At 37.4% G+C, this 288,358-nt stretch overlaps 2 long non-coding RNA genes across 2 annotated transcripts; one reads left to right on the top strand and one right to left on the bottom strand.

Annotated features, from left to right (window-relative positions):
* Positions 1 to 61,983: 61,983 nt before the first annotated feature.
* Positions 61,984 to 280,274, bottom strand: LOC113922548. The gene is made up of 5 exons (XR_003519982.2): positions 280,208 to 280,274; positions 279,776 to 279,943; positions 156,044 to 156,215; positions 126,903 to 126,981; positions 61,984 to 62,538 (listed from the first exon to the last, which is right to left on the bottom strand). It is a non-coding gene; the product is annotated as an uncharacterized LOC113922548 (long non-coding RNA).
* On the top strand, positions 202,375 to 244,025 carry LOC113922547. The gene is made up of 3 exons (XR_003519981.1): positions 202,375 to 202,609; positions 239,488 to 239,650; positions 243,925 to 244,025. It is a non-coding gene; the product is annotated as an uncharacterized LOC113922547 (long non-coding RNA).
* Positions 280,275 to 288,358: the final 8,084 nt, after the last annotated feature.

Below are 288,358 nucleotides of genomic sequence, written 5' to 3'. Positions count from 1 at the left end.
ATGGCCGAAATTAAAAGACTGACAAGTCCACATACTGGCAGGATGTAGAGCATCCTGAGTCTCAAACATTGCTGGTGGGAATGTAGATTTAGCCACTTTGGGAAAAAGTTTGGTAGTTGTTTTTTTTTTTTTTTAAGATAAACATATGTATCTTTGACACAGAAAGTCTACTTCTAGATGTTTATCCGATAGAAGTGAAAACAAATGTCCATTAAATGCATGTTTTCTATAGAAGAATATTTATGCCAGCTTTATTTGTAATGACCCAAAACTGGAAACAATCCAAATATGCATCAATAAAAGAAAGGATATACAAAGAATATTTATTCTGTGGAATGACAGATACTGAGCCATCAACAGGAGTAAATTATTCACATGTCCAATATCCGAAATGAAATATCATAGAAATATGTTGAGTGAATAAAAGGTAAATGTAAAATATCATATGCTTCATGATTTGATTTATGTGAAGTTCATTCTAGAAAGAACTATGTTCGCAAACCTAACTATGTTAAAAACAAAAACACCTGAAATACTGGTTGCCTCTGCGGGGGGCGGGGGTGGCTGGAAAGGGGAAAGTGAAAAAACCATAAGAACTTTCTGGAGTGCTGGAAACATTCTGTATCTTGATGGGATGTGGGTTCAAGAAGTGTACCCATTTTTCAAAATTATATGGTCAAGATTTGTGAAATTAAGTGTATGTATATTGAATTAAAAAAAAGACAACCCAATGTAATGAATAATCAGGTGGGAGTTGGAAGGTGGGTAGAAGTGCAGGTAAAATAAAAGTGACAGAATTTTGATCACTGTGAAGCTGAGTGGCGGCTGCATGTCAGTTCAGTCCTTCTGCTTTCTTCTCAGAGATCTGAATTCTTCTCAAATAGTTAAAAATTTGAAATAAGAGAAGGTTTCCTTCTACATAAAGAATTGGCATAATGCTCCAAAGAAAACTGCTTTTTTTGGTCTGAATTCTATTTTATCGGTTATTACCATCAGGACTCATGTTTTCTTTGTATTTACATTTGCCTGTTATTTCTTGGCTAATCCTTTTCATTTAACCATCTACATTTCTTTAAACGTATCACTTTAGGGAGCCTTAGGTCGGATTTTGCTGTTAGCCGACCTGAAAAAAATTTCTTTCAATATATGCCATAAACTCAGATTATTGATATGACTAATAGATAGTCTTCATTCTACAGTATTGCTTCACATTATTTTTTCATGTCTTTTACTTTGTGGTTTCATGTCTCTATGGTTTTGTTATTTCATGTGATATTTAGAACGAATACATTTTTGCTCTATGATTACCTTTGGGTATTTTTTAAAGATTTATTTATTTATTTTTAGAGATTGAGAGACAGAGCACAGGCCCGCACACACGTGGTGTGGGGGGAGCAGAGGGAGAGGGAGAGAGAAAATCCCAAGCAGACTCCCCGCTGAGTGTGGAGTCCAACTGTGGGGCCTGATCTCAAGACCCTGAGATCCTGATTTGAGCCAGAACCAAGTGTCAGATGCTTAACCGACTGAGCCACCCAGGCACACTGATTACCTTCGTGTTAATAATTCAATTCTATACATGACCTTAATTCAACCCTTCTTTTGGAAATTTAGTTTTTAGTATGAATAATGTTGAGATTGGGCAATACCTGCTCCTTTCTTCACTTCTCTTTCTTCTTTCCTCTCATTTTCTAATTTTAATCACTGGATGTAATTTTAGATTTTAAGCTTTTATTCCTAAGTATATCTAATTTATACTTGATTTGTGACTCTCAGGTTATACCATTATACTACCTACTAATATCTATGAAAATATCAGGAAGCTAATTCTACTTTCCATTAATCCTCTCCCTTCTCTTATTTTGTTTTTAAAGATTTATTTATTTGTGTTAGAGAGAGAGAGCTTGTGCACAAGCAGGAAGAGAATCCTCAAGCAGACTCTCTGCTGAGCATGGAGCCCAGCGCAGGGCTGATCCCAGGATCCTGAGATCATGACTTGAGCCAAAGTCGAGTCTGATGCTCAACCAACTGAGCATATTTTATTTCCACACTATTCATCTTTATCTTCTTCTCTTGATTCTACAATTAAATATATTCACTTCACACCCCCACAAACCTTATGAAGTAGTTCTAGTCATTTTGTAGTGGCAAGATGCTCATTTGCTAGTACATTTCTCAGAAAGTGCTCATGGGAATGACATTCCCAGATGCTAGCTTGTTCATAACTTCACGTGATTGGTTGTCAATGGCCTTGAATTTGAAAGATATAAAAATCCATGTCTCATATTTCCTTCCTGAAGTGTTATAAAAAATATTCTATCACTTGCTAACTGAAAAATGTATTTTGTTGTGTTCCTGTTTTGTTTTTATTGAGGTAAAATTTACATACATTAAAATTTACCAAATTCATCCTTTTTAGTGTATGGCTCTGAAGCTTCCAAATATATTCAGGTTGTTGTCAGAATTCAGCTCCATATGTTTAGAGGACTGAGGTCCCCGTTTCCTTGCTGGCTGGGAGTTGGGAGTTGTTCTCAGACCCTAGAGGCTATCCATAGCCTCTGGTTCATGCCCTGCTCCTCCATCTTCAAAGTCAGCAGTGGTGGATGGAGTCCTTTTCATGCTTTGAAGCTCCCTGAGCTCCCCTTCTGCCTTGTCTGTCCTGCCTTCCTCTTTTGCTGCATCTCTTTTCCACTTTCCTCCTCCTTTTTCAAGGACCTCTGTTACTAAATTGGGCCCACTCAGATAATCTAGGATAATCTCCTTTTTTTAAGGTCAGCTGATCATTAACTTTAATTTCATCTGCCAAGCCCTTTCACAGCAGTGCCTAAATCAGTATTTGATTAGATTATCTTTATGGCAGGAATGAGAATATCAGGGGGACATCCTTAGAACTCTGCCTACCACACACAGACATGAAAAAAACCTCACTCAATTTCACTCACAGGGAAATATAAATTAAGCATACACTGAGATACCATTTTTCACTACTACATAGGCAAAGATCAAAGTGTGTCATACCATACTGATGGAGAGAGGTAACAGGAACTTGGATGAGTTTTAACTGGTAGAACATCTATAAAAGTAACACGGCAAAATCTATCAAAATTATAAATATCAGTAGGTGTTTATCCAGAAATTCTACTTCCAGAGATGTTTCCTACAGATATCACATACATATGAAATAATCTATGGATAAGATGGCTATTGTAGATTGATTTTTGTAGCAAAATACTGAAAGCAACTTAAAGGCCCAGAGGACTAGTTAATCAGTTAATATAACTTGATATCAATAGACTGCAAGACATAGATCATAACAGAATACCTAAACACAATGATGAACCTCTTCATATACTGTTAATAAAATCGTAAGCAAGATATATTCTTTTAAAAAGAAGTTATAGAACAGTGGATATTGTATGCATCCAGTTGTGCAGAAAGCAATGCAGAATATATATACCTACATGTACAAGCTTACACTTGCATAAATACCTCTAAAAGTATATGAGAAAAACATAACAATGGGTGTCTTTGGGGAAAAGAAACTGGTGACAGCTGGTGTCAGAGATGGGACCCTTGGAGTTTTTTGAATCGTGGGCCATATGAATGTATAACCTATTTGAGACTTAAATGAATAAATAAACCATGTAAAGTTCTTCTTACTAACACTATCATTTCTTAGAGTAAATATTTTTATTGGAGAAGCAGGCATTTAATGAGCATGTACCACGTACCAAACAGCCACAGAACACCTCCTGAGCATCATCTCTTTCGATCCTTAAAACAGCCTGTATGGTTAGTACTATTATCCTCATTTTACAGTTGGAAATACTGAGGTTCAGAATGACACATTATTGCCCAAGATTTCATAGGTGCTAGGATATTGGCCAGGATTTGGCCCAGGGCAAATTTATATCACAGATTTCATCACCACATGACAGTAATACTCTACAATTAAAAAAGAAAGAACATAATCTTAGGATGAATAAAGAATATTCTTTTAAACAAATTATTTATATGGCATTGTCCTTCTAGTTCCCATTTTCTGTGCACAGTGGCATTAGTTCCAAATCAGAGTTTAAGATATACTGATCGAGTCCAGTCCGCAGTGAGATGCAGTCTCCTCTGTGACGCTTGCCGCAGAGAGATGCAGTGCTTCTCCTGAACACTTCCATAAAGTGACTTGCTCACAAAACAGTCCACTCCATGTATTAAGGCTCACTTCTGTGCTAGCAAATGGGCGCTACGTTGGTATGACATAAGCTTCCCTTGCACCCTTCCTGCCTTTGTCCTCAGTTTGCCCTGTGGAGCTGCCACAGAAGTTCTAATCGATCCCTCCTCCATGTGACAGCTCTACAAACATTCAAAGTATTTCTCTTTTAATACTAAGCCTTCCAAGATTCTCTGTTTCTCATACAACAAGATTTCAAGTCTCTCTCTCATATGCATAAACAGATAATTCTCCTCTGGGGCACTCCAGTTTGCCCATGTTTTTGGTAGAATATTTTACAAGAGAATATTGACCAGCAGAAAGCAGACAAAGATTATCACCTTGAGTTGCTGAATATCATCCTATTAACACAGACAAAAATAGATTATCTTTATGACAAGAGGATCAGTCTGGTAACTTGTCTTGAGCAAGCAGCCATATAAATCCTTAATTATTTTTCACATTTGCAAGTCATGGGTTTCCCACCCCACCGGAGAAAGAATGCCTTGTCTTAAGGGCAAGACTTTAATATTATACCTATTCCATTTAATTTCTTTTCAAGTCAGCCTGTTGAAACACGTAGAGGCTAAATTCAAAGAATATAATGGAGAAAGTAGAGAGAACTTAAAAATGGAAAAAATAAACATTTTTTTAAAATGCTAAGAGATACAGTAGTACAAATGAAGGGTTATTTAATTCATTAGTGATATATCAATTGACACGCCAGTATTTTCATATTAAATTTTTGAAATATTTTAGTAGCATCCAGATTTTAGATCATTAATAAAATTGCATTAAGTTAAATAACTAACATTTATAGAAGTTTACTGTGTATCAGGAATGATTATAAGGGTTTTCAATGAAATACATTCTTTCATTTTGCAACAACCCTACGATATAGATCCCATATTCTCTCCAATTTGAAGATGAGAGGAGCGAGCAAATTAATTTGCCCAAGGTTATAGAACAAACGATCAGTAAAACTGGTATTCGAAACCAAGAAATTCAGTTCTGAAATAAATGACATATGATAATTACAAAATCATTCTGTAAAGGGCCAAGCTTGCTTGAATTTCTTCCTGAAACAGGTAAAAAAAATGAAGGGGGGAAAATCGGAGGGGGAAATGAACCATGAGAGACTATGGACTCTGAGAAACAAACTGAGCATTCTAGAGGGGAGGGGGGGTGGGGGGATGGGTTAGCCTGGTGATGGGTATTAAAGAGGGCATGTATTGAATGGAGCACTGGGTGTTATACGCAAACAATGAATCATGGAACACTACATCAAAAACTAATGATGTAATGTATGGTGACTAACATAAAAGAAAATAAAAAAGAAACCCCCCCCACAAAAAAAAAAAAAAATTCAGGAATATGCAGAATCAGTAATGGCTAGTGACCAGGGAATCGTAAAGAGACAGAAACTCAATGATGATAGAAAGGAAGTAATAGGTGCAGTAATTGGGTGTGTTCTACACACACTGGGTTTGAAATCAACTCGGCCACTAACCAGGGCTGAGGACATGAGCAAGTCACCTGCCCTGGGTGAGCTCCAGTTTCATCATCTACGAAATTAAGGTAATGATATCTCCTTCAAAGGCAATTTACCAAGAGCAAATGTGATAATATATGTAAATCACTTCACAGTGCTGGACACATAGTATGCACTTAATAAATGATGGCTATTATATTATTATTATAGTCAAGTTTGAGTCATGACACCGGAGGGAGCTTATGCCTGGTAAATTCAATTTTCTCCCTCAGTGAAGTTGCTCATGTCCCTAACCTCTAGTAGGGCCTAATTCAGGAATGTGTGCTCAATAATTAATCACAGATTATATTTTATTGCATTAGCTAATGTTGCTTTCTACTTTTAGCTGTTTCATAACTTCATGGGGCATTTGTCTTTTTTTTTTTTTTCATTAACTGAAAGAAAATGTAAAATAAGAAATCTAGAGAATACTTTTTTTCTACATTTCTAAATTAAAGACTATTTTCCTTCCCTGGTAGAACACTTATCATTTATTATAAAGTCTACCACAATGTCTCTAATAATGGCAGTTTCTTTAACTGGAGAGCAAATATAGTTTAGGATAAAAATTCAGCAGAATATATAGCTGAGTGCCTGGGACAGTCATTGGACTTTTATCAATGCAGAATTATCACAGGTAGAAAGGAAATAATTTTGTTTAAAATTGAGTTATCATTTTATTATTTACTTAGATTTTAGTGCCCACTTATTTTTTATACTGCTTGCAACACTGTTTATCATTAACATTTTTAGACACATTCCTCAGGATATCTTCAGGTTTCCAGGAACTCGTTTCTTCCAGGAAAAGTATCTCCAGGCATGAATGACTGACAACTCTAGAAACTACTAACCCATAGCCAGTTTTACTTCTGTTCCAGAAGATTGATAAAATTGTATTCAGTATCTTTTTAAGTTATAACAATACCATTTTATGAATGGAGACTACATTACTGGATAGTGAAGTTAAAACTGCAACCACAGTCTGTGACTTCTCTGCCTTAAGCTGGATTATGTTCCTATCAAATGCAGGACATGAGCCATACTTATTCCCCAAATCTTTAAGGCCTCTCTGGGTTCATCCTTGCCTAGCTCTATGACCAGGTGTCTTAGGCATCTTTTTGCATGTTCTACTCTAGCTATCCTGGCACTCTTCATGACTCTGAACTTCCCTGACTTTCTGCCTTCACCAGAGTTCCTCTTGCAAGGCCCACCTCTCCCCAGACCTTTACTTGAACGGTCCTTCTTATCGTTCAGGGCTCAGCTCAAGGCCTTTCCTCAGAGGTCCCTACCTTTATCTTCCTTTTTATTTAATTTACTTCCTCCAATCTTATTTTTTTAATTTAATTTAATTTTATTACGTTATGTTAGTCGCCATACAATACATCATTTGTTTTTGATGTAGTGCTCCATGATTCATTGTTTTCATATAACACCCAGTGCTCCATGCAGTATCTGCCTTCTTTAATACCCATCACTGGGCTAAACCATCCCCCCACCCCCTCTTCCCTCTAAAACCCTTAGTTTGTTTCTCGGAGTCCATAGTCTCTCATGGTTCGTCTTTCCCTCCAATTTCCCCCCCTTCATTTTTCCCTTCCTTCTAGTGTCCTCCAGGCTATTCCTTAGGTTCCACAAATAAGTGAAACCATATAATTGACTTTCTCTGCTTGACTTATTTCACTTAGCATGATCTCCTCCAGTCCTATCCATGTTGATGTAAAAGTTGGGTATTCATCCTTTCTGATGGCTGAGTAATATTCCATTGTATATATGGACCTCATCTTCTTTATCCATTCATCTGTTGAAGGGCATCTCGGCTCTTTCCATAGTTTGGCTATTGTGGACATTGCTGCTATGAACATTGGGGTGCATATGGCCCTTCTTTTCACTACATCTGTGTCTTTGGGGTAAATACCCAGTAGTGCAATTGCTGGGTCATAGGGTAGTTCTATTTTTAATTTTTTGAGGAACCTCCACCCTGTTTTCCAAAGTGGCTGTACCAACTTGCATTCCCACCAACAGTGTAAGAGGGTTCCCTTTTCTCTACAACCTCTCCAACATTTGTTGTTTCTTGCCTTGTCAATTTTTGCCATTCTAAATGATGTAAGGTGGTATCTCAATGTGGTTTTGATTTGAATTTCCCTGACGGCTAATGATGATGAACATTTTTTTCATGTGTCTGTTAGCCATTTGTATGTCTTCTTTGGAGAAGTGTCTGCTCATGTCTTCTGCCCATTTTTTGACTTATTTGTTTTTGGGTGTTGAGTTTGAGAAGTTCTTTATAGATTATGGATACCAGCCCTTTATCTGTAGTGTCATTTGCAAATATCTTCTCCCATTCTGTGAGTTGCCTCTTTGTTTTGTTGACTATTTCCTTTGCTGTGCAGAAGTTTTTTATCTTGATGAAGTCTCAAAAGTTCATTTTTGCTTTTGTTTCCTTGCCTTTGGAGATGTATCTTGAAAGAAGTTGCTGTGGCCGATGTCAAAGTGGTTACTGCCTATGTTCTCCTCTAGGATTTTGATGGATTCCTGTCTCACATTGAGGTATTTCATTCATTTTGTGTTTATCTTTGTGTATGGTGTTAGAGAATGATTAAGTTTCATTCTTCTGTATATAGCTGTGCAATTTTCCCAGCACCATTTATTGAAGAGACTGTCTTTTTTCCATTGCATATTTTTCCTGCTTTGTTGAAGATTATTTGACCATAGAGTTGAGGGTCCTTACCTGGGTTCTCTATTCTGTTCCATTGGTCTATATGTCTGTTTTTGTGCCAGTACCATGCTGTCTTGGTGATCACTGCTTTGTAATATAGCTTGAAATCAGGCAACGGGATGCCACAGCATTGTTTTTCTTTTTCAACTTTTCCTTGGAGATTCAGGGTCTTTTTTGATTCCATGCAAATTTTAGGATTATTTGTTTCAGCACTTTGAAAAAAGTCATTGGAATATTGATCGGGATGGTGTTGAAGGTATAGATTGCTCTGGGCAGCATAGACATTTTAACAATGTTTATTCTTCGGATCCATGAGCATGCAGTGTTTTTCCATCTTTTTGTGTCTTCTTCAATTTCTTTCATGAGTGTTCTGTAGTTTCTAGAGTATAGATCCTTTACCTCTTTGGTTAGGTTTATTCCGAGGTATCTTATGGTTTTTGGTGCTATTGTAAATGGAATCGTTACTCTAATTTCTCTTTCTACAGTTGCACTCTTAGTGTATAAGAGAGCAACTGATTTCTGTGCATTGATATTGTATCCTGTCACATTACTGAATTGCTGTATGAGTTCTAGTAATTTGGGAGGCGCAGTCTTTTGGATTTTCCACATAAAGTATCATGTCATCTGCAAAGAGAGAGAGTTTGACTTCTTCTTTGCCAATTTGAATACCTTTTATTTCTATTTGTTGTCTGATTGCTGTTGCTAGGACTTCTAGTCCTATGTTGAACAATAATGGTGAGAGTGGGCATCCTTGTCATGTTCCTGACCTTAAGGGAAAGGCTCTCAGCTTTTCCTCATTGAGGATGATATTCGCTGTGGGTTTTTCATAGATGGATTTTATGAACTTGAGGAATGTTTCCTCTATCCCTATACTCTGAAGAGTTTTAATCAGGAAAGGATGCTGCATTTTGTCAAATGCTTTTTCTGCATCAATTGAGAGGACCATATGGTTCTTCTCTCTACTCTTATTAATGTGTTCTATCACATTGATTGATTTGTGAATGTTGAACCACGCTTGCATTCCGGGGATAAATCCCACCTGGTCACGGTGGATGATCCTTTTAATGTACTGTTGGATCCTATTAGCTAGGATTTTGTTGAGAATTTTGGAATCCATATTCATCAGGGATATCGTTCTGAAATTCTCCTTTTTGATGGGGTCTTTGCCTGGTTTGGGGATTAAGGTAATGCTGGCCTCATAGAATGAGTCTGGAAACTTTCCTTCTGTTTCTACTTTTTGAAACAGCTTGAGTAGAATAGGTATTATTTCTCCTTTGAATGTTTGGTAGAATTCCCCAGGGAATCCATCAGGCCCTGGACTCTTGTTTTTTGGGAGGTTTTTGATCACTGCTTCAATCTTGTTACTGGTTATTGGCCTATTCAGGTTGTCAATTTCTTCCTGTTTCAGTCTTGGAAGTTTATAGGTTCCCAGGAAGGCATCCATTTCTTCCTCGTTGCTCAATTTATTGACATATAGTTGTTGATAATAATTTCTAATACTTGTTTCTATTTCCTTGGTGTTAGTCATGATCTCTCCCCCTTTCATTCATAATTTTATTAATTTTGAATAAGTCTGGCCAGTGGTTTATTGATCTTATTAATTATTTCAAAGAACCAGCTTTTAGTTTCGTTGATCTGATCTACTGTGTTTCTGGTTTCTAATTAATTGATCTCTGCTCTAATCTTAATTATTTCTCTTCTAATGCATGGCTTAGGCATCGTTTGTTGCTTTTTCTCTAGTTCTTTAAGGTGTAAAGCTAGTTGGTGAATTCGGGATTTTTCTATTTTTTTGAGAGTATTCGATGGCTATGTATTTCCCCCTTAGGACCATCTTTGCAGTATCCCATAGGTTTTACTCTCATGTGTTTTTGTTCTCATTGGTTTCCATGAATTGTTTAAGCTCTTCTTTGATTTCTTGGTTGACCCAAACATTCTTGAGCAGAGTGGTCTTTAGTTCCAAGTGTTTTAATTTCTTCCAAATTTTTTCTTGTGATTGAGTTCCAGTTTTAAAGCATTGTGGTCTGAGAATATGCAGGGGATAATCTCAATCTTTTGGTATCAGTTGAGACCTGATTTGTGACCCAGTATGTGGTCTATTCTGGAGAAAGTTCCATGTGCACTCAAGAAGAATGAGTATTCTGTTGTTTTAGGGTGGAATGTTCTGTATATATCTTTGAGGTCCATCTGGTCCAGTGTGTCTTTCAAAGCTCTTGTTTCTTTGTTGATTTTCTGCTTAGATGATCTGTCTGTTGCTGAGAGTGGAGTTTTGAGGTCTCCTACAATTAACATATTGCTATCAATATGAGTATTTTGGTTAACAGTTGGCTTATGTAGATGGCTGCTCCCATGTTGGGGGCATAGGTATTTACAATTGTTAGGTCATCTTGTTGGATAGACCCTTTAAGAATTATAGTGTCCTTCTGTGTCTCTAACTACAGTCTTTAGCTTAAAATCTAATTTGTCTGATATAAGAAATGCTACCCCAGCTTTGTTTTGAGGTCCGTTGGCATGGAAGATGGATCTCTATCCCTTCACTTTCAGTCTGGATGTTTCTTTAGGTTAAAAATGAGTCTCTTGTAGACAGCATATGGATGGGTTCTGTATTTTTATACAATCTACAGCCTTGTGCCATTTTATGGGAGCATTTAGGTCATTCATGTTGAGAGTGATTACTGAAAGATATGAATTTATTGTCATCATGTTGCCTGTGAAGACCTTGTTTTTATAGATTGTCTCTGTAAATTTCTGTTCTATATCACTCTTGGGGTCTTTCTCCTTTTATAAAGCCCCCCTTAATATTTCTTGCAGGGCCGGCTTAGTGGTCCTTATTCTTTCAGTTTCTGCCGGTCTTGAAAGCTCTGCATCTCTCCATCCATTTTAAATGACAACCTTGCTAGGTAAAGTATCCTTGGTTGCGTGTTCTTCTCATTTAGTACCTTGAATATGTCGTGCCAGCACTTTCCGGCTTGCCAGGTCTCTGTGGATAGGTCTGATGTTATTCTGATGCTCCTACCTCTTTAACGTAAGGAGTCTCTTCCCCCTAACTGCCCTTAAGATGGTTTCCTTGGTTCTAAGATTTGCGAGTTTTACTATTACATGCTGAGGTATTGGCCTGTTTTCCTTGATCTTGGGAGGGGCCCTCTCTGCCTCTAGAACACGAATGTTTGTTTCACTCCCCAGATTAGGGAAGTTCTCAGCTATGATTTGCTCAAATATATCTTCTAGTCCCCTCTCTCTCTCCACCCCCTCAGGGATCCCAGTAATTCTGACATTGGAACGTTTGTTTCATGGTGTCACTTATTTCTCTGATTCTATTTTCATGGATTTTGAGTTGTTTTTCCCTGGTCTCCCCTTTTTCTTTCTTGTCTATTAATTGGTCTTCTAGATCACTAATTCGTTCTGCCTCACTTACCCTAGCTGTTAGATTATCTAGATTAGGTTGGATCTCATTGATATCATTTTTAAGTTCTGCCAGTTCAGCTTTCATTTCTGCCCTTAGAAACTTTATGTTGCCATTAATTGATTTCTCCATTCTAGATATTGTCTTCACAATTGCTACCCTGAATTCCATCTCCGACATCTTGGTTATATCTGAATCCATTGTAAATCTGTGGTAGAAGTCTCAGTCTCTGAGTCTTTAATATTTTGGAGGTTCCTCCTCCTAGTCATTCCATTGAGGGGTGGTTGAGGGAATGTACAGAGTCCAAATTATTGACCACAACCCAAGCAAGATGTACCTGTTTTATAGGGACCTTAGGGTTGCCAGCCTCTTGTTCTCCCAGCCTGTCTTCTGAGGGAGGGGCCTGCCATGCTGTTATTCAGGCAACCCTGTTTGGGCAGAGTTGTCCTGCCCCCTGTGGCAGGGGATGGGCTCAGTGAAAACCGGTTTTGGGGGGCTTTTGTTCTCTGGCGGCTTTCCCTGGCAGGTTTCCGCGTCTCTTCCGAGAGTCAGAGCAGAAGAGATTGTTTCCAACCCTCTGCCTCAGGGCAGAGAGGTCACAGTCTGTTCTTCAGTGAGCTCTCCAGGCCACACTATCTCCATTTTTCTTGGTGCTGCTATAAACTGCAGCATACTGGGTTGTGTGCCCCTCAGCAGTGCTCCCAGTCCTCACCTCCAGGTCAGAGCATGTCTCTGCCCTTTGTGCTTTTAAAACCACGGCCATCCCCAGTTCACATGCCCGGCCCCACCAATTGTCCAGGTTTCAGTCTAGGGGCTGCCCTAAAGTCCTTTCCCCATCGCTACTGGTCTGTGAGTCTGTGCCCTGTCCCCAGCGTGGGAGGCTATCGCTCACCAGTGGTGTAAGATCCCCCCAGCTCCCTCCCGCTGCTGTTTATCTTCCCATATCTGCCCGCAGAATCACGGCTCCCCGCTTCATACCTCAAAACCAACCACCTGGGATATTCTGTTTGTAGAGATCCCGATCTGTCTTCTTACATCTCAGGCTGATTTCATGGGTGTTCAGAGCGGTCTGGTAGATATCCAGCTCAATTCTGGGGGACCGGTTGGAATAGGGTCCCCTACTCCTCTGCCATCTTTTCCTCTCCCCTACCTTGATCTTCCAGTGTAAACTCAATCCCCCACTCCAGTCATCATGCACTGAAAAAACTCTGCTACATTTTAGTTAGAAAGATCACTATTTAAAAATATCTTATTTATTCATTTGTGAATTTATTTTCCCTACCAGAATATGAGCATCATAATAGAAGTAAATGTGTCTCCTTTGATCACTGCTGAATCTTCAGGATCTAGCAAAGTGTCTTGTATGTAACAGATCCTCTAAACGTATTTCTTCAATTAATAAATTGTGGCAGATTTAAATTGTGGTTTTCTATCTGTTTGAATTAGCACAATGGCACGGTAGCTACATCTACTTTGAAATTAGGCCCCCAAGCTTTTTAGTCTCCAGCTCTGGCACTTACAGCTCTTTATTACTTTCATGTGTCAGATAGGACCCATCTCACAGGCCCAGTGAAAGGACTGTCTGCAATAATGACTGTCAAGTACTCAGCACAGTAAGCTCTTGATAAATATTATGATTATGAATTTTTTTTGTATTCAGAAAGCCTTGTTGTTTTAAAGGTTTCATCATATACAAATTTAAAGTAGAACTACTCAGATTCATCTGGCTAATGAATGTGTTTTTTCTTAATGCCAGTTTATATCTGCTTTCTTTGGTTAACAAACATAAGTTAGCATCCTCTTTTGTCTTTGCAATTGTCATATTATAGAGATGTACATCCACTCCATGGATGTGACTATTATTTTCTGTGCAAACGATTCTTGTTGCTTCATTTATACACCAAATATATCTGAATTTCTCTATGAGATAGTTTTATACTAGAAACTAGCTATCCAGAAGGGCAGGTAAATTAAACACACTAACATTTATATAATTACAATCTGAGGTAAGTTTATGAAGGCACTATAAATGTACTATGAAATACATAATCTTATGTATCATAAAAAGAAAACCAATTTAGATTAGAGGTGGGAAACAATTTACATTAGAAGTGAGAAAAGGCATCTTGGAAGAAACGATTTTTGAGCTTAAATTAAAGGCCGAGCACAGGTTAGCTGGGCAAACACTGAAAGGTACATTGTTTCCATGAAAAATTTGCAAAGTTCCAGAGAAATAAAAAGATTGCAAACTTAAAGGAAAAGGGGGAAAAATTGGTATAGGGTAACAAGTGGGGAGCAAAGGATTACAGATGAGGTTGTAGAAGAGACCGAGGTCAAAGCCCGAGTACCTTATAGAAAATAGTAGAAATTTAAGATTTTTTCTTTTAGTCAATGGGAATTCATGAAGATTTTACATAGATGGATATCCAGATTATATTTGCTTGTTGAGAAGCTCACTTTGGCCACATTGTTGAAAACGGATAGGATGGAAAGAGAAGGGGTTACCTCATTAGTCTGTGGCAGAGAGATGGTGCCTTAGAGAAGGGCAGAGGAGCTTTGAGAAAGAGAATAAATTCAAGAAACAGTCAAGACACTTTCAGTCTTGATATATCAGAAAGAGCACGAAGACTGCTGAGTGCCAAAGACTTTTGTTAAATAACTATGAGACTGAAAAATCACCTGGCTAAAATCACTCGTCAATCCACAAACAGTTATCATAGTTGGTGACTGTCAGGTATGAACAAGACCATGATAACCCTTATGAACTCCAGTTAAAACAGATGTGAAAGAGTCACATGAAGTTGCTGACCTCGCTGAGAAAGTTTTAACTGAAATCTAAAACATCTAGATTTTTCCTAGATGTAAAATATGTTGTGTCTGAAACCTGTTTCTTTCCAATTTATATATAAATTGCCAACACTGTTCCATAAATTGAAAGTGTATTCTCTAGCTATAATAGGATGACAGTTCATTTCAACAAACATATTTAACATTGCCTACATGCCAGCCACAGTGATATGCAGTGGCAATACAAAGATCAAAAGACATGACTTGGCGAAGGAATACAGCAGATGTGCCATCATCCTGGGACTTGCAATCGTTTATTATCTTAAACTGGTTTTGAGGAAGAGCTAAAGCTGCTGGCTAACTATTGTCAGAATGGAATTTTTATAGCAATTGTGCTAACAAATAAAAATCATACTTATTGAGTGTTCTCTAACATTTATATGAAGAAAATAAAAGATGAGTAGGTACTTAGATCAAGTATCATGAGTTCCATGAGAGCAGGTGCCATGTCCCTTTTATTCAATATTGTATTTTCAAAATTTAGCTCATTGTCTAGGACATGGTACCCACCTGTTAAATTAATGAATGGCAGAATAAATTAATGCCCGAATTTTGCTATGTGAGGGTAGAATTTAAAACCCCTACTTCTGGAAGGGCCCATCAGGATACAAATATATTCAAAATAAGATCTAAGATCATTCAAAGGGCCTAATTAATTGGTAAGAGTTGCCTTTTGCCTTTTCCAGATAAAACTGCCTTTCCATTCTTTTCAACCCAGGACCCCAGGGTCTTGACTAAGAGTTCATTGAATTGGTCAACCCACACACACACACATACACACACACACAAGTGAAGGAAATGTCCTGTTCATTGGTTTTGCTAAGGTCCACTTCTTTGTAGAATTAGCTCACTTTCTGTCAGGAAAAGAATGAAGTCATACCTAAGCTTTAATGAAAATTCCTCTCTCCAAGGTCTAGTATTTATTTATTTTTTTTATTTTTTTTAATTTTTTTATTGTTATGTTAATCACCATACATTACATCATTAGTTTTTTGGTGCAGTGTTCCAAGATTCATTGTTTGTTCATAACACCCAGTGCTCCATGCAGAACGTGCCCTCCTCAATACCCATCACCAGGCTAACCCATCCCCCTACCCCCTCCCCTCTAGAACCCTCAGTTTGTCTAGTATTTAATATAGTTCAATTGTAAAGTTATTTCTTTACCTCTACTATGCATTGTTTACTCTCTTTATTGAAAAACAAAATGAATAAAATGAGGCCTACACTCAAATATTTCAATTTAGTTGGGGAGAAAGAGAAGTAAACAAATAATTATAATGTACCATACTAAGGACTATAATAGAGTAAAACAAAGGATGCCATCAAAGCCCTGGAGAGACATGTATTAGTCAGCCTGAGCTGCCAGGACAAAATACAATAGACTGAGTGGATTCAACAACAGAAACTTATTTTCTCACAGCTTTGGAGGCTGGAAAATAAAATTCAAGGTTCTGGTAGAGGTCAGTGTCTGGTGAGGCTCTCTTCCTGATTTGCCTGGGGTTTCCTTTTCACTGTGTCCTCATGTGTCAGTGAGAGCAAGCTCTGGTCTCTTGGGGTGTCCTTATATGGACACCCCTCCAGGATCTCTAAAGAACTTATCAAACTCAACACCCAAAAAACAAATAATCCAGTCAAGAAATGGGCAGAAGAATTGAACAGACATTTCTCCAAAGAAGACATACAAATGGCCAACAGACACATAAAAAATGCTTCACATCCCTTGTCATCAGGGAAACACAAATCAAAACCTCAATGAGATATCATCTCACACCAGTCAGAATGGCTAAAATTCACAAGTCAGGAAACAACAAATGTTGGCGTGGATGTGGAGAAAGGGGAACCCTCTTACACTGTTGGGGGGAATGCAAGCTGGTGCAACCACTCTGGAAAATGGTATGGAGGTTCCTCAAGAAGTTAAAAATAGAGCTACCCTACAAATTAGCAATTGCACTACTAGGCATTTACCCAAAAGATACAGATGTACTGGTCCAAAGGGGCACCCGCAACCCAATGTTCACAGCAGCAATGTCCACAATAGCCAAACTGTGGAAAGAGCCGAGATGTCCACCAACAGATGAATGGATAAAGATACACACACACACACACACACACACACACACACACACACACACACACACACACACACTGGAATATTACTCAGCCATCAGAAAGGATGAATACTTACCATTTACATTGATGTGGATTGAACCGGAGGGTATTATGCTGAAGGAAATAAGTCAATCAGAGAAAGACAATTATCATATGCTTTCACTCATATGTGGAATATAAGAAACAGGGCAGAGGACCATAGGGGAAGGAAGGGAAAATAGAATGGGAAGTCATGAGAGAAGGAGAAAAACCATGAGAGACTCTTAACTATAGGAAATAAACTGAGGGTTGCTGGAGGGGAGGTGAGTGGGGGGATGGAGTAACTGGGTGATAGACATTAAGGAGGGAATGTGATATGATGAACACTGGGTGTTATACGAAATTGATAAATTATTGAACACTGCATCTGAAATTAAAGATGTACTATAAGTTGGCTAACTGAATTTAAATAAAAAAATAAGGACACCACTCTTACCATATTAGGGCCCTACCCTTATGACCTTAGTTAACTTTATTACCTCCTTATAAGACCTATCTCCAAATATGATAACATTGGGGGTTAGGGTTTCAACAAATGAATTCTGGAGAGACACAGCTCAGTCCATAGCAAGGCATCTAAGGCAGAGAAAGGTTGAGAGACATCATGGAGAAACAGCAACCGGGGAGGAGTCCTATATATTAGGCAAATGGTTAGTACCTTCCAGGTGGAGGGGACAGAGTAAGCACATATGGGAGCAAGAAACTGAATAATGAGAATTGGTGGCATATAAAATGTGAATCAGAGAGTGAGGTCACTGCTGGGGTCTGGAGATCTAAATTCAGGAGTCACCAGAATGTCAGACTAAATGAGATTACAAAAGTAGTGAGTGTAGATAAAGGAAAGGTCCAGTGATTAAGCCCCGAATGGCATGTCAACAGGTCAAGTTGGCTGAGAGGTGAAAGGTCCAGCCAAGGACACTGTGAAGGAGTGACCAGTGAGTTAGGGGGCAGGAAATCCACTAGAGTGTGTGTCCTGGATACCAAGTGAAGCCTGAGTTTCCAGGAGAAGGGAGTGGTCAAGGGTGTTAAATGCTAACCTATCGTTAGGTCTAGTAAGATGCACACTGAGGACTGACATTAACTTAGCAAAGTAGAGGTTGTCATTAGTAAACTGGCCGAGAGCGGTTTGCCTGCAGTTGTAGAGTAGAGGCTCCTGCCTGGCTGAAGTGGGTTCAGGAAAGAAGGGGATAAGCAGTGGAGAGAGAGCTTGTAGGTAAGCCTTCAGGGAACTTCGCTACGAAGAAAAACAGAGGTGAGCTCTATGATATGGGGGCAGTTCCAGATAGAAATAGGCCGCCAAAGCATAGCCCTGTTCTAAAATTCACACTCTGCCCTGCAAGTGTCAGTTTACATTTATTCCCAAAACCACCTGGGATGTGATTGACTGTAATAAAAACAAAAATGTTAACTGAAAACAACCGAACAAGCCCACATTTTGAAATATAAATGACGTATAGTTTACTAAACCTTCTGAAGCTTGATTATCTATTCGGCTGATAGAAAATGACATAGTTTGGGGTTTGGTTTTGACTTGCAATTGCTCCTATAGAATAAAATTATATTTTGACTCCCTAGCCATTTAAGTGAGAGAAAGTGTCTCTGCTCTGGCTCCATTAAAAATCTACATTTTGTATATTTGGAGGCTCCAGGCTACTCTTTGTTTTTCTTATTTATTTCCTTACCTTATGAATTAGAATGTTCACTTTTTATAATAGTTACCTCCTTTTCTCTATTTATCTGTTTTTTTTCTTTCACTGGCTCTGGATAATTCTTATCACTTTGCATATTGTGCAAAGTTTTAACTAAATACTATACTTTTGTCAGGTATATTCCTCAGGTTTGTTTTCCATCTGTATGCTCTCTGATAAGTTACGAGTTTCCCTGAGTATGGCTTCCTTAGATCTGCATGGACTTCTTGTCGCATTATGCATTTTTATTTTATTTCCAAGTGTGGCAGAGACATCCTGGCGTGGCTCCCAATGATCCACACACTCGTGTGAACCTCTCCCCTTGGGTGCAGATGAGATCTGTGATTTGCTTCTATCCATGAAGATAGCAGGGGTGACAGAACGTCATTCCTGTGATTAAATCATGTTATGTAAGACTCAGACTAGAGAGATATTCTCCTGCTGGCCTTGAATAAGCCAGCAGCCATGTTGTGAAGTACCTATGGAGAGGTCCACATGGCATAGAATTATGGATGACCCCTAAAACCTAAGGATGGCCCCCAGCCACAGCCAATAAGAAGCCAGCACCCCTCAGCCATATGGCCTCAAATAAATGAATCCTGCCAATTTAAATGAGGTTGTAAGTGGATTCTTCCCTGTTATGCTTCCAGACAGGCTTGTGAAACTCTGATCGGTAGACCCAGTGACACTATGCCCAGACTCCTGACCAATAGAAACTCTGAGATAATAGATGTTGTGATATTTTAAGCCACTAAGTTTGAGGTAATTTGTCATGATACCAAAGAAAATGAATACAGAGAGCTTTCTGTGATTTTTATTAAGAGTTTGTCTTTTTTTATATGCACATCCCTGCTGTTTTTTAGATCCAGTCTGATAGTCTCTGTCATCGAGTAGTTTCAACAAATTTAAATTTATATCTATAGTTTTATCAAATTATTTCTACTATATTTTGTATTATTCATTTTTTTAAAGATGTTATTTATTTAGGAGAGAGAGAGAGGGAGGGCATAGAGGAAGAAGCAGACTCCCTGCTGAGCAGAGAGCCTGACACGGGGCTCCATTCAGGGACCCTGAGACCATGCCTGAGCTGAAGGTGGACGCTTAACCAACGGAGCCACCCAAGCGCCCCTGTATTATTCATTTTTGGAATTTTCTGTTTCTCCCCCCCATTTCTGGTTTTTGATTGAATAGCTTGAGTACCCTTCTGCTTGCTTAAAAATTATACATTCTATTTTTGATTTTTTAATATTACAATCATTTAACCCTATTTATTTCTTAAACTTACTATTATCTATATTTTGCCTTTAACAAGGCAAGTATTTCAGCATTCTATTATCTCACTTAGGTCTCTTATCTGCTATTATATTGATATTATCTAGAATTTGGAAAGCATTATATAGATATTATCTAGAATTAAACTGTACCACCTCAACCTTGCATGTTTCTAGAGCATCATCTGGACTGTTTTCACAATGAGAACTTTCCTTAAAAGTGTTCCAATTTGTGTCTTTGGCAAAGCCTATGAGCTCGTCTGTGCCTCAGAATATTTCTATCCTACCTTCACTTTGGAATGACAATTGTGTTGGTTATAAATTTGGTTCATGGCTTCTTTTCCTTCAAAACTTAAAATGTGTTGCTCCATTATTGTTTATGTTTCATTGCTTCTGTTGAGAAGTGAGATTGAATCTAATTCTTATCCTTCCATAGATAATGTGCTTTTCCTCACTGAAAGCTGTTGGATTTTCTTTTGGACTTTGACCTTCCCTGTCACTCTCTTGTGTGTGGATGTAGACTTTTTTTTTTTTTTTTTTTGGTCCTTCCTACTCAGCCCTCCAGGAACATTCAACCTCATGTTTTAACTCATTAATTTTGGATTTACCTCCAGCATTTCTCCAAATATTTCCTTGTCTTCATTTTTATTTTTCTCTCCTTAAAATCCTATTATTCTAATGTTGGCACTGCTACTCCTACCCTCCATATCTATTAGCTTTCATCTATCCTTTCCTGAGGACCCTTCTCTGATCTTCCAAATTACCATGTCCTTCTCAAGTTAGGTCCATTTTAAAAATCTCATCTATGAGTTTCTCTGTTTCAAACTATCACAGTATTCATACCTAATATTCACCCTTGCTTCTTTTTTATTAACTTATTTTTTGCATTTGTTGGATATTGCTAATGTCATCCCATATATTCTTTAATATATTTGTCATAACTATTTTTAATTTTTGGTCCATTTGTGCTAATGGCTCTGCTTCAGAATGTATGCCAGTTCTACTCTAGATAGTATAGATATTATATGTTGTTCAGTTTTTGCCCTTCTTTTACAATATTTATATATATATATTTACATTTATAAATTTATAAATTTATATATATTTACAATAATATTATTCCTTAAGACTCAATTTATTTTGTCTTATGACCTCACCTTTAGTTTTGGTTTTTGGATCTCATGTTTTGGGAAGGGGCCTATGGCAGGTCTTTGTCTGTGATGGCAGCAGTGAGTTTAGAGAGATGAGTAAGTAGACCCTCTAGCACCACAGACCTGCTCCCCACGGAAATCCTCTGGTCCCAACTTTATCTTTGAACATTGTAGGAGAAGCAGCATGGGGAGATGAAATGTCACTAGGTTATAACTCAGCAGTCTGAGAGGTCTGGAGGGAGGGAGTAGAGGAGGGAATGCTTGGAGAAGTTGTTTATTCTGCAATTGTTTTATCAACTCCTTGCCTCAGAAGGGTTTTATGTTGCCTGTATGTTACCCCATGGACACCATCAGTAGCAGAATGGCCCATGTGTATCTAAGGTTATGGGATAATTAATGACTTTGCCAAGCACCATGTGCCAGACACCGAGAAGCAAGAGCAGATCATCCAACCAGGGGTCTGCCTACAGCCTACAACAGCCTTCTCCTTCTCCACCCCAACTACTGTCCTTCTTCCTCAATCTAGATCATCAGAAAACACCAGCTCAAGCAAATTTCAGAGCTGGCTTTCAGGGAGAGCCAGCAGCTCAAGCTAACTCACCATTTTCATTGCATTTTTCTCTACATAATCTTGGGTCTATCCCTGAATTATCTCCGAGTTCCAGCAGAGAGATGACTTTTTTGGCAAGAAGAAAAAAAAATCTATGTTCAATAAACCTGAAAAGTGTTACCAATCCCACAGAACTCATGAGCTCTAATATTTCTGTCATTAAAGAAAGCATCAAACTCTTTCTGGTAGCTGGAACCACCTAGGATGTTATTGTTTAATCAGTTAATGCACTGTGTAATTAGTTAATACAACTGAACATTTTTATCCAGTCTCCACAACCTATATGATAACCAGAAAGTCCTAGAAAGTGGTGACACACCTCATTCATTCATTTAGTTAAAAAACGTTAATTGAACAATTTCCATGTGCCAGTCTCTAGGCTATGGAAGAAAGTAACTAAGATTAAGTACTTGTTTTGAAGGAGATCTTCACTAAAAGAATTATAAGGGGGATAAACAGAGTCTTAGATAATTATAATTATATGAATTCATAGATTTTGTACAAATTCCTAATGGAGCATAGAGAAAGGTGCTCCTAATTTACCAGTGAAAGGTAGGAAGATTTCCTGTAGAAATTTTCCCACCCGATAATATGGCACAATATCAAGGTCATGTTGTTCTGGACTCTCAGAAAACTTATTAACAAGGTCCACCCTCAACTGCTCCAAAATCTCCACACAAGGATTCTGCTTGCCATTGCACGAAAACAAAATCAAAATAATCTGATCTGACTTTTGTTTCCTGAGCCTACAAATTGTTTGTTAAACCAGTTTGGCACATGCCAGTTCTAACTTCTTGAAAGTGTAGTTTGTGGTAAGCCAGCACCTACCTACCAAACATGGGCCTTCTTGGACACGAAGGGGAGAGCACCTGTGCTTTTGAAACCCTGACATCTGGTCATATATATGTTCCAGATGAGGATGTGAAAACCATGTCCTGCTATTATTTTTCACTATTTCCTCTATCTAGAATCACTGAATAAATCAGTTCTGTGAGCCCCTGGAAATCACAACTCGAACCTCGAACATGTACCTTAATATCAAATCTATATGAGCTCTATAATGATAGGTAAATCTCACTTATCTCATCTCTTACTCCAACTATATGAAAAGATTTTGCAAATGAAATACACCAATTATTTATTCAATAGAACTGTATGTGGTGTTACTGTTTCCTAGGTACTGGGATGTGCTAGGGATGTAAAGCTAGCCAACACATAGAATTCCTCCTTCCTGGAATTTGCAGTCTCAAGGAACAGACTGATATTGAACAAGTAATTATAAATGCAATGAATGCTACAAAGAGGAAGTACAGGGTTCCATGAAAGCACAGAAGGGGTGCTTTAAAAAAGTGGCTTCCTCTGTAGAACAACTGTGGGAAATTGAGATTTCACATTAAAATCAATAGGGCAAGAATTGTATGCTTCGTTTTTTTAGAGGTCGCATTGTGAACGGCTATGCTTCTTATACCAGGATACCCATGGGGGATCCAGAAGCCACAGAATAAACACAATGCATATTTCTGGTGCTTGGGTTTCGCATGAAGATTTAGGAAAACAAACATTTTTTATTAAAACAAATATAGATATATTATGGAGTAGACTGTATGCGTGTTAAAGATAAAAGATGAAACTTCAAAGAAATTTCACACTTGCTGTGATTCCCTTTGAACTACACCCCCAGACTCCCTAGGGGTGTATATCCATTCTCCTCTGCCTTTAGGGGTACGTTATAAAAAAAATAATGTTTAGCAAGCAGTAGAAAGAACGTGGGGCCTGGCACCAGCTGGGCAGCCTTTGCTAAGCCAGTTGTGACTCAGTTTCCTTGGGGATAACATAGAGATAATGCTTTACCTCTCAATATTGCTGTGAAGATTTAATCAGAAAGCACATGAAAAATTTTCAGGACAATTTTGCTACAAAATAGGCCCTCTATAAATATTAGTTACCTCTACCAATAACAGTGAAATAAATAGTTGTTTAAGATTTTTACTGCTTCAACTCAGCACAGCTAGAACCACAGAAGGAACAACCAAAGATAGCAGGTTTTAGAAAGCCCCGTGTTATGTTCCCATCTGTTTATCCATTAGCATAATAGCTACAGTAATAACAGCTAACAAATGTGAGTGTATGTGTGGGGAATCTGAAATGCTTGTAAACTGTAATTTAAGGAAACAAAACAAACAAACCTACCCATTTTCCATATGTTAATATATTTTACTCTGTTTGCTATTTTTAACCATTTTATATTATGACAAAAAAACAACAACAACAACAACAGCACAGGACTGCATCCGCTCCTTTTGTGAATGGAGTAGAGGATTAAAGAATATAAGAACTCTTGGTAAACTCTAAATCGGTAAACAATTACAAAGTGTGATAATGACTATGATTATAAGGATGTGCTAACAAAGGGCTCTATAATTCTCAGTACTAGGTACTTCCATATCCAGGCAGCTGGCATATTTATATTTTCTTAAACGCAATTTTGACTGAATTTTGCTCTCTTCTTCAATGTCCTAAACCCCAGTGAATGAGGCAAATTGAAAAGTTTAGGAAACTTAGCTATGGATAACAGAGGAAACTCCAATTATATCTTGTTCTTTTTCTAGTAAGAAAGAAGCTAGGTAGACATGATTTATCTTAATATTCCCAAATGTTTTATATCTAAAATGGAACTGGATGTCTTGATATTACAGCAGACTGGTTAAATAAAATTTCTACTTGTTTCACCTAACGGGACTAAGCGAAATGAAAATATATAAAGGTTGTGTTTATTCTCAATCCTTGTTACTTAAAATATATTATTATATAATTACAGTGCTATGACAGAAACTTGAGTTGTAGAGTAAAGGACTGCTTATCGGATCTGCAGTGAAGCAGATAGAAGTTTCATTAGGAACATGGTGGGTCTGAACTATGCTACCAATGCAGAAGGTCAAAGTCAGTTCATCAGGTATAAATCATGCAGGGCTCATCACCTGTACCAAAGAAGGTCCAGGGAAGTGATTCAAGATTGGAGTCATATAATTATGGTCTTCCCAGTGCTAAGAGAGCTAAGACTTCTAGTTGCCTTCAAGAGAGGCAATCAATAACTGTCTTTAAACTATCATAAGTGGATGGATGTCTGGTGTTTTCTTAAGGTCTCTGATAGTAGCTACTGCACATTATTGCTTTCATGCAGGACTGAATACTCTAACGGCTAGGCATAGGGCAGAAATCATTCCTACTTACCACATGGGCAATGATACCAAATACATTAATTTCTGACTGCAACTTAGCCAGTGTTAGAAAACAGAAGTTACAGCCCATATTTCCTTCATTACAGTGTCTTATGGCCAGTGCCCTCTGATGAGGCTTTTCTTCTGTCTGGGCCTCAGGGAAGGTGTCCTTTTACCATATGCCCTACCAACCTCTGTATTTACAATGGATTATGCTAATCCTAATCCCATGCAGTGAGATCTGGCTCCTCCCCCTGACTGGAAAGGTGCCCACTGGGGCCTCACGCCTATGGGCTTATGAAGAACAGCATAGTTTCCTTTGTTGAAAGTAAGGAGAAAGAAATGCAACATTTCACGTGCCTGTAGCCATTTTCTCTACTTTTTTATGGATATGTAAGGAACCAAGTTCTTTTTACCAGACTTTTTGGGTTTCTGGAAGCTCTTGAACTGATCTGACAACTTTAGGAGTCTAAAATGAAGACTGGAAGTTACAAAAGAGGTACTTAATATGTATCTTTGGTGATGCTGAGATTCTTGATTAATGTGTCTTTCTTTACTGAATAAAAATACCCGAGGTACTTTTCCATTATTTGGTCCTTTTGTGTGTTTCTCAAAGTAAAATTGGTCTCCATGAATAAAAGATAAGTATGTTCTAATTCTGAAGCCTAAATATTAAGTCTGTAACATTCAGGAAGACTTAGTATAAAAATCAGTTAGGGTTCTTTGCTTGTAAACAACAGAAACTGACTCTAGGTCACTTAAGCTAAAAAGTACATCAGGGATCTAATGCAATCAAAAAGAAAACTGAAGAACAAATCTTAGAAATAAGAAGAGGAAGTCGCTCAGGGGGATAGAAGGCCCCTGGATATGTCATCTCACCAAGAGAATTTTCCTGATAGAAATCAAGGTGCCCGTGGGAAGCAAGAATGGCTGATAGGTTAGTTGCACATTCTTTGTTTTTTGTTAGAAGTTACAATATTTGTGACAGATTGTATAATAGATTTATTAGCACGCTCAATCACTCCATAAAACTGGTGCTGAATAAACAGTTATTGATATTTAGAGTGACCAAGATTGCTTAAGCATTAACCTTTAAGTGTGGTTTTTCACCAGAATTGTGATCTTTGGTGTGTATGGTGGCTGTATTACTGTCACTTTTGTGAAGTCCCTACTTTCTTTACCTAAGCAATATTTCTGAGAGAAAAAAAAAAAATATTGTGAAGAGAACCAAGAATCTTTGTTTTCTTACAACCACGGAACAGATCCGCTAAAGCCCAAGGTGTCGATCACAGATATTCATTAGAATAATGAATTAAATGAATGCCTATCTATGATTTTAATTGAGAGATTTGATATAATTTCACAAGGATTTTTAAAGTGAACAACCTGCCACATGTGTAAATCCAAAAACTACAGCAGCACTCTTCCTCTATCTAATGTAGTTCTCTGTCTTGTAATGACTGACAAATCCTTTCTTGAATGTTCATGGTCTCCAGGCTCTGAAATTCTCCAGCTGTGGCTGGCACATGCCTACATTTTCCATTATGTTTGCTGTATATCCCAGATGAAGGCTGTTCCTTTTCACTTATATTTTCTCCCCATTTATTTTCTCGTTCAGGGAAGGGCTCTAGATAACAAAAGACACCCAAAATTATGTCCGGTTAATTTATAGTTCTAGGGTTGTTCTTATTCTGCATTGGCAGTAAAAAATCCTCAAGTCTTTGTCCTCACATAGATTGATCTTTAAGGCATATGGGAAGTTAGCTTCTTCTTAAGGTGAGTTGGGACAGTATCAAGTGATACAGTTTAATTTGAACATCAATCCAACTGTCTGTTCACTGTGGAGAAACTTTTGAGAGGAACCCTCATTAATTGGAACGAATCTAGAAATTGTGTCATGAGTCCTGGGTTTAACCAGATGTGATTTCAGAAAGATAATCTGCAGCCCTGAAACTTCAATGGTGACGCCACTAATCCTACAGGGTGGTTGTGCAAATTATCTGATATGATCTATTTATTTCATTCATTCATTCATTCAACAAATATTATTTGAGCTCCTACTGTGTAGCATCCCCACATTGGGCACAGGGAACACAGAAGTAAATAAATCAGACAGACCAGGGCACCTGTGTGGCTTAGTCAGTTAAGCATCTGAACCTTGATTTCGGCTCAGGTCATGATCTCAGTGTCTTGGGATTGAGACTCACCATGTTGGGCTCCGCGCTCAGTGCAGAGTCTCTGCTTGTCCCTCTCCCTCCCCCCACTTGCTCTTGCCCTCACTCTTTCAAATAATTAAATAAAATCTTAAACACACACACACACACACACACACACACACACACACACACCTTGCCTCATGAAGCTTACATTTTATTGAGAGAAGAAAGCTATTAAACACATAAATGCACATATAAATAGGATAATTCCAGATAATTATAGGTGACTTGAAGAAAATAAAGCCGGGTAATGAAAAGGGGGTAATGATAGCTAATTTAATTAGAATGGTTAAGAAGCCCTCTCTGAGTAGAAAATATTTGAATAGAGATGCAGATGACGAAAATAAGCTAGCCAGGCAAAGGACTGGGAGAATAGCTTTCTGGGCAGAAAGAACAGCTAGTGAAAAATCTTAAGACAAAGAGCTCGACATGTTGGAAGATTATCTGCATGGAGCAGGGCAAGAAAGACAATGAACAGTAAGAGAGAACCTGGGTGAGGTAAAAAAGAGACCAACACTGGACATCATGAGAAATTTAGATTTTTTTTTCTAATTGCAATCGAAAACTACTGAAGCATTTCAATCAGGGGAATAATAAGATTTAAATGTTAAGATCCTATTTCCTGCTGTTTTAAATTGGTCATAGAAGAGGAGAATAGAGGCTGGGAAATAATAGGATGTTTTTGCTCAGGTATAGGTTGGCCAGGGATTTGAATAAATGGTTGTGGAAATAGTGAGAAGTGGTAGGATTTGATATATATTTTGGGGTAGAGCACACAGGATTTTCTGACATATTGGATACTGGGAAATTGTGCTGAAGAAAGGTATTCTGGATGACCCATTCGCTTTTGAACTGGGAAACTAACTGGATGAGCAGTGATGCAAATAACTGTTATATGGAACACTGGGAAGGAGTTGGTTGGGAGGTCGGTGAGAATGGAATGAAACAGACAAGTGGAGTAAAAAATTAAAGACTTTGGATATGTTAAGTTTGTGATACCTTTTAACCAATCAAGTGGGCCTATATGAATCTAGAGCTCAGGGTAAGAAATGAGGGAGACAACACACAGTCCTTGCTATACATATAACCAGTGCTAAATCCAGCCAGCCAGCCACCTGTCTGTAATATTTTCTAAGTATTTGCCTTCTTACTACCTACCTATGTAGTTATTTGTTGTTACAGATACTCAGCAAATGTGAGTAGGATGCAAATCACGCAATTTTATAAAATATAGATTCTATCATGCTCTTTACACGGAATCCTTCTGCTTTATGAAATCTGTAGCCAACATTGTAAAATACAATTTCATATTCATTAATACTTAATTTGGTAAAGGACATTGTTGAGTATTACATAAGTTTTTTTTCCCATCCAAATAATTCCAACTAACCTTATTTTTTTCTTAATATTTTCAAAAGAATCCATATATAAGCAACAACTGAGAAATGGTCAAAATCTGGACCTCATTAAATAAGTTAATTTATCTGAAGAATGTTTAGGGTTGGTGGGTTTTATCATTAGCTTAAATTTGTTTCTTTCTGTCAGGCTTTTTTAATGTATTTTTAGTATTAACATTTTAGAAAATAAACTTAAAAACTTGCTCAGAAGAGAGGACAAAAAGTTTCAAAATAGCTGTCATTTACAATGCCTGAAATTTATGCTTGAAAAACCTAAAGATTTGCCATCAGGTTCACCTTATAGATTTATAGGGAGAGAATGAGGAAATTGATGGTACTGTACAATAAGCACTTTTCAATTTGCTTTGAAATACCTTTTATTCCTGAGATGGAATACTGGAGGCTGGGAAAAAATATGTATGAAATGACTGAGAAGTAACAGAAGCCTAAAAGAATAATAGGATCCTATACTGATAAGCTGGGAAGATTTCTGTTAACAAAACATGTCGTACTTGGTGGAATTTTATTCATCTACAAAATTTCAGGCTTCTTGGATTCAGAGAATGTAGTACTTGCTAATCATTTGAACCATAAGATAACATTTTAATGAGGATTATGTGATTTCACTGGAAGGGAAAATGTTCTAAATCCTTCCACTCAAAATTGACGACTTGTATTTAAAACTGTCTGACACGACCTAGAGTCTGAATATAGATTTAACACTAGGCAAGCAATGCTGGGTCCTGTTTTGTTGGAATCGTTGTCTTCTAGAATTATATTGGTTGATGTTAGAAATCTGGATTGTGGGTGTAGCTCCCCTTCTTTACACTAGGGCAAGAGAGGCTAACTCATTGGAAGCCATGGAATCAGAAGTTATCTTTTACACTTTGTTCACAGCCTGAGCCCCATGGACAAAGATTGTTCCTGTGCTGCCTGTGCAGTGTTTCCCAGGCTGCCCATCAGACTGTGAAAAGCTTTTCTGGAAGAGAGAGCATGAGTGAAGAGCATCATGGAATGAGAACGCACAGGGCAAGCTGTATCAAGGGCAAAAATGTAGACAGACATAGAACTGTGGAGATGAACAGAATGTGGTCAGAGGCAGCCAGACTCCTAGCTGAGGTGGTGAAAATGAAAAACATGAGGATGTTCAAAGGCAGTGTGAATGGCAAAGATAAAGAGTTCACGTTCTGAGAACCAGACTGCCCCCTGTCCTGCCACCCTGTCTCTGCCTCTGAGTAGCTGTGTCACCCTGAGCAAGTGTCTTTAACACCTCTGTGTCTTGTTTCCCCATTAACACAATGAAGATAATAGCAGCACCTATCTCATAAGCTACTGTGAGGTTAAATGAGTTGGGAAGTTTAATAGATTTAGAACGGTACCGGGAGAGTAATATACCCTTGGTCAATATTTAGTTTTTATTTTCATATCATAAGTGAGCTTAAGAATGAGTTAAAAAAAGATTATATGAGGCAAAGTTTGGAGTAATTCACAATTAGTTTTTATCCTTACCCAAGGACATCTTAGTAGAAACACACACACACACACACACACACACACACACACACACAGTCAATCCAATCCAATCATAGGGTAGGATAAGGAAGACACTTAACAGGTAGATTATCATGTTTCAACCTAAAAATCATAACCAGAAATTAAAGAACTCTGGGATAGCTCTAGAGGAAAAAGAAAAAAAAGTAGAAAATTCCTCAGGGCATGTTATTGATATTTTATGAGAATTTGACAAAGCAGAGCATTTAAGAGTGAGTGCTAAATTTGTGCAGGGTAATAAAGGCTTCAAAAGGTAATAAGAATCTTGGACCCTGCACACATAAGGTGCTCTAAGAGGTTTAGTAATTACGTAAATGAAAGAACATTGCCATTTCCATAAGCACAATTCAAATTCAGGGGTCACTTATGGTTGAAAATATTACAGGTGCCATTCCATCTTTTGTGGCCCAGAGGCTTTTAGCATGAAGCAGCTCACAGCCGTTTCCTATATCTTGTTCATTTCCCCGTTTCAATGAGATATTTTAGCTTTGTACATGAAACATTTTCAATACTAGAGCCTGCTTGTGGAAAAGCTTTGTGGTCTGAATATAACATCGAACACATGAATGTGAGCAATAAAGAAACCTTAATGAAAACAGGGTCCAAAGGACTTAAGTTAGTGATAGTTTCATTTTACTGAAGATGTTCACATGCAAAATTATGATGTCTAATCATACTTCTACCTTCTTTAGGTGAATCTGGCAAATTTGAGATATATTAAGGGGATTCTTTCATATTTGAGATTGTCCTAAATAATCTCCACCAAAATTACATGATAAGATCATTACTCTCATGAATTATTATATTGATAATCCATGCCCAATGTCTGCTTATAGGAGTAACTTAATAGCAAGTAATAGCAAGATAATATTCTCCAGTGATTTTTCTGTGTCAGAGGTCCCCACGACCACCCCAGTTTTGATGATTCCTTATAAGGACTCATAGGACTCAGCCTATAGTCATGCTCTTGGCCACAATTTATTACAGTGAAAAGATACAAAGCAAAATCAGCAAAGGGAAAAGGCACACGGGGCAAAGTTCAAAGGAAACATTAGACCCAAGCTACCAAGAATTGTCTCTCCATGGAGTCAGACAGAATGTGCTTAATTCCCTCACCCTATGAGTTGTAACAACATGTGTGAAATGTTATCTACCAGGGAAGCTTGTTAGAGACTCTGCCAGGGATTTTATTAGGGGCTGGCAACATGGGTACACTCTGCATAGCACGTACCAAAATTTCAGACTCCAAAAAGAAAAGCAGGTGTTCAGCATAAACGATATTGTTTATACAAACAGTTTAGGCACCATGAGCCACTTTTACCATCTAGGAAAAGTTTTGTATCCGTGTAGGGAACTATTTGCTAGTCAAGTTCCTGATACCCGCTAAGAGACAACTTTGTAAGCAGACCTTTCTAAGGATAGCAATCCCGGCACATGTACCAAGGCAGACTTTCAGACCAGTTTTTAAACCAAAGAAGGGAGCTTAGCTCTCTTGACAACCCTGAATTTGACTTGCCTAATGAAACTGTCAGAAATGGTAGCACAGTTCCACAATATAGGTCACTGCCAACTGACAAGTGTATAGGCTCCATTAACACATTTTATCACTGCCACCTAACCACTGCTTCTCCAATTTTTTTTTTCTCTAAGGAACCATCATGCACTCCCCAACCCACTTAAAGAAAAGAATCTGATGTAATCCTTAGAAAGATCAGAGCCCTATCTACCAGGGAGTATGTCTATCTAATTTTACTAAAGAGCATCTTCACAACTATCAAAATGAAGAGACAAATTTCTATGTCAGAGATTCAGAAATCTTGAAGAAATATCAGTCATTTCTTGTTTTTCTTCAAAATGGTAAATTCCAAAATGAGACAAGAAACGTAGAAGTCATTTTGACACTCCCCCTTCTCACCATTTATATTGTCAATTATTAAACTGTGCCAATGTTAGTTCCTAGAATATTTTCCAAATCTGTCTACTCTCTCCATATCCACTCTGTCATTCTCATCTGAGCTACCAATATTGCTTTATGATATACCAATACAGACTGCCAACTGGTCCTCCTGTACTCCATTTTGATCCTGCCTTTTCCATGATCTATCTTACAGGCAGAGTGATCTTTCAAAAACATCGATCATTCCAGGTTACCCATCAACATCTTTCCATATAGTAGTCACACACACAAAAAAAAATCACCCAAATCATTATCAGGCTCTACATTATCTAGCCCATGCCAAACTTTGTGGCCTGACTTCATGCCTTGATGACCTTGCCTTCTGAGTTCGATCCACAGAGACCTTATACAACCATAGGGTCTGCTCACCAGCTGCTCTCCTTCTTAGTTAAGTTCTACTCATTGTAGTCTTGACTCAAGATATCATCTCCTTGGGGGATCCTTTCCAATCTGCTCCTTTGCCCCAAAGCACACTCATGCACGCATACACACACACACACACACACACACACACACACACACACATATTCTTGGTCATATTCTCCTTCTGGATATTCCTTAGCATCCTGTAATTCTCCTTCACAGATATATCAGAATTATAACTGATTATCTGTAGAATGAGTTGTATTATAATGCTGCATATCTGGAGAATATAAGCTACATGAGGGCAAGGAATCCTTTTACCTTGTTTATTCCTCTATTTGCAGAATCTCTCACAGTGCCTTGTGCATACTTGATGCTGAATAAATATAGATTGAATGAATGAATCACTTGATATCTCTTTTTTTCCTATGCTTCACTGTCCTTAGCATGACACCGAGCATGAACAAAACAGACCTAACAAATATATAAGTAGCTGGGTTGCTGTGTACATTGATTCAATCTCACAAGATTTCAAAATTATTTACTCAGCATGTAGCATTTTCTATTTGTTCTTGTTATTGTGTTGGGTTTAGATTTTATTATTTATAAAGAAAGAGTTCCCAGAAAGACATGAAAGAGGTAATAGAATATAATGATTAGAGAATAAAAGAGAGAAAGGACCATTTTTATCACCTAAGTCCTGTCATGTGCAAAGCCTAAAATATGTGTTTTTCACATTTTCTACCAGATCTTTAGATGACTTTTATCTCTCTTCCTCAATAAGCCACTTCTGCTACCTGAATCAGGCATCCAGTATGCACCTGTGGGTCCTTCTCAGTTCCAATCTAAAAGGACATAGAAGACATAATTCTTGCCTTTGATTATCCAGAATCTCATTTCATTTAGGATTTACTCATAGATGTTGAAGTATGAATATTGTCTTTGTTTTCTTGTCTGTATCATCTTCCTGCTTATTCAATCTTAAGACTAAGACATTCAGAATCTCTCCCTATTGAATTGAATAGAGCTGGATTAAAAACCAGCCTTGGAGTGACATCAGACAGCTACATAGGTTATTTCTGACTTCATTTCTCCACACAAGAAGAATGACTAACAACTATTCAAGAACAAGACACCACTGAGAGAATCCTAGACTAGGGGGTTGAGGTTGAGGCCCTGCACCTCAGAGCCCAAGAGAGACTGCATTGAAGGGTAGGAAAAGTGACTACACATTGACTGCATTGACCCTCCCCTGGGCCAGTGCAGCACCATGCAGAGAGGTGTCTCTTGAGCCTCTGGTTCCTCCAGTGGGAAAAGGGAACCCCCACGGGACAACGAGCCCTCCACCAGCATTGGGGGTTACTCTGTTATAGCTGCTACACTGATCCCCCACACGGGGACTGCAGGGGGTTCTATGAGGCCCAGCCACTGGGAATCTGACTGTGATAAGCAATGTGAAGGAGCTTGCAATAATGAACACACATGGATTTTGGCAGACTGAATTCATATCTGCAGTCCCCAAGTAGTAATCCCAACCAGTGGTTATGCTCATCTGCAGAACCAAGTTGAGATGTATTCTGACCAGAGAACTTGGTGGGGTGCAGATATGCCTGATTCAGATCCTGGAATGAGGAGATTTGTTAGCTCTAATTTGCCCCCAGTCAGGCAAGGAGCTGAATAACAGCCTCATCACCTATGGAGAATGTCTTCCGGCTGCATCTGACCAGAAGGACTGGTGACAACTCCTGGAAGCTGTGTAGCTCAGCAGCGCCTTGAGCTGAGAGGTGGGCAGGCAGAGCTGAACTCCCTCCCCCCACAGCAAAGCCAATACTGAGCTTGGAGCATTCCCTTGCTACACATGCAGGGGCTAATTAATAGCCAAGACTGAGGGTAGCTCTGGGCGCCTCCCAACCAGAGAGCCTGTTTAGGAGTTTGAGATAGCCCAGAGTAGCCCCTTCCCCTTCTACACAGGCAACGGAGCTAAAACATAGCCCTGCTTGCTGTGGACAGACTCTTCTGGCCCCATTGGACCAGAAGAACTGGTGATAACCCATGGAAGCTGTGTGCTCGAAATGAAAGGTAGGCCTGAAGAGCTGTCAATTTGCAGAGCAAAGCCAGTGGCCTGTTTGGTCAGGGAACCTGGGGTGCATATGAGTTAAGACAACAAATAAAGAGCTCTATAAGCTCTTTAGAGTTATTTTTCCCACTGGGCCTCAGGCAGGGTATCTTTGAGACCTGCTCATTGCTGAAAATATCCTTCAGCCTGGCCAATCAAGGAAGCTAACCAGAGCATACAAGAAGCTCCACAGACCATTCAACAACCCTATATACAGTGGCACTTGAACAGAGAGCACAGCCCATGGCTTTCCCTGTCGGGAGAGCAAAACCAGTAGCCTCACTTGACCAGGGAATTCAGTGCACAGCTGGCCTGATTTAAGTCCTCAAACAATAAGCTCCACAGGCCCTGGTCCTGTTCTGCTGACCTGCCAGAGCAGAGAAGTTAATTCATAGCTACACCCACTATGTATCCAGTCATGACCATTATATTATATATTATATATTAAATTATATATATATGTATATTTATTATAGTTTGTAATTATAATTTGCATATTTATTTGATTACTTGACTCTAAACTCTAGTCTGTTTCATTCTGCACTATATCTTAATGTGTTTTACATGATACATAGACAATAAGAGATGCTATTAAGAAAAAAATACCCTTACCTGTCTTAAGTGTAATTTAGGTAAACTGATTATAAGGATATAAGACATTTGATTGACAAGAGATAAGGACTAACAAGTGAAGAAGTTTAGCAATTGTTTATTTCCAGAGGTGAAGAGGGGCAGAACAAGCAAGAAATGTCTGTGGAGGATGATGAAAAAAAGGAGTTGAGAATCTCTTCCATTCTTTTGGAGTAAGAAGACAGAAATCCAGTGGTGGGTCAAACTTGACTGGGATATAGAGGGTACCTGAAGCGATTATGGGCAAGAGATTCATGGTAAAGCAGCAAACAGCTCCATGTGAGGCAATTGTAGGTAGAAACAGTCCATTCGGATGCAGACTGTGATGGGGAGATTGGACACTGTTCTTTCCAAGACCTGGGTCTGAGAAAAGCCTGTCTTGGACAGAAATCCAGCAAAAACTGTGAAATAAGACTTTTGTGTTAACCCAGAGCAAGCTGAATTCAGAATGTGTGCACTTATCCTTTACCACCTGTTTATAATTTGTGCTCCAAGATTAACCATGCAAAAGACATTTTTTTTTTTTTAACTCAGACCACCTTTCAGTTTCCTGACGGCACCAAACTTGTTACCACCCAAAAACTTATGTGCCCTTCCTTGTGTCTGGAAAATTTCCCCAACTCTGGTTAACACTCTTACTGCCCCACATTCGTGTACTCCTTCTAGAAGACTTTCTCCATTCCACCCAATTTAAACCAGCGCATTGCTGACTTTATAACATAAGGTCCTGATCAGATATTTATATGAAGTATTCTTACAAAACTCATGACAATTTATATACACTTTTGTATTTGTATTTGTTGAATAGCTTGTCTCCCTACCAGCCTACTAAGGTTAGAATTACAAGATTAGAGTTTTGATGTCTCATTTTGTTTACAATTGTCACTAACTCTTAGCACATTGACTGGTATAGTGATTAATAAATACTGACTGAATGAATAAATACCAGTTATGAAGGTACACTAGGCTAATAATATCCCATGGAAGATGGGTGGAGAACTGTCAGAGGCTGTGAGCACAAAAAGTCTCCAACACATATGGAAAATTCCTACTAAACCTGAAGTGACAGGATAGTCAAGCCTGGGTACCTTACTGTTGTAGGCACCTTGATGGTTTCAATATAACTAATTCATGTTATGTTTTCTTTAAGATGTAATCATATCTTTCAGGGCTGTAGACTGTGTGTTCATTTTACTTGCCCTGGTTGCAAATTAGTAAATGCATTACGTAATTTTTATAGTATACTACCAGAAGAAGAAAGTGGAATAAAGTAAATTTAATTAATCCCACTAAACAAAATCAGATGATCCAGAAAAAGCCATTTTTTGAAAGAGGTTGAATTTATACTGAAGAAATAAATTGCCCTATAAACATAATGTTGGAAATAGAAGAAAAAGAAATGACCACATGAGTGCACATTAAGGTAGATGATTTTTAAATCATGTTTTTCAAAAGAACTGGGCTAGAGGTGTTGAATAAACTTGGCCCTCTTTTATTTTGTTTTTCTTGAGTAACCTTATACCAAATATCTGCATTAGTTACCCTGTTATCATAAGACTCATTAATCTCTACCAACATTGGTGAACAGCCAGTAGTGGGTGAGACTAATAGAGCCCTACCTTTTGTCAGTAGGGATGCCATCTAACTTTGTTGCTGCTCTAGATTAGTTTTTAACTGAAATTGCTTATATATGACTGTTACTGTTAATGGGAAAGGATATTAAATATGGATTATATTTTTCATAGTCTAGCTAGCTGGGCATCTTGGACTTAATACTCCCCATCTGTGACCCTTTACAATACATTAAGCACACCTTTTCAGCAGCAGCCCTATTAGAGTTAATCATGCTGAGGAAGAGATTGTACTAAATGTATTAGCAAGACACTGACATTAACCAAATGCTAGTCAGATGTGTCAGGAAACAAAGAGCTAAATCTAGGCTCTGCCTTTTCAGTGGACTTTGGGCTTTTAAGTCAATGGTATCTAAATCTTTCCATCCATCAGTGTGAGGATTGCTGGTCTCTCAGATTACACTGATGTGTGGCCACACGTATTATAAGGCTATAGTAGTCAACTTACCCACTTCTTTGGGAAATTTAGATGCAAATTTTACTATTTGCTTTCCTGCAATGTGCATATTCTTTATGAAAAGCAAAACACATTAAGTACATGGAGTGACAGGAAATAACATAAGGCTTTTAGACTCTTCAGGAAAAACAAAACAAGTCAAATAGTAAGTACAGTGATAATCTTAGCAACATATAGAATGCACTATAATGATACATTTCATTTTGGAAACTACACCGCCTTCTGTTAAAAAAAAGCAGATAAATGATAGCTTTATGATATGAAATGTAAATATTAATGGGAGATATCAAATGTCTGAGAAGAATATCCTTCTGAAAGCCTTGGAACAATTGGGGTGCCTGGCTGGCTCAGTAGGTAGAGCATGTGACTCTTGATCTTGAGGTCATGAGTTCAAGCCCCATGTTGGGTATAGAGCTTACTTAAAAAAAAAAAAAATGAAAACCTTGGAACAGAAAGAACAGGAGACTGAGACAAAGCTACTGCACAGGAGCAGGGAACTGAGACCTGCATGTATCAAGAATGATTGTTAAATTGAATTGTATTTTTCTCAGCTTTATACAGTGAAATTATAAAGGTCTGAAGGTGGAACTGATGGATGAACCTGCCCTATCAGGATGAGGCTGAGATTCAGAAATAAGCTTTTTAACAAAGATCAGATATTCCTATGGTTCAGTATGGGACACAGGCCAGAATATAAGGGGAAGTTGATAAAAGGAGATTGCAGATCCAGGGCTATGTAGGAAGAAAATAGTATTGAAAAGACTCTGACCTATCCACATGTAGCTTCAGGTTATGTCAGTTCCCTATACTTTATTAGTAAATATAATATAATCTGCCCCATAGATTAGCTTTAGATCTTCTCAGGGAATCCTTTATTATACTTTAAGTTTCTAAATTTAAAAAATTCTAATTTTGTTTTATACATTTAAAGCCCTAATATTTACAATAATCTTTCACTCAAAAATTCTATTCCTAAGTAGTATTATTTCTTAATCATAAATTATTAGCTAACATATATGGTGCCTACCATAAGTCAGCCACGGTCTATATACTTTATGTTCAACCTCAATAAATTCACACAGCAATCCTATGAGACAGGTACAATTATATTTCACAGATGAAGTGAGGCACAGGAAGTTCAAGCAGCTTACCTAAATGGCTCACATAGCTATTGGCACACAAGGCTGCGAACCCAAAGTTTCTGGTTCCTGGGGACTGTGCTCTTAGCCACTAGAGAACACCACTTGTCAGGAGGGTAGAAATATCAGCTAAAATGGCAAAACCATCCTAGATGAAATAATTGGGGATTTGTTAAAAAAAAAGTTAGGGCATATCTATATAACAGATGACATAAAATGTTATTTTATCGCATGAAAAATGATGATGTTATATTGATTAATCAGAAAAGTAACCTTGGTCATGGGAGTCTGGATATTGTGAAGCAGAATCCCTAGCCAACCAGAGAAGGACATGCAGCATGAACAGCAATAAATCCCTGTTGCTTTAAGTCATTGTGATTCTGAGTTTCTTGTTACTGGAGTATAATATAGCCCATTCTAACTAACACAATTAATAATCCGCATATGCTCTAGATACAGAGACAGAATCTGAAGGAAAAAAAAAAACTAATCACAGTGGTGAAGATGAATTGTAACCATCCAAATGGATTATCCTGGAACAGAAAAGGGCACAAAAGCACTTTAATTCAGTTGTCATGACCTTTGGTATTAGACATATCCATTTTTAAAAACTAACTGTTAGAGACTTAAATCTCCTTTTCTGAAAATGTGAATAATTTGCTGTGAGAATTCAATGAAACCATAAAGGGTGCTTAGCATAGAGCCTAGCACACAATAATAACTCAAAGCACAGTAGCTTTATTATTCATGGGGCACCCATCTCAGCAACATGATAAAGCAACAAGTTGGAGCTCGAGTTGCCCTGAAAGGAGATCCAATTTCTACTGCCAGACAAGCACTCATTTGTCTTTCTCTTTTAGCAACTTTTAGATTCTGAGAGAAGAGGTGGCAGGGGGAGGGGCTTGCTCCCCATCCAATCCATTATTTAAGATAAAATGACTGTAGCCTTTCACATAATCTACATTCACAAATAAAGAAACCAAAGTTCATTAAAAAAGTCAAAACCTGGTAAACCAGAACTCCCAATTTCTCTTTGTAAAATATTTCACATTATGGGACATTTTCATTTAATGCTTTATCTCATTAACTGAGACAGAGAGAGAGAGAGAAAATCTCAATAACCTACCTGAGAGAATAGTGCCCCCAGGACCTCAGTAAAAAATTGTGAACAACATTCCCAGTCCATGAAGCTCCACCAGGGTGGCCACAGATGCTTTTGACTATCAGGAAAGCCATCAGGAAAGAGCAGATACTGAAGAATGACCCATCTTCTTTGATTGGACTCTCCCATAATGTGTGGGTTATATAAGAAGAGATTAAATCAAGTCTGAATAATACTAAATTCTTGGATTGTTGTTGACTTCACTATTCCTTACAACTAAAAACAAACAGAACACACTCTACCAATGAAAAGAATCAGGAAGTGTGAGAAAGGATAAATACTGTTTATAACAACAGAAAACAGCAACAAATAGATGAGAACCTATGTTAACAACCTAAAATTGACACCGTAATACACTCTTACAAAATTATCAAGTTTTAACATGAACTCTGAATAATCTGATTAAGATGTCTTTAAATCGTATATGGCAAGAAAAAAAATGCTGTTGGCAAATTCTGCTTTTACCAAGATTTGTATTATCATTCTTCCTCTTGAAAAATAGTTTACCTCAAGTTTTCATTTCTCACTGAAAATTAATGAAGAGAATACTTACATCTTATAATTTTTTAGATAGATTTGCCCTGCAAGTATTTAGACAGATCCTTCAATAGTTAGAAGAAAAAAAAGAGATCAATACTGATACATTTCCATCTCCAAAAAAAAAAATGTTTTCTTACTTCTCAAGGGATCCTTTATAACCGCTATTTCAAGCTTAGTAGCTTGTGCCCCCATAAAATACAACTAACTTTGCCACTAGAAATTTAAAGAGATCAAGTCCTTTCTTGGTATGTTTATAAAACAGAACCAAGATATTCCTAGTGTCTTTTTAAAAAAGGTTATATACAAAGAAAAAAAATTATCAGGAAAATGAATAGATTTAAAATTAGATAATAAAATTACTATGCAAAGTGACACAAATTACTTGATCTCTCCATATTTTTACACAGAAATTAAGCTGAATTTGTATATATAATTCTAGTATTATTGTAAATCTAGTTCTTATTTGTTACAGAAAACAGATTTCATAAGTGACATATTTAGATTTTTATTAAAAACACAGATTCGTCCCTACTGTCTAGAGTCTTGAATACTCCAATATTTTTCTTTATGTCCTATGAATTCTAAACTTTGCTCCTTGAAATCCTTGAGTTCTCAAATAACATAAATTGCCTAAAGAGGGGATATACTAAAATATTATGGTATTGCCTAATTAATATTGCTTTATTCTCCTTTATGCTATAGGCTATAGATAGGGTAGATTCTATCCTATGGGATTTTATCCTTAAATTCATCAAATAAAATATATATATATGTGTGTGTGTGTATATATATATATATATATATATATATATATATATATATATATATGTCTGTGACAAATAGCTCTGATTTTATATATGTCATTTGTATCTGGTTATTCTATTGAACAAATATTTTTAGGAGGTAGAAGAAAAATCAAGAAAACAATCCCAGATGTTAGTTATTTCTGCAACCTATTATGTTCTAATCTTTGAGAGATTTTTAATCTCTCATATTTAAGGATCTAATTCTGTCAGGCTTATAAGTTTTTACAATATCACAAAGACTTAGTCTTTTTACTGAACATGTATGATATAAGAGAGTATTTTCTTTAAAAAACATGATATTGGTTAAAAACACCATTTAGAAAAAGCAATAAAATTCTAGCATTTATTTTACTAATCATTTCATAAAAGGTTAGGAATATAATTACTTAAAACTTGCAAACTTTAGAATTCACAGATTATATTGTTAACTATTTATTTAAATAAAAGTGTCTATATTTTCCCTATTAGGGTATCTTCTGGCATTGTGGTCATGTTGATGATTGGTACACAGCCTTAAAAGTTTATTTAAAAGAGAAAACAGACATTTCTCCAAAGAAGACTTACAAATGGCCAACAGACACATGAAAAAATGCTCCACATCACTCGGCACCAGGGAAATACAAATCAAAACTGCAATGAGATACCACCTCACACCAGTTAGAATGGCTAAAATTAACAAGTCAGGAAACAACAGATGTTGGCGGGGATGCAGAGAAAAGGGAACCCTGCTACACTGTTGGTGGGAATGCAAGCTGGTGCAACCACTCTGGAAAACAGTATGGAGGTTCCTCAAACAGTTGAAAATAGAGCTACCATACGATCCAGCAATTGCACTACTATGTATTTACCCCAAAGATACAAATGTAGTGATCTGAAGGGGCACCTGCACCCCCATGTTCATAGCAGCAATGTTCACAATAGCCAAACTGTGGAAATAGCTGAGATGTTCAATAGTTGAGTGGATAAAGATATGGTGTGTGTGTGTGTGTGTGTGTGTGTGTGTGTGTGTGTGTGTGGAATATTATGCAGTCATCAGAAAGGATGGATATTTACCATTTATATTGACCTGGATGGAACTGGAGGGTATTATGCTGAGGGAAATAAGTCAATCAGAGAAAGACAATTATCATATGGCTTCACTCATATGTGAAATATAAGAAACAGTACAGAGGACTGTAGGGGAAGGGAGGGAAAACAGAATGGGAAGTCTTCAGAGAGGGAGACAAACCATGAAAGGCTCTTAACTACAGGAAACGAATTGAAGGTTTCTGGGTGGGGGGATTGGGTAGCTGGGTGATGGGCATTAAGGGGGGCACATGATGTGATGGGCACTGGGTGTTATATGAAACTGATCCAAAGGGACACCTGCACTCCAGTGTTTATAGCAGCAATGTCCACAATAGCCAAACTATGGAAAGAGCCCAGATGTCCATTGACAGATGAATGGATAAAGAAGATGTGGTGTACACACACAATAGAATATTACTCAGCCATCAAAAAAATGAAATTTTACCATTTGCAACAATGTGCATGGAACTGGAAGGTATTATGCTAAGTGAAGCAAGTCAGTCAGAGAAAGACAAATATCATACGATTTCACTCATATGTGGAATTTAAGAAACAAAACAGAGGACCATAGCAGAAGGGAAGGAAAAATAAAATAAGACAAAATCAGGGATGGAGACAAACCATAAGAGACTCTTAATCATAGGGAACAAACTGAAGGTTCCTGGAGGGGAGGGAGGTGATTGGATGGGGTAGCTGGGTGATGGGCATTAAGGAGGGCACAGGATGTAATGATCATTGGGTGTTATATGCAACTGATGAATCACTGAACTCTACCTCTGAAACTGATAATACACAATATGTTAATTAATTGAATTTAAATAAAGTAAAATAAATAAAAGAGAAAACATATGGGGGTACCTGGGTAGCTCAGTCGGTTAAGCATCTGCCTTTGGCTCAGGTCATGATCCTGGTCCTGGGATGAGCCCTGCGTAGGACTCCCTGCTCAGTGGGGAGTCTACTTCTCCTTCTCCCTCTCCCCCTCCTCCCCAACTTCTGCTCTCTTTCTCTCTAAAATAAATAAAATCTTTAAAAAATTAAAAAAAGAAAAAAGAAAACATACATACACATGTGCAGACCATAGGCATACACAAATTTCTCTGAAGTAGTATTTCCAAATTAACAATTATTCCCAGTGTTTTTAATCTGCATCCATGTATTTTATTACATAGAAATAGAGTGTTAATGATAACACAGAAATGAAAATGCTATTACACAGTTAAGATATATAATTCTAGTCTGAAAAACTTAGCTCTTTGTCTTTCCAGTATGCTGGAAAATAATAGCAAGAAGAGTGAAACTATTTCCAAGATGGCCTCTGTATGGGGAAAAAACATTCCTTCTGTGTCTCCTTCTTACTCTCAGGCCACTACTACACTCACAACACTTCTAACACCAAACATGTGGGTTTTATCCCTATACCGAGCAATTCTCTACAACATCAGTTGAGTGTCCTACAATTTAAGTAAATTTCTGACACTATCTACCTTGAGATAGCATCAGATTCCACAGGTTAAAGGCTCAATCTTGCAAGACTGCCACACACCTCTACCTGAGATTCCAATTTGAAGCATATATATGTATATAAAACTGTGAAATATACATATGCTTCAAACTAGCACATGTAGAACATATAAATCATGCTGTATTTATTAATAAATTAGCACACATAAAAATTTATATATTATATATTTAAATTAAAATTATATATTATATATTAAAATTATACACACACAAGTGCTTCAAATTAGCACGTTTTTATTGCTCATTCTTTGACACTCTAATCTACATTAAAGTTAATTTGGAAAATTGCAAGTTATACAGTTAGTAACCCATTTGTGACTCTAACCCTTGTGGTAGTATGCATTCCTTCATTCAAGCTGTTGTTTCTAAATAACCAAAGGTACCACACTGTAAAGACAAAGAAACAACCTGAGTTACCAGGGTCTTACAATTTTATTATAATCAACAGTAGTGACAGCAATGCTTTATTATTTTTAAATGGGGGATTGATTAAATAAATGGTAGTATATTTATGTAATGGAATATGAGGCCAACAAAATTATTATATTTTTATTATGTTATGTTAGTCACCATTTAGTACATCATTAGTTTTTGATGTAGTGTTCCATGATTCATTGTTTGCATATAACACCCAGTGCTCCATGCAATACATGCCCCTCCTTAATACCCATCATCGGGCTAACCCATCCCCCCACCCCTCCCCACTGAAACCCTCAGTTTGTTTCCAGGAGTCCATAGTCTCTCATGGTTCATCTCCCCTTCTGATTCCCCCCTTCATTTTTCCCTTCCTTCTCCTAATGTCCTCCACGCTATTCTTTATGTTCCACAAATAAGTGAAACCATATGATAACTGACTTTCTCTGCTTGACTTATTTCACTTAGCATAATCTCCTCCAGTCCCATCCACATTGATGTAAAAATTGGATATTCATCCTTTCTGATGGCCAGTATTGTTCAACATAGTACTAGAAGTCCTAGCAACAGCAATAAGACAACAAAAATAAATAAAAGGTATTCAAATTGGCAAAGAAGAAGTCAAACTCTCTCTTCACAGATGATGTGATACTTTATGTGGAAAGCCCAAAAGACTCCGCCTCCCAAATTACTAGAACTCATACAGCAATTCAGTAATGTGGCAGGATACAATATCAATGCACAGAAATCAGTTGCTTTGTTATACACTAAGAGTGCAACTGTAGAAAGAGAAATTAGAGAAACGATTCCATTTACAAAAGCACCAAAAACCATAAGATACCTCAGAATAAACCTAACCAAAGAGGGGAAGGATCTATACTCTAGGAACTATGGAACACTCATGAAAGAAATTGAAGAAGACACAAAAAGATGGAAAAACATTCCATGCTCATGGATCAGAAGAATAAACTTTGTTAAAATGTCTGTGCTGTCCCAGAGCAATCTATACTTTCAATGCCATCCCGATCAAAATACCAACAGCATTTTTCAAAGTGCTGAAACAAACAATCCTAAAATTTGTGTGGAACCAGAAAAGACCCCGAATCACCAAGGAAATGTTGAAAAAGAAAAACAAAGCTGGGCATCCTGTTGCCTGATTGCAAGCTATATTACAAAGCTGTGATCATCAAGACAGTATGGTACTGGCACAAAAACAGACATATAGACCAATGGAACAGAATAGAGATCCCAGATAAGGACCCTCAACTCTATGGTCAAATAATCTTCGACAAAGCAGGAAAAAATATGCAATGTGAAGAAGATAGTCTTTTCAATAAATGATGCTGAAAAAATTGGACAGCTATATAGAAGAATGAAACTCGACTATTCTCTTACACCATACACACAGATAAACTCAAAATGGATGAAATACCTCAATGTGAGACAGGAATCCATCAAAATCCTAGAGGAGAACATAGGCAGTAACCTCTTCAACATCAGCCACAGCAACTTCTTTCAAGACACGTCTCCAAAGGCAAGGGAAACAAAAGTGAAAATGAACTTTTGGGACTTCATGAAGATAAAAAGCTTCTGCACAACAAAGGAAATGGTCAACAAAACAAAGAGGCAACCCAGGGAATGGGAGACTTTTGCAAATGACACTACAGACAAAGGGCTGATATCCAAGATCTGTAAAGAACTTCTCAAACTCAACACCCAAAAAACAAATAATCAAGTCAAAAAAAAGGCAGAAGACATGAACACACACTTCTCCAAAGAAGCCATACAAATGGCTAACAGACACATGAAAAAAATGTTCATCATCATTAACCATTGGGGAAATACAAATCAAAACCACATTGAGATACCACCTTACACCAGTTAGAATGGCAAAAATTGACAAGGCAAGAAACAACAAATGTTGGAGAGGTTGTGGAGAAAGGGGAACCCTCTTACACTGTTGGTGGGAACGCAAGTTGGTACAGCCACTTTGGAAAACAGTGTGGAGGTTGCTCAAAAAATTATTGCTAATGAATTTTTGATGAATGAGATACTGAGAAATTATTAACTTATTAAGGAGTATCTGTAAATCTACTATTATTTTATGTTTTTTGTAGACTTTCGAGAAATAAGATCAGTCATGATAATCTGATTCTGGTTCTTTATATAACTGTTCTCTATTACCACTAAAAGCCACTAAGCCACACATTTTACTTCTAAGAGTTTGAGAATGTAATAGGCATATGACACCAAGTATGAACCATTTCTTATCTTATTGTAGTTTGCGTAGCAGTTTATGGCATCCCAAATAATATGTTACAAAATAAAAATATATGGGATAATATTATTACACAATTAGCAGAATGTCTGAAACACAGTAAGCATGAAATGCATGTAAATCTTCTCCATAATTGTTTTCCTGCTTGATTTATGATGCTGGGCATTTGGAAGGTGGGGAGGGAAAGAGAATATAAAGGAGGTGAAAAATCACCAAATGATTATTGCCAGACTTATAGTCTATTATTAAAATTATCTTTACTCACATTATTGGAATAATGGAGACTCATAATTTTTTTTCTTATCTGTATTCTCATTTTAACTGTTGACAATAAATTAGAAAAACATAAATATTTACTCCCAGATTGTTAATGTTATATTTTTCACTGGGTATCCCTTTATAATTGTTTTACAAGACAAAAACAAAACTGCTATTTGAGCTTTCCAATAGCAGTTTGAAAATTTTACATTTGTACACCTTTTTAAGGTATAAATCAAGAAAAAGCAGTGCAATACCAAATTGTTTGGGATTTGCCAAGAAAATATCAAAAAATATATTTGGCTGCTATTCTTTTCTTCTTCTCACCCAGAACACCCTACTTTAATTTGATTTGTGTATTATGAAGTATGAAAAGGAAAGAATGAAGGGAGAAAAAAAGGCAGGGTTGCTGGTGAAGAGTCAGTGCTATAGAATTTTTTAAAATAAATAGTAAGATGGCCATAATTATTCACTCTTTTAAGCAAACTATCTTATTTGACTTTGTAAAGAAATGTTAAGATATTGACTAGTTCTGATAAGCACAGCATTGTACATTCATGGTTCATTTTTTGCAAAATAAATGCAATCATCCTGTTTCCTTTACTCATGGCTCAGAATAGAAAGGCAGTACCTTCCCACATTGACTCTAGCCTTGATCATCTAACTAGCTTTGGTCAATGGAATAATAGTGAATGTGACATAAGAACTGAATGTTCTGTAGATGTATTGGGGATTGCCTTCTCAGTGCTTTGGTGAGAATGCAATCACCACTAAGTCATGAAGCCCAAATAAATCTGCTGGATTATGAGAGAGCAAGGTCCTGTCACCCCAAATACTTTGGCTGCCCTGATCAACAGCCTGCCAAGTGCCAAATATTGCAGCCATCATCTGACTCATCAGCTAGACACAGACATATTAGAGGGCCTAACAGAGATCAGCCCAGCCTGTTCAGACCAGAAAAACTGCCCAGACAACCCAAAGAGCAGTGGGCTCAATAAAGTGATTATTGTTTTAGGCCACCAAGTTTTACAAGTAGTTTGTTATACAGTAAAATCTAGCAAATACAATATTTTCAGAAAATTTCCAAATACCCAGACAATACTGGTAGAGCAAGTAATTTCATTCAAAGAGGAAATTGGTTTTAAATTTAAAAATACTGTCATATAGGTACAAGCTTTTCTTCCAACACTACCTCTAATTACCTGTCTTTTTTCTGTAGAAACCATCTCCTGCTTAGCAATGTGATGAGTGCAGTGATGGTCAAATTCTATCAGAAATCTTTTGGAAAATATGAAGCATAACACATGGATAAAGTAGAGAACATTGAATTTTTGTTAAGTGCTGGGCATTGAGCTAAGTATTTCCCATGTGTTACCTCATTTATCCTTCAAGGAATGCTATTTTTAAAGAAAAAAAAATGAGACAAAGATAACCCAACTAGTAAGTTGATGAATAAAGATCCAAATTCATGTTTGTCTGACTCAAAGTATTTAAATATCTCCCAACCAGCAAAACATCTTAGTTTGCATAAATACTTGACTACTAGAGCTTAAAGAGAGGTTTGTTTTTTTTTTTAAGATTTGATTTTTAAGTAATTTCTACACCCAATGTGGGGCTTGAACTCACAATTCTGAGATCAAGAGTCGCATGATCAGTCTACTGACTGAGCTAACCAGCACCCCGAAGAGATTTTTAAAAATACATTAACTAACAGCATTTTTAAAGATGAAGAAACAATGATCGACATAAGATAAATTCAAGATTTTGCAGCTAGAGAGTGGCATGGGGGAACTAGAAGGTTTATTACAGGAAATTAGTCTTTAGCCTAACATAGTTAACTATGATTCCTATGTATTTTGTACTTTGGATCTCACAGTTCGTCTTACCAGGATTGAAGGTGATAGTGGGTGATTTGCATGTGGGGATGGCAGTGATACAGAAAATATCTCATCCAAACTTTAGAGGTTGGCAACTGCCAATTTCCCTGCTAATATTTCAGCATGAGGTCACTGTTTAGAAATGGAAATCTCAAATTTTGTGCTTTTCTAATTTAAGGAATTTTCAGAGACAATTATATGAGCAGCTCCCTAAATCTGGCAAAATACTTTTTCTTTTTTGGGGGGAGGGGCGGAGATGAAAACACAATTGTTATTTTGACTTGCAAGGCTGAAGCAAATTCAAACAAGAGTCTCTTTAATCAATTCAAGAAGAACTAAAGCCAGAATTACCTATTTTAAAGAAAACATTTGAAAAGATTCCTTTAGTGTTAAGGAAAATGAAATATCAGTAACAGAATCTCTAATTAAAGAGCAAATGTAAGCTGTTTCTTATCTGACTTTCAATCACTTATTCCAGATTTCTAGATTACCTCTGATATTATATGTCCTTAAATTTTTTTTCACCGGGGGCGCCTGGGTGGCTCAGTCGTTAAGCGTCTGCCTTCGGCTGGGTCATGATTCCAGGGTCCTAGGATCGAGCCCCACGTCGGGCTCCCTGCTCGGCGGGAAGCCTGCTTCTCCCTCTCCCACTCCGCCTGCTTGTGTTCCCTCTCTCGCTGTGTCTCCCTCGGTCAAATAAATAAATAAAATCTCTAAAAAAAAAAATTTTTTTTTTCACCGTATGGCCCCTATTTGCAATATTATGTTTGGTGGTATAATTCAATTCAAGTAGGTAGAAGAATTGTATGATTTAAAAATTTCAATACTTAGAAGAGAATTTTTTTCCTGATCTTATCCACAACTTAAATTATTTTACATGCTATGTGGAATAGACCATGACTGAAGCAATGCTGTAATCAAAAGTTTACATTGTCTAGCTTTGAAAAAAAAAAAAAAAAAAACTGTCTCTGGAACCATGAACATGTAATAAGCGCAAGTTATGCTCAGGTACTAGGATATCAGCTGTCAGTCACATTTATTCAGACTTTGGCTCAATAACCTTATCAGTCCATTTAACATTGAGAACTTCATTGATAGAAAATAACATGGTTTGTCCTACCCTGCTGTCTTCCATTCTCTATCATTCTAACCCTGTTCCATTTTTTTTTCTGTATTACCTATCATTATCTAATATACCTATATACTTAATATTTACTTGTTTATTAATTGCTATTTCATATAAGTTCTTTGAGATCAGCCATGTCATCTGTCACCCCTGTATCCTCAGTGTCTAATACGCTGCCTATCCCATAGTCAGTGCTCAATAAATATTTTAAGTGGATATATTAATACCCTTTCTACTTTTTCTAGTTATATAGTTGCAAAGTTATTTCACCTTTTAAATTTTTAGTTTCTGGAATAACAGACTAGAGGTGCAAATTGTGTTCCCTAGCTTCTGTTGCATGATATCCAATCATATTACCATTTTCTCATCCCCTGGCCCCTCGCACTTCTCTGTGGGTTTTTCATGATATATTGTATATGTAGTGTGAATAAGTTTATTATATATATCTTGTATTTTCTTTCTTTTGCCTTGCTTCTTCTCCTTCCCCTTCCTCCTCCTCCTCTCACCTTCTCCGTTTTCCCTTCTGTCTCTCTCTTCCTCTTTCCCTCCAATCTCAGTTTTTCTCTTTAGTAGTGGTAGATGAGCTGCTCCCACTAGGCAATTCTATCTCCCACCAGGCCCCTGCTAGTCTCATGATAGCTCAGGATAGCTAAGATTTTGTGTCTGGGCTCTTAGAAGGACTTCTTTTCTAGAAAATACCTAGTGCACTAATTCAAATACAATCCTAGCAGGCTTGACTGATCAGCGCATCAAATATCCTTGAATCTAAGTGCAAGTTACAATTTAGACTGACTACCTTCCACTATATTTTCCCAAAACTCCTGGGAGATAGTAAGCAGCAAATGAATACAAGTTTCTGTCCAGAATCTAGAATAGAGTTATAGTTAGCTTGGATCTAAAAGGAATTTGAAGGTTATTCATTCTAATTTAATGTGTGAGGACATTAAACCAACAGAGGCCAAGGGACGAGCTTAAAGTGAGCTAGTAACAACTAAGAGAGATATTTGAGACTAAATAAGGCAAAGTAAGCATGGAGGGATAGTGATTTTTTTAAAAAAGATTTTATTTATTTATGTATTTGAGAGAGAGAGAGAGCAGGGGGAGGAGCAGAGGGAGAGGGACAAGCAGACACTGAGTTGAGCACGGAGCTGACATAGGGCTCGATCTCACAACCCCAAGATCATGACCTGAGCCAAAACCAAGAGTCAGATGCTCAACCAACTGAGCCCCCCAGGTGCCCCAGGATAATGATTTTGAAATCCATCAGTGTGTGTGTGTGTGTGTGTGTGTGTGTGTGTGTGTACTTTTTTGCAATTTTCATCTACCCTCAGATTCTTCCCTCCATTTAGTCGGCAACACATTCAACAAGAGGGGAAATATTCAACAGATTCAAAAAAGGAATGACTTTATAAAAAAAAAATTATAGTGTTTGTGTTTTAGAAGCCTCAAGATTAGGCCCAGGAAATGGGGACCTAGGTGTGTAGGCAAGAAACTTAGGAAGAATGTGCAATGAGTAAGAGAATAGGTCACCTCTCCTAAAACTAGAAAGATGTCTTTGGCTGCACAGGAAGATTGAGAGACCACAGAATTAGCCTCAGGATAGAGAAGTAGGTTGGGCCCAGGTTGCGGGAACAGGAGCTGCGGGGCCACATGATCAGGAGTGGCTTCAGCATCTAGAGATGGAGAGAGCACCATCTGTCCCACACATCCCAGCAGCCTCATGGAGGAAATGCCCCCAAACTCCCAATGGGCACCAAAAATATCTGGCTTAGGACCTACCTTGGCTGTCCTTCCCATTGGCATCTAGATTCAATGGTAGACTTTGACCACTGACCATTAGGAGTTATGGCCCTTGATTCTGCTCTTTCTCTGAACGTCTACATACAATCATTTAGAAAAAGTGTCAGTTCTACCTCTTAAGCTCATCCTCACTTATGTCCACTTTCCTCCATCTTATAGTACAATTATTTTTGTCCAATCCATCCTCATATCTCATCTGGAATCCTGCAGAACCTCCTAAGTTCTCAGGAGTCTCTTTTTCCCTTTGTCCTGCCCAAATCCTTATTTTATACAGTAGCCGGGATCACGGAAAAAGATACTCCCTTCCATGGCTTCTCATGTACTCATCCTGGCGTATCAAGATCTCTTTAATTTGGCCCCCACCTACTTTTCTGAACTTATTTCCTACCTCTCTACTCCTTATCTACTAGACCCCTCCCATACTGTTTTTTTTCAGTCCACAAACATTCCAAGTTTTTCCCATATAAGCTCATTTTCTCTGTTTCCTCTTCCTCGATTGCACTTTCCTATCATCTTTTCATAGCTGCTTCCTTTTTTTTATTTTTTTTGCCATTCAGATCTTATTCTAAATGTTCAGATTTAAAGTTATTCTCCATCACACACAGTCTAGCTTTTCACACTAATAAATGTTATGACTTACTTGTTTGATTGCTGTCTTCTCCATTTAATTGTAAGCTCTTATGATTTTTTTTTTTCAGTACTGGCCCCTCAAGTCTTGAACAATGTCTGGTAGGTAGTAAATATTCAATTTGATAATAAATAAATGGGTAATAAATATAGATGGATGAATGAATGGAACTTTGTGTTTGGATGCTGCTTGGATCCTATCTGGCTTACCATTCTCAGTGTCTGGGATGCTCGAAAATACTTGCAAAGAATGTTGCTGGTAGAGGTTTTGAAGGAACATCCCCTCCCTATCCGCTGCCCTCTTACAGACACACACATGCCCCTGCATGTTGATACTGAAAGAAATATGGAAGGAGCTCAGTAAATGCTAGCTGCCTTATTAAATGTTTTTGACCTATTTGTTTATGTTCAGAGGTAGAAACATGTAATGCTCACATTTTGGAGGTGGACAGACAACTTCTGCCCAGTGTTGTCAATTATTGGTCATATGACCTCTGGTAATTTTTTTTTTTTCTTTTTGGGCTTTGTATGGTTAAGCAGCTATCAGAGGAAACTTGAATCAGAGCTAAGAAGATTTTTAAATTAGAAGAGATAATGCCTAAGAAGTAATGAAATTTAAAAAAAGGAAGTAATGAAATTTATATATTATCACTAGTTATCATAGTTATAACCAATCATGTTATCACTAATGATAAAAGTTATCACTGATAGTAATTAAAAATAGTTATTAATACTAAGAGTTATTACTACTGCAAAGAGTTGTTAATAGTTATCATAGTTAACACTAATGATGAGTTATTTTCTTAGTACTTAGGATGTGCTAGACAGTATTCTATGCATGACACAGGCATTAATTCTTCACAACAGCTCCAAGCAGTTAATTTTATGCCAATTTTATAGGTGAGGGAAGTGAGCCCCAGAGAGGTGAAGGAACTTCTGTAAAGTTCTCCTAGTAATCCACCAGAGTTGGAATTGAATCCAAAATTCTATCCCTAAAGCCTGTGCTTTTAGAAGAGAGCCTGGCATATAATAAATATTAAATTAGTTTTGAATGCTATTATATCCTCTCTTTATTTTTAATTTTGATCTTTTTTATTATTTGTATGAGCTCTTCACATAGCTTTTGTCACATTTGCTACCAAGCAAGATCTCTGTAATGTCGCAACATGTTAAGTATAAAATTGAAGCACCTAAGAAATGTTCCAAGTCCTTTAGTTACTTAAAACTAAAAAGAAGTAGGGACACCTGGGTGGTTCAGTTGGCTGAGTGTCTGACACTTGGTTTCGGGTCAGGTCATGATCTCAGGGTCATGAGATTGGGCTCTGTGCTCAGCGCAGAATTGGCTTGTCCCTCTCCTTCTCCCTCTGCACCCCCCTCCACATGCATGCTCTCTCTCTCTCTAAGATAAATAAATAAAAATCTTAAAAAAAAAAAAACACAACAAAAACTAGGGTGCCTTGGTAGCTCAGTCGGTTAAGCGTCTAACTTAGGCTCAGGTCACCATCCCAGGCTCATGGGATCCAGACCCTTGGTCAGGCTTCCTGCTCAGCGGGGAGTCGGCTTGTTCCTCTGCCCCTCCCCCACCCCACGCTTGCTCTCACTGTCTGTCTCAAATAAATAAATAAAATCTTAAAAACAAAAGCAAAACCAAAAAGAAGTAATATTGTTTGGTGGGGTGGGGTGGGGCTGAGGGGAGTTTAAATCTAAATCCTCCACACTCACATGAACAATTTAACCTACATAAGTAGCTAGGCTCCCTCAGTTCTTCCGCCATCCATGAACAAAGCCACATGCCATTTGAAATTCGAAAATGGCTGTTTGGTTTTAGGATGCAATTTTTGATTTGTGCATTGGCATCTACGAAATCTGAGAGGCCCAGGGATCCAGGTTGCAAAGTGTGGGAGGCTAAACTAGCTGCAGCCTCTGGACAAATTAATTCTCTCCCACAAGCTTACACTCAGTGGTGTCAGAAGCATGTTGTGTCCAGTATTTATCTCATTATCTTCAAATTGTGCTGGAGAAACACATCTGGGGTGATATGGCTCCTCATGAGGGGGAAAGATATAATTAGCTGGGCTGATGCAACACAGTGGGAAGACGGGCCACATTCTTTGCCAGTTTCGAAGGACAATGGCGGTGAGCTTTTTATGAGCTTTGGTTATGCTGCACTGAAATGATTTGCTTCCATCCCAGTAAAGATTTGCAGTGCATATGGTTCTGATCAAAAATAAGAGCTAGAGATAGTTGAAGGTCAGGGTAGAGGTGGGGCTGACAGAAGAGAAAAGAGACAATTTTCTGAATTTAACTGATAACAGTTGAAATGTAAAATCCTGAAAGAGAAAACTCTAAGAACTTTATCTTATTCTTTATCCACTAGTGTAATTAGGGATATGGACACTTAAAGGACCTTAGGATTGTGACTGATTTTCCAGGATACACTAGTTTCAAACAGTTGAATATTCTCACCAATTGTCTCCATTTTTTAATCACATCTTGATTTTTTTTCTTCCAAAAATATGGCCACATAAATAGTACACATATATCTCATTTAAGACATATAAGGCTTCCCCCACTATCCAAAAATAAAAACCTTTGAAACTTCTTGTAAGCCAAAATAGCATAAAGCAAAGAAGCAATTACTATTAATTTATACAGAAAAATATTTTAGCATTCCCAGACTCAAAAATAACCTCTCTTAGGCTTTTCTGATACTTCAGAACACATCTTGCTAATGGAGGCACAAAATAAATTGAGATAAGGCACAGATGCTCACCGACAGTGTTCAATGCTATGGAGGCTGAGTGAGTTGCCAGGGAAGGAGCTGGGTGGGGCCATTCGCACTGCTCAGGTGCACGCTGTCTCTATAAGGCTCATTGCAAAGCAAATGCTGAATGCTATTTTTGCTTTTGCCTTTTTCTTTTTGTAAAAGCAAAAATCCTCTTTGGATTTCTTTCAGTTAGTGAAAATGGGTACTAATGTAAGTCTTTTGTAAAAGTGAAGTGGCGTTAACAAACGTTTGAAAAGCAGGGCATACCTGTACTTGGTTTGACAGCATCACCATTCTGTATCTAATTTAATGACCAAATAGAAATATATAGAAATATGCTTATCTTTACACAGTAGCCCCCCCTTATCTGTGCTTTTGCTTTCTGCTTGTTCAATTACCCACGATCAACCATAATCCAGAAGCAGATGATCCTCGTTCTGAGGTAGCCTCAGGAGGTCAGTAGTACCTAATGCCACACCACAGTGCCTACATCATTCCCCTCACTTGTGTCTCGTCCCCTATAGGCATTTTATCATCTCATATCATCCCAAGAAGGGTGAGTATAGCACAATAGGATATTTTGATATGTAGAGAAAAACTACATTCACATAACTTTTATTACAGTATATTGTGATAATTGCTCTATTTTGTTATTAGTTATTATTCTTAATCTCTGACTGTGACTAACTCATAAATTAAATTTTATCATGTTGTGTATGTATAGAAAAAACACATAGTATATATAGGATTGGCTATTTGCAGTTTCAGGCATCCACGGGGGGCCTTGGAATGTGTCCCCAACAGATTAAGAGGAGACTACTGGAATTGAAAATGAAGCATCAGAATGTGAATATTATTTACCTTCTTGACTATTGTTCTTTGAAAACAGAGACAAAACTCTAAGACCTTGGAGGGTGGAAGGGATGAAGAAACTCAGTTTGTAACACACTGGGAGAAGAAGCAAAAATATGATTCCTAAGTTATGTAATACATACTTTACAACAATACAAACTGACATAAACAGTACACAAATTTTAACAAAACAGGAAATAAGCTTAACATTTTACATAATGATTTTATCTTTAAAGACGTGAAAAATATTTTTCAATAATGAATACATTCAAAATGAACTTTGTGGAGTGCCTGGGTGGCTCAGTTGATTGGGCATCTGTCTTTGGCTCAGGTCGTGGCTCCCTGCTCAATGGGCGTCTGCTTCTCCCTCTGAACCTCCACCCTGGTCATCCTCTCTCTCTCTCTCAAATAAATAAAATATTTTTAAAAATGCACTTCACTCCTATCTAATGAATTATTTGTGTAATTCCTTATCTCTGGTTTTCAGACATTGCTGTGCTAATGAGAACTTGAGGTGGTTGTTTAAAATGTAGATTCCTGGGTCCCTGTTCTAGAATATCTGACTTAGTATGTCTAGGGAAGAACCTAGGAGTCTGCTTTTTTAACAAGTTATTTATGGAGACACTATATTTTCCACCTGTAAAAATAAATCTCACTTTCACTGAATGCCTACTGTGTACCACTTTTACAAATGATTTATTTCTTTACTCTTTACACCAGTCTTTTGAGTTAAATATCGTTTCCTCCATTTTATTGACAGGTAAACTGAGGTGGAAGGAAGAAGTTTCTCATGATCATACAACATATAAAGAGTGGAGTCAAAATTCAAACAGAAACTGATGATTCCAAAGACTTTGCTGTTGCCTATTTACTGACTATCATGGTAGAGACACACTTATAATCAACACTAGAAATAAAGGTGGGGGTTTTGGGGGGTGGGGGGCCATTAGAAAAGGATAAAATGAAATGTCAAGAGAATGACAATCTTTTTAATGATGTCTCCTAAATTCTCAGCATGAAATCACAACCCATTGAAAGGAAACAATAAAAATAGGCATTGAATTGAGAGAGTAGTTTAAAATGAGAAATAAAATTACATTTTCTAATTGAAGGTTAGCTAGTTATGAACAAGCATGCCTATAAATTGGCAACCAAATTCTGGTTAATCACATTTGGGGGTTTAACCATGTCAGTGGCTCAAAATTTAGTTATAGGAAGGTACATATAGCATTAGATGAAAACAGAGAAACAAAAATGCTTCTTAGTATAAAAAATACTTCTTTACTGACTTCATTTTTGCAATCTGACAAATTTGTTGTGGATATGGAGTGACACCATTTTATAAATTCAGAATTTGTTGAGCATATGGTTGACAGAATTCTAAGATGTCTCCCAAGATACCCCTTACTCCCAGGGTGTACACCTTGCATAATACTCTCCCCTTGAGTGTGGGTGGGCCTGACTTAATTAGGCGATGGCTACCAGGGACATAAGTCAGACCAGGTTCAAAGCATGATAGGGCCTATTAAGGGGAGCTACATGCAGGAAACTACAGAAAGCCTCAGGGGCTGGGAGCAGCCACTGGTCTGTAGCCAGCAAGAGAACAGGAGCCTCAGTGCTACAATGATACACAATTGAATTCTGCCAAAAGCTACATAAACTTGAAAAAAAGAACTCCAAGCTCCAGAAAATAATGTACCTTGGCTGATAGCTTGATTTCACCCTCATGAGAGGCTGAGGAGACGACTTACCTTAACTAGCCCTGGGCTTCTGACCTATGAAACCATGAAATAGTATATTTGACTTGCCTTAAGCCTCCATGTCTGTGGTAATTTGTTACAGAGGAATAATAAGTAAGAAATAAGAAAATAATACAAGTGCCTGCTATATATGCCAGCGTTAACTAGCATAGGGGTACAGCCATGAACACGATGGACAAAATTTTCTGCCCTAATGAACCTAAGACAGTAATGGAGAAAAACTGACACAACACAGGTAAAACAGAATAAATGTATATATAGATATTCAAGAGTGGCACATTCTATGAAGAAAGTAAAATAGGACAAGAGTGAGAGACTGACTGATGGGGACTGGGGTGGGACCTCACCCAGGGCAGTCAGGGAACAGCTATCAAAATTGGTAAGAGTTGCAGCAAGGCCAAAATGATGAAAAGGAGGCATAACATAAAAACTGGAGTTTGGATCTTAGTCTAGACCCTTTGAAGAGTTGTAGGCATGGGGAAGGGGTGTTTATCTGAATGACTCTTTGAGAAGATGTCTCAGTGGAAAATGAACTTAATTGGGGGTGGGGAGAGAGTGGAGAGATGCAATGGTGGTATCATCGTCCAAGAGAGACCTTGTCCATTGCAAAGATTTCACCATCACGCAGGACAAAATGAAGGATCAGGCTGGAAAGATAATCCCCAGGCTTGAAAGGGGAATTTTACGTAATGTTGCCATGGATCATATATTATAGACATTTTCTTTCATAATTTTCAGCAAAGAAATTTTTCTCTAGGGTATTTCCAAATCCAGATAACATAGATCTCTATTCCAAGAAGAGTGGTAGGAAAGCAAGATGGCAGGGGTAAAATGAAGGTGGAAATTCTGTTAACCTAGTTCAAAAGCCAAAAGATGGCCTGAGCTTGTCAACACATGAGTAGCTCAGAGAAAACTGAACATTAAACTTTCACATACTTATAGTATTTCTTAAGATTATCTCAAGTCACATCCAAGGTCTGACAATCATCTTTTTTCCTAGTAGCAAAGCATAGGAATTCAGTTAATATTTTTTTTTTGGCCAAAAACACAAATGTTGTAACTATGTAATGAATTCTCCTTTGCTCAAAATTAACTTGTTATGATCAGAATAAGTGTTAGATTTTCAAAAAATTAGAAGTTTCTTCACACATTCTTCATAACATGGCACGTGGCATATATTTATGTGTATTTTTAAATGTTATCATTTTCCTCTGCATATCTAAATCTCAGACTAATAGGAAAGAATAACACTATGCACAGAAAAGTAAACGTAAGGAATTTTCTTCAGAATTAATTTACGACAACATGTAAAATTTAAAACATGTTTTCAAATAAAAGTCCCAACTCTAATTAGTCCCAAAGAGAGCACAAGATTACAATGGAGTAGAATACAATTTTCTTCTCTCACTACTTGTTTTCAACTATCTTTCTATTTTCATCCCTTGAGAAAGCTGTTATAGACAGAATTGTGTTCCCTCAAAATTCATGTTGAAGCTCAAAGCGACTGTATTTGGAGAGAGGGTCTCTAAAGAGGTAACAAGGTTAAATGAGGTCATAAGGGTGGGACCCTAATCGGATAAAACTTGTGTCATTACAGGAAGAGACAACAGAGATCTCTCAGAGAAAGGCCATGAGGACACAGAGAAGCCAGGAAAAGTGTTTTCATCGAAAACAACCCTGATGATTCTTTGATCCTGGACTTCCGGCCTCCAGAACTGTGACAAAATAAAGTTCTGCTGTTTAAGCCACTCAGTCTGTGGAATTTTGTTGCGGCAGCCAGAGCAGACAAATATACAAACTGAATTCAAATATCAGAAAAAATATCATATAACCACATAATTAGAGTATTAGTTCTAATTCAAAGAAGTTCAGATTTACACAAGCAAGTCAACATCCTTAATTTACCAGCTAGTGGACATGTTCTCTTTTGATTAGAGACACAAATACGGGGTCCCCTGAGCCTGGGGAATGTTAATGTGGAATTGATCATTGAATATTATTTTTGCTTTAATACTTAAGATTTTGATCAGTTTTTGTTGTATTCTTGACAAAGTTAGCTTTGCCCTATTCTGAATTGAGGATGAGTTTAGTAAACGTATTAACCATAGGAAGCAATTTGTGTATTAAAATAATAGACACTGACTAAATTCCCTTTATTTTCAATAGTTTCTCTTGTAATCTATGAGAAGGAATGGTCTAAGCTCCATATGTAAATAAATAAATAAATCGGCAGGAACAACAATCATAATGAAAAAGAAAATACTAAACCTATATCACATTATTCAGGAGGAGTTTATTATCTTACATTTCCGGACATCAGAAGTCCAAAAATTGGTCCTATCTATAGAACCAAAAGCAAAATGTCAGGAGAGCTGTGTTCACTCTGGGGACTCTGGATGAGAATGTGTCCCTTGTTATTTCCAGCTTTTAGAAACTATCTCCATTTTTTTTGTCTTGTGGCCCCCTTTCCAGCAATGGTACCCTACTGACTCACACCTTCTCTGACTCTGGCCCTTCTGCCTTCTCTTGTAACAATCCCTGTGTTTACAGTGGACCTCCCCAGGTAATCCAGGATAATCTTTCCATCTCAAAATCCTTCACTTAATCACACCCACAAAATGCCATGTAAGATAATATATTGACAGGTTTTGGGGATTAGGACATGGACATCTTGGCAAGGTGCATTACTTTGCTGATCATAACACAGCTGCCCTAGTATTTCTATTTATTATGTGTGTTGGCAGGTAGAATTTGAAGATATATTTAACTGTATGTAGTTCATGTTAAAGGAGGCAATATGAAAACCTAAAATATGGTAATGAAGAAAATTAATGTGCAAGTTTTTAAGTAAGGCTTCTTTTTATTTGTAGTGAAAAATGTTTGTTCTAGCAAAGGCACCATCTCACACAGAATGTGTTGCAACTCTACAATCTCTTCAAGCCATTATAAAAGTAATTTGCCAATATTTACACCTTGCAGAAAAGAAGTTCTTAAAATACTGGTGGAAGATGTGTCAACAAGGAACTCAAACAACTGAGGAGTAGATAATTTTTATTTGGGAAAACTACAATTGTGCTCTGCGCTGTGAGGTATCAAGATTGCCAACTAGTGTGTTAATAATAAAAATCATTAACTAATAGATCCTTACTATGTGCTAACTGCTACACTACAGCTTTTACATGCATATCATCATTTTATGAGATATGCACTGTTAGGATCCCATTGTACAGATGCAAAAACTGAGGTTTTGGAAAAGTAAGTGCTCTTCCCTATTACTTCACAAGTGAAACTGGCATTCCATCTCAGGTCTGCTCACAATGATATGATAGGACAAGGTGGTTTCAGTTACTGTGGAATTTTCATCAGAAAAGGCACAGATATTTCCGAACTGCCCTATTATTGTTGTTAATTGTCCTTCATGCTACCCCTGGGAAAATTTATATTTTCTCTGATTTAGAGTAAGAACGTGAGGTCAAGCAACTGTATTTCAATTACCCTTCCATTTTTTTAGCTTTCTGAGTAGTAGCATATAATGTATGAACATAATTGAATTTCAAGTCAGATCTTAATAGCAAAACATGGCTTTTTCCAGAAACTGTGCAGATTATATATATATATGTATATAATCTTTAATTTTGAAATTGGCCACTTGTTCTGAAAAGAGCACTGGTTTTGGAGAAAGCACGAATTGGATTTGAGTTTGTATTTTGCAACTTACTCTCTATGTGGAAAATAATTAACTTCCCAGAGCCTTCGATTCCTTATCTTTAAAATGGGGGAAATAATACTGATCTCATGAGACTGTTACATATGTTCTCAAAAAAGGCTAGATTACTCCTCTAATGGAGTGTTAATTTTTGAACATTCTCAAAAGACAGAACTCTCCCCCTTTCCCTGATTATTTTGCCACTTATAAAAATATTCTAAAGCTTTGGGTGTTGGGGGCAGAGAAAAGCCACTTTTTCTCTTACTGTGTTGAGTGAATCTTTTCCCAAATACTGTTTTGTTTTCATTTTTGTTTTTTTGTTTTGTTTTGTTTTTAACTTTATTTTCAGTTGCTTTGAGCAAGGTTGGTCATTATTCCATCATAAATGATTCTTGACCATTTTCATGTTGAATGAATTGCAGTGGGATTCATTAGCAATTTCCAGGTTTGCCACGTTTCTTTGCGCTTTCTTTCTGCCCTCTGCAGAGAAGCCAATATCCTTAGTGTACACAAAAAGCCAGGATGCCTCTAATTGTTGAGCCCAATGTTATGCAGAACATATGAAAAAAACAACAGTAAGTGCCTTATTAAATGTAGCTTTTTGAGAGAATGCGATTTCTTGTTTTAACAAATCCCAACTGGAGTAATGAAATGTCTCTTCTGAGGCGCCTGGGTGGCTCAGTCGGTTAAATAATTTCAGCTCAGGTCATGATCTCAGAGTGCTGAGATGGAGCCTTGTGTGGGGCTTTGCGCTGGGAGTGGAAAAAAAAAAAAGGAAGGAAGGAAGGAAGAAAAAAAGACAAGACAAGGCAAGACAAAACAAAAAAGGGTTCTTTGGACACCCAAGGAAAGAAAGAAAGAAAGAAAGAAGGAAAGAAAGAAAGAAAAGAAAAAAACATAAAAGGGCTCTTTGGACACCCAAGGCAAGCAAGCAAGCAAGCAAGCAAGCAAGCAAGCAAGCAAGCAAGCAAGCAAGAAAGAAAGAAAGAAAGAAAGAAAGAAAGAAAGAAAGAAAGAAAGAAAAAGAAAGGAAAGGAAAGGAAGGAAGGAAGGAAGGAAGGAAGGAAGGAAGGAAGAAAGAAAGAAAGAAGAAAAAGAAGAAAGGAAGAAAGGAAAGGGAGAAAGGAAAGGAAAGAAAAGAAAAAAAACAAAAAAGGGCTCTTTGGACACCCAAGTCCAGCAGTAACTTGACTCTGTGGAGACTGAGCTCTGACTGAGCTTTGCAACAGGGAAGACACCATGTATAACCATATTCTTAGAAACATTTCATTGGATTTCCAAACTCTTCTGGGCACATTTACTTCATCTCTTACCTGCTTGGTGTGGAAAAGCAATTACTCTGTGGTGATGGTGCAGTCAAATCTGTAAACAGTTATTACATTTCAATTAGAGCTGCATGAATCTCAATATATTTGGTTTTCTGGGAATTAATATAAATCGTTCGTGATGTTTCGATTCACAAGGGGTCCTACCCCACACATTTGGCTCTCAGCAACACTCAGATGCATTCAGAAGTCAAGGACTATTTTCCCAGCATTAAGCACTCGGCCTGCAGCTAAATTCTCCTGAAGTGTATCGGTCACTACTCAAACTCCCGAGTCTTCCAGCTGCACCACAGGTTTTTGCCAAGAGAAGTCAACTTAGACTGGCTCCCGAGTTTGAAAGGAGATTCTGATAAATCTTCTGTCGTAAAACATGCACTTGATCACACTCATGGTCTTCCTCAAATGCTCATAAACCACTGAAACACAAACATTACCGATAAGAAGAATGGCAGTGAGATGGAGGAATGCGAAGACAGAAACTAATATTTATCACACAGCGACAATGGTCCAGTCGCTTTTCTTAGATTATCTCTTTAAATTCCCACATCAACACTGCAAGGTGGTTATTACGGGTCACCCACCATTCTCCAGATGGGAAAATTCCTATTCAAATTAAGAAACTTGCCCAGATTTACCAGGTAGATGGTGGTGCCAGGAACGAGCCCAGGTCTCTGTTTTCAGAGCCCATGATGATTTTTCTGTCTCCCAATGTACAGAAATTTGGAGAATGTGCTTAATTTTTGTCTTTTCCCTTTTTCTTTCCATTGCTCATCATGGCTCACGAGTGCCTTTCAGAACAGCCTGGTTGGTCTATCCACTCTTTGTACTAGTACCGGTGACTCTTTAAATTTTCTATGTACTCAAGGAAAAACGCAAGAAACAGAGTCAAATGACGAAGGGACTGTTCTCCCCACTCGTAAATGTGTTACATATGGTGGGGGGGGGAGGGACAGACCGCAAGCAGCATTAACCAGGGAGGATTTCGCACTTCCATCAGCTACCATGAAAGATAACATATGGACTGAACATTTATTCCAAGCAACAGATTTGTTTCTAGTTACTCTCCAGCAGTTGAATGAAAGAGAGGGGGAAAAAAAAACAAAACACCTTTTAACAGCCATCTGAAAATACTCTCCCAATGAGAGAAATAAGGCTGATCTTTTTTCAGACTACAGAACGAGCATTTTAAAAAGTAAATCATAATGATTCAATTTAAATGTATTTATTGAGCTACAATCACCATGAATCTACCTCTTCACTGGGGAAGACATGCTGCCTGTCCTGCTTTTTGGAGGAAAGACATTCTTACTATAATAGACTCATTACATGTTTGTTTTATACTATTTTCAAGTTATTTCTTTTTTATTTATTTTGATCATTATCTTATATGTAATAGGCCTTTTCAATATCATGATAAAGATGAAAATTTGTGTCAATAAATGGGGACACCCGCCTGTTCCCCATCATTTTATTTATAATCAATCATTTGCTTCATGTCACCCAAGTTATTGGTTTGGATCTGGAAAGCGTCATAACTTTTGGCATTGCAAAATTCTTCAGCTTGAGAAAAAAGGCATTTTTGGGAAACCAAATTTTTAAAAGTTAAGCTTCAAATTGTTTCTACCCTCCAGGCTCCTGACATATAAAAGTATTAACAACATATGTCTAGTTAGATTTTTAAACCACATGAGAGTTAAGCAGGATGAGCCTCTTTGAAATATTGTGCTTTTTGAAAATAGGAAGCAAAAGAAAATGAAAAAGAAAGCCTATAATTGCCTTCAAAAATACATATTTGAACTTTTCTCATGCTCTCAGGTAAACCAATCTTATAAATGGGCCCTATTCTGTTCTTGGACCTTTCTTTATGTTAGCCGTCATTTCTTTTAAAACTAAGTTGAACGTTCTTCACCTTCAAGAAGCAGTCTCTGACAAACTCATTCCTTCTCCCCATTAAGACTTTCTCCTTTTTCCAATCATTGTCAGTGTGTGTACACGAGGTTCAATCTTTCCTTGTAATTGTGCCTTTAAATATCTACTTACCTGACCTTCTGAAAAAAGAAATTTCTTTCGGAAATTCTTTGCCATGAGAGCTGATCATAGGAAAAAAAGACTATAAAATCTAGACTGTATAGCCTGAGAAACAAATGCTTATCAAAACATAAAGTAGGTTTACGATGAATGTGAAATTATCATCAAATCCTGTTGTTAAGTAAATAAAAGAAGTTGTCTTTAAAATTGCAGTCATGGGAGAGGGAGGTAAAAATTACATTTTTAAGGTATAAACAAATTTGCAGTTGGGGGATCCAGTGTAGATTGCTCAAATGCTGGTGGATATTTTGAAAACATCTTCTCATCTTGTGATTGCTGTTTCTCCAGGAAGTCCAGCCTTCCCACGCCATACCTTTCACCTCCCTGAGACTGGAGCAGAACCCTGACCCTATGTGCTTGGCTTCATCTTAGAAGTGTCTCAGTTTACTAGAGCTCAGATTTTCTCCAGCCTTATTTAATCTTACATCACACAAATCATATACAGACAACCTAACATATCTAAAACTGAACTCCTGATCTTCCACCCTAAATTTCTTCCTAGCATTCTAGAAAACTTCCTCTTTCTAGTCACTCTTACTAAAATATTGGGAGTCTGGATTTTCTTCTTTCTTTCTCTCACACCAATATTCTTTAAAAATGTCAAGATCATGAACCACAAAGGAAGACTGAGCAATAGTCACAGAGCAGAGGAAACTATAAGTGGGCAGAGACTAAATGCAATGTGGTATTCTGGATTGGATGCTAGAAAGGAAAAAGGACATTAATGGAAACACTAGGGAAATCTGAATAAAGTCTATAATTTAGTTAACTGTATTGTACCAAGGTGAATTTCTTAGTTTGGACAACTGCTCTATAGTTATGTAAGATGTTGACATTAGGGAAAGCTGGCTAAAGGGATTAAGAGAATTCTCTTTACTACCTTTACAACTCTACATCTAAAGTCATTTAAAATTAAAAATAATAATAATAATGATAATGAGAGTTGTGATTGCATGAGATAATGCATGTGAAAATATTTATAAACTATATGGAGCTGTCACTATGGTAGGCACTCTGATTATGTACATGATGATAATGAAAAGCAGTGCTTTAGAAGATGATAGTGCGCTTAACAATTGGGTGTTTTGAACTGACCAGCCCATTTAGCCAAATTAATCCAATAGCCTCGGTGTAGCCCATAACTTTAAGTGAAGACAGCTGTGAGTCCAGCTTCCAGATGGCCCTCTATGAACTTCACCTTTTGGTCTTTATACCCTTTTGGAGTTCCCTCCCACAATGAATAGGACCAACTTGTATAACCAGTAGAACAGTGAGGAAATGACAGTGCAAGATTTCCAAGTCTAGGTCATTAAAGACATTATGACTTTGGCCTTGCTATCCTGGAGTGATCATCCCGGAGGAAGTCTGCCACCATATTTTGAGGATATACAAGCAAGAGGCCCATGTGCCAACTTCCAGCATCATGTGAGTAAACCTTCTTGGAAGCAGATCCTCCAGGCCCAGTGAAGTCTTAAAATGATGCAGCCCTTATAAATGCCTTGTCTGCAACCTTATTAAGAGGCCCTGAGCCAGAAACATCCAGCTAAGCCACATCTGAATTCTTGACCCAAAGAAACAAATCAATGCTATTGTCTTACACCATTAAGTTATGGCGTAATTAATAGATACTAATAGATAACTAATACGACAACCTTTAAAAAAATAAGCAACAAACATTTGTCTAAGATATCATGACATAAAGCCAATGACATGAAAACAGACAAAAACAAATAATATTCTGGTAGTAGTTTGGTGAGATACGTAGTGCAGTCTTCTCTTTCTTTTTCTTTTTCTTTCTTTCTCTTTCTTTCTCTTTCTTTCTTTCTTTCTTTCTCTTTCTTTCTTTCTTTCTTTCTTTCTTTCTTTCTTTCTTTCTTTCTTTCTTTCTTTCTTTCTTTCTTCTTTCTTCTTTCTCCCTCTCTCTCTCTTTCTTGTCCTCTGTTTTATTTTTTATGTCCAGGTTTGTGTTTACATAGAAAGTAGATTTTTGCTACTCTTCTGTTACAACAATTGGCTTTGAAGAATACGCTTCTTTCTGCTACAGATCTTTTCACTGCTGTTGTTTTGTTTGTTTGTTGTTTGTAATCATCAAAATATAAGGTGTCCCCTTCTGGAAATATTATTCAGGAGTCAGAGACATGATGTTTTCCCACTCAAAATTTGAGCAGAAAGAGTATAGGTTTGGGATTTAAGATTCTGGCTGCTGCCTTGCCACTTCCAGACACATGGTTTGGGAGAGGTTCAAATTCTATCTTAAGTGTTATAAGTGTCCACTTGTAAAATGAGGGGGTAAAGCAAACGTTATCTGAGCTTCCTAAAGCTTCCTAAGGTCTCAAGACTACTTTAGAAAACTGAAAAGTGTCATATATCCTGCTTCTTTTGAATGAAATAATTTAGCCTCACTTAATTCAGATAAAAGTTGTAAATATCCCAGAACAACCATTCGCCAGTCACAGTTCTCTGGAAACAGGCAGAACAACAGACTTAACAAATATGTAAATGGCATAAAACTACCTTTGGTGGCTGCAAAACAAAACCTTTGTCTCACTGAACAGCCTCTGTTTTGTGACGCTGAGGTTCTACATGTTATCCTATATAATTCTTCCTGGAATTGGTATTTTAAAATTGAGAAGCAATTTAGTGTGCTGCAAAGCCTTGCTCTATTAGCCCAGGCCAACATTCATGACACATTTTAATAGAATAATGGGCAGTTGGGCATCTAAACTTTACCCTGCTATGGATCATTTTTGGCAGCTGTGCTTTTTATTCATCAGTCTGATTGAAACTGCTTTCCTGACAGAAGCAAAGATACTCTTCTTTGTTCAGGATTTCCATAAAAGGTGAAATGGAAGTCTTTACAGACAGACTGGCGTGCCTGAATAAATTTATTTTCCTAGGCTTCTAGCCACAACAGTGAGCAAACAAATGCCTCTTACCTACATCTTTAAATACACCATAGGGGAGCTAATTTATAGGATATAATACTCATTTGCTTTGACTTCGTCCTTCTGTTTTAAATCATTGCCCAAACTTGCATTTTTAAATCTTTCCCTTATGATTCTTAACATTGAGCCCTGGGCTATTTGAGCAATATATGGTTCTGGGTGTGTTTGTCAGTGTCTATGTGTGTGTACATAGACAACATGCTTATGATGTTGGGGGAGGAGGACTGGCCTTTTTTTTTTTTAATCCTCTTTCTTTATAGAGAACAGACCTCAAAGGGTTTCCTTCCCCAGCTTCTTAACGTCTTTTCCAAGCATAATGATTCTAGACAGACCAAACAACTGACCAGTGATCCATTGTGTTTTTAATCATTTACAGTCGGATTCCTACATGGTGGTGCCTAGTATTTGGTTTTGAAGAATGCTTTCTTGGGGACCACATTCAATCCAGCCTTTCTGAACAATAAATTACCTGTGTTTGGGGGCCCTTGACAGCCTGTATTATTTTGCCCTCGTTGAAAATAATGGATGATTTGGAACAATGGTCCCTTTTGAATTAAAATATAAAAGGTTTGAGTTTCAGAGTTCAAGATAATGAGTAGGCCCAACAAGCAGACTGGGCCCAAGTCTCCCCAAGAGAGGAAACATGGGGGGCAGTGGGTGGTGAAGACATGAGGGAGAGAAAGCATAAACATAAGCATTTGTACAGACACATTACTTGTTTTATTTTTTTTCAGGGTTGGGAAAATGATTTTGTATCCTGCACTGCCCCAGATGTTCAGTCAACTATATAGTTATAGTTACACTAACATGAGGCAGAGCAGAGATTTGTGCAAATATTATGATCATCCTGAATCACCCAGGAGAAATCTGTGGTCTTCTGTATGGCTGGTTAGCTAACCTCTATCTATCCTCAACTGGGAGGTGAGGAATGGCAGGCAGGGGTGCTGCAACTGTTGGCACTGTGGATAGATCACAAGGGAAAACTGCTTTTAGCTGAAAATGCATCTGTTTGCACATTGGTGAAAATTCATCATCAAATACTAAATTACAGTACTAGTGTTTAAATGCTTAGGAGAAAAAAAAAACAATTATTTTCATATGTAAGTATATGTGTACATAGAGGTACTCCCCAGAACAGGAAATAATTCCAAAGTAATGATGTCACTTAGAAATAGAACTATCTTTTGCCAAATAAATAATGTTGTTAATTAGTGGCTAGATTTCCAGGCTAAACAAAAGTGATCTGAATTGCCAGTTCAGTTAAACTAGGATTTTAAGATTTAAGTTTAAGAGTTAGGATACTGTCCAGAGGCAATATACCACAAGGGTTAAGAATCAGAGATACTAGGGGTGCCTGGGGTGACTCTTGATTTCAGCTCAAGTCATGATCTCACGGTCATGGGATGGAGCCCCATGTGGGTTCTGTGCTCAGTGAGGAGTCTGTTTGGGATTCTCTCTCTCCCTCTTCCTCTGTCCCTCCCTCTACTCACTCTCTCTCTCTCAAATAAATAAACATCTTTAAAAAAAAATCAGAGATACTCACTTTTAAATCCAGTCTCCCCCCACTCACTAGTAGTATCATTTTGGGAAAGTTCTGTGACCTTTCTGAACCCCAGTCTCCTAGTCTGTATATTATAGGGATCAGCAAACTATGACCTGTGAGCTAAGTCTGGCTCACCACCTGTTTTGGTCCAGCTTGAAAGTTAATTTTTTAAAATATTTTTAAGTGTTTAACATCAAAGGAAGAATAATATTTCATAACATATGAACGTTGTATGAAATTTATATTTTAGGATCCATAAATAAAGTTCAACTGGAACATGGCCATGCTTATTTGTTTGCATACGGTCTTTCTTTTTAGGCTACCGTTTTGCCACAAGGCAAAAGGTTATGATCAGGACCACAGAGCCCACAGAAACGAACATATTTAATCTGTAGCCCTTTACAGAAAGTATTTGTCTAATCCTACTATAATATCTATCTTACAGCACTATATGAGGGTTGGATATTATAGTGTTTAAATATTATAGTGTTTATAGTGTTAATATAAACACAGGGAATCAGAGTGAAGAAAGAAGCTCTGGGCTAATGCTGCCTCTGACGACAAATATGTGGCTGTGTACGCAGACTTCACAAAGCCAGAAAACAAAGACAAAGCTGGGAAATACTTCCAACATACTAGCATTTCTCTTCCATTTATAAGAATGAGTGATGGTGTCAGAGGGTGTTTACAGAAAAATGGAAATGTCCCCATTTTGTCAATCTCCTTTAACCTAACTGCAACTAGACTATAAATTCCCATTAGCTAATTCAACATCTATTTTAATAAGAGGCAAAATTTCGCTGCAAACAACACTTCTCTATTAGTTGTTGTTCTTGTAATTGAATTTTTTATGATGGAAATCTGTTTAAATTAATAGAAGCACATCCATGTGTCTGATAATGAAAAAAATACATACCGAAAACACATTTCAAGGTCAAATTTTTCATTACTGAAGTAAGAATGATGAAATATAAGGATACATTCAAGGATAGAGTTTCTCTCCCTCTCTTCTTAACAGTAGAAGCTACACTACATTGAGTGCTTTCTCTGTCTGATGCTATATAGAAATTTATTTTTAATTTTTCTAACAGCTCTGTTAGATAAGTATGAAACTGGGAATAAGAATAGTGAATTCCACTGACGCAGAAACCTCATATATATTTAGACCAAAGGAAAGCATCATGGTATCTTTTGGACTGCATCCCCGCCTTCTGCACTTTGGTGTGGCCACAGGGGCCTATAAATAACCCTGGACTCATCGCTAATGGAAACATGTAGCTCTGTTTCTAAATGAGTTTCTATTGTAATTGTAATTATTATTAAATCAATAACCATAAAAAAGTATTATAAATATCACTATTAGTAGTAATGCTCACTTATGGGGTCACGCACAGATATTTATGGCCCACTACGTAACACACGCTGGATTAGGCCCTGGATATGCAATGTAAATCAAAACAAAGTCCCCATCCATTGACGCTTACATTTTATTGAGCAGAGGCAGATAAACATCAAATATTTTTTTTTAAATAAACTAGAAAATATCACGAAATATTAAGTCCTATGATTGGCTACGTTGTAAGGGAAGGGAGAAGAACACTTTTGGTTAGGTGGTCAGATTAAGTTAGAGTAGAAGAAGAGTACTGGTTGTCACCTCAGAGAAATTTAAGATTGCATCTCAAAGACTCGCTCAGTTACAGACAAAAGGCTTTAAGAAGTTTAAAGACCTTGTCCAAAATATCTTTATGTTCAGCCCAAAGTAGGGTGAAGCCTGTCTCAGAAAGATCTAGGAGTGTGGCTTTCTCTCATGCAGTCAACTACAATAAGATCTCTAAGAAACCCAGAAAGCTATTAAGAGAACTATAATTGTTGGAAACACCTCCAGTTTGGAATGAATTGGACAGACAACATTTACACTGAAAAAAGACCTCTGGGTCCCCAAACTTACACAAGCAGGAAGCAGACCAAGAAAGCTTCTCAGCCACAAAACAGGCCACTTCTAAAGAAAAGGAGGATGACTCAAGAGATATGGAGAGCCGCTTGCAGAAAGGAGAATGAAGCCATAATCAAGGACTGGAAACAGGTGCCTGGCTAGATTTCATAGTTGTTACTAACCAGTGACTACTAAAGGCTTCTCTTCTGCCCAGTTTTTAAATTACAATTATCCAATCACGGTGTCTGTGTGTAGAAGGGGTGAAATGGGGAGGTGGGTCAAATAACTTGTCTTTTAGTTCACAAGCCTTCAGATGAAGAGAAGTCACTTTGGAAAAACTGTGACTGAGGAACTTCCCCTGAGAAACTCCCCTTACCCCATTCCACTTCAAACTAATTTAGATGATGAAATATTCTGGACCTGGGCCTGAACCTGACTCCATATTGGGGTAAGACTTTTGGGGATCTTGGGAAAGGACAAGTTCACTCTGGATGTAGGAGAATTATCAATTTATTAAGGGCCAGAATTTATTTTTAATTCAGCCCTCCTCCCTTCCTTCAAACTCTTGGCAACCACTAATCTTTCTATTGTCTCTATAGTTTGGCCTTTTCTAGAACATCATATAGCTGGAATCATACAGTGTTCAGCTTTTCCAGAGACTCTTCTATCTCCTTCTTTCCTTCCTTCCTCCCTCCCTCCCTTTTCTTTTTTCTTTCTTTCTTTCTTTCTCTTTCTTTCTTTCTTTCTTTCTTTCTTTCTTTCTTTCTTTCTTTCTTTCTTTCTTTCTTTCTTTCTTTCTTTCTTTCTTTCTTTCTTTCTTTCTTCTTCTCTTTCTTCTCTCTTTCTTTTCTCTTTCTTTCTTCTTTCTTTCTTTCTTTCTTTCTTTCTTTCTTTCTTTCTTTCTTTCTTTCTTTCTTTCTTTCTTTCTTTCTTTCTTTCTTTCTTTTTCTTTCTTTCTTTCTTCTTCCCTCTTTCTTTCTCTCCTTTCTTTTTCTTTTTCTTTCTTTCTTTCTTTCTTTCTTTCTTTCTTTCTTTCTTTCTTCTTTCTTTCTTTCTTTCTTTCTTTTTCTTTTTCTTTCATTCTTTCTTAGTTTCTTGCTGTTATCCAGATAATTAACAAAAACCAACCATGCAAAACTGGGTCCTGCCCTCTCCTTTTGCTCCCCAGTTGTGGGCATAGGTCTGGGGTGGGAGGCAGGAGTGGTTAATGCCACAGGGAAGAAATGAAAACTGGCTCAGAGAGGGAGAGCCACAAAAAAAAAAAAAAAAGAGAGAGAGAAATGAATTAAAAGCCTTCCCATCCCCTCCAGTCAGGGTTAAGTTCATTTCCCCAATTCCCCAGTGAGCAGAAGTGAGTGCAGCATCTGATGTCTGCCTCTTCCCTTGTGTCTGGTTAGAATGGTACAGCAGGGCTGCAGGGGACTGGATTAGGGCCAGGAGCACTGAAGAACTATACCACAAAGACAGGGGGAAGCAGAAATCTGGAGACCATACTGGCATCTAGGAATATGCTCACCCCTGAGCACCTGGGTATGGGCAGGATGAGACCTCTGAGTGAGAAGAGTCCAGCCTCCACTGACAGGAGACTCCATGGGAGGGAAGGTGAGGGTGCTGAAGAGTGTTCCCAGGATAAACCAGGAATGTTCCAGGCATCGCTTCCAGCCACAGTGTGAGGTGTCCTTACAAATGGATAAGTCCACTGAATCCATGGACTTGTGGTAGGGTATTGTTCCACAGAATGGACGAGTCCACTGGCCAGTGTAGGGTGGAAAGGGACAGAAGATCACAAAGGAAGAAGGTCCACTGGGAAACGGATGGTGTGTTCCCATTCTCCTGTAGGTGAGCCACTAGAGATGAGAGGGAGGCAACCACCCCACAGACAAGATGGCACAGAAGGTGGGTGGGGGCCCGAGGGGAGACTGCACTGACGCAAGAGAGTCCATGGGGGAAGCTGGGAAGGGGCAAGGAGCAGTGCTCTATCCACATTCACTTCAGAACAGAGACTCTTTCACTAAGCAATATGCACTTAATTTTCCATGTCTTTTCATAGCTTGATAACTTACTTCTTTTAATTGCTGAATAAGATTCTGTTGAATATTTATCCATTCTTCTGAAGGACATCTTGGTTGCTTCCAGTATTTTGACAATTGTGAATAAAGTTCCTATAAGCATTCATGTCCAGGTTTTTGTAAGGACAAAATTTTTAACTCTTTTGGGTAAATACCTAGTGGCAAAATGGATCATATGGTAAGTCCAAATTTAACATTCTAAGAAACTGCCAAACTATCTACTAATGTGGCTATACCATTCTGCACCCCCCAGTAATGAATAAGAGTTTTGCCCCAGATCCTCTCTAGCATTTGGTATTGCTAGATTTGTTCTTGTTTTTGTTGTTAATTTTTTGGTATGTTTTCTATGCCATGCAATCATGGCATCAATGAATAAAGGGAATTTCTTTCCCTTCCCAATCTTCCAAACCTTTGTTTACCTGTCTTACCTTATTGCACATGCTAGGTCTTCTACTGAAGGTGATGATGCTGATGATGCTGAATAGGAGTAGTGAGAGGGTCATCCTTATTTGTTCCTGATCTGAGGTGGAAAGCACCTAATTTATCAACATTAAATATAATGTTAGTTGTAAGGTTTTTGGTAAAATTCTATATAGAAGTGGAGGAAGCTCCCTTCTATTCCTAGATTGCTGAGTTACTTTTAATCATGAATGGGTCTTGGATGTTGTCAAAAGCTTTCTATGCATCCATTGATATGATAATATGATTTTTCTGCTTTAGCTTATTGATATGGTGAATTACATGAATTGATTTTCAAATGTTGAACCAGACTTGCATATTTGGGGAAAATCCCACTCGGTTGTACTGTATAATGTTTAATATATTGCTGGATTTGATTTGCTAATATTTTGTTGAGGATTTTTGTGTCTATGTTCATGAGAGATATTGGTCTCTAGTTTTCCTTTCTTGTGATGTCTTTTTCTGATTTTGGAAAATTCAGAATTCTGTCCTCATTTCTTCCTTGATTTCTTGTTTTGAGTTATTTCTTTTAAGAAGTCCAATTTGACCCTTTCTTCATATGTAAACTTTCAACTTGTTATTTGAAAATTTTTGCATGTGGTCATTATTGCCAGTATTTTGAAGTCTTACAGTGAACTATATATAAGTGATCTACTAAGTGGCCTTACTGTGGACATTTTTTAAAAAGATAATTGTGTCGGTCATTTTTTAGACTTTTTTTATTTGGAAACTTAGGTGTTTTAGTTTTAGAAATTTTTTTCACATTCATTGTTTACTAATGCCTTCCCTTCTGTTATCGTCTTCTGGAACTCTTTTTGGTCAGCCTTTGGACTTTCTGGATTCATCTACTAATATTCTTACCATTTTGTGTTTATCACAATTTCCATTTAATTTTGTTCTGCATTCTCTAAAGATACCTTGGTTTTATCATCTAGCTCTTCAGATGAATCTTTCATCCCATTTTCATATTTCTAGTTTTTAAGACCTCTATCTAGCTAACTGACAGTTCCATTTTTATAGTATCCTACTGAGTGCAATGACTTCTCATTTATATGAAAACATAAATAATAGTTTTAATTACAGCTTTTGTCTGCTCTCTGCATTCCCTGCTTTCTCTGAGTTCTTTTTTTTTTTTTCTCTTTGATGCCTTAATTTTTGAGTGGCATTTTCCTCGATAGCCAGAGATTTTGTTTTCTGTTGATTTTCAAGAGGGAGGCATTAGAAACCTAAATGGAAGCTCTGTGTGAGGGGATGGAATCTTCCAGCTGAGAGGCTTGTCCTTGAGAGTGATTTATTGGGAATCCTTTCATTTCATATTGGAAACCCCACCCTACCACCTACCCCAAGACTTTCCATTTCTCCCCACCACCAGAAAAAAACCAAAAACCAAAAACCCTCCAGTCTCCTGGTGGCTGTGTACACCAAGCAATAGCAGGGCGCTAGTAGCTGCACAGTTCAATGTATAGACTTCTACTCAATCTTGTTTTCAGTTTGGCTCTTCTCTTCTGCTTCTGCTCTATGTCCTGTCCCTCAGCCCAGGACCTCTTGTTCTGATTCAGAATGAACCTGCAGTTGCCTGTCAGACTGGGGATGGGTGAGTCTGTTGACTCACCAGTGGAGAAGATCTAACTGTCTCTACAGAGGTTCCCCACCAGCTTCCTGATTGCAGCACCACACCTTCCCCTGCTTTATGTGATCCTATCCTGGGTTCTGGAGAGAAAACTAGGCTTAGTTCTCCCTACCTTTCTCTCCAGCCAGCTTTCTCAGCTCTACTAACGCCTCCATTTACTTTCCATTTACTGTCAGCACTTGCCATTTCAGTCTATTATTGTCTCCTTGTGCATTGTTTTTACTATTTTCAATTCCTTTACTTTCACTTTAATGAGGTTTTGGCAGCAGGCAGAAATGAAAAGTATGTGTTAAATATATGTTTAATCAGAAAGCTACCAGATCATTACAAACATACACACACAAAAAAATCCTAAAAGGATGTTATACTACTTTATTCCAGATATACCAAGAACATATGATTACTAATCTAACAGGCATGCAATTAATTTAAGCAAAACCAAAATTTGGTTCAAGCATTCATGTATTAAACATCACAACTCCTAAACTGTATAGTTTGTATAATTATCTCTCCCTAAACATGCTATAATAAATAAAGGCAAAATGATTTCCTAGTTGTCTAACACTGAAAATTTATTTTCCTGTAATATCAGTTATATGAGGTCTTATGAAAGTCTTTGGAAGCCAAACTTCAGGATATCAGAGTCCATACAAATCATAAAGAGAGAAATCCTCTACATCCTTGTCTATATCGGGAGTCTGTAAATATTTTCATTCAAGGGAAAACTGAAGTGCAAAAATGTAACAAAGGGCATCTTTAGATCTCTGGATATGCAATGAATCTTTCTCAATATTTTCCCAATGTTTAAACCTCTTTTCAATTACCCGCCTCTATTTTTCCTTTTGGGGAATTCCCCACTGTATGCAGAATACGGAATGAATCAGGCCCTCCTCCCCTCCCCTTCCTGCTTCAGTCAGGTACAGCCCAACTGCAGAGTCATGGGAATGATTATGTACATTGTGCCTTATTCATGAGGGCAACAGGTCAAGAAGGTCAATGGGGACTCAAAGTCAGCTGGGGTCTGTTTATCTGCCTTTCCCCAGATAAGGTACCATGTTCTAATTCATACAAAGACTTAGTTTGGACTAACAATAGTTGTGGTCGTTCAGACTCACTCCCTCCTGAGGCTTTATATCTAAAGGTACTCTGGTAGGCACCTCCATTCTAGAAGCATGTGGATCAGACTGATTCTACAGTATCACAATTGATGGGCTTCCTACTGCCAGCCCTCAGGTGGTCCTGAGTGTTTCTTGTTTTTCTATCCTTGCCTCTCATTACTATTGTGAGCCCCCACAAATTTTACTTTAGCTGAACACAGTCAGAGTTGATGATGATTGCTTGAGATCAAAACTGATATAGAGATGTATTAATGCATGGATGAAATAGTATCACTTAGAGTTTTTTGGGGGAAAGTGGGGTGAAAAGGGGAAGGGATATGAAGCAGAAAGAGAATTTGGTAAATTACTGAAAATGTAAGCTCTGGTTCTATCAAAGACGTCCCCATCACCATCTCCTTACCTTCCTGCCAACCCCCACCCTAACTCTCTGACCTGCAGCCTGGTCACAGAAGTGTAAAGGGACCTAGTGCTTGAGGCCCAGGCAATTGCTTTGGTTGGTTTTATCCTGGGATTGGCTCTGTCAACACCAGTAAGAACAGACAATAGTAACGGGAGTGTGCAAATGGTAGGGATGTGAGCATCAAAGCAAAGAACAATATTCAGCTTGAAATAAGGTCACTTGCCTTTGACGTAGGGGCTGAATGGGAAGGAGGATCTCAGACCACAGGTTTTTAAATGGTGAAGAAACCAAATAGCAGTGCTTTTAAAAAAAAATGCTTTTTGGCAGAAGGCAGTCAAATGAGAGTTTGCAAAGTGAAATAAAAGAAAATAATCAAAAGTCAAAGTTTTTCCCTTAGGTCTGAGGCACCACAGAGACAGAAGAGCCTGATTAAAATGAGCCATTTGCCAGATACATGCACTGTATTATTCATTCCAGTGTAGAATGCTCAAAAAGGAGGGAAACAGAATTCAGATGAAACAGGGTGAGCTTGGTTTCCTAGGTAGTGTTACCCATAAAGGGAAGAGCAGATGAGCAAATTCAATTTGAGAAATAATGATACATCCTATGAACTGGGACCCCATGTGACAAGCTGTTGATACAAAATACAGCAAAAATCCTTGTCATAATGGCTTATGCAATTGGAGACTTTCAGAATGACAGAGTACCCGCTGTTCTGTTTTGTTGGCTTTTTTTTTTTTCTTGGTCTGTAAGCCTCACTGAGGATATACATCAAGGTATTTATTAAGGAAAAAAATAATATTTCAAAGTAAAGGTAATAGCCATTTATGCTCTTTGTGAGAAGAGGTAATCACAAAGTCTGTGGAAGGAATAGAAGGTGAGTTGTGTACTGAAGCTGGGTGTGTAAGGAGTATCCCTGCATAGTACTTCATCAACCGCAGTAGCAGGATCCTGTGGTAATTCACGCAGAGGTTAAACCGAGGTTTTTTTCTTCATTACTCAGTTCACTTATAAATTATCTGTGGTCCTACTAATGAATGCACATGAAGTTAGCTAAGGAAATAAATTCAGAAGATATTTGGGAAACTGCACAGGTGGGCCATGAAAGAATGAAACCGATGACCCAGGACGCACTGTGATTTACATTGCTGAGGCACACATTTGAATCATGGGTTCTACAAAACTGGAGAGCCCAGGGAGTTATTTGGTACATTTTGTTGTTCACTACATATCTTTAAATAAACAGTACCTCTTACCTTAACATAAAATCAAGATTTTGTTTCACCACAGGAAAACAGCTGGATGGTAATTGCTAACATTTAGAGACGAAATTTGGAATGATGGAATTTCACTTTGAGATCCTTTGGGGGTAGTTCAAAGAGATAAGCTGCTATCCCCCCAGACCAGTTGAAACTGAGGATAGACTTTGCAACAAATTTTAAGAGTAGGCTTGTGTTGGTCTGACCTAAAGCACTGGCTCTCTGGTAAACACAAAATGCATATGATGGAGTGAGAGCACCAAGACACAAGCCCCAGGCCTCCAGAGGCTGGCACCGGAGGAAGAGCCCTGCAGGGGACCTCACGGGGACACATGGCTTATCGACTGTGAGCCTACATGGGAGTCAGACAGGCAGACGCTTCTGTTTGCAGGTTTAATTTTCAGGGTTGCTACTTCTCATATGAGGAGCTTCTAGTAATTGTGCTCTAATGTTGAACAGCTATAAGTGGTTCATTATCTAACAGGGATTAATAATTCCTCACAGCAACTGCAGGTAGGTCATCTTCAAGAGTGATAAAAATGCGGTTTGGTCCTTTATTGGAAATGGTCCAGAAAATGAAAGACAACAGTTAGTTTTGCTGATGGTCATGACAAAAGGTAAAATAAAAAGTGTAATATTCAAGCAGTAGTAGCTCACCTCTCTGATGGGATGAATTGCATTAACAGTGATATAAGAAATTAAAAAAATAGGGTGTTATTTGTTAATTTAGGGACTTTTTTGCGGTCATGGGGTATAATCATCCAGAATGTCAAGGGGCAACCATAGTGTAAACAAGACTTGAAAGGGATCATTCAGTTACTTTAGGGATCAAATGGATTTCAGATACCCTCAAGCATCAGAATGCACAGACCTGAACCGTGCCAGTCAGATCCTCAGTTAGCATTCCAGCCTATAACCATGAGCTAGTTATTTAATATCTCTGATCCCTGTGCTTTGAGTGTAATACAGGGTTCAATATGCATTCCCTATCTACCTTACAAGGCTGTTCAGTGTATTAAATAGAAAATAATATTCAAGAAACTTTTCTGTCTCCATTACTGTAAAAAATAATAATAATGAATAATGTATTACCATTATTTTTTACAGTAATATTTCATGATGGATCCATATGCTAATTTTTAACTATCACCTGTAATTTCTAACTATTCTATCTATTCCCTAAAACAAATTAATCAACAATTTCTACCAGGCCATTTTCAGTCAGCTAGGTTCTAGTTTATTCTTTGGTACTCAATGCAAAAATGATGCTTTTACAAGCAAAATTCTAGAATTCACATTACTGTTTGGCTTTTCCCTATGAGTCCTAACAGAATTTATTGTATCCATTGAAGGATAATGTCATGTTTGTTCATTGCCTTAGCTTGGTCTATTTCCTTCCATCCCAACTAATTCCTGAAAATTTAAACATGTTTCAGATTTCTTTTCATCTTCCTATGCTATTGTGGTAGAGAAAATTATAGTCTCCCAAATATATACAAGGCCTAATCCCTAGAATTTGGGAATATGTTATTTTACATGGCAAAAAGAGGTTTGTAGACGGATAAATTAAGGATCTTGAGATGTGAGAATATCTTAAGCTGTCGAAATGAGCCAATGGTAATCATGAAGGGCCTTATAAATAGGGAGGCAGGAGAATCAAAATCAAGAAAATGGGACAGCAGAAGCAGTTGAGTGATGTGGGGCAATGAGCCAAGAAATGTGCGTGGTCTCTGGAAGGTAGAAAAGGCAAGAAAATGGACTGTCCCTAAGAGCCTCTGAAAGGAACACGTCTCTGCTGACCTATTTTAAACCCCAGGCCTCCAGAATTGTAAGTGAATAAATTGGTGTGCTTTAAGCCACCAGGTTTGCGGTAATTTGTTACAGCAGGGGAACTAATAAGGCTGTTTCTATGGGTTGGCTTTTGTTGTTGTTGGTGGTGGTGGTGGTGGAGGGATGTTGGTATTAGTAGTATAGGTTTTATAATTGAGTCAGGAAGCCAAAGCCAAAGAAAATGTCAGAGTAGGAAGAGTCTACACCAAACCAAGAATGGCTATAATGGCTTCCTTATTCCCCATCTAAATTAATAACAACAAATAGGAATATGGCAATTTTAAAGACTCAAAGAATCTGAGAAATAATAAAATTAATATTTAAATAGTTGCTAAAATATTTATCAGCTGAGAAATTTGGGGAAGGATATAAATGGTATCTAAATATGGTGAACTCCAAGTTATTCAAAACTTTAGTTTTTTGTTTTTATTTACTGTATTTGTACCAGGCAGTCATATCCCATTTCACTTTTCCATCAACTCTGGAGGTATATATGGTTAATATCCCCCATCTTAATAGAGAAATTGGGGCTGAAACAGAATAAGTAACTTATCTAGGCCACACAGCTCATAAGTATTACATCTCCACCATCCTCCTAATTACAGGAAGTTGAAATTATACTTTTAAATGTCAGTCACTTCCTTATCTTCATGAACTCTCTCTTTTTTAAATTTTTTGTGTCCCCAACACCTAGCATATTGACTGCTACATAAGAGACACTTAATTTCCTGGGAGAATAAATAAATAGGTGACATTGCTATTCTGTGGCTAATTCTTAGGTTGATGAGTGAACAATTCATTTGGTTTTAGGGCCCCAGCTACAGCATCTCATCTAATAAGTATGACCCTTTGACCTACACTCCATTATATCTGTGGTAATATAAAAAAAAACTTTGTTGAGATATTTTTTAGATGAATCACCTAAAATATAATAAAACATGTAACTGTGAGTTTTAAATGAATTTCTGGATTATTCAGAAGTCATTATTAAGTGAAATAATTTAATAGCAATGACTTCAAAAAGAAAATAAACAGAGGATTGTGGCAAGAAATTCACAGGAATTGAATATTTAATCAAAAACATTCAATAAGTGGAATTGCTCCTAAAAACCAGGCTGCATTTTTTGGTGGATTAACTGGACAGATTCCACAAACATTTGTCTAAGCCATTATCTGGAAAATCACTTTCAATACCAATACAATGAAAATATATTATCCATGCTAATAACAATGTTCCATCTGTTGAAGCACTTTATAACCTACTGAAAGCCATACCTGCAGAGAGCCTTATGGTTCTGAATTCAAAAACAGTTGCAAGTTGAATGCAGGTAATGGTATTACCTGGTAGGTAAGCCAGGAGCTTCCTTTTAGTGGATTTCTATGGTACTGTGAACTAACCTTTCAAAATAAACTACACTGAATCAGCCAGGGGCAAATTTTACTGAGCAATAGACAATCTATCTCTAGCCAGTGATGGGACTGTTCAGTTTTGAAGATATTGTAATATAACTGTTCTTTAAGATTGAAAGCTATCTCATATGAACACCTAAAGGATAAGCAAATAGTACAACCCAAAATTAAGTATATTTATAAACCATGAGCTTTTAGTCAAGAAATTTAGAACATTTATCATACAGTTAATCAAAGAATACAAAATTTTGAAAGTAAAGGTGCAAATTTCCTTATAATAAAGGCCATTACTTCAGATTTAAATCACTTAAGCAAAGCAGGTAGGCATGTTGGATGGTGATATTCCTTCTGGTAGAATCAAATTGAGGCCTGAGTAATTCTCCAAAACCAGCTTAGAGAAAGCAGTAGAAAGGTGATATGCTAGACAGTTTAATCACTGACCAATTCATTAAATATATGTACACAAATGAAATGACTTTTGATGATGTAAATGTACAATCAAACACACCTAAGTACAAATGTTGGCAAATATTATCTCTCTTCAAAATACTGAAGAACAGGAAAAGTGAAAAATCGAAAGAAATTTCAGAGTGAGCAAAGAATACTTTGATTATATCAGGAGGAATACTAGCAGATTCCTAGAGCTCAAGGGGAAGCACTAAGCACTGATTCAAAGGCATCTAATTACTTCGAAAAATGTGAGCTTTCTCCATAATATTTAAGGGTGATGAGCCAGGCAGCGGAGAATTCTTAAAGAAATGAGAAGGCCCATGTAAAGTATCCCATCTAGTTTACCACCCAAAGACCTTTATAAGCCCACCTTCAAGTCAAATTTTCAGCAAAAATTCTGGAACAGATGATCATATCTTTAAAAGTAGTTTTAAGAATCTGGAACCCTGAAAATCTTAGGGCCTACTCGAAGGAGATTCTGACCAATTTGGTGCTTTTAGCCCAACTTTACTAGATCCACATTAAAAAAACAAGGCAAAACAAAACAAAGCAAAATCTACAGCTGATCCATCTCAGACAGAATGTTTCCTGAATTTAAATACAGGACATTTAAATACAATGTTTACATTGTTTAGTTTTTTTATTTGATTAATTTTCTCATGTATTTTTGTTATGAGTTATTTTCATGGTATGAAATACGTTTTTTTAAGAAAAGAATATCCTAAGTACAACAGTTTGTTGGTAGAAAATAAAGTTAGCATATGACAACATGGAAAAGCTGGGTAATTAGTTGGAGGATATGCATATGATTAAGGCCACAGTGAACCTTTCTTTCAGCAAGAGTTATAGGAGTACAGAAAAGTGAATAAAGTGGTGTGATCTGAGCCAAAATGATAAAAAGGCTCTCATGGAAGAGAGAGACTTAAAAAGGACTTTGAAGAATGGGTAGGAGTTGGCTACAAGGAGAGGGGTTCAGAAGTTTTTCCAGGTTAGAGGAAGCAAAGTTAAAGGTTTTGAGTCAGAAATGAGCATGATCTAGAACTGTGAGGAAACCCGTCAGTCTGGAACAAGGAGTTATTTATTTCTTTTCATTTACTCAATAAATACTTACTGAGTAACTATTAAGTTCCTAGCAGCATACTAGGTAAGAGAAACACGATGAATAATGTATTGTTCTGCTCTCAGTAACCTCATTGTCTAGCTAGAGAAATTCTCTTAGTAAGACATTGTGTTCAGCTTCCTGAAAAAGCAATATGACTAGTGTGGCTTAGTCAGAGATTCCCAACAGTTGTGCTATATAGGACATTTCTGTTTTGCCAATGGGTTATATATAGGTGTGACAAGATAATGAACCCCTCATTCTTCCACTTGAGAGCAAATCAATCATTTTAAATATTCAACTTTGTCTATGAGTTGCCTTTTCCTTGAAAGTTTCAAAAATTATCATTTTTCTATATATTTTGTGAAATTTAAAAAATCAGGAAATTCACTTTATCAAACATGTTGATATTTTGCCACATTAAAAAAAATCCATAATACACAGCTAGACATGGTACCAAAGTTCCATAATGTTACTACAGCTTCCTTTCTTTCTTTCTTTTTTTTTAATTTCATCATCCTTCGTATATGGCTTTTATTTTCATGGTTGTCACCCGACTCCAAAATGGCTGCTCCACATCTAGGCTCTCATTATGCTCCAGTTATGAAGAAGGGAACTATACCCGTATTAGGAAACCAAAAGTTATTCAGAAACTACCAATGTTCCAATTGTTCTCATTGATTAGAACTATGTCATGTGAGTGGCTTTAGTTTCCAGAGAATATGGGGAATATAGGTTATTGGTTGGATATAGGCTATTCAAAAGAAAATCATAGTTGTTTTAGTAAGAACAAAAAGGAGAACAGTAATTGAGTCTGTTAGGTCTGCCCCAGAGACAAATATATAAGCAAACAATCATAATATAATGTATGAACTCAAGCAATATATAGAGTATCTTGAAAAAAAGATGAAGAGACACATTAATTTTGTCTGAGGAGGTAATTAATATTTTATAAATGGCAGGAAAATTGAATAGAGTCTTGAGTCTAAAGAATTAACTTTGTGTTAGCCCAAATTAAGACAGGACAAAAATCCTGAGACAGTGAAGTGTAGAGCTAGAAACTTGAGCTTTGTAGCCAAAAAAATCAAAGACATCTGCAACTTTTTTTTTTTTTTGAGGTCCAGAAGCTTACATTAAACTCCCTCTGTGTTTTCAGACCTTCTCTTTTTGGCTAGGGAGCCAGCACTTCCTAGGAGAAAGATCTACTAAGAAAATTAGTGGTAGACCCCAACAAGAATGTGGAGGATACCTATTAGGATGGCTACTATTGAAACAAAGCAAAATAAGACAAAACAAAACAAAAAACAGAAAATAACAATTACTAGTGAAGATGTGGAGAAATTGGCACCTCTGTGCACTGTTGGTGAGAATGTAAAATGATACAGCTGCTATGGGAAAGAGTATGGAGGTTCCTCAAAAAATTTAAAATGTAGTAATAAATAAAATACCCATTCCACTTTGGGTTATATACCCAAAAGAATTGAAAACAGGGTCTCAAAGAGATATCTGCACACCCATGTTTATAGCAACATACAATACCCAAAAGATGGAAGCACCCTGTATCCATCAGCAGATGAATGAACAAACAAAACATGATACATACATACAATGGAATTTTATCCAGCTTAAGGGAGAAATTCTGATACATGCTATGACATGGATGAACCTTGAAGACATTATGCTAAGTGAAATAAGGTAATCACAAAAAGACAAATATTGTATGATTCCCCTTATTTGAGGTACCTAGAGAAGTCAAACTTATTGGGACAGAAAATGGAAGGTGGTTGCAAGGGGCTGAGGGGAGAGAGAAATAGAGACTTATTGTTCAATGTATTGTTGCACAGCAATATGAATGTACTTTACACTACTGAACTGTACACTTAAAAATGTTTAAGATGGTAAAAAAAGGCAATTTAAAGTTGAATGCTTCACACTTCAGTGATTTTCCATCATTCTAGAGCCTTACACTCCTAGGATGTTTGTAGCAGTGTAAGTCTAACTCTGATTTTTATATATCACTTTATTTCTTGATGGTGCTTTCCCACATTTTTCTCAAACATTAGAACTAGAGAAGTTCTAGATGAGGGTGAAAATAATAGCAGATCATTGTGTCATGTCCTACCTTGCCTATGATTTTTAAAACGATAGTGAAAATAGTGCTCACAGCCACGTGCTGCTTTTGAATTAAAGTTATTATCCTAGAGATAGATTCAAAACACAAATCTTTTTATTACCTACTTGGCTGGCAGTTGGAAGTGACAAGCACCTGAAGGAAGAATGAATTGTTCTTATGGATGCACGTGGGCTTTTTTTCAAGAAGAGTGCAGACAGGGAGGAGTATGGGAGGAACAATATCTTGGAAAAGGAAAGAATGTGTGCAAAAGCATGGAGGTATGAGAGAGGATGGTATTCTAGAACATGAACACAGTGCAGTATGGCAAGTTTTTAAGGTGCATAAGAAAGAGTTATTGGAAATGAGAACAGAAAGGTAGGCAGAGATGTTGAGTGCCAATCAGGTACACGTATTTTCTCAAGTAATCTTTACTTGAGGGAGGTACATTAATGTCCTCATTTTTCAGTGGAGCAGTGTGAAACTTGGGGAGATAAAATAACAGTTAATATTATAAGAATGTCTACCCAGGGGCGCCTGGGTGGCTCAGTTGGTTAAGCGACTGCCTTCGGCTCAGGTCATGATCCTGGAGGCCCGGGATCGAGCCCCGCATCGGGCTCCCTGCTCGGCGGGGAGTCTGCTTCTCCCTCTGACCCTCCCCCCTCTCAGGTGCTCTCTCTCTCTCTCTCTCTCTCTCTCTCATTCTCGCTTTCTCAAATAAATAAATAAATAAAAATCTTAAAAAAAAAAAAAAAGAATGTCTACCCAGGCAGCATGACATTGAACTGCCTGGTCCACGAGGCTGCAGATTGGTCAACAGATAGTACATATTTAGTGGGTACAGGGTGGTCTAAATAATCCTTTACATATAAATATATGTATTAGCGGTATTACCCACAAAGCATTTTCCAGCATCAGGAAATAGGTAGGTGGAAATCGTTCCAACTTATAGGGCCCAATTAAAGGAGTTAAGTGAGTTATCAGAGAGCAATGAGTGCTGGAAGTATAACTTGAATCCAAGTCTTACATATTTTCAACTAAATCTTGCTCCCTCGTTTCTCCATGGCATTTTTATTTGTTTCCTTGCTTATTTGTCAGCGAATATGGCACATTGTTTGGTCTCACTAGTAACCTTTTCAAAGGCTTTGGCAATAGATCCTATCTCTGAGATGAAAACTAAAGCCACAAATGCTTCCCATGGTGACCCCTATTGTTGACTGAAATGTTCAGTCCACTAAATGCCCAACCAAAGCTAATATGTGATTTTGAATTCCATCTCATTTCAGAAATACCTTTAACTTTATCATAAAATTCTTCTGACTCCTGCTCTGTATCATATTAATTTTTTTAATTACACAGGAAATTATCAAAAGGCTTCACTGGAACTCTGATGAAATATACAAAGAACTATTGACCCAAGTCCAAAAATGGAAATGATTTAATATAGAGAAAAGAAGAAAGTAACACAGGATAATTCATAGGTAGTATTAATTTGGATAAATTTGAATTGTTTTAAAGAGGAGGAAGGCCTTATTGAGCATTAATGGCAAATGCAAATTATAGAAAGTTTGGAAAATATTTTTATTGGATAATTTAAATCCATCCATAATTAGCTGATTTTAATTAAGCACTTACTATGCACCAGGTAATGAATCGAGCACTTTCTATCCCCAAGCCTGGCTAGGAAACTGGAGGCAAAACAGTAACAGAGGGGATTCATTGAGCCTGACAGGAGGCAGAGCCGGGAGCCAACATTAAGGCATGAAGGTGAACTCTCCAGCCCCATCTGCTATGTGACTCCAAGAATATTTGCATCCCCTCACCTCTACCCGCAGCAAGCAGAGGCAAAGGAGTCCCTGGAGCAAAGAGAAATGCAACAGTCTGAGAGATGAGGGGGAAAAATGTTGGAACAAGAGGAAATGGTCTTTGGATTTGAAGGAAGAAGAAAGAGAAGAGAAAGGAAGGATGAACTGTACTTTTGAATGCTGTGGAGATCAAGTGGAGCAAGGCAGGGAAATGGTGCTTTAACTTACCAGCTAGAAAGTCATTGCTGATTTTATTGGAAGACTTTTTTTAGCAGAAGAGAGTGGCTAAAAGCTAAGTTGTAGTAGGTGGAGAACAAGCAGAGAACAAGGAAATACAATGTAGTACAAGCCCCTCTTTAAATAGTTTTTGCTATGGGAGTGAGAGAGGAATTTGTGAAGATTTCTGCTTATTATGGCCTTTATCTTTTTCATAACATAGGGTATGAAAGACACCAGACAAGTTTATCTGTTGAGAGTAATGATGTTGGTGGGCACAGAAGTCAGAGAGTGGTTGAGAACCAAAGGGAAGATGTGAGGTATGCTTTAAAAAGTAAATAAGATTTACATCAAGATGACAAGAGAATTATTCTGTGTTTATTCCTTAAAAACTGGATCTGTGGACTCAGAGTGCATAGGCTGTAGTGTATTCTGATGTACTATTTAGTACATTCTGCCTAGAAGCAGGGAGTTCTTTGTTCCATGTGCCACGGGATTCCTGTTCCAGTAGAGCTGTATTCTCTCCAATATTAATGCAAAAAGCCTGGAGTGCACAATTCCCAGACACTGAGAGCACGCTTTGACAGACAGACACACGTGTGATACAGGGAGGCAACCACTTGAAATTATCAAATTATCAAAAATAAATGTACACACCAAACCTTTCAAAGTAAATTGGTGAGGCTACAGAACTCTTTTTTAAATGAGGTGAAGGATCCATTTAAAGCAATTTCATTAGACCTATTTGATCTCAGAACCCTCCCAGAGTAAATGCATTCATTCATTGATGCCAATTACCAGGTCCTAACTTGGTAACGGTGATATGTTCCACGGCCCAAGAATTGTCTTTAATCTGCCCTTGGAAATGCACCAGAGCACTACAAAGACTCAAACTGAAATTAAATTGTCTTCAAGCTGCAGAGCAGACCAAAGTAAGAGCTAGAAAATGCCATGTTAATACAAGCCTATTCTTTTAAATACTAGCCTAGACTAGAATTGGCCATTGTGGGTTTTCTTACCATTTATAACATGATCTCCAGCTATTTAAATGTAGCTTTAGTCCACCAATAAATACTTTTCTTCCCATATGAGTATATCACGCTATCATTTGTGGGCTACAAACCTCTGTCAATCAGAGCATTGTACCAGACAGTTTGCCCTTCCGCTCTCCTTTGTAAAATTGCCACAGATGACGTCAAGTTGCAATTCCCCTCTGCCCACCAGATAATGAGCTGGCACATGCTGGAAAGATCGATGTCAAACAGAAGGGGGAGATAGTTTTGAAGCTAACACTTTCAGATGCCATTTGATTCCATTTTCAGAAATCAATCTCCTTCTCCTTGACAACTCTGAATGTGTAATCACTGCGATTTCAGTTCATTGAATGACCCAGGGCTCCCTTTCACTTGGGAACATTTTCCATCAGACTCAAAGGGAAATGGAGTATTTTTGCAGTGGGGGAGGAAAAAAAGGTAGAATAAACAAGTAATCTAGTGTATGTATGAAAATGGGGTATGCACAAGTGTGTGTGTGTGTGTACATGTACATGTGCGGCTATGTGTACATGCAAACTGGCTACCAAGTTGATGCCACTGACAGTTATTCCTGAAAAACTCCATATACTTGGAGACTGAAGGCAACTACAGCTGGGTCACAGCCTATTGTGTAAATGTTCACAGACATGCTCATGTGGATAATGGATGTTAGTTAACTTTTAGTTCACTGAGTTAATCCAAGAAGCAGAAAACAAAACAAAACAAAAATAACAGAAACACAAAACCTAATGCCTATTACTTAGGCCTGATTTATGGTGGAGTTTTTATGTTTTTAGAAGGCAAGTTGCCTAGTGATCTAAAAATGGATAATACTCCAAACAAAACAACAAGACCACATGCAAGCATCCTAACTACTGAACTTGGCAGGAGTTGACGACCAAAGAATAGACTCCAACCAAAACTTGAAGGATCACAGTTGTAGAAGCCAAGGGCCAAGAGAAGATGAAAAGTGTTTGCTTTCACAGAAGCCCTGCTTCTGAATACCCATCATAGCATGGTATGAGAAGGCAGAAAGGAAAGTATAATTAGAAAAGGAACCAACCCATGCGGAACTGAGAATTAAGACACTGATGTAGGTAGAGGTTCAGACCAAACTGTGTTTTTGGAAGGTAAAGGCGAGGAGTCAATAGCTCATGCTTATTGACATGTAACATCAAATTCCAAAAACACTTAGAAAAGGGTAGGATGGCAAGGAAAGCAAATTCTTTCTTTCTTTCTTTCTTTTTTTTTTTTTTGTTTTCTGGTGGGGGTTATTTTTAATCTCAGCTATAAATGCCAGTCCATAAGAGTTCTTAAAACCAAAAGAGCTTTCATTTGCAAGGCAGAGGATAGTTAGAGACAGGGTCATTAATTTAGCAAAAATCTGGACCAAAAGGGGATAAGAAGCGGGGACTCTGGGGATAGAGGGCTTGGGGTTCAGGAGTGAGTTAGGAACAGGCACAAATTTGGAAGACCCTGGCTTTTGGGGCACTTGAGCAACGAGAATGGAGGTGAGGAAAGCAAATGATTTCTTGTGGTTACACTGAAAATTAGCTGCCATCAACGCACACTTCTTGGAGTAAAGCCATGCCCTTCCAGTTCTTAAAGTACTCTGTTCCTGTCCCGGGCAAAGAGCTGTGTGTATCCTAGTACCAATCTGTTTTAATCTCCTCTTATTTGTCCCATCCATGAGTGAGAGATGCTGGTCCTAGAGTTGTGGGGATTGCCAAACACAACATCTGACACTGGATAGATGCACTGTCTGCCAGATTATTATACTCACAGCCCAGGGAAGGAAAACATCACATACAAAGCAGGGCTACATGGAGGCTGCACTCAGGAACAGCGTGAACAACTGGGGCCTCCGGGAGGCAGGCTTTGTAGTTTCAAGAGGGTGGGATGACTTTTGTCCTGTGGGAGGACGCGATTGGCTTGTTTGAATAATCCCATGGACCCGCAGGGGACGAAAACCAGGTACTCAGGCATAAGCAGGAGTACTCTACTTGGTCCCCTTGATAAGGAGAGTTGCTTGGTGAGGGGACCTTATCCGTGGGAGCAGAACTGGGAGGGGAACTTGTGGTTAGGCCATTTGAGGTCCTCCTGGGTTTACCAGATGTCAAGGCAGCAAATACTATTGGCTCTTAATTTTCAGTTTTACACCATAAACCTAATGAGGGACCAGAAAACTGGCAAATGTGCCACTTCTGCTTCCTCCATGTAGAGCTTCCTTGTTTCTTAACCCTGTACTAGGAATATATAACCTGTCTGACTGAAGAAAATGACCTACTTAATCGTCTCTCCCTGTACACCCAGTTTCCAGGATGGCGTAAGAAGCAATTAAACTTTTGGTCTCTAGGACTTTGCCTGCTCCTTTCAAGGCTATAGGTAGAGCAGGAACAGGCAGAAGGAGGACAAGAAGTCAGCAAAGTCCTTAATTAAACAGAGTTGATGATAACGTAGCAAGCCCTTGAAAATAAGATCTGACGTGTCTGTGTTGCCAAGAAATTGTCTGGAGCATGTGGGGACTTGGCGCTATTCTTTAAAAATATACCTTGAAAAATTCTCACTTGCCTCGACAATATTAAAGGAAATGGGGAAAAAATGATGTCCGTTGAATTACTTTCACTGGATCATGTATTATCCAAAAAAAGTGATAAAGCTAACCAAACAAAACATAACGTACAAAATGTTTTATTTTCAGGGCATGTGGTGTGCTAATTCTTCCACTTGCCTCTATATGTGTTTGGGGTTAATCCCCCATGGTATCATTCTGAAGACATTAAGCTTAGCTTTAAAAGATCTCATACACATTTACCAGATTACCTTCAGAAATTTTGCTCTCGTAATTCAGCATAATTTTTGTACTAAAAATAAAGTACTATCAACTTCAAAATGTTAGCAACTTCTTTACCAGTTCCCTCAAGCAGAAATGACTGTGCTATCATCTGATATTTAAAGTGCTTTGTTTCTTTCTTTCTCATATAAAGTACTTGTCACACTGTATAGTAATTATGTATTTATACATCTGTCTCCCCATCGAGAAGGTGAACTTTTTAAACTAAGGAATGATCTTACGTCTTCTTTCTATTACCATCCCCATCACTAGCACACTTACCTAACACGTGTAATAGTCTCTTAAGTTTTTCACTGAATGAGTGAATGAGTTAATGAATGCCATCCCTCTCAACTCTGAATTTATATATATGAATGCCTATTTGACATTTCCACTGGAATATTTATTAGATACTTTAAACTCAAGATATCCAAAAATACATCTTCGTTTTCACTCTCTCAAAATGTCTTCTTTCTTTGCACTTCCTATCAGGAAATGAGAGCACCACACACAGTTGTTGAGGCCCAAAATGTGCAAGTCAGCCAGAAGGAATGTTATCCAACTCCTTAATCCAATCTAGCAGCACACCCAGTCCACCTCCAAAGTGTAGCACATATCCATTTACTTGTCTCCATTCCTGGTAAGATCATTCTAGTCCAAACCTTCAGCATTCATTCACCTGATCTCCTCATTTACACTCTTGCCCGTCTGTTCTCCACATAGCATTTGGGGTGATCCTTTAAAAAAATCAATCACACACCACTATTCTGCTTGATGCCCTCCATGAGCTTTGCTTTGCTCCCACACTAAAGTACCTTGGCCCAACTGGCCTTACATGTAGACCTTTTCCACTTGTCTTCCTTCATTTCCCACTGATCACATTCCCCTCAGTCTGTCCCAGCTTCCCTGGCCTCAGAGATCCTCAGAGATACCCAGCCCAATCTATCAGGTTGTTTTATTAATGAATTGTTTCATTTTCATAAATTATTTTTCCTTTAAATGTGCTCATGAGAAGTCCCTTTTTGTCATTGAGGGGTCATCTTAAATTCCATCTCCTTTCTGACCTCTCAGTCTAAAGCAGCCCCTACGTCATTCTCTGAAACATCATTTGATCCTATTTTTATCACAGTAGTAACAGCCATCTGAGATTTTCTTGTTTACTTATGCTAGCCTTTATTGTTTACAGCTAAATTTTCAGAGCTTCAAAATGTGCTTGGCACATCAAAGACCTTCAGTAAATGGTGTTTGGGAATGAATAAGTTCATGGATACACTAAGAAACCGAATCAGTGAATATATAAACGAGTTTGTAAATAAATGCATGAATAAAGGAATTTTATTTCTTGACACTTATATTATCTTGATCATATCAGTACTAATAGGAAATATTATGTATTACTAATCATGAGCTAGCCATCTCTATAAGCTTTATATGACATATAAAAATTAATAAAATCTGGTAAGAACCAACCTTATACACTTAGATATATTTAGATTAAGAAAACCTCTTGACATACGTTTTTCCCCATTGCCATAATTCATAAGGAAATTTTTTAAAGTTTCTTACTGCAATTAGCTTTATTCTATTTTCACCTTCTTTTCTTCTATCCTTTACAAGTCTCTAAGGCTGCAGAATTCACCTATTATCCATTTTTTTCTGGAAAAAAAAGACTATCATTGGGCAGTATTGTAATATGAATCTTCTCAGATAATCTGAATACTCCTATAGTTACTGAAGAAATTAAACATCAAGTTAAAATCTCCAAAAGAATACTCCAGGCCCAGATAATTTCACCGATTAAGTCGGCTGGACATTTAAAAAAAGAAATAATACAAATTCTACACAAATTCTGCCAGAAATTATGGAGGGAAAACTTTCCAACTCATTTATGAGGAAAATATTATTCTAATATTAAAATCAGGCAAAGGCATTATAAGAAAAGAGAACTACAGACCAATATCCCTTGTGTACAAAAACACAAAATGCATAATAAAATATTAGCAAATTGATCTAATAATGAATGACAAAGTGGGGTTTACTTCAAGAATGAAAGGTTATTTTAACACTAGAAAACAAATAAATGTAATTCACTATATCAATAGACAAAAAGAATCATTCAACTAGATACAGAAACATCATTTGGCAAAATCTAATACCCATTCTTTATTTAAAAAAACAAACTGTCAGTTGGGGCAAGTGGGTGGCTCAGTTGTTGGTTAAGCATCTGCCTTTGGCTCAGGTCATTATCCTTGGGGTCCTGGGATGGAGACCCAGATTGGACTCCATGCTCAGCCCGGGAGTCTGCTCCTCCCTCTCCCTCTGCCCCTCCCCCACCTCCACTCATGTTATCTCTCTAAATAAATAAATCCATAAACAAAATCTTAAAAAAAAAAACACAGCACCAAGCTAGGAATAGATTTTTTTTTTTTACTTTAATAAAGGGTATCTATAACAAACTTACATCTATCATCATTCTTAATTGTAAAAGACTGAACTTACTTCCGAAGAAGAAAAACAAGGCAAGAATATCCACTTTATAACTTCTTTCAACATTGTACTGTAGGTTGTAGCCAGAGCAATAAAGCAAGAAAAATAAATAAAAGCACCCGCAAAATGAAAAGCTTCCAAACAGTATGCTATTGGCATGAAGATAAACAAATAACTCAATGTGAAAAACAGAGTCCAGAAATAGACCAACACATATATAATCAATTAATTTTCAACAAAGGAGAGAAGAATATCCAGTAGAAAAAGGATTGTCTTTTCAACAGATGATACTAGAACAATTAGATTTCCATATGAAAAAAAATTTATAAAATTTGATCCACACATCACATGATACACAAAAATTAACTCAAAATGGATCACAGGCCTAAATATGAAACCAAAACCCATAAAAGCTCTAAAAGAAAATATAGAAAAAGTGTCCATGACTTTGGGTTAACAACAGGAAAAACATACCAGCAAACATGGTTTTTACTTTTTACTAGGGAGTTTAAAATGGAGTCAATAAGAATTGACTATTCTATCCCTAATAGAATACATTTACAAATTTTAATAACTGACAGAAATAAATCATTGGAAATATTTTGGTTTAGCATTAACAAGGATTCTGCTCTAAATTTGATAAGTGTTTTTTTCTTTCATTTTTTTGTTAGCATCATTGGGCTAAAGTCAGTCGTGCATATGTTAATTGAGGGAAGGAAAGACACAGAACTAATTTATAAAGCAGAATAAGTCTACTGTTTTCCAGATGATTCTGCCTACATCATTTTTTTTTTCACCTTTGCTCTTTGTATTCACCAGGAATCCCTGGCTTCTCCTTAACCTATATCTGTGACAAGTCCTCTTCAGTTTACAGCTTCTCCCAATGATAAGCAGAACAGCTAGGAAACCTACCATCCAACAATGTTCTATGGGAAAGCCCAGAGACACTTGGTTTTCCAAATCTCTGAGGAGTGCACTCTTGAGAGGGGCGCCAACATCACTAAGAAGCTTGCCATCTGGTGGTGAAAGAAGCTATTACAGAACTGATATCAATGGGACATGATAAGATCTCAAAATAATAGAGACCAGCTGGTAGTATTTAACTATGAGAAAGCAGGTGGCTGCAATTATAGAAATAAGCAACAAAGTCTGAATGGCAGCCAGAAAACGGGGGTGGTGCTGACCTACAGAGAACTATGGTGATGGTTATATAGAAAACAGTGCCCTAGAGGTTAGATGCATTAGCAACCTGCAAGGGTTTTTTTCTCAATCTATAAAATCAAAATAATTCAAAGACGGATTATCAGGAAGCCGAGGGAATTCACTCCAATAAAAATCATGACCCCTTGCCACTTTACAGATCTGAGCCAGATTTTAGACCCAGGACCCAGTGACTGAAGGAAAGGCCAGGTCCTCGGGAGGAAGGACTCTATAACACCATTACAAGTTATAAGATCATGTGGACCTGACAGCAATCCATTATCAGAACTTCCCCAAAGGAAACTGTGGTCATTGATGCTGGTAACTACACTGAGGAAGGGGGAGAATTCAGACTACTCAAACATTTGAAAATGTCTGACACAGGATCTGAGTTGATACCAACACTTGAGGACTTGAAGCATATCATTGATGCCCCTTTAAGAATAAGGATCAATGAAGACCAACCAACAGAGATCTGTCCAGGTTCAGCTCACAGTAGGTCCACTGAACTCATGGATCCATCCAGTGGTCATTTTTCCAGCCATCAAATGAATACTTAGAATAGACATGTTTGCCAGTTGGGTGAACTGTCACGTTAGTTCCTTGGTCTGTGAAGTAAGAGCTATCAGACTGAGGAAAGCCAAAAAGAAGACTAAAAACTCTCCTCCTCCTAGAAGAAATAGTAAAGGCAAAATGACATTGTATCTTGAGGATTGGCAGAGATTGGTGCCACCCTTAAGAAAACAAATGATGCAGAGGTGATGGTTTTGATCATATCTCCAAAAATAGTCTGGTCTCTACAAAAAAAACAGATTTTTGCAGGGGGATTATAGTAGACTACTTCAAACTTTATCAGATACCACCAAACATTAGTAGTTGCTGTTAAAGATGCAGTGACAGTTACTGGAACAGATTAACACAGCCTCAGCATATGGCCTGCATCCATCTATTTGGTATATGCCTTCTTTTCCATTCTTACTGGGAACCAGGACCAGAAAAGCAAGGTCAGAAGCACATTGCTTTCATGTGGGATGGGAAACTTCATGTTAATTCTTTTACTCTCTGTCATAAGAGAGGCTGAAGAAACTTGGACCATGTGGCCATTTTGCCAAATTCCATAATACAGTACATCCCATCAATGACATCATCATAATCAGACTGAATGAGTGAGAAATGGCAAGTACATTAAGGTCTTCATAAGATAAATGTGCTATAGAGGATGCAGGGGCCTACCACATCAGTGAAGTTTTTAGGGACATGCTAGTTTGGGGAATATTTGGACATCCTTTCCAATGTAGAAGATAATTTGCTACATCTCCTATCTCCCATCAAATGACTGAATGTGAATAAGTAAAAAGAAAGAAACACAAAAATCTACCAAGTGATATGGAAGGCTGTCAATTTTAAGTGCAAGCTACAGTGCAAATGTCTCTGCCTCTTGGGCCATGCAAACCAGCAAACAACAGATATTAAAGATATGTGTGTTGTAAAAGATGCCTTGTAGAGTTTATGGCAAGCATCAGTAGGAGCATCACAAAGTGGATCTGCAGGGTTCTGAAGCAAGACCTCAGAAAACTATAGCAGAAAATTACATGCCATTTGAAAAACAGCTCCTGGAATGCCCTTGTGCTCCAGTAGAGCAGAACATCAAGCCTTGGGATCATCAAGGGAACAACCAGCCCAACTGCCCATCATGAGCTGGGCTCTGTCAGAAACAAGTTATAAGATCATGTGGACCTGACAGCAATCCATTATCAGATGGAAGTGACATCTACATCTGAGATGGAGCACTGACTGCAACAGAGAGCACAAGTAAGCTGTAGGAGCAGATGGCCCGGACACTTGTGGTGTCATACACCACTGCCACCTTTATGGCTCTCTCTCTACTTATACTAATTTCACATGGGTCAGGAAACCTTTATTACTAATTGTTAGAGAAAAAAGGTTGAACTTGGTTTGGCTCAATATTTGATTAAAGCCAAAAAAATGGACCACAGCTACATTATGGCCTGTCTCTTGATGGCACTGAGAAAAATAAGTGAGGAGAAATCCTGCCATTGACCAGAGCTTTGGACAATGTGACTAGCTATTCACTTTGTGTGGAATGAAAATTGGCCTGAGGTTAAAAAATAGATATAGATATAGATTTATGGACAGTGGTGAATGGTCTCAGAGCTTCATCAGGGGAAGGAAGTGAAAAAAATATTAGTATAGCTAAGACAGGGAAGCCTTGAGAAAAGGCACATGGATGAACACATAGGAGTTGTCACAAAGCATGTGGATTTTTGTCTGGTATAATGGTGTCTATCACAGACTATCCATCATGGAAGAGGCACTAGTCAACTAAACAGCTTGGCCAGTCAAGGTCCCTGCATCAGCTTCCTCAGTGTTGCCACAGTGGTATACATAGTAATAAGAATGGGAGCTATTGGGGCACCTGGGTGGCTCAGTCGTTAGGCGTCTGCCTTCGGCTCAGGTCATGATCCCAGGGTCCTGGGATCGAGCCCTGCATCGGGCTCCTTGCTTAGTGAGGAGTCCGGTTCTCCCTCTCCCTCTGCCCCTGCTTGTGTCCCCTCTCTCGCTGTGTCTCTCTCTGTCAAATAAATAAAATCTTTAAAAAAACAAAACAAAAAAAGAATGGAAGCTATTCATGACCAAAAGTATAGGTTTTCCATCACCAAATCTCATCTATCACTGCCACTGCCGAATGTCTTCCTTGCCAACAACTGAGCTCCTGATGTAGTATCGTGCCTCAACGAAGCCAACCAGTTCTCGGTGGCAAAACAGACTGATTTCATTGGATCTCTTCTATCCTGAAAAAGGCAGAAAATCATGTAAATTATTGACACATATTTTTGGTTTAAGTTTGACACTGCTGCCCACAGGGCCTCAGTTCACATCACTATCTGAAGGCTTATAAAATTTGCTCTGTCAACAAGGAATCCTACATAATATCACTTCAGTCCAAGGTGCTACTTTTAAATAGCAACAGAGGTATAGCAGTGATACATTACCATGAGATCCATTGGTCCCACCACATGCTGCACCACTTATAGACTGGGGCACCAGCTTAGGGGTGATACCAAGGAAGGATAGAATCTCATCTTCCAGGGCACAGTATATGCGCTAAATTAATAACAATTGTTTGATGCTGTGACCTCAACAAATAAGAGTACATGAATCTAAGAACCAAGGGATAGAAATAGATTATTATCATGTTCAGTAATCCTTCTGGGGAATACATGGTTTCCATCCCTGTGACTCCAAATTATGTGGATATAGAAGTTGTGTTTCCCTGAGGGAAACACTTTCACCATGGTGAGTGCCACAATACTTCCATGAAAGTTTAAGCCATGGCTGCCACCTAGTCACTTCAGGTGTTTTGTGACAAAACACCAACAGACCAGGAAAGGAGACACTATCCTGATGGGGGTGTTTGACCCTGATCATCAGGAGGATAAGGAGCGGCTGTCACACCTGAAGGCAGAGAGAATACGTTCGACACCCAGTGATCTACAATGACATTTCTTGATATAGCCCTCATCAACTTGACAGTAAATGAAAAAGTGTAGCAGCCATATCCAGAACTAGGGACTCAGACCTCATATAGATGTTAGTGTCACAAGACCAACAGAGATACTAGAAGAACTTGAGGGGTGGCTAGAATGGACAATAGGGCAGGAAAATGATAAGCATCATTTGTGTTCCCAGTAAGAATTATAGCAACAGGGGCTATAGTGTTGTCCCACTAGCCTTTCTCTTAGAGTTTTCCCAGAAAAAGAGACCTTCTGGAATTGTGGAGAAGCTGTTACTAGGTGGGTGAAGGTATTTCATGAAGCAAGTTGAGCTGAGTGACTGAAGGTGTGGACTATACAGTAAACTGTGCTGAACCCCTCTCTTCCCCTCTTCAGGACTGAGAAACTCATTGTTTCAGTGACTGGCAGTGTTGCCTGTCTATGACTAACTGTTGAGTCCCTGTCTAGGAATTACCCTTGGCCAAAGGGAGTTGCTTCACTCAAGGTTATCTCACCTTGGTGTTAGCCCACATCTAATATCTTTCTGGCCATTGTGTTGGTATTAAGTCCCAACACCACTGCCTCAGTTTTAGACATATCTGAAAGGCCATCCCAGCTTCAGAGCTCCCTTGTGAATTCAGCTGAGTGTATTATTGGGACGGTATCACAGTTCAGCTTCTTCCTCTGCTTAATTTTCCTTCATTCTCTACAACTCATTCATATTATTCATTCTCTGTAACTATGGTTCTTGAAAGCTCACCCCAATAAACCCCCTGCATAAAAATCTCTGCCTGAAAGCTTGTTTCTTGGGGAACTGAAATTATGAGACTAATGGATAATTTTCATTATCATAATATGAAAAACTCTTTTGATCAATAAATTTAACTTATTTACATTTATTGCAATTATGACTATACTATGACTCTCTTCAACCATTTTATTTTATATGACATATTTACCATATTCTCTATTTCTCTTTTCTCACTTTTTGTTCATTTACAAGTTACACATTATATTTTTATGCTTTTTAAAAAATTTGGACTTAAAAACTCATGTTTATGTTTACTATTTTATATCAATTTTCTAAATGTATTATTATTTATAGTTCATCATGGAAAAGATAAGTACATAGGAATATGCCTACTCCTACCTCATGTTTGCAGCATGCAATTTTCTGGGTTGTCATTCATAAACATTTTTAGACTACATTTTTTAAAGAAAACATTAAATTCTACTAAATTATTTACTCATCCTTATTTTTCATATATCTTTTAACATCCTCCTGGAATTCTAGCTGTTCTTTTTCATGAAATACTTCCTCTGAGATTCCTTTTAAAATTAAACTTTCTGTGGTAAAAGTCCTGAGGTCTTAGATGCCTGAGAAAAAATTGTACTTCACTCTCACATTTGTGTGAAGAGTTAGACAAATAAAAATTCTAAAGTTTCTTTTCTTTGAAAATATTATTTCATCATATTCTATTTTTTTAAGTTTTTAAGTTTTTAAGAAGTCTGATACTAATCCAAAGCTATTTTTATAAGCTCTTAGAGCCTTTATCCCTTCTTTTATTGGTATTCTTAAAATTCAGTTTAGTTTTTTTGAGTTTTTGTTTAACTTTGTTCTGTTTGTTCTTTTTTGTTTAGCATTCTATGTGCTACTTCAAAATGATTTTTTCCTTCTTTTAATTTGAAAAATTAGGGTAAGTTATTTCTTCAACTATTTCCTCCCATTATTTCATTTTTTATTTTTTCTCTCTCTTACAGAAAATTCATTATATATCTGCAGAGACTTTTAGACTCCATATGTCTTTACCTAGCATTTTTCTTTTCCATCTCTCTCTCCCTTACTGATCTCTTCCTAGGATTTATTAAAATGGTTTCAAAATCTGACCTTTCAATTCAATAATTCATTCTTTGATTATTTTCTTTGTGTTATTAAATGCATTCATTGAGTTGTTTGTTTGAATTATTATATATTAACACCCAGTATTTTGAATTAGTTCTTTATAAATTGCTTACTCCTGCTATACCAATATCTTTATATCCTTAAAGATGATTTTCTTCTTTTCTTTTTTAAATCCTTTCTCCATCTGGCCAAGGGATTCTGCTTCTTCTCATACAAAGTGTTGAACGTGTTGTCTTTCTTCTGTAGTGACTGCCTTCCTCAGATAAGTTGTTAGGCTTCCCTGAGGCCAATTTTTCTCCAGATGTATCAGCCGCTGAGTTAATTATGAGCAATAGGGAGAGGTGGCTAAAGCAGCCCAGGCCTTATTTAGTAGTTTCCCATAAGTTTAGAACTTAGGAATGGAAGTGCCTAAAGGTAGGGAGCCTCTTTTTTATGAACTCCTCTATACCAGGTAAATCTATCTTCTGAGAAAACACCTTCCACTTCCACCAATATTATCTAATATAATATAAGATGAGGGATATAATTTCCCCACCTGCAAGTTTAGAGAAAGGTGAGAAGAAGTAATAAATGGCAATAGCCAGCCAGTCTTCCTACACTTCCTGTTACCTGCACCTCGCCCCAGCTAGATAATATTATCATACCATCCCACCACCACACTCAACTGGCTCTGCTATTCTTCTGCCTTGCATTAATTACTAACTGGGCAATGATCTTCCCAAGGCAATACTGGTGAGAGGCAAGGAGCAGGGAGATATCACAACAAAAAAACCTCTCCCCCCCCATTGCACCTGGTTCTCTTCCACTTTAGGGAACTATTTCTTTACACTAATATGATCAACTTCTATTTCTCAAGGTTTTTTCAGAGTAAATGTACACTCTTGCTAAGAAATGGAAAGTACTGAATATTTAATAAGTCTGTAATGCAAATATTCTATTTAAATCTATCAACCTCCTTCCTGCTTCTGTGCCTCTCTGGATTTGTGCTAGGGAAAAAGGCATAGCACCTCACGTTAGTTTGTCACCCTGTCCACCATCACTTGATCTATGCCATTTGGACATATTCCTTTAAAATAACATTTCTGAAAGATCGTTCAATTTCTGAAAATACACAAAGAACACCAACTTTCATATGTGACTTTTCAGCTTTCTAACTGAAAATGACATAACACTATCTATGTACCTTATTTAATAGAAATAGGGACCAAAAAAACAACCTGAGGCTAATTAAGCATAAAGTACCTCAAGCTTTAATTCTGGCACTATTTCAATTTTCAGTTCCTTGTTTATGATTCATATAATAGTTTGCTTTAGACAAATTAATTAGGTGTATGTGTCAAGCTAGTTAAATGCATGCTAAATATTTTCCCAAGAGAACTAAGTCGAAACTGGGTGCTATTAAAACCTTCAAATGAACAAAATGTGTTTTTAACAAGTCACACATTATTAATTGGAACTGGATAGCGAGGCATATTTTTGGATGCATGCCGAGAATAATTATGGTACTTCTTTTTTTTATTGGAACAAGATGAGTTAATCAAGAGACACTAATCCAACTTACCATGGCCGAAGCTTGAAAGCATTGTCACAAACCAACACACCTTATCAGTTTGGGTTAGGGTTGAAAAAGCAAGTGGGGGCCCAGGGATCATTCCTGTGCTACAGTTTATGCCTTAAGGAGATCTTTACCCAATTTCCTTACTTTAAGTAGGTAAGGAATCAGATACCCAAAAAATAATGTTATTGACCTAAATTCATAAAGCTGGTTGGCAGCAGGGCCAGAATTATGAAATAAATTTATATTCTTACAGTAACTAAATATTGGCTTAAAAACATTGCATATTTAGTAAGTTTTATTATACATTGCTCTATGTTAAATCTAAGCCTAAATGGTATTTTATCTTTGAAAAATGTTATAAAATCTGTACAAATTTCTTTTTATAAAGATATTTCCAAATAATTGAGTCATTGCCAGGAAGAACTCCTTGTCTTCTATAGTGGTTTTTTTTTTTTTTCTTTTTCCCCCACCACTGATTTGTGCTTGGTTAGTATCTATTCATTCTTCTTTTCTTCTTTTGATATTTTTAAAAAATTTCTTGTCTCCATGATGCACAGCAGGACTCTTATTCAATGTGCCCATTCTCCAACCCCTAAATCAAGCAAGTTAAATCAGATTCTCCCTTCTAAGACCTTAAATCTCAAGAAGCATGATGTCAGGGGAAGGAAAAGTACCAGATGAAGAAGTTCATTATAATTAGTTCTAGTTGTTTAGACTCCTAGATCTTCTGAGTATCATCTTTATAGAACCTTGATTTTCTAGTTTTTCATCACTCTTCCCATTGTTCTTATCATCCAACTAATTGATATCCTGCTTTCTCTGCATGAGTTAGCTACAATCAATTTGTGTTACTTGCCATCACTGGGGTCTAACTGACACAGTCTCTATCTCTGTGCCTGAGGCAGGATGAAACCTTAACCAGGTCATTGTGTTTGGCTAGAAATGGTGTCATTCCAATAAGAATTGAGTTGACATACATCATTTCTCCTAGTGTTTCATTTGCTTGACCTTTGGTAAAAAACACAAATGACATAAGAGTTGACATAAAACTTTCACTTGTTTGCACAATCTATGATTATTGGACATATCTGTCCCTAATACCTTAACTCAGTATTCAAATTAAAAGAGGCAACTGCCCTTGTGCTTAAGGCTCAAGAGAAAGACAAATGTCTTAAGGCGGCCCTCTAAAGAAGGCTCATAAGAATAAAAGTCTTAACCTGAAGGAATTTATTACATTTTGCCTTTACTACTGAATTTTAAAATTTTGGTTTCCATGATGATATATATTTTAAGGAAATGACAAAATGAATACATGTGTTACAATGGGATTCTTAAATAAGCCTAGACTGAACTGAGAGCAGTAGAAAGATCATACGAAGCCTATAAAAAGCACTCAGTAATTATTTTAGATGCTGGGAGTAATTGGTACAGAAGATTTGGGTAGCAGCATGCCAATACGGGAGAGTGAACAATGTTTTTAGAAACTGTCAGGCATACTGCTCTTTCTGCCCCAACTGAAGAAATTCAAAGCCACTGTGAAGACAAAGAAGAAGATGGGGAAGGAGAAAAAGGGGAGAAGGGCAGAAATAAAAAGAAGAAAAAGAAACTAATATTTATCATAGATATCAGGGACCTTTCTATATGGCAGTACATGCTAGGTGATTATAATAATCATTTCACTTATTCCTAACTGTCCTGTGAGATAGATATCATTATGCTTATTTGATAAAGAAATGAAGGCTGAAAGAGATTCACTTCTCTAAGAACACAAAACTTGTGAGTGGAAGATAGAGTTTCTGGATTTGGATCTTCTGACTCTAAACTCCATGCTTATAGTACTGCTAGTGCTTTACTGGTGGCTCAGTAGCACCGCTGCTATTACTATTACTAATACCACTGGTGCGACTATTAGGGCATAACTAGAAAGACTCATAGAGTGATGGAAAAGTTGCTGGAGAGCTTCACCAAGAGGAATTAGCCTTCCTTCCGTGTGCCTTAGGTGCTTATTAAGTTTCACTCTTGTGCTAGAATGTGATATACTCTGGTTGAACTCTTCAGTATTCTTTCCCTTTTCTCTTCCCACTGTTTTATCAAGCTCAAAATAATCTCTTTGTATTTAAGCTGTGTTGATTACAGTCTGCTTCTGCAAGGTAAGTTTTGCTACCAAACCATAATCTGACCCAGTTGCAGAATCTATTGATGACTTTTTTTGCTCTTTCTTCTGTTTCTCTCTCTCTCAACATAGAGAACTGAGTCTTAAGAGCAGCATAGGATTGGTGGGGGAGGAGGCATAACAAATACTCATGTTATTTAATTATACTTGTCTTCTGAAAACATAGCCAAAAGTAAACCCTGTATTACCTAAAACAAACTTCCTTCTCTCTGCAGTATAACACAATGATTGAGAGAGGTGGATCAAGCTATTTGGTTCAAGTCCGTTTGATTTTCGGTAAGTTTTTTAGCCTGTCTAGGCTTTAATTTTCTCACCTGAAAAGTAGGATGCATAAGATAAAGGAGATCAATACATGGAAAATATTTGACACTGTACCTGGCAAATAGTACCCCTTAATAAGTATCAGCTACTATTTAAATTGTGATTGTGTTAGGATGAGATCCGTGATTCTTCTTCCTCTGGCTTCTACTTTTTCTACCTCTTCTGAATTGTTTCATTGGACTGAGACTGAAATCCATTTTTTTTTTTATTTGAGGCTACATGTTTGCTGGGCATCAAAAGATGGTAAAAAGAATTAAAATGGAAAAGATGGAATAGATTAAAATGAGAGAAAGTTTGGACTAATGTAATAAAGAAAGCATTTGAGTAAAAGAAATACAAATAAAATCTACATCTGTGTGGATGAAACTTTAAATGAGTCTTTAAAGATGGTTCCAAACTTTTATCCATTTTCCACATCAGAAGGTCTTGAAAGACAAAAGGACAGACTAGCAATTTACAAGTGTGCCTGGACTGGAGGGCCTTGATGATTCTATTAACACCGGCTTTGAAGTAGCTTCATATGAAGCACATACACCATCTGCAGCTATAGCTTATGCTTGGCAAATACTCTAATAAAATTGATTTGCTTATACCCAGGGAAATGGCCTAACGATGGACCAAACAGCCTTTTAAAATACAGTGAGACATTTTAGTATCTACATCTGCTCTCACAAACTTCAAACTATCATCCAAAACAAGTCCAAGTCTTTGTACAACCAAATCTCTTTATCAAGCATGTCAGAAGACCTATGATATTTTCATATGTCAAACCAAGTTGCTCAGGCAGAGCAAAATCAATGCCAACACAACATCAATTTTCCAAGATTTTTAAACATCTACTTGTGCTTTTAGGACAAAAAGTCAAATAACAGAAAAGTATCAGTTATCTTAGTTTGAGTAAAATAACAACAGTGGGAAAAAATGTAGCTGTGTCTGGCAACATTTTGCACTATGATAACTGAAACCTAACAGATATAAGAAGGAATTGTGAAATCCAAGATTTCCTAGGGTGTGAGGATACAGAAATTCTTAGAAGCTATTGGTGGAAAGGAAATAAAATGTTTTTGGAAGAAACTCAACATCTTCAATGTATCTACCCTTTGACTTAGCAATTGCAATCCTGGGAATTTATTCCTCCAGGAGGCATTTATGTAATGACTCAGCATAGAATTCTCATGGAGACTTCCTGAATTCAACCCTGCCTGTGCAACACAAGTTAGGGAAACTACAGGACTGTAGCAGGCCATAAAATGCCTCAGGATTAGAAAAGGTTGCTCCCTCTGGATAAAGGGAGACTAGGGACCCAAGGTTTGACAACGAGAAGGTATCTTTGGGCATTTTAGAATAACCCCGCCCCCCTTCTTTCTGCTAAAAACAGCCTTGGGCCAAGGTTTAGTGAAAAGTTCAAGCTGGATGTCAGGCCCAACTTGCCACCTCAAGCAGGTACCCCAGGGGCAAGGAACAACCTGCATAATCTGGGGAGAACGCAAAGAGCACCAACTCTACAGGATTGGTGTGAGGTTCAAATGAGATTATCTACATAAAGTACTTAGTGTGGTGCATGGCACATAGTAAGCTCTCAATTAATTATACCTATTATTTTATTCTCATACACTACAGACAGTGGGTGTTCAAAGAAAATTAATGTGATATTCATTACAGTATTGCTATAAACATCCCTCAATAAGAAAGAGTTTAAGCAAAATCTAGTACAGGCCTTGAAATTCTATAACCTTTACTTTCCTCCCAATTTTTTATTGTGGCAAAATACACATAACAGAATTTACTACTGAGCAATTTTTAAGTGTACATTTCAGTGGTGTTAAGTACATTCTATTGTTGTGTAATCACTGCCATCTATGTCCATAACTCTCTTCAGCTTGCAAAAAATAAAGCTCTATAAACTTTAAAAGTAATGAGATGGATCTATACGTAATAACAAGTAAAAATGTCTATGATATATTATTAGAAAGGAAGTAGGAAAGTTGTAATATAATCTGAATCCATTTCTCAATATAAAAGAGGGAGGAAGTGAGGGGAGGCGGGAGGGAGGGAATTTATGGGATTATCCTGTCAGCAACGGTTTTCTGGACATTGCATTTCCTCTCATTCAATAGTTAGTATAGAAGCTTCTCTGTTCGTACAATGTGACACAGTATAATAATAATAGTTGCTATCTCATTATTATTCTGACAAATGAATTAATACTTGTATAGCAGTTAGATCACTGCTGGGCACTTGTTAAAGGCCACAGAAATGTCTCTATTCTTGATACAATGAAAGTTTGGGAAAGATCTCAATATGTGTCCTCTAAAAGAGGTAGAAGAATAATAGCCACTGAAAAACTATTCTTTCAGGTATCTTGATCTTTTAAAACTGCTGCTGCTGCTACTAAGAATAAAAATAAAACAATGATAAAAACAACAAAAGTAATAGCCAATGTTTATTGAATACTCTGTGTCAGGCCTGATCAAGGCTTAATCAGCATTATCTTATGCCATCTTCACAAGGCTATGGGATAGAGTCTAATATCCCTATTTCAAATGTGAGGAAATGAAAGCTCAGGGCAGTTAAGTGGCTTCTCCAAAATCAAATGCCTGATAAGCATTAGAACATAGTTATAAAATCAGAGATCCTACTTCAGAAGGTCTTAATTATCCCTAAGCATCGAGACACCATTATACATACACACACGAGTATGTTTACTATACGTGTGTGTACGTGTGTGTTGTAACAATAACAAAGAAGTAGATATAGGCACATGCCAAGTTTTAGAATGTTAAATCATTGGCATTTCCTAGAATGCAATCTGAAGATACAAAAGGTATATGACATACTTCTTACTGTATTTCAATTATATGTTTACATATAGTCTCTCCTGGACAGGTACAACATTTTTCATCTGTGTATACATTTGGCTTAACAAGTAGTGAGTATATAACAAATTTCACTAAATTTTATAGTATTGAAGTAGAATTTAGAATTATTTTAAAATAGCAAATCCTATAGTTTCCATTCTGCTTACATTTTTTGGAAACCTTTGTCATTGAGATGTGCCTCTCAAATTGAACTCCATCTGTTTGCAACTTCCTTAGGATAACGTCCCTTGTATATTTTCTGCACTAGTCACATATGAGGTGACCTATCTGCTCTGTCCAATTAGAGCGACCAAGTTCTATGTAGAAAATTCCTAAGAAATTTCAACATACTCAACCCACTAATTTGCTTTTCCAAAACTATGATGTTAGAATTAACCCTTTACAATTAAATACCTATTTTTAAAAATTTATTATTGAACTATAGTTCACATACAGTAGTATATAAGTTTCAGGTGTACAACACAGTGATTTAACAATTCTATACATTAGTCACTGTTCACCATGATAAGTGTAGTCACCATCTGTCACCATACAGTGTAATGGCAATATTATTGACTATATTCCCTATGTTGTATTTTTCATCTCTGTGACTTATTCATTTTATAAAGAAGTTTGTACCTCTTAATCTCTTTCATGAATATTTATTTTTAATTTAAGAGTTGTCCTCCACTTTAAAATACCACTGGCCAAAACACAACTTCTACGAAAGAACATTATACAGTCATTCCTCCGTTCACAGCCCCAATTTTTGTCTTTAAAAGAGGCTCCCATATCTTCATCGCTTCAGCTTTAATTCCAAAGCTTTACTACAAAGCTTTGGAGACAACTTCTTTGTGTCTTTGTTCTTTCTCTAGACTGACAGTTTCCAGTCTACTTCTGAAACTTCATTGGAAGAAATGCTTCATATTCTCTTGTAATTTCTCTGCTTCCCCTCTGCTGCTTTAGTACCTCTAATGTACGGTGGAAAGAGGCAAAGAAGAAAAAAAATAAATATACACATAGGTGTATGGTAAGCTGGATCCTACAAATCTTTGAACTGCCTTTTCCAATCCAGGAGGAAACCCACAACCACCTTCAAAACTATACGCTTTGGCCATTCCTCCGGATAGGGTGCTCAACTATTCTGTTGGTCCCCTCAGATAGCATATAAAATAAACTTTGTCACAATTTACCATTTTTAAGTTTATAGTAAGCTTATAGTAAAAAAAAAAAGTATTCTAAAGCAAGGAAGAAAGTGATTTTATATGATAGCTGTAAGTTTAATTGTGGTGATAATAATTAATAATCTTCTATTTATTGAGATTCTATGACAAGCACTCAACATATATCATCCCAATTAATTCTTACAACAACCTAACTTAGTAAATATTATCCCCATTTTATTGTTGAGGAAACTGAGACTCAGAGAGATTCACCGTCAAAGATCACACAGCTAACTACTTACTAATACATGAACCCAGACCTCTTTGACTCTCTTACGTTAAGTACTTACTATAGTTTAAGATTTTATTTTTTTAATAACATGGGAGTTCTACAGAAATCTCGAGTACATTGATAATCTCCAAGATAGAGTTCATCATAAAGCTCATGGGAAATATGCCATTACATAACATATCAATTGGTATTGAACTATAAAGGGTGAAAATAATCTGATCTGTAGAGGCAAGCACTGATACATGCCAGGCCAGTGTTTGCTGCTATTTGCTCTACTTCTAAAGTGAAATGCTAATAAGCTTACCAAGTTTTAAAGACCTTGCTTACTTTCCAACCTCACCTGGTTCCATTTTTTTTCTTAACTTGTCTCTCCCCTGTCCACCACAAACGTCTTAGTCTTTCCCTAATGCACCTGTCCCAGGATGTTTACAAACTGTTCCTTTTTCCAATATTAGATGGCTCTCCCACATCCTCCAATGTTTACACAGTTGATCTTTTTTTATCCTTCAATTTTCAGTTTAATTGTCACTTCCTCTGAAACGCTATTCTTGGTCACTTGACCTAAGCAAGTCCCATTTTCTTTGCACCCTGTTTGTTTCCTTCATAAGCTGTGACTTTATGTTTATATATAAATATAACCATATATGTATATGGTTTGCTTATTTGCTTATTGTCTGCCTGGAAGCTTATTAATAGACCTAGTGTCTATTTCTTCACCATTATATATCCACAGCCTAATTAAAGCCTGCTCACTAGTTGCTGAATGAATAAATTATATGTTAAACATAAGCTTATAATGTGGAGTGAATAACAATAAAAAACATTTAAAAAACATTTAGGGGTGCCTGGGTGGCTCGGTCGTTAAGCGTCTGCCTTCGGCTCATGTCATGATCCCAGGGTCCTGGGATTAAGCCCTGCATCGGGCTCCCCGCTCCGCAGGAAGTCTGCTTCTCTCTCTCCCACTCCCCCTGCTTGTATTCCTTCTCTCACTGTATCTCTGTCAAATAAATAAATAAAATCTTTAAAAAAAATTTGTATATAATGTCAAGTTAAATCTCTAACACCTCAGTTTATCATTATCTCTACTTGGAACTTCTTGTTTTTCCAACATTTCTTATCATAAATGAGATGCCATACAATAATGACCAAAACTCTCAGTTATAATTTGACCATCACAGCAAAGTCCAACTGACATTGATATCACACTAAGGCAGGAGGCACTGGGTCAAAATAATCAGGGGTGATGAGAAAATAAGGAAGGATGATTCATACACTGGAGAATTGTAATTGCACAAATGCAGGATAAGACTTAGGGAATCCATGTGGATATGAACCAGTTAAAACATTTTACAGATTGAAGAAAAGGACCAATGAGGCATCGAAGGAAACTATTTTCAAGACAATTTTGTTTTCCCTTAAGAAAGAAAATGAGTTTGCATGCTATAAGATTTTGACACGAGCTACAAGCACCCAAACAGGTGATATCCTCACTCATCAAAGTTGGGCTTGCATCCTCTCTCCAGAAACCATTATGTTGTAAGTTGTAGGCCTTCTTATTTGACTTAATGTGTTCAAATTCTCAGTGGACATTGGAAATACTGAATCTCAGTTCTGAGAGGCAAAAGACATTATGATTAGTTCATTGATTCAGCCAGTGAGAACTGCATGCCCCCCATGTGCATGGTGCTGTGTAAAAGTACCTCTTGCCCCAACCCTTTTGTATTGTCAGCAAAAATCAATGCTCCTGGGCCAAGGACCTCAGGCGTGGTGAGATACTGGAAGCAAGACCTGGAAACAGCCTGCTGCTTTGTGCATGAGTGTGTGTGGTAATAAGGACTCCATGCAATAAAACTCCAAGAGGATTAAGTTGTGTCCAACCTAAAGTCCACCATGATAGATCTGCCTTTGCTTACACTATACTTTCCTGATGGATCTGTGCCTGGTAGGTACATCTAGCAATCTTCTCCTGCCATATGTGCGTATCTTCAATTTTTTTGATCTACAGTCCACTCCTCCTCTGAACTTCACTCTCGCCTATACAACTGCGCATTCAACATTATTCCTTGGCTAGCTAACATTGAAATTAACATGTCTGGAATGAACTCTGGATTTCAACATTCCCCCAAACTTTCACCCTCCCCATGTGCCATCTCCCTCAGCAAATGCCACAAACAGGTCGCATTCTTGATGCCCTCTTTTTCTCACATCCCATTTCATATTCCACATTCTGTCATCAAATCACTTAGGCTCCATCTTCATATTGTATTAGAAATACTCCCAGTTCTCTGCTACACACCATGTGAGCCACCATTGTGTCTCCTCCACATCACGAATCACTTCCTACTTGGTTTCTCAATGCATCCTTTAGAGTGTTTTTGCCACATAATAGCCACAATTATCTTTTAAATCATGAATCATAGAAAGATACTCTTTTGCTAACCATAGTCCCTCACCCGTGGCTTCCTGTGTCGTTTAGAAGTCAGTCCAAAGGCCTGACCATGGCCTATAAAACTGTCCATGATATAACTCTTTCTCAGCACCATCACATCAGCTTCCTGCTGTTCTTTGATTAAATCAAACATGCTTTCCCTCTTCCATCACTCCCAGAATCTCAGTGTTCTCTGTAGAGACCCAGAGGATCCTTCCTAAGGACACTTCCACCATGTCATTCTCCCAGTCTCCTCTTCAGAGAAACCAGTTCTTTCTAAACCACAAAAAATGAAAAACAGCACCCTCCCTTTTGTCTGTTTTGCCTCGTTTTCTGCTTAACCCTATAATAATATTTACCTGATACTATGCAATCCTACATACTTCTTTTGACTACCTACCTCTCTATAATATACATTTCATGTCTGTGTTGTTTACCTCAGTATCCCCAGAACCTAAAATAGTGTCAGGAACAAACTAGATATTCAGAAAATATTTACTGAATAAATCCATTAGTCCAGAAATGAACCCTAAATCCAGTTGTCTCAGGGTTACCAGGTGGCCTTTATAATCAACTGAATGGAGAGCCCTGAGAAAATCCTCAGGCCACTACATAATGTTGGAAGATCATGCTGGAATTTTATCCCAGCTCTGGCTTGTTCTTTGCTCCTTACTTGCTATTCTAATATGCTGGGGAACTAGGTGTGGACACTAGTGGCAATGAGAAAGTAACCAATTCCCTGCACTTAGGTTTTTATCCTCTATAAGCTTATGATATATTGAAGAACAAAGCGAGGTAAACATTCAGTAGAAAACCTCCCAAAAAACAAGAGTCCAGGGCCAGATGGCTTCCCAAGGGAATTCTACCAAACATTTAAAGAAGAAATAATACCTAATCTACTGAAGCTGTTTCAAAAAATAGAAATGGAAGGAAAACTTCCAAACTCATTTTATGAAGCCAGCATTACCTTGATCCCAAAACCGCACAAAGACCCCAACAAAAAGGAGAATTACAGACCAATATCCCTGATGAATATGGATGCCAAAATACTCACCAAGATACTAGCCAATAGGATCCAACAGTACATTAAAGTGATTATTCACTACAACCAGGTGGGATTTATTCCTGGGATGCTAGGGTGGTTCAACATTCACAAATCAATCAATGTGATAGAAACATTAATAAAAGAAAAGACAAGCACCATATGATCCTCTCAACTGATGCAGAAAAAGCACTTGACAAAATATAGCAAGCTTTCTTGGTTAGGATATTACTGTAGATTTAGATAGCAAATGATAAGTACTACCAATATACGTTAAAAGAGTTCTTCAGTGTTTTCCCACTTACTCTGGTGAGTTTCCTGTTATTCAGTTGTCTTGAAGATTTTTCTAAATCAACTTAATATTTCCTCTTTTCTTTTTCTGAAGACAGTATTGGTTATGATGGTACTGACTTCTGGGTGAAGACACAACTCTATTTGTTTGATTAACTTCAACTTAAAAATACAGACCTTAATTGCTACACAAAGAATGTGCCATGCTTTTGCCAGAACAGCTACATTTCTTGTCTACTGAGCAAAGTGCACTTAAGCCACATCTGAATAATCTACGCTGAAATTCTGCTTCATATTGTGGCAGCAATAACATTTTATAATGCTTTGTTTTTCCCAACAATTGAGTAGGACAGTCTTGGGAAAAATTTTTGAAACTAATTAAGCCTGTGATATTTCTATGGTACCTGCAAATATACCCACCTAAATTTTCCTTCAGATTATCCTAATCTCTCTTTAACATTTCCATAGTTCTTGATTTAAGGAATGAAAATACATTAAGCCAAAAATGTACCCTATTTTTCTGATTCATATTATCTCAGGCGGTGCCTATACAAATAAAATAAATTAGACCTTTGAGGTATTTATATAGATAATTCAAGTTTAGGGCACATTTGTATGACTTGTTCTCATTTAACAACATATCATTCATTTATATACACACACACAAAAATACATATATATATATATACACACATCACACATATGTTATTAATATGCATGTGTAACAAAATTCATAAATTTATCAACTCAATAAATATTTATTGAGCACCTATAATATGCCAGGCAGTGTTATAAATCCTAAGGATATTGTGGTAAAGAAAACAGACAGAAATACTCTTGGAACTTAGTTTCTATGAATGGGGGAAGGAGATAAGACACATAATAAATGAGTAAAATATAAAGCCTGTTAGATGGTAAGAACTGCCAAGGAGAAAACATAGAGCAGGAAAGAGGAATATGAGTGTAACGTGTAAGTGTAGTGTAATTTTAGGAAGAATAACCAGATAATGTTTCACAAAGAAGGTGGATTTTGGTAAACACATGAACAAAACATGAGGGTTCTAGGTGTTCAAATATCCAGGGAAAATCCCTCTCGGCAGAGGAGAGGAAGCCTGCAAAGGCCCAAAAGGAGTGTGCCTGGAACTTCGAGGAGCAGCCAGTGGGTTACTGGGGCTGGAGAAAATTGAGGTCAAAGAACAGGAAGTCAGATAGATGGGGCGAGGGTGCTGCAAATGATGAAGATCATGGAGGTCAAGGTTAGGACTTTGACTTTTATTCTAAGTGGAATGGTAAGTCATTGGAAAGGCTCAAGCAAAGAAGTGACATGCTTGGACTTAACATTTTGGAAGAATGCTTCAGCAGCTGTGTTGAGAATAAACCACAGAATAGGACAAGAGTAGAAGCAAGAACAGCAGGTAGGTTCTTGTGCAATCTAGATTTAAGAGAGGATAGTTTTGATGGCAGCATTGGAACTGAGAACTGGTCAGATTATGAAAGTAGAGTCCAGTGAACTAGACCACATGTGGTATTTGAGGGAAAGAAATGGGTCAAGGATTATATGAAAGTTATTGACCTGAGCAACTAAAAGAAATGACATTTCATTAATTTAAGTGAGGGAAGATTGAAGGACACGTAGGAATGAGCAGTTGTCCTATCGCTAGTTCAGTTTGGGTCATGTTCCATTCAAGCAGAACTGTCAAATGAGCTGTTAGATATATGCATGTGGAGCTGAGGAGTGAAGTCGGTGCTAGAGAAATAAATGTTCAAGGTCTAAATTGCATTGGAAATCATCAGAGTGGACAAGACCCCCAAAGGGGTGAATGTAGATTGGGAAGGAAGAGATCCATGGCCGGACCCCTGAGGCACTATAGCCTTTGGAGAACAGGGAGATGATGAGGAATCGCTAAAAGAGATTTGAGGAGTGTCTATGAAGGTAGGAAAATACAGCAAATATGTTTCCTGACAGAGTGATCACTGTGTCAAAACTCTGGATAGGTAAGATGCCTGAGAAATGCCCACTGAGTCTAGCAACATAGAGATGTCTTCAGCGTAAAATGTTATGTATCCAGATGATTCCACGTATTAGGACAAAAATGGTTCTACAAGATACTATGACAAGAGAATGTAATTATTCACTTAATTTTTTATTATGTCTCCTGCTGCTTCAAATTTACCTGGATTGGACTCTGAGCATGGAGGCTGGTAGATTAATAACCAGCATCTGACACCTTTAAATATAAATATATTTAAATATAAATCACCACCTTTAAAATGAATTGCAGGTATTGGTAGAAACTTTAATGCTTACAGTAACTTTCAATTACATTACTGAGTGCACAATAGTCAACATATGGGAATAGTAAACATTATCACTATTAATGTCATTTTACAGATGTGGAAAGTGAGGTTCTAAAGGATGCAGGGACCGGTTTCACTATGCACGTATTGGGAAATGGAATTAAACCCTGTAATCTGGATCCATTTTTCCCTCTTATACCATACTGCTTATACCTCTGACTCAAAAACAGCAGAATATGTATGTGCATGTATGAGCCATGGTATCTGTGTATATACACAGGCATGTGTGTGCATCTTTGTGTGTATATACATGTATCATTGTTGTCATTGTTTCTGCTTTTTCATTGATCTACTCATCCTCTCTTAATCATTTTCCCCATGACCATCAGCAAGCAATCATCTGGGAATGAGACAGGGATTGTAGTCTCTGTTGTAGCAGATAAGTGTTTTGGAGCCAGGGCTTTAAACTCTAGCTGTCACAATTTTTACCTATGTGACCTTGATCTAGTTTCTGGCTTAATTTCTTTATCTGTAAAATGCAGATCATCATACCTACTTTAAAAGATTTTCGGCAGTCAAAACACACAATGTATAAACTTGTCCTCTAAATCTTTCTTAGGCTAGACTGATTACGTGAGTATGTTCTTCCATACCACCCCTTCTTAGCATCTATCACACTCCATTGTAACTGTGAGTCTTCATCATCAGCATTTTGAAGACAATGACTGCCATTTTCCCCATTTTGTTCCATGAATATGGTGAAATGATGGCTATGCAAGGAAAGAACAAAGCCATGGCATATGTTATGACAGTATTATTAATGTCATTTTTATATTATCTAGAACCACAAAAATCAAACCCATAATTTCTGTCCCAATGAAAAGAAAGTTGATTGACAGAATTGCATTGCCACAACAAGCATTTTGCATCTAATTTGGACCTTTTATCTATCATGTGACCATGTTAACTAATGATCGCTCAAAGCTAACTGACCAATGCTGCTAAAGCAAGTTATTTTTAAACTAATCCTACAGGTTGGCAAAACTCAAACTAAGGATATTGAACTTCAACTAGACTTTCATTTATCCTTAATGTAAAATCTCATGTCTTCCAAGCTTCTAGAGGCCACCCTTTTTTTTAATATACATAAGCTGATATGAAAGTTGAGTTGAGTATATAAGGACTCCTAAACAAATGCTTCTAAAGAGAATTAAAGAATACAAAAATGAGTAAATAAATGTGCCAGTGATAATTATTAGCAAAAACAAAGATTAAAAAATACAAATATTTTTCTAGGTTATCAAATACCAGAAGAATAAAGTTCCCCTTTTTTTTTTATAAAGAACATAATCTTTTTTTTTTAACTATGCAGGCATGCTGTGAAATGTTTTCCCTTATTAATTTCCTTTTTACATTCAGTTTTTAGACAGCTGAAAATTATGAGTTTACAGAACAAGATGTACTTTCACTTCTTATTTTATGGCTGAGTACTGTGGTATGCACTATTACGAAAACAATTCTAAACTCTGCTTTATTATATTATATTGTGCAATTTATATTCAGGAGATACTATCAGCACCGGGGGACAGACAAATTTAATAAAAGACACAGTATTCCTGTTGTCCTAATAGTTATTAAAATGAAACTTCCCAGAAGACATTTACAGTGTCTTCTCAAAAATATGCAGCATACTTTGACAGATCAATTGGGGCCTCTAGATATGAATTGCAACATCATGTTCTTAGAGACATACAGCACTATGCTGGAAGAAATCTTTATAATCATCTAGGCTGACTCCCTTATTTTACAGGTGAGGACACTGAGGCTGAGAGAGAATTCATGACTAAGTTGTGGCTAGAAGTGAGGTCCCTTGACGTCTAATCAAGCATTCCTTCCATTGTTATTGTCAATAATGGTAATAATCCTGTAGGGTGCACAGGCATTACCAAATATATCCATAACATCCCTTAAGCGGCTCCAAAGGCGGACAAGAACAATGTAATTTTCACCATTTCTCAAAGGAAAAACCACAGTCTTGAGGGGATAACTAACTTAGTTAATATTATCTTGGTTATTTATCCGTTTACGAATTTTTTGTCTGCACCTTGATAGACTAGAAGTACCATGAGAGCAGAAAGCATGCTCATGTTGGATACTGCTGAATTCCCTATGCTTAGAACATGTCTAACACACAGAATTAATTCAATAAATATTCATTAAATAAGTGAATATAAATTTACTAGATATGATAGGGACTACAAAAATTTATTAAAACTTAGGATTGACCCCTAAAATGTACAGTCAAGAACCATCCATACATGCATGTATGCACACACCCCATAAAGCAGAATATACTAAATGCCACCCAAACAGAATATATAAGTTATAAGAAAATTGAAACAGTCACTGGGACTCTTGTATCAAGGAGTGTACAAAAATTGCTAAGTAGCTAGGAAGCTTCAGCAATGTTACAAAGTATGAGAAACATAAAGGATACAACAGAAGTTTATGACCCCCCTCCCGCTCTCCTGACCAGCCTTGGGTGTTGGAAGGTAAGGACTGGCAGAGTTGGTATAGGGAAGCTGAGCCTGTCTGAAGCTTGTAGGGTGAGTAGAAGTCATGATAAATGGTGAGAGTATTTACAAGATGAATAGGATACAGCCTGAGAATGGTTAAAAGGGGTTTGAGAAATAAACCAAATCTTTTTAGAGGTGTAGAGTAAAAAAATGGTAGACAAATATTAAATAAGAGAGTACTGACAGTAAGAGATTGGCTGTAATACATGATCATGCATCTGTGAAGAGCTGGTGAGAGAAGGGGATGGAGGCCTAGGAGGAAGGGGGGAAGAAAGGGAGAGAGGGAGGGTGGGAAGGGGAAGGAAAGAAGAGGGGGCAAGAGGGAAAGAGAAGGGAGGGTGAAGGAAGGGGGAATAAGTGAGGCAAAGAAAGGGACACCTGCTCCACACGCAACACCGCGGCGTACCCAATGCTTTCACATACGTCTTGATTTAATCCTCACAACTTTCCCTTTTCAGATGAGAAAATTAATGCCCTGAGGAGTTGTCAGCCTTCCAAATATCCCTACAGTGAAGTAAAGTCAAGATTCAATGGGAATTGGGGCGCCTGAGTGGCTCAGTCGGTTAAGCGTCTGCCTTCGGCTCCGGTCATGATCCCGGGGTCCTGGGATCGAGCCCCGCATCGGGCTCCCCGCTCCGCGGGGAGCCTGCTTCTCCCTCTGCCGCTCCCCCTGCTCGTGCTCCCTCTCTCGCTGTCTCTCTCTGTCAAATAAGTAAATAAAAATCTTAAAAAAAAAAAAAAAAGATTCAATGGGAGTCTATCAACCCCAAAGCCATTTGGCCACACACATTTTCAATCTGTTTTGTACAGTTACTTTGAACATTTTACATTTTTAAATTTAATTTAGGCCTCAGTGATTACAGAGCACTTTTACATAGTAACTTATTCTTTCTTTATAAGAACCCTATAAAGGAATGTTCTAACCCCTACTTCATAGGTAAAGAAATATTTTCAATCATTTCATAGATGAAAAACTGGCACATATCTCTACTCAAAGCTCCTCTATAAAAACAGGAACATATCAATTTTTAAATTCCAAGAGAGAGGAGAAGAGGAAGACAGAGAGGACATTTTACTTATCCAGACATGCTCCACCATGCCTCCTTCTCAAGTTAACCAGGCATTAATTTAAAGTTCCCTCCACCATCCATAATCATCTTCAGCTACATTCAGCAACTTAGAAAATCTTGAGAAGTTCCTTTAGACCAGTAATAAAACCAGAGTCAGTGAGTATAAGCTTTGGTCTTTCACTAGCTCATCAGATGGTTCTGAGATAATTTGTTGGCTTCCTTCTCCCTCATCAACTTCATGCTACCCGCCAAGGCACCCAGGAAATATAAGGCAGAAGCAGAAAGACTGTGAGACTCCTCCTCATCTACAAGATGTTCTTAGTGGGTCTGTACAGATGCCAACGTTAGCACGACATTCTTTCAACAATGTGTTCTTCAAAGTTAAAAGCAGAACTAAGTTGATTTTGCAAATTTAGAAGATAAGATTTTTCCACAAATAATATTGACATTTTCCTGATACCTCACTGAGGTTTCTCATAAATTCCCAGACATAAATTCTAAATATTCACAGACATTTGTCTGAGAGTGCTCTTCCTTCCCCCTTCTGCTTCCAAACTTCTCTTTGGTAAAACCTTCCCCAGCTTCCAAACCAGACTTAAGCATTTCCCTCTTCAGCTGCCAGCGAACTTTAAATTACCACCATAATAATATTTAAAATACATTCTATATTTACTTGCTGATGAATTTCCCATCTAGGATCACAAGTTCCTTCAGGTCAGAGTTCAAGTTCTTTTACATGCAGGGAGTGTTGAATAAATGTCTGTTTAATGAAGAGATTAATTCCAGTGTCATTTCAGATGGTGAAAAGGAGTAATGAACTCCAGAAAGAGCAGGAAGTAGAGGTGGGGAAATTGAATTTTTAAAGCTGGCTACCCGAGTATAAATTGGGAGAGCTTCAGGTTAGCATGAGCATAAAAAAAAAAAGAAATGTAAGAGTATTCCGTGCTTGGCAAGGGCCTAAATTGTTGATAAGCAGTAACATTTATTTGTTATAACTCTATAATATTATTAGTATGTTATTTTAATTATTTTTATTTACCAATATGTGCACATTGATATATTAATTTTATATCATTATATAATTGATACGTTAAGTACATAATATAAAACATATTCTTAGTATTATTATTCTCATTGTACAGATGGAGAAGCTGAAGTACAGAGAAGTTAAATAGTTTGCCCCAACATCCTAGCATGCCTAAGACATTGTACAAACCACCCTGGTAAAGCAGTTAAGTGTACAGTCTCTATGGTTCATTCATGCAGGCCTATCAGGGACCAGGATATGGGAATGAGTTTTCAGGTTCCTGAAGCATACATTTTTTGGAAACAAGAGAGCAGCAACTGAATGCATCAAGAAGTTCCTCCCCAAATAAACCCACAGAATTTAACCTTACTTGCAGTCTTCAACACCCGAAACACTGGCTAGAGCCCACATTTTATGGAAATTTTGTGAGTACCCAATTTCTTTATTGCATCCGGGGATGGGGAGGGATTATGCAGCATAGAGGGAGAAGTGAATAATACCTGTGCTCCCCTCCAGCAGTCTAACCACAATGTACTCATTATATCAAACCTGCCAGCTCCCACTAGTGCGAAGTCTTGGACCTGACCCCGCTTGTTCCTACCTTGTTGTTTATTTAGGATGGAGGGTTGAAATGGAATTTCTTTATATGATTCATCTCCAATATAGGAGAGCAATATTCCATCATTCACTCTCTTATTCACTCTGTGTTCTATGTCCATACAGTTAGTAAAGAACATTCATTCATTGTTGATTAAGATCATTAATACACTCATTGTTCTGTACCCCTTCAGTTAATTAAAAGCATTCATTTACTGTTGATTAAGAGCATTTATTCATTTTGGTTAAAAGCATTTATCATTTAGCATTCTCCATCCATACAGTTGGCTAAAAGCACAGGCTTTACTATTAGACAGTTTCTAATTTTGGCCACACTGTTTCCTAGTTATTTCACCTTGAACAAATTCCTTTCTTCTTGCCTCTAAAACTTATTGTCTCACTGTCAAACCAAAGAAAATAATACTTTTCTCATAAGATGGCTTAACAACCAAAGGAGATGATACAAGTAAATCTTTTAACACTATCTGGGACCTAGATAGCATTCAATAAGGTATAGCTATGAATATTAATTACAATCTACTTTTACAACAGTTAAGACACTCTATCAAATAAATGAAAGATAAATTGAGACACAATCCTTGACTGTAAGGAACCTGTGGTATAATGCCACCAGGAACCCAGTGGTTTTCAAAGCTGGAAGAAGTTGGGTGGGAGATTAACTAATTAGAGACCTCGAATATTAACCCAGATTGCAAGCATTTGACAACAAAATACAAGATTATAAATAAATAGAAATAACATATTTTGACATAGAAAAAGATACACATATAGTAATATTAAAAATGTTAATAAAGACTATTTTTGAAATTGCCCGATTATAGTAAAATGGAAATGGCAAAAACACAAAATATATTGTACATTAGATGTCATAATTCACTTGATTATAAGAAAACACATTCTTCATTAAAAATAAGTCATGTGCATTATCTGTCCACTGATGTGCAATGTCATTTAAGACATTCCATCATTCTCTGCTTGAGCACTCTTCTATAATCTGATGCGGTGTCCAGGGAAGAGACAATGATAGCCAAGGCATTAAAATGTAATCAAGATATGCAAATTTATATCTAAATGTGATTTGCTGAGAAAAAAGAAATTAATCTAGGCATGGTCAAATAAACAATGTGTAATATGGATAATTAATCACCAAATTAGCAGCTGCAGTCCCTTGAGGAAATTATGCAAATTGAAAAGGCCCCCATCCACTGACACAATTAGGCCACTTAATGGCAAACTCTCAACAAAATAACCCTAGGGAACATCACAAAACAAATAGCCCAATCAACCTTAGTGTCCCAAACTCGACTGCAATATTTAATATTATTTAATATTGTTTCTTCTCAGTTTGAACTTATTCAGAAAGATTTCATCATATTTTGCTAGAAAATATTCTAAGATTCCACACTATGGATGCCCCATTAAGTGGTTCCCTCAAAGTCCAGTTTTTCTCTATCAATCAAGTATCATATTGTTAAAAATCTGAAAACTGTGCAAATGATAGGACTTCATAAATGAGGAAAGGCCAATTATATATCTCTTGTCAGTAATAGCAAAATCAAGGGAACATTGATGCACCATGAAAATGTGTGTCCTCTGTGGCCTAATGGCACCTGGTTATTATATTAACAGCAAAGAAAGGATCCCTACACTTCCCTGATAATAAATGTCATCTCAGATAAGAGTATTTTATGTCCAAGAATATTCGAGTGTCCTATGTCTGCCCCTAACGTGTACAGAAAGTAATCCTACCTTGGCTCCCTCTACTTCACCTACACAAAGGTAGATGACAAAATTACTCCTATAGAACTCTTCGAGATTGAGCCTAAGAGAACCCATGAGATTCTGCTATTAAATCCCTTCAAAAATTTGACTCCACCTCTAGAGAGATGTCAACACTCCCTGGATAAAAATAAAAGATCCTACCCCCTCCCCAAGAAAAAGGTTTATTAGGTATTTTGTTACTATAATTTTATAATTATAATTGCTGAAAAGACTAGTCACTGAGAAGAAATTGTATTAGTACTAATTGCTGATGGTTTAGTTGTACCTATCATTTATAGATATGTAAGGCTTCATGGCTCAAATAATTTTATTAATGTTCTCCCTAGTCTAACTTCCTCAGTTTATCCGAGAATCACCCTATGTAAGTCAGCTTCCCAAGGTCATACCTGAGTGACCAGTATTTCAGCACTCTGAGTGCCTACTTCCACCCTGACATTAAATCTTGTCTATGAATCAGCAGTGTCTCTGACTCCATCTATACAAATTCCTTCTCTGAGTCACCATTAATACTCATTTCCTAATTTTTTATCTTTTAGAGGTTTGGAGTCAATCTGGATCAAACATTGATGTGACAAGTGAATCTGATGACCAAGTTCTTCCTTTTACAACCCAGAAATTTTATACAGAGGGACGGCATTGTCTATTCTGACCCTATACCTTTACACCAATATGACCTACTGACTTATTAACACAGTCCCACTTCATGGTCCCCTAACACTTTTCCATAATGATCCGGGATTCTTCAGCTGGCTAGAACCACTCTAGCCTTGATTACTAGATCACACTGAGCACTGGCTCCATGGCCCACGTGCGATCTCATCCTGGTGTTTTGGATCTCATCCATAGACCTGATTTGTCCAGTTTTTGAATCTCCTTTCTTACTAAAGAACTTTGGCTAAGACTATTAGAATTCTAGTTTTATCCCTTACTAACTCTACAACTTTAGACCAATGTTGTTTGAAATATACCGGGTTAGATAATATCTGTCCCATATCTGTTCCATCTTTCTTTAGAATTGCAGTAAATATAACATGAGCTGATAAATATATATATTTTTATAATATATATTTTATATATATATGAATGTTCTGATATGTATGTGTCTATGTGTATATATGAATTATATACATATATTATATTATATATATATTTACATATATTTTATATATATATAAAATGAGTGTTCTTTGTAAACCATATATTATGCCAAAGAAACGTATTGTGATTTCTGGACCTTGTCTCAGTTACTACATCCTATATGATAATATAAGGCTACAAGAAACACCTGGCTATACAGAGTTGCATTACTCAGATGTTTCTTTTAAATTTTTCTAAACTTGATACCTTTGAATTTTTTTGTACACTAAGATATGAAATCCCAGGGTTTTGTGGCATTGCTTTGATCTGGGAGAAGAAATAACACAAGAAATCCTGTCTAAGGAAGAAGTCAGAAACATAAAGCAGATAAGTACAGTATGAGAAAAAATGTTCATATCCCAAACATGTTGACCGAAAATTTGTATTGTCACAAAATAATGATATCAACCACATTCTTTCAGAATAAAAATCTAGACAGGCCTATGAATCAAGAAAAAATAAGCTGAGCAGAAAACTGGAAGACTGAATTGCAGATTTGATTGTGTCCACTCTCCAATTAATTTCAAAAATTGTTTTGCATCTGACTTATACACACAAATATGCATACCAACACACGCACACATACACATATCCTATATGCTCTCCCACATGCCAAAGAAATCTTTATAATAAAGTATGTAACCCAGTTTTCTTAATGAAAGAATATGAAATAAATAAGAACCCAGACAGCTGACTTAGTAGCCCCGACCTGACAGGAGTACACTGTGATATAGAGAAGCTCATTTTCCATGTTAATTGGGTCAAGGCCACGTGTCCTCGATTCTAAGAGAAACTAGAAAAATGTTAAACCAGAGAATATTTGTTGTTTTAGCCACATGATGACAAACATAAATTTAATTTTCTCATCAACTGACAAAGCTATCACTTCTTTTAAAATAATATCATGTAAAGAGACCAAACTAAAAGGTAGTACTGTAGTCAGACTATCAGAGAATAGAAAAATAAAGACCTAGGAAACCACTTGAGTAATTGGTAGCAAAACCTTTGGCATCATGCTTCCTAATTGTCCTTTCTTTCTTCATTTCTTCTGGGTTTCTACCCATTGTCTCTGAAATACGGCTTTTCAGTAAAATGATGATGATGATGTTGTCATGTTTGGTGTGGCAGAAGATAAATAAGAAATCTTCAAGCATGTCTAGTGTTTGCCTTGTCTTGGGTAGAGCACAAGGCTCATGAAGGAAGAGTCTTTAAGGATAGAAATATACCTGTTTCCTATGATTTTATTTCTGTGTGACAGATGCTTTGAATGGGAAGATAGAATAGCAGCACCATACTCTTGGAGAGTAAATAATAGAATAAATCCATATAGCATGACTTTTTGTTTGCTTATTCCTAAAAAAGTACTTTTACAGGAAAAGGAATATACTTGGTAAAGAGGCTTGTCCGCACCTCAAAAATGAGTACATGATAGCAGTCTACTGTGAACTTTCAGCTTGCTTAATTAATCGCTTTGATCACTTCATAGTCAAGTAATATAGACTATTGTGAAAATGCCTGAGAATCCCTAAGGAAATAGCCTGTGTGGATAGGTCATCAGCATGAGGGCAAAAATCAATAGGAATTGTCCAGAACTGAGACATAAAAACAAGCTTTTCTTCACTTAGGCAAAGAACATAGGATCAATCCCCAAATAAAAACTGCCTCATATGGTCCAAAAATACAAGTGTCTGGTTTTCTAGCTTTGGTACAATTGATTTTCATAGGCCATATAACTGTGTTTCACTTTGTAAAGTTCAACTATCATATTGAAAATATATAGGGCTCACCAAATATCCCAAGTACTCCTCTATATTCCTAATAGCCCCACCAGACCCTGTAGGAATGAGGGTTTGGGTCACCACCCCAGGTAAAGAATCATGACCAATTGAGGTGCTTGCTGAAGCCAAAGAGAATATAGAATGAGAACTGGAAGAAGGCAGTTGTAAATAAATACCACCTACAACCATGTAACCAGTTACAGAAATAAGAACTGGAATTATCAAGAATATTTCCTCTTTATTTTGTTATAAATACGTGTGTGTGTGTGTGTGTGTGTGTGTGTGTGTGTGTGGTGTGTAAGTATCCAATTTTAAGCAAGTATCTATTTTCTTTCCCCTCTGATTCCCTCATCATGCAACACAAGATGTATTGATATTATACCATAGTGTTTAAGTATTGTTAACTTTATATCATATTCAAATTACAGGATACGAAGGAGAAGAGCAAGCATCATTCCCAGATTTTACCTCCTCTTCTGAGGAAGAGGTTTAGTGTGTTTTTGATTGTAAGCAGGAGAGTTGTATCATATTAGGTATAATAATAATCTTGTTATTGTCCTTATTTGAAGGTTAAATATGGGTTAAAGAGATGTAGATGAATGCCTAGATGACAAAGGGTGCACTTGTGATGGTTAGTTTTATGTGTCAACTTGACTAGGCCATGAGGTGCCAGATATTTGGTCAAACATTGTTCTGGGTGTTTCTATGAGGGTGTTTTTGGATGAGATTAACATTCAACTTGGTAGATAGATTGAGAAAAGCAGATTGTTCTCCCTAATATGAGTGGGCCTTGTCTAATTAGTTGAAGGCCTGAATAGAACGAAAAGGTTGACCCTCCCCTGAGTAAGAGAGAGAATTCTACTGTCTTCAAACTGGGCGCTGTTGTTTGTTTGTTTTTCCTGTGTATGGACTAGAACTCAACTATTAATTCTCCTGGTCTCCAGCTTGCTAATTCAGACTGCAGATCTTGGGACTTGCCTGCCTCCATAACCAGGTGAACCAATTCCTTATAATAAATAGATAGATAGATGATAGATAGATAGATAGATAGATAATCTGTATCCTATTTTGGTACCAAGAGTGAGGTGCCTCCTCTATCCTTCCTTCTCTCTGTTGCAGTGAATACAGAAGTCATTGCTTCCATATGGCATAACTCAAAATGGAAGATAACTGACCTGTAGCAGATTCACCTGAGTGAGAAAGAAACCTTTATGTGTCACATCACCGAGACAAGTCTCCTAACACAATTTTTTGAGATCTAGGCTTTATTCTGACTGTGTCTAGGACCATGAAATTAAAACTAAAACAGGCTAAAATATGTAATCCCAAATATTAGTTTATATCACCTGATAAATACAAATAAACCTACACTGAAATCAATAAACCAATATTCCTATACTCTCTCTCATGCCTGCAGAACCACCAGGCCCTTTATGATACCCACATGCTTTCCAGGACATCCCCCAAGGAACGCAACAAGTGTGTTTGCAACTCAAGCCAAACTATCAACTATAGTATATATGTGGTGCCCATCAGGTCCTGCCTCTGCTCTGGATCTCGGTTTGGAAGAGTGATGCCCAACAAATCACTTAAACAGCCTGTTCAGTGCTGCTACCCATGACAACATTTGCACCAAGAGGGCTGCCTCTCAACGTTATCAAAACTACAGTGTTGAGTTTTCAGCATAGGTGGATAAGAACTGACTTCTCCTATTTGTTTGCTAATTTTTGTCTTCTAGATCCCCAAACAAAATGTGCTATACACAGATTTCCGAAGTCTCTCATCAAAATAGTTTCTCTAACACTAAGTGATCAAAAACAATAATTAACGTCTGAAGGAACAAAAGCTATGCCATGCCCCTCCATTTATGCCCCTCTCTACTCCAACAAAACTGCTTCTATTTTCTTGATTTAGGAAACAAAATCCCACATATAGTTCAATGGATGCACATATATATTGATGTATGGTACAGGTAAATATAAGGAAAAAAATATATCTCTTTTATAATATTAAAAAGTAAAGCTATTTTTTAATTCACATGACTTTCAGAAGACGTAACTCTTTTCCCCAATTATTCTACATTTTATCTAATACTTCTATATACCTGAGTATCATCATGATGAGCTACTTCTCACCTCTGCTATGAGCATTCTATGACATATGAAAGGTGCCAGACATTTGACATATGATATCTATAGGACTGTCATCTAGTCATATAAACTAAGCTATCTAAGCACTGAAATAAGAGCAAATTATAAAAAATTAATAAAAGAACCAAATAGTGATATTTAATGCCCTCAAACATCAAAAAACAGCACTTTATTTTTTTTAGGATTTTACTTATTTGAGAGAGAGACAAAGATAGAGAGAGAGAGCATGAGCAGGAGGCAAGGTGAGGGAGAAGGAGAAGCAGACTCCCCGCTGAGCAGGGAGCCCGAAGCAGGGGCTTGATCCCACCTGGGATCATGACCTGAGCTGAAGGCAGATGCTTAACCAACCGAGCCACCCAGGCGTCCCATAAAACAGCACAACTTTAATTAGGTCCCTCAATAATTATTTGTAAGGGTTCAGGTCACAGTAATTCCAGAGGAAAGATAAAAAGTACAACAGAGGGAACTGATTCTACATGCAACCTACAACAAATTTTCCCATGAACAAGTACAATGATTACATTTTTGTCTGATTATTATTGAAAAGATAATGTCACCCAGTACTCAGGAACACTGAACTACGCGAAAGTGAATCCCTTCAGAAAAATATTTTAACTAAGAAAAAATTGCTGTTTTTTTCCCAAACTTCTAAACGATGCCATTATACACTAATGATATATAGAGAGCTATTTTCAAAACATATATTTATATAAAAAAACCACTATGTTAAGCCTCATTATCACCATGCATATGAAACTCATACTAGAATATTAATGTTTTATTTTATGTACTGCTCTCCAGTTAATATATAGCAGTGTACCAACGGGTATAGAAATGTGGAAATCAGCATTTCTCAAATGATGTTCTTCTCAAAGGACTTACCAGATGACTTAATGCACAATGAACATTTTTTTCTTGGGTTTTCTCTCATTTACTATCAAAAAGCATCAAGCACCAGCACCTGCAGAAAGAGAGTAGGAAGGGTAGAATATCTAGGAGCTCATTTAACAGGAAAGTACACAGTGACAAGACAACACAATTTATTTTTAATGTGGTTGCCTAATTAGTTACAGTTTCTCTAGATGACATCCCCGTGCTACCATGTTGTCATCCTTCCGGCTCCCATCTTCTGCTTTTCAGGAAAGGTGTGGGCTTGAGGGCTGATGCCTGCATTTGGTGTTGATTATGCATTAATGTTGGAATCTGATATTCTAGGAAAATCTTGTTAGTCCAATTTATTACAGTCATCTCCAAGATACCACAGGTCAGTACCTGTTTTACTGAATTAAAGTTTGAATATTCAGATTTTTTTTAAATTCCTTTACATGCTTTTGTGAAATTTCTTTCACTCTTAGAAATTATAACATTTCAGAGTAGACTTTCAGGGTTTTTGTTTTTATTTTTGTTTTTCACATTAAAAAATACCTAGAATTTCTTTTCACTTGATTTTGCTTGTTTTTTGTTGTTGTTTTTTTCTCCTTGCACTCACCAAGACAGGACAATCTAGAATATATTTATATTTATGCACTAAACTGATGATCTTGATTTTTATTCTGAACTGTACTGAAAGGCATAATTATCTCCACTGGGAAAACTAGTTACTGTTTTGGGACAAGCCATTCCCTTGTTTCACTTAAAATAGTTGCAGAATATTTGCAACATTTGCACTAAGAGGGCTGCCTCTCAATGTTATCAAAACTACAGTGTTTTGCTGCTCCTCCATGGCAGCAGAGTTTAGTATCTTTAAAATTAAGTGGCAGTGGTTTAAGTATGTTATAGAAAAATTGATGGTCATTTTTCAGAGGTAGACAGTAGAAGCAGAAATTAACAAAATGGGCAAATAACTGGAATACACATAGTTTCCTTAAATCAGTCTTAAGAAAAGAAAGGAGAATTGATACAAATTAGTTTCCTTTTCTCAATACTCTTTAAGAGAAAGTAACACAGATTTGGTTTTGTTTCCGTTATCAAATGAAAATAGGGTGGCTTTAGGTAGTCAGTTGAACAGCTTAATAAAAGAACAGAGATGGTAAAAATGCTAACTACTTTTTACTCAATTAAAAGGTAACTATATAAAAGCCTGCCAGAGTAGATATGCAATAACCTTTCAAATAGCACTAGCTCCTAGCACAGCACTGAAAAATTTGTGAACTTAAAGAGTAGAATTCAGGACATAGAAATTAATTCTGAGAGAATATTAGAAGTTTAATTTTATATACAGATGTATATCTGTACATGTATACACACATACACATATGTGTGTATATATGCATATATGTATACATGTACATGTTTTTTTAAGATTTAATTTATTTATTTGAGAGAGAGAGTGCACATGAGCCGGGGCGAGGGGCAAGGGAGAAGCAAACTGCCTGCGGAGCAGACAGCCAGACACAGAACTCCATCCTAGGACCCTGGGATCATGACCTGAGCCAATGGCAGATGCTTAAAAAACTGACCCACCCAGGCACCCCTACATGTTCGTGTGTAAGAGTAAATGCACTCATCTGTGCCTCTCCAACTGTAACTGCTTAAATTTTGCTCCATTTTATCTTTCTTTTTCCCCCTAGGCCCTTCCTTTATAGCTTACTTTAATCAATATTTATACTGAATATTTTATTTAGAAGTTTTTATGTTATAGAAAAGCACACTTGATTATGGAAAACATTGATTTTATGTCTTGCTTCCTAATCTATGACTAGGCAGATGAATGGTGAAGTTAACTCACTCTCCCAAATGGTTATAAAATTTGTATTTCAGGCAGAGTTCCAAGAGGTCATGGCTTGTTTGAAGACTTAACATATTTTCATGCAGATGTATCACAGAATCCACCCCCTAAATCAGAGACTAACAAAACGTATGCTGGAATAATTTACCAAGCAGATGGAGTGAAATAAATAGAGCTCCAATAGTATATCAATGGAACGGCTAATGCTGGGGAAGATGTTGTCAAAAGGAAGATCCTCAAGAGGAACAACCCATGAATGAGTGGTCAGAAGCCTTAAAGAGCAGCAAGGTAACCTAATATCCTGGGACAAGGTCAACCTAAACTTCTACTATTAGAAAAATAAAATGAGGTAAACATGAGAGAGTACTTGCATAAAGTAACAATCTACTTAGATACTACAGGAAGTTTTGTGCCTGATTTGGAAATAGTGTGTTTCTCCCTTAATGTGACTAATACAGAGCAATTAAAATTATAAAAGCTATGCTATTGACAGTTTTGTTATATACTGATACAGATGATATTAGGAAAATGATGACAAGGTGCCATCGTCTCTACTACTGAAGTATATCTCCATCTCAACTCTTCACCAACTTCAATACTACAACCCTACTCCACAGTCTCATCATCTGTTGTTTGGATTCATACAGTAGTCACCAAAGTGGTCTTCCAGATTCTGTTCTTATCCCTCTACAATCTGCCCTACAGAATGCAGCCAGAGGGATGTTTCTAAAACTTATATTCAAATCATGGTCCTTAATAACCCCCTCAAGTAATTTCTAATGGCAAGGGTGATAAAAGCAAATCCCTTTACCCACTTATTTTTTTATTTTATTTTATTATGCTCTGTTAATCACCATACATTACATCATTAGTTTTTGATGTAGTGTTCCATGATTCATTGTTTGTGCATAACACCCAGTGCTCCATGCAGAACGTGCCCTCCTTAATACCCATCACCAGGCTAACCCATCCCCCCCACCCCCCTCCCCTCTAGAACCCTCAGTTTGTTTCTCAGAGTCCACAGTCTCTCATGGTTCGTCTCCCCCTCCGACTTCTCCTCCTTCATTTTTCCCTTCCTACTATCTTCTTCTTCTTTTTTTTTTTTTTAACATATATTGCATTATTGGTTTCAGAGGTCCAGGTCTGTGATTCAACAGTCTTACACACTTCAGAGCGCTCACCATAGCACACATCCTCCCCAGTGTCTATCACCCAGCCACCCCACTTATTTATTTAACATGTTTCTTTCCATTTTTCCCTTAGTTCATACACTTTAGGGAGAATGTCTTCCACTTCCCTTCTTGAATATTCTACATTTATCCCCAACCAGGGTCTTTCTTTGCCTTTGGCTGCCTTTCTGCTTGGAATCTCTGCTCCAAGGTCTTTGCATGGCCACCCCCTTCTAGTCACTCAGGTCTTAACTAAAATGTCACACTCCCAGGGAGATCTTCTATGACTCTTTAGATAAAGATGTCTACCCTGCTCCAGTCATTCATTGTCATATTTCCCTACCTCATCTTTTTCATAGCACATTTTTTTCATGCTGTAATTTTGTAATTTTATTTAAATTCAATTAATTAACATGTAGTGTATTATTATTTACAGAGGTAGAGTTCAGTGATTCATCAGTTGCATATAACACCCAGTGCTCATTACATCACATGCCCTCCTTAACGTCCATCACCCAGTTACCCCATCACCCAATCCCTCCCCTCCAGCAACCTGCAGATTGCTTTCCTATGATTAAGAGTCTCTTATGGTTTGTCTCCCTCTCTAATTTCATCTTGTTTTATTTTTTCCTCCCTATGCTCCTCTGTTTTGTTTCTTAAATTCCATATATGAGTGAAATCATATAATTCTCTTTTTCTGATTGACTTATTTTGCTTAGCATAATACCCTCTAGTTCATCCATGTCATTATAAATGGCTAGCTTTTATTTTTTTGATGGCTGAGTAATAATATTCCATTGTGTGTGTGTGTGTGTGTGTGTGTGTGTGTGTGTGTATAGATAGATACACTGCTGCTTTATCCATTCATCCGTTGATGGACATCTCAGCTCTTTCAATAGTTTGGTTATTGTGGACATTGCTTCTATAAACATTGGGGTGCAGGTGACCCTTCGATCAATACATTTGTATCTTTGGGTTAAATACCTAGTAGTGCAATTGCTGGGTCATATAGTAGCTCTATTTTTAACCTCTTGAGGAATGTCCACGCTCTTTTCCAGAGTGGCTGTACCGACTTGCATTCCCACCAGCAGTGTAAGAGGGTTCCCTTTCTCTGCATCCTCGCCAACATCTGTCGTTTTCTGTCTTGTTAATTTTAGCCATTCTGACTGGTGTGAGGTGGTATCTCATTGTGGTTTTGATTTGTATTTCCCTGATGCCGAGTGATGTTGAGCATTTTTTCATGTGTCTGTTGGCCATTTGTATGTCTTCTTTGGAGAAATGTCTGTTCATGTCTTCCACCCACTTCTTGATTGGATCATTTATTCTTTGGGTGTTGAGTTTGGTAAGTTCTTTATAGATTTTGGTTACTAGCCCTTTATCTGATCTGTCATTTGCAAATATCTTCTCCCATTCTGTCAATTGTCTTTTAGTTTTATTGACTGTTTCCTTTGCTGTGCAAAAGCTTTTCATCTTAATGAAGTCCCAATAGTTCATTTTTGCCTTTGTTTCCCTTGACTTTGGAGATGTGTCTAGCAAGAAGTTGCGTGGCCAAGGTCACAAGGTTGCTGCCTGTGTTCTCCTCTAGGATTTTCACAGATTCCTGTATCACATTTAGGTCCTTCATCCATTTTGAGTCGATTTTTGTGAATGGCATAGGAAAATGGTCCAGTTTCATTCTTCTGCACGTGGCTGTCCAATTCTCCCAACACCATTTGTTGAAGAGACTGTCTTTTTTCCATTGGATATTCTTTCCTGCCTTGTCAAACATTAGTTGACCATAGAGTTGAGGGTCCATTTCTGACTTCTCTATTCTGTTCCATTGATCTACGTGGCTGTTTTTGTGCCAGTACCATACTGTCTTGATGATTACAGCTATGTAATAGAGCTTGAAGTCTGGAATTGTGATGCCACCAGCTTTGGTTTTCTTTTTCAATGTTCCTTTGGCTATTTGGGTTTTTTTTTTTTTTTCTGGTTCCATACAAATTTTAGGATTATCTGTTTAAGCTCTGTGAAAAAAGTTGATGATATTTTGATAGGCGTTGCACTGAATGTATAGATTGCTCCAGGTAGCATAGATATTTTAACAATATTTGTTCTTCCAATCCATGAGCATGGAACATTTTTCCATCTTTTTGTGTCTACCTCAATTTCTTTCCTGAGTGTTCTATAGTTTTCAGAGTACAGATCCTTTACCTCTTTGGTTAGGTTTATTTCTAGGTATCCTATGATTTTTGGTGCAATTGTAAATGGGATCAACTCCTTAATTTCTCTTTCTTCTGTTTCATTATTAGTATATAGAAATGCAACTGATTTCTGTGCATTCTTTTTATATCCTGCCACTTTGCTGAGTTCCTGTATGAGTTCTAGAAATTTTGTGGTGGAGTCTTTTGGGTTTTCCACACAGAGTATCATGTCAACTGCAAGAGTGAGAGTTTGACTTCTTCTCTGACGATTCAGATGCTTTTATTTCTTTTCATTGCCTGATTGCTGAGGCTAGGACTTCTAGTACTATGTTGTACAACAGTGGTGAGAGTGGACATCCCTGTTGTGTTCCTGACCTTAAAGGAAAAGCTCTCAGTTTTTTTCCCATTGAGAATGATATTCACTGTGGGCTCTACATGTATGGCTTTTATGATATTGAGCTATGTTCCCTCTGTCCCTACACAGTGAAGAGTTTTAATCAAGAAAAGATGCTGTACTTTATCAAATGCTTTTTTCTGCATCTATTGAGAGGATAATATGGTTCTTGTCCTTTCTTTTATTAATGTAGTGTATCACATTGATTGATTTGCAGATGTTGAACCACTCTTGCAGCCCAGGAATAAATCCTACTTGGTCATGGTGAAGAGTCCTTTTAATGTACTGCTGGATCCTATTGGCTAGTATTTTGGTGAGAATTTCTGCAGCCACGTTCATCAGAGATATTGTTTTGTGATTCTCATTTTTGGTGGAATCTTTCTCTGGTTTTGGGATCAAGGTAATGCTGGCCTCATCGAACCAGTTTGGAAGTTTTCCTTCCATTTCTATTTTTTGAAACACTTATTCAGAAGAATAGGTATTAATTCTTCTTTAAATGTTTGGTAGTACTCCCCTAGGAAGCTATCCAGCCCTGGACTCTTGTTTTTTGGGAGATTTTTCATTACTGCTTCAATTTCTTTGCTGGTTATGGGTCTGTTCAGGTTTTTCTTCCTGTTTCAGTTTTGGTAGTTTATACAGCTCTAGGAATGCATCCATTTCTTCCAGATTGCCTAATTTGTTGGCATATAGTTGCTCATAATATGTTCTTATAACTTTGTATTTCTTCAGTGTTGGTTGTGATCTCTCCTCTTTAATTCATGACTTTATTTATTTGGGTCCCTTTTCTTTTTGATAAGTCTGGTCAGGGCCTTATCAATCTTATTAATTCTTTCAAAGAACCAGCTTCTAGTTTCATTGATCTGTTCTACTGTTCTTTTGGTTTCTACTTCACTGATTTCTGCTCTAATCTATATTAATTCTCTTCTTCTGCTGGGTTTAGGCTTTATTTGCTGTTTTCTCCAGCTCCTTTAGGTGTAAATTTAGGTTGTGTATTTGAGAACTTTCTTGTTTCTTGAGAAAGGCCTGTATTGCTATATACTTCCCTCTTAGCACTGCCTTTGCTGCATCCCAAAGGTTTTGAATAGCTGCGTTTTCATTTTCATTTGTTTCCATGAATTTTTTAAATTGTTATTTAATTTCCTGGTTGACCCATTCATTCTTTAGTAGGTTGCTCTTTAGCTTCCTTGTATTTGAGTTCTTTCCAAAATTCCTCTTGTGATTGAGTTCAAGTTTCAAAGCATCATGGTCTGAAAATTTGCAGGGAATGATCTCAAATCTTTTGGTACCTGAGTCCTGATTTGTGACACAGTATGTGATCTATTCTGGAGAATGTTTCATGTGTACTCAAGAAGAATGTGTATTCTGTTGCATTAGAATGGAAATGCTCTGAATATATCTGGAAGTCCATCTGGTTCAGTGTGTCATTCACAACCCTTGCTTCCTTGTTGATCTTCTCCTTAGATGATCTGTCCATTGCAGTGAATGGTATGTTAAAGTCCCCAACTATTGTATTATTATCACTGTGTTTCTTTAATTTTGTTATTAATTGGTTTATATAATTGGCTGTTCCCATTTTAAGGGAACGAATATTTACAATTGTTAGATCTTGTTGGATAGACCCTTTAATTATGATACAGTGTCCTTCCTCTTCTCTTATTACAATCTCTGGTTTAAAATCTAATTTTTCTGATATAAGATACCCCAGCTTTCTTCTGATGTCCATTAGCATGATAAGTGGTTTTCCATCTCCTCACTTCAATCTGGAGGTGTTTTTGAGTCTAAAATGAGTCACTTGTAGACAGCATATTGATGGGTCTTACTTTTTATCCAATCTGATACCCTGTGTCTTTTAATTGGTGCATTTAGACCATCTACATTCAGAGTCACTACCGAAAGATATTAATTTAGTGCCATTGTATTTCCTATAAAGTCACTCTGTATATTGACTCCATTCCTTTCTGGTCTATGTTACTTTTGGGCTCTCTCTCTGCTTAAAGTATCCCTTTTAATATTTCTTGCAGGGTTGGTTTGGTGATCACAAATTATCTTAGTTTCTGTTTGTCCTTGATCTTGATCTCTCCTTCTATTTTGAATGACATTTAGCTGGATAAAATATTTTTGGATGCATAATTTTTTCATTTAGCACCCGGAATATATCATGCCAGTTCTTTCTGGCCTGCCAGGTCTCTGTGGATAAGTCTGCTGCCAGTCTAATGTTTCTACCCTTTCAGGTTAAGGACCTCTCATCCTGAGCTGTTTTCAGGATTTTCTCTTTGTCTCTGAAATTTGCAAGCTTCACTATTATATGTGAGGTGTTGGCCTATTTTTATTGATTTTGAGGCAGGTTCTCTGTGCCTCCTGGACCTGAATGCCTGGTTCCTTCCCCAGATCAGGGAAGTTCTCAGCTATAATTTGCTCAAATATACCTTTTCCCCAGCCCCCTTCCTCTTCTTCTGGGGTCCCAATTATTCTAATATTGTTTCGCTTTATGGTATCACTTATCTCTTGAATTCTCCCCTCATGATCCAGTAGCTGTTTACTCTTTTTCTCAGCTTCTTTATTTTCCATCATTCTGTCTTCTATATCACTAATTCTCTCTTCTTCCTCATTTATCCTAGCAGTTAGAGCCTCCATTTTTTATTGAATTTCATTAGTAGCAATGATTTTGATCTGATTAGATTTTAGTTCTTCTATTTCTCCAGAAAGGGATTCTCTAGTGTCTTCTATGCTTTTTCAAGCCCAGCTAGTATCTTTATAATTGTCATTCTGAACTCTAGTTCTGATGTCTTACTTATCTCCATGCTGATTAGGTTCCTGGCAGTCAGTACTGCCTCTTGTTCTCTTTTTTGAGGTGAGTTTTTCTCTCTTGTCATTCTGTCCAGAGAAGAATAGATGAATGAGAGAACGAAATACTAAAATAGTAACAATGGCCCCAGAGAAATATACACTAAACAAATGAGAAGAGACCTGAAACTGAAAAGAAAAGAAAGAGAGAAAGAGAATATAATCTGACAAGTGAACAGAACAGAATACACTAGATCCTGGGTATATTTTGTTCTGTTTGTTAGAAAACTAGATCCCAAAATTGTAAAGAAAGAAAAACTTACATATATACAAAAATAAAATACAGTGAAAGGATAGGATGCAACTGTAAAAATGAAAATCAAAGGACTTAAAAAAGAAAGAATATAATCAGACAGTTGAATAGAACAAGCAATACTCTAGATTCTGGGTCTATTTTCATTTGTTTGTTAGAAGAAACTACCTCCCAAAATTGTAAAGAAAGAAAAACTTACCTATATATAAAAATAAAATTAAATACAATGAAAGGATAGAATGTAATTGTAAAAATGAAAATTAAAAAAGACTTTAAAAAAGAGTTGATAAAATAAGAAATTAGTTGAAAAGGAAAAAATAAATAAAATTGAAAGACTAAGACTCACGAGAAAAAAACCATGACTTCTATATACTATTGTCCCCTAGCACTAGAGTTTTGCTGTTCTATGTGATCATTAAACTTGGTCTTGGCCGGATGTTTTTGCTGATCTTCTGGGGAAAGGGCCTGTTGTGCTGATTCTCGGGTGCCTTTGCCCTGGGCGGAATTGCACTGCCCTTGCCAGGGGACCAGGCTAAGTAAGCAGCTCTGGATTGCTCTGTGTGGCTTTTATTCCCTGAAGGCTTTACATGCAGCTTTAGGGGATGAGACTGCAAATGACAGCCTCCCAATCTCCAGCCCCAGAGCTCAGAGCTCGGGGCCCCATTCCTCAGCGTGTCCTCAGGGAAAAGCAGTCCATCACTCCTGTCTCCCTGGTCTCCATCTGCACTTCATGCTAACCTACCTGTGACTGAGCATTTCTATCTTACCCAACTTGTGACCCCATTTTGAGTCTCCAAACCCTGAAAACTCCTGTGGCACGCACCTGCGCTGCTCCACCCGGCGGGGGGGGAGTGCAGGGGGAGTAAGGGGTGTCTCGCTGTGGTTCTGCCACTTGTTGGGCCCTGCTTGGACAGCAGTCACCCGACTGTGTGGCAGTTTATGGTTTATGGCAACCCTGAGCTGAAAGCCCACTCCCAGGCTCACTGATTGCAGTCAGCTTCCCCACTCTGATGCCTGGGAACTCTGCCACACTCAGGCACCTGCCAGTCTTCCTGTGACCCTGAGGATCCTGAGACCACACTGTCTCACCTAAGATTCTGCCCTGCTTCACCACCTGAGCACCTTTGAGGTAGTGACATCCCTCCCCAGGGCAAACTTCTCAAAGTTCTGATGTTGTGCTCCACTGCTATATCACTTTCCAGTGCCGGCGTATGGATGCTCCCTGCCTCCCATGGTTTGTCTTCTAATGTATTGCCTTGGATTCACTCCTCTGCACCTCCTACCTTGCAGAAAGTGGTCACTTTTCTATTTGTAGTATTGCAGCAATTCTTTTTTTAGATCTCCGGTTGAGTTCAGAAGTGTTCAGAATGATTTGATAGCTACCTAGCTGAATTCCTGGGACCAGAAAACACTAGGGTCTCCTACTCCTCTGCCATCTTCCTCCACCTCCCACAGCACATTTTAGTATCAGAAACCATCATATCTGTTAATGTATTTATTGTCTATCTCTCTTGAAGATAAACTCCTTAAGAACTGAGACTTTATCTTATTCATTACTGTATTTTCAGTTCTTGGACCTGTGCCTGATAAACAGTAGATGATTAATAAATATTTTGAATGAGTGGTAGAGAGTCTGTCTTGTTAACCACTCTTCCTTCAGTGGCTAGCATAACGCCAGACATTTTAGATACATAAAAAAAAATTCATTGATTGAATTAGTCAAGAGACTAATCTTGAGAATAATCAAGAGAATAATCTTCTTGACAATATGTGATGTTATGGGTTGAATTATGCCTCCCAAAAAGATACGCTGAATTCCTAAACCCTGGCAACCTGTGAATGTGATCTTATGGAAACAATGTCTTTACCTATGTAGTCAAGTTAATATGAGGTCATTCTCTATTAAGCTGGCCCTTAACCCAGTATGACTAGTGTCCTTATAAAAACAGAAGAGATACAGAGACAGACACAAAAGGACAACACCGTGTGACAATAGAGGCAGAGACTGAAGTGATGTGTGTGCAAGTGTGTGCAAGCCAAGGACTGCCGGTAACATCAGAAGCTAACAGAAAGGCATGGAACAGACTCTCCCTCAGAGATTTCCAGAAGGAACCAACCTTGCCACCACCTTGATTTTTGACTTCTGGCCTCCACAACAGTGAGAGAATAAATTTCTGTTGTTGTTGTTGTTTTAAGATTTTATCTACTTGAGAGAGAAAGAGAGCAAGAGCAGGGGGGAGGGGCAGAGGGAGAGAGCGAAGCAGATTCCCCACTAAGCAGGGAGCCCAATGCAAGGCTCGATCCCAGGATGCTGGGATCACGACCCAAGCCAAAGGCAGATGTTTACCTGACTGAGCCACCCAGGTGCCCCTGAATTTCTGTTGTTTTAAGCCATGTAGCTTGTGATACTTAGTTAGGGCAGCCCTAAGAAACTAATACATGTGGCAAAGAGAAAAAGAAAAGGGTGGGAAGATGGGTAAGGATTAAAATGCGAGGCACCAATTTACTATCATTCCATTATGAAATGTAAGAGAATGTTCCAGTTTTCATTATTTACTAGAAATATAACTATAGGTATACATTTTTACCTCTCTGAGCCTGTTTTCTCATTTATAAAATGTGGTTTATAATGCCCATCCTATAGGGTTGTGATATTAACCTAGTTAACTTGGGTAATGCCCTTAGAACAATGTCCAGTATGTAGTGAATACTCAAAAAATATTAGCCATTACTCTTCCTCAGAGGCTGGAAACTGTGACTGTGAGTAAAGACTGGCGCTATAGCCATGAGCTACATAAATTCTGCTTGTCACTCAGCAATTTATTCCTCCAGCAAAGATTTATGAGTTCCAAGTATTGTACTTTTCTCTCTTTGTTCCAATGCCAGGTTGAGCTCTTTAGCAGTGTTTCCTCAGAATCTTCTCTTTGAGGATTAAGGAATCTGGAGTCGGATTTCAGCCTAATATAAGGTCCAACATAATATGAGTTATTTCTTCCTAAATATAGACAGAAATACCCATGAGTTTGCATGATCATTCTCCAGGAGGCTGTAGATGAGATTCATATCTAGTTCTGGTAAAGCAGGTGCATTGCCATATGTAGTGGATACTGTAATATGCTGCCCAGCGCCCCTTTCAGAACCGAGGGGCATAATTCCTAATCGGCTGCAAGTGCATCTGGCTGTCAGTCCATCGTGGAAATTGCTCTTGTCTAAAGGGAGCTAATTCACCTAAAGCCATGTCCTCTTCCAGGGGCAGTGTACATCCAAGATTGGCTGTTGTCAGGTAAAAAGCCTCAGTCTCTTCTTCCCAACTCAGGACAACTCTGAAGGATCATCCCACTTTTGAGTTCCCCTTGAGATCAGCCAAGAACATTCCTCAGTTAGAGTAAGGTGAACTTTTCCCTCTGCCCCATCCTATTTCTTTCTCTTCCTCCAGAGATGCTGACCTCAAGAGCACTCCCTAACAGCCTTCTTACATTCAAATCACTATCTCAGTCCTCTTTAGGAGGAACCCAATTTATAACACCGTCTGAAGCAATCCAACCAACCTCATACAAATTAATTAGCTCAGAAGGGCTTTTAGAGCCTAAATACTTTCCAGAAATTTGAAACTTTCGTCTCAATATGAATAAGAGGAGCTCATTTGTCAAGGGGTGGGGGTGGGGTGGGAGTAAAAGAGAAAAACAGTTGCCTATAATTTATTCACATAAAAATAAAATGTGAATGCATCCTCCTTTCATTGTGTCATTCAACAGTTGAGGCTAACAGTAAAATTTGCAAGTCAAAAATTATTGCTTTTTATGTTGACAGACACATAAAAATGGATGAATGGAAAGAAAGCAGAAGATGTCATAACCCTTGCTAATACCACCTTTACATTTCTATGGCACATTGGTGTTTTAGCCTTTCATATGCCTGCTTTCACTTGAATTTTTTTCTAGTGCTGACAGAGGTGAAGAATGAGAGTCATTATTCCCTTTTCAGAAATGAGGGAGCTGAACTTCTGAGGTTTTTTCTTTAAAGTCCAGTGGAGGAGCTACGGATCCATGCTGATTTTCTAAGCAAGAGCCTGTTTGTCCATAGCTCTCTCTGCATAAAACAACTGAAACTGCAGAGACAACATATTCATTCATGAAATAATTAGTGAACAATGAAAAGGTTTCGATTACATGGAGAGACACCTATTAAATGGTACAGACTCTGAATGCATTAGCACTGAAGAGAGGTGAGGGGAAGGAATACTGGAAGGGGACTAATAAAGAAAACTACCTAAGAAGACTTTGTTTGTTTCTGTTGCTATATCCAGGTGCTAAAGCTATCACTGACTTTCAGATATTTTTGCCATGTGTCTTATACACATTACATAAATTTTTCCCAGGAACAACCCAATGAGGTAGGTACTAATTAACCTACTGAAAATCTGTTCTGTCATTAAAGTCAAGGATTTGGAAAAGTTCCTTTCAAATCCTGCCAGCATGCTTGTGTGACCCTGGGCAATACTAGACATCTCTATGCATCAGTTATCCCTTCTGCAAAAGAATGAGTGGGTGTATAATGCTGCCTACTTCATAATGTTATCATGAAGACTGAGAGAGATTAAGTATGAAAAGTGCATAGCACCTAATACAACTTCAATACATTATAGTTATATCCATTTTACAGATGAAAGAATATGGGCACAGCAAATTGATAACTTGTCCCAGATCATACAGCTAGCTAGTGGCAGTGGATTTTCCAGACCATCAGATCTCCTTAGCCTAATATTTTTTTGTGTGTGTATTTACCATCAGGCCATTTTTCTGACATCTTTAAATGAGGCATCCTTAAGACACAAAGAAGGTCGTCCCTTTCGCCACATTATAACCGGGATTTGGCTCAATGGGAACTAGCGAATGGATCCTTCTGTTGTGACTTTCCCCTTCAACTCAGCAAAGAGTCCATATTCTACACGTCCTCTCTCCCAGTGATGCTCTAGGATTCTGGCTGGCAGCCACTGTCCTAAACTGTTGATGTCACAGGTGTATGTAGAGACGGGGAAGTCTGGGATGGATGAAAGGGAACAGTCCTTTGAGGACTGACAGATGGATTCTAACTCAGAAAATACAGAACTCCAGTTTGTGAAGGATGAGTTGTTTAGGAGAGATTTCATTATCCAATATATTCACTTTCCAAGCACTTTAGCTTCTCAGAATGGAAATGTGGTGCTCAAATGAAACATTTTTTTAATCCTCCAAAAACATCACTATTAAACTGATCTTAATTAACACATTTTCTATTATGAGAATGATCTAAAATTCTGAATCCATCATGCAAGACACGAACAGAATTGGACTGCACACTAAAAATGTGCATACTTCAATGTTGTACATCTGCCTGGGTCACCTTTAAAACAATTAAATGGTGAATGTGTGAGTAAATTGCCACACCGTGTTCTCTGTTTAATTTCAAGGTTGAAGTGTCTTCCCATCACGAATGTGGGTAAAACCCTAGAATGCTGGGGGACAGGATGGGAATTAATGGCTCTTTCTGTTGTTTTGATTTCCACATATTTGATGGCTTTGTGTAATTTGAATAATTGTAAGCTTCCAGCATGCTGATAAGGTTCACCTACATTATTCATTTGCATGAAGTGCTGATCAATTAAAGCTTCTCTCTTAAAAAAAAAAAATCACCCCATCCTGCACCAACAAAGCTTAGGTTACTCCTAGCTGTCTCTACTCTCTTTACTAGGGTATTTCTTCAGGCGATATTTATCAATCTTTTTTTTTTTTTTTCTTTTATCCTAACCTAGTCTGTGTTCCTACCCTTGGTCTATTCTTTTTCACTTCACTCTTATAGTCTGATTACTATACTTTTAACAGTTATTTCAGGAAAGCCTTTAGTAAACATGACCATTATTGGAAGAAGATTGTTAATTCCACGGTTACTGATTTACTGGCAGCACGAAAAGTGCATACATCTAAATCCATCTGTGATGAAATACAGAACTAGTTCTTAAAATGAGGAAATTGGTTTTCTTCTTTTGTTTTATAAGTATGATGGTTAATTTTATGTGTCAGCTTGGCTGGGCCATGGTATCCAGGTATGTAGTCAAGTGTTATTCTGGATGTTTTTCTAAGTATGTTTTGGATGAGATTAACATTTAAACCAGTGGACTTTGAGTAAAGTACACTGCCATCCCTAATGTGGGTGGGCTTCATCCAATCAGCTGAAGGCCTGAATAGAACAAAAGACTGACATCCCTGGAGCAAGGGGGAATTCTGCAGCAGATGGCCTTTGGACTTGAACTGAACCAATGGCTACTCTGTGGCTCTCCAGCCTGACAGCCCAACCTGCAGATTTCAGACCTGTGAGGTTCCATAATAACTGAATCAGTTCCTTAAAATAAATCTTTCCATATATATATATATATATATATATATATATATATATATATATATATATATACACATAAACATCCTATTCGTTCTGTTTCTCTGGAGAACCCTAATACAAAAAGGAATCAACAGAGAATGACTATATCTATTTTACAATTGTAAAAAGGACTCAGCTAGCTTATATGTCTAGAATGCCTTCCCAAAGAAGGTAATAGACTTTCATGTAAAATTCTGTGGTCAAATAAGTTTGAGAAACATGGAATTAAAATTAACCTTATTTTCTTTATAGTAGAAGACCAAAGTCAAAAAGGAATAAGATGGGCTAGGAAAACTGGTGGATTTAGTGATAATATTCCAGGCAGGAGAACATCTCACACAAAGGCAAATGAGTGCCCATCAAGTAAAAGGAGACACAGTTTTGTTTCCCCGGAACCTAGGTGGGGAGGCTAGATCAGAGTCTTGCCTTTGGAACCCCCTCCTGTGGCTTCTGTTCCACTTAGAATATACTTTATACTCCTTGCTGTAATCAATAAGAGCCAGGAGGCTCTTCCCCTTGCTTATCTTACTAACTTCTTCTCCTATTACTTTCCTCTTTTTGAGCTTATTTCTGTCCCTCCAGGGCTTTAAGTTCATCTCCATCTGACAGTCTTTTTTACGCCTCTCCCTTGTACACGTACCATTGAAATGAGATCATCTCATTTTTGGCTCCTTCTTATTATCCAAGTCATCCTCTCTCACAGAGATCATCCTACAGAGAGAGCAGGAACCTTCTTGTCTCTCTCTAACACTTTTCTCTCTCAGTCTCTTCATAGAGTGAATCAGTATAGTAGCATATTTATTTGTTCATTTTTAATGCCAATCATTTGAGTTCTTAAAGCCATCTAAAAACATTACTCAGGGTCTGAAACGATTTATGAATTGATTTATCAAACATTTTGCTAACACCATGTCATTAAGGGACCTTATCATTGAAGGCTACTCATAAGATAGTCACGTTTAATAGGTAAAGAGGGAGGGGAGCTTATTAGGACCACTAAAGGCAGAGAGATCCAAATTCCATGAGTAAAATTCAGTTGGAAATGAGGGTTGGAGGAGAAGCTCATAAGCAAAATGCGAAGAAGGACAAGTGGAGATACCAAAGAAAGGGTAACCCAGGCTGCACCACTAGGAAAGCAAGCCCGAACAAGCCAATACAGTAAAAATGAGGGTTTGAGATTATGCAAACAGGTCCTAGACAATGGGGCACAAGGGAGAAAATGGAAAGAGTCATTAGTCTTGAGCAGAAGACAAAACCGATGAAAGCGCTATTTCCAAAGTTAGCGGTATATGTAGTATCACTGGCAAGATGATTTTAAGTAGTATACAGATGAGTTTCTTAAGAAATTATTAGTTGAGTATTAGCTAATGTGCGCTAGAATGCCTTAACATCTCAAAATTATGAGTTAGAACCATGCTAAATTAAAAAAAATCAATTTAACCACAAAAAGATGCATGTATGATTTTACAGCTAATACGCAACTATGTACAAAAATATTCATGAAGGAGGCAAATAAAATATGAGTTTCGAATATAAGGTTAAAGAAAACGGAACATATTTTCCTTTCCATATCATATTCTTAAAAGTATTCCTATCTCAATATATAACAAATTCAAGGCCTGGATCCCAAGCCATGCTGCCTTTTTCCTATAAACTGCCATCCAAATTCTAGCACTTTCCTATTCCTATTGACTTAAACTTGGTACAAAGAGGCTTAAATTTTGAAGTAGAAACCGTGGCCCTGCCAGTTATTAGATGCATAACTTAGAGAAAGATACTTCACTGCTCTAGTTCACAGCCCCTTATCTGTGAGTCTGACCTCAGTCCACTCTTGCCCAGCTTCCTTCCCTGTCCTGTCACTGCCATTCCATTCCTTCTACTTTCTACTTCCTCCTCCCCAGTCATTCTCAAACTTCAATGTCTATCAGAATAAGTGCAGCTTCCTGGGACCAGGCCCAGAAATTTTGATTCCTACAGGTCTGAGTGGGGGTCTGATAATCCACATTCTAGCAAGCACCCTTGTGTTTCTGTAGCAAAGGCAACATATTAAGAAATACTCCTCAGCTCACAGTATCAGCATGAAAGCTAAAAAAGAACATGGCTGTCAAGTCATTATTATGAAGTCACCTCTGAACCAGCAGCCCCTCCCTTCCCACCCTCTCTGTCTCCTAACTCTCTATTCTTGCCTGTGAACTGTTTCACTTTTCTTTTTCTTTTCATGGTAGGTTAGTCCAGCCACACAGCTTGGCCTCTCCAGCTCATCTGTCACACCGTCCATCCTGTGGCTGTCTTTGCCATCCCTCCAGATCAATAGACCCGCAAGAGAAAGAAAGGTCACTACTATTGAAAAAGAGATATAATGAGCTACACAGTGCACACCTAACCTTGGATAGAGAAAAAGCAGACATCCCTGAACTCAAGAGCTCCAGTCTACAGGCTTCTCTGATCCCAGAATCTGGAGCAAATCTGGCTAACCCCAGATAATTGTTCAGCTGCCCCTTGCAGCTGCTCCCAAAGCCTGTGTGTAGATAATCAGTGATGCACTGCTCAAAACACTAATAAGGTTAATATCTACTTTTGGGGGAAAATACAAGAAGAGGAAATCAGAGGAGTCATAATTAGGAGATGAGGAGGTGGCTTCTTTTCTTTCCCCATGACATAATCTAAAACTAATTAGGGGAGCCTTGGCATGTGCAGGCTGAAGTGCTGGGTTCTGAACAGTTGTTTTAACACATCCCATAAAAAAGGACAGATAGCCTTCTGGTCCACCTCCCCTTCGTTGAGGCATATTCTCTTCCCCCAAGTCCTCCCAGAAGATCTGAGCACAAACTCTTTTTATGCACATGTATCCTGCTGAGGGCTACAGAGTCACAAAACAGCCCAGAAAAACAACACCCAGCACACAATATGCGCATTGTTTTGATTAAGACATTGCTGTTTGAAATGCATTTATTTTTGCCTCTCGTAAATACTCCTCCACAGTAGAAGAAAAAATAACAAATACATTGTAAATAGAGGCCCAGACGTCTTACACTTAAATTACAGTCACGTCATCCCAGTCCTATCCGATCTTTCAATTATAGTCATTAATTGAGGATGTAACCAAGAAACAATTACATCCATGAAATTCTAATGAGTCTCCTGTAGTTAATATAAAAAGAAAACAATGGGAAATGCATGCTGATGCTGGAGTCTAATCCAATTCTGTCGTTTAAAATAAAGAACAGCATTTTGTAACATGTAAATCTGATTCTTTTTCCTCTACCCAGTTTCATTTCTCAGGGAGTGACAGACTCTCTGCATAGATTTGCTTATCTAACAAGCTTATCGAGTTGCCTTCTCTCAATTATGTCCAGAGCACATCTTGAAAACTCACCAGTGGGGAATATATTTTGCCAAGAGATTCATTTTTTAGAGAGTCTCATATTTCCACAGGAAAAGGCCATTCTTTATTTACCTGACCTAAGTGAGAATATCCTTCATATTTGCACTATGACAAAAATAATTATATTAATTATGATTCTGGAAGAGCATGATGGCTGCTTAATTCTAAATCTGTCTGCTTCTGCTAGAAATAGAGTAACAAGATAATGAAAAGAACAAAAAAAAATCACAAACTCCATTTTCACTTAAAATAGGAGACAAAGAAAACCCACAAACTTCAAATTATGTGTTCATGCTGCCAAAAGTAACTGAAACCAGCAGAGCCTAGGAAGGCCCCACAGCAGCCATGCTGCAGTGGTAGGGAAGATTAGGGAGTGCTGACACAGCAGAGGGTAATCTCAGAAACCAATAGCAAAATAAGAATCTGTTCTCCAAAAGGTGAGGGCCCCAAACTGTGGACAAGCTTCTTTGAGCAGTGTTGAAAGACAGTTGTACATGAGCAACTGAGGGAAGAAGGAAGACTTAAAAATTGCCTAGACAAGTGCAGAGGAGAATATATTTAGAGAATGTCAGTAAAAATCCATTTTATAAAAGTGAGTGGATTACATTGGAAAGCAACCTCTATCCCTGGGTAGCAACAGCCAATAGAATAAGCAGAGGAGACACATGACTGGACGAGGAAGTTCTTCAGAGTCAAGTTAGGTTCTAAGAGGCAAAGGAAGGATGCCTACGTAGAAATGCCACAGTATAACAAAAGATTTTTTTAACCCAGGGCTGATTTTCAATAGAAAGTCATTCCCCAATTTTTTTTTTTTTTCCCCTCTAAACCTGTAATGGTCGGCTGAAATGTTTGTTTTAAATTGGTTGGTTTCCATACCTTACTAACGCCTATACTATTCTTTCTGGCTTGTGCTGTGAATCAAGAAAGTTATTACTGTCCACTCTATTCTACCTCATACTCAAATCTAGGAAAATATTATTCTCATTTATGAGAACCAAAAAAGGAAAGGGTAAAGACACACACAAAAAATTAAAATGGTGTCAGAAAAAAAAAATGTGAAAAAAATAAGAGAAATTTTCCAACATAAAGGAACATTCACTAAAAATATCTTACAGGGTGCCTGGGTGGCTCAGTCATTAAGTGTCTGCCTTCAGCTCAGGTCATGATCCCAGCGTCCTGGGATCGAGTCCCACATCAGGCTCCCTACTCAGCAGGAAGCCTGCTTCTCCCTCTCCCACTCCCCCTGCTTATGTTCCCTCTCTCGCTATCTCTCTCTCTGTTGAAAAATAAATAAAATCTTTAAAAAATATATATCTTACAAAATAGCAGATAAAAATTTCAACCCAATATTCCAATAAGAATTTTAAAAATAACAGATTATTTGCAGCTATGAAGGAAGATCACAAAGCAGAAATACATGAGTTCTAAAATAACACAGTCAGACAGTAAGAGGTGATGGCCAGAAAACCAGCAAAGGTAAAAAAAAGAATTGACAGAACTCAGGGGAAAAGGGACAAAATTACTTTAAAACCGAAAGAGAATGATGACATGGAGACTACAACAAAGAGTCTGACAAATAGAAGTAAGAATAGGAAACAAATAAATATTAAATGATGGATATAGAAGACAAGAAAAGGAAATGTAGTACATGTATAATCGAAGATTCCAAGAAAGAAAAACAGTAAGAGAGAATTTACTTTTAAAATATCATTTTAAGAAGTCCTTTGAACTAAAAGAAGTAAATCTATACACTAAATCTGGGTGCCAAGACAAACTGGCCCCAAGACATATCCTAATAAAATTATTGGGCTTTAAGAGTAAAGACAACAATTCACTGGATAGGCTAGAATATCAACACTCTTATAAGGGGGGAAAATAAGATCAGTATCTGTTATGGGCTGAATGTTTGTGTCCCCCCCAAATTCATATGTTAAATCCTAATGCCCAATATGATGGTATTAAGAGGTGGGAACTTTGGGAAATAACTAGGTTATGAGGGTGGCTTCTGAAGCTAAGTTATCAAAGGTAATAGAGCTCCCATCTGGTTCTCTCTAAAGGCAAGGGACACTTGCCTTTAGAACCCTGAGTACTAGGTACTATGTCCAAGGCTGCCATGCTGTGGGACAGCCCAGGCAACATAGACAAGACATATATAGGTGTCTAAGTGACAGCCCCAGCTGAGATTCCTGAGAACAGTCAGTACCAATGGCTAGACATGTGAATGAAACGCCTCCAAATGATTCCTGCCCCAGCCATTCATTCACCTCCAGCCTTCAACTCTTCAGTTGATGTCAGGGAGAAGTGACAGTCAGAGAGAGAGAGAGAGGGAGAGGGACGGAGAGAGAGCACTGTCACTATTCTTTCCTTTCCAAATTCCTGACCCTCAGAATCTATGAGCATAACAAATTGGTTGTTTTACACCACTAAGCTTGGGTGGTTCTGCAATATAAATAACTGTTAGAAATACTTAATAAGAAATATCCAAATCCTTTGTGAGGAAAATTTTTAAAAACAGTTCTGAAAGACATAAGAGTACACTTGACCCAGAAAAAGTACAAGCTTGTTCTTTCTGTTTTGTTTTGTTTTGTTTTCAGGAGGAGGAGGAGGTTGTTTATCATTGCTGTTGTTTTGTTTTGGAACTAAGAAAGGTGATTCTAAAATGCCCATGGGAAAATTTTAAAAATAAAAATATTTTGGAGAACTATGAAAAAAATGATAAATTACTGATACTAACTGTACTAGATACTGAAGCACATTACAAGGTTTTTATAACAAACAGTAGATTCACTAATAGACAGGAAGGTCAATAGAACAGAATATGGAGTCCAGAAATAGATCCAAATATGTGTGGAAATTTAGCATATGATACAGTTAGCATTTTCAAATAGAAGAGTAAAAATACATGGTATTGAGGGAACTGCGCAGCCATCTGGGAAAAAAAAAGACAAAGACAAAATTGGATCTATACCTCTAATCAAACACCAGAACACTCTCTAAAGGTATGAAAGTAAAGTACCATAAGTAAAACCAGAGAAGTAATAGACTAAAACATGAATAAAAACTTTTATAATGTGAGAGGAAGAAAAGCCTATTTATCTGTGAATAAAAACATGTAAACCTTAATTTAAAAAATAAATTTAAATATGTAAAAATAAAATTTGTGTAACAAAAATATCTGCAAAGCAAAGGTAAATAAAGTGGAAAACAAAATTTGCAATTTCCTTTTCTTTTAAGATTTTATTTATTTGACAGAGATACAGAGAGAGACAGAGAGCACAAGTGGGAGCAGAGAGGGAGAAGCAGGCTCCCCGCTGAGCAGTAGAGCCTGATGTGGGGCTCGATCCCAGGACCCTGGGATCACGACCTGAGCCGAAGGCAGCCGCTTAACTGACTGAGCCACCCAGGCGCCCCCAAAATTTGCAATTTCTATCACAAACATAAGGTTAAACTCTTTAATGAAATACCTTCTAAAAAATAGTATTGAGAGACTACAATGTGGTGTCAGTGTGCCCATAACTACTGCTGTCATTGATTCTAGGACTTTTTACAGACAGAGCTAAAAATATATTGTATTGCACAAAAATAATATTACTGATGATTTTATGGTGATATTATAGTTTACATTTCAAATTACAGGTTTTAAATTAATTTGATTTTATATTTTTTCATGTCCTGAAAATACTGATTTCTATAAAACTGAGAATATATTTAAAATAATAATAATAGAACAACTGGGGCACCTGGGTGGCTCAGTCAGGTAAGTGTCCAATTCTTGATTTCCACTCCTGTCATGATCTCAGGGTCATGAGATGGAGGTCCACGTTAAGCTCCATGCTGGGTATGGAGCCCGCTCAGGATTCTCTCTCTCCGTCCCTTCCTCCCACTCACAGATATGCACAGTCTCTCTCTAATAAATAAATAAATAAATAAATAAATAAATAAATAAATAAATAAATAAATAATAAAAGCACTACTAAAAACAAGTCTGCTGAATTCAGTCAATTATTTTTTTAAATAGATGTTTGTCTTTAAAATATTTCTTTTTAGAGTTGTACAGTAGAAATACCGCATTTTAAATAACATGAAGTAATCTTTTTTCTATGTGATTATTCAACACACAATATAAAATTTGAATCATTTGTTTAATCTTTATTCCATTTTAGCAATTACTTCTTTTTTAATTTAGTTTAATTGTTTTAACTTTATAAAACATTAAATGATTCCAAAATAAAAGCATAATGCAATGCATATCCAGAGAGGTCTTTGTTTCCATCCTGGTTCCTTCATCTTTTCTCCTCTCTCCGACTTTATAGGTGGGGACAATTTTCTGCATTTTTTTCAACACTTAAACAAATACTCTGAAATCATCTCATATTAGTGTATAGAGGTCTTCCTCATTACATTTTACAGAGGACTGGTGCTGTATTATGGGGAAATATAATTTATTTTAAACCAGTTCACTACCAATGGACATATAGATGGTTTCTAGGCTTTTTTGCTATTTTAAATATTGTCAAAATCAATATCCTTGTACATATATCATTTCGTATTTTTGCAAGGCTATCTTCAGGTAGATTACTAGAAGGAATTGCTAGATAAAGAATAAAGACATATATTTTACTGGGTATTTCCCAATTCCCTTAGAATGGCATTTTACATTCCTACCCAGCAATAAATGAAAGTGCCTGTTTCCCCAGAGCCTTGCCAAAACATTTACAGTTAAAGTCCTTGATGTATTATCTCACTGTGATTTGCACTTAAAATCTATTATTGTAAATGAGTTTAAGCATCTTACTCATATTTGGGGGGCTATTTACATTATTTTTGTTGAGTTGCCAATTATTATTTTTCTCCTTTTTATAAAGAAATTATATATTAGGGTTTTAATCTTTGTGATATAAACTGAAATATTTTTTTCTAATTGGTAACTAATAATTGTATTTTGCTTATTGAATTCTATTTTTCTTTTATGCAAAAAGATTTTGAAACTATTTGGGGGGTGCATTTTCAAGTTCTTACTACAATGATGACTTCCAACTGTGAATCTCCAGTCCAGGCTTCTACCCTGAACTTGAGCTATGTAGATATCGTGGCCTGCTCAAAATCCTCACTAGTCTGAAACAGGCCACCTAATTCCTATTTACCTCCTTCAGTCTTCCTAAATAGTTAACAGCAACTCTATCTTTCCAGTAGCTCCAGATTTTTAAAAAAGTGTCTCTCTGTACTTTCCTTCCTCACATCTAGTAACTCCAAAATAACTTCAGGATCTGTTAACTTTTCACAGTCCTCAGTGTCACACCTTGGTCCAAGAGCATATCATCTCTTACTTGGGTTATTGCAAAAGTCTCCACACTCTATTTCCACCTTTGTCCTCCCTACTGTATATTCTCAATAAAGTAACTAACATAATCCTGTTAAAATGTTGATCAGATAAGTTCATCCTCCTGCTAAAAAATTTCAGATTTACAAGGAAAGTGAAATCATTCCATTGGCCTCTAAGGGCCCACATGATCCAGTCCACTCCCACCTAACTCTCTGGCTTTATCTCCTACAACTTTCCTCCTTGTAGAGCTTGCTTGCAAAAAGACTGGCCTCCTTAAGGTTACTGGAATGTACTAGTTTGTGTTCCTCATCAGGGTCTTTCCAATTGCTTCTCACTCTGACTGGCTGTCCTTTCCAAAGACACCAGCATGTTTCACTCTCTCATCTCTGCTTGATCTTTATCCTAAGTCCATCATATAAATGAGGGTTATCCTGTCCACTCTGGGAAAATTGTACTGCCAAATGCCAAATTATCTCTCTCTGAGCTATCTTCTCCTAAACATAAATTACTACATGAATTTAACCTACTATATGTTTACTTATTTTGCTTATCACTTTTTTTCTATATACACACACACACAAACAACACTTAAAAAACATACATGGTTCTAGGCTATTATTTCTATTTACTTTCTAACTACTGTCTATATCTACTACACCTAGAGTAGTGTCTCTCACAGAGCCAGAGCTCAATATATATTGTTGGATAAATGAATGAATGAATGAATGAAATAGATGGATAGAGAAAACAAATTAACATTTTTCTGTAAAATTCTATTATATTGAAGGGTTTTTTTCCATCTCTACTTCTTGCACTAAAACACTTTTTTTTTTCACATTTGCAAATTTGACTGATGGATTCATATCTTATAGCTCTTAAATTACAATTACCGATTTTCTCTTCTTTTTAACTAATCAGATTGAGAAACAAAAAGACCTCATTTGTTTCAAGACAGAAAAAATTATATCATACAATAAAAATAACATTTGTTTTGAGTACTCACTAAGCCCTAGGTATTATAACTTTAAAAGTATCAACTTACCAAATTCTCCCAAAAACCTTCAGCAGGGTCATGTAACTATTAAGTGTAGCACATGAATTCAAATATAGGAAATCCATCCCCAGAGCCAGTGTGCTTAGCACCATCAAAACACTGCCTCTATATTCTTATGTTGTAGGAAGTATTGCTACTCCCATTTTAAAGATGAGAAAATTGAAGCACTAGATTTTAAAAACCTTCCACTTTTATAAGGCTAGTAAGTGTAACCAGAGCTAGAGCCGGGCTTCTACCCATAATGCATACTAACTCTCACTATGTTATTCTTTAAGAAAAAGTAAACATTATGATATGACTTAACACTAGATAAATCCATCCATCCATTTGTCCACCTATTTAGTCATCTAGATAGTTATCACATATTTATTGAGCACTGATTATGGCAACAGATTCCATACTTACTGCTAGGAATACAAGAGTGAACAAGACAGATATAATCCTCACCTTCAGGGATTTTATGATCTAGGAAGGAAATTTATGGATATACAAGGGTACTGAGGAAGCTAGGAACATGACAACCATTCCAAGCATCCATGGTAAGCTATTTATTATGATAACATATTTTGATGTCCAAGAAACTTCTTCAAATTTACAGCTATCCTACAAATATTTGTGTTTTTTTACATGAGTAGCTATACTAAGAACACATTTTCCATAATATTAATTGCCTTTTTGATACTTAGAGATTAAGGATTAAATTTCACAAAGAACCAAACAAATACTAATTAGGAAATAAAACATAAATAATAATTAGGAAAACCCATATATCATTTGCTTTCTGGTCAAAAAACTCCTAACTGAAAACAACAGACTTCTGAGAAATTGCATTTTCAAGCCCTGAGTAATCTATTTTCAGAGCATTTTCACTCATGGAAAATTAGCTGCCTTTCTTTGGTAACCTCTGAGAATGGACATTATAAATATAGTAGAAGGACACTTAGGATTCTAATGAAAAGAAAATAAATAACTCCCCTTCAGCTAAGGGCACCAGTAAGTAAACAGTTCACGTAAAACTGTGTGCAGTTATAGCTCTTCTGGTATTTTGGAACTCTTCTAAATGTTTATGCTCTTGCGAGGGTCAAGAGTTGAACAGAGATTCCATATGCTGTTTGCATACATAATCATATAGAGGCAGTGTGATTTCTAATACTGTCCTACGATTTGGTGAAATGTAGAGGCTAACCATCTGTCATCAATAATGCTGTCGAGAAGATTTGGAAAGTGTTTGATTGGGTTTTGGCAGTGAATTATCTGCTAAAATATTGTTGGAGGCAAAACTGGGAAGTTCTGATGTATTTTAAGGAGACACAAATGTCTCCGCACATGGGCGCCCTGATACTGGGATGGCAAAGTGTCTTATTTAGTAGAGGCACAGATTTCAGTGCAAGTCAATAAAGAAAAGAAGTAGTGCTGTGTTTGTATATTTAAGCATATACGCTAGGCTCCACAATAGAGCACTTTTCAGTACTCAGAAAAGATGGCATTGGGAAGCAGCATCTGTTGAACACATTAAGGGAAACTTCTTTTGCACTAAAGGAGAAACTGGATTATGAGAGATTTGAGGGAAGGCCTGGCAGAAAATTCGGCATGAAAAACACAAAAGTCAGCTTCTGCTCATCAGACAACGGGGAATAGGTTTGATAAAATCATGCCATTTCAGACTCCCAGGTGTTACTATTACACCCGAAGAGAGAAAAGATGGGATGAGGTCAGGGTGGGGACAGAAAACAGGAACACGAAGGAAGAAGAGTCCCCTTAAAGACAAGACGTGGGTCGTTTACAAGAAGGGCTTGATGGAAGTCTCAGGGAACGTTTCTCATTCCAGGCTCTGGAAAGCAGCCAAACTAAACTGACCCATGGATATCACCAACTACTGCGGGATCTAGTGGGCTCGACTTTCAAAGGGTTTCTGGGTTTGCTTCTCAAGTCCTTTGGAAGCTGTGAAAATCACCAGATGTATCTACATTAGTCAGCAAGACTAATAAATACCTAAGCACAAAGTCTTGAAACCAAACTGATTTTCATATACAGAAATATGGACAGGGAGGACCAAAGTTAACCCGTGGTTACCATATTTGATCAAGGGAGTGTGATTCTAAGCAGTTTTTATTAAAACATTAAGGAAGATTTTTAGTGGAAAAGGTAAGGTACAAGAGAGAAAAAATTATGCCACCTGAGGATTTCCCTCCATTGATCAGACTTTTGTAAGAGATGATATATAGACTTTAAAAATAAATAAATAAATAAGCCAGATTGATGGAAAGAATTCTAGCATTAAATAAAACAAAAAACTTTTTTCTAATTTTTTAAAAAACTTTTGATTAACTCTCTGTGGAATGTAGGCAATTTTTTTCTTTCTTTTTTATTTCTATAAAATAGGGATAAATCCGATTACCTGGACTCTGAGAAGTTAAAAAGAAGCAAATATTTAATGCAAGGTCAAATCAAGGTAAAACTTTATTTGAATTTTCTTAAATAGCATATGTTTTATATCTAAATATATATGCATATATGTACATATATAGGTAATGATTACCTCTTAAATGAGGCATCTTCCTTCCTGGAAATTTACAAGAAAGAGATAAACACTCATCACTCTGTTTGTACTTAATGGAGCCTGATTGGAAGACAGATAATGATTTAAATGACTTCAGGAATATAGGCCTTTTAGTTTATCCTGCTTTATTCTCAGTGTACCATTTATACTTATATGTCTTTTAGATAGTTATTAATATATGTCTGTGAAGTATGTATATGTTTCTTGATCCACTTGTAAATCAGAAATTCTTTTGCCACTGATAAAAAGAATAAAAACTGTTTCATCTACATCTTTCAAGTGCATTTGATTGCCAAATTATTAGTAATGATCTAAAGAGGGAACTGCATGAGAAAAGATGGAGAGTGTCTCCATAATCAATCTTTCACGTACGCAAAGGGGAAAAAAAATGAATGTTTTCTTTCAACATTAGTATAAGCCTTAGGGACATGATGCTTTATCAAGAAAGGGCAAGAGGAATTCAGTGAAAAACAGAAAGTAATGAGGAAAAAGCAATGTCTTATGGGATTCCTATGTGAAACACACACACACTCCCCTCTTTCTGATTGACTCCCCTAGCTGATTAACACGATTCTAAAACACCTTCTTAAATAATAAGCAGGAGTGTGCTAAGACATAAAGATTAATTTTAGTTTTGTTTTAGATTAAGGGTTAAAACATACACACATATTCACAAAATAAATCCATTAATTCCCCCTAAATCATGTGGTGCAATTCTAGACTGAACAAAATATACTTTGAGATTTATTTTTCTTTTGAACCACTGTTTTCTTTTACAAGTAAGGAAAACCCAAAGTTGGCTATAATTATGTACGTATTTGCATATGTTATAGCTAAAAACAAAACTCAAGCAACCCCTCAGCAGAAAAAAAAATAGCTTGCAAACTCAAAAACAACATTTTTATTCCCTTAAGTAATTACTTAATTAATGCCTTCTATCTTGATTATAGCTTTAATAAATGAAAATATCTTGCATTTTTACCAGTATATTTGAACTTTCCACATTTCTTATATCCTAGCATCAAAGTAGACAGTATTGTTTAAACAACAAGCAGCCAAAAAATATCACCTGGGAATATACATATAATGTCACTACATCAAGCAACATAAGCTAACAAAAAATTTTAATAATTGAATTTTATAGTAATTAATACATTATTATGTATCAATTTGCAGACTATAGGAGCTACAGACAAATATAATCCCTCTCTTCTTCATAGTAAACTGATAAGGGGAAGTAAGTGAACTGAAGCAATTAGGCAAACAGAGAGCGTCTTCATAAATACGACAGGTAAGATTCATTGAGTATTTACTATTTGCCAGGCAGTTTTAAGCACTTTACATGTTTTCATTATAAGTCATTAATCCTCACAACAGCAATCATCTAAGGTAGGTAGAAGTCACAGAAAACCAAGAGCCTAAGTAACTTAACACCTGGTCACCTGGCGGCTAGAACCAGAATTCAAATTCTAGGATTGCTGGGCTATGCCACAAATATACCTTCACAAACATTCCCAAATCTAAGCCTATGGATTGTATTTATTACCTGTTTTGTGTTATTGTGTGTTAGAAACCTTGTGTGGAGACTGAATCAATGAAATCTTTCAGGTGAAAAGAGATATACATTAACTGTCATATTCATCAGGGTTCTACTGAGAAACAGAACTAATAGGATATGCATAGAGAGAAAGAGATTTATTTTAAGGAATTGCTCACTTGATTGTGGAAGCTGCCAAGTCCACAAATCTTCAGATTAGGCCAACAGACTGAGGATCCAGAGAAGAACTCTCATTCATGTGCAAAGGTTGCCTCCTGGCAGAATTTCCTCTTCTTCAAGGAGGTCAGTCTTTTTCCTATTAGGGTCTTCAACTGATTGGATGAGGCCCACCTACATTATGAAGTATAATCTGCTTTAGTCAAAGTCTATTGATCTAAATGTTAATCTGACAGAAAAAAAATACCTTCACAGAGACATCTAGAATAGTGTTTGACCAAATATCTGGATATTATGGCCTGGCCACATTAATACATAAAATTAACGATTACAACTGTACACATGTATTCATTTGCATACTATGTTATGGCTGAAAACAAATCAGCAAACTTCTTAACTGATAAAGAGTTAGCCAACTTTCAAATAACACTTAGTGAGTATATCAGGACTCTCTGCTGCCTTGCAGGACTAGAAAGAAGGTCCCATGTTTCAAGGGTCTTATAATCTGGGTGTGTCAAGGAGAGAGAAACAGACAAGTATGCATACAACCAACTATGTTACACTATACTGAGTTTTAATGAAGACGTTGGGACAGAGTTCCACAGGAAGATGGGAAAAACAGTACGGTCCTTCATGGCCAGCCCAGAGCTGAGAAGAATCTCAAAGAGGAGGAGACACTTAAACCCCACTAAGAAAGAAGAGGATTCCACCAGGAAGAAAAAGCTGTAGAATAAAGATATGAAGACACAAACATAAATGGAGTTTAAGGATTTGTAGGAAATCTAGTGAGAATGGAGCACAGAATTCATGATGAACAGAGATTGGAACAATATTATAAGTTGTAGCATAAAGTTTATGATTTACACTAAAGCTATTGGGAAATTGCTGGAGCTTCCAGCTGAGGGAATGACATGATCACAGATAGGTTTCAGAAAGATTCTGTTAATGACAAAAGAAGAAACAAAGTTGAAAGACAATAATGGAAGCACGAAAATCATTTAGAAGAGATGGATGAACTCTTGAACCAAGATAGCAAAGCAAGATGAGGGAGCACATTGGGAAAAAAGACTCAAAAATGATTTTTGGAATTAAAACAGACATACATTTAATGATATGTAATTTATAAGAAAATAGATTCTTTTACACAACAAACATATATTGAAAATCTACCATGTGTTTGGCTCTCTGACACAAACGGACTATAAAGATAAATAAGAGAATACAAACAATTCTAATGTGTGACAAATATAATAATAGAAGAAAAGCAAGACATGAACATGACAAAGAAGAGTCATGAGAACCACACAGAGGTGATGCCTGGGCTGGATTGTGATAAATAACTAACAGTGTGAGAAAGACAATACTGGCAAGGGAATTCCAAGCAGAGAGGTAGGATTCCGAAAGGTACTTAGGTGTAGACAAAACCTCTGTTCAGGGGTCAGAGGTAGTCAAGATTATAAAGCGTGCAGGAGGAGAATAAGGAAAGGATGTTAGGCTAGGTTGGGAAAAGGCTTGTTTGCATTTTATTGAAAGACAGTGATCAGAGACAGAGTATGATCTAAGTTTTGACAGAAGCACAGAGGATGGACTGATGGAGAAAACTGGTAGAGAAGTATATTAGTTTCCCAAACTGCCGTAATGAAGTGCCACAAACTTTGTGACTTAAAGTCACAGAAATGTACTCAAGGTGTGAACAGAGCCATGCTCCTTCTGACGGCTTTAGAAGAGGATCTTGCTTGCTTCTTCCAGCTTCTGGTGGCCCCTGGTTTCCCTTAGTTTGTGACAATATCACTCTGATCTCTGCCTCATCTTCACATGGCCTCTTCCCTGTTATGTGCCCATGTGCATCTTTTTCTGTCTCTTTTTCTATTTCTTGCAGGACACTGTCACCCTAATCCAGTATGACCTTACCTGGATCCCACTCTAAGTGCATTTGCGAAGATTCTATTTCCAAATAAAGGCATATTCTGAGGTTCCAGGTAGGTACGCATTTTTGTGAAACACTATTCCACCTATGAGAGGCCGTCACAATAGCACAGGCAGGGGAGTGTGAGGACCTGAGATAAAGCAGGGCAGAGGAGATAAAGAGGTAGGTAGGAAGGAGGTCACAGTGACAGGAAGTCATGGCTGAAGTGGCGGAAGAGGTGCAGTTATGGACTGACGACAATTCCAATGTTTCTGGCTGGGGAAACCAGGTGGATTTGGGTATCACTGGTTGGGATACGCCTAAGAACAGATTTGAGAGATGGGTGCTAAGGTGTGGAGGATGTAGAAACGTTCAGTTTTACATAATATAAAGTGCTTTGAGTAAGGATATCCTCAAGGGAAAAGAAAATGATTTAGAATGACTTAGATGGCCGGGTAGGTGGTAATGCCATTAACTGTGATTGAAAGTACAATGGAATAAAGTTGGTTTTTTTTGGTTTTGTTTTGTTTTGGTTTGGTTTTTACGAAAATAGGGTTGGTTTTGAAAATCTTACATTTGAAGGGTGTATACTGTATGCAAGAGAAGAAGTAGAGCATGGAGTAGGAAATATACCTTTGGCGCTCTGGAAAAGAACTGACAATGTTTAGCAGCTTATCAGCAGAAGGCATACATGTCATAGGAAACGAAGATATCTGGAAAAGAACAATAAGAATAGTGTCAGTGAAGTTAAGAAAGGTGTATCAATAAGGGAAGGTCCATAGCATTAAAAGCTTCAACAAGGAGAAGAACTTGGGATGATCTCATCACATATTATTAGTGACCATCCTTGCACCTGGGACAAAGTGCCTGGTCTGTATGTAGCGCTGGTGTTCGTGTGGTACTGGTGCTGTGTACTGCAGTAAGATGAAGGGGAAGAGACACTTAGGAAGTGGACACAAACAACACAGTTAGATGGGAAATCAAGTCGTTAGACAATCTGTACAGATCCCAAATAAAAATCTGCTGAAGTATATGTGCAATGAAAAGATCAGAAATACACACATCAACTGCAAAAATAAGTAGTAACATATTTGTCCCTTTTTTTTACTAGTACCAATTATTATAAATGTTTCACATGCACTTACATTAACCTGTTTAATTTCACAGCAATTTGTTGAGGGGCTGCTATTATATATTTTGCACAAGGGGAAACAAAGGCACAGAGCTGTGATGTTACTTGACCCTAGTCACACACCTGGTACATGATAGAGTCAGGATTCAAACCTTGAGTCTAACTCTGGAGGCTGCTCCTTTAAGCAAGTGGTATACTGCTTGTCCATTATCTCAGTATTTGCCTCTAAGTGGTGGGATTATGAGTGGTGTTTATCTCTCTTCTTATAAGTCTTAAATGTTTTCCCCCAATTTTCTATACTCATTTTATAATTTTAAAAGATCTAAGTAATATATTTTTAAAGAAAGTACGGTTGGTGAGTGTACATCTTTCATAGATAAGGAGAGAGGATTGTAGTAATTTGATGAGTGAGTAACATTCAAGAAAAACTATCTGAGTTCTGTCACTTTCTTTTAGGAGAATTTACATATATTTGAAGGCTAAGGATATAGACTCAGTGGAGAAAGAGAAATCAATGATAAAAGAAAAAAAGAGGGAACAGGGTGTAAAAGGGAGCAGTGGATGGGTTATAATAGTTGAGTAATAGCACCCCTGCAGGACAAATGTGGAAGAATGTTCTAGGCTGAGTGGCGAAGTTCAGACACACTGAGGTGTAAAACAGGCAGCTTTGTCCATGGGTCACAAGGAGTCTGGAGCATAAGTGTGAGGGAGGACATTTAAAACATGAGTAATAGCCTTGCAAAGGAATAAGGATAGTATCAAAAGAAAGGAACTGAGTGCAGTTAGTCTAAGATAAATTTTGAAGAAATCTCTGATTCTGCATGGCTATTTTTTTCAGTGGATAAAATAAATTATAAGACCTTCTGATAAAATTGAGGGGGGTTGGTTTGGTTGAAGGCAAATGAGTGTAAGATTTAGAAAACCTCCAGGTGGAATGAGGAAGTGTGACATGCCTGGGGATGAATGAATGTGAATGTCTGAGTGAAAAGAGGGTCCATTCTTCCCACTGTGACAGTGATTTCTTCACTCCCAGGCAAGCTCCCTCAAAGTAGGCATTCTGTCTTTTTCACCTCTGTGGTCCAATGCTTAAAACATAATCTAGAACAAGGTAGTTGCTATTAGTTATAAAAGCTTGGGGTGGAATTCCTCTCACCATTGCCAGCTGATGGATAAAATGGAGCACAGAAGTGGCAGTGACTGAATTCACTGGTTCCTGCTCCTACCTGCTAAAGAGAGCTTCTCAGTCGCTAAATTTTTATGTTATGGGAGTCATCAAGCACTCCCAAGAAATGGCATGATGCTTACAAAAGATGCAAATCAAACTTGTGAGGCAGAATGAGCCCTGTCACTGTTCTAGGGCAGAAGGCTGAGCTAGCATTTTTTGGTCCTCTGACAACCAAACATGTCTGTTAAGTCTACTAAACAGGATGACTGGCCTAATTTGATTTTCCACTTCTTTTCCACTGTATGTAACATAATCAGTTTCAAAGAAACTTGTCCACCTCTATCTGATTCCACTACCACCAGCATATCTAGAAATTGTTGAGAGGGCCAAAATAATGTTTTGATGGCAAGGCTGATTTGACATGAAGTCAAAACAGATGACTTAAAATATTTCTATTGTTTTATCCACACAATGTCAAACAACCAATTCAACTCGCTATGGTAGGAATTGTGTCAGGGCTGGAGGGTAGAAGAAGAACCCATCAAACACTTCGATTTTTCTTTTCTTTAACTAAGTAGATGAAATTAATGATCAAATCACTATAGGGTGTCCTGGAAGATGAAGCTAAGTGAGGAAATGGAATTCTATGACCCCTGGACCATGTACCTTAGTTTCTTTAAAAGGCAATTGAGAGGTTAAAAACTATTTAAACTTTGTAGGACAGTTTTCTCAGGAATGTGGAATGCTAACTGTAGATTAAGGTTCTTCTTTTATTAGCAGATGTCCATAAAAGCCTCCTGCTAATGAAGATTTATTAAATTTGACTTATTTGAATTTGTAGCCAGGGCCCTGATCCCAAATTATAAAGCCTTCAAGGAAAGCACTGGAAAAGATATTCTAACTAAATATACCACTACAAAAACTCATCACATCACACCTCCAGGAATGCATGCTTCTGGCGCTCATGAGGTCCCAGAGATAACAGGAGCTACTTGAACACGCCCTATCTCTGTATCAGTCATACATGATTCAGTCTCCAAAAAAAACAATTTAACTTTGAAAAGATACAATTTCCCTTAGAAAGAAAGATAAATGTTTTCCATAACAAGGTACAGAGACCTTGGACACGGATTTATGCCTTTTTCCTCAAAAAATTTATAGGGGTGAATGGGACTAAGGATGGAGGGTTTTATTTTGGAAATGTACCCAATTCCCATGCGTCACATCTGTTTCCTTCCCAGTCTGAATTTTTGTGACCAGTCATAAAGGGTACAGTCAATCTTTCCTAAATAACTAATGCTAGGAACATTTATTATACCTAGCTCCTTATATTATGAAAATGACAAGTACATAAAATTTTCTATGCAACAGCTTCTGTGACTTACTTAGCAAGCATCCTGAGCTAAGTTGGAGCTGAATGAGTTCTGCTACTGGGTTATACACATCAAAATTTAATTAAGCTTCTGACCTAATATCCCCCTTGTTTCATCGATGAGGGAAGTCATGGGTGGACCACGTCATTCTCCGAAGGACTGTGCGATTGTGAAATCTGAGCAGTCTATATATGTTTTTTGCCTGAGGGTTCTTTTCAAATCTCATTAGATTATTATGAGTGTTACAGCTGTGCTAATCTTTTTCTAAGAAATGAACTTTTAAAATTGAACATTTTTAAAGTGACTTCTAGAGTTACCATGGCAGCTTCATTATAATGCACAGAGATGAACATTATCACAGCTATGCCTGATCTATCCAGGGTTGTCAGGAAATGAGAATTCCACATAAAGTGCATTCTCCAGTAGGGCTAATAAAACTTGCCAGATCAAGTGCCTAGACTTTCAGTTTAACAATTTTAAATGAAAAGCTTTCATCATATGCTGCACACATCTCTGTTTCCTTCAATGTATTCTTGATGACTCAGGGTCTCTGTTATCAATAGTTTATTGTACTTAGAGAACTACACACAGTGCTGTTTTTGGTTTTGTTTTGTGGTATTTTTTTTTTGTTGTTGTTGTTCTTCTTCTTCTTTTTCATCTCAGTTTGCTAGCTGCTTATGATGACCAGGGACACTCAGAGTCATTTCAGACCCTGAGAGAGGAAGTTTTGTGTCCCTCACCTCCCAGCAAGAATAGATTTATATAGATATGTTACCTAAACAAGCCAGGTCCTTTGCTGGGACTTGGCAGCCAGGAATGGCAGCTTTGTACTGACATGCAATGTAGTTGGTTCTCGAGCCCTCTTTCTAGAAGTGGGATTGGTATTTTTTACTGGTTTCCTGGCTCGCAGAGTCCAAAAGAGTCACTCCTTACCCAGCCCTTAGACTTAACCACATTCTGATGGGCTATGGTTTAACTTCCCTGCACCAAGTACCTTAAAGAGTCCCTTACATAGACGTTTTTAGAGTTCTGACAAGAGGCTAGGGTTCCATTCACCATGGAACTTAGGGACACAAGTCCTGCTTAACCTCTCTAGAACTCTGTTTCTCATTTCTAAAATAATGTTATTCTGATGCAATGCAATTATATATTGGAAATACAAAGAGCAATCCTCAATCAATGGAAACAACTATATGTGTGGAACACGACAGCAGTTATAGATAGAAAACACGGGTAAAAAGTATTATTGTAAAGACTACTTTAGGACCTTCAAGTTTTATTGGGTTTAAGTACTGAGCTGCCATGAAGTGATTATTTAGCTGTGTGTGTGGCAACCTTTTGTGTTTGTTGGTACCGTGTGAAGTCTGTGGTAAGAAATTAGTGTAGCCCATCCTATAAGTAAACTTGTAATGAAATTAGAGATTACAGGTGTCTAACACTAAGAACAAATCATGACGGTGGCTTAGTAAAAAACTGTGACTTTGGCTTCGGAGGGAACTAAGTTTAATTCTTGCCTGAATCACTAACACAGTTCTCTAACCCTGGGGCGTGATTCATCATCTCAGACCCTGTGTTATCTTGTCTTTAACATAAGGAAAATAATACCTCCTTCCAAGATCAGAAAAAAAAAAATTGTACATAGTAAGCACATAATAAAGTTATTGCCGTGTATTTAATTTCTAGATGTAACTATATTTAAAATAAGAATGCCATTTTTGTGCATTCAGATGCAACTGAAAAATAAATTCTGGGTTCACTCCTGGCTGAATTTTTGGCCCACCAGAAAGAATGATATATAAAATTACAGAGTGGAGTTTTCCTCTATTGTGAAGGCCGTGGCTTGCTGATTATATTACAAGTTAGGAGAACACTTTCTTCCCCTATTCTTTCTTAAGTGCAGAATAGTAAATATATAGAAGAGATTGACATTTATCCACTGGCCAAAATAATTGGTCCTCCCTCTACTTTCTCCTGCCTTTCTCATTTCCTTCAAATTTTGCTCAAATGGTACTTTTACAACTGATACTCCTATTTAAAATTGCAAATCTCGACCCACTCTTCTTGGTACTTTTCACTTCTAATCCACTACACAGTCTAATTTTTTTTTTCTTGGTATTTATTGCCTCTGCTTCCCCACAAGAATGTAAACTCCACAAAGGCAGACGTGTTTTTCTTGTTTTTTGTTTTTTGCTTTTTGTTTTTCCCAGTGATGTATGTCAAATACCTAAAGCAGTATCTGGCATTTAATAGTACTTATTGAAAGTATGAATTAAAGTTTTAGTATTTCTTTCCAGAGACCGTATTTAGAAAGAAAAAAAGAAAACAAAAAAATAGTATACTTATTTTGGTACTAAATTTATAAAAGTTACTAAAGACTAATTTTAATCGATAATAAATTAAATTAGCAATATAAATAGATTAAGCTAAAAGGAAGTGATCCTGTTTTTATTATTTTGAGTCCTTAACTTTTTTTTTTGCAAATAAAGCTTCTGGTTTTAGTTTATTCATACTCTTGTCTTCATTTGGTCATTCTGCAGTAACGTTTTCTGCACATGGATCTTAACATAGCTACGAAGAACCTGGGTGTGTATTTGAATTTCCTTCTCTGATTAGATTTCCTCGAGTACACGTTCTTCCATACCTGACCTGCTCAGATATTTAATGTGGAGTGCTGTAATCTCTAGGGCTATAAATACAGTGGTCACCCCCTTATCCTTGGGGGGACACTTTCTAAGACAATGCGTGCCTGAGACCTTAGATAGTATTATCTCTCTCAAAATACCTTTTTGTACTGTACTCATCTGAAATGGGGTACATGACACAGGCCTTGTGATGTAGCCTTAGGTCTGATGCTGCTGCGTCAGGAGGATCATCTGCTTCTGGACACAGTTACCAGTGGTAACTGAATCCACAGAAAGCAAAACCGGAGGAGGTAAGGTCAAAATGCTGTACCTGTGGTAGCTGGCGCTAGTCACACAATGGTGTGTTTTAAGGGATAAATGTTCTTCATCTCTAGGTAGCTTTACAACAGTGGCCCAGATTAGTGTTTCTTAACCTTTAATGTATATGCAAATTACCTGGGGATCTTGTAAAAATGCATATCAAGAATAGGTAGAGGTAGATCTAGGATAGGGCTCTAGGTTCTGCATTTTTTTTTTTAATTTTATTTACTTATTTGAGAGAGAGAGCACATGCATGCGGGGGAGGGGCAGTGGGAGGGGGACAAGCCGACTCTGTGCTGAGCACAGAGCCACAGACATGGGGCTCCAAGTGGGGCTCCATCCCATCACCCATTAAATCATGACCTGAGCTGAAATCAGGAGTCAGATGTTCAACCAACTGACCCACCCAGACATCCCTCTAGATTGTGCATTTCTAGTCAGCTTGAAGGTGATGCTGATGCTAGAAAGCACCCTTTGTGTAACAAGGGTCTAGATTAAAATTTTGTATTGGCATTAACCTCTTTCCTCCTAAACTGAACTTCGATTAGATTTCTTAAAGGTCAGTGAAGAGAGAATTTACACTTTTTTTCTTTCATAGTTTAAAACTCAAGTCTGGTAACATTTTTATTCAGCGATATTAATTATGGATCTCAAGTTTGCATATAGTAGCATTTACTATAAGATGGGAGAGTGTTAGTTTTTAGGAATGCTCTAAAGACAGGTGTAGATTTTATTCTCTAATGAGGTTCAAATTTAGGACTACAATGAGCCTCACTAAAAAAGTGAAGCAGGAAATGGCAGATTTGTTTTGATGGAGACCAAGAATTTTGAGTGTGTGTTGCCTTTACACTGTCTTTGAAACTCTGTGCTATGAAAACACAGGAGCCAGGAAATGAGCCCAGCCAAGTGATTCCACTTTCTAAAGATGTCAAAGTCAGTTCTCTGCAATATCCAAATGTTCCTCTTTCAGAAGTAAAATGAGAAAAGACCTCTTTATCATTTGTAGCTGAGTAAACCAAGAGTACTTTTTTCTCATGTAAATCAGTCACAGTCCCTTAAATAAAAAACATCCTTCCTCTTGAGGGCAGCTGAAACCTACATCTCTTCCCCTAGCTTACACTTTGTTTTCTCTGAAAATGGACAGGAGGATTAATTAAGTTTGTTGTTGTTATTGTTGTTCCTTTACGAGAAAGGAACGAGTGTAGAGAACTAAAGAATTGGGGTGTGTCTGTGAAGGAGAGTTGGTGTCCTGGGTACTTTAGAGTTTCTTCTTTTGATTTCAGCTCAGAATTATAAAACTGTGATTGCTTTCACCCAACTGGCCCGTACTGGGCAGGTATGAGTTGCTCCCTGGGAAGTCGGGTTCTGCGTGTCTGCTGACCAAGCATTCCCCTCACTATTAGTAACTGTCTTCTTTTATGACTCAGTGTGACTCTCATGTTTGGGCTAGGCAAAATTAAAGTTCTTACTTAATTCAACCTGATGCAATCTACCTGGAAACAGACTGTGTTCCCCTTTTTCTTAAACATTTCTGTAGCATCACTGTGACTGGAGCAGATAAGGAACTTATAGCAGGAAATGAAATCATGGCTTAACCTAGGCTTAATGTGACATAGGGTAGGAGATCTTATAGTCACACTGCTGCACTGATGCTGAAGCATTTCCTTTGAAATTGGGTAAACTGAGCTTAAATTCTGCATGAGACAAATGAGATGTAATATCCCAAGATCTTCTAAGTCTCTTTTCAGAGAACATCAGTTTTCTGCAGGAAAGCTGGCCGACCATATTGCAACGAAAAGCTTAGATCATTTATGACAAAATCAACCTCGGTTTTTAATGTAACACTCTAAAAGAGAGGTTCTTAACATAGGAGTTATGCCTAGACACTTTGGAAATTATATGAGATATCTGTATCATTTACTCAGAAAGGATAGATTGGTTTTCATCAGATTGTCAAATGGTTCTGTAACTCTCCCAAAAAAGTAGAGAACCATTATACTTATGTCTATGAAAATTGATAATGTTCACGTCTTTGAGCTAAACATTTCATTTCCAGAGTTGCATTCTACATAAATATCCATCCTAGTGAACAAATATGATGCACAATTTTTTTTCTGGTTTGTAACAGTGAAAGAATAGGAAGAACCTAAATACCCATCAATAGAAAATATTTTAAATGATTATAGCACATTTGCACTATGGAATACTATACTACCATTAAAAAGAATAAGGCTTATGTGAAAAACTCTCTAAGATGTATTGTTGATTTAAGAGTCTTTCAAAAAAAAAAAAGGAAAAAGAAGAAAAGTCTTTCATTCATTAGATGATCAACTAAGGATCTATGGTATACAAAAATACTGTGTTTGGTACGAGGGATAAAACTGAGGAACTACTGACCCTCCTCTATTTTCATGTTACTTGAGGTCTAGACCAGATCAATATGTATTCATAATATGTGGATAAAAATAAGTGCTTGTTCTTGCTTATTGGGGTATATTTGCATATATATATCTAAAGTTTGGAGGATATAAGTCAAGAAACAAAACTTTAATATCTGGAATTTGGAAAGGAAGAAGTGAGAAGAGATGGTCAATTTTTCCTTTTATTTTGTTTGAATTTTATTTAAAAGCATATATTACTTTTGTAATACTTAATATTTTTAACTATTTACTCAAACTCTGGAGTGAAAACATACTACTTTTAAGCTAAATGTGTAACTAGTTGTTATAGTCTGCATATAGTAACAAAACAACTGTAGGCTTCAGTTGCTTAAAAAATCAATTTTTGACTGATCTTAAACATCCAGTTCACCTATTCTTTTGTATTTAAGACCATTTTTAAAACTGTCCACTGGCTTTCTATTCTATTCCCATGTAACAGTGATTACACATGAACCTTCTCCCTCTCCCTCTTCTTTGAGTGTATCACAGACAAATAAAATAGTTTCCCAATCCACAGTGTTATCTGACATACAAAATACTGCTATCAGTTCTGGAAGAATTAGTAGTCATTTGAGTTAAATATGCAAGTGTTTTTGTGCAGTATGTAAGCATCAACCATATGCTCTTGGAGACTTTTCTACTATGTGCTCAGTTCACTAAGTACACTTTGTAACTCTAAAACTCTGGCCTTAGTACTCGAGTACCAGTTGAGTACAGTATTGAGTACTATATCATGCTTTACTAATGTAAGTCTTTGTGGGGATGTCTGCAGAGATATTGTGCCTATTATGTGATCTTGTCATTCACTGATTTCCATAAAAGCAATGTCTATGTATTGCTTGAGCTGTACTGGAGGCTGTGAGAGGGGGCTGGAGTAGAACAGTCCATGGATGGTATTTGAGCATTACCTAAAAAGTCATTTAAAAAACCCATGAAAATATGGCTCTTGTATGTTACTCCCTGAGAGAGTGATCCCTAATTTTCATCACTATTCAGTTCTCTTCTCCCAGGGCACCTTGCAGTTTGGTAGGGCTATATGCTAGTTCTGGCAAATGCACTGAGCATAAACTAACGTGTGTTAATTCTAAGGCAAAACCCTCCTGAGGTGTATTAGGCCCTATGCTGGGTACCAAGGATACAAAGGTGAACAGCTCGAAGCTGAAGGAGCACTCGCATTAGAACTACCTGAAATACTACGAAAAATAAAAAAATTCCTGGAACCTAATTCAGACTTACTAGAATAGAACAGGCTTGGCAAATAAGTCTTGGACACCTTCATATTTGGGACTATTATAATGGTAAATAGGGCACATAGATTATTCTTATTTATGCCTCTGGATTTAAAGACAGGGTGCTGTACCTGCCCTATGAGAATTATGAGACACCCACTGGAGTTCTGCTTAACAGACTGGATCATAATGGCACCATGCAGCCATGTGTCCTGGGCTGGACTATTGCAATGACCATACAAAGACAGCTTTGCTTAAAACAGAAGTCAGACGGCCATTTCTAAATAAATGGGAGAACTGAACAGCTTTTCACTGTCATGGACCTTTGCTAATTTATATTTAAAGAAACGCTGATTTTTAAGTTACTATAAATTTCTAATCTTAATTTATAATTAATTTATACATTTTACACAACACCAATAATGGGGTTGTGATACAGTGGCTGTAGGGGTAATATATATTTTCAAAGAACTTTCCTGAATCTGGATTTGGATGTGAAAACAGAAACCACTAGTTTTTAAACATCCGTGTGTTAAAAGGAACTGAAACAGAAGGAAATCTTACTTTTCCAGCAAGAACATTTAAACTCTGACACATGCTAGGGAGATGCTCTTGTCCATGTTGTTCTCAATATTATTATTATGAGCTCTCAACATATTCATGCCTTTGTTCTATCAGTCCAAATAGACTGCACTATGCAGATCAATAAATAATTATCATATACAGAATGTATTTGTACCATTCCCATCACTTAGCTGTCTGCGGTCTGTCAACTGTATTTGGGCAGAATTTAGATTTGAGTGAACATAATTGTAAATGGCTTGTCATGACCTATAAAGGGTTTTATGAGATAGGAAAGTGGGGAAGCTCTCTTTTTACCATCCTGATGACAGCAGAAACTGGAGTTATCTGGAAGGTAAACAAAAATTTAGCTCTACGGTCTCGATTTCCAGGCCCACTGTATATTGATTTTCTGTCAAGAAGATGTACAGCTCTTGGAACATGCTGCCTATATTCTTATTTATTTATATATTTATTTACTCATTCATTCATTTTGTGGTGGGCTTGCTGTGGCTGCCAAATAAAATAAGCTTCTGGAGAAGTAGAATACATCAAAGCCTTTAAAATGTGCACCCAATATAGGAAAACACTCCTTTAGGAATGAGGTAAAATTCATTATGGGGGCTAGAAGGTTTCTGTCTACTGTGAACTTTGCATGGAGATTAGTATGTATACCAATAACTCACTTTTAAAAGAAATGAAGGTTTTGGAATGAATCAGAATTGCACAGTGGGTGAGACGCACCGTCCAGCAGAAATAGAGCAAGAAATCATGGACTGCTACCTAAGTTTCATTTGATCTCCATTTTTTTTTTGCTCCAGACTAAAGAGAAAGTGGGAGGTGGTCACAGCTCTAACTTCCTACAGACAGCTAATTCAAAAGTGCAACAACAGTAAGACAGGGATTTATTTCAGGACCTCTAAACACTGGAGATTAGTGGTAAAGGCTCTGAGAAGTCCTGTGGGGATGGCACATGTTTCCTTGATTTATTCGAGTATTTTTTTATGCCACCTATTAACTTCCCACAGAATATAGGGGCACCTGGGTGGCTCAGATTGTTGGGCGGCTGCCTTCGGCTCGGGTCATGGTCCTGGAGTCCTGGGATGGAGTCCCGCGTCGGGCTCCCTGCTCGGCGGGGAGTCTGCTTCTCCCTCTGACCCTCTTCCCTCTCATGCTCTCTATCTCTCATTCTCTCTCTCTCAAATAAATAAATAAATAAATAAATAAATAAATAAATAAATCTAAAAAAAAAAAAAAGAATATATGGAAAATAAGGCCTGATTAGCTCTCCAGCCTCCTCTCTTACTGCTCCATTTCTTAAAATATAGGGCACAGATACACATCACTCAGTCCTCACAGCTTTTACATATGCTGTTCTTTTCAGCTAGATTTCGTTTTGTTTGCTCCCCTCTCTCATCCTGCTATCCCAGCTTTAATGGGTTAAACCTTACCTGCAGTCTAGGTTGTAGCTTGGCTATCACTTTGCCCGGGAAGATTTCCCTAACACTGCAATTATGCACAACTGTGTTCCGTTTCTCTACTTAATCCAGCACTTCTGTCATAGCAACAATCACCTTTCATTTTAATTGTATGTTTAATGTTCACTTCGCTGTTGGAGGATAAGCTCCATAGACGTGTATGCTCTGTTGTCTTATTCAGTATTTTAGCTCCCACATCTCATATGGTTCTTGGCACATCATAAGTACTAAACAGATATTTATTAAGTTGAAATGAATATTTTGAACCACAGGTTTAGAGAAATGCTCTTGAGGCTGTTAGACCACGGGAGCCGCAGATTCTCAGTAAATTATTGTGCTTTTGACCTGAATGAGTTACGTTAGGTCATATAAATTGCTTCATTTTATTTTACTTTATGTTTTGTTTTATTATTTAATTTTACTTTTTTACCTATATTGAGATCACGATATTTACCAACAAAAGCCAAAGTTTTCCAGACTTTGGAGCTGCAACACCCTGTTCTACTTGGTGTCACTCCATATATGCTCATCTCTCCCTGAAAATAGCGCATGACGTTTGTTTCTCATTTACATTTAAATACACTTATGTGGACATGCTTATACACCGCAGCTATCCTCAAACTACTGAGATGTCCACTGGAATGCTGCCAAGCATCCAGTAAACTTGAGGCTGATTCCTGCTTCTCACTCTGGTTCTAATATCCAGGGAAAGTAGGTTTTATTATATCCTAGGTGACTCTCTGAAGACGTAGACACAAGAACTGTGTAGCATAACTCAATTAACTGATGTTTCTTAAATGTTTTAATGGCACTGCTATGAAATGGGATCACGACTGACGTCCTGACCAGTCTTTGCTCTTAGAATAGTTTAGTAATTCTGGCATCTTTGAATAGTCTGTCACCCTGCTTCAGTTTCTCTGGACAATTTTTAATACTAAACCTCTGCGATGGTTAATTTTACGTGTCACCTTGACTGGGCTAAGAGATACCCAGAGAGCTGGTAAAAACATTATTTCTAGTTTTGACCGTAAAGGTGTTTCCAGAAGAGATTAGCATTTGAACTGGTAGACTAAGTAAAGATCACCGCCCCCCCACCGATGTGGGTGGGAATTATCCAGTCCGTAGAGGGCTTGAATAGAACAGAAAAGTAGAGGAAGAATTTGCTCTAGTAGAGCTGGGACATCAATCTTCTTCTGTCCTCTGACATTGGCTCTCTTGGTTCTTGGGTCTTCTGACTCAGAGTGCGAATTATACCACTGGCTCCCAGGTTATCAATCCTTTGGGGGTTTGGAGTAAAACTACACCACCAGCTATCCTGGGCCTCCAGCTTACAGACGGCAGACTGCAGAACTTTTCAGCCTCCATAATCATATGAGCCAATCCTTCATAGTAAACCTTTTGCTTTCTCTTTCTCTCTCTCTCTCCCTCCTCCCTCCCACTGGTTCTGTTTCAATGGAGAACACTGACTGATACACCCTCCTTATAAAAAAACTTATTTATTCAACCAATAAATATTTTGACTGATCATGGCGTTAAGGGTTGTACCAATAGGGTAAAGACAGATGAAGTCTGAGAAGTATGGATATACATATCATGAAAAAAGAAAAGCTATAGCTCTAAGTCCAAATGGCCTGGGTGAGAAGAGAGTTTACATGCAGCATCAAGAGTTCTTAGATTGCACTTATAAAACAATACCTGTCCTCCAGTAGGGAACAAAGCAGGACATATGTTTGGGAGTCAGTAGAAACTTTCTCTTTGGAACTGTCTCTTTAATGCTTTTCAGTGGTTACATCTACATGTATGCCTCCGCACAGTGAGAGGCATTTTCTAGAATATTTTTGTGGTTTAAGAACGATATGGCACTGTATGTGGATTATTCAAAGCCCCCGTCTCATGACTGGATGTGAAAACCAAAATGACTTAAAAAAAATAAAAACAATAACAACAAAAGAGAATTTAAAATAACTATACGGTACAATTTAGAAAAAAATGAATAAAACAAAAGTGAAAGTAAAATGCATTAAATTATTCAGAGTCGCTATCTATGATAGGTCATTTCTTCCTCCTGCAATTATGAATTCTCAAAATTTTATATAGAGGAAGGACTAAAAGATTTAATAAAGCTTATTTTAGTCATTTGCAATTAAAAAATTTAAATGTACACTTTATAATTGTACACAATATATATACATATATACATACATATAATACATATATATGTATGTATATGTATGCATATAAGATACTGTGTTTTTAAAAAAAAAATCAGGACGAACTGTTCAGACTAAATACAGACTGTCACACACAATGGGAGGCCTTACTTCTGCACTAACCCTGGAAGCTGTTCCTTCACATGAAAAACCACTGAAATATCTACCAACGCCGGCATAAGGGTCCTGAAAGCATCGTATAACTGTTGCCCATCCCCCACTCACTCACCCTGTCCCTACTCTCTCATACACACTCTGTACCTTATTATATCATAAAAACCTCCCTGTCTCAATTATCCTCTCCAGCATCTCTGCAGCCTTGCCCATAAAACTACCTTCCTCATCTTTGGAACCACTCTCTCGGCACATGTAAACACGCTCGGAAACATAAAATTTTCACCCATCATCATAAAGCACACTGCTGTTTGCAGTGGTACATGTATGCACGTATGTATGTTGTATCCTCTCACTACAAAACAACCCGTTCATTTAGACTCCATAATAATGAAAAATGATTTACCCAGCTTATTCCCAATATTCATATTTTATTTATTATCGTAATTAGCTCAATGCATATCAGAAAGACGGAGTGCCATTTGTATTTTCTGTGGGTAGGTTTCTGTTTTTCCCCTTTATCTTTCAGCTACCCGTTAATAAACTTCAGTAAAAAATAAGACGGGGGCTCAGCAAAAGGCGGCATTCCTGTACTATCCATGCAACTCTTCCATAAATCTAAAATTATTCCAAAATGAAATGTTTTGAAAAATAAGAGAAGGAGGAAAAGGAAAACCAGTAGCAAGTATATGAGAAAGGAATGAGCAAGGCAGAAGGTGAAGAAAAAAATAGAGCGTGTGGTTTTAGGGACCAAGAGACATGGGGCCTTCATACATTAACGGTATAATCATTACGCCCGCATTTGTGTGTGTCTGCTGATTTGTGGCAATCACTTTTAGTATTGAGGTATAGTGTTAATTAGGGCTTATACACCTCCAAGTCAATTAAATTTGGTTTATTAATGCATAATTCAATATTGTTATGTATAGCAGAACACTTAAAAGGATTTTAAAATTCTATCTTCTGATGTGGGCTGAAATATTACAAGGAAACGCCCACTGTCAAGTGAGTGAAAATGAATAATTATGGGAGCCCTAAAACCCCACAGTTGAGCAGACAAGACAGCTGCTATTATTAAGCACTCCAAATTGAAAGTATGGATTCTATCATTATAAGAACAAAGCCAGTGCTGGGATAATTATGGAAACGCTATAGCTTCCATTTTTGCTAATGTTGTTAGTAGAATGTTTAAAGCCACAGAAGGTTAAGATAGAGAGCTCAATTTTTGTATCTTGTTACTCACTTAGATGAATTCATTTTTCTACCAATTGTAGTCATAACAGAGTCTGCAATCCCTGAGACATCATGATAAGAAAGTGCCGATTTGGGCAAGAAATTAAATGATAATAAACATAGTGTAAGCTCAGTGGGGGTGATATTGTTTAATGTCAGTGGTGATGGAAACTACCTTCTAGATGACTGAAGCTTTGTTGGCCTCGTCTGTTTATATTAATTTCTCCTTTTCAAAGGCCATTATCTTAAATTGCATGTTATATAACTTGTGCCGCCTCGCTCCAGCCCGCAGCACTGCTTCTAAAGCAACTTGATGATGCGTATTGTAGAAAAAAGTCTTTCCTAGGCTCAACATCCAAGGAGATTACAATCTTGAGACTGTGATAGGAATGGATTAAACTTTGCACAATTTCCTTTTGCCACGTGAATTGAATCCTGTTGTGCTATTTTCTATTCTCCTTTCAATCTTTGTCACAGAAATGGTCTATGGAAGTGTTAGCGCTGCTTAAGTAACCCTGGCCTGGCTTTAACCCAGTCAGGATCTTACAGTTTGATTGGCTCTAGATTTTCCTTCCCTGAGAAAACAAAGCAAGAAGACTGGGACAAACCCACCCCACAGATGATAGAACATGTGAAAGGTCATTGTCCTTTGGCTCAGGCAGGCTTAACGAGGACAATCAATGATCTTCATGTTGATCTCATACAAAAAAAAATTGAAAGGGAAGGGGAAATGTCGCCACATAAATCCAATCCTGTGACAGCAATCACACCCCTCTGCAAGAGGGAGGCTGAAAGCTTACAAAGGTCCTTCGTTCTCAGCACAGCTTCAGGTTTTCAGATTCCAATCGCAGACTCTTCCTCAGATGTCAGACTTTCCACAGTTTCATTAACTACCACTCCTACTTCTAAGGTTAAGATGGAGTCACTCAAATGTCAATAGTGTCCACAGATTTTTATATTGCCTTGAATGGACACAACCATGGAGAAAACAAAAACATGTATATTAAGAAGGAGAATAAGAGAATTCCTTCAGAACTTGATTTTGTTTTGATCTCTAGAGTGTTTCTGATGTGGGGCAAAGCTGCTGTATGCAATGCATGGTCTCCAGGACTTTGGTTGCATACAAATTAAACTCATTTGGTGGAAGTTCAAACATAAAATATTTTTGCTATTTATTTTTGTGTCGACTTCATATAATTCCATGACCACCAATAAATAACCAATTTCTCCGAAAAGAATCCATAAAATTCACCCCTTAAGGTATGCACTGATGAAGAATGATACACTTTAAGTTAGCTGCGACCTAAAGTTGTTCATCTTTTATTATATGAACCTAGGTGAACTGCTTTGTCTGATCTCCATCTTGTCTTAGAATAACTCATTTCCAGGCACATGTTTTTCAACTAGCATGTATTTTCCAAGTAGCTACACGGAACATGGGATTATGGATTAGGAAACAAAGACTATAGGTGATAAAGTTTTGGATGGATGAGCTCTTTTACCACACAATCATAGATTTGGTCTGTCCCCCTTTCCCAGGACTAACTCAGAAATAGTCCCACTAGTTTTTAGTCCTATCACAAATCACTAGAGGGACTGCTGAATCTTTCTGAAAAGAGATTTACCAACAGAGAAACCACCCTTTAGACTCATTTTATTCTGTTTCACACTTACGTGCCGTGTGGAATCAAAAATCTTAAATACACACAGGTTATACAATCATATGGTACCCCAACCAGAGTGGTCACAAACTGGCCTAAAGGGTATTCCCTTTTTATCCTCTAGGATTTTATCTAAAAATGAAACTTGATGAAACTGAGGAACCAACTAATAATATTAATTAATATATACTGAGTGCTAGAAAAAGAGGGATATCCACTCACCACTTTTATGCAACATAGTACTGGAAGTCCCAGCCACAGTAATGAGACAAAAAAAGAAATAATAGGTATCCAAATCAGCAAGGAAATAAAACTTTCACTATTTGCAGATGACATGATACTATATCTAGAAAACCCAGGGGCGCCTGGGTGGCTCAGTCGTTGAGTGTCTGCCTTGGGCTCAGGTCATGATCCCAGGGTCCTGGGATCGAGCCCCGCATTGGGCTCCCTGCTCAGCAGGAAGCCTGCTTCTCCCTCTCCCACTCGCCCTGCTTGTGTTCCCTCTCTCGCTGTGTCTCCCTCTGTCAAATAAATAAATAAAATCTTAAAAAAAAGAAAAGCCAAAAAACTCCATCAAAAAACTGCTAGAACTGATAAACTGATACCCTGCCATAAAGTCACAGGATACGAAATCAATGTACAGAAATATATTGCATTTCTATACACCAATAATAAAGCAGCAGAAAGAGAAATTAAGGAATAAATCCCATTTACAATTGCACCAAAAACAATCAGATACTTAGGAATAAAACTAACCAAAGAGGTGAAAGATCTGTACTCTGAAAACTATAGAACACTGATGAAAGAAATTGAAGATAACACAGAGAAATGAAAAGATAATCCATGCCCATGGATTAGAAGAAAAAATATTGTTAAAATGTCCATACTACCCAAAGCAATCTACACATTTAATGCAATCCCTATCAAAATATCAACAGCATTTTTCACAGAGCTAAAACAAATGATCCTAAAATTTGTATGGAACCACAAAAGACCCTGAACAGCCAAAGCAAACTTGAAAGAGAAAAACAAGGGCACCTGGGTGGCTTAGTTCCTTAAGTGTCTGCCTTTGGCTTGGTCATGATCCCGGGGTCCTGGGATTGAGCCCCACATCAGGCTCCCTGCTCAGTGGGGAATCTGTTCCTCCCTCTCCCTCTGCCTCTTTCCCCCACTTGTGCTTGCTCTCTCTCTCAAATAAAAAATCGTAAAAAAGAGAGAGAGAAATAAAAACAAAGCTAGAGACATCAGCATTCTGGACTTCAAGTTATATTACAAAGTTGTAGTAATCAAAAGAGTATGATACTGGCACAAAAATAGACACGTAGATCACTAGAAGAGAATAGAAAACCCATAAATGAACTGCCAATTATATGGTCAATTAATCTTTGACAAAGTAGGAAAAAATATCCAGTGGGAAAAAGACAGTCTCTTCAACAAAACTGAACAACAACATGAAAAAAAATGAAACTGGACCACTTTCTTACACCATATACAAAAATAAATTCAAAATGGATGAAAGACCTAAAGTGAGACCTGAAACCATAAAAATCCTAGAAGAGAACACAAGCAGTAACTTCTTTGACATTGGCTATAACAACTTATTTCTAGATACATCTCCTGAGGCAAGGGAAACAAAAGCAAAAATAAACTATTGGAACTACATCAAAATAAAATGTTTCTGCACAGCCAAAGAAACAATTAACAAAACTAAAAGGGAAACTATGGAATGGGAGAAGATATTTGCAAATGACATAACTGATAAAGGGTTAGTATGCAAAATATATAAAGAACTTACAAAACTCAACACCCAAAATATGAATAATCCAATTAAAAATGGGCAGAAGATATGAATAGACATTTTTCCAAAGAAGATATACAGATGGCCACACAGAAACATGAAAAGATGCTCAACATCACTTATCATCAGGGAAATGTAAATCAAAACTACAATGAGCTATCACCTCACACCTGTAAGAATGGCTAAAATCAACAACACAAGAAACAACAAATGTTGGTGAAGATGTAGAGGAAGGGGCACACTCTTGCCCTATTGGTGGGAATGCAAACTGGTGCAGCCACTCAGTATGGGGGTTCCTCAAAGAGTTAAAAATAGAACTACCTTATGTGATTTGGGCAACCCCACTATTAGGTATTTGCCCAAAGAATTAAAAAAAAAAATACTAATTCAAAGGGATACGTGCACCCTATTGTTTATAGCAACAGCATCTACAATAGCCAAATTATGGAAATAGCCCAAGTATCCATCGAATGATGAATGGATAAAGAAGATATGGTATCTAAAGAACATATGTATATGCACATACACACACACACACACAATGAAATATTACTCAGTCATAAAAAAAAGATTGAAATCTTGCCATTTGCAACAACATAGATAGAGCTAGGGAGTATTATGCTAAGCAAAATAAGTCAGTCAGAGAAAGACAAGTACCATATGATTTCACTCATATGTGGAATTTAAGAAACAAAACAAATGAGCAAAAGAAAAAACAGAGAGACTGAGAAGCAAACCAAGAAACAGACTCTTAACTATGGAGAACAATCTGATGGTTACCAGAGGGGAGGGGGCTGTGGGGGAATGGGTGAAACAGGTGATGGATATTAAAGAGTGCACTTGTGATGAGCACCAGGTGTTGCATGGACTTGTTGAATCACTGTATTGTCCACATGAAACTAATATTACACTGTCTGTTAACTAACTGGAATTCTAAAACTTAAAAAAATATATTTACTGAGTGCTTATCCTGTACTAGTCATTAACTAAGCCCTTTACATGTGTATCTCCTTACAGTTCTACATTTATGCAGGAATTACTACTACATTTTACACAAAAACAAACAACTAAAGTTCAAACTAGGTACATAATTTACTCATGTTAGAACAGTTAAGAAGTAGGCAATGTAGGTCCAAAATTAATCAACAATTTTACTGCCTCTCTACACTCTTTATATCCAGCTATCTTAGTAACTGACCAATAGGAAGAGTCGTCCAGGGCCTGTTAAAACTTCAGCTGACTTCAACCACACTTTCAGTTAAAAAACTACATTGTTGAAAGGATAAGCAGCCTGCATAATTGAAGCTGGTCATTTTTGTTTATTCCAGGCACGAAAATAGCTCATGTGCTGCCACAAGGAAATAAACAAACAGTTATAAATATAGGCAGAGATATGGATATAAACACAGACCATTAGTTCACTACCTAAACTAGAAGATGGGAAATTGCTTTTTTGCAATCATAACTAAATCAGAGTCTGAAAACAGCCTTAATTTCAATGTATATCTCTTAAGCTTACAGTTAGAACTGCTCATTATGCTCCATTATGTCAGGTTATAATGCAAAGCAACTGTTTGGACACCTGGAACAAGTCTCTTTTTACAAATCTTTTGCTTCTACATTCCATTAGGATTATTTTTCTTTGTGTGTGGACTGCTCTGGTGCTCTTACCATCAGGGTTATCAGGAAACGGGCCTAGGTCAATGCATAGAAACTCTCAGTAGACACCAATGTTTCCACTTAAGAGTTCTTGCTCTTTAAAAATCTCTGTAACTTGGGGTACCGGGCTGGCTCAGTCGGTGGAGCATGTGACTCTTGATTTGGGGGTTGTGAGTTCGAGCCCTGCACTGGGTGTAGATTACAAAGATTATTTTATTAAAAATAAAATTTAAAAAAAAACTCTATAACTTGTAATGGTACATCAAGACTTGTATAATCTCCCAAAATCTTGCAATAGAGTTTAGCCATTTCCTAAAAAAACAGTACTTGTATTACGTTGTTCCTGTGCCTGAAATCACTGGCAATCGTTCAGATAAAAAATAACAAGTAAGTAACTTTTTAGAAATAATGTCTCTGTATTTTGGAAAGCTGGGAATTACTGATAGAATTTTTTTTTAAATGTTGATATGATATTAACAAACAATAGAAAGGACTATTGGTAAATGGTTTTATTATAAACTAAACTCCTGTCAGTTGGAATTATGGTTTAATTTCCTTTTAGAAATGGGAAAGGTAATGGTTAGCAACAAGAGTAGTACTGGGTACTAGGGGGAATTTCAGAATTTTTTGGAGAGCATTTTGGGGTTATATCAAATACGAGTGTGGTAAGGCATTTAGTGAGTGAAAATAATAAATGCTAAGTGTTCTGTAAATGCAAAGAGTTGTCCCATTCAACTTTTAAATATCTTCCCAGATATTCAGGAGCAGGTATCACATGGAATCATTTATATTCTACTCTGCTTGTGCACATTATTTTAATAAAATTACTTCCCTTGTGTTTCTTAAAATTTTCAAAGTTAGGATATTACATTGATTTTAAAAATTACATTGTTGATAGCTTTGTCATCTATTAATTTCATTCCAGAAAGGTAAAGAGTATATTACAAAATATTTATTATAAAACTTTTTTTTACCTTATAAAGCTGAGATCTACAGAGTAAGAAATGAAAGAAGGCATTAGGGTAGAAAAGCGTAAGATTGAATCTTAGAAACTCCTAGACTAGAAAGTGTCCAAAAAGTGTCCTGATGGCAACTTATGTGGTGTGAAAGCTCCTGATAGGAAGTTGTGGTGCCCAAGTTTGTTTTAATAGCTCTCTCAGTGAACCAGGGAAGCAAATACTGATTTCAGGGATATTTTCAATAGTTTCTAGGAGTACCATTTCAAACTATTCAGGGAAAATCTTCTCAAAGATATGTGCTGTGCCAGGCTTTTGTTGTGTGTTGTTGGTGATAATGCTGACTTTATATCCACTTCAGTCTCTGGAGAATTATTCATGACATTTCCAAATGGAATTCTTTAAAATTAAAGCGACATCTGAGAAAATCAGTCCAGAAATTCTAGTATTAACAGCTCAAACTTTGACATATTTACATTCCTTTGTATTTTAGCCCATCTGGGCTATATGACTGAAGTCTTGCCCAAAAATGTGACCTTTTGAATAAGCTTTAAATACTCAGTGGGCCAGTTAAAACAAATGTTCATGGGCATCAAAGAACCCTCTTTTTAAAGAATGATCAGGATGAAGGCACAGGTAACTATTCCTAATGGGACTCCATCTTCTTAATAATTCAATCGCCTGCATAATCATAAAGCTTAAAATATCTTCATCTTTGTATTCCTTTTATTGATTAAACAAACACTGACATCTAACTGTATGATACAGAATTATCTCTAAAGAACATCTTTTCTTGGTTCTTTTTTTCTCTGAAGCTAAAGGATGATTCATGCAGATAAGATGTAACTCAAGAGAAAGTATCTTATTAATTAAAATCCTAAGTTGAACAACATAAGAAGATTGTTTCTAACCAATAGCTTAACAGTGATTCTTCCATAAACAAATATACATGAACATATTAAGTGTCCAATAACTTGTTTCTTGAATGAATGAGTGTAGTAATTAATGAATAAATACATCTGTGGAGTGTTTGTAAGTACTAATTAAAACTCCATTTTGGAAATACACTAAGCTAAAACATAAAGAACGTTCCTAATATGCTTTTTCATATAGAAGAATCATAAAAAGAATATAGTTAATCATATTGGAGTAAATAATTATAAAATTTAAATGTATTTGGTGCTTTCTATGTGTGCCTGGTACTGTTTTGATATTTTATATATAAACTCACTTCATTCTTACAACAAATCTATGAAGTGTTATATACCATTTTACAGACTAAGAATCTTGTTAAGTGACTTGCCCTAGGATACATATGACTTTGGGATGCATTAAAATAAAAATGCCACTGCTTGAGCTAAGGAGTAAGAAGATCAGGTGAATATTCACTATTATAGACTTGTAGGAGTTAAGATTTTTGTAGTAAGTACTATAAATATGAATTAACTTAAGCAAAAACAAAAACAGGCAGTGTTTCTCTTAGACTGTGTTGCAGACCCAAGAGTAGGAAGACGGCCAGAACTGTGAAAGGACCAGAATCAAGAATAGGAAAACTGCCAAGAGCATCATAGGATTTTTCCTGTTCCCCGAATTTTCCTTAGTGCTTGGCTATGACCTTCCTCTTTCTCTCTCTGCTCCCCAGTTCACATGACCACTGATGGCTTCTAACCCAATTTGTTACAATTCTGGTCACAAAAAGCAATTAAAATTCCTTCAGTTCAAATTTCAAATTCCTGGAGAAAATCTTTAACTGTCCAGGTTGAGTCAGGTAAATAACTCCTGCTCCAATCAACAGTGTGCCGCCGTGTGATTCTGTCCGCCTTGTACTGCAGCTATCTCTTCTATGATTGTATTCCATGCAGAACCAAAGTGGCTGCTAGAAGCCCATTTGTGACCATGTGGAGTGATAGTTTCCAGGATTTCGGATAGAGACCTTGGTAGGCACCTATCTCAAGAATCATGCACTTAAGATGTCAAATATTTGAGAGAGTCTTGCTAGTTGCTCTCAACAGGCTCTCCTAGGTTGGTCTCTAGTGTTGTGGTATCATTTTAGTATACTGGGTCATCAGATTTTCTGATCAGAAACTACACGTGAGGGGCACCTGGGTGGCTCAGTCGGTTAAGTGTCTGCCTTTGGCTCAGGTCATGATCCCAGGGTCCCGGGATCGAGACCCACGTCAGGCTCCCTGCTCAATGGGGAGCCTGCTTCTCCCTCTCCCTCTGCCCCCCCAACTCATGCTCTCCCTCACTGTCTCTCTCTCTCTCAAATAAATAAATAAAATCTTAATTTTTTTTAAATTAAGAAAAAAAAGAAACTATACTTGATCAGTTTATCTATAGATAACATTTCATGTTCTAGGGAATTAACATTAGGTTAACTCATAGGAGACAGCTTAGAAAATTAAAATAAAATAAAATAAAAATAAAACAAAGTAAAATAATAAAATAAAATAAAATAAAATAAAATAAAATAAAATAAAATAAAAACCTTAGCCCCAATTTAATACAATGACAAAGAGGCCTGAATCAAGGATCATGACTGATCCTGGATGTATGACTTCTCAGGACACTAAGTTAGAGATGAACTGCTTGATTTAAAAAAAAAAAAAAAAAAAGACCCACACAAGCACAATTACATCAGATAATCATTAGCAGGTAAATTGTTCTTTCCCTAAGAAAAGGACATTTTTATCTAAATAAGTAGGGCAGACCTTTCTTTCTGGACAAGGGAGCAGTGTCCACTAAATAATGTGGTATAAACACTGAAAATTCTCATTCTTCTCCCTTTTTATGCAGTCTGCCTTCTCTAGAGTAACAACTGCTTTAGTTACATTCCATACCTAAGGACGCCATTGTGATCCTATTGGAGTATTCCCTAGGCTTCCTCAATAAAATATTTGCAAATATCTCTTGACATATATCATTTTTCAGAAGGATGCTTTCATCTTCTTTATTCTGATTTTTATTAGTTTTCCATCAGAGAGTGACCTTTCATGTATGTGTATGTGACAAGAAATATAGCTTGATTACTATCAAGAACATTCTGTAAATGAAGACCTAAATAAGAGGTATAGTCAAGAGTCAGGAAATGGATAGGATCAGAACCAAAGTGTGCCTATAGGACTAAATGGAGCTGGCCCAGTAAGTCTGCCACAAATTCTGCTAGTGTAAGAATCATCTAATGGGCAAACTAGTATGTCTGGTTATGTCAGGCTGGATAAAAATACAAGATCAAGATGTGCCTAGGCAAATACAGCATAGTACAGGATGGCCAAGACCCATCAGCTGAAATTATGGGGAAGCAATCATACACAACATATAGTTGTGTTTGGTTGTATGGATGGTGTACTGCACAGATCAAGAGAGAACTTTACATGTTAGTCATAATGTATTTGTATATTGATTACAAATTTATGGCAGATAATAAGAACTTATCTTGAGGATGGAGTGTCTTTTTCAAATTCACATAATGTTGATATATAGGCTACAGTGGTACCAATTACCATTTTTGTATAGGTAGAATCCAAATGCTACTAAAGACTGTAAAGGAAACCAGTTATCTTAACCTCTGATCAATGTTAACAGCTCTGCTTTTCGAGAATGGACAACATATTATGTGCTAGGCATGAAATTGGACATTTCATCTTTTGTCTGTAATTAATGCAAATCACCAAGTTACCCACCTAATTATAGTAACCAGCACTTGTTGGCTTACAATTTCGGTTAAATTGATTCTGAACCTACAATCTGATTCACAATAGCTAAAATTTCTATCCTCATAATTTAAAAAACATTTCTGTCTTAGAATTTTATTCAAAATTCTAAAGAACCACCCCCAAATTTTTTCCTCCCCTCCCCCCCCTCCTTGAGGTAAATTGTGAGTTTTTAGAACTTCTTTGAATTGCCTTAAAATACATGATTTGTGTGGAAGAGACCAAAGAGAGAAAGAGATCTCAAGAAAGTAAGCTTTAGTAATTGAACTTGAGATGTTGAGGAAAGAAGGCAGAGGATGCCTCTATTAACAGTGCTTGAACAATGTGGTTTCTATCATTCCTATTGCGGGATTGACTAACCAATGGTTTATTTTATAATTTGAAAGCCAAACTAAAGGTGAAAGAAAACTCCTATCTTGCCAATAATTCCAGGCTTGGAGATGCACTGTTCCCATGGGAGGCACGCAGCAGGTGTGAGAGCATAGGGCTATTGCTGTTGGCTGTTGATTACTCTCTGTGTAATTTGAAAAGCTTTCTATTCCCACAGCTTTATGTAATATATCAACAGTAATAGATTCATAATCATTATCCAGCCTACTGGAGGTCTGGCTACTGTGACAGATGTCTTCTCAATTTCATGTTGTGAGCTCTCATTTATTTACCCCTCCCTCTGAAAAATATCTTACATAAAAATCTAGCATGAATGTATCTGATGTGATGTTTATATTCAATAGTGGCATTGGTTATCAATTTCTAATTTCCAATGAATAGTTAATTACCCATAATGACCCAAACACACCAGCACTGATTCGGCATACTTTATCCCCACTAGAGTTTATGGTAAAGATTACTAGATGATAAACAATTAAACTCTGAATTATGCTTGTGTTTTTAATATTTGGAATGATCCATATTTTGGCTAAATATTTCAAGGCATTATTTTCTTTTAGAATCTCAGAGATTTGTCTTAGATTTCTTTGTGTGTCTTAGATTTTTATCTTAGAGATATTCCATCACTGTGGAAATGTAGAGTAATCCTCAAACATCTCCACCAGGTCCAGCAGTAACCCCAAGACAGAAAATATTGTCTGTACCACCTAAATTGACATCTCTTTGTAAGGGAAATTGCATGCATCCTCACCACATTCTATTTTTTCTTTCTCATCTCTGACTCAGTGAACTTCTGCTTAATATATAAGGAACAAATATATTTCCCTCTATTTATTGTTTAGTCTATTTATTGTTTAGTTTCTCTTGAGTTTAAGACACATATATTTACTTTATTTTTTAAAGATTTATTTACTTATTTGAAAGAGAGAGAGGAAGAGGGAGAAAGAAAGAGAGAGTCGAGGCAGAAGGGCAGAGGGAGAGGGAGAGAAAGTCTTAAACAGGCTCCACACTGAGCACAGAGCTCAACAAGGGCCTTGGCTTGATCTGAGGACCCTGACATCACAACCTGAGCAAAAACCAAGAGCCCGGTGCTTAGCCGACTGCGCCACCCAGGTGCCCCAAGACCCACATATAGTTACTTTAAATATTCATAAAACTAATTGGGCTTGAAAAAATACTTTCAGGGTTCTGATATTACTTTATTGTGATTCCTTTAGCTTTGAACAAAAATTATTATTGTTATTGTTTTTAAGTATTTACTGCCTGGTTTATTTCATCTGATTGCTACCTCTGTTTTCATTTTTTATGAATTTTTAAACACATTTTACTAATTACTTCTTTTAAATACTTTTGAGAATCTTAGAAACAGTCATAAATAATAATAATGAGTTATAGCCCTTACAGAGAGAGTGAGAGAGAAAGAAAGTGCTAGCTCTACTCAGAAAGCAAGTCCTCCACATATAAAATTCTTTTGGTCTTTTTAGTTTCATTAGATCACCCAGAAAGCACAGGTTAAAAGCTTAAAAAAAAATCTGTCTCCTTCAGTTGGATTTGAATGCTTTTTGAAGAGCTTACAACATTTCTTCTCCATTTGCATGTTTTCTTATGGCTCTGACAGTAAGTGGGAGGCCAGCTGGAAAGAACTGTGAAAAATACATGCTTGGTATGGATGAGTCTGAGATTTCCATAAGCACTTCCATTTTCTAGCATCTGAGATCAATTTCTTATAATGACATTGAATAAAAACCTGTTAATGCATCACTTGTAAGCTCTAAAGCTGCCTATTCTACAAAGTATATCTCCCATTGATTTCCATTTATGCTTTACCTCATTAGGAAGAGTATTTAGTTGTATTAAAATTAATTTACTGAATGACATTAAGAAATATGCCTAAATATTAAGATTGCCTTTTTGGTTCTTCCAATCCATGGGCATGAAATATATTTCCATTTGTTTGTGTCATCTTCAGTTTCTTTCATCAGCGTTTTATAGTTTTCAGAGTGCAGGTATTTCACCTCCTTGGTTAAGTTTATTCATAGGTATTTTATTATTTTTGGTACAACTGTAAATAGGATTGTTTTCTTAGTTTCTCTTCCTGCTACTTCATTAGTGTATATAAATGCAATAGATTTCTGTATATTCATTTTGTATCCTGGGAATTTACTGAATTTATTTATCACTTCTGGTAGTTTTTTGATGGAGTCTTTAGGGTTTTGCTAAAATGCCCATAGTACCTGAAGCAATCTACACATTTATTGCAATCCCTATCAAAATACCAACAACATTTTTCACAGAACTAGAACAAATAATCCTAAAATATATGGAACCACAAATCACCCTGATAGTCAAAGCAATCTTGAGAAAAAAGAACAAAGCTAGAGGTTTTCACCATCCCAGATTTCAAGATATACTGCAAAACTATAGTAATCAAAACACTATGGTACTAGCACAAAAAACTGACACATAGATCAGTGAAACAGAATAGAGAGTCCAGAAATAAACTCATTATATAGTCAATTAATCTATGACAAAGAGGGCAAGAATATACAATGGGGAAAAGACAGTCTCTTCAACAAATGGTGCTGAGAAAACCAAACAGATATTACAAAAGAATGAAACTGGACCACTTTCTTACACGATATACAAAATAAACTCAAAATGGATTAAAGACTTAAATGTGAAACTTGAAACCATAAAAATCCTAAAAGAAAACATAGGCAGTCAATTTCTTTGACATTAGGCATAGAAACATTTTCCACATATGTCTCCTGAGGGAAAGGAAACAAAAGCAAAATTAATTAGTGGGATTAATAAAAAGCTTTTGCACAGCAAAGGAAACCATCAACAAAAGAAAAAAGACAACCTACTGAATGGAAGAAGACATTTGCAAATGACATATCCAATAAGGGGTTAATATCCAAAATATATAAACAACTTATACAACTCAACACCAAAAAACCCCAAATAATCCAATTAAAAAAATGGTAAGAAGACATGAACAGACATTTATCCAAAGAAGAAATACAAACACAAAACAGACACATGAGAAGATACTCAACATCACCCGTCATCAGGGAAATGCAAATCAAAACCACATTGAGTTGTTACCTCACACCTGTCAGAATGCCTGAAACCAAAAGCTCAAGAAACAACAAGTGTTGGTGAGGATGTGGAAAAAGAGGAACCTTTGTGCACTGTCAGTGGGAATGCAAACTGGTGCAGCTACTGTGGAAAACAGTATGGAGGTTCCTCAAAAAATTAAAAATAGAACTACCCTATGATCCAGTAATCCCACGATGGGGTATTTATCCAAAGAGTACAAAAATACTAATGTGAAGGGATATATGCACTCTTATGTTTATAGCAGCATTATTACAATAGCCAAAATATAGAAGCAACCCAAGTGTCCATCAATAGATGAATGGATAAAGAAGATGTTGGGGCACCTGCGTGGCTCAGTCATTAAGCATCTGCCTTCAGGTCAGGTCATGATACCAGGGTCCTGGGATCGAGCCCCACATCAGGCTCCCTGCTCCGCGGGAAGCCTGCTTCTCCCTCTCCTACTCCCCCTTCTTTTGTTTCCTCTCTCACTGTGTCTCTCTCTGTCAAATAAATAAATAAAATCTTAAAAAAAAAGATGTACACACACACACACACACACACACACACACACACACACACGGTGGAATATTATTCAGCCATCAAAAAGAATGAAATCTTGCCATTTGCAATAACATGGACGGATCTAGAGAATCTAATGCTAAGCAAAATAAGCCAGACAGAGAAAGACAAGTACCATACGATTTTACTCATATGTGGAATTTAACAAACAAAACAAATGAACAAAGAAGAAAAGAGACAAACCAAAAAACCAGACTTTTAACTACAGAGAACAAATAGATGATTACCAGAGGAGAGATGAGTGGGGAGATGAGTGAAACAGGTGAAGGAGATTAGGAGTACTTATCTTGATGAGCACTGAGTAATATATGGAATTGCTGAATCACTATATAGTACCCCTGAAACTAATATGATACTGCATGTTTACTATACTGGAATTAAAAAATTTAAAAAAATACACAAACTGGTAGTTGCCAGAGGTGAGGTGGGTGAGGCAATGGGTTAAATAGATAAAGGAGATTAAGAGTACAGTTATCTTGATGAGCACTGAGTAATGGATAGAGTTGTGGCTCATTATATTGTACACCTAAAACTAATATAACACTGTATATTAATTATACTTCAATTTAGAAAAAGAGAGAAAGAAAAGATTACCTTTTTGTATGTATCAAAGTTCCTGGGTCTTACCAGTAAGCCAGTGACACTTTTCTATTAGAACAGCAGAAACATCCAGCAGATAGAGAGGATGCAGAAAAGCATTTTCCATCAGCATAGCAAAGGTTGTCTGCCTAGTGGTTAACGTCATGGCTCTGGCAATAAGACCACTTGGTTGCAAAAAAGACTCTCACTGCAACAGTAAAGATGCAAACATAGGCAAGAAAGAACCATGCCCTGCCACAATCTGAGAGAGAATTAGAAGGGGAGCTTCTTTAAATGTTTAACCCTGACATTTCATCATTCTATAATTACTTTCACCTACACAGAGAAATGCAGCCTTGTTTCTGCTAAAGCCAGGACCCAATATAACAAAACACAGTTTGTCCAAAAATCAGTTGATAAATAAGGGATCAGTATTCCAGTGAATTTTAAGGAGACTTTTGGGTGATTTAAGTCTAGATTATAAAGGAATAGTGGTAAAAAGAACAGAGTTGGAAAGGAAAGGAAAGACAAAGAAAAGGAAACTAAAATAAAATCTATGGCCAAATAAACACAACCTACTCAAAAGCACAGAGAACTACCTTTGCCATATTTTAATGTAATTTCTGGTTCATATGTTTTAGGTATGCTGTCTGGCACTATTTGTTTTTCTCTAAATTGTATATTAGTGATTTTAAAAAAGGAAAGAAACCTCTTTAGTTTTTCCATTTTAGATTATATAATTCAATGTAATGCTTCAAAAGTGAAATCTAATCTCACATGACCTCTAAGGTCTTTTTGATCTCTGCTCTTCAAGATGCTAGGAGTCTATGACATGCTAAACACGCAACCCAAATCTGCCATGACCAAGTCAATTTCAGATTTCCATTGTTACCAAGCTTGTGGACTAGATGAATACGGGTTTTGTAGAGTGGTTTATAATTTATCTGGTTGTCTTTCTGTGCTTAATCTATCTGTGGGAGTGACAGCTTGACATAATCACTAGCTTCAAATAAGCAATTCCATTCACTATCAGTTTTTAATTTTATTTCCTCATTCCTTTATTGATGCAGGAAAATGCTGGTTAATCTGCAGAGCCCTGGCAAGCCTGGTGTTGTCAGTATTAATTTCACACTACTGCATCTTCATGTTTGGTCTTATACAGTAATTAAAGGAAATCATTATAAAGCTGAAATTAAGCTGGATGTATAATCTTTGGTTTTAGTCTGCATGAGACTAGTAGATGATTCATAACATTCTTATTTTCTTCACATAGCCAAGATTTTGCTTCTTGAGTAAAATATTGAGTCATATGCATTTATTTGTCAATGTCTCTTTTATTTTATAGTATGCAACCTTCCCCAAAATACCTATTCCCTAGGCAGATGGGAGTTATTCTTTTACTCTACTAATATTTACATTTTCTAAGAGCAGTGGTTCTCAAATTATGGTACCCAGAGGAGCAGCATTAAAATTACATGGGCTCTTAGTCTATTCAGGCTGCTATAACGAATACCATAGACTGATGGCTTATAAACAACGGAAAATTTGTTACAGTTCTGATAGCAGAAGACTGAGATCAGGGTGCTAGAATGGTCAAAATGATCAGGTGAGGACCCTCTTCCAGCTTGCAGACTAATGATTTCTCATTATATTCTGAAAAGGTGGAAAGAGGGCTAGGGAGCTCTCTGGGGTTTCTTTTAAAGGGCACTAATCCCCATCCATGAGGGCTCCACCCTGTCACCTAATTACCTCCCACAGGTTCCACCTCCTAATACCATCACTTTAGGATTGCAACACCTGAATTTTAGGGGGACATACATTCAGTCCATAAATATGGACATTTGTTAAATGCAGATTCTACCAAATCAGAAACTCTGGAGGCTGGGGCCCAGCAATCTGTTTTAACAAGCCTTTTAAGTGATTCTACTGTATGCTAAAGTTTAAGAACCACTGAGTTATAGTTTTTATATATATATATTTTTTGAGTTAGAGTTTTTTAAGCATTTTACACACTATATCTACTTTACCATTATAACAGCCTGCGGAGCAGCATCATTAACCCCATTTTATGAATGAAGAAAGAAGGGCTTAGAAAACTTCAAGGACTTGCTTAAATTCACAGAATTGGTAAATTGTAAGGCTGGGATTTAAATCTGAAATTTCGCAATGTTTTTTCTTCCACATTTATGGATTCAAAAAATATCTCAAAGGAAATATCATGTGGATACCCAGTATATAAATTAGATAAAATCAGACATTTTTTTATTGAAGTAAAATTATATGGGAGTAAAACTTCCATAAGATCACATCCACTTACTCTATGCCCCTTTTCCCCCCAAAAACACACATCATCACCTATTCCCATAGTGGATACTAGCTATCTACTGGTAGATTCTTCAAACCATAATACACCGGCTCCACTTGAGATTCTGACCATACTGGTAAATGTCTTGAATGTCATGTTAAATAATTTGAACTTTAATGTTACATATCAGTGAGTCTGCCCTTCAGGACCATGGATGGATACTTTGTTATTGAGGATGGACTGGAATTTTGCAAGAGGTCCACCAATCTAGAGACACAGGAAGCAGTGACTTTAGACAAGATGAATAGTATCTCCTTTAAACATGTAATACAAATATTCAAATGTCTAGTGATTAATAAAATACCTATTTAGCTATGACTACATTAGATTCAGAGTAATATTATGTCATCATGGATTTTCTTAAGCAACAAATACCAAAAGTTGAACTACTAGCACATAGGCATTTGCAGAATTTATTGATGTTGAAAGGGAAATTCAGACTCAAAGTTTGGTAATTCTTGCCATATATGCTTCTTTTTGGTCCACACCTCCTGTCTCCATTCAAATTCAGGGCTTAATTTATCTTGACTATCAAAATAACTTGGGAGACCATATAATTTATCATCTAAACTAGGATACTTTTGAGAGTGAAAGAGGGCACTTAATAATTAATTATTACATTTTAAAAATTAGTTTAATTATTATAATTAATAATTAATAATTACCCTGGGATAGCTGCCATAAACCAGGGCAGCCCTAAGCAAACAGAGAAGTATGGTGATCCCAGCAAAAACCACTTCCTTCCCCACCTCTGGCCTCTCTCTTTTGCTACACCACATGCATACAGCTTGCATGGTTAATACATAATCCTGGTCATGCCACTCCCTTGCTCAAAGCCCTCCTCATTCTCTAACAGAAGAAAATTTAGATTATTTATGCTGACATTTAAGATCCTGGAGAATTTCATAATTTTTATTTTAATCATTATCTCTAGTCAAGACTAGCTGCATAATTTTGAGAGCCAGTGAAAAATGAAAATGTAGGATTCCCTGTTCAAAATTTATTATTTTTTTATTATTATGTTCAGTTGGCCAACATATAGTACATCATTAGTTTTTGATGTAGTGTTCAACGATTCATTAGTTGTGTATAACACCCAGTGCTCATCACAACACTTGTCCTCCTTAATACCCATCACCTGGCGACCCCATCCCCCCACCTCTCTCCCTTCTGTAACCCTCAATTTGTTTCCTGGAGTCCAGAGTCTCTCATGGTTTGTCTCCCTCGCTGATGTCTTCCCATTCAGTTTTCCTTCCCTTCCCCTATGGTCCTCCACACTATTCCTTATGTTCCAAAATGGCGACCATAGGGCATAAACCAAATGTAGGGCCCTGTGGACTTCCACAAGGCACATGGCCATGGAACCTGGCCTGGCCTCCAACCAAACTAGCCCATCCACTTCTGCATATCTGAAACTCTCCTCCCTTTCTCAGGTCCCCCTTGGAACACCTCATTCCTCATTTCTGTCCTTTGAAACTCAATTTGTACTTTAAAGTCCAGCTTAGAAACTATTTCTTCCCCTATAAGGTTTATCTTAATTCTGCTATAATTTCTTCTTCCTTAAAACTCCCAATTCTGTTTTGTCTGCATACTTCTCTTAGGTCATGTTGTATTACCTTAATCATCTTCTTCTACTACCTTAATCATCTGTACCTAGTTTCCAGTTCAGTTTAGTTATAGAAACATAATAAGAATTCCAAGAATATTTGCTGAATGAATGCATTGGTAAATTTTTAAATTTCACTTCCTTCCCAAAAACGCAGAATATTATTTGCTGACAATAATCCCAATTTCATTATACATTTTTCAACACTAAGTATATGTTGGTTTATCTTCATTTGGAGGAAATTCTTCATTTTTTGCTTCAACATTTACATATGCTACCTAAGATTTCCTTTGTTCTTATACAATATGGAAAAGGGAAATGCTACTTACTAGGCAAGTGCCAAGTAATGTAACAGAAACATTCATAAAATGTATCTAATTTCCTTCTTGCAAAACCCATGTATTAATATGCCCAAGTTACAAATGAAGAAATGAAGATCCAAGTGGTAAAGTCACCTGCCCAAAATCACACAACCAGTGCGTCAGAAGTCAGGATGACATTTGACTGTCTCCTGTCTGTGCCTCCCACCATACAACACTACTTTCCGAAGAACAGCTCACTAAGTGATAGGTGGTGACATTCTGTCAATTTAACACTCAGTTTATGAAAAGATGACAACAAACCATTAAGGCCTATGTTTGGGTATTTCTACAGTGGCATCCACCTGGCAGAATCTTTTCCCTATGTTTCAGGTAAGGAGATGAACCATCCTCAGAATGCAGTTGGTTCTGAGGCCACTCTAGGTGACTGACTAGGTGACCTGGCAGCAGATCCAAGGGTACCCACATAATCCTGATCTCCTCTCCCTTCTGAATATATACAACTTTATGCTGTCCTTAGTTCTGCAGCCTGTAAATATTTGTTGGCTAAAAATGAGTAAGTAGAGACATTATAAAATCCTGAATTCCCACAGTTGACTCTAATGAGAAACACATCTCAGCTAATAATTCCAGATGGAAATAAATACCCAGGACCCCACAAGGGTCCACAGACCCCCTCCACAATGCAAGGCCAGCCTCCCTTAGGCAAGGATGGTTTCTTTTCAGAGTTCCCAAATCTTGATTACAACATGTCCTTAGTTGTTGAGTACTTGCTTATGTTAAAGATCTTGCCTTTGGATCTGAACTCATAATTCTGATTTGCCTAATAACTGTGAAGCCCCAAGAATTACCCTCAGAATCAACACATTTCATTTGCATTTGACAATTATGAAATAGCTGATGCTCCAGAGGGGGGAAAAAAACTCAATAGTTATGAGAAGCTCACTTTAGGACAATTAGGTTGGGTGGAAGTGAGGGTCTAAGGTCCCTAGGAAGTGGGAATGGGTCAGAACAATCAGACAAAGGGTTATGTTTAACTCACTAATTAGAAACCTAAGTCTCTAACAGAAGGAGGCCTTTGTAAGCTCAACAGTGCCCTTGGGATGAATGGGGCTTTTAACTCATACTTCAGAGACTGCTTGCCCCCCATTTTCTCTTCAGATCCTGTGTTATCTCTAAGCTTTCCACTTCATATCTGAGATAGATCACAGAGACAGCACAATAGTCAGTGAGACTATTTCCCCTCTACTACTGGCATTGATTCATTCTTTGAGATTCAGCTCCAAAGTCAAATTTCTCTGATGTTCCCCTCAATTCCCAAAGAAGAGGATATGAAATGTTGTAGTAGAAGAGATTATGGATTTTGGATTCCGTTCAAATGCTGATTCTTTGATCTACTTGCTGGTGACCCTGGGAACATAACTTCTCTGAGCCTCAGATAGCTTAGATGATGATCCTTACCCAATCATATTTTTATGTGACAGCACCTGGTTAATAAATGTCAGCTCCCATCTCCTCACCCTAATCCCCACTATAACCAGTACCATCATTAACACATTTTAGACTTTGCCTTAGAGTCAGGTTTGAATATACATGACATGTTTTTTTCTTCTATGATGCAAACTGCCTTTCAAGAAAGGGAGATGTGTATCCTTGTTGGCTCAATATGTGTATCTTTTACAATGTATGTTCAGTGCATGCTCTTTATAAGGAATTACATTATTTTTTATTCATGGAAAAGGAATGAACTTTGCTTCATAAAGCAAAGCAAATAATTATTAATATAGACATTCATCCAAAGAAGATATACAAATGGTCAACCATTATATAAAAAGATGTTCAACATCACTAACCATCAGGGAAATGCAAATCAAAACCATAATGAGGTCACCTGTTAGGATGGCTATTGAAAGAAAGAAAGGAAGGAAGGAAGGAAGGAAGGAAGGAAGGAAGGAAGGAAGGAAGAAAGAGAAAGAGAAAGAGAAAGAAACAAAGAAACGAAAACAAAACAAAAGACAAGAAAAAGAAAAGAAAGAAATAAAAGAACAAGTCTTGACAAGGATATGGAGAAATCGGGACCTTTGTGCACCAGTTGGGAGAATATAAAATGGTGCAGCCACTATGGAAAAATGGTATGGGGGGGTCCTTAAAAATTCCAAATAGAACTATCATATGATCCAGCAACCCCATTTCTGGGTATTTATCCAAAAGAATTGGAAACAAGATCTCCAAGAGATATTTGCACTTTGACATTCATTGCAACATTCTATACTAGCCAAGAAATGGAAACAGTCTCAATGTCCACTGACAGATGAATGGATAAAGAAAATATAGTATATACATACACTGGAGCATTATTCAGCCTTTAAAAAGAAGGAAATTCTGTCATACGCTACAACATGATGAACCTTGAGAACATTATGTTAAGTGAAGTCAGTCACAGAAGGACAAATACTACATGGCTCCATTTATTTGAGACCTAAAGTAATCAAACTCATAGATACAGAAAGTAGATTGATGGTTCTCAGGGTCCAGGAAGAGGGAAATGGAGAGCTGCTCTTCAAATGGGCACAGAGTTTCAGTCATGCAAAATGGAAAACAGGTCTAGAGATCTGCTGTACAACAATATGCATATAGTTAACACTACTATACTGTACACTTAAAAATTTGATAAGAAGGTAGATTTCATGTGTCTACTACACACAAAAAGTAATTATTATTAATAATCTATTGCTCATCCTGATTGCTTATAAACTTCTCATATTTAGTACTTCCTTAAAAAAGTCTTGAAAGAATGGAAATATTTTTAGTGCCTTACCATTTGAGTACACTGTGACTATAGAAAGTCAAAATGTAGTCTTTGCTAACCAGCACTTGCCACTAACAGTGATTCTTGATCTGAGTATCACAACAGACAAACCAAGAGGTATCCCAAAAGTAAACTAGCTCAGTCAATATAACTAATACCATTAATTTGTATTCACAATAGGTAAAGAGTTCAGATTGCACATGATGATGAACGTGAGTATGTGCATTTAATTATCTTGTTTTAAACATGCCTGTGAAAGCATGACCCTCATATTTCTGTTATGATTCAAATAACTACTCCATGATGTATTTATTTTGTCATATTCAATTTTTTTCAAAGTGGGTCACTTTAATCTTTTCATCTACAAATTATGACTCTTTGAAGACAGATTATGTGTACCTTTTTCTCTTCTGACCTCCTCTCCTCATCTCTACTCCAATATCTAGCAGAGTAGCTGGTCTATTATAGGCTGTCAGTAATATTTTTTGAGTGAAAAAATATTTATAAATTTAAGTTTTTAAAAAAGTAGTGCAAGCATTTCATTAGAAGAGAACAGAATTTGCTCATTTCTTCTCCAAGCATTTCAAATTCAGAATACTTTAAGGAATATTTATGTAAACATTTGCCTTCTGAGGGAGCTACTGATGGAAGAGTTTCTATTTTATAGAACTGTACAGTCAGAAGGATTATAAGGAGCCTGACAGTTCATTTATTATGATTTCTGGGCTTATAAAATAGGAAATTAAAACCCAAATTGACCTAGAGAATTGACTATCAAGGATTCAGGACAGGGTCTTCTGGTTTCTACACCCAGCTGCATCTAAGATCCCTGGCTTCGATACAGCAGAGACAATAACTAATGTAACAGCTTTCAGTGGATCTCAGAGTATTTCTGTGAGGAAAGAAATATATTAGCATTTACTACATTGTACCCTCTTAAAGTCTCTTCCCTCCTTTCCTTTCAAACTCTCTCTCTCTCTCTCTCTCTCTCTCTCTCTCACACACACACACACACACACACACACACACACACACACACACACACAACCTTTTTTAAACACTCGGCCAAGGAACATTTGCCAAGTCTTTCAGACCACCAGGGGGCCACCACGAGACCCGGCAAGCCTGGAACAAACTCCTAAGATAACCGCCTCATTCTGTCAAGGAAACAATTGTGTGGATTACTAGAATACGAAAAATATTGCCTTTCAGAAACCAGAAGCTTTCTTTAAATGACAGTACCATAGCTGCATAAAGTCATTCTGTCAGTAAAATATAGTGTAGCACAAAAATTTAGATTCAATATATTTTCAATCACTCACTGAATTCAAATTGTCATTTCCCTTCAGAGTGACTGGATCATTTATAATTGTAAGGAATTATTATTTTTTGCATTTGCATGATTTATAAGGTGCATAATTGATTAATACAATAGTACATGTATATAATTTATCATTGTATGTTTGCACATACATTGGAATAGAAATTAATTTTTGATGAGATAAATGGTATTGTGGATTTTTTTTAACTCCTAGCCTTTAGAAATGTATTTTAACTATTTATGGATGAAAATGAGAGAGTGTCCAGGATTTGCTTCAAAATATTTCAAAAAGGAAGAAGTTGGGGCGCCTGGGTGGCTCAGTCATTAAGCGGCTGCCTTCGGCTCAGGTCATGATCCCGGGGTCCTAGGATCGAGCCCCGCGTCAGGAATCCCTGCTCTGTGGGAAGCCGGCTTCTCCCTCTCCCACTCCCCCTGCTTGTGTTCCACCTCTCGCTGTTTCTTTCTCTTCAAATAAATAAATAAAATCTTTAAAAAAAAAAAAAGGTAGAAGTTTATGGGAAAATAGATTAAAGAAATGTGGCCATGTGCATTATATAATGATTCAAACAATGCAAAGTATTTTACACACTATATGTATGTAATATAATTTTTATAACTTAATTTTTAAAGATTTATTTTTATTATTATTACTTATTTGAGAGAGAGAGAGTGAAGGGAGAGAGGGGCAGAGGGCAAGAAAGAATCTTGAAGCAGACTCCCCGCTGAGCTCAGAACTCGATCCCAGGACCCTGAGCTCATTACCTGAGCCAAAATCAAGAGTCAGCTACTTAACTGACTGAGTCACCCAGGAGCTCCTATAATTTTCTATTTAAATGATATAGGCAGATGGATAGAGAGAAAAAGCTCATGATAAACCTCAACTGTAAATAAAAGCTAGATTTTTAAGATAGGATTACAGATTTTTATCTTCTTTGACTTTTTTCTGTGTTTTATATAACAAATATGTATGAGTAATATAATCAGGAAGACACTATAAACACAAAGTGTCCAAAAATTACAAGTATTTGGAGACACTGACAATTTTATAAAGATGATATTTATAAACATAGCTATATCCACTTCCCTCTGGTATATTGTAGAATGTGGCCATGTCAAACCACTGCTGGGATTTAGCAATGGGTTAGATGTTTTATATGCAAACTACAGGCAGATTCCTTCTTTCCCCCAAGAGTATTTATGCCTTAAGAACTTCTTAAAATAGTAGTTTTCAGTCAAGAAGATCACTTTCACCCAGGAGATATTTGGCCACGTTTGACAGCATATGTAGTTGTCACAACGGACATCTAGTGGGTGGAGACCAGGGAGTCTGTAAAACACCCTACAAATATACATCACAGCCCCCACAACACAGAATTACCCAGCCCAAATTATCAGTAGCACCAAAGTTGAGAAACCCTGTCATGTTATTATGGTCCTGGAAGAAGTCTTAGTTCTACATAATACTTTCATATTTGAGATCAGAAAACGAAATAATTCTTTTTTCCCTCAAGTATAAAGTAGAATGCTATCTGCTCATGAATCAGACCTGAATCGATGAAAATCCTGTAGAAAATAGCTCACGATAAACATTTCTCCTGACATTTATATTGGTGGTATCTAGAGCCTTCAACTGAAAAGATTCTCAACTCAAAAATACTAGTGTAATTTTGGCCTTTCCCTTGCACAAAGTAAGTGCTCATTAAATTTGTTGACTCTAATCCAGACCATACCCATTACAATAAGAAACTTGATCTTTGCTTCAGAACTTGATTCAAATTTCATCGTTCCAGTTAGACTCCTTGAAAGAGATTTTGTTAGAAAGACTTGTTATGAACGACCCTAGCCATTAATAAATACGGGAGGTCAATTCAGAGACCAATTTTTCAGCAGTTTTAAATTAAACTTTCTCAGTATGTTTGAGATAACACAGAGCCTTGAGAGAGTTACACAGAGGAGTGGAAATAACAAGGCCAACTAACTTACTGTACTAAATGTTAGAGAAATAATGTTTCCAAACCTCAGTAATACCAACATAATAGCATAACAAGAACCAAGAGTCAATACATTAGTGATTTATGCATGCATTTTAAATAGTCCCTCATACAAAATCAAGCTCAAATCACACCTATAGATTCGTGGATCTGAGCGGGGAGTTTCAATGGTTGGCAACATCACAAAAATAGAGATGATCAGGCGTGATATGCCTCCAATTGGAGAATACATCACCCCCTGTATTTGCTCCTCCCTCTCAAAAAAGAATTTGAGTCTAATCAAGTCTCTATCCAACTACCAATTTACCCAAAATTCAGAGAAAGAGAATCTCTACGGATCAAATGACCCATATTTAGAAAACATTTTCAAAGGGAATAAAGATGGAGACAGAACATTTAGATGAAAAAGATTTAATTAGCACATTAATACAAAGCAGGCAAAATACAGTGTTTAGGAATACATACTTGGGTGGAAGAACTGTGAAAAAATGAAAGGAAGTGATTAAAGTAGAGGACAGAGGTTTCTCTCAGGCAGGAAAAGGAGGAGAGCTAGACTATCACCTGAGTAACTATCAAATGTCTGCTTCTCAGTCTGAGTGACAGATGTATCATGGGAATCTATGAAGCTCTACATGTGTTTTATTCAGTTTCCTCTATACTTTATAATAAATGTTTTATTAGAATTTTATTTTATAATGAATAATCATTTTATAAAAGCAAACCACTTACAGTCTGACATTTGTCCAAATAACTCAGGTTATCTCACACACAGAATTGAGGAATGACATACAAAAGCCATGTGTAGTGATCGTGGTACAGAAGATAGGTGTTGCCCACTCAGAGGACACCATACAAGCAGAGTTTGAGATAAATGTTCTTAAGCCATACTTTCAACACACATCCTTTGCTTCACATTCACAGTCTCTTACCACTTTAACTAACACAAGCTGGGGAAAAAATGACTTTTTAATATAAAAGGTAGGTGTTCCCATAATTGTAGTGCTTAATCATTATTTCTATGACAGTCTACTACCATTGGAAACTCACGTCTCCAATCCATCATGTGTAATGATAAGTACTGCATGTTTAGCAAAATTACATTAGCATTTCATTAAATACACACGGTACAATGGGTGACATTTCAAAGGCCCTAATGACCTGTCATTTGCTGGAATTGTTTAGGTCAGGAACTGTGATGGCATTGCCCATTTGTAGCCAAGTCTCAATTATCCATCAGTAGATGACCCACGAGACATTGCATTAAAATTCACATCAACGGTCATTGCTTCTTGGCTTGGATCTGAATCCACAGGGACGCTTGAAAAAGCATTTGCTCCAGTACTTAATTACATGATGAGGAAAATAAGACTCAAACAGATTAAATGACTTGTCCAAGGTCAATCATCTGATAAATGGTGAAAAGGTGCAACTAGAATTCAGGTTTGCTTGATGCCGGGACCAGCATTCTTACCACCAGACCCTTTGGAATAATTTACATACTGTGTATTCTTTTTCAGGCTTTTCAGGATTTACCTGTGTTTACATTGCACATGTTACGTGTGACCCAGAAATACTACCATTACTGCTACCATGTAGGGGAAAACCGTACTTCAATAGAAAATTATACACTGTCTATAGCATATCCCTCTCCATTATAAAAATTTTGATTCCATGGAAGCTGTTATATAATTCCATAAGCTGACAGCAATGTCAGAAGATCTTCTCTGTAGACACGTAAGCTCTATCGAGTGGGAATCCAATTATTCTCCCTTCTCCACTGGACAAGGAAGTGGAAGAGGCCAGTTTTGCTCCCTTTTCACATTCATTTTGATATTCCTAATTAATAAATGTGTATATTCTTTGGGTTCCCTTTTGAACTGGGTATAGCACGTGCTTGGTTCCTTCACTGATTAATAAATTAAATAAAACTTAATACATGTTCCTTTTTATATCTGTATAAAAGTCGTGATTTACCTGTTTTTTGAAAATTATCTTTTCAAACTGTTACTACTACTGTTTTACTATTAATATTGTGATTTCTACTACCAGAAATATTAATACTACTGAATTAACTAGAGGTTTTGTGTGAGCAGAAGTTCACCATATTCTTCAAATTAGGCCAATATTTTACTTACACTTGCTCATTAATCTTCATGAAAATCCAAAGTAGGTAATCCTATTACTAACTCTCTTTTACAAGGGAAGAACCTAAGCCAAAGAAAGGTTAATCCACTTGCATCTGGTAACATAGTGGGTCTCTTGCCTAGACCTTAATACCCAGTTGCATCTAACTCCAGGACTCACGCTCTTAGTTATAATATTATGCTTATTGTCAGCACAACACCACTTAAGCAAAATTATTCCCTCCACTGGAGAATGGAAGTAGAAATATCAACTATCTAGAAAGAAGCTGGACAACTCAAGTTAAGTTGAGGTTTGTATCAGTGTATTATATGACTGTCTTCATATCTAGACTGAAATACGAATCTGAATCTGGGTAGAGATGTGGGGGAAATCGCCAGAAGGTCAAGACAATAAAGTTGAATCTATTTGACCATCCTAAGTTTATTATGTCTTGATTATTCAATTAAAAATGTTTGAATACCTAAGATGGCACAACTCTAAATAAGAAGGTGTAAATATGCAAGAAAAAATATTCTCCATATAATAGTAGAAAAAAAGTGTTGGAATTTTATTATCAGAGGTTATGTACTTCCTAATTTCCTTGTTATTAAAAATGATGATTAGAAAAAATTATCATTAGACAATATCACCAAGTAACTATACTATCCAGTTACATACAGATGTACTTTTATTTATCCAACAGAGACACTTTCAAAAGGGTATCTCTAAATATTTTCATTCAATAAAGTAATATGTAGCCTTCCGAAATTATTGTCTTTATCACTTTTTATGCATCGTCCATCTTTTGGCCTTTCATCTGCGCATTTCTGAATCCTACCAATTTCTCCATCTTCTAGATTTTCATGGCATTCTTTTATATTTTTCTCTTTGGAACCAATCACATTCCAGTTTTATTCATTATCAGGGTCATCTTCCCCTGAAGTTTTGCCTGCAGGGGCACTAACAAGAGGACTATAAAGTGATGTGGTAGCTTCAAGTTCAGTGCATCCTTTATATGTCCACTGATGGAAATACTCCACCACTGAGAAGTTGGAGTTCTAATTTAGCAGACTCTAGGGCTGAGGTGATGAGAAACATAAATCTGCAAGTGGGTTAGTCATTAAGAATGATGAGAGGTTAGTGATACTTCCACCCTTTCGTTCCCAGACTCCTGTGTTCTAGCTGTTGGGTCAACATGCATCAGTCACAGGTTCAACCTACATCTGCGCGCTGTAAGGTGCTGTCCCTGAGCACCACTGTAGCATTTTCCATATCTATCTTCTCAATGCCATGTTCCATTGTTTATCAAGTGTGACGCATTTTGTCTCCCAAACTTTCTCACACTTGACCTCCGTACCACTGCCTTATGTGAAGTCCTTATTATCCACTTGGATTTTGTAATGCTGTCTAACTGGTCCTTTTCCTTCTTGGCTCTCATCCATTTTCAATAGCGTGCCAATAAACACGATACAAATGAAATCTGCCCCTCCCCAAACTATTTCTAGATCTGTATTTGGACCTGCTTCCAATTCCTATTGACTTTTTACTACATTACTCATTAATCCACCCACAGCTTCAGCTGGTTCTTCAAGCTTCACCGCAAGCACTGATTTCCGCTCACTTTGGCTGCATGTTTCAAATCTTCCCATGTTTCAAATCTTCCCTCCGGCTGCCTTGCCAGAAGCTATCCTGATCTGGACTAGACCTGGGCAAGAACCACAAGGCCCAGGACCTACTACTATGGACAATTCTTCTGCCAACTGTACCCTGGCCTACCAAGAAGCACTGGGACACTTCTTACCACGGAACTGGTAAGTTATTTTATGCCGTGGATGCTTTATACATGCCATTCCCTCTGTCTCAGGATCCTTTGCTGCTTCCTACTGGCAAGATCACTATTCCAGAATGAGCTCAAATATTGCTTTCTCTAATAAGCCTTTCTTAGGAATAATGAAAATATTCAGGCCTTCCTATACTACTTGACACATATCAATAATATAATACTTTGTCACGTTAGTAATGATAACAGTGCAGTAATAACATGATGGCACAAGATATATTAAATGCCTATTACAAGCTGGTCTCTGTGTCAATCATTGGTCTGTGCAAATCAGTCAACCTCCAAACTGTGGGTTAATTCTTAAGGAGAGGCATTCAATGTCTCACATATAGTCCGTTTCAGGCCGTGATGATCAGTGTTTATAAATCATTACCGAACTGAATTAAACTGAATTGTTTGAGATACACCATGTTTACCATCTTTCCTTCTACATGGTTAACAAAATAGTAATTCTTTTGTATTAAGTCACTTAACACTGAAATTTCAAACTTAGTTCTTGCCTAAAATTCATTCTTCCAAACAACTGGCTTCAGTCTTTGGTAACAATTGCATTTACTCTGATCGTAGCTTTTTTGTCTCAACAGTAACAGCTTCCAAGGCAACAGAAAGAACTTTTAAAAACTCATTATTCCAGTAGGGATTGGTGAAGGTGAGGCCAAGGAGAGCAGGCAAAAGCCCCATCATGTTGACACATGGAGTGTTTGCTGTATTTTGCTACGTACACCAGGGCCTCCGTTTAACTGAGTTGAGGATTAAAAGCATTGAGCAAAGAATTGCTCAACTCCCTGGACAGGTGGGTCTCATTCAGTATTTGACAGGTAACTCTGTCATGTGAGTACAGTCTGTATTGGGAAAATCTCTGTATGGCCTGTGCAGTGTTTGCTGCTTACCAAGGTTGATAGCGTTTAGTAGCCCTGCTCATGGGAAACCGAGCCTGCCATGCCTCCAGGCAATGAAGCCTGAAACAAATTAAGTTTCCAACTCTCCCCTGGCTGTGTGGGTCTGAACAATCTCTAAAGCAGTCTAGTAAACAGGCAGACAAGACTGCACTTGAGTTTCAACCCTATTTATAATCTAAAGCTAAGGACTTATGAACTCACTCACCAGGCTGGAGCATGTTAGATCTATAGTAAAGAATCAAAATTTGCAATTTAGACAGAGGGGTAGGAGGAGGCAGTGCTGTTAAATTAAAAGGGATGCATTTTTTTAACGGGTCTCAGTGTGAGAAGGAGTTCAGAAAAGCTACAGGGCACTCAGAAAGTGATCTGTGTCACAGCAGAAGGGCAGTGGGCCTATGTAAATTAAAGCTCTAAGCCAATGTAAGAAAGCATGTTTTCAGCAAGTAAATAATGCCATTTAAGGAGACTGATTGCTAAAACAGCCTCACTGCCTAATGGGGGCCAAGTCATTCATTCAACAAATATTGACTCCTGGCTTTGGAGCTGACGTGGCAATATATGCAGTACAATGGTAAGAAATAACTCCGCCCTGGGGTCCCACTGTTTTTATATAGCACACTAACCAAAAAAAAAAAAAAAAAAAAAAGAGAGAGAGAGAGAGAGAGAGACAGAGAGATTTTAAAAACACTATAATTTGTAATAAGAGCCTGAAGGAAACAAAAAAGTGAAGAGCTGTTCTGTTTCTAATGATACAGTTACTTGGGCAAAGTGTGTACAGATATTCTGATCTATATCTGTAGAGTGCTGCTCCCACCTGCACCCCAAAAATACACACACACACAGACCAGACCCTAATCTTCATGACCCTTTGTTTGAGGTTTATTCCACCTGTAAGTTTTGACTGCCCTGGTCTTTCTCACCATTTAAGATGGGAGATTAGAGGATCTGAATTATACTTAAGAAGGACACAACTACCTATTGAAACATGGCTTTAAGCTTCAGTTTAAAAGTTTAAATTGTCTAGATCAAGATGACATAAATTACATAAAGTGAACGACTGACCAGTTTTTCTGTTTCATTTAGTTCAGGTAGCCACGGATCCTGATTGCTTAATATCGGTAATAATTATAATGTCACCTTCACACAGACTGTGGTAATTCCGTTAACAGGCTGAAAGGAAAATACATAGAAAAGAAAAGAATTGTAGTGGAGCTGACATGAAGTTATAAGAAACAAAATCATCATTAAGAGACACAAACCTAAGAGCACCACATGGCAGAACCAATCACTGTTGGCAGAATGATCCATATATTATGTTCATGAAATGTCATCTATCAGAGGGGTCATTCCTATCTTCTCATTCCAAGTAAAATCCTAATAAAATCTGGCTTTAGAAAAGTCAGGGGGGGCACCTAGGTGGCTCAGTCATTAAGCGTCTGCCTTTGGCTCAGGTCATGATCCCAGGATCCTGGGATTGAGCCCCACATCAGGCTCCCTGCTCAGGCGGGAGGCCTGCTTCTCCCTCTGCCACTCCCCTGCTTGTGTTCCCTCTCTCACTGTCTCTCTGTCAAAAACATAAAATCTTTAAAAAAAAAGAGAGAAGTCAGGTCCCTAGCTGTGTGCCACGTACTCTGTGACTGGTTAATACCATTACGTTATAAATCCTCCAAACACAAATATCCATTCAAATGTCATTTTCATATATCATAAACATATATTAGATGCATTGTACCTTTTGTTTCTTCAGCTGGAAAATTTTAAAAAAATAAACAGTAAAAATCAACAATAGTTTTTTTTTTTTCTTTTCCTTTGTTGTCTTGTTTGGCTTTTAAATGAACTTGTAGCAGAGATTTGAATTAACTCATGGGTCATGATACACGATCAACACTGATCCATGCCTGACCCTCTTTTATTTTATTTAGTTACTTATTCATTCAACTCAATAACTGATAAGCATCTGTGAACCCAAAATCCAGGCCAAGAACTAGAACAAGTGTTTACACATTATCTCTGCACTCGTTCCATCCTGTCTTCCTGCCTACAGTTTAAACCCAAGTTACCCAGCATACTGCCTTTTGTATTTTATTCCCCTTTTTTTCAATAATAGTCTTATTACATATAGCATATGCTTAAGCAATGTGTTCTATGCTGAGCTGTATTTTCACTTTTTTAAAAAAAGGCTATTATGTTATATATGTAATTTCTAAGGTTTTCTTGTTACCCCCAAACTAGGTATGATTCATCCATGCTGTATATTGTTGTGGTTCATTCATTTTCACTACTGTGTAATGTCATAATTTTAATGATTCTTTTTATCTATTCTCCACTTGATGGTTATTTGCATTTTACACAGATTTTTTACTTTCTTCTTGTTCTTAGACAGTGCTTCTATAAACATTCTTATACATGTCTCTTGGTGCATGTAAGCAAGTATGTCACTTGAATTTTTATCTAGGGGAGGAATTTATAGGTCACAGGATATGTTAATGTTCATTTTCGAAAGACAATGCCAAGTTGTTTTCCAAACTGGTTACCAACAATATAGGAGAATAAAATGGTACAACCACTTTGATCTGCATCAGAATTCATTGACCTATATCTCCCCAACAATTAGTATTATCAAACTTTTGTGTCAATCAAATGGATGTAAAATGACATTTCCTTGCAGTCATGATTTATAGTAATCTGATTACTAGTTAAGTTAGCTAAATCTTCACATGCTTGTTGTCCAATAGCTTTCCAATAGGTTTGTTAGACAATTGTACTAAGCAGCCTAATAGGGAGTAATTGATTCTGGGTAGGGAAGTGTTTCTAGCCAAACATTCTCTAACTTAGTTTCTAGAATATTAGCTTTTTCATAATCAATGAATTTTCAGGCATTCTATCCATAGTGTTCACCCGTGTAGCTAATCTATTTGCCTCTGCTGTGTACTTATAGTTTTGTTAAATGCCAAAAGAAACCTCCAGAATGAAAACTGGTGAATCCCAAAGGCAATGAGCGTTTTCTAAATGTTGCTCATCTTTTTGTTTATATATGGACATTAGTTCCAACTTTGTTGGAGGTTTATATGAATTAGGGAATTGAATCATGTTAGATCTAAGATCTGTTCTTTGGTGAGTGTAGACTTTTCTTCTATGTCTTCAAATATCTCTAGATTTCTTTGGGGACTGAAATATACACATCAACATTAAAGATCATAAAAAATAATTTTCATGTTCTTTCCCATTACATAGGAATTTATTTAATTCCTAGAAGATATAATTTATAAAATAATGTAAGCAGTTTCTCCTTAGGAAGCTATATATCACTGTTCTACTGATATTGTCGCATGTAGGAGTATCAGGAAACATCTACAATCTGCTTCATGCTCTCTATAATGGAATTATAAATTATTTCTCACCCTGTCCAAAGAGTTGCAGGGAATGGTCTGATATGTTGTAGTTTTTTTCTTCCCTGGATATCCAATATCAACAATCTTTTTCATCCTTGCTATTGGAAAAGGAAGAGCAAGAAGTTGAGGAGAGAATTTAAAAGCCAGAATCAGAGAATCATGGGAGACAAGTTGTCTTCATTCCAAAGTCTAGGGATGCTCCCTTGCTTGAGGGTTTGTGGCATCTTTCCAGGTAAAATGATGATATATTCATAACGTGAGTGATGATATGCCCTCACTGGGAGAAAATGTAGAAACTGTATAGTCAAAACTCAGTTACTAGTCTTTCAAAATAAAAATCTTTTCCTTTTCATAATTAGGACTTCCTAGTATTTTTGGCAAAAATTAAAGATCAATTTGTTTTTGGAAGTCATTTTGAATGTATTTGTTATATACTACTCGGCACAGGATGGTCTGGTTGCTTTTCAGAAAAAAAAATTGTATTCCAGTTGTAAATGATATCCCCTCACAAATTTACTGTAAATCAGTCTGAATGATAAATAATTCTTAGATTTCTTACATCTTTCATTGTAGGGTTTTATAACAGCCAAACAAAAATAAGTCAGTCTGAATCATTTAGTTGAATATCTTAATTTCTCCATTTCAACCACTATAGGCTTTTTGCAATTATTTCTCCTGTAAGTGTACTGCCAGTCATAAATAGACAATAGCCCTTCGGTAAATTAAATAATTTCCACAGACTGATTATAGAATATGTGTCTATTTAAAGTATCCACTATTAATGTGCAGTTTGTTTTAAAGCATCTTTTATATAAATAACAAGTTGTCTTCAGTAGATGCAAAGAATACCCAAGATGGTGCCAGAGTGATAAATGACTAGAACAGAAGAGAAACAGATTGGAGCTAAGTAGCTGGTTATAGCTACAAATGGAACTTTGCAATGGAGTAGTACCCTGCAATCATTCTTCAAATCACCTATAATAAAATCACATTGGAAGAACAAAGTCCCGACACATAGAATGTGGGGAAGTATGAAGTATGTACTCAGTGAATTCTGACACTAAGTTAGAGGATATATCCCTCACCTTTCCCGTCTCCAGGATAAAAGAGTACTCTGGCAGGCTTTCACCAATCAACTAATGAATATTTATTGAGTATCTACCCTCTGCTTCCCTTCGAGGGAAACAAACAAACAAATCCTATCCTCAAAAAACACAATGTACATTTTTAAAAAGACTTGTCAGTATATAATTAATAGTTTTTCTCTCTCTTTCTTGTTTTGTGAATTCTTTTTCATTTAGTCATTCAACAAATGTATTTATTACACACTTAATGCAGAAAGTGCCAAGAAGCCCTGTAGAGAATAAAAACATAAATGATATTAGAGTCTATCAGGGAAGGTAAATATACGTATATAAGTAATGGCAAGGACAGCACTGAGTTTGGGGTTAGATAAAATGAGCTGATACATTTAAAATGCGCATAACACAGAGATGAGAATGGAGGGAGGAGAAATTGAATGAAAATGGTCCAAAGATACAAGCTGCCAGTTATAAGATAAATAAGTACTAGGGACGTCATATACAACATGATGACTGTAGTTAATACTTCTGTATGGTATACTGGAAAATTGTTAAGAGAGTAGAACCTAAGAATTACCATCATAAGGGGCAAAAAAACCTTTTTAAAATGTCTTCCTTCTTTTGTGCATCTATATGGTATGATGGGTATTAATTACACTTATTGTGGCAATCCTTTCATAATAATGTAAATCAAATCATTATGTCATACACCTTAAGCTTATACAGTGCTATATGTCAATTATATCTCAATAAAACTATATAAAAAGAAAAATAGAAAACAAAATAATGCATTTTAATATAAAATAAGATATAAAAATATAATAAACAATGTTTGACATATAGAAAAACTCATTAATAACTTATTATATTTTACGAGCATTATTAGAGCTGGATCAACATGGTTGTGCAGGAGTCTGTCAGGTAGAGAACAGAGAGAAGGGTGTAGCTTCTACCTATACATTAAGGTTCTTAACTCTGTGTGTCCTTATAGCTTCCACCTTCCTCCTAAATTTCAGATCTATATTCTCAACTTTGTATGGCTCCTCACTCTGGATGACAGCATACAGGCAATAGCTGAGGGAGTGGGGGAGGCAAAAGAAGGACAGAGAAAGTACAGAAAAAGATCAAAGTTTTAGCTTTGGAGATCCCTCTAAATTTCAGGGATAGTAGAATAAAGAAAAACCAAAGAAGAAAACAGAGCTAGAGGATTCACCCATAATAAAGTATCACTGATGCCGAAGTGAAGACAGGCTTTAGGGCAAAATGGAGACATTTATACAGTCAGACTGACTCCTCTGTGCTACAGGAGGAGCTTTTTCCCCCTACTTTAAAGTACACCTAATCGCAGTGTTAGGGTTTCAATTTTTTGAAAGTCTCTGCAGCTCAGTTATGTACAATGTACCTATTTACCCCAACCTCTCTTAAAGCTAGGACATTTCATCATTCATGGAACTTGTAGGATTATCTTGGACGCACTTCTCATCAGCACCAGCAGTGATTTAAATTTTGCAAACAAAGTCAACAGCTGGTGAGGGCATTGCTGCTTATATTGCAGAGCTGTGCTATCTGTTTGGCAGTGCGATTTGCAAGATTTCTTAGATGACATATTTCATGGTCATTTTATACGTGGGGTTCATAATAAATCTTTCTAGTAGTGTCCTTGCTGGAATCAAAATCGGCATTTATTACGGTTCTGAAAAAGGCCCTATCTAATGGCCCTTTTCACCAATTCCAAAAGTGCGTTTAGCACCACTTAGCAATCTATCCATTATCTCCCAAGAATACGGCCATATATTACTGAAATTAAAAGAACAATGTCATACAAATATCTGTAACACACAGGTGGAATTCTTGATGCTGAGAACATCACATAATCAGAGAGACTTCAGATTTGTGGTCTCCATCCTCAGCTATCACCAGGCTGTATTTCCTTTTGTTTACTACCAGTTCCCTTTCATTTTTCCCTCAGAGGCTATACTATAAAAGTTTGCTTCTCCTCAAAACCCAGACTTGATGCCTCCTCCATCATCCTTACTTATGGACACTATGTTCTACTTGACCAAGAAGGTGAGACCATAAAACAGCAAGTCTTTCCAGCTTTGTCCCCTCCTGCCTGGAGTGTATTTTGTCTGCCTCTATCCCCTCAGAATTTCCTCCTTTCTCAGTGAAAGAGGATTTCCTTTTCCTATTGAAAGCATCTATACTGTGAATTCCAATGCCAAGGTCCTCAAGGACCTGTTTCAGCAGTTACCCTTCCTCTTCCTTGTCCCACCTCCCCACTCCACCTCTTCTTCCTCTCTCTCCTTCCCCCCATCACCCTCTCCCTCACCCCTCTTTCTTTCCCTCTTCTCCTCTCTCCTGAGCCTTTCCCTAAAATTGATATACATTTTTGTGTACATAAAGTCTCTTCAACCCTGAATAAAAAAATGCCTCTCTGTGACCCCATATTCCCCTCTAACTCTACTTTTTTAGTGCCAAAATCCTTGCAGAATTTCCTGCTGCTTACCATCTCGACTTCCTAATAAGCAATTTATTCCTCACCGTGCTGTGATCTGACTTTCGTTCCCTGACTCCACTGGAACTGCTCCTAGAGAGGTCACCCAGGACTTTTGTATTTCCAAAGACAATAGATAATTCTCAGTTCTTATCTGACATAACTGTCTTGAAGCATTTGACCTATTTGATTAGTCTCTCCCCATTCTGAAAACGTCTCCCCTCTCTGTGTCTCTGAAACACCATGCCTCTTGGTGTTTTGTACCTCCAAATGTCAGGCCCTTTTGGCTTTTATTTGGCTCGATTCTCTTCTCCTGCCCTGGTTTGACTGGTGCCCTCATTCCGGAATACATAGAACAGAGTCATTAATTTTGTTTTGTACTTGTACCAGCGCTGCCAATATATTCAAGGCTCTTCCATCACAAGTATTATGTGCTGAACTCCTGCCTTCCACAAAGACATCTAAACAATGCAGGCCAGACCCCTAGTCAAGGAGAGATACAGAAAAGAATGTAAGGAATGGATCTGTGCTTTGTAACTACTAATGTAGAATTAAGTCTTCTCTATGATAAGATGTGGCACTTGTTGGTTCTCCATTCAAGGTCAGTAGTGGTAAATGATGAGAAAGTATGATGCAATCAGGGGCCCTCGTAACAGGTAGTTTTTTATGACTGGCATATGGATGGAGTTCAAAACAAGGAGTAGTGGGAGGTGAAGATGGACAGGTAGAAAGAATCCTAATCATGAAGATCCTTGTATGTTATGCCAAAACAGTGATTCCATGAATTATAAACAAAGAAAAAAATGTGTGGAAGTTGTAAAAGGACATATGGCAGGCCTCATAGCAATTTTGAATCATTAGGTCTGAGTTAAGGGTCAGGAAAGAGTTTTCATGTAATTCAGAAGAAAACATCCAGTTAAGAACCATTATGCTAAGGTGTTTGATTTTAGCAGAAAATTTATATAACTAAGACCATTACCATCATTTAAAATTCATGATCACCAATTTCAACAGTGTGTTTAGCACCACTTAGCAGTCTATCCATATCTCCTCAATTAGCTTGTACCCACATTCTCTACAAGTCTCTGCCTCGAGATACAGATTCTCGTTTTCCCCCAACTAAATTCACAAACTATCATGTTTGCATTCATCCTTTCCTTTTTCCCTCCTGTAACTATAGATTCATTGTCCCCCTTCTCTTTATGAGACTCATTTCTCCACCTCTGTTGTGGATGCCAGTCCCCTCTCACTCTTTTAGGGACTTCTTTTCCTTGGTAATAACTTCTTATGCTTGACTCTTCAGACCATGTCTCTTTTTCTTACTTGGTATTTCTTCTTAGCATTCAAAGGTGCTACAACTCTGGTAACCTTAAAGAAAGAGGAGGGGAGGGTGGAGGAAGAGAAAGAGGGGGAGGAAGAGAAGTCCCATGACCTGATAACTCCCTCCAATTACCATCTTTTCTAAAGCTTACCTTTTTAAAACTTTTATACCCACATAACTGTAAAAGTTTTCTTCCTATTTCCCATGCTGACTTCTCTCAGAACACTACTAAAACTTCTCTTGCCAAGGTCACAATGACAAATCTGTGGCTCAACATAATAGATAATTCTCAGATCATTGAGAGCTCTCCACAGTATTCAGCACAACTGATCATCCTTGTTCTTTGAATCTTTCCTCCTGGCATTTAGGATTCTACCTTCTTACAGTTTTTCTCCCATTTCCTTAGTGCCTCCTTCTCAAGATCCTTTTTTGGCTCATCGTTCCCTACTTAACCTCCAGTTATTGCAACTCTCCATGCTCCGCCCTGGGGATTCTTTCTTCTCATTCTTTATTTGCTAACTTCTTGACCACCTCTACTCTCATAATTTTTAAATAATGTCTCAATATCAACAGATCTCAAATGTATGCCTTTTCTAGATTTCTATTCAAAGTCTAGATCTATATATCTAACTGTAATCTCAACCATAACTGTATTCTTGCTGTTCTTTTTAATATGCTTCTCAATTCTTTGCTTCATGACCCAAAAGCCAGTATGTCAGCCTTAAAAACACTTCATCTGACAGTTTATGTTTATTCTATACACAAATATATCATAAATATATCCACTTCTCTGTGATAGTACAGTCACCTTGGTGTCTAAGCCACCATCTTGCCCTGGTTGGAATACTAAACAATAAAGTCCCCTCCACTTCCAATTTTGACTATCCAAATTCATGATTTTAGAATGCAGCTAGAATGATTTTTATAAACCACAATCAGATTCTGTCATTTCCCTGCTTAAAACTCAATAACAACTTCCCAGTTCACTAGAGACAAAATCCAACATCTTTCATATGGCCTATTATTCTGTATCATCTAGACCTCCCTCTCTAGACTCACTGTGTTTCATTTTCTCCCTCATTTGCTAGGCAACAGTCATATAGGTCTTTTCTTCATTGCTAAAACATGACAAGCTCTTTAACCACCTTAGGATGTTCACATCGGGCCCACTCATTCTATCTGGGAAGTTCTTCCTACCTCTCCTATTTCCCTACTATGTCCCCCAACCCTCTGTTCATATTTTGCATTATTAACTCTACTCCTCCTTTAAGGTAGAATTGAAATGTCACTACCTCTGAAAAGTTTTTTCTTGACTCTCCTCACTATATGAGGGCCTACATATAATCTCTCATCACACACTTTTCTTTTCCTTTTTGCTTGTTATTACAGCTAATTGCTAAATATTGATTTCTGTAGTTACTACTAGATGAGGAATAAAAGAGAGACATTCCTACCAATCTTACAGAAATAAATAGGATTACAAGGTAAGTTAGATTATCTAGAAGAAATGGACAAAATCTCAGAAACACCCAAACTAGTAAAACCAACTTAAAAAGACACAGAGAATATAAATAGACATATACCAAACAAAGATATTAAATTAAAGAATTTAATTAATTTAAATTTAATTAAAGAAATTAAATAAAAGCTCAGGTCTAGATGGCTTCACAGGTAAATTAAATCAAACATTTAAGAATTAACACCAAAACTCTTCTAAAAAAAAAAGGAGGGAAAATATCCTAACTCTTTCTTTTTTAAATTTCTTTTCTGAATATTTATTTATTTATCTTAGAGAGCTAGAGAGCATGCACATGCGAGCAGGGCGAGGGGCAGAGGGAGAGGGAGAGAGAATCCCAAGCTGACTCCAAACTGAGTGCAGAGCTCCATGAGGGGCTCAATCCAAGGACCCTGAGATCATGATCTGAGCAGAAAGCGAGAGTCGGCTGCTTAACTGACTGAGCCACCCAGGTGCCCTCAACGTATTCATTCTATCAGTATTACACTGATACCAAGACCAGATAAAGTTACAGAAAACCAGGATCTCTCTATGAATGCCAAAACCCTCAATAGCGGCACCTGGGTGGCTCAGTCAGTTAAGAGTCCAACTCTTGATTTCGGCTCAGGCATGATCTCAAGGCATGAGACTGAGCCCCAGGTGGGCTCAGTGGGGAGTCTGCTTCTTTCTCTCTCCTTTTGCCCCTCCCCCACTTGTGCTCATTCTCTCTCTCTAAATTAAATAAATAAATCTTAAAAAAATCTCAATAAAATATTAGCAAACCAAATCCAGCAACATATAAAAAGGATTATATTCTATAACTAAAAGGAATTCATTCCAGGAGTGTAAGGCTGGTTTAACATCTGAAAATCAGGCAATGTAATACACCATGCTAATTGAATAAAGAACAAAAATCACATGATCATCTCATTAAAGGAAGAAAAAAACATTTGACAAATTCTAACACCCATTTTTGCCAAAAACAATAAAAAAATTAAGACTAAAAACAGCTTCCTTAAACCTCATAAAAGGCATCTATGAAAAATTCACAGCTAATATACTTAAAGGAAAAAACACTGACTCCTTTCCCCCTAAGATAAGAAACAAGACAAGAATGTCCATTCTTACCATTTTCATTCAGCATTGTACTAGAATTTATAACCAGGGTATTAGGCAAGAAAAATAAGCCAAAAGCATAGATTGGAAAGGAAGAAGTAAAACTATTCCCACTTTCAGGTGACATGGTTGTGTAATAGAAAATCCAAAATAATCCATTAACAAACTATCAGAACTAATGAGTTCAATATTGTGCCTGGATACAAACTTAAATACAAAAATCAATTTTATTTCTAAATGCAACACATGAATAATCCAAAAATTAAATTAAGAAAACAATCCCACTTATAATAATAGCAAAATATATAAAATACCTAGGAATAAAATTTTAAAGTGCTATACTTGTACACTGAAAAATATAAACCATTACTGAAAGAAATGAAACATTTAAATAAATAAAACAACATCCAACATTTATGGATAAAACTTAACACTGTTAATATGTAATACCCTGCAAGTTGGTCTACAAATTCAATGCAATCTTTATCAGATTTCAGCTGATTTTCTTGAAGTAATTGACAAAGTGATCCTAAAATTCATATAGGAATTTAAGGAGTGAGAAACAGCCAAAACAATCCTGGGGGTAAAAAGGATAAAGTTGGAGGACTAGAACTTCCCATTTTCAAAGCTTACTACAAATTTACAGTAATTAAGAAAATGCAGTACTGGCATAATATTAGACATGGATCAAAGGAATTGAACTGACAGTCCAGAATTTCCATTTATGCCCAATCAATTTGCAACACGGGTGCCAAGACAATTCGATGGACAAAAGATAGTCTTTTCAATAAATGGTGTTGGGAAAACTGCACATCTACATGCAAAAGAATAAAGTTGGACCCTTTCCTTATACTGTATTAAAAAATTAACACAAAATGGATCACAGATCTAAATAGAACTAAAATTATCAAACTAGAAGAAAACTTGGGTGTAAATCTCGGTGACCTTAGGTAAGGTAATGGTTTCTTAAGACAAGCAACTAAAGAAATATAGATAAATTGGACTTCATCAACTTTAAAAAGAACACCATCCAGAACGTGAAAAGATAACACAGAGAATGAAAGAAAATTCTTGCAAAGTACATATGATGAAAGGTTTGTAATACAAAATATATAAAGAACTCTTTCTAATTCAGTACTTAAAAGACAGCCAGCTATAGGCTTAATGTTTGTGCCATTCCCCTCAAATTCATATGTTAAATCCTAATGTCCAATGTGATGGTATTAGGAGGAGGGACTTTTGGACGGTGACTAGTTCATGAGGTCAGAGCCCTCGTGAATGGAATCAGTGCCTTCATAAAAAAGACTCCAGAGAACTCCCTCATCCTTTCTACCATGTGATGCACAGCAAGAAGACAGCTTTTCATGAACCAGCAAATGGGTTCTCACCAGGCACTGAATCTACCAGCACCTTGATCTTTGACTTCCCAGTCTCCAAAACTGTGAGAAATAAATTTCTATTATTTATAAGCCATCCAGTCTATGGTATTTTTGTTAAAGCAGCCTGAACTGAGGAAGAAATTAATGCTGAGAAGTGGGATGTTGCTGTAACAACCGCAAAAAAAAAAAAAAAAAAAAAAAAAAACACCAAAACATGGAAGTGGCTTTGGATCTGGATGATGGGTAGAGGTTGCAAGAGTTTCAAGGTGCATGCTAGAAAAGCCACATTCCCATAAATGGACTGTTAAAGATGATTCTAGTGACAGCTCAGAAAGAAAAGAGGAGAGCTGAAGACTTCAATCTTCTTAGAGAATACCTAAGTAATTCTGAACAGATCGTTGGTAGAAAAATGGACAGTAAAGGTCATTCTGAGGAGTTTCAGTTGGAAAAGAGGAACACGTAATTGTACAATAGAAGAATGACCCTAAAGGCAATTCAGATATCACCAAAGCTGCCCTTACCATCATAGGTTCACAGCTGGAGAAATATTTGCCCCAGGATGAATTATACCTTGAGTCTCATCCATATCTGACTTAGATGATATTTATATGAGACCCTGAACTTAGGCTTTGAAGTTGATGCTGGAATGAGTTTTGTGGTTGTTGGAATGTAATGGACATATTTTGCATGTGATAAAACCATGAATTTTGGGAGTCTAAAGACAGAATGCTATAGACTGAATGTGTGTACAGCCTCCCCCAATTCATATGTTAAATACTAACGTCCAACATGATGGTATTTGGAGATGGGGTTCTTGGGAGTGATTGGATCATGAGGGTAGAGCCCTAATGAATGGAATTAGTGCTCTTATAAAAAGATCCCAGAAAACACCCTCACCCATTCTACCCTATGATGCCTAGCAAGGAGACAGCTATCTATGAACCAGGAAAGGGCCCTCACCAGACATGGAATCTACCAGCACCTTATCTTTGACTTCCTAGTCTCCATAACTGTGAGAAACAAATTTCCGTTGTGTATAAGCCACCCAGTCTATGGTATTTTTGTTATAGCGGCCTTAACTGAACGAGATATAACCCAATTTGAAAATGGGCAGTGGATCTGAATAGACATTTCTCTAAATAAGATATATAAATGGCCAACAATCACATGAAAAGATGTTTACATCATTAGTCACTAGAAAAAATAAATCAAAACTATGAGATACCATTTTACACTCAGTAAATGGCTAAAAAAGACAGATAATAACAAGTGTTGATGAGGATGGGAAGAAAATATAACCCTCATATATTGCTCGTGAAGATGGAAATAGTGCAGACATTTTGGAAAATTCTTGGGACATTCCTCAAATTACTAACCATAGAGTTACCGTAAAACCTAGCAATGCCAATACTTGATATACCCAAGAGAAATGAAAACATATGTCCACACAAAAACTCATTCAAAAATGTTCACAGTAGCATTATTTATAATAGCTAAAAAATGGAAACAACCTAGATGTCCATCGACTGATGAATCAATAAACAAAATTTGGGGTATCCATGCAATGGAATATTATTTAGCAACATAAAAGAATGAAGCACTGACACAAGCTACATGAATGAGTCTCGAACACATTATGCCAAATGAAAAAAAAAAAGTCACAAACGATGACCTATTATTTAACTCCATTGATTTGAAATGCCCTGAGTAAGCAAATCCATGGATGCAGGAAATAGAATAAGAATGAAGAATGATTGCTAATAGATAAGTGTTGGGGCTTCTTTTTGGAATTTCATAAATGTTCTAAAATTAGACTGTAGTGATGGTTCTACAATTCTGAGTCTACTAAAAACCACTGAACTGTGAGACAAGCAAACAAATTCAATCTGTATAATAAGTAAATAATAACTTAATAATTCTGTTTGATAATGAGACAATAACAAAAGCTCTCAAAAATTAAGGTAAAGACCACAATACTTAAAACAGCTGAGAAAAAGGCAGAAACCGGATTTCAGGGTATGAAAAGGTACAACCATCTAACACAGCTGCAGGTACCCAGGGTGTGTCCAGTAAATGCAAACTGATGGTTCTAAGTTCCTTGACAGGCCAAGGTACTTCTGAGATCACAACATTCATCTTTCTGCCCCATAAAATCAAACCCAGATAAGTGGGCCATCTTCAGTGCTGGTTTTATAACCAAATAGGCAACAAAAAAAACCCCACAGCTTCACAACCTCTTTTGGTTACGGTTTCTTGATCTGGGTGGGATGCTGAGTAGTAGGGGTAAGGGTTTCTTCTCTGAGCCCTATGATCATGATATTGAGCACTCCGTTAAGCACCCTTGGTAAGAGATGGTGGTATGACAATAGAAGAAAAAGAGAACAGCTAAATGCTTTAGAGGAGAGCGTTCAAGACAGTGAATGAGATTTAGAAGAAGCAACGAGGATAGAATAATGACAGAAAAATAAAAGAATATGTCATAGAAACTTTGATAGGTCTGAAAAGTTTAGAGAAAAGAGAGGAAAGTAAGAAAGATATAAGTGAAAAAGAGAACAGAGTTGTATCCTTTTTTTTCTTTTACCATGCCTACTGCTTATTTCTCCCAAATACTGATAAATATGGAGCAAAACAAGACATTTGGCCCTCCCATTTGCTCTTTGCTCCACCAGCAGAAAAAGGTATTTTAAAGTCCAAAACTCAAAGCGATGAAAAAATGTTCAGAAGAATTGGGTTAGCAATACAGTAGTCCAATCCTCCATAATACAGCTCTCGTGGAACAGCAGAGGTTAATTGCTTACTGTATTATCATTAACTGGTTAAGAAATAAATATGAACTGTTTTCTTCTGTCCAATTTATAATGAATTTTAATGGTAAAAATAATTATACAAAATAAGACAAAAACTGCACATAGCTAAGTTTGTTATTGACTAAAAACTGACAGAAGCAAAACTTTTTGGTAATATTTTTATCCGCAAACTTTGATTTAGAATAAATGGACTTGGTAGATATAATGTCCATAAAACAAAACTTCCAATCTAGTAGTTATAACTGTTGATACAAATAAAAAACTTGATTAGAAAGACTTCATTTTTGTCGAAAATTTTACATGGAAAATGATTCTGATGAGAATAATTTCAGCAAAATAAAAATGAACATTAAGAAATTGGGTGTGATTTGAGTGCTAAGTAGGAAACCAATTAAGGAATTAAATTATCTCAATGGGAAAAAAATCTCAGCACAGATTTCTTTTGTCCAAGTACATTCCTCTCCATGTGCCCTGGAGGTATTCCTGAGAGTATGTACACTGGCACATAATGAGCCCCTCTGTATCTATTTCAGAGGAAGCTTGATTTAGTTGCCCTTCTGATAAACAGTGTTAATTCAAGAGAATAAGCAGTCCATATTCCCTGGGTTTGGCATGGGGAGAGAACAGATGATTGGATAGGTTTTGTTGCCTCTAAATTTTGTGACTAATACAGAGGCTCTGTTTGAAAGCACCCAGATTTGGCTTCATTCTGGTTTAGCTAAAAACAAATTTGGAACAAAATGTACTCTTTCCCAAAAGCCAAGCCCTGAGAACTATCCTAAAGATAGTTGTGAAAGGCAAAACAAACCAAGCATAGTTCAGAATGGTCATGAAACTTGTCAAAGGTCTAAAGAAAGTCAAAGTGGCCTAATTAAATTCAGATGGTGGGTCTAAGAGAAGTCCTTAAATGCTAAGAACTCTTCCTATTCCCTGACTTAAGGTTCCCCTAGGGAGGAAACACCTCTAGAGAAAGTTCTATCCTGCCCATGCCTTCCTTACTCCTCTTTATGTGATTGGTAAATTGAAAGAAGGAACTGGGAATGTTCTTCTCAGCTCCCTCCTGTGATTCTCTTTGGAAGCCTATTTTCCCTCAAGGAAGATGCAATCTGAGTTTCTTGTTCCTACAAAATTTACAGGAGCACACACCTACCTGTCATTGTTTTTGTATCAAGAACACTGATTTATCTACTACCTCTGCCTGGTAAACACAATGATGAATCTGTCCCATTCTGGGCTATAGAGTTAGTAAATCCATTTGCCACATATGTAAGTGATGCCTTCTCATGGACCTTTGCCTGAAATAAAGTTGATATTTTAATGACCATCCTGACTCCCATTTCTCAGATGCTTCCAAACTCTGGTAAGGAAGAGAGGAATGTTGTGCATTAACTGCTAAATTTCCAACATAAACCCCAATCTGCTTTCTTTTCCCTCTAGCTATTTCCTTCCAGGGAAACTTGTGGAACTTTTGTTTATAAGGGGTGTGTGTGTGTGTGTGTGTGTGTGTGTGTGTGTGTGCGTGCGCATGTGCGCGTGCGCGCGCTCTTTATTTTTAGGTAAAGGAAATAGAAGTAAGAATTTGGGATGCATTTAGTATTCTGAAAATCTTGCAGAAATTAAAAACCATAGGCTTCTTTAAGTTTTTAGAACACAAAATTCTAAGTAAAAAATGAGAGTAGTGACAAGAAGTGTAAGTAGGTACAGCAGGGAGACATATGTTCACCGGGAACAGGCTTATTTCATGTAGGAAGGACATTTAAACAAATAGGACATATTTTAACATGTAGTCTCTGCGTGATATAAAATAAACAAAATTCTCTTGAATAAATATCCTCTTAATATCTTAGAACACACCTATATATTTTTCATGAAATCGATCTCAGATTTGAAAAATTGGTTTGAATCTCATGAGACTTAAATTTTAAACAAAATGGACATTATTAGTAGGGGTATTACTTGGCAAACGGATTGGTAGGTTTTCCTGTATTCCCAAACCATACTGGATTTATTCAATAATGTAATGGAAAATACTCTACAGGGGAAATGCGTGTACCCCGGGGGTTACATTTCTACTTACGTTTGTATTTGCCGTCAACATCAAATAAATACCAGAACAGTGTTACTGCAATTAAACGCAGAAAAAAAAAAAAGAAATCTTTGAGAAACAAAGGAGAAAAGCTCTAAAACATGAAAATAAAGAGTGCTTCTCTGGGTACCTGGAGTGGCCCCAGAGGAAACTGTAAGGCAGGTGAAGTTCTTCTTTCAGTTTTTTTCTTTCTTTGATTCTTCTTAGGCACTTTATAATTTCATGCCACCTTTTCAAGACTTTGAACTTGGCCTATCTTGGCTAAAACAAGAAGAAGAAAGCATCCTTATTCAATTTTCCCCAAGCACCTCAGTCCATCTGGCTTACTTCTACACATCCTTCAAGAATTAGCTGAAACACACAATAGAATATTACTCAGCTATAAAAAAGAATAAAATCTTTCCATTGGCAACAACATAGATGGATCTAGAAGGTATAATGCTAACTGAAATGAATCAGAGAAAGACAAATACCATGTTATTTCACTCATATATGGAATTTAAGAAACAAATGAACAAAGAAAAAAAGAGACAAAGAACCTGACTCAAATATAGAGAACAAACTGAGGGGAGGCAGTGGGGAGGATGGGGGAAACAAGCTGATGGGGAGTAAGAGTACACTCACCGTGATGAGCACTGAGTAAGGGATGGAAGTGTTGAATCACTATATTGTACACCTGAAACTAATATAACACTGTATGTTAATCCTACTTGAATTTTAAAAAGTGAGAAAAAAAACATAAAATTAAAAAAAAGAAGAATTAGCTGGAATGTTCCCTTCTCTCAGTTAGAGACTCTTCACTGTTTCTACAGTTTCCTATGCACACTCGAACAGGGAAAAATAGAAGGCATGTCTTAAGCCAAAGGATAAACTTTAGCTTTTCTGGCTATAGGAAAAGTCTGAGCAGATAATGCCTACTTATAACCCAACAATCACCACAGATACGCCTGCCTTCACTTCCATCTAGCCTTGCTCTATTATTTCATTTCAAGCTGAGAGAACTTGAGAGATAGAAGCCCTCTACCTGAGTATTTCTATCCATAAGAGGAATGCCTCTCTTCACAGAAAATTCTCCAATTGTTTTAACCTATATCCAATGCAAAATTTCATTGAGATTACTAACAAGTGCAGAACCAATTAACTGATTTGAATTTTACCATCATCATCAGCATCGTCAACAGACATTTAATGAGCATCCCTAAGAACTACACATTGCACTCGATGCTAACAGTTCATCTTCTTTCCCCCAAAAGACATTTTAATGAACAGTGAAAGAGCTAAAATACAAACATGAAAATGAAAAGACTAGAAAAATAAAAAGAATTAATAATTGGTCCCTAAGTAAAGAGCTGCCTAGACTTTCTTCAGTCCTTCTTAATATCAATAGCCATAAGTCATTCAAATATATAAAGAGATTTATTTATACACAAACTGAATAGAGAGAAAAAGATGATGTTATCGATTGAATGTTTGTCCCCCCACCCCCGCCAGATTCATATGTTAACCTAATGCCCAAGATGACAATGACAATATTAGGAGGTGGAGCCTTTGGGAGGTGATTAGTTCATGAAGGCTCCACGCACATGAATGGGATTAGAGCCCTTATAAAAAAGACCCCAGAGAGATCCCTGTGAGAACACAGCAAAAGTGGCTGTCTATCAAACAAAAATCAGACCCTTATCAAACACTGAGTCTTCTGGCAGCATGATCTTGGATTTCCCAGCCTCTAAAACCATGAGAAATAAATGTTCATAAGTCATCCAGTACGGTATTTTTATTATAGTAGCCTCAATGGACTAAGACAGATGATGATGATGGTGCTGATGATATTGATGATATAGATAGATGTAAACAACATGCAAATGTACATAAAGATCTATAGTCTAGACAAAGATATATATGATACACCTATGTTCATATATCTTTATCTAGGTATCTATCTATAGATAGATACAAAGAGAGATACAAATGTCTAAAAAATCTTGTTAGCAGCTCTTAATATATTTAATGTAAGTGGATAATACCTTTGATTTTACTGATTAAAACTGGTAGGCTGGCATTAAGAACTTTCCTCAAACATCATTAAAATTCCTAATTCAAATGTGAACTCTATGGTTAGAAAGAGTATAGCAATCTTGGATAAAAACCCAATCAAGAGCAGTAACCTTGACTGAGGAACTGAGTGAAGAAATTTCAAGGCTAAATAGAAATAGCTAAGGAAAGATGTAAGCTTAGACCTAATTTAATTTGTAAGCCCCAAAGTAGTAAAGGAATTAGTTAATCTAGTACAAATGAGTTTTCCAAGAAGGCTTTATCTTTAGCCTGAATAATGGAAACTAAGTCCAGAACAGGTAGAGATCTGAAACACTGGTTAACAAAAGAATATTCCCAAGCAGTTATGTTAACACTGAACACAAATTAAACACTGACACAGACTTCATTCCTGGGATGCAACACAATGTTACCTGGGTAGCGTACTAGATAACTAAAAAAGCTTTGTACCTAATGTGTGATATATTTGTCTACACATTCATGTGGCATACTGCATACCACTCCTGTCCTTTGAACAGCTCTTAACGATGGAGGTAGGTCGCAGAAGACCTCACAAGACACAAAGGTTTGAGCAGATTCTTAAAGGGCAAGAGATTAAGAAGACAACCTGGAAGAGAGGTCAGAATTGGAGAGAAAATTGTATCAGACAGCGGAAATGGAATTAACAAATGCCATGAGGCTGGAGAGAGAGTGGTTTGTTTGAAGAACAAAGAAGAGTTAAGAATGGTCAGATTGGAGAAAACATGAGAGAGCATAAGATTGGAGTTTGAAAAACTATCCATTCTACCCTAAAGAACTAGAATATCTACAGGCCTAAGAATCCCTTCTTTAGTGATAGAAATCATATAACACTCCTCACCCCCACAATTGTATAGTATTTAGTGTCTGATAGTTTCACCTCTTTTAACAATGGAATTTATATCAAAACATGAATACCAATTGGTAGAACACTGCCTCAGCTGTAAAATTCCCTAAACAATTTAAGTTAAAAAAAACCTTAAGTAAATAAATATATATAGTTACACCAAAAGAAAGCCATCTTCCATTTTTACCAAATTCTCTTCTCTACCTACTAAGGGACTAATCTCATTATAAAACCCCCTGGAGTATTCTATCTTTTCCACAAAGAGGGAGGGGGGAAAAAAAGAACTTTCCAGGGATAGTTTTGCACACAAATGACAGGCATAGGTTTCTAAAGGATGGTTTCCAACCTGTTAATAGTTTTCAATACACAACAGCTGCAATCCATGAAAGAGATAAATATTCATGGCACAAAACATTTACATGTATCAAATGTATATTCATGAACAAATGGCTTCCCCTGCCTTTAATAGTGTTTGCTGTGCGGTCAGTGAAGAATGGACCAAGCTTCCCCTGGCTGCTACCACTGAGTCTCCACAGCTCCATCTCCTGAATGTCAGTTCTGCAGTGGTTACCAACAGGACAATAGCCACGCAAAAGAAAAAAACAAAAATGTGCCCAGAATCACTCCCCGCTCATTCCAGATCAGATAGCAGCACCTCCCTGAGTCAAATATTAATGACAGATTTTATATAGCTGCCAACTTATTTTTCAGGATAAGCATTATATATTCAAAGACTTGTGTGGCCCTATGTGCACTGTAATATCCATGGTTGACCCTCCTCTTTCAAATATGCTTTGTCACAGCACCGCCTTCCCAGAGGGCTTTACTAAGAATACTGGAAGGCGAATTTGCATACACTGAATAACTTTCTCTGGTGATCATCAGCATCCAGTTGTCAAGGCCTCCATCAGCGTGTTCTGTGCAGCATGGAGGCAAGAGAATGACAGTGCAAACTATTCAACAAAAGTCTTTGTTATTCATAAGGTTTGATGGATGGTATGCGCTTTTGAAAATTGGCATATTGTTTGATAAAAGTGTTGTTTGCTCCATTAATTTCTCCAGGAGGGAGGAAAGAATAGAACCAGGTGAGGAAATGTGCCTTTTGTTGAAAAAGAATAGAGAGTCATTATAAGGTTTTAGGGCACTGAACAAAGCCTGCTAAAAATAAAAAAAAATAATAGTAATAATACTAATAAGAAGGAAATGAAATAATTTAAATTGTAACACACAGGCAAAGGAGCTGTCAGCTTTGCAGACAGGGCCTCCTCACTCCCTCTCTCAATTCTTCTTGGTCATCTCCCCATGCCCCTCCAGGTTCATAGGAAAATAGTTCTAACTCTATCAGAAATGCTAACTTTCCCCTTTATCTCTCATGGCATTTGCTCTTGATCCATTCTAAGAAATGTGTTTTTAAGACCATGATGAGAAACTGAAAATATGATTTGATTTCATTCCCTCCTACACACTTTTATAAGGATACCTATTTGTATCTGAATTTTAGTTTGCAAAGTTAAATTGCACCTATCCTTCTTGGTAGTTTATACAATATATTGCATTCAGACTCTAAGTTGTAATCTACTATAAAATATGAAAAGATTTTAGCTCTTTGTGCTATGAGACTGAGATTGCATATAATAACCAGTGAGGAGGAAGCACCTTGCTGGATACGTCAAGTTTCCAGAAATATCATGGATTGTAGCTGTACTTGGCTAGGATGAAGTCATACCTCTCTATAAATGAAATGGTTTCAGTATTTAAAGTAAGTTTTAGTGTTTAAAACAAAGTGAATTTTGCCCTGGATTATATTATGAAAATTAATCCTTTGCAAAGGAAATGTTTTTGAATTTTTTTCATAAATAACTAGAAGAGGTTCCCCAGAGGGTGATGAATCTCTGCAGACCCACAATTAATTCCCTAGATCCTCCCACTTCTGATTATACAATGTGAGGCATGTTGCTATCATCTTTTTTTCCCATCTCAATGAACTCTTAGTATATGTGTCAGATTCCCCTGTGTCAACTTTATACTATCCTTATTAATGAAGAGAAGTCCAGATTGCCATTCAATAGCATATCACAATTGTTAGTTATTCTACCAGAAATAAAAATAATATAAAAGGCATAAGAATTGATCTCATCTAATTTGTTTATTTGAATTATTTCTTCCATGCCTATCATGTTCCAATGATGTGCTATTTGCTGTAGATACAGCATCGTCTCTCAAGACATTTTCAGTCGTACAGAGACATCAAATGAAGTAGCCACGCAGTTAGAACGCAGTGTGCTAAGTGCTCTGGTGGAGGAAGTACAGGCTGTTATTCGACTGGAGAGTTTAAGACACTTGCCCAAGATTCTACAACAAGAAAGCAATAAATCCTGGATTTGTACCTAAATTTTCAGGCTCCTAGCTCTATACATTCTGCTTCTAAAATACTGACTTAGCTTTGCCCAACCCCCTACATATGGGAGGAGCCACTTGCCTGGCCACAGGAAATTCTCTTCTCCTGCTCTTAGATAGGATTAGTTAGAATTATGTACAGAGTTAATCTTAGCCATAAAGGAGACCAAAGCTGGAAAGTAGAAAACAGGAATCTCATGATTCACTGAGTGAGAGTTCCATTTGAAAACAGGAATAGTAGAAAGACTTCAGCTGCAGAGGAAGTCTATTCTTATTCCCATTACATTCTTGAATCTCCTTTGGTCTTGGTGTCAGTCTAACTGCACACTACATGAATCCAGGCTGGAACAGACCTACAGTAGGCAGTTAGGCAGACATGAGCAGCAGGGGAGAAAGGAGGATGGCAGATGCGAAAATTGCCAGGGACCACACCAGCCTCCACCCAGAGACCACCCGATCTCCTTTAGACCAACCCCTTTTGTGGTTTAGCACAGTCTGATAAGCAAAAGATACAGCGGCAAGGACTTTCCCAACCTTGGAGCGTGTGCACTTAAGGAAAACCTTGTCCGCTAGTAACCCCAATGCTGTTATAATATTATATTATATTATATTAATTATATTTATTATATTATATTAATATTTATTATTATAATATCATTAGCATTGCAGTTTGCCCCCAGCTCCATGGTTTTCGCTCATGGGAAGATGGAGGACGCGAACATGCACAAAAGGCTGGAGGGGAGGAAACCAGGGCTGATCCAGTGGGTGACGTGATAATGACAAGATGGGACGGAGGAGGTCAAACAGACCCCCATAAAAAAACATGATGCAGAACTCAGTGGGCTGCTACCCACCCTTAGGTCAGCCCACCCCTACCTCTCTGGAGTGTGTTTTTACTTTGCTAAATAAAACCTTTGCTCTTTTAACTCTCTATGGAGTCTCTAAACTGAATTCTTCCCTTCAAGAAGATAAGAACTGAGGAATTTTATCCACTACCCGGTAACACTTTTATCAGCTCACCAATCCATGAGGAAACTGCTGCCCACTCGTCTTTGTGACTATACTTGATGGGAAGCTGTTGTCTTGGGGAGGGGGGTTGTAGCACAAACCTAGCCTCCCTTTGGCTACATTGCTTTGTATTCCCCACCCTATCTGCTGGAGTCTATACTGGAATCCCCATCATTCCCTAGTGGGTAGCCTAGTACCAACCATGATGTCTTAGGGGAAGGTAATAAACTAATTAGAACACAGAAACTAACCATATATCTCACAGTGTTTCTCTACTATTGTGGCCAGCCTCAGAACCATCTCCCAAAAACTTGGATGTGGGGAATAACTTCTTCCCATTGTCTAACATCTCACGATTAGGAGGGACAGGGAGTAATGGAAACTAGGATGGGGAGAGAAAGGGGACTAATTATAAGCCAACTACCATTTTAAGCACTTTCTAACATTTTACTTCATTAGCAATTCAAAATAACCTGAGTAGACTGGTGTTACTGATTGAGAAAAGAAGTAGTGAGGTTAAAATCATTCCTGAGGTCACACAGCCAGTAAGTGCCAGATCTAAGACTAAAATTCAGTCATGACCCTCCCCAGTACTGGTACGTGCTCCTGAAGAGAGATGTGTCCTGGCACTCAAGATGAAAGAGGGGATGAATTCACCTTTCCATAGAAACTGAAGAGCATCTTGATGCATTTTCTCTGTTCCACATACAGAACAACAAAAGACCAAATATTAAAAAAAAAAAAAAACTCATAAAAGTACAGTGCAAAACTAATTATGTACCACATGGAGGTCAGTGCCTCCGAGTCACCAGGACCAACAGGGCTCCACCGGGTCTGGAATTAGGCTTACAGTCCCTGAAGAAACTGCCGCCTACTGTTGCCTGGAGCTTTCCCTATAAGGGAAGCTATTAACTTGAAGAAGGAAGGTTGATGGTCCAGACCCAGTTCTATAACTGGATTTGCAACATCCCAAATAGCACTCCAGCACAGAATCTCTTTATAAATGCTGATTTTGAACTGGGAGCCCAGGGGGCTCAGGGAGGCATCGGCTAAGGCCTAGATGGGGTGAGGTAAGCACAGAGAAAGGGAAAGAAAAACATTGGAATGTGTGGTTAGTTTCAATGATTAGTTCAGTGTGATTGCCTTACCACAGGAATCATGGGTTTCTATTAACTAACAGTTGACTGAGAACCTAACCACTAACATATCCTGAGTCCTAAAAATCTACTTCTATATATGACTTTTGGAACTTCACACACACGTATGTATATTAAGTTCCAAAATTATATATATATATATACACACACACACACACACACACACACACACATATATGTGTGTATATATATATATATACATATGTGTGTGTGTGTGTATATATATACATATATATATATATATATATATATATATATATAGTGAGCTAGTCTTGGATAAATTCTAAAGAGAATTTTCACTTGAGAAGATGTGAAACCACTTTAGACCATTCATACTGCGAAATTTGCCATTCACTATTCTCAGCAATCATCCATAGATATAGATGAATATTATAGTCTATTGTTGAGCAAGAAGAAGTTGACTATTAAATTTAAGACAATTTTAAAACTATTAAGAAGATGGAAACTTCCACACTGAAATCTTGAGCTAATGTTCATTGTTCATGCTCTACTATTTCTCCTTTTTAGGTCTGTTACTATTTTCTTCACAATATTTAGATGTGTGTATGTTGGGGCATCTGGGTGGCTCAGTTGGTTAAGTATCTGCCTTCAGCTCAGGTCATGATCTCAGAGTCCTGGGATGAGCCATGAGTAGGGCTCCCTGCTCAGAGGGGAGTTTGCTTCTCCCTCTCCCTCTGCCCTTCCTCCCCCCACTTTTGCTCTCTCTCTTTCTCAAATAAATAAAACAAAATCTTTAAAAAAATAGATGCTTCTACATTTAGTGCATAAATATTGACAAACGTTATATTCTTTCGTTTGACTGACCCCATTATCATTATGTAATGCCCTTCTTTGTCTCTTATTAGAGAAACAAAGGACCTCTGTAATACAACAGATTAATACAAAAGCTCATAAAAGACTACTACAAATAATTATATGCCTACAAATTGGACAAACTAGAATGGATGCATTCTTAAAAAAATACAACCCACCAAGACTGAATTATGATGAAATAGAAAATCTGAACAGGACAACTTCTAAGAATGACAGTGAACCAGTAATCAAAAACCTTCCAACAAATAAAAGTCTAGGGCCAGACAGCTTACACTTATGAATCCTACCAAATATCCAAAGAAAAATTAATACCAATCCTTCTCAAACTCTTCCAAAAATAGAAGAGAGGGGAATTCTTGAAAACACATTTTAGGAGGCTAGCATTATCTTGATACCAAAACAAAATAAGGGTGCCACAAAAAAGAAAATTACAGGCCAATATCTCCGATGAACATAAATGTAAAAACTCTCAACAAAATGTTAGCAAACTGAATTCAACAATACATTAAAAGTATCTTACACCATGATCAAGTCGGATTTATTCTAGGGATATGAGGATGGTTCAATATCCACAAATCAGTCAATGTGATACACTACATTAACAAAATGAAGAATAAGAAATCATGTCATCATCTCAATAGATGCAGAAAAAGAGCATTTAACAAAATTCAACATCCATTTAAGATAAAACTCTCAACAAAGTGGTTATAGAAACATACTTCAACATAATAAAGGCTATTTATGACAATGCCACAGCTAACATCATACTCAATGCTGAAAAGCTGAAAGCCTTTCCTCTGGGATCAGAAACAATACAAGGATGTCCACTCTCACCTACTCTCACCTATTCAAAATAGTATCAGAAGTCCTAGCCAGAGCAATTAGGCAAGAAAAAGAAACAAAAGGCATCCAAATCGGAAAGGAAAAAGTAAAATTGATTACTATTAGCAGATGACATGATAGTATACATAGAAAATCCAAAAGACTCCATACACACACACACACAAAAAAAACTGTTAGAACTAATATACGAATTCAGTAAAGTTGTAGGATATAAAATCAACACAAAAATCTGTTGTGTTTCCATACATTAATAACAAACTATCAGAAAGAGAAATTAAGAAAAAAAATCCTGTCTACAATTGCATTACAAAAATAAAATATCTAGTAATAAATTTAACCCAGAAGGTGATAGGCCAGTATACTGAAAACTATAAGACATTAGTGAAAGAAATTGAAGAAGACACAAATAAATGAAAAGACATTCCATGCTTATAGATTAGAAGAATTAATACTGTGAGATGTGAAAATGTCTCTAGTATCCAAAGCAATCTACAGATTCAATGCAATCCCTATCAACACTCTACTGGTACTTTTCACAGAAATAGAATAAACAATCTTACAATTTGCATAGAACCACAATAGATCCTGAATAGCTGAAGCAATCTTGAGAAAGAAGAACAAAGCGGGAAGCATCATGCTTCCTGATTTCAAATTATATTTCGAAGTTGTAGTACTTAAAACAGTATGATATTAACATAAAAACAGACACATAGATCAATGGAACAGAATACACAGCCCAGAAATAAACACTTGCATATATGATTAATTAGTCTATGACAAAGGAACCAAGAACATACAATGGGGAAAGGACAGTGTCTTCAATTGGAAAATTGGAGAGCCACATGCAAAAGAAAGAATCTGGACCATATTCTTACACCATGCACAAAAATTAACTCAAAATGGATTAAAGACTTGAACATAAGACCTGAAACCATAAAACTCCTAGAAAAAAAAAAAACATAATCAGTAATATCCTCGACACAGGTCTTGGTGAGGATTTTTTGAACCTGACACCAAAAGCAAAAGCAACAAAAGCAAAACTAAACAAGTGGGACTACATCAAACTGAAAAGCTTCTGAGCTGCAAAGGAAACCATTAACAAAATGAAAAGGCAATCTACTGATGCAAGAAAAATATGCAAATTGTGTATCTCACAGGGGTTAATATCCAAAAGAGACAAAGAACTCAGAGCAATAGCAATGAACATTCTGATTAAAAAATGGGCAAAAGATCTGAATAGACATTTTTCTAAAGAGGACATATAAATGGCCAACAAACACATGAAAAAATGCTTAACATTATTAATCATCAGGGAAATGCAACTCAGAACCACAATGAGATATTAACTCACACCTGTTAGAATGGCTATTATCAAACAAAACAAAACAAGAAATAACAAGAGTTGCTGAGGATGTGGAGGAAAGGGAACCCTTGTACACTGTTGGTGAGAATGTAAATTGTTGCAGCCACTAAGGAAAACAGTATGGAGGTTTCTCAAAAAATTAAAACTAGAACTACCATATGATCCAGCAATTCCACTTATGGGTATTTATCCAAAGAAAATGAAAACTCTAATTCAAAAAAATATATGTACCCCCATGTTCATTGCAGCATCATTTACAATAGCCAAGATATGGAAACAACCTAAGGGTCCAATGACAGATGAATGGATAAAGAAATTGTCGTGTGTGTACACACATACACACACATATAAATATACATATACATACATACACACACATATATATATACACACATATCATACATATGACAAGATTTTATTCATTTTTATGGCTGAATAATATATAATGTACACACATATACACACACACACACAAATATATATTATTCAGCCATAAAAGTGAATAAAATGTTGCCGTTTGCAAAAACATGGATAGATCTTGAGGGCATTATGTTAAATGAGATAAGTCAGAAAAAGACAAATACCATATGATCTCTGTTATATGTGGAATTAAAAAAACAAAACAAAATACATAGATACAGGGAAGGATTGGTAGTTGCAAGAGGCAGGAGTGGGGGGTGGGAAAAATGAGTGAAATGTTTTTCTCTTTTTTTTAATAAATTGAATAATTTTTTTAAAAAAAATAAAAAAAAGAAATGCTTTTGAAAGTAATAAAAGTAAATCAAATGAGATATAGTCCTTGTTCTAGATCAAAGGCACAATATTATTAAGATGTCAATTCTTCTTAAATTGATTTAAAGATCCAGTGAAATTCCAATAAAAATCTCAGCAAGCTATTTTGTAGATACTAGCAAATTTGTTTTAAACACTGAGTAGTCTAGACAGTGCTGATGAAGAGCAAGTCAACGAACTCACACTTCCAAATTTCAGGATTTATTTTAAAGCTATAATAATCAAGAGAGCATGATATTTAAAAAAAAATAGACACATAGATAAATGGAACACGATAGAGAGTCCATGAACAGACCAATGCAAATACAGACAGCTTGACCTTGGTCAAAGGAATAAAGGCATATCAATACAAAAAGGATTGTCTTTTAGTCCTTAGTAATCATCAACAAATGATAAGGGTACAAATGGATAATTCAAGGAAATAAATGAACAGACACACAAACTTTGCACCCTAGGCATAAATTCACTCAAAATCATTAATCTCCCTAAATATGAAATGCAAACTATAAAAAATTATAATGGGAAACAGGAGAAAATTTACAAGTTACTTCAATGACTAATTTTCATATGCAATAACAAGTACAATCCGTCAAAGGGAACAACTGACAATGTGGACTTCATTAAATATAGAATGTCCACTCTGAAAGATAATGTTGAAAGAATGGAAAGACAACCCCCTGACTAGGACAATATATTTAAAAAAAAAAAAAATGTACACACACACACACACACACACACACACACACACGAAGATTTGCATGCAATATATTTATATTTAAAGAACTAGTAAAAAAAAATTTCACAATAAGAAACAAAATCCCTGAGTTAAATAGGGCAATATGAATAGATCCTGTACCAAATAATATATACAAATGGGCAAAAGCATGAAGAATGCTCAGCATTGGGGAATTACTGGAAAACAATATGCATTGCATTAAGGAAAAGCAAATTAAAATACCAGTGAGTTACCCCACCCATCTATTAGAGTGGCTAATTACTAAAAACTGATAATACCAATTGCTGGTGAGGATGTGGGACAATATGAAATCTCATTCACTGCTGATGGGAATACAAATGGTACCACCTCTTGAGAAGGCATCTTGTCAGACTCTTGGGAAGCTAAGCCTAGTGTCACCATATGGTGCAGCAATTGTGCCCAGTAAATTCACCCAAGTGGAGTGAAAACATATACCCACAGAAAAACTACTAAGAACATATATAAAGCAGAGTTATTAACAATGGCCAAAACCTGGAAGGAACCAAGATGTCTTTAATAGGTGAACAACAACCCAGCGAGATACACTAGGTGGAGACACTTGAGGCATACATGCACCAAAGGCACAGGGTAAGGAAATACATGAGTTCAGACGCAGGCTAGAGGAACAATATATGAAGTCTAGGTGGACGGAGGCACCCAGAATGTGGACAAACACAAGCTGGTAGAGCCTGAAGCACAGGGACAGACGCGCTTGAGGAAGGCATGCAGATACAGGGAGTGCGAGGTCTCGTCTCAGATGCAGGCACAGGAGAGAGACACTCAAGGAAAGACATGTGCTGCAGGCACAGAAGAGAGTGACACCAGTTGCCTGACACTGGTTTTAGGAACAGGAGGAGATGAAGACTCATGTGGGTTGAAAACAAGCCCACAACAACACTGTACTGCTGCATCCCAGGAGGGTGGGCAGATCTGCCTGGGAATGCAGTCTCCATCTTCCTCCCGGCACCAGGTTGATGAACTGGGAACCTGCTGCGTCTACGAGACACGAGTTCTCCCAAGATCTGCTATTCTCCCTCCTTTCTGGCTGTAGGGACCCTGACCTATCCTAATAGCACCAGACTGAATGACTGGCGCTGCGCTTTGTGTAATGCATGTTCTGTACACTAACAAAGGCTTGAATGGATAAGTGAATGTACTAAGGGGCCGGGGGGAGCTTTCCTGATGTCCAGGAAAAGGAGGCCATTTGCTGCCTGCTTGCCTCAGAGGCATAGAAGGCATCGGTATTTGCCCACAACAGATGTGACCATGACTTTTTAGGATTAGTGGCTGCAAAGGACTGAGGGAACTGAGGTCAACCTCCACGTCTAATCCTTCCATTCCCCATTTTGAAAATTCCATTATTAGAAAGGCACAATAGACAAACAGTTCTTCAGGTAAACTTGAGTCATGGTCGGAAGACTAACTGGGGCAGCCGTACAAGGTAAATCTTAGCTCTGGGGGGAAAGCTCCTCCTCCCCTCTGTTTGCCGATGGGGGCTGGATGCCCTGCCTCTGAGGCAAGCAGGCGGCAGGCATCCAAGCAAGGGTGTTGATACAACAACATTGGTGCAGCAAAACCACTGTTTATTATACACGTTACAGGTTCTGTACACTCAGGGTGACGCAAAATAAAACCAGTTAACTGGTCCATGTAATGGCCTCCTAAGAAATACAAGTAAAAATCCCACTCCATCCGTACATGATATAGAACTCACAAAATAGATGAGCTCAAGGGAACTACCAGTTAGGATTCAACACCCCTGCCCTGGCCCCACATTCTCAGGTGAGCCTACGCTTCCTTTATGTCTCATTTAGGTTTTAGTACCGGCAAACTCTATTTCCATTTCTATAAACGCATGCTTTGCAACAGGATGTTATAGCAGTCTCCAAGGTTCCATTCACCATTATCTGAAATAGCTTTATTCCCCTTTAATGACTTCTGTCAGGGGGGAAAAAAAAGTGAGGATGCTCTTTTTCCTTCATAAAGCAAGAGCCACTTTGGAGTGGATGCAGCCAAGTTATTCCCCACTATATAAATTACATGTATTTAGCCCTTTTTGAAAGCCCAGAAGGGGAAAGTGTTTGATGTGTCAGTGCAAATCTTTTGGTGCCAGGGGCCCTTTCATGTGATTTCATTTATTCCCACTGAACTCCATGATATGGTCACATGTTTAAATCATCGGTCCCATTTGAATAATATTTACTAATGAACAAGTGAAAGCACAGAGAACTGAAGTGGTATTACTGCCCAGTAAATGTACCTGAGGTTTAAACCCTACTGATACGAAAGCCAGTGTTCCTTTCATGATACCACCCTGTTTTCTTCCATTAGAACACCTGTATTTATTTATGCTTCTCTCATTCCCCCAAATATCCCACATCAAATATAAGGGCAAGCAGATGATGGAGGCAGTATTTTAAAAGGGCAAGGAGATGGGACGCCTGGGTGGCTCAGTCCATTAAGCGTCTACCTCCAGCTCAGGTCATGATCCCAGGGCCCTGGGATCGAGTCCCGCATCGGGCTCCTTGCTCCGTGGGGAGCCTGCTTCTCCCTCTGTCTGCTGCTCCCCCTGCTTGTGTTAATCTCTCTCTCTGACAAATAAGTAAATCTTAAAAAAAAAAAAAAGGAAGAAGGACAAGGAAATCAAGGAGTGCTGAATAAGAAGCAAGGCTCCCATATTTACGGGAAAAAAATGTATTGTTAGCTGGGAACCTTGTGACACAGGAACAAGAATGATAGTGGGGAGAGAAGAGATGAAAGGGAAGTAAAGGATGTTGCTAGAAGCACTGAGGGCTGGTACTTATTCATTCTGAAAGGAAGGTCAATGAAAAATAATACCATTTCTCTTCAGATTTTTTGTAAGTTCCCACTGGTTATGTTTTGTTGTTGCTAATCTTGTAGCTACTTGAAGAGTATGTGGGGGTGGGGATCTTCTCAAAGACTAAAGAGTTTTTCCTTGGTACCGCTGAGCTGAGGAGCAACTGGAAGTTGAATCTGGTGTATAACGTGTCTGGCATCTGGAGGAGGCACCTACATGGAAGAGCAGGTAGTGGCAACGGAAATGGGCAAATGTAATGATCCCTGAGACTTTGGGATAAGAAGAAGAAAGGATTTAATTTCTCCTTCGATAATATAATACACAGCTGACATTTTTGAGTACTTTCCATGTTCCCAAAATTGTTTTGGGATGAGATCTGTTAATCTATCAGATTCTCACAAAATCTTAGGGAATATGTACTATTGCTATCCCACTTTATAAGGGAAGAAACTGAGGCCCAGAGAAATAACTTGCCCACTGTTATATAAGCCACCCCCCCTTTTTGTTTCCTTCTCTCTTCCACTTCTTAAACCATTTCATGAAGGAGAGACCTGAATTTACTTACCTCCCATTTACTCTTTGACCCAACAAAATTTGGCTTACAGTCTGTCCTCCCACCTCCAACAATACACACAAACAGAAGCATGGCCAATGACCTCAACTTCCAGTTCCAGTGATTGTCGTTTATTCTTCATCCTACTTCAGTTCTCTGAAGCTTTTCATAATGCTGACACACCCCTTCCTTTTCAAAGTGTAGGAGCCTCCTACTCCTGGCTTTGCTCCTATTTTGCTAGCCACTTGCCCTCAACCCTCTCAGGTGTCAGCTATTTTTTACCTTTCTGGACAGCTCTAGGCTCCAGCCTTCACCCTCTTCTCTCCTGATTCTAACAAGTGAGTCTCACTGAAATGCAGGAGGTGTGGACAGGAGAACACCAGAATCACCTGGGAGATTTTTTAAACTATTCATGCCCTTTTCCAAACTCCTGGTTTTTCTGATACATGTCCACACCTTGTTGGGGAGTAGAGGCAGGGAGAGTTATGTTACCCCCAACCTTCATACTTAGTGAATTTAACCAGATATATTTGAGAAGGAAGAGCTAATTCTTCTTCTTCTTTTTTTAAAGGTTATACCTCCTTCACTCTTGCCTCCAAAAAATTCATTTTGCCCGCCTTTCCTCAAATTTTAAAAATCTTTTAAATGGTATATATTGAAATTAGTAAAAAGGGGGAACTGGAGGTGGGAAAGAGAAAGAGAGAAGTGGGTGGCCCAGACATTGTGTACTTCTGCAGAGCAGTAAGGGGGAAGGATATAAAGGAAGCTGCAGCCTTGGAATCCACGTCTGTTCATTATGGGAAGGAAAGGCCTGTGATGTGTAGCCAAGTGCAAGCAGTCCAGGACGCTCAGGGATGCTGTGGCAGGAAATCATCAAGGGCAGGGAGAGGTTTGCTTATGCCGTTTGTAGAGGTGAGAAAGGAGAGTTTGGGACTGTGGTCCTTTGTGTGCACAAGAGACTCCCCCCACCCTGAAACCCCCTCATTTAAACATGGCTATAGGTACAATATGAAGAACACAGACTCATTGCTTCTGTCATGTTCTGAACAAAAATACACAACCTGGGTTTAGTCATAAGGAAACATTAGAAAAACCCAAATTGAATAGTATTTTACAAAATGACTGGCTTCCGATCATTAAAATATAGATATCATGAAAGTCAGGGGAAGACTGAGGTACTATTCAGATTCAAACAGACCAGAGAGACATGATCATTAAAAGCATAGATGATTCAGACCTTTTGCTACCAAAAATGTTACTGGGGCAACTGGTAAATCTTGAATAGAGTCTCTAGATGAAGGATACATGGGAATTCTTTGTACTATTTTTGCAACTTCTCTGTAAGTTTAAAATAATCTCAAAAATTTTTAAAGATGTTTTATTAAAATAAAGAACAATATATCACCTATTTGACAACTTGTGTATCAATAAGTATATCTCATTAAATATTCTTCATGAATAGTAAAACTACTCTTTATTGTGCCATGAACTCTGTGAGGAGCTTTATATGTATTTCCTCAGTTAATCTTCACAACTCCATGATGAAGATACTAATATTCCTTTTGCAAAGAAGTCAAGCATCTTGCCTGGCAAGAAGCAGAGCAAGGATTTGAACCAGGGTCAGTCTGACACTAAAACCCATGTTCTTAAGCAATGTTATTCATCTAAATGTGATGACCCAATATCATTAGTCATCAGGGAAATACAAATTAAACCACGAGACACTAGTATACACCCATCAAAAGGACTGAAATTAAGGTTGGCAACACCAAGCATTGGAGAGGATGTAGAGCAACCATAATTCGCAAACACTACTGATGGGAGCATAAAAATGCCATAAGTACTTTGGAAGAAAGTTTGCCAGTTTCTAATAAATTTAAATATGTGCCTGCCTTTGACTTAGCCATCTTACTCCTATATATTTATCCAAGAAAAATGAAAATATATGTCCACATACAGATGGACACTATAAGAATGTACATAGCCACTTTATTTGTAATAGCCCCAAATTGGGAACAGCCCAGATATATGAGAAAATGAAAAAAAAAAAAAGTGATATGTTCTTTCAACAAGGTCCTGAGGCTGAGCCCTGATTTGGGCTCTGTGCTCAGTAGGGAGTCTGCTTGAGATTCTCTCATGCTGCCTCTGTCCCTCCCTCCCTCCATCTCTCTCTCAAATTTTTTTTTAAAAGAAAAAAAACAAGAAACAAAAACAAAAACCTACCAGACACAAAAGCATACAGGCTGTGTGATTCCATTTGCACTGAGTTCTAAAACTGGCAAAACTAACTCATGGGTAAAAAATGGAGCAGCGGCTGTCTCTGAGGTAGTTGAGAGGGTTTGACTTGAAAGAGGCATGAGAGAACTTTCTGAGGTGACAAAAACATTTTATATCTTGATAGGGGTGTGAGTTACCTTGGTATATCACTTAGTCAAAATTATCCAGTTAAGATTAGTGCATTTTAACATACGTAAAGCTGGAAGAGATGGGAAGAGGGGCAAGATATAAATGAAACAAGCAGGGCAGAATGTCGATGCTATTAAAGCTTAATGATAAATACACGGGCAAATGTTGTACTATTCTATTTACTTTGTATATGCTTGAAATTTTCCATAATAAAAGAACTTCCACAAATGACTGACAAATTCTCACTATTTGTTAGGAGCACTAAAGTACAAATGAGCAGTTGGTTTGAAGCCAGATTACCGAACATCAGGGCCCAGTACAAAAAAGGAAATCTGATCATGTTTTTACCCTTCCGAGAGACTTTGATGAGTTTTCCACCCCCTGCCCTAAAGAATAGAGTGTGAGCTCCCCAACATGACTTTCAAGATCCTTTATGCCAAACATAGAAACCCAGAGCAGTGTGCAAAGTTTTCTGTAATATTTTATCCTATTTACTATTTAGACCGTCTCTGTGAAGGTTTTTATCCCATTTTATAGGTAAAATAATTTATATCAACGAAGGGACCTAAAAAAGGTAAATAATAAGTGGCAGGGCCTAGAGAAAATTCAAGTTTTAAACTCCTCCTCCAGTTTTTCTCTGTACCATTCATGCTACTTCCTCTGTGGTAGGAAGAATTATAAGATGGCTGGCAGGATTCCAATCCCCTGCATTTTGCCCTGTTATAACACCCTTCTCTTGAGTGTGGGCAGGGCCATGAATATGATGGGATGTCTCTGGTTACTAATCACTTGACTTTGAGTTAATCAAAAGGCAGAATGTCCTGAGTGGGCCTGATCTAATGAGGTGAGTGTCTTAAGAGAAGTTGAAGTGTCAGATAGAAGCTCTCTTCTTGGTCTCAAAGATGAAGTAAACTGATATGTTGTCTGTCACAGGGCCTATGGAGGGGCCATGTGGCAAGGGCCTGAAGGTGATCTCTAATTGCTTAGAATGGCCTCAAATCAACTACAAGCAATATAAAGGTTCCTGAACACACAACCCCAAAGAATGAATTCTGCCAACAACTTTGTGAGCTTGGAAGAGACCCTCAAGCCTCAGGTGAGATAGAGCCCCAACCACCTCCACAACATCAGCCTGGTGAGACCCTGAGCAGAGGACTCAGTTAACCCACAGAAACTTCTAAATAAATGTATTGTTTGAAGCAACTAAGTTTGTGGTCATGTTATGCAGCAAGAGAAAACAAATACACCCTTCTTTCTTCCTTCTCCACCCATTTCTCTCAATGCTCCAGTCACTTTCAACTTTTCTTCATTTCCTACTTAAACTATTACTTGCAATGAGTGTGGTTTTTCAAAGAACGTTCACTCTGCCCAAAATGGCTTTTTTCTCTTTTCTGCCTACTGAATACTACACATCCTTCAGGATCCAGATGAACACATCCTCTCCTGGAAGCCCTGACTTCTCCAAACAAAATTCATTCCCCCCTGCTCTGTACTCCTACCACATCCCATTCTCTCTCTCTTTCTCTCATACACACACACACATACACACACACACACACACACACACACACACACAACTTCATCGACAGCAAAAACTTATATTATCCACTTAGAACTAGGGTAGTGCTTAGAACCTAGTAGCCACTCAGTGAATAGTTAAAGGGTTAACACACTTACTGTTTTTCTTTCAAATGCTTCTGATATTTAATCAATCTAATAAACATTGCTTTTCAGGTCCTCTTATAGCTGCTGTGAAAAATAAAAAGATTAGTAGGTCATGTTTCCTGTTTCAAACAGGAGGCGTAAGGTTTGCACACCAACAATAATTATGAGAGGCAGAACATGATGTGTGTCACGTAAGACGCTGGTCTGTGGGAGGTCTCAGGGAGGGAGAGAGAGGCTCCAAAGACTGGAGAAGAGCATACATAGGTCTCCAGCTACATCTATGTATTTTAGGGAACAACATTTTGCCATCATTATCAAGGCAGGAACAAGAATGGAAGAAAAAAATGGCTGCTCTCATCTTTCAGGTGGCTGGCTGAGGAGCATGCCTCTCCTGGATTTGGCAATCCGCAGTCCTCTGTGAGCTGACTGGAGCACGCACACAGCTGTGAAAACAGCCAGAGGCAAAGTCAGGTCACAGAGAGGGAGAGGGTTGTTGAGCAATGTCAACTTCCCTCTAAGACCCTGTGGACAGCAGGGCCATGAGAGATGCTGAGCCACAAAGTCTTGCTTGATGTTATGTGTGGTGCTACTCAGAGCAGCAGGTTCAACTGCTGTTGGTGTGAAACCCAAGGAAAATGTCCCCGCAGCTGCTGATGTCAACATGCGCAGCATCAGACACCCACATCCTGTTGCCTTACAATTGCACTAGTTGTCCTTTTATATCCTATATCAAAGAGGGTATGTCTTTTTTTTTTTTTTTCCCAACAGACATCTTTCATTTTTCAGCAGAAAAGAGATATGTGTTTGAGTCTTGCTAAAGTCCACTAAATGTGAGCCAGGCTTATTTCCTCTCTAATGCTTAATAGCTTGTGCCACACATCAAATGATAACTCAACATACTTAGTCTTTTGGTATCAATTAAATACTCTCTTCTCTTCCTTCAAAAATTCTCATCTACTTAGTTTGCATCAAATAAACTTGCAGAGAATTACATAGAGTGTCTATAATATTAAAATCCACTTAAATTATAAACCAGTTAAACATTTCGATCCAGTTGCTTCTCTGAGCTTCAAAATGTTGTAGATACAAAGTTATGATTATGCTTAACTTGGTTCCATGTTTTTGAGCCTTATCCACTTAATTAACCATGCTGAAATAATCATCAGATCATTGGATCAATATAAGTACTCATGTTGAGCTCTTTATTTTAAACTGAACATTTTTAGCTTTGGAGAGGAGGGTAGGAAGGAAAAAGAGTTCAAGATTTACTGGAAATAAACCGACAGTGGAGAAACTTATGTTTTTGTTTTTGTTTTTCCTAGCTGGAATATTTCCTCTGTTCATACTTCTTTGAATCATTTATGGGCTAAATTTGATAGTACCCTCGTTACCTCACTAAGGGTCACAGAGAAGCACCTCCTTTGGCAGCCACCTCACTGTGGGACTTTCCAACACTTTTCCTGGTCTCTAATGCACTCATTGTAGTGATGATGACACATGTCTTGGCAAAATATCTCCTGCGTTCAGAAGTAGAAGAGCTCCAATGTTCTTGATTCTATTTTAGACTTGTACTAAAGTTCTCTGCCCACCACAGTCTGACTTCTTTAAACCTCATCTAATTTTGTCCAGATTTAGTTTGGTCAAGCATATTAATTTGCTAGGATAAAGAGATAATATTGCCTTCTAGAGTTGAAGCTAAATATTAGAGATAATATTGTGTTAAGCCACACATTTCCAAACCTGGTGGTCTCCATTTAAGTTGGTAAATCCTTATGAGGCTACCATTAGCTTTCTCACAAAATGTCACGTGCAACATGAGTTTTAAAAATATGCTCATAACTTGGAAGGTGTTAAGGAGTGCTTGCTAAATGTTCTGCATTTTATTTCTGTTGATTAACTGGTTTTAGCTTTTCTTAGTAGGCTTTTGTATTGAACCTTGGGCTAGCCAAACTAGATTCCAAATGTCTGAAGATAATTTGTGATGGGAACAGGACAAATGATAAAAGACATATAATGAAAAATATAACAAGTTTCACAAGTTAATCTCTCTCTGAAAAAATGCCAACATACTTGCATTCACCATACGTTAACATTCCTTTTGCCAAGTATATATACCAGCTGATAAATAAGTATTTTGAATTCTCCAATGGTAGTACTTGTTCACTTGTCAACAGTTCAGGTTTAGAAATGCTTATTTTTGCCTTTATAGCTGAGTTCATCACATTCTGTTCTTATTATTTTATTAAATGAATGAAAGTGAATAAATGAAAAGAATAATATTATGAATTATAAATGTAAGTCCAATATGATTGAAACAGATAAAAGTATGATGATAAAATAGCATTGAGTAGTTATTGTACTAAATCAGGCCAACTGTTCATTCCACTGTGAAAGTACAGAATTAAAGAATAGCAGAACATACTAGAGGTAGATCACCAAAGATTAAAGATTATTCTAATAGCAGATATATACTTAAGAATATCATAACATTTGGGGTGCCTAGTTGTTTGAAAGATGGTGTCGGAAGTCAGATAGAGCTGGGTTGACTTACCTAATAAGTCTTAGTTTCCTCATCTGAAAAAGTTTGGTGTTTAAGTTGTTTATGTTTAGAATTGTTTAGGAGGAGCAAAAGATAACATATCTTTTTGGATATGGAAAGGACCTGTCATGATACCTGATATGTAACAGGCTTTCATGAGATGCTAATTTTATATAAAAGGCTGTATATCACATATGTACTAAATGTGTGCTAATTTCTGAATATATTGCCAAGAAAATTTGGAATGTATCTACTATATACAAAATAATGTGGCCCATCTTATGCTGGTAGGGTAAGAAATAAAGAATACAGTCAATGCATTGGAGAAAAGGAGCTTCAGTTGCTCTTACTGCCATGCCAGACCCTTGAGAAAGCTCATGGAGGCCCTTCATGCCCATCTGGGCATGACCTACAGAGCTGCACCAGGCAAACATGCTCTGGCTCATCACTCAGCCAACTCACCTGAATGAAGAGGAAGTATCCTGTATTAGGGGTCTCCAGAGAAGATGTGTATATATAAAAATAGAGATGCATTTTAAGGAATTGGCTCTTACGATTATGGAGGCTGGCAAATCTCAAACCTGCAGAGCAGGCCAGCAAGCTGGAGACACGGGGAAGGGTCAGTGCTACAGTTCAAGTCAGAAGGCCATCTGCTGGCGGAAGTGCTTCTTCCAGGATTCCAGGTTTTGTTCTGTTAAGGCCGTCAACTGATTGGATGGACCCCACTTACATTATGGAGGGTAATCTGCTTTATTCAATGTCCACTGATTTAAATATTAATCTTGTCAAAAAATAACTTCACAACAACATCTAGAAAAAATGTTTGACCAAATATCTGGGTACTGTGTCCTAGTCAAGTTGACACATAAAATTAACTATCCCACATTTCATGAACATCATCCTCAATAGATGTTGACAAGTTCAGTGCCTAAGATTACAAGTTTCAGAGCCCAGCAGAAATGTCTTCCAACTCTGACTCTTCAATTTATCAGCTCTATAAAAACCGTTAATTTTCTAAGCCTTATCTGTAAAACAAGAATCAAGATACTTACAGCAGAGGTTTGTTAGGATTGTTGTAAGAAGAAAATGAAATGATGAAGTTGACGTGTTTAGAATTGTATCTGTCATATACTATGAATTCAATAACCAATTAGTATCTTTTCCAGGTGAAAACTAAACAAGAAGTCTGGTTAAAAGGAAACAAGCCCACAAGATTTGTTGATGATTCTGCCTTGGTTAACGCCTGACCCATCTCAAATTATATTTCTTCTAAGTAATGCTTTTTTGTTGTTGTTAAAATAAAATAAATAAAACACTCCATTTACTACTTTGTAAAATGTACTTCCCATCCAGTTTATCTTCTTGTACCTTTTAGTTCTTGTCTGTCTGCTCACTGCTATTCTCTTCTGCAGATTTTTTTCACAGGTAATTTCCAGGTATAGGTCAGTAGATGTTACAGGGATAACAAAGGAAAGGAAAAGCTTCCTGCACTTCTATCCTTGTAGGCACAAAATTAATCACACATTCTCAGTAAAGAGGCCAAGTAAGTCAGCCCTGCATTTGAACTTGTTCTCCCCAAATAATAGTTGAGATAGGAATATTGATTAATGTATTTGACCAGAAATGTATTAGTGCTTTCAAAAGAGGACTATTTTCTCCATTTCCATGGAATTAGACCCACAAATACACACACATACACACACCCACAGTCCACACTACTGCTGCAGAACATCCCAGGAGTGGCACATTTCCACACAGGGAAAGCAGTGGCTTTCATTTGCAATGCCAGTCCTCAAGTTAACTCTGCAACAATCCATTCCCTATCCTAACCTACAGCCTCAGAAAATTATGAGTGACAGAGTAAAAAAATATTTTAACTCTAGACTTTACCCAAGTTTACTGTAATAGACATTGCTCTTAGATTAGGTTATTTAGATAACAGATCATGATTATTCATAGTAACCATGTAGTGTATTATTATTTATTTATTTATTTATTTATTTATTTATTTATTTATTTATTTATTTTAGTAACCATGTAGTTTAAAATAACAACACTGACTACATCAACAATAGAGTCTCCTAGAAAACTTTATAAAGATCACAAGATCTGGGTGTGAGCCATTAGAGACTTACTGTGTTGTAAATGTATTATTTTGGTTATGTAGTTTAAAGAACCCTGAGAGAGGAGACTGACACCCAGGTTCCAGTCCTGGACCTACATCAACTGTTGATTTTAAATAAGTCAATATTCTTTTACGGGCCTCAGTATTCATCCTGGTATTGGGATCCTTGCTAAAGTTAATTGAGATATTGTAACTGAAAGCATTTTATAAACTTATAGGCTAGTAGAAGTAGCTAGTAATAGGAGCTAATATTTATTGAGCACTTGGTATGTGCCAGATTCTTTTTGAGTAGAGTGTGTGTGTGTGTTTCTCATTTAATTTTCATAACGATACTCAGAAAGAGAAATTATTATTAGGCCCATACCACAGATGAGGAAATGGAGACTAATAAACATAAAGCAACTAGACAAGGTCACAGCAATAGTAGGTGCTGGAAACAGGCTTCACATCCAGGCATTCGGGTTACAGGAGTCCGGGCACTAATTTCTCCCATCTTTTAAGGTTAGGATATGAAGGACTGTTAACACTGAAGAACCGACACTGGTTCATTTTGCAGAAGATGACACTGAGGCAAAGTGAATGTGAAGTTCACACCATAAAATACTAGACACATAAAGACGTTTCTCCTACTGTTGAAGTCCATATTTTTTTCTCTGAAGGGAGATGATAGCTAGGAGAATACTTAGGAAATTGTTAACCTGAATGGGATGTCAGACACAGATAGGAAGATTAAAAGCCTCGAAGCGGGAATGTTACAGAGACAGATTGTGGGGCTGATGGAGAAAAGAACATGAGGGATATTGATAGAGGATACAGATAAGAAAAGGATATAGAACCTTACAGAGGTAAAGACTTTATTTCTTGGTTTGCTTTTTTCCCTGTATTATTCTAGAAGGAATAGCCAAAGCTGGAAAGTTCAGTGTAAGCTTTGGAATCAGAGCTGAGCTCAAATCCTTGCTTTATGTGGACCATGAAGCAAGACATAATCAACTTGGAGAATTTCCACTCCATGCTGAGATTAATAAATGGGTCTTTTTTTTTAATGAATATACTATTTTGAGGTCTTTTCATACTGATCTGCCACCACAGATACAATGAGAAATAATATGAAAATTAATGAGACAATGCTTTTAGGATTTCCCTGACAAGTTTCAAAAGCACATCTAACTGTAGATGCTTATCTGTGATGAACTACTGAACAATGGCAAGTGTGACTGGTTGAACCTTGTATATTGTGAACAACAGCTATAATAACCCAATAGTTGATGACTTCCAAGGAAGTATTAGCCTTCATCTCTAATAATCTATCTTATGTTTTGGCCAATTCATTTTGGAAATTTCTGTATTCTACATGTAGATCAATAAAACACAGCTCTCAAAAATTTACTGAAATAAAGATTGGTTTCACTTTAAAACCTCAGAGGATAGGGATTTGACTAATGTAATGTATTGAGCATAGAGAAAAAAATAGGAGAAATCATCTAATCATTTATAATATTAAAAATTTACCTTTTTCAACTTTGTTCTAAATATCACAATCCAGGAAAAGATTAATCATTTGTATTGGGTTATTTATTTCTTTAATTTTTAAAAATAATGCCTTTCTTAATACTATCCCCATGCGTAAGTATAAAAAAAAAGGAAGAAAACATTAATTAAATTGCATAATAGTCAATACTGTTACAATTTTATGACTTAAAATAGTACATGAAAATAGCTTATTAAAAGTTCCCTTCTTTTGCAGAATTCCAATTTTTAAAAGGTAGCTTACATTGGACTCAAATGACCAGAAACTGGGTTTAAGTCAAACTGACCCCGGGCTATAATCTTAACTTCTTCTGACAAAGAAAAATAAGAGTGTGGTAATCACTGGGGCTATTTCACCAAGAACAGCAGAGCTGTATTTATTACCATCCTCATGGAGAGTCATTTCATGAGTGGTTTTGTTTATTTCTTTGAAGCCTGGATCCACTCCCTGCAGAAAGAGTCCCACTTGATCACATCTGTACCTTTCTTGAAGTAGCAAATATCCTATGCAATGTAAAGGCATAACTGAGTAGAATAACTACTGTTTATTGAGCACCTACTATGGAACTATAATTACATGCATTTTCTCATTTAATCCTCGTAACAATATTTAGGAGGGCATTATTATCTTCATTATACAGATGGGAAACCAGACTTCAAGAACACACATAACTTGTTTAATGGTGGCATCTATTCCATAACTATTACAGTAATCACGCCTATAGTCATTATTATTAAAAAGAAATTGCTTGACCCTAGAATTTTGTTGTAGCATGAAAGCTAGAAGCTCATTATTTCATACAATGGAACATCTCATTCACTGAAACATTAACAGTTGTGGTAAACCAAGCAGGAATCTTGACATTTAGCCTTTCAAACACATACTTTGATATGCTTCCCGAGAACAGTAAACCTCGAAACTGTGCTTTAAAGAAAAAAGTCCATCCATGATATCAATAAATGATTGCCCTCAAATAGGAAGCTCTGCATTCATAAACGATCATTGTTCACTGTTTTTAAAAGGGAAATCTCCTTACTGAACATGTTTTTCAATTAGAACTGAACAACTGAGCAGGCAGTATGGTGGTAAGAACTGACTTTCCACACAAAGCTTGATGAAGAGTTGCCACTGAATAATGGAATCTGTGCCTATGACATAATTTGCCTGTTTATAGATTTCTCTTGCCTCAAACCTCCATGCCTTTCCCAGGAGGTCTGTAAAGAGATGGGATATTTTCCCCTTTGAGAAGACTAAAAGATAAATTAACCTAATTTGAGCATAAGAATAGAAGTAAAGTGATTGCCAATGAACCAGATGCCATTTTAAAATAATGGCTCTGACCAACCTGACATGAAATATATGGCATGTCATGTAAGCGTCTTTCCTAATGACAAGTGCAGCACCATCCGCCATGTCCCTGGACCCATTCCTTCCTTCTTTCTTTTCCAAGCATGTATCTCCTCTGTGTCAAACCCCTCACTGAATACACTGTTAGTCTCACTAAAGTCACTGGGCACTTGTCTTTTTTTTACCATTTTAAAAAAAACTTTATGAAGGGAAAAGATATTTTTCAAAAAAACTAAGATCATTGATATTCACACACGCACACACACATAGACAAAACAAATCAAAAAGAATTTAATCAAAGCCTTGCTGTTTGCTGCTAAGTGTTAGATTAGCTGATGAGACTATTTTGTAATTTTATCTAATTCTTTTACAGAAGATTTTTAAAAGTCCATTATTTTCTAAATCTTAAGAATGAGCAATTATACTTCTTTTAGAAAAGCATAACTTACATGAATCTGTTCAAAAGGAGAAACTATAGAAACATTTAAGTCCTGCTTCTAAAAAAAAAAAAATCCTGCTTCTAGAATATATTTAAAACTTAATAATGTTCTATTTAGGATTATATTTGAATGTATGTTTTAATACCTCAATTTTTGAAAAGGGAATATGATGTTTAAATCTTGGCCAATAGCTGAGAAATTATTCAGAAACACACTAAGTCCTAGAAGTGCCTGCCACATTACAATCCAGTCCTAACAAATTGCTTCATGGAGGTTAGCAAGATATTTGCTGGAGTGAGGCCTTGTCTCATTGAGCCTCTCTAAATTCTAAGATTCCCATGCTATTTTCATTTTAATCAAAACAAAATTTACCCTGGTACAGCACAGACCTCAGGCACCACTCCATTGTTCCATGGAGCAGATGTTTTGGAATTCACATAATGACAGACAGACTTCCTTTATGAAAAGTTTCTAGAATGAGGGCTTTGGTCAAACTGGTCATGCCTGTATTAAAACATTTCACTAATCAGGACAATATTTGCATTTCTGCACTTATCTCATGGCAATCTTATCTTGATAGAAAGTCAAGTTTCTTTGAACTTAATTGCATACCCCACTGCTTTTGGTTTTTGTTTTTGTTTTCTTCAAATTACATTCCTAACATTTGGAACATTGAATCATGAAGACTGCACTTAAGGCTTAACTTTTTTTTTTTTTTGAGCTATCATCTCAAATAATAGGTAAATGGGGAACTAATATCAATAGAAATCCATTATAAAACTAAGAACTTTAAATAACTGACACCCCAGCCTCTAAACAAGCAAGAGACACAAACGGGTAACCTTCGTAGGTTAAATTCTAGATGACCCCCAGAGGGCATCCATGGCATAAAAGGAATATGTCTATTGGGTGCCCTTAAGAAAGTAAGACAAGTCGTTCCCTCAGTGTCTAGGACTGATACCCATGTACTTCCTCGAGAACGAGGCAAACCAGTGAGCCAATCCCTCCCAGAATTCTTGGCCAGGATTGTTGATGATTGTTGGGAATTTGGATATTTTTTGTAATCATCTGATATTGCTAATGTTTACTTAGCCTGGCCCATCCAGTCCCAGGGTGTGAGATATTTTCAGGGGCATGCTGACCAGATGCAAACACTAAAGTCCCATTTAAATCCACTAAATGCCACCTAGATTTGTGCTTTCAAAGTAAACATCCGTCTTTGATTTCATTGACCCTAGAGAGGGGCAACACATGGCCTTTACAATAAAAAGTTCTGTATTCAGTCTTCTTTGAGTGTTGGAATTCAAAATTTTCCAAATATTCCTACCTAAATTTAATTCCCATTACCCCAGTGGACTCAATAGACATTACCCTGATTTTACTCAATTCCAAGAGCAAATGTATGGGGCTATGTTCCTGGAGCTGAGTATGTATATAGAAGGAACTAGAAATGCCAAAGGAAATTTGCTATTTTTAACTCTTCTCTGGTCATAAAATAGCTATCTTTAAAACTTGCTTGAACAGGACTGGTATCCCCGAAATTCTGTCATTTCAGTCCAGAGAATGGGCTTTCATTTGACTGCTGGCTTCTAGAGTTTTCTCCCAACAAATTTCTACAAATATGCATACTGTCATGTTTGCATAATATCTGAGTTACAGGAAATTAACACAAAAAGGACACAGTCCCTGTTTCTTCAGGAGGTGACAATTTAATCAGAGGCAATTTAACCCCACGTGACAGCTATTATCAGGGTGCCACTTGAGTCCAAAGGTGGCATTTTATGCAATCTCAAGGGATTTCAAGTGGGAGGGATTTTTAGGGGAATATTTCCTGGCTGGTAAAATGATGCTTAAGATAACTTTTACTGTCTACAGCATGACGACAAGAAAAAGAGTTATTTACATCACTCCAGTTAATTACTCAGATACTTGCCTCAGGCTTCATATGGAATTTCTACTTAGGTAAGCATTCCCTGGCAGCATATTTCCTATCAGAACCAACTTTAACCTTCATAAGAAAACGGAAATCTTTATAAATAATAAAAATTAATCTTGGCTTTCTAATGTATATGCATAAAACACAGTTATAGAGAACATAGTAATGAGTAAAAGATGGGAATTCTGGGTTCTAACCTGCCATGAATTATGACCCTGGGCAAGTTATTGGACTTCCCTGTTATCAGTTTTCAAGGGAAAAATACAGAAAGCAGAAAAGTCTAAACTTGAATCTCATCTCTGTCCTGGATTAGCTGGGCAAACTTAAACAAGTTCAAAGTGTATCTGTTTGCTTTCTAATTTTTACCATGGAGGTGTAACAGGGACTACCTGAAAGAGTTGTTTTGAGAATAAATGAGATAACATATAAGGTTCCTAACACCATTACCATTCTAAATATATGTTAATATATTTATATTGTTGAGAAAATTTAGATGAAACCATTTTGAAGAATTTATAAGCTCTATTCAAATGTAAGAGATTATTATTTATAGTCTATGCTTAGTATCTAAAAATTAATAGCAACAGAGAAGAATGTTCTTAGCTGAGAAGTATTAATAATGTTAAGGCTGGGAATATAGTTTAAATATCTATTACCAATGTTATTCACCTTTTTCTTTTAAATGAGATGTTCTACATTGATTAGAACAGCCATGAGCAATTCCATATCAGTCTACATTTCAGAAAATGTCAAAACTCTACACCTTGCAATTCTGGACAAGAAATCAGCCTCAGACAATATAAATGGCAGCAGTAGGTACCTGCATTTGTAACAGGATTTTAAATTTCACTTTAACAAGTGATGTCTTCAACATAGACATTTGCACATAATTCTAATCATTGGTACAGATCCCGCTAAGGACCATGGCTGGTGTTTGATCTTCAAGGATGACTTTCGTAAGATCCTTATTATGCTTTTTGGTCTGAATAAATTTATATAATCTGAATATATGTTATATATATTCATACCATATATATATAAAAAAACAAGATCCCCTTGCTGTTCCTGGTAAGCAAATCACTTCATATTATAATATATAAGACATAAAATGCTGGGTTATAGCCAAGCTTGCAGGATCCAGGATATCATCAAGATTCCATATTTTTATATAATTTTGATTCATCCCAGTCCTAATTGCTTCTATTTCTAGTGTTCCAACTCCATTCTTCTCATCTTCAGCCATTACAGCCCACAGAAACTCTGAAAAGCTTTCTCTCGCAGAAACTACGGGTGTTAAAAGACAGTAGTATTTCGTAAAGGTTTTTCCTCTTAGAAAGGAAACTCTTAAAGAGGGCAAAGCCTCCACAATGAATGTGGGCGGCATGCCAAAGCAGTTTGTGAAAGCCGCTGAAGCATAACTAAGTCTCTAACTGTGGAGAACCCCATTATCAGCTCTTTAACATACAGGACAGTATCCTAAGTGTGTCATCTGTCTGCAATCTATTTTATTAAAAGGAAAATCGTTGGTGAGGTTGGATGTGGCTCAATGAGTGGCCAGAATGGAATTATATTCAAATCTCTATTGAGTGCCTATGAGCAAGTCTCTCTGCTGGGTGCTATGAGAGACGCAAAGATGAACAAGTTAAGGAAAGCTAGACTCACCACAATTACCTCTTGTACCAGGTACAAAGTGGCCCTATCAATAAATGTTCTTTTAATGAATGCATTATTGCCAGGTTTCTGACAGAAATATAAACAACACACTAAGGAACACAGGAAAAATGAGATGCAGGTCCTGGAAGATCAGGAATGGAGGTGGTATTTTGGACTGAGATTTGGAGAATGAGTAGCATTTTAACAAGGAAAGATGGAATGGAGGGAAGACATGCCAAGGCAGAAAAGTGAGAGAGTCTGGGCCCACATGTGCCCTTTAAATGGTAGCCTGACACTGTTGCTTTATTTCACAGGCTCCATGTGTCACTCGGGAAAAAAATCTAACCTTGGCTCTGCTTGTTAAAACTAAAGATGATTTGTCTTCTGATTCAATCAAGCCTCTTCGAGTTCCAGCCTCCTCGTGTATCAACTAGGGATCCTAACTCACCTCATGAAAGGGTGCCTGAAGATGGTAGTCTCAGGACAGGCAGTGCCCTGTACCTATAAGGCCCCGGATGAGCTGTGACAGTATCAAATCAAGGAGTAGCAGCTGCTGCCTGTCTGAAATATTAGATTTGCTTCCAAAGAATAATTGTGGGAATGCCTACACATAATCAAAGCAACTATTTTTTTCTTTCAATTCAGCTTAGCTGTACTCTCATGGTAATTTTATTTTATTTTTTTTTCAGTTTTTCTAGATGTCCTCTCAAGTTAAAGGGAAGCATAATGTTCAGTTTGTTCTCTCAGAATCTCACAGGCATGTTTGAACTCAGATCAACCGACACACATCTTAAGAGATTAAAACTTAAAACTCGTCTTCATGATTCATGTAACACAAAGATGGATTCGTCTGATATCCAACCTATGTTAGAATATTCATCCATGGTGTTACATTTCAGAGAACTTCGGAGAAAGGCTTTCAATTACAAGTATGTGTGGTATATTTTATATATGCTGGGGCGCCTGGGTGGCTCAGTCGTTAAGTGTCTGCCTTTGGCTCAGGTCATGATCCCAGGGTCCTGGGATGGAGCCCCACGTCAAGCCCCTCATCAGGCTCTCTGCTCCGCAGGAAGCCTGCTTCTTTCTCTCCCACTCCCCCTGTTTGTGTCCCTTCTCTCGTTTTGTCTCTGTCAAATAGATAAATAAAATCTTAAAAAAAAAAAAGAATGAAATAATATTTTTAAAATATATTTATAAATAAACTCATAAAATACCTAGACTCCAGGCTTGGCTGAAATGTTAAAGTACGAAATACATAATCTCAAAATGGCAGAAATTGGATTGCCAAGGCATTTTCTGATTCATTGCTTAGAACAAAATAGCACTTTCATTATTAAATGCTTACAAACATAATAAGCCATATGTCAATTGTTTCATATGCATTTAAGTATATAAACCAAAATGGATTGTTTTGAAAACTCTTACATTTATTTGTCAATCAAAGGAGTACTTAGAATTCAACCTAGAAACAAGCAAATATAAATCAAATGTAATAGCTAAGAGTGGGAAATTTAAATTTAAAAAACTGTAGTAGGTGACCATACTAAAAAAAATCCTTCTTTATTAAAAATATCCTTTAGGTTGCATGAAAGAAACAAAATTCATTTAGACATTCTCAAAGTATAGAAAATAAAAGGGAATAGTGTATATCCCCCTACCCTTTGGAACAATTTGCTATCATTTGGGGATAACTTGACAGACACATTTATATAGTGGCAGAGAGGAAAAAAAAAAAAAGCAGTAGTTAAGCATCTGAAATTATTACTACACCCGTAAGTGAGAACAATAATGCTTACTGTGGGTTAGACATCTTGACTAAATGTGGTGATTTTCTCCATTTTCCCAAATCTTTAATTTCCCCAGATTGGAGATGCCACTTGCCCTGGAAGCTTTGGCCAAAGGACAGGAGATTATAGAAGAGGATACTGAGTGAGTCATCAGAAACAAAGGAAAAAGCTTCTCGGGGGTTTTTCTGAGATATCCTTTCATTATGAAAACAGAGGGAAATCTTGAATCTGAAAAGCCTTAGTCAATAAAGAAAGGTGTATATGTTAAGATTTAGTTTTCAAAACAAGATTGCTTATGTGTCTACCAACACACACACATATTTCTGTGAATTAATACACAGAAATTTATTTTTAATTTCCTCCTTTTTCAGAATTACTTTACAATAAAAGGTGTAGACAGAGTGATTCCTGCCCCTTGCTGTTGATGCTTACACTGAATTACTTTGGAAGGATTACATATTAATTAAAATCTCAACAGCAGCTATCATCTATACCATGTCTTACAAAGTGTTTGCTTCTATCTTATCTCATTTAGTCCCAGAAACCCTATGAGATAGTTTCAATAGGTGTTGTTATCATTCTTAATGCACAGGTGAACCAGAAATTTGGAGAGGTTAAGTGACTTTCCCAAGGTCCCGTGCTCTGCGGGCACCAGTAGGCAGGACTCCGTCCCTGGATCTTTTTCTAAACCTCTAATGAGCTTCCAAATAAGAGTTCCATATAAACTCTCTCCCCTCATACATCCAACTTTTGAAGATTTGTGAAAAGTATTTGGAATATATAGATTATACTTGGGAATTCCTTTTCTTTTTTCATCAACTAAGTCATTGCCCCCCTCTCATAAAGCTTATCAAGATTTCAGGGTACCCAAGAATTATTGACAAGGTTATTCTCAAATGGAAGACTTATGGAGAGATATAATAAAACAAAATTAAGTTTACATCTTCTGCTTGTTATCAGTCAAACATCAAATAACCAGAATGTTTATATATATATTGAGATAATGAGAGCAGATGTTCTAAATCTGCTTTGTCCAATGTAGGAGCCACTAACCATGCGTGGCTATTAAAATTTAAATTAATTTTAATAAGTTAAATAACATAAAAATGGCAGCTCATCAGTCACACTAACCACATTTCAAGGGCTCTATAGCCACAAGGGGCTAGTGACTATTGTATTGGGCACCACAAATAAAGAACATTTCCATCATTACAGAAAGTGCTATTGGACAGTGCTGGTCTAAAGTGTAGCTGTTGTTACCCATGTCAGCCTGCTTCTTTCTCAAGCAACTCTAGCTCTATGAAGCTGTCCTCAAGGATGAGTGGCCCCAGGGGTGTGTGTGCGTCTAAAATGAACCATGATTCTATTCTCCCCCCAAATGCTAGGAAAACCAGCAAGTCACAAATAAACACAGACTATTTATGTGGCTTCTCCTGATGTGGGAAGAGACTCAAATCTCTATGTCAATATCAGTCAACCCTCAAAACAATTTCAGCGATAAACTGGTTTATTAACAGAGCTGTGTAATAGGAAAAAAAGAGGACTGAACAGAGCATCTCTAGTTTGGGTGGGTTTGTGGATAGGGAGATCAAATGAGAGGGATTGGCCTTTGGAGATGAATTAGTTGGGGCAGCAACAAGGACACGAACCCTCCCCAGAGAGGCCATGCAAAGAAGTCAGAGGGGTCTAGGAAACACCCAGGGAATATGCTCCCTCACCTCCACCTGGGGATTTTCTTTAAGGAACCACATGGTTGCCCTGGCTGAGAGAGTGAAAATAGGGGAAAAGATGAAAAACTCAGTAGAAAGGGCTGAACATTGTTCTTACTGAATTGTCTGCCACAAATGGCCAGGCATTCCTGGACTTTTAAAGTAGGTTAATCTGAAAAGGCAGTGGTTTGGGGAACTGGAAAGCATTCAGGCCGGTATCCTCCATCTGCCACTTCCTATCTCTCTAGCATTGGTCACATTTAACTTGGACGGGCCTTAGTTTCCAACTGTATTCATTCTACAGAGGGCTAACCGTGTAGAAGGCATGGTGCTTGGGGAGGGTGACAAAGATGAATCAACAAAAAGAACTCACACAAACAGATAATCATCTAATTCCATGACAGACATATGCAGAGAGTAAGCATAGGCCTGGGGAGGTTTCCAAAGTCTTGAAAGACTGTGGTGGAGGAAGTGGTATCTGAGCTAAACCAAACCATTAAGGACAAAGAGCAGTTAGGGAACGAATAGGTGGGGTTCATGGAGAGAAGAGGGCATGAATAAAAGAATGGAGGAAAATGGATAGATGATAGATAGATGATAGATAGATGATAGATAGATAGATAGATAGAGCATTTATACTGATATTTTGAAAATCAGATCCTGTCCCAGGGTGAAGGGAGAAAGACATTTATAAAGCAAGAAACACTCTATGCCTGAACAGGTTAAGAGTTAAAGGGAGTAATGAAAAATTATTGCTTAAAAAAGAAAAAAAAAAGGAGCGGCTGGAGATACCAAATAAATCCTTTCCACTAAGAAAAGCATTTTCTTTCTTTTCCTTCTGCTTTTGCCTTTGTGTTTTATTTGCATCTGCTCAAGACAGTTGAGCAACTGTAATCAGAGAAACTCCCTTTTCTGGTCAGACAGGTTGCACCAGTGAATCTCTGATAGCAGACACACTAGGCTAGCTCTTTCAGATCTCACCAGCATCCAGCACTCCCACATATCCAAGCTTTTCCTTCCACCAGCACTGGGAATCCCTCTCCCATTACTTTTAAGATTGAGGCTAGACAATGACCTCTTTCAAATGGCCTATTCCAATGATTGAGAGACAAACTTCCTTTGGTTTACCTTAGATTTAAATACTAATGAGAACCTACAGACTCATTACTCACCTCCTTCTGATTCCAGATGTCTCTTTAGGCTCCAGTTTTTGGTGTCTAGATATCTCTTACTTGGAATTCCAGGGTCCCTGGGTGATGTTCAGAAAAGAACAACTCACTATCTGACCCCTAGAGAGACTAGCATGTGAGAGTCCCTGATGCGTTCTCCTGAGGGACTGTTCTTTCTGGAAGCAAGGGACCAGATGAGGTACTCTCATAGAGAGATGTATCCTGTCATCTCCGTTTAAATTTTTTTTGTCAACAACAAAAATAAAAACTGAAAAATACTCATTACTGACACTATTTGCCACTGGTTATTTTTGATACTTAAACAACAACTCTTCAGGCTTCCCGAAACTATTCAGAACTATATGGATTAAAAGAAAGACATGCATATTCTCCTGGGACTATTGGTGGGCAGGGAGGTGTGGAGGGACAAGGTCTGTGATCATCATCACAGCTCTACTCTCCCCAATACCACTGGCCCAGAAGCAGTAGAGACAGATCAGAATCACATTCACACGTGGGGAGGGGACTTGGGTCTACAGCAACAAATGTGAGCAACCATGGACCCACAGGCCAAATGGAGCCAATCACCTGTTTCTGTAAATTAAGTTTTACCGCAACACAGTCATACTCATTTTTTTTTAAAGATTTTATTTATTTATTTGACAGAGAGAGAGAGAGATAGCGAGAGCAGGAACACAAGCAGGGGGAGTGGGTGAGGGAGAAGCAGGCTTCCCGCGGAGCAGGGAGCCCGATGCAGGGCTCGATCCCAGGACCCCAGGATCATGACCTGAGCCGAAGGTAGACACCTAACGATGGAGCCACCCAGGCGCCCCAGTCATATTCATTTGGTTGCATATCATCTCTGGCTGCTCTCTTGCTGGGGAAGTTGAATAAATGCAACAGACACCATGTAGTCCACAAAGCCTAAAATATTTACTATCTGGCCTTTTACAAAAAGAAACTTTTGATTTGATCCAAGGCAAAGTAGAGACATGCATAGGAAAGAGTATCCTCAATATTTATCATGTTTTAGTTCATCTGACAAACACTCAGGGTTCCAGGGTGCTGGGCTCTAGGATTACAACAGGGAACAGAGCCACTAGTCTTTTGCTTTGAAAGCTTATAATTGTCTCAGGTTTTATTGTAATGGTCCCCCCCCATTTTTTTTTTCCTTCTGCTTGTGAGAAGGCACAGACAAGTATTATAATGTAGTAACAGGCATAGAATAGGGTATCAGCTAGGGTTACCAAATAAAATACAGGACTCCCAGTTAAACCCAGCAAATATGTACTAAGTTGAAATAGTAACTATGAATGAAGCCAAATGCTGTAAAATTCTCTCCCTGAATAGTGCATCAAGAGAGGGCCGAAAAGACATGCTCAATGGATTTAGTGTTTTTATCTCACTATCAAGGCAACATAAGATAATGATGGATAGAGGAGATGGACTTTAAATATTAAGACAAAGTCATCTCTAGTGTGAGATATATGTGGCATGTTATTTTTAAATGATGCTGGGGTACCTGAGTGGCTCAGTTGGTTAAGTGGAGTCAGCTTGAGATTCTCCCTCTCCCTCTGTGCCCCTGCCCCCCCACTCCTCATGCTCTCTCTCTCTCTCTCTCTCTCTCTGCCCCCTCTCCCTCTCTCTCTCTCTCTCTCAAAAAAAAAGTGATGTTAACAATTGCTCCATTTTTAAAAAATAATAATAAAAAGCAGTAATTTTTTTTTAGGATTTTATTTATTTATTTGACAGAGAGACAGCAAGAGAAGGAACACAAGCAGGGGGAGTGGGAGAGGGAGAAGCAGGCTCCCCGCTGAACAGGGAGCCCAATGCGGGGCTCGATCCCAGGACCCTGGGATCATGACCTGAGCCGAAGGCAGATGCTTAATGACTAAGCCACTCAGGTGCCCCAAAAGGAGTAATATTTTTTAAAAGGAAGAAGAAGAAAAGAAGATTCTTTCCTCCTTTCTGGTAGAAGGGAGAGAAGGAGAATCTGTACCTAATGCACGGGATAAAAAAAACAAGTTGAATAATTCATGAGTCTTGAGAAATGTAAGGAGTGCTCCTGTGTACAAGTATATATCTCCACTAAAAATGCCTGGCTTAACTAATCTGGGCTCTTAGTCTTGTGATAATAAGAAAAGAGAACGGGAGGGAGAAAATCTGGAGGTGGCTGAACTTGTCACATATCCGTAAAATCTAGACCCAGAGTGTTCTCATGGGCAGAATGGAAACCTAGCAGCATGGCAGGGAGTCCCACACAGCTAGTCCTTAGAGACAGAGACATCTGTAAGAGGAGGCATGGTGTTTGCTGTCTGAATAGATGACAGCATTAATCCTTCTCATCAAACCTCCCGGCAGTAACAGATATGTAACTCACATACAGAGATAATGTATAAAACCAAACAAAAAAAAAGAGTTTGTTGCGGGCGTTTTAAAAATCAAACCTGGACTATATTAGCTAAGTCTTAAGCAATCCCTAAATTTAAAACATAAGGGAGAAGTGGCTTGTTTTCAGGTCACCCCTGAAGGGCCTTCATCGGGTCTTCAGTTTGTCACAGTAGCAGACTGCAGATTTCTCCTCCCAAGCATTTCCCAAGAAGGATTTTCTGATTTGTCACACATGTTCCCATTCATTGGTCCAGTGCCCTGGCAGAACCAGAGATTCTAAACTTGTCCGGAAACGGGTTTCATAATTCATCATGCATACCACTCTGCCTGGCGCCGAGAGCAGTGGCCTGATCCAAGTGCATGCTCTTGGACATTCACGGTTGACTAAAGGGACCAGATTTTTGATAAACTAATGCAGGACAAAGGTGAAGAGCCTGCTAGCACAGCCCCTGTGGCTGGGACGGAGAAGGGAGTGAGGCTGCGGTGAGTGGGGGGCTCCCGGGGATGGGTGTCCCATGAGACAAAAGTGTGAGTGTGCTGGCTGAGGAAGGTTGCTCCCTGCAGCAAGGGAGGGTGTGCTAGAAGACTGGGGAGAGGCATAGAAGGATGAGAGAGGGGAGGACAGGAAGAAGGGAAAAGGGGAGCCTGGTGAGAGAGCAAATGTTCCAGGACAGATCATTTTGGAAAACACGGTGCCTGCCAGCCAGCCCAGGAAGTTCCTGTTGAGGGCCATCCTCAATCTAGGGCATCCATTAACCTTGGCTTCAACAAGGCTGGGGAAGGGGGAAGGGAAGAGATGGAAATGATGCATGGGGGCCCACATCATGCTAATGTTCTCTGAAAGCGCCAATTTGTCTACAGAGGTAAAATATTCTGAAAAGTTTCCCATTTCTACTGTGTTCATAATGATTTCAGCAGTGAGCCATCTGAATTCAAAATTAAGATTTACTTTGTTTGAAATGTTTCACCTTAGAAAGATGGAGCAGAATCATAAGAAAGGAATATGTTTAACTATTGTTGTTAAAGCTAAGTATTCAGTCAGCCTTCTTCTCCTGCTGAATATTCAAATTGGAGAGCCACAGAGGACAAAGAGAAAAATAAATGCATTTCTGATTAGCAAATGCAAATTAATGCCTGCATTCTGCCTAAATTCCTCCAATATATCCTTTTAGGTTGTTTTCTTTCATTATCACCTAGCTGGGAAACTTATGTCATTTTTTTGTCAGTAGGTGAGTGGGAGTCTCTTTGGAAATTTCCTTATTTAAAAAAAGTGTACTGGTAATTAAAGAAATGCAAATTACAGCTACAGAATAACAATTCACCTATAAAAATGGTAAAGATCCAAAACACAGATCATTCCCCGGGTTAGTATGGTTGTGACAAAAGAGAAACGCCATATAGTTTTGATGGCCTTATTAATTGATATCACAGTTTGGAAGGACAAAAACTTTAGAAATTTACCTACATTCTAAATCCTTTTGTCCCAAGAATTTTGCATCATTGGATCTACTCCTCAGGGATAGTTGCCCAACTGGTCAAAGATGTTCACTACTGAATATTTCTCAGGTGTAAAGAACTGGAAATGATTAAAATGTCCACTCTGAGAGAACTGGCTTATTAAGTTAAGGCACATCCTTTCAACAGAAATCCTAAATAGTCATTAAAGGAACAAGCTACATTTACATAGTTTGGCATATATCATGATATCATACAACCTTTGAATATATTAGATGGGGAGCGAGTCAGAGGATAGCATTATAATATGATGACGCTAATCTTATTTTAAAAAACACATCAATGGATAAGTTTCATGAATATTTTATGGGATTGTTATCCAAAGGAAATATCTGGAAGAGTTCACAATAAAGTGTAAGCAATGGTTACTTCTGGGAAGGGGCAGGTTGTGTTTGGTAGAGATGGGGGATTTGACTTTCTCTTCTAACCACACTATATTTTTCCCCCTTTTTTTTATAGGTTTGTGTTCTCTCATAACTCAAAAAATGTCAATGTATTTGTTTAGATATTTTAATTAGCTTTTTTTCAGGAAAATTCCAGGATTTACAGAGTCCTCCAAATAAGTATCATCTGAAAAGCCTAAGGTTTATCATTCAGTTCTGATCTTGCCACTTTCTTGTGATTTCTTTTTTTTACCCCAGGTTCCCCAAAGTCCCTAGAATCCATAGCATCTTCTCAATTCAGCTCCCCCCATCCGTGCTTCTTACCTTCACTATAGGTCCCTCTATCAACATCACACACAAGTTTTAGGGACTTATACAGAAAGCAGGGTAAAATTCCTGTCTTCACTTCTAAACTCTCACCTTGGCAAAACTCTGCAAATGTCATCTCCAATGGTAAAGGCTGAAGATCTACCATTCCATGAGAAACACCACTGAATCTTAAAATAGTAGAACCAGAAGGCTAACATTACCCAATTAAGTGGTTCTCTACCTCTTCTGCACAATAGGATAGCTGGAGGGGGTTTAAAAGCATACAGATGCTTGGGCTGTCCCCAGACCAACTGAAATCAAGTCTATTTTGGATGCATAGCAAGGACAGAGGCTGTTATCTAACCCTTATCAGAAAGATAAGGACATTGAGTAGCAGAGAGGATGAATGACTTGCCAAAGGTCATCCGTGTGCAGGTTAGGCGATGTGTTATTGACAAGATTTTAATTGTCTAGGATGCATGGTAATGAATAACCCAGGGAGTGAAATTAAGCATAAACTTGTTATTAAAATTAAAAAATCAGAAAACTTATTTTTTGATTCTAAGACATATATTGTTTGAAAAGTAGCATTATTGATGACTTCGCTCCTGTCAGTTCAGCATTTAAAAAAAAAAAAAAACAGATCTCAAAAAAAAAATAAAAAATAAAAATAAAAAAATAGATCTCATGCTGCCTTCAGAGTAAGTAAATAATTTCTCAGAACATTGTGTCTAAAAGAGTTTAATTGCCTTAATTGCTTGCATCAATACTCATCAGCCCATCAAATGCATTGATAGGAAGGCTCAAGAGCAGATTTAAATGTCTTAATAAAACTACATTATAAAAAATCTATCTCTGGTTATGGCTCAGCATAAATTAGGTCAGAAAGGAATTTTTAAAATCATCCCCTTATGTTTAAATCCAGGAAGCCACCAAAAATGTACTAAATTCCCAAAGGTATTAATACAAAAGACTTAAGTTTTGCTTTGTTCTGCAAACAAATCCCAGGACATTCCTAATTATTATGAATATTTTAAGAAGCCATTTTCTTATCATACAATATCATACAAATATCATACAATATCATACAAATATCATACAAATGATATTTGTATCTCAACCTTTTAATCAATGAAGAATTTGAATTCACACTGCTAAGGGCAAAGACACCCCTCCCCGCCACCCATATACATATCACTGTTGCACAGCTCAGAAATCGTTAATTGTTCAGCTTTCCCTTTAAAGGGAGTTTGAGAGCCAGAAGCTGCTATTGACTGTTTTCAGGCAAAATTCTAAAATTTCCCTTAGTGGTAGTCCCAGCTTCAAAATCTCAGATACCTGCTCCACGAAGCCTGTGCCATAGACATACTCCTAGCTAACTAACGAAAAAAATGTAGAATTAAGAGGAAAGACTCTAACCCTGTCTAACTCTTTGGGCTATCTTCCATCAAATATGTCCTTAGCGAGCCCGGGTAGTTCAGCTGGTTGAGCATCCAACTCTTGGTTTCGACTTAGATCATGATCTCAGGGTCCTGGGATCAAGCCCTGCATTGGGCTCTGTGCTCAGGGCAGAGTCTGCCTAAGATTCTCTCTCTCCCTCTTCCTGGGCAACCCCACCCCACCCCACTCACATGCTCTCTAAATAAATAAATAAATAAAATCTTAAAAAAAATATATGTCCTTAATCCAAACGCGGCTTGAGCTAGGACTAAGGGTCATAACACATGAAAGAAGGAAAACTTCATGGCACAAGCATAGCACACTTCGTTGTACACAGAGATCTGAAAGTCAGTTTCTACCACTGCCTTGATGAGCATGAATCAGCCATTCTAAAAGTACAGGAAACACTTTCATCTGCCGGTACTTCTTGTTTTTTTCAGAGAAAATATTGATCCTAATGAACTTATCAAAATCCCCCATAAACAATGTGAACAAAGCTAGATTCCATCTTTACGCAGTACTTACTCGCAGTTTCCCCTTCTTTGAGTGGGGAGACTTTAATCGCTGCCCTGGAGAATCCATCATCCTCCGGCTGTTATGTTATTTTCCAAATTCACTGTTTTTGTTAATCTTACATGAGGAAATATGAGCTTCTATTGGTATATCTGGGGCAGCCTCATTAAGTCTTCCAGAACTTTAAATTCTCCATCTTTTATTTTTCTTTCAATAATATGATAAATCCTGTGGGTCTTTGCCTGAGCTAGACAATATGACATTTATTTATTCAAAAACATTTCGCAAGAACCACTTTAAAAAGTTTTTAAACTCCTTAATAATATTATCCTAATCCATCATGTTGCTTGCTATTTGCATAGTCATTTCATTGGATAGTTTATGATAAATGGAAGTGAAAGGATTTTCCTACACTGCCATTTTTCACAAGACTCGCTTTCTCACTAGAACGACATTAGCGACAGTTTCCTCCTGAGACCCCTTCAGTTGGTCCCAACTTTCTAAAGAGACGTGGGGCTGCCTCAGCAGACCGCTGATCTTGTATACTGTCTCTGTCTTTCCCTACTCAGCTGCCCTCTCACGTTGACTCCCCGAAGACTTCGGGGAAAAAAAATGGTCACGAGGTTTCACATTCAAGTCTGTGTATCCAAGAGCACAAGTGAGCAGGATTCTGTCACAACCAAAGCTCCTAGAGTCACTGAATTTTTACTTCTTTTGTTACCTTTTCCCAAGTACCTTATGACTTTAACATGACCTGTCCAAACTTCCGAGAGCATATTCATCAAAAGGTCATGATTATTATGGGCTGAATGGCATCCCCTAAAAATTGCTATGTTGAAATCCTATCCCCCAGTACCTCAGAATATGACCGCATTTAGAGATAAGGTCTTTATAACAGTAATTAAGATAAATGAGGTCATAAGGGCGGGCCCTAATTCAGTATAGCTGGTGTCTTTATGAGAAGAGGAGATTAGACAACAGGTATGCACAAAGGGAAGTCCATTTTAAGGCAGAGAGATGACATCCATCTACAAGCAAAGGAGACAGGCCTCAGAAAAAAAAACCCGCCAACACCTCGAGCTCAGACTTCTAGCTTTCAGAACTATGACAAAATAAATCCCTATTGTTTAACCTTCTCAGTCTGTGCTGCTTTGTTAATGGTAGCTCTAACAAGCTAATACAAGCAATTTTCCCTAATTCAAGTTTGAGCAGCTATAAGGGGCTAAAGGGAAGTGTGGTAAAAAGTAAGACTAGAGAGAAAAGCTAGGTCAAGATCATATATTATCTTAAAGTTGTGGGAAGGAATCAGAATTTTACTCTAATGAGATGGAAGGGGGAGGTATGGAATCCAATAGTAAAAGATTTGGAGAGTTTGATAGAGAGGTAATGATGTAAACCAGACACGCAGTGGATTAAAAACTAAATGGGCAAGACTGTTGAATCACAGACCTGTACCTCTGAAACAAATAATACATTATATGTTTAAAAGAAGAAGAAGAAGAAGAAGAAGAAGAAGAAGAAGAAGAAGATGATAGCAGGAGGGGAAGAATGAAGGGTGGGAAATCGGAGGGGGAGACGAACCATGAGAGACGATGGACTCTGAAAAACAAACTGAGGGTTCTAGAGGGGAGGGGGGTGGGAGGATGGGTTAGCCTGGTGATGGGTATTAAGGAGGGCACGTTCTGCATGGAGCACTGGGTGTTATACGCAAACAATGATTCATGGAACACTACATCAAAAACTAATGATGTAATGTATGGTGATTAACATAAAAAAAAACTAAATGCGTAGTAAGAACTTGGACTTGGGGAGTACAGGTGATGAAACTACTAATGTCTTCCCTCTAACAACACGTGATGTTAGCTGATATTTAATACAAGAAATTAAATACAAGTTTAATGCCTTGAACTAATATAACAATTTTGCTTCCTCAATGGAAGGGGAATATAGCAGTAGCCTGAAAAATGACTTACAACTATTACCTAAATATACACAATTCTTTTCTCTTACAAAGTTCACTACTCATAGAACAAATTATAATTTCTCCACATCTTACATTTAGGATAATCTGAAAATATGTTCTCCTTGGAGAGACTGATATTTATGGATATGCACCATTTTAGTATATAGACAAGGAAAGAGTAGGTCAGGTTTTGTTTTGTTTTTGCCTTTGCCTTTGTTTGTTTTTTAGCCATCAGACATTAGGTACTCTTAGCCTTATATCCTAGTCAATGATATTTTACAAGTGAAAGCTAAAAATCATATTTGTGCTATTTTTTTCCACATCAAAACTCTCCAGTGATAATATGATTATAGATCATAATAGTGACCAGACAGTATCATTTGCTAGCCACTGCAGTCTTCGAAGACAGCACTACATTTTATAAATAGGAACCTTTGTTTCAGCTCACCTAGCTAAGAGTAGTCATACTATGACTGGGATTTCACCTGAAAATTTACAATAATAGCCAAAATCAAGTCTCCAAGTTTTACGGAGATATTGCCAGAGTATATTAAATGTTCACCATTGTTTTGCTATTTGGTTGGTTGGTTGTGGTTTAGACTGTAATTAAAATTCAGTGAGAGAGTATGCAAAATGTTTAGCATAAGGTTGGCTGGATATTCAAAAAATGTATACTGTATGAGTTACCAAATAAGTAAATGAATGTATCATAGTTAGAGCAGAAATGCAGCTGATTTTCAAGGAGACTGGAATCATGTACTAGAAAGTTGCCAGGAACTCAAACCATACCTTTTCTCTGCCTTTATTTCTGTTTTATTTTTCTCCTCCACTAACTGGCTTTTCTCTGCTCTATTCTCTTGGGTGTCCCACTGTTCTTGAGTTTAAATCTTTTTAACATGTCAGTATGTTATGATTTATAGTGTCTCTCGTTCCCGGTTCCAAATCTCTGGGATGATCTGATGGGTTCAGCTTAAATAAAGTGTCCACCCAAGATCCAATTGGCCTTGGCCAGGAGGACAGGCTTACACATGAAAAGCATGACTCCTGAGTAAATCTCCTAGGTAAATGATAGGCCAGTATCCACAGAAAAAGTAATTGTGAATTGGGTAGATAACTATAAGTATCTTCTGATAACTGGGTCAGAGGGCAGGGGATGAGTGTGGAGTGAAATTTTACTGAAAGATGAATAAATGAAAGGACATCAAAATAAGATGCAAAGAAAGATGAGAAATGATGACTTTGAATCAAAATGGAAAAAAGATTTGGAGCCAATACCACAAAAGAATAATTCATAATTCAGTGGGTCATCTTTCTGCTCATGGCCCCAAATGGATTTTGATTAGGTTCTGCCAAATACATGTTTCAAATTAATTATATTTTGGAAATCCTATTATATTGATCTCATTAAGTTTTATAAGTGACTTGTTTTCAAGATATTCATACATATAGTATACACTTACATGAAGATTAGGAAATATGTGAATTCAACCTATGAATATTTTCACATTTTGTTACTTCTTATACATTTATAAATCAAGAGTAGCACAAAAACTCACTTCAGAATACATTTTTTGACATTCTCTCATCATTGAATGGAGGATAGCTTTTTTTTTTTTAATTAGCTAAACTTGGGTTTCTGCTGAAGCAATTGAGTATCCAAGATGCTCTAGGCTACAAGCTGAAGTTTGGAAAAAATTCAACCTGCTGACTTTTATCCTCTCTTTTGGACAAGATGGCTGTGGGTAATTTGGGCCTCTGGCTATGAAACATGAACCTGTCTATCTGCATTATTAATGGATGCTTGATGAGGTAAGCTAACAGTGACTACGGTTTCTTTGCAAAAAGACCAACAGGAAATTTCTTGAGATGGAAAAAGTCAAACAGACAGAAAGATGATGATAATAACTAACATTTATAGATTGCTTATGATGTGCTATGCAATGTGGTTTATTTTATTTAATACTTACATTGGCCTATGGTATGAATACTATCATTACCTATTTTAAAGATTAGGAAATCAAGGCTTGAAGAAGTAAACTACTCAAGGTCACAGCAGCTAGGAATAGGGTGGAACTAAAATTTCATCCCAGGTACCATGACTCTAATCATCATTCTCCTATAGATCTTAATTTATACTTTACTGCATCCTTCATGTTGAGGATTAAATTCCAGGTGGAGCCAACGAGTCATAAGAGTAATGGCCCTGAAATTCCTCTCCCTGGACCAAGTCATTCCTGGATTCTTTTAAGCATGAGATGCGGAGAGGGACATAGGAGAAATGCTGCAGGATACAGATAGAATTAAAACCGGTTTATAAAATCCCCAAAACAAAACAGTTGAAAAGGTTTTATGTGTGTCTACTTCCTTATTAATATAATGCACAAATAGCATTTAGATATTACTTGCACTTCAACTGTGTCAATTGTTCTAAGCTCTAAAGCTGGAATTTCTCATTCATGGATAGGGAGAAAAGGAGCAGGGAGAAGCTGTTAGAGAGTTATGCCAAGACTATAATTAATTCTCTGCAGGAAACACCAAGGAACTATTCCATAAGAGGGGAAGACATTTCTGACCTTTCTTCCCCTCTTACTCCATAAGAGGGGAAGAGTGTTCTGGGTAGATTATAAGCCCAGATGGAAATGCGCTTACAACCTCCAACCACTTACGGTAAAATCCAGCTATGACTTCCATCCATGGTGAGATCATATTACAACTTCCTTTTGCTTTATTTTGAATAGAAATGGGCATGTTGATCCTTAATCTGTGTATGTAAGTATGGATATATAAACATAGAGATATATAAAAAATATCCTAAACAAAAAAGGAATTTGGATATTTTGCATACTTTCATCATTCCTAAATGAGATGGGCAGATATCTTATAGGTGAGCTCTCAGTGACATTGAGTATCATACTTTGAAATAATGATTATAATTTATTTTTCATCTATTTCTATGAAAAGAAATTAATAAATGGCTATTCCAAGAATTTCAGGCCATTTGTTTACTTTCCCAGTGATACACTTCCTTCACACAAGCTTGCAGATTTGCTCCTAATGTGTGAATGGGCATGAATGGGAGACACTAAATATGGGGAAAGGGAAAAAGGGTCAAAGAGATTTTCACGGGAAAGAGCAGATGGTTTGGGTCTTCGTAGTTAAAACCAAAATCCTGGACCACAAATTCTTTTAACCTTACCACAGAAGTCTTCATCAGGAATACTCTGGTATTAAATCAAAGTAAACAGCACTCATCCTCAGCCTTCCTCAAGTGCCTATCTCTTTCTACGCTGATGTACATAAACCTTCAAAAATGGAAAACATAACTAAATTGTATTACATCAAGTGTTTTCAAGGATTTGAGTACCCAAATTTGAAGAAAAAAAGACACTTGACTGTATTTATTGGCTTTTTAGCTGTGCTTCTTTGCAATATATTTTGGTGATTCCTTCTGAAACTTTTCAGTCTCCTTAAAGTTAATACGTATTGTGCTATTCCACATAAAATACGATCATTTTCAACCAAATAGTCCCATTCACTGTTTTCCCCTGTCCTTTATATTACAATTGTTATGTTTGTTACATCATCATATGGTACAATATTATACCTTTTCCTTTAAACAGTCATATGTTTTCCAAGAAATTAAGAATAAAAAAATAGTCTGTTTATGCACACCTTTTCTAAAGTTCTGAATTCCTGCCTGAGGACCTGAGTTTCTATCTGTTCTCATTTCCCCTAATTCTGAAGAATTTCTTTCAGTGTTTTTTGTTTGTTCTGTTTTTTTGTTTTGTTTTGTTTTGTTTTTGTAGCACAGGTCTGCTGGTAATTGGTTCTCTTCATTTTCTTTCATCTGCAAATGTATTTTGCTCTATTTCTTGAAGGATATTTGGATGGGGGGAAGAGGAGTATAGAATTCTGGGTTGAAATTTCATTCGTACAGCACTGTAAGCAAATTGTTACACTGTCTTCTGGATTTCGCAGTTTTTGTTGAGAAATTAGTAGAATTTGATCATTGTTCCACTATATATATAACGTGTTCTCTAGCTGCCTTCAGGACTTTCTTCCCAACTTGGATTTTCTAGCAGATTGCCTATGATGTGCATGGGTGTGGTTTTCTTTGCATTTGCCTTTTTTGGATTCACTGAGCTTCTTTTTTTGTTTTTCACCAAATTGGTGAAATTTTGGCCATTAGTTCCTAGGACATGTTCACTGCCTAATTCTTTCTTCCTTTTCCTTCTATATTTTCAATTACACATATGCTATACCTTTTTATATTGTTCCACAGGTCCCAGGATGCTATTTTTTAAAATTGTTCCTCAGATCAGATAACATATATTACAGTTTACCAATTTATTTCTCCGTTATCTCTATTCTCCTGTTAGCCTATCCAGTGTATTAAATGTCAGATTTGAAGTTTTAGTTATAGAATTTACATATGGCTCTTTGATATGGTTTCAATTTCTCTGCTGAGTTTTCTATTTTCATTTCTTGCAAACATATCTTCCTTTATTTTATTGTGCTTAGTTACATTAGTTGCTTTAAATTCCTTAGTCTGCTAGTTATTCCTTGGGTTGGTCTTGGTTGATTATCTTTTCTCTTAAGACCAGCTCATAATTTCCCAAATCCATATACATCAAGTAATTTTTAATTGTGTACTGAACATAATGGATGACCCAAGAATAATTTCTGTTGTTCTTATTTTAGTAAGCAATAATTTTGTTGCTCTCAAGCTGAAAAATGTATCTTTTGAGTGGCAACTAAAATGTAAGTTGTATTATTTTATCCTTAGTTGGACTGCTTTAAGTCTGATCCACAAATGTATAGTCCAGGAGTCAGTCTAAGACTTGGGCAGAATTTGTATACAGAATTTGGAGCTTCTCATTCCTGACTCTCTTCTCTCCTGGATTCCCTCTTCACTTTCCCAGCAGTTATGATCTCTCTCATCTCTGTCCTCTCATTTTTCAAGCCAGGACGAGTGGCGCCGCCTGTAAAAATAAGATACTCACACATGCCATTCCATCCAGCCAAGTGTCAACTTCTACCCAGAATGGGTAGAATTTTCTTCATTCTTTGTCACTCACCAGTGCTGTATATTTTCTTTAAATTTTGTCTGGAGTTATAATTATTATCTATAAGAGTAAGAGGTTACTTGGCCATATCAGAAGTCAATCTTGAGGTTATGAAATGTAGACCTGGTTCATTTTTTATTTCTTTCTTCATTTTTCTTTCCATTGCCTTGATTATAGAAATAAGCTTTGAAGAACATAGTTTGATTTTTATTGTTATTTTAGTTGTTTTCATTTCATTTTTACAAAGCGGATAGTTTCTCTCCTCAAACATATGAGGCAAATTACTAAGAGAACTGAGGTGTCTGGAGAGATTTTGATCAAAAAGAAGAAAATTTCATTCAGTAAAGTAGGAAATAATTCCAAATACATCAATGACCCACCAGATTAAATGGAAAGGTAGTCACCTTTCCACCTTTTGTAGGAAAAGAGGACCAAGAAGAATTTGGCCAGAACTCATACCCAGGTTTGAACTACTCTAAGGTTGATGCTCTTGACCCCCCATGCTATATTGAGGAAGAATATTAAAACAAAAAATGGGAAAACACTAGTTAACATGGAGGAGAGAGAGGGAGGCAATGCAGAATTTTTTCAAGAACATGAAGAAATCAGCAAAAAATATCTCTTTTTAGAAAATGGTGCTGTGTCATCTACTAACAGAAGCCAAGTTACAAGGGAGTTTCTGAATTCTAAACTTGAAATGGCAGTCTCTTTATGTAGAATTAGGCAAGGATCTTGATTATTGTAGAGAAGGAACAATGAGATATATTAAACATATTTACAGAAGAATTATTTCTCTTGGATGTCATCTTTATTGCCCCTTATTATGATCTGCTATTATTGTGAAAAATAAGGTTAAGTATTCTGACCATCTACAAGAGCCTCAGGAATGAGTCCCAAGGGTAACTGCAGTAACTTCTTTAGGAATACCTATTAGTTTATCAATAGAAAAACACTCTCTGACCACCTGTTTACACACATACTCTGCTGTTAAGTCATTGACACATTAAAGACCACATTGATGTAGGTTGACAGAAACAACTTACTGATCAACCTGAACAAGTGTTTGCATGAAATAATAATTTATACTACTCATAAGCAAAGGTAGGTGCATTCAATGTGGGGTGGCAGATACAGAGACTAGCAATTTCTTGTTTAGACAGAAAGACCTGACAAGGAAGAGCTCATTAGGGTTTCTGGAGAGTGGCTGACAGCTGAGGAGCTGTCGGCTCTGTCAAAAGACCTTTGAAAATAATTCTTGTTTTTGAATCAGAATTTTCTGAATCACCAGCAGGATGCCAGAAGCACATTGTTTGCTTCCTTGACTATTTCCTCATCCTTCAGTGTTATCAGAATTTGCCCAAAACCTTAGTTGCCTTCGAAAACTTTTGTGCTTTGGCATGCCTGCCCACAAAAAAACTGGAATTTGTTTTCTCAAAAATCCCTTTATGTGTCCTTGCTTATATTCTTGCTAATTAATGTCAGGACTTTCTTTGAAATACATGGTTACTGAGAATATGTCATCGTGTGTGTGTGTGTGTGTGTGTGTGTGTGTGTGTGTGTGTGTGTGTGTGTAAGAAAGACACATACATACAGAGAGACAGAGACTGGGAGACTGGCTGACTTTGACTTCATGTCCCTAAGATGGACATGAAGACATAAGAAATAGAGTGCTGGACTTGCAAAAAGAGAACTTACTCAAATAACTGTTGTTCAAAAACATAAAAACAAAACAAAAAAATCCCTGCAGATTGATTCACTATAGTTACATACTTTAATATTCTGCCTCTCAGATCTTCCACTTTGCATAACAGGTTCTAATTTTCTATCCCAAAATCATAATCTACTTCAAAATAGACACATGGCATTCTCAGCACCAGCATTCCCAGATTTCATGTGTATTTAATTTTAGTGTCTTATCTTCCCATGCATCTCACTCCCTGCCCCCAACATACCCACTCTCAGTATTACCCTCACAGCAGTGTTACCAGTAGCACCCACTTTGTCTTGCAACCTTGTATTTCGTGACAGATTATTCCAGCATTTAGCTGGGGTATGACTGACTACGTTCATAACTATGTTTATATGTCTTTTTGCGGGGGGGGGGGGGAAGAATGCATTAATAACAGTAACCAAGAAAGGTATAAGAATGACTATCTCCATTTTACAGTGGACAGAACTAAGACATTTTAATCTCTAGATCAAGGGGACATAGTCAATAAGAGATAAAATCTAGATTCCTACTCAGAACTGACTCCCAAACCTTTGCCTTGTCTTAACCACTCTTCTACACTGCCACCCTGAAGCAAGCCTCGCTATCCTTAGCTGATTGTTGTAGCCTCCCTGAAGTTACAGAATATATGGGACTTTGCCTCCAAGATGCAGAGTAGTTCAAGAATTCCTCCTAGGTAACCCTACCATGGCTAGATGAATTCCTTTAATGAAACCATAAAACCTCTATCTCATCTTTAGTGTGTGGTTAGCTTGATTTTCCTTCACTATCTGACTACGTCAGAGGTGTGGTAGTGGTTGAACTACTGGTCAACCTAAAACAGACAAAATCATTATTTCTACATTACAGATGAAAAAAAAAAAAATGAAGCTTAGTAGAGTCATGTGCAGCCAGGATCAAAGTCAAGGTCTACTTTTCAACAAAACTACTTGAGGATAGGAAACTTATCTTTATGTCACTCTGAGGTCCAGTCCACACCCAGTATATCTGTTGATGTGAATTACCCTAAACAACTACTTTAAGTGCAGTCTCTTTCCTGTGCCAATTTCTTTCATGCTGAGCAGAAACCCCTATGTGTTCCAACACATTCCGATTTCTTGCAACATGTCCTTCATTTCTTCCTGTATCAGTCAAAATCTCTATGACAAAAGATAGAATACTCAAAGGTTTTAGATTTTTATAGAATTACTTTTTCAGGGATGTGAGTAGGGCTAAAAACACCATGTTAGATGGAGAAGTGCCCAGGAACTAGCAACAACAGGTATCTGTAATCACCTGCTGAGCCTAAAGAGGAGAGGGAGAAGGGTGGTGTCACGGAACCAGTGGAAGTTAGAGCCTTGGAAGAGGGGCTGCCCAATTCTCTCTCCCACTCCCCTATCACCAGTCAACTGCTGGGCCCTCTGAATCCAACCAGGAGCCACAGGATAAGGAAACTGGGAACTAGAATGATTCAGAGCACAGAGGAGGACAGAGAACAACAGAAAATGGATCCAGAGAGGCAGAGAACCTCCATGTACCTCCTGTCAAAACCACCCTCCCAGTAAACAGTTTGGGCATTTTCTAGTAAAGCTAAACATATGCATACCCTACGGTGCAGCAATTCTCCTCCTCAGTATACGTCTAAGAGAAATTAGTGCACAAGTCCACCGAGCTACACGTACAGAAGTGTTCACAGCAGCTTTATTTATAATAATCAAAAACTGGAAGCAACCCAAATGTCTAACAAGAGTAGAACAGATAAACTGTGGTATATCCATAGAAGAGTATAAGCAATGAAAAAAAAACAAGCCCCTGACAAACACAACAACATGAATGAATCTCATCAATGTGATGTGAAGCTGAAAAAGCCAGACACCAAAGAGTACATACTGAATGATTCTATTTATAAAAAGTTCTAAAATAGGAAAAACCAAGCTGTGGCGATAAAAGTCAGAATAGTGTTTACCTTTTTGGTGTGTGTAGGAGGGAAGACAGAGCTGGGTATTCACTGAGAAGGGACAGGAAGGAGCCCTGGGTGGTGGTTACGTGGGTATACACACATATAAAAAATATTGAGCTGAACATTGAACACTGTTTCAAACTGTTTACACAGGTTGTATTATCTCAATTCAAGCAACAATAATGACCACCACTGCTACTATGATTACTCTTTCATGTAGCGAAGTCATTCAGAATTAGATTGTCTACCACATGTTAATAGCAAGTGATACTCAATCAGAAAACACTACCTTCTGGTTTTAAACTCCACATTCCTCACTGATCACAAAAAAAGAACAGATTATTGAAAAGCAAACAACAAAGACAAAAAAAAGCTTTCAATTCCAGAAGATATTTGGGTAGTGAACCCAACTTTCAGAGATAACAGGAAGACAGTAGGTAGTGTTTAATATTTTGAGGTGGGCAGCCCTGGGGACCCCTCACATCATGCCTGACTGGCTAATGCCTCACAGCACTGTCCTAAAATGTTACTATGTCACACAGGGTTAAAGTTTCAGAGAACTGTGACAGATAATCCATTTTTATGAAAAGTGGCCAGAAACCTTGCATGACTGATTTTCAAACATAATTTATTTTTTGCCTGGTAAATTGGGTAGAACACAGAATTGAGTGAAATTATACAAACCCTCCTGGCTTGCTGTTTTCTCATTTACTACTAGGTTGGTTTTCAATGCAATACTTATTAATATTTCTAAACAGGAGTTGCAATTACATGGCATTTTAATATCCTGACCCATAGATAAGAATTTAACAGATATCTTTGCTATGCTGCTATCTCAATGGGTCTGATCCTATGGTGAAAAAAACCACACCCTGGGAATAAATTGTTCCCCACAAGAGTGGAATTAATGTTTCTAAGTACCATGGCTCCATTTTGTAAATTGCTTCTCCATGGTATGTTCCTGGGCAACCAAAGAGAAGTATATAAAATTAAAACACAAGAGAAAAGGCAACTGGAGTCGACACTACACGAAAGCAAAGATTTTAAGGTTGCTCTCAAGACCAGAGGGGAATCAGGGCTATTATTTACACGCAATTTGCATAAACCATGAACGAAGGGCCACAGTAGACTGTAGATTCACAATACACAGCCTTTCTCTGACCTATCCCCACTCTATCTGTGAGAACTTCACCCCAAATTCCTCTCAAATCCATATGGGAGTCCGCAGGAGTCATGGAGGAGTACTCCATGAACAAACCCACAGGGCTACCATATGTCAATTTACCATTTCCCTCCTCTCTACCCAGCTCAATCTGGGCATGTCTCCTGTTGGGCCAGTACTGTTCTCTCAGCACTTATGTCTGTGCTAAAGGGCACTGTTCTCAGTTGGTGTAGACTTGTGCACAACTTTGCTGCTGATGTGTCAGTTCTCTCGAAATGTCACAGAGAGATTTTAGTGAAACTGTTGTTTGTTTTTGTTTTTGTTTTTGTTTTAGCTTCTCCATAAAATATATGACACATACAAAAATATATACATACTCTTAAATAATACTAATAAACTGAATAAATAAAGCAAGCCTCCTGTACCCACCACTCAGCTTAAGAAATAATACTTAACCATAGGTTTGAGCCTCCTCTCCATCCCTAAGCCTTGTTCTCTTCTCTGCTCCCTGCATTCACAACTAAACTTCATCCAGGACATATTATGTCAGTTATTATTGATTTTCAATGTGAAGGGAGATCTTTGTGACTTGCTTCAAAAAAGATTAGCTAGGACAGAACTAGAGGGAAGCTCAGTCTGGAGCAGCAGGGAGGCGAGTGAGGCAGCTTGCCCTAAGCATGGATCCTATAACACCACAAGTTGGACACTGAGCCTGAGGCCAGCACACTGGTGGTGAAGCCAAGTCTGATAACGCTGAGCATAAAACCTTAAGTCAGAAATGGTCCCAAGTCAATGGTGTTTCCCAGCTACTTGTAAAAGCAGAAGTAGAAATAAAAGCAGATCCTCTATGGAGAAAGATACCTTAATTTAGGTGCATGGGCATCACAGGTATTAAAACCAAACAGTCAGTTCAAAACCAAAGGACACCAAGTACCCAATAAACAATAGTTATGGACACCTGTCCCATTAAGGAAAGTTGATACTAGAATTATTAGGTAAAGAATATAAAACAGGTACGTATGAAATGTTTACAGAGATAAAGGACACGAAACACAAAACAAGCAAACAACAAGGATTATCCTCTTTTTTTTTTTTTTTTTAAGGACTTGAACCTAGAGTTTTTAAGTCCTTTTGTGTGTCAGGACATTTTTAACTACTATTTCAATTTCATTGATCTCTTAGGAGCATTCCTGTTTCTATACCTTTATGTGTCAGCTTTAATAATTATATTTTTCCACTAGATACCTATTAAAAGTTTCTAAACTTATTGAGATAGAATTGCTCATATTTTATTACATTTGTTATTTTTGCTACCTCTTTAATTACATGCTTTTCATTTATAGCACTGTTTCTTCTTTCTTTTATTACTTAAACTTTAGCTGGAGTTTTTAGTTTTTTCAAAGAATCAAAACTTTGTTTTGTTGGTCTTCTCCATCAAATGGTCATGTCCTATTTTATATGTTTCTACTCTTTCCTTTATTATCTCTGCCCTATACTTTCTTTTCTCTTACTCTGTTGCCATTTTCCAAAATTTTCCCATTGTACAATGTGCCAGGTATTAGATAAACTGACATTTGTTTTGCTTTGTCTCTACTCATTGACTTATTAACAGTGAAGGGATTTCTAAATGGCTACTGACCAGAAGAAAGTCTACTGAATATCTGTACTGTTTTGAGCATTTAGGATTCATGCTAAAGGAAAATTATGAGTTGGTTCTTCAAGACTACACATAAAAATTAAAATACAAAAGTAGGCTCCTTATATATTAGCTTACAAACTCTTTTAAGAAGTGGCTATAAACTGAGGCTAGGCATCGGAATAACCACAGGATATTTTTAAAACACACATTCCTGAGTCTTATTCTTAGATACTCTGAATGAAGTTGGGCTCAAGTATCTATATATATTTAGACTTCTCTAGGTGAATTTGGATGATCAGCCTTGTTTTGGAGCCACTGCTTTGTATTACCTTTCAAGTAATCTTGTGATCTTGTGTTCTTAGAATAAATCCCAAGTTTTGTCCTTTAGTTGTTTTTCTCCTTCATTGGTCTCAATATTGAAGTATATTTCACAAAGTCACTGTAAGCTAGTGCTTTAGGAGACAGGAGTTAAACAAAAACTCCTGCCTGACATCATCCTCCAAAACAAGGATCCCTTATTTTGTACATGATGTCCCTGACTATGCTTATTTCAGAATGAATGATAATGATAACCTTGTGAAATCAACATGTTGGACCATGTATTTCTATTTTATAAATGCAGAGTAAGTCAGGAATGCCAAATGGCAATGTCACAATCCTTCTGTTCTCTGCCAACCTATTTGCTTATGGACTCAAATATGTTGCTCTTGAAACAGATGGCTCTCCCTACTCTGCAGGTTATTACATAAGAAAGTGAGGTGCAGTGGATTTGCTATGATTTCCAGGAAGACCAGAAGAATGTCTCTGACAAGGTCCTAAGTGTAGAGGAAAGAACAGAACTTCAAAGCCAGACGTGTCTGGATTGAAATCCTGGCTCTGCCTGTTTCTGATTATGAGAACTTCAGTAACTCAGCTCATTTGGTCTCAATTTTCTCTTCTTTAAAAATGGAGATGATAATACCGCCATCATGTGCTTGTGGGAAATTTGAGTACTATGTATATAAGGTAAATGGGAAATAAAAGGTGCACAATGAAAGATTTGTTTTTTTTAGAATTCCACTTTCATCACTAAAGAAGATTTAGTAAAACTGACAATAATAATTTTTAAAAATGCTTCCATTAAAATATGTCTCTTTTCATATTCTGCTTGGTATTTTGTGCACCCTGCATCCCTGTCCTATACACAGGATGGTGTTTTCTTTACCTAAAGCTCCTGTATTGTTTTTAAATTTTTCATCTTTGTTTAAGCAAAATTTTAAGATGCTATTTGTATCAAGTGTTTTCTGAACCGCACCTCAAATATTTTACTCTCTCCATGGCTGCCACAGTCAACTCCGGGCAGGTAAAACCTGTCGGCACTCTGCCTCAGCTATACCCAGTTCTCTTATTTTCTGCCCTAAGACTTCCCTGACACCTGACATCAGATGTCTATGGAAACCTGATTGGTACCAATGCATGAACCTGGAAGACTGGCATCCTATTCGATAATCCTTAGGTCAATGCAGAGTTGAAGACAGTGGCTAAATGCCTACTTTCCTGCCCCCCACCCCCCACTGACAATTCAGACATGTATTCTCCAGGACCCTAAGAGTGCCCCATTGGGACCAAGCCTCAGTTGTCCACAGCTATGACCAACTCAAAGATGCATCCTTATTCTAGCAAATCCCTCCTTCCCCATTTCACTTTTCCCAGTCTTCAGTCATGCCCCCCGCCCCCACCCCAAGATGACATCTTTAAGTAAACTACCTTCATAAAAGATGAGTCTCAGACTCTGCTTTCTCAGCTTTAGGTAGAATCACCAAGGCCAAACAATATGGTAATCAAAATTGCTGAGTGCCTGAGCTTACAAATTACAGCAAGAATGGCTAGATTTTGTGAGAATGTGTATTCTCTCTAAGGAGTGTGTTCTGTCTTTTCTCCCTAGGCTTTCTGCTCCTCTGAAGCAAGAGAAGCTGATATGCCACTCTGGTGGGGTCTGAAATAGATCAGCCTTTGGGCCAAATGTGGAGTCAGGACCCTTCCTATGTAATACTCCACCTCTATTCTAGTAGAATTAGCTCTGAGACTCCTGTTTAACCACTTTACCCACAATATCACATTCACTCTCAAACCTAAGTTCCCCAAATCTATTTCCTACAACATCCTCTTTTGCCACCCTGTGTAAAACAAGAATATTTCCTCCCTAAAATTTTACTCAGTGTGGCTTTTATATTAGGGGGGCGATATTACCAAACACTCAGAAATAGAAAATGATGGTACCAAGTGGCACATTCTTGGCAAAATGTCCCTTTATCTTTTTCCACTCTCCTGCTAGAGGACATTCCAAGACCTGCTCTCCTCTCTCTCTGCGCTGATCCAGGGAGGGTTGTCTCTCTTGTGTTCATCTGTTTACATGTTAATAGGTGTTGTGCTTTTCCTTGGTGTATCCCTTAGGGGTGGGTGAGGAGAATTAATCTGCAAAAGAGTAGAGCCACCCATATTCTGCATATTTGGATCTGGCCTTAAAGAGATGATTACAGATGGGGTTTCCTTCACTCTAAGCTCTATTATACCCCAAATATCTTCTGTTCTCTACCAAGGCCAGCTTTCTCCTTTAATCAGCCATATGTTTTTGCTGCATTTTGTTTTGATTTTACCACAGGCAATTTCTAACCCCCTCTCCCTTCTTCCAGAAGACTGAGGCATTTTCCCGTTTGTTGTTGTTGTTTTTTAATCTTATTTCATCTCCCAATATGACCTCCCTTGTTCAACATTCCTTTTCTTTGCTCCAGCACACAGAGGCACAGAAAGAAAGAGAACCCTGGAATCAGACTGGCTTGGGTTCTAATCTGAACTGTAGTAGTAATCATCTATCATCTGTGTGATTTTGAGCAGGTGTTTCTCCTTTTCACCCCTATAAAATAAAGCTAACAATGTACATCAGGGAACCATAGAATTTGTGCTAAGGATAAATTATATGCAGAGTAAATGCTCAGGAAATGACAGTTCGTTTCTCTCCCTCCCTCCCTCCCTCCCTCCCTCCCTCCCTCTCTCTCTCTCTCTCTCTGTTAGTAGCTGTACTTTACTTGAATGTATACTCAGTCATGCCTTACTCTAGTTGTCCATGTCAGCTAAGCCTACTCTTCCCAGCCACCTCTGCTTCCTTTCTCCTGTTTTACGATCACTCTGTTTAAGAGTACCCCCTGGTCAGTTTTCAACGAATGTCCCTGGACTTCCACAAAATGTATTTTGTTACAGGACTTGTTCATTGCTGAGTAACAACAAACATTATTACCTCATACAGTTTCTGAGGGGCAGGAATCCTGGAGCATCTCAGCAGTTCTCACACAGCCTCAAACAATTGACTGGGGCTGTGGGGCATCTCGACAGCTCCCAGAGGCTGGAGGTCGTCAAACAGCACAGGCGAGTCCTGCCCTCCCAAAGCAGGGCGTTCCTAGGAAACCTTCGGGAAGCAAAACTATCAGTAAAAGGAAGGGTGTTTCCCGGCCCCCCCGCCCCAAGTTTGCGTCGCGCCTCTGCGCTTTTAAGAAAGACCTACGTTGGTACCTGTTTTCACTGACGGAAAGAAATCCGAAGAGGATTTTCACTTTTAGGGGAAAAAGCCGTTACTGTACGAATGCAGGTCTTTCGTAAAAGCGGGGTGGCATAAGCAAGCTACGTGACCCCCAAATTGTGGTTATCAGTTGCTTATTGAATTACTACTCACTCTGGGTCTACCGTCTGCCTTCTCCGACATACACAGGAAATCCCGAGCTTTGGATCACATTGTTCTAATTTGGGAAGTTCATGGTTTGAAGTTTACAGAACCTAATGGTATTTTTGCCTGGTGGAAGTCTACCCTGTCTCTGCGTAGAAACGACCTGCTTGGTAAAGCCAGGATTTTCCTCGTGGAGCCGCTTTGCGTGCATTCCAGCTGCTGAAAAATGTGCCGCGCAGATCCCGGACTCTGTGCCATCTAGTTGAACAGAGACAGCCTGGGCTTGCAACATATTCAAAGCTGATTTTAACAAGTCCCTCATCAGCTATGGGAAGACTAAGTAACTGTGATGCTGGCTGCTATCTGTTTGCTTTTCCAAATCCACTTTTAAGTGTTCTGTGCTCTAGAAGACTGACCTGCATGTACTTGATCAGCAGGCTCCCTTGACCTCAGGCTTCTCACATAAGGTCTGGCCAATTGGAAGCACTGAGAGAGGGTTGAAAAGACCGGAAGACAGTGAGGTTGGGGTATTTATCCAGATCACAGCATTAGCTACATCTAATGCCAGAGGTCCTTTCCTCACAGCTAATCCACCCCAGGTTCCTGAAGCCACGCCCTCTCCCTGCCCATTCGGGCTTAGAAGAGGTGACTCCCATATTTATTAACTCCTGGTGCCTGATTATCACTTTTTCCCCCTCAAACCCTGCCCACAGCTTTTTTAACAGTCCTTTATTAAACTCTTCTCCGTACTCAGTTTAAATGTGTCACCTAGCTAGTATGAAGTGGCTGGTTTTAAACAGCTTAGCCTCCCAGGCTTCCTGCAGGTGTACATTAACTGTATAGTCATGAGTAATTAAAAATAATTGATTATTGAATTACCTAGTTGTTATCTGAATGAAGCTTAGTGACTGGCAGCAGTTTTCATTTCTAGAAGATCTATGTGAATAATCATTCATTGCCAAAAGCTATAAGACCTGAATATTAACTAATTGAGGGTCATCAATATTAAACCTAGCAAAATGCTTCATGATTTAAAATAATAGATAACTTGTATTAAATAGATAACTTGTATTAATGTGACAAGCATTGCGTCAGATGACTTACACTTTTTAATTCCTACAAATTAATTTTTACAAAATTTAAATTATTTTAGCCTTCATAATTATTGGGTGAGATATATTATTTTTGCCATTTGACAGGTATGGAGACTGAGGCTTAAGGAGAAGTACCTTGCCCAATTCCATGTAGACAGCCACTGATGGAGCTTGTATTCAAACCCAAGCCATCACAATCCAGAGTCTACATGCGACTCAATTTCCTCCTTAGTTGATGAGAAAGTAACTAAAAAAAAAAAAATGACAAAGGTGTGTCTTTTTTTTTAAGATTTTATTTATTTATTTGACAGAGGGAGACATAGCGAGAGCAGGAACACAAGCAAGGGGAGTGGGAGAGGGAGAAGCAGGCTTCCCGCAGAGCAGGGAGCCTGATGTGGGACTTGATCCCAGGATCCTGGGATCATGACCTGAGCCAAAGGGAGACGCTTAACGACTGAACCACCCAGGTGCCCAAAGGTGTGTCTTAATTTAAATGAAAACTATTTGCTAATTTCAGTATGGTATAAATGGGCTCTTTTGAATTATAAATTATATGACTGCTTCTAAAACTTCTGTTTATTCCAAGCTTGTTAGTTGGTTTTGTGCAAAATGGGAGCCAGAGCTATTGTGAATTTCAAGTGTGGGTCATAAGTACAAATAATTCTCAATTCACCAAATACACACACACACACACGCACGCACGCACGCACACACAGGAATCTAACTCCTACAACTACTCAGCAATTCTTCAACTGGGAAGCGGTTGTCTTGGGTGTTTTTATAAATCTTATAAATAATGGTTGTGTTTACACAACCTGGAAATACTGGATTTTACCCTGAATGAGTCATTGCTTTGGAATAGTGTAAACAGAGCCAGTGTTAAGGAAGAAGATTTCTTTGTTAGTGAAGCTCTGAGCATTTAAACAGCTGTTTGATTTCACTCCAGAGGTGTTTGCATTTCATTGACAGATGGAGTAATTTCCAAATGGTTTTCAATCAATATATGCTAGACAAGTGGTTGAGAATTATCTCTTTAGGGAAGAAAAAAAAATGCAATTTAACCATGGTGTCTTATTTATTTTTTGTAGCATCTGTTTTTAAATAACTACCATAAAACCACATGTTGGGATGTGAAATTCTATGGAATAGTCCATATTTAAAGATGTTTATTTTCATGTTATTTGGTAGTTTTTGTTTGTGTACTCTTGGTGTTGTTTTTGTTTTTATTTTTGTTTTCTTAAAGAGGAAGCACTATATGTGTCTAAAGCATGGTTTTTGCCTAAATTTATGCCCATGTTACTCTTTGCTTCTCTAAGAAGTGTCAAATTATATTTCTAAGTGTTATATATAATTCATATATTAGCAAATAATTCTAGGGGTTTTTAAATAAAACCCACAAGACATTATTATTTATATTTTATATAGCCAATATTCACTTGGATTCACCCACATATTAATCATATTCTTTGTGCTTCATTTCTTCTTGCATTCATCTCAGACCATTTTCTTTTTGCCAGAAATACATTCTTTAGAATTAATTGTCTCAGTTGCTGGGGGAAAATTCTCTTCTTCTCTTTCTTTTTCTGTTTTGCCTGAAAATGTTTTTATTTCACATTCATTCATGAAACATAATAGATGGATATAGAATAGTTTGACAATTATTTTTTCAGCACTTTTGTGGCATTATCCCACTGTTTCTGACTTCCATTGTGGCTATTGGTAAGTTAGCTGTTAGCCTCACTCATCTGAATGAGAGTGGACTCTCTTCTCTGTTGCCAAAATCCTTTTTAGGGATAGAAGGGATTTTACTCGCAGATGCTGAGGGTGCTACCGGCTGACAGCTTGTGGTTCTCAACCTTACTGGAATTTGCTCTCAACTGAGCAGACCCACCACAATTAAGTTCATGTTCCACTTTTAGAGGCTGCCTATATCTGAATATTCCTCTGACCCCTAAACCAGGTGACATGGGAGGCTGCCAGAGTTAGTGAGGGCCACAGCAGAAATGGCTGTGGCACAAGTGATCTTGCCATTTGGGGCCATTTGACTCAGCAGACTCCAAGTTCATAGATGCATCAAAAGTAAGAAAAGGTACATTATGAAGTTTAAGGTAAGCCAAAATAGAAGAATAACCATTAGAGTTCTGAAACAAGGCAATATCATTAGCAGCAGAAAATAATACATCTTTCCAAACCTGCTTAAATGTGTTGCTTGGCCCTGGCAAAAACTAAGTTTGTGACTACAAAGCACAAAGTGACCATGAATCCAAAAGTTCCCAACAGAAGCCAGGTTCTGCTCAACACACAAAACTGGGCAGAACAAGAAGTGATTAATCATAGCTGAAAGTGAAATATTGGGGTCAAAGCCAAAGCACGGCCAGAAGTTCAAATGTGAGGCACAACGAGGTGGGCATATGTCACCCATCATGATCTTATTAGTGACAAGCTGATGGAGAAGGAAAAAAGTCAAGTCTGGTTCACAGAGGGGCTATCTCATGACCTTGAACATGGGTCAGTACATGGGCAGAGCCAAAAATGGACTTTGGCCACAATGCATCCCTATTCAGTGATGGTCTTGAAGATGAGGTCTATTAGGTGAAATTCCCCCAGTGGGGAGATCTTTGGGCAATGTGGCAAAAGAAGTGTCCTAATATTAAATGTGCATGGACTAAATACTTTAGCTGATTAGTCAGAGATGTAGAAGAAAAAATATTAGAAGATCAGGGACAAAGGTCTGGAATTGAACTATGTGGATAGACTTTCAGGCTTGAAGAGAGACCCTTGTACCTTAATTACATCTTACCACCACCATACAGTATCTTCCAAGGAAGAGGCACTAAACAACCAATAGAGAGAATGACTTGGCCTGCTGACATTGGTCAGCTTCAGTCATCAGTTATCCCAGTGCTGGCATAATGGGCTTGTAAATGTAGAACATGATGGGAGGGAAGGAGGTTATACCTGGGCCCATAGTCATGTGTTTCTACTCATCAAGGCTGCTGCTAAATATCCAACCTGCCAGCAACATTGACTAATGCGTATCCCCTTATAAAGGAACATACCTCAAGGACACCAACAATCCATTAGTGGTATAAGTTGCCTCCATTGCTCCCCTTCTATCCTGGTAGGAACAAAGATTTATTTTGACTTCACAACACATTCGAGGTGTGAGTTTGACTTATCCACAGGGCCTCAATCAGAACCATTGTTTAAGGTCTTAGAGAGTTCCAGCCACCCAAATGGATTTCTTATTGTATCAGAACAAGGAACCCACCTTATGAAAAAAACTATGGTATAATGGACAAATAAAGGATCCACTGGATTTATAACACATCACCTACAGGCTACAGGCCTAAGAGAGTGATTAAATGCTGAGTAATCCAGGGGGTTGGAGGAGGCCTAGGGTCTGAGAAAAGAATATTCAGTGGGTCCATATTTTGTACCACAGGGCACGGGTAAGGCTGTGGATATCAGTAGAAAATTCTGGTACATTCCCAAGGCCTTGCCAGTGTAGTTCAGACAGATATAGCAAGGACAAAGTTCGTGTCAAAATACCAAGCAGAGGTAGTGGGAAACTGAAAAGGATGTGTGGACCAACCACATCACCCCCAGTGTCATGATGTTTCTAACTTCCTGAGATGGAGGGAAACAGTGGGAAGATCCAGGCCCAGAACAGCCCTAGTAGGCAGTTTGAACTTTGAATTAATGAGTTTAAATCATGAGTGGAATTAATAAGTTATAATTACTTGTCACTATTTAAACCAGAAGAGACCATATTGCTTTCCAGTGGCAAGATTAAGAGGCTTTTCACATCTGCAGAAATGGGGACAGCAGAGCTAAGTTGAGCTCAGGAACAGAATAGGTAAAGGTGCACTTCTGCATGGCTAAGCTGTGATGATTTCAAAACACTCCATGTGTAATCTTACATGTGGTTGCCCCAATAAGCAGCTTTCAGAACTTCCTGGGACCCAACTCAGTATTAGCCATCCTGATCCATTCTCATCCCTAGGCGAGGAAGAATTTAAACAAAAAGGAAGAGATAAAATCATCTCATTTTTAAAAATATGAATCTGTTTCTTTTTGGGGGGGTTGTGTGTTTTTCTGCCACCACCCAAATGCCATTTAATGATTCACTTATAGACACAGACACCTTTACTAAAAACTCTTAAAATTATCCAAAACTCGTCCTCATACGTTACTAGGGGGGATGTAAATTTGTTTAGCCATCGTGGAAGATGGTTTGGCAGTTCCTCAATTAGGTAAACATAGAATTACCATCTAATACAGCAGTTCCACTCCTAGGTATACCCAAAAGAGTTAAAAACAGGTATTCAAACAAATATTTGTACACAAATATCATAGCGGCACCACTCACAATAGCCTAAAGCTGGAAACAACCCAAATGGGTACATCAAATGAGCTATACCCATACAACAGGATATTATTCAACCACAAAAGAAATGAAGTAGGGGCACCTGGGTGGCTCAGTCGTTAAGCGTCTGCCTTTGGCTCAGGTCATGATCCCAGGGTCCTGGGATCGAGCCCCGCATCGGGCTCCCTGCTCAGCGAGAAGTCTGCTTCTTCCTCTCCCACTCCCCCTGCTTGTGTTCCCTCTCTTGCTGTGTTTCTCTGTGTCAAGTAAATAAATAAAATCTTTAAAAAAAAAAAAGGAATGAAGTATTAAAATACACACTACAACATAGATGAAGCTTGAAAATATGCTAAGTGGGGAAAAAAAAAACAGACACCAAAGGACACAAATTGTATGATTTCCTTTATTTGAAATATCTAGAATAAACAAAGCCATAGAGACAGAAACAGATTTGTGGTTTCCAGAGGCTGCAGGAGGGGAGAAATCAGGGGTGACTACGGATGGGTATGGGGTTTCTTTGAGGGGAATAAGAATATTCTGGAATTAGGGTGCTTGGGTGGCTCAGTTGGTTAAGCAACTGCCTTCGGCTCAGGTCATGATCCTGGAGTCCCGGGATCGAGTCCCGCATCGGACTCCCAGCTCAGCAGGGAGTCTGCTTCTCCCTCTGACCTTCCCCCCTCTCATGTATTCTCTCTGTCTCATTCTCTCTCTCAAATAAATAAATAAAATATTTAAAAAAAGAATATTCTGGAATTAGATAGTGGGGATGGTTACACAACATCATGGATGTAATTAATACCCCTGAATTGTACACCTTAAAGTGATTTAAATGTTAAATTTTGTTATGTATACTTAACCACATACAAAAAAATCTCCAAAACTCAATCAGTAGGTACTTTTCTTGTTCTCCCCAAACCACTTTAGGTATCAAGGAAAGTTTTCTGCAGTACTGACTGAAATGGGTCACCAGTTTTTCCTTGTGGGAGGCAACCCAAGACTGACTACACTAAGTGAAGTCAGTCAACTGTTTTACAAGGAAAACACCTGGCACCAAATCTTGGGCTCTCTAAAGAACTGCTAGCTAAGCCTCTTCCCCAGGGTAAATTCAGGGAGAAGCGCTATGAGTCTGAGCTTGCCAGGTTCGTGCAGGCCACACCCAGCAGTTAACAAGTTGTTCGCAACTCTACTTGCCCCATCTTAATAACTAGTTCTTTTCCCAGCTTGTAGGTTCCCATAATTATATGGCCACTCAAATGAGGACAGCGAAAACCACTAACAATTTGGAGATGAGACAGAGTCCAGAAAAGGAAGCAAAGTCATGAAAATATAAATTTAGCTTGAGATGTTCCATGAACACCAAGCAGAGACCTAGAATTAGGGCTTGTTCTAAATTTCAAAATTGACAAAATAGTGGCTTCTCTGAAAGCAGAGTCATTTGGGTAAGGAAATCTCTCAAGTAGGCATCTGGATGAGCTCAAGGGAATTGATTAAAGATTGCAACACTTTTGGAATTCAAAACAAAAGATCTTGGTCCATCTGGTGACAATTGGTCAGGACAGTTTGCCATAACATAAACCTGCAAAAACCGACCTGTGGGTAGCAAAGGAAACTGTAGCTTCCTCTACCCCAAAATGATGGTTAAGTTTTTAAGTTAGTACCAGGCCAGCAGTCAGCAGGGAAAAAAAAACAAAACAAAACATATAAGTATTGGAGAAGTAGGCAGGAGCCAGATGATGTCAACCTTGAAGTCTGGGATTTCTTTGAAGCCCAATTAAAAGATATTGTGGAATTTTAAGCAGAAAAGTTGACATCATATAATTTATATTAATGAAAGATCAAGAATAAAAGGCAAGAATAATTGCCAGGACAGAAGATCAGAAGTTGATGGCTTGGACCAAAGGAGTAACAGCAGAGATCTAGACAGGTGAATGGATTCATAATGTCTTTAGGGGTAAAATCTATAAAACAGGCTGATAGAATAGAATGTGTGGAAGGGGAACAGAAGAGGGGAGTCGAGAGTGACTTCTACATCAAGAGGAAGGTTATAGCACCTAGACATTTTGTTGCACTAGGCAAAGCCAGTGTCCACCCTCTGGGAAATCTAGTGTGCATTTGCCCCTTCATTCCTACACGGTGGTGCTACCCAACCCAACTGAATCAATGTGATATATTTTTTTTTTCTAAATCTTTGCTAATCTGGGAAATAAAAATGGTTTCTCTATTATACTTTTTAAATTAATAATGAGGTAAAACATTTGTTCATATAGCGTGATCATTTGTGTCTCATATTTGTTAATTGTCTGTTTTTTCTTTCCTTACTGGTTTGTGAGATCTGACCACCAATCCCTTGGATGCCTTTTGTCCCCCTTAGACTTCCTAGCATTGCCCTCCCCCTACCTCCTTGACAATTCCAGCTCTGTTGCCTCTATTTCTCCAATATCTGCCCTGGCCCTTCTCCCACCTCACCAAGCTTCTGTTCTCAGCCCTCTTCTCTGCTTTCTATGGTGTTCCTAGATGATCTCTTCTATTTACATAATTCAGTGATTTCCTCTACATTAATCATCCTAAAATCTCTATATCCAACCATGACCTCTTTCCAGATGTTCAAGCCAATGTTTCCCACTGTCTACTCTTCATTTTCATCTCTATGTCCCACAGACACCTTCATTAAAACATGTCTAACATAAATCACAGGCA

Source organism: Zalophus californianus, chromosome 9 (genome assembly GCF_009762305.2).
Source record: "Zalophus californianus isolate mZalCal1 chromosome 9, mZalCal1.pri.v2, whole genome shotgun sequence".
NCBI lineage: Eukaryota > Metazoa > Chordata > Mammalia > Carnivora > Otariidae > Zalophus > Zalophus californianus.
The sequence above is the reverse complement of the archived record's forward strand: the minus strand, read 5'-3'. Positions and strand labels throughout refer to the sequence as shown.